Source organism: Amblyraja radiata, chromosome 20 (assembly GCF_010909765.2).
Source record: "Amblyraja radiata isolate CabotCenter1 chromosome 20, sAmbRad1.1.pri, whole genome shotgun sequence".
NCBI lineage: Eukaryota > Metazoa > Chordata > Chondrichthyes > Rajiformes > Rajidae > Amblyraja > Amblyraja radiata.
Window position 1 is genome coordinate 26,353,459 of NC_045975.1, and position 247,830 is coordinate 26,601,288.

Genomic DNA, 247,830 nt, shown 5'->3' on the forward strand with positions numbered 1-247,830 from the left:
TGTTGACCCCCAGGAACCTGAAGCTGGAAACACGTTCCACCTCCGTCCCGTTAATGTGGATGGGGGTGTGCGTGCCGCCCCTTGACTTCCTGAAGTCTACAATGAGCTCTTTGGTCTTCTTGGAGTTAAGGGCCAGGTTGTTGTCAGCGCACCATGCTGCTAGGAGCTGTTGTTGCTGCTGATGAGGCCAATCACCGTTGTATCATCTGCATACTTGATGATGGTGTTAGTACCATGTACAGGTGTGCAGTCGTAGGTGAAGAGGGAGTAGAGGAGGGGGCTCAGCACACAGCCCTGTGGAACGCCGGTGTTCAGGGTGAGGGTTGAAGAGGTGTGCTTGTCTAACCTAACAGACTGGGGTCTGTTGGTTAGAAAGTCCAGTATCCAGTTGCAGAGTGAGGGGTCGATGCCCAGGTTACCGAGTTCAGTGATCAGTTTAGAGGGTATAATGGTGTTGAATGCTGAGCTGTAATCGATGAACAGCATTCTTACATAAGTGTCTCTGTTGTCGAGGTGGGAGAGGGCGGAGTGAAGTGCTGTTGAGATGGCATCCTCCGTACTCCTGTTCTTGCGGTAGGCAAACTGATAGGGATCCAGTGTGGTGGGTAGGCAGTCTTTGAGGTGTACCAGGACCAGCCTCTTGAAACTCTTGGTGATGATGGGAGTAAGTGCAACTGGGCGGAAGTCGATGAGGCTTGCCGCAGTGGAGTGTTTTGGCACCGGCACGATGGAGGTGGTTTTAAGGCACGTGGGCACAACTGCTTGGGCAAGTGACAGGTTGAAGATGTCAGTCCAGATGTCTGTCAGCTGCGCAGCACAGGCCCTGAGGGCGCGCCCGGGGATGCCGTCAGGGCCAGCAGCCTTACGTCCTACTCAGTGCCACGTACATGTCATAGGGGGTGAGTGTGAGGGTCTGGTGATCGGCAGGGAGCACAGCCTTGATGGCCATCTCTAGATTGTCCCTGTCGAAGCGGCCATAGAAGTGGTTAAGCTCCTCAAGGAAGGAGGCGTTGCTGGATGTGGGGGTGGTGTTGGTGGGTCTATAGTCCGTGATGGCCTGGATGCCTTGCCACAGGCGTCGGGGGTCGGAGTTGTTGTTGAAGTGCTCCTCAATCCTGAGCTTATGGCCGTGCTTGGCCTTCTTGATGCCCCTCTCCAGGTTAGCCCTGGATGAACTGTAGGCTCGGGCATCGCCTGAACTGAAAGCGGTGTCCCGTGCTTTCAGCAGTAGCCTGACCTCGCTGTTCATCCATGGCTTCTGATTCGGGAATATGGTCACCCGTTTGAGGGAGGTGACACTGTTGATGGCGGAGTTTATAAATTCCAGAACAGAGGATGTATAGGAATCAATGTCCGTGTGGGAGTCAAGGGTGGCCTGGGCTGCGAATGCCTTCCAGTGTTTCCAAAACACTGCTGAAGTGTGGAGTCCGCCTCCTCTGACCAGACTTTAGCTGTCCTCACAGTGGGTTTAACCCGTCTGATGAGTGGGGAGTACTTTGGGAGCAGGAACAATGAGAGGTGATCAGACTGACCAAGGTGGGGGAGGGGGACGGCTTTGTAAGCTTCAGCCATGTTAGTGTAGACTTTGCCCAGTGTCTTGTCTTCTCTAATGGCGAAGGAGACATGTTGGTGGAATTTGGGGAGTAGTCTTCAGGTTGGAGTGATTGAAGTCACCCGCTACAATGAAGGCTGCGTCGTGGTTGTGAGTCTGTTGTTTGCTAATGGCAGTATGCAGCTCTTTCATTGCAAGCTTGGCATTAGCATCAGGAGGAATATAGGCTGCAGTCACAACAGTAGAGGTAAACTCTCTGGGCAGATAGAACGGTCTGCATCCAACCAAGAGGAACTCTAGGTTAGCTGAGCAGTGACTCTCGATGATGGTGGAGTCCGTGCACCATGCTTTATTTACATAAATGCACAGACCCCCTCCTCTGGTCTTACCGGAGTCTGTTGTTCTATCCGCTCGGAGTAATGACGCCCCATTAGCTGGATGGCAGGAATGGCAGGAACGTCGGTGTTGAGCCAAGTTTCAATGAAGATCAGGATGCTGCAGTCTTTGATCCAGTTGTGGGAGGTGATCCTCAGCCGGAGTTCGTCCATTTTGTTTGCCAGTGAGCGCACGTTGGCGAGGAAAAGGCTAGGAATCGCTAGTCTGTGTGGGGCTAGCTCTAACCTGGCCTTTAACCCACCTCTGCATCCCCGGCGGTGCTTGCGTTCACGTCGCCGAGCTGGCTTGGTGCGCGCTGGTGTTCTGCCGCTCCGCGTCTCCGCTGCTCCGCTGGCGGTCTCCAGCCCCTCGACTCAGGTGGCATTCTCCAGCAGTCTCCAGCCCCGCGGTTGCTGGCGGTCTCCAGCCCCGCGGCTCCGGTGGCGTTCTCCAGCCCCGCGGCTACGGTGGCGTTCTCCAGCCCCGCGGCTCCGCTGGTGGTCTCCAGCCCCGCGGCTCCGCTGGCCGTCTCCAACCCAGCGGCTCCACTGGCCGTCTCCAGCCCCGCGGCTCCGCTGGCCGTCTCCAGCCCTGCGGCTCCGCTGGCCGTCTCCAGCCCCGCGGCTCCGCTGGCGGTCTGTGACCACCAGCGACCTCTGGTGGCGTCCAAAGGAATTGACGAATTTGATTGTAACCACACACCAGGGCGACCTTGGAGAACACCGCAGCCCCGGCGAGGTGCGCACTGAGGGACCGCGTACCTATCAGCGATGGTGGCATTATTAAGCCGAAGATAGTCTCCACAAGGGCGCCAGCCACCGTCCGCTTTGGGGACCATATGGAGTGGGAACGCCCAGGGGCTGTCTGAGCGACCCATAAGGCGGAACTCCTTCCGAGCTAGACGGAGTTTGTCCGGTAGAAGACGCCGCGCCTGGACTTGCAGGAGCGGGCCGGTAGTGGGAATGAGATGCTCCACCCCGTGTTTCCGTGCGGAGGAGCGGAACTGTGTATCGAGGATTTCAGGGAAGTCGACCAGGACCCGCGAGAATGTAGTATCCATGGACAACAGGGGCCCATCACCACACGACTGGATCGCCCACGCGGAGGGAAACAGGCTCCAATGTTATAGAGTGCACCAGACACTGCTGCTTGACATCCACCAGCAGGGAATGTGCGCGTAGGAAGTCTGCCCCAAGCAACGGCTGGGAAACATCAGCAATGACAAATGGCCATGAAAAGCTGCCATCCCCGAAGTTGAGGGAGAGCGTGCGCACCCATATGTGCGGATTGGGCTCCCATTTGCTGCGGTGAGGAGGGGCCCCGCGTTTACCGGCGCGGACCTCGCCATTAGAAGCGGGCAGTACACTTATCTCCGCCCCAGTGTCAACGAGGAAACGAGCCCCAGAGCGGCGATCCCAAGCAAACACGCGATGAATCCGGCCGTATCCCTGCGATCACTGATGGCCGGCCAATTGTTTCCCGGAAACATACAGAGCTGCCGACACTGACGAGCTGCCGCCCCCCAACAGCGGTGATAGTAGCACCATCTCCCCCTGCTGGCGTCTGAAGAAACAGGTGGAGGTGCGGGCTGATCCGACCACCAGCGACCTCTGGTGGCGTCCAAAGGAATTGACGGCAGGCCACGCTGGGACTATGTAATAATAATAATAATAATATATTTTATTGTCATTGCACATAAGATTTGGTATGCAGCTTCCATCCGATGTCATAACTTAAGTAACTAATAAAATTTAGATTTAGATACCCCGAGAACATGGTTTGTAAAAAGAACAGTAAAATAGTCAAAACAGTTCAAACAGACTAAAGTGCAGATGTGTTTGTGCGACGTGACCATCCGAGGGAGACAGTCCATGGGGGGGTGGGGGGCACTCAGCAGGGCCGGTTGAGAGCCGCTATAGCTCTGGGAATGAAGCTGTTCCTGAGTCTGGAGGTTCGGGCGTAGAAGGCCTTGTAACGTCTGCCGGAAGGAAGTAGTTCGAACAGTCCATTACAAGGGTGTGAGGAGTCTTTATGGATGCTGACGGCCTTCCTGAGGCACCGTGTGTAGTAGAGGCCCTCCAAGGCTGGTAGCTGTGTCCCAATAATCCTCTGCGCTCTGTGGACAACGTGCTGAAGAGCGCTCCTCTCCGCCTCCGTGCAGCTGAGATATCACACAGAGATGCCATATGTTAATATGCTCTCTGTGGTGCAGCGGTAGAAGGTTGTCAGCAGCTGTTGGGGCAGACCAGTCTTTTTTAATGTCCTCAGGAAGAACAGTTGTTACATATAAAGTGGAAAATGTTCTGCAAGGCCAACAATATTTCATACGACACAGTTCGGATCACGGATGTACTAGAGTTCCTATCCACCCTGTACTATGACTATAAATTAAGCTATAGTGCAATCAATAGTGCCAGAAACGCACTATCTTCCTATTTAATGCTGGAGGCAGGTCACGGGTCGATAGGAACGCACCCTCTCATGATCAAATTTATGAAGGGTATTTATAATTCTATACCTCCAAGGCCAAGGTACACGGACACCTGGGATGTGAGCGTGGTGCTAACTCTACTTCGACAGTGGGGACCACTGATGGCCTTACCATTATCAAAACTCACCCTGAAGGTGGTCATGCTGATGGCGCTGGTAACAGCACAGAGTCCAGACTCTGCAAAAGTTGCGACTGGACTACATGACCACCAATGTCAACAAGATAACTTTTGTCATCAGGGAATTGATAAAACAGAGCAGGCCAGGAATGCCAGGGATTAAGATAGAGCTCTTGGCATATCCAGAGGACCCACGGTTGTGTGTGGTAACACACTTACATCATTATCTGAGAGTCACAGGAACCTCAGAGGCTCTGAGCAAGCGGTCCTGATCAGTCATAAAAAGCCTCATCGTAAAGTATCGACTCAAACCATCTCCAGATGGTTAAAGGAGGTTATGGCGGAATCGGGAGTGAATATTGACATTTTTAAATCTCACTCCACCAGGGCTGCATCTACGTCGGCAGCAAGAGCAATGGTCATGCCAAAAAGATGACATCCTAGCGGCTGCAGGATGGGCAAATGAACGAGTGTTCCATCGGTTTATAACAAACCTATAACCGGAACGGGGCTGTTTGCACGTACCGTTTTAAGTTCTGTTTCCTAGTTTCCCCCCAGATTGGGAGGGTTTACTATTAAAAACATTTCTTTTCACTTTAAAGCATCAGTGTTATTACTTAACTACGTTATGTCTGAATGCTTTAAGGACTACACTCATCCATGGTCAATCCATTCAGTGTGTGACGCCTGGATTCGTAACCGGCGTGAAATCAGAGCTTTGAAATCTTCACGTAGTCACTCACGTGACGCCGAAGTAAAATAGTAAGATTAAACGAGAACTTACCAGTTTGAAGTTTGATCTTGATTTTATGAGGAGTTACGATGAGCGATTACGTGCCCACCGCTCCCACCCTCATATTATCAAGGTCATATGAAGTTCTAGTTTCTTCACAATCTTACTATTCTTAGGTCTTCTTTTTTATCTGTGATTTTACACCGCTGCTTTGAAGATTGACACGCACACAAACGGACGGCCCTTCTTCATGTAATCGCTCATCGTAACTCCTCATAAAATCAAGATCAAACTTCAAACTGGTAAGTTCTCGTTTAATCTTACTATTATCATGCAATCACAGACCCAGAAGTACCTCTGGTAAACTGTCAACAAGTGTGCTCAGATCCAATAGTTGATGAGGTACAATCAAGAGAATGAAAAGAAAATCACGAACTTTTTCAGAGCATGCAAAATTCACAAATTTATCACTTCCCCTCTAAAAGATGACAACAGCTGCTGCACCATCTGCATAACTTACGAAGAGAAAAGATTCATGAGGATGTTGCCAGAACTAGAGGGTCTTAGCTATAGGCAGCGGTTGAGTAGCCTAGGACTCTTTGGAGTGCAGGAGGATGAGGGGTGATCTTATAGAGGTATACAAGATCATGAGAGGAATAGATCGGGAACATGCACAGAGTCTCTTGCCCAGAGTAGGTGAATCGAGGACATAGATTTATGGTGAAGGCGAAAAGATTTAATAGGAATTTGAGGGGTGACTTTTTCACGCAAAGGGTGGTGGATATATGGAACAAGCTGCCAGAATACTATCCCAACATTTAAGAAGCAGTTAGACAAGCACATAGATAGGACATATGGAGGGATATGGACCAAATGAGGGGGGAGGGGAAGAACAATGGAGGACCCGGCGCATGGGGGGGACCGCCACTGGAAGTGGAAGGAGAACAATGGACAAAGGGGGAGGGGGGGACAAAGGACAATGGGGGCCTGGCGTGGGAGAACTGTTGGGGGGGGGGGGGGCAAAAGGAGGAGCAAGCGTGCTTTGGAATTTTGTCAGCGGCATAGGTGGCTGCTATTTGTATACATTGTGTAATCGCAATGTGCCTAGTGACATGTGACAATAAAGTATTCCTATTCCTAAGGACGAGTGTACAGTGCCCTCCATAATGTTTAGGACAAAGACCCATCATTTATTTTTTTTGCCTCTCTACTCCACAATTTGAGATTTGTAATAGAAAAAAAATCACATGTGGTTAAAGTGCACATTGTCAGGTTTTAATAAAGGCTAATTTTATACATTTTTGTTTCACCATGTAGAAATTACAGCAGTGTTTATATCTAGTCAGCCCATTTCAGGGCACCATAATGTTTGGGACACAGCGATGTCATGCAAATGAAAGTAGTCATGTTTAGTATTGTGTTGCATATCCTTTTGCATGCAATGACTGCTTGAAGTCTGCGATTCATGAACATAACCAGTTGTTGGGTGTCTTCTCAGGTGATGCTCCGCCAGGCTTGTATTGCAGCCATCTTTAGCTTATGCTTGTTTTGGGGGCTAGTCCCCTTCAGTTTTTTCTTCAGCATATAAAAGGCATGCTCAATTGGGTTCAGATCGAGTGAATGACGGCCACTCAATTGACCATTTTTTAGCTTTGAAAAACTCCTTTGTTGCTTTAGCAGGATGTTTGGAAGCATTGTCATGCCGGCCAATGAGTTTTGAAGCAATTGTTTGAACTTGAGCAGATAAGATATGTCTATACACTTCAGAATTCATTATGCTACTACCATCAGCAGTTGTATCATCTATGAAGATAAGTGAGCCAGTACATGTCCAGGCCATAACACCCCCATCACCGTGTTTCACAGATGAGGTAGTAGATGTTGGGCAGTTCCTTCTCTCCACCATACTTTGCTCTTGCTATCACTCTAAGTTAATCTTCATCTCATCTGTCCACAAAAACGTTTTTCCATAACTGTGGTTGCTCTTTTAAGTACTTCTTGGCAAACCATAACCCGGCCATCCTATTTTTGCGGCTAACCAGTTTGCATCTTGCCGTGCAGCCTCTGTATTTCTGTTGATGAAATCTTCTGCGAACAGTGGTCATTGACAAATCCACACCAGACTCCTGAAGAGTGTTTCTGATCTGGCAGACAGGTGTTTGGGGGGGGGGTTTCTTTATTATAGAGAAATCTTTTGTCATCAGCTGTGGATGTCTTCCTTGGCCTGCCAGTTCCTTTGCGATTAGTAAGCTCACCAGTGCTCTCTTTCGTCTTAGTGATGTTCCAAACAGTTGATTTTGGTAAGCCCAAGGTTTGGCTGATATCTCTGACAGTGTTATTCTTGTTTTTCAGTCTCATAATGGCTTCTTTGACTTTCATTGGCACAACTTTGGTCCTCATGTTGATAAACAGCAATAAAAATTTCCAAAGGTGATGGAAATGCTGGAGGAAAGACTAGGTGCTGAGATCTCTAATATACCTGCAATAAGGAGGCAATTCCACACACCTGAGCAATTACAAACGCCTGTGAAGCCATGTGTCCAAACATTATGGTGCCCTGAAATGGGCTGACTACGTATAAACACAGCTGTGATTTATACATGGTGGAACCAAAAAGTATAAAAATGGCCTTTATTAAAATCTGACAATGTGCACTTGAACAACGTGTGGGTTTTTTTTTCTATTACAAATCTCAAATTGTGGAGTACAGAGGAAAATAAATAAATGATGGGTCTTTGTCCCAAACATTATGGAGGATACTATAGCTGGGACATGTTGGCCGGTGTGGGCAAGTTGGGCCAAAGGGCCTGTTTCCACACTGTATCACTCTATGACTAATACACAAGAAAAGGAAATATTGAAACTGAACTACGTAACTAATTAAATAATCTATCACCAAAGTAGTTTAGTCGAGGGAACTTATTTCCACTACTACTGTTATTGTATACCAATCATTTCTGCAATGGTATCTTCATTCATTTAGACAGCAGGTTGTTTCCTTGTACAGTATATTTATAACAGGGAAGACCCTGACACATGTTGTACCTCTCAGGGAATCGTATTCAGAAAACTTTGAAAACAGATGAGAACTTTGGTGACTTCTTTTGCTTGATACAGCAAGCAAGCCCCAACCTGTTTCGTTATACATGGGGAACAAACAAAAGACCCATATGTTTTTTCCAGTCTGTTTTAACATGCATGCTTAAATTGTAAATGATGAAATCTAAAACAAATGCCAACAATTTATCTTCCACAATAAAGCTTAAAGCGGGTGATTAATCCACAACATAAACTGTTGAGCTAGAGAATGAATGAATGGAATTGCATTACCAAATATTTAGGTATTAAGTAGTCCTCTTCATCGTCAGTTAAATGAATAATTTGAACATTCTGTAATTAAAAAAAGTTATTTACATCCATCCAGTCATTAGTTATAATGAAGCAATCATATAAAACATTCAGAGGCATCAGGTAATGAAACTATCAGTAAGACGAGTTCAAAGTTACAACAGGTACAATATTAACTCATTAAAAGAGTTGCATGTGAAGGTAGCCAACTCCTGATTATCGGGGGTCTACCTTACATTCAAAAGCTGTGGATTAATGATGCCAATGTAAATCTGATTTTCTAGAACACTAAGTTTGTTGGGCGTGCAACTATCATGGCAGAGAAACACCTATAGTTGAACAGAGAAATCATGGAACTCTCATGTAAAAGATATTTTTTCCAAAGGGCAACAAATCTATGCCTTCCCTTGCTCAATGTGTTGCGAAGTCATGGACCATTAATTATACAGCACTAGAGATCTAGGTTCGATCCTGGCTATGGGTGCTGTCTGTGCAGAGTTTATATGTTCTTCCTGTGACTGTGTGGGATGCCTCCAGGTGTTCTGGTTCAGTCCCACATTCCAAAAATGTGCAGGATTGTTGGTTAATTGGCCTCTGTAAATTGTCCCTGGTGCACAAGATATGTATGGTTGATCGCTGGTCGGCACGGACTCAGTGGGCTAAAGGTTCTGTTTCCTTGCTGTATCTTGAAACTATAGATTTGTAAACTACAGAACCCTTCAACAGTGCAGCCCTCACTATGCAGCTCTTTATTTAGTGATTATTTAGTTTAGTTACAGCACAGAAACAGGTCTTATGGCCCACCGGGTCCACGCCAACCAACGATCCCCACTTACACTGTCCTACACACACCAGGATCAATTTACAATTATACAAAGCCAAATTAACCTATAAATCTGTCCATCTTTGGAGTGTGGGAGGAAACCGGAGAAAACCTACGCAGGTCATGGGGAGAACGAACAAACTCCGTACAGACATGCACCCGTAGTCAGGATTGAACCCAGGTCTCTGGCATTGTAAGACAGCAACTCTACTGCGGCGCCACCATGCCGTCTTAATGTAGTGTTGTCATCCAGGGATATTGGACCCATGGTAATCAGGTTCATATTTTTCCTGCTCAGGTGTGAATTCTTTCAATAAATACAACACAGGGGCAGAACCCCAGGTTCAATTCTGACCTAGGGTGCGGTCTGTGTGGAGTTTGCACCGTCTCCCTGTGACAGCATGGGTTTCCTCCTGGTGCTCCAGTCCTCCTGCATCCTAAAGACATGTAGTTTGGTAGATTCATTGGCCGTTGCAAAAAAAAATTGCCTATCGTGTAAGGAGTGAATGAGAAAGTAGGATTACATAGAACTAACGTGGATGGGTGATTGATGGTCAGCGTGGGCCACAGGGCCTGCTTCCATGCAGTATTTCTAAACTAAACAACGCTTCAACTGTCAACCCCTCATCGAGTAACTGCTAATTCAGTGATGCAAACAGGTGAACAGTTGGCCTACAGTTTAAGTGATCAAGTTTGCATTATTCCTGCTCAGCTGCCAATTGTTTCATTGTGCTAGACCTTGGTCATATTTAACACATAAATAGGAAAACTGATCCGAATACACACTACAGAGTTATTATCCGGCGCCCGCTTTTTAATTGTCTCCATCTTTTGAGCTATCCTGTTCAGCTTCGTGGCTTTTCTGAAAGTAGACGCAGCTCCTCTCTTGATTCTGGACTTGAACGCTGCTCGTAACCGACTCGATTGCCGCATCTTGCTACTAGATCTCGCTGGAGGGTCTGGCTCCAACTCCTCTGCCGACAGCATCCCTAATATCCTAATCTCCCTCACACTTGCGAGCTGGTCTCCCGCTTTCTCCACAACCCGTGCCTCCCTCGACCGCCCAGCTCCTCCCGTCCGTCCGTTCGCCGCCACCGGCCCAAGCGCGCGCTAAAGGCGCGCTCCCCAACTCTCGCGCGTCATGGCAACCAAAGATCTTTGATTGCAATTTGATTGCAACGGCTGCGGGCGGGGCGGGGCGGGGCGGGGCGGGGCGAGGCGAGGTTGAAAGAGGGGAGGGGAAGGGGAGAGAATGTAGAAGAGGTGGATGAGGATATAAACTAGGTTAGGGAAGAGCACGGGGAGAGTGATAAGATGGGTAGGAAATAACTGCAAATGCTGGTTTAAATCGAAGGTAGACACAAAATGCTGGAGTAACTCAGCGGGACAGACAGCATCTCTGGAGAGATTCCTTCTCTCCAGAGATGCTACCTGTCCCGCCGAGGTTCTCCAGCATTTTGTGTCTACCTTCAGTGTTAAGATGGGATGTTGGAAAAGAGGCGACAGTGAAAGTTAGGGAGATTGAGCAAACAGTATGCGAAGATGTAGGAGGTGGATAGGGAAAAGGGTGGGATACTAGAAGGACAAATAGAGGGCAGGGGGAGAGGATGGGCAAAAATAGAAAAGGGAGGGTTGGGGTTATGGGGTGGGAGAAGAGAATGATGGAGAGAAAGAGATGAGGATTTGTGGAGAGGGAGACAGGTGCAATGGGGGAAATAATGCAGAAAAGTAGAAGGGGGCTGGACCAAAGATTATAGAGGATTCTAGTATCTTTGGGCTGGACGAGGAGATGGAAGTTGGAATAGGGAGAAGATGGAGAATTTGTGGAAGGGGAAGGAGAGAATGTAGAAGAGAGGTGATGATATATCTTAGGTTAGAGAAGAGGAGAGGGAAGGTGAGAAGATGAGATGTGGGGGAAGAGTGAGGATAGTGTTTTCTGTTATTTACATGGAAATCAGATAATAAATTCCATCAAATGAAAATGTACTAATCCAGAGTTGCAGTTCAAGTTCACCTGATATTCCAAAATTATCTTGAAAACTGATTCTTATAATCTGGATTGCCATTAAAATAATTTCAATGACGTGTTTATATTGAGGTCAGAAATATCAGAAAACATTGGTACCCCTGCAACTACAACCCAGTTCCACTGCCAGGACAATGGGCCTTTATGTCCAAACTAATTATTTACATTTTGGACTTGAATCATACAAAATGGTGCCTTAAACATGGCAAATCGTTTGTTAGTGTCTCGGTGCAATCTAGTATTCCTAAACTCTTGTACTTAAATATGATTGTGCCTATGTACCATAAGATTTTTACTGAACTGTATGCAAAAAAGGAATTTCACTGTTCCTAGGTACATGTGACAATAAAGTATCATTGAACATTTTTAATGATATGCTATTTCCTAATCAACCCCAAGCAGGTTTTATTTACTGCAAAAACTTACAATATTTTATTTGCAGTGTTTGCATGCTCCTATAAAACATTTTACATAACATTTTACAGTACAACTTGATTATTAAAACAAGGACAGCTTCAATTCTTGATTTAAAAAAAACGTATACAACAATAACCCCAATCATTCCATTCCAACCACTCATTGCTCTTGACTCAACCAAAATTATTTCTGAAATATTGGTCATAAATATGGTACAAAAATGCTCCAAAATAAGGCTCAGAATGCACCAGAGAGCATCTAAAACCCCCGAGCTTCCAGGGCCCTTAAGTGGGCCCTGAACCCCGGCCGCAAGGGTCTTTCAGCTTCGTGCTTGTGATATGCACTGCGTGCACTTATTTCGCATAAAATTTTGAATGACAACTTTCTGTCGAGCTTCACACCTCAGTGTGAAGCTCGACAGAACGTTGTCATTCAAACAACACCTGGAAGGTGCCAAGGCAAAGACAAGCGCCCGTGCCGCACTGATATGCCGCCTAGCCGGCACCACATGGGGAGGCACGACGAAGACACTGCGCATGACCACAGTGGCCCTGGTGTTTTCAGCCGCCGAGTACTGTGCCCCGGTTTGGTGTCGAAGCCCTCACGCCAAGAAGCTGGATGCTGCCCTCAACAGCGCCCTGCGGACTGTCTCCGGATGCCGACGAGCCACCCCAGTAAACCAACTGCCCGTCCTCAGTGGCATCGCCCCAGCCAACATCAGACGAGAAGCAGCCACACTGGCCCTCTCTCGAAAGCCACAGACCAGTGAATCCCACCTCCTCCATCAGATCATCACAGAGACACCACGACGAGTGCGCCTCAAGTCCCGGCGCCCCTTTACCACGCAAGTCCAAGAGCTGCTCTGCACAACACCGGCTGGCGCTTCTAAGGCCGCCTGGGTCAAGACGAGATGGAGAGACTAGTGGAAGTCAGCGGAACCATCTAGGCTACACCAGTACATCAATGACCCCATGGACGTCCCTGGCCAGGACCTGCCCCCAACCCTCAACCACTTGAGGACAGGCATCGGACGCTATGGAGTAGCGATGAAGTGGTGGGGCCACGTGGACAGCGCCTCCTTGCGAGTGTGGGGACCCAACACAGACAGTGGAGCACATAGTGACCAGTTGCCCCAAACACCGGCCACTGAATGGTGAACGAGGTCTGATTGATCTGGACGATGACACGTTGGCCTGGCTCGCCTCAATGAAGCTGCAGGTCTAAAAGACATACAATAGAAGAAGAAGCATAACGTTTTTGTAATCCTGCCTTATCACCCCCCTTTTTGAAAAGTTTCGTACGGGCCTGTTTCAAAATAATGGGTCACCTACATAAGCCAGCGAAAGGAGGATTTTTTTATTTCAGAAGGTCATTACTCTTTTGTACAAGCAAGTTCGGTATTCCGACTGCGCATGCCCAGATCAAAGGTCACTATGCATAAACATTGCTGGAAAGCAGTGGAGCAGCATACAAAGAGACCTTCATTTCTTCCGTTTTTACCAGCTTTGATTCTTCTAGGTAAGAAAATATTGCTTTCAAACTATGAATTAGTTGTATTTATTGTTCCTTTGTTGAAAGCTAAGATGATTTTGTCAATTTTATTGCTTTATGCTTTGGTGAGTGAGCAAGATCGTGCTCATCCGTGGTCGGGGTTGGGCCCGGGTCTCCGGCGCTGCAGGCACTATTGAGTTACTGCTGGGCCGCCAGTAAACGTAAAAAGTATAAAGTAAACTACTTTATGATAAACCTACGGCAAGAATATTAACTAATAATATGTTATCTCCAAAATTTTATTTAACAAGGGGTAATAGGCAGGGTTGTGCCTTATCACCATTGCTATTTGCCCTTATGATAAAACCGCTGGCTGAAAGGATTATAAATCATCCGAATATTCACGGATATAATACTAAGGACTCAAAGATTAAAAATTCATTAAATGCTGATGATATTCTTTTATATATTACTAATACACAAACGAGTATCCCCCACCTTATTAACACTAATTGAGGAATTCGGTTCTTTTTCAGGATATAGAATAAATTGGAATAAAAGCGAAATTATGTCTTTAAAACCACAGGATGCGAGACACTTATTAAAATTATGTTTCAAAATTGCAACAGAAAAATTCAAGTATTTGGGTATTCAAATTACGAGAAGACACAAATCATTATTTAGCGCCAATTTTTTATGCCACTATTAAATAAGCTGAATGTTATGATTAAATTTTGGAAAACGCTCCCGCTCTCATTGATAGGTAGAATTAACGCTATATAAATGACTTTCTTACCACAATTAATATATTTGTTTCAAGCGAATATATATTCCAAAATATTTTTTCAAAAAACTAGATTCTAACATCACTAATTTTATATGGGATTATAGAGCACACAGAATTCAACGAAAGCATTTGTGTAAACCTAAAGAAGTTGGGGGTTTATCATTACCTAACTTTACGTATTACTATTGGGCAGTGCATATTAAGAACATAATGTACTGGTTGGATAGTTCCACTCACCAGTCGGAGTGGATAAGAATGGAGTGTTTCCCGTACGATATAGGAACGATCTTGTTCTCACCGATAAAATTGAATAGTATAATATATAAGAAGAACCCAATTATTCACAATACAATAAGAATTTGGAAACAAATAAAATTATCCTTGAAATTAAATAATCTATCAGTACTAACCCCAATATTAAACAATCCTGCATTCAAACCATCTCTTATCGATAAAACATAGAAACAATGGGATAGACTGGGGATTAGGAAAGTAGGAGATATGTATGAATTGGGCAAATTGTTATCATTTCAACAATTAAAATCAAAATTTAAACTGAATGATAATCAATATTTTAAATATATACAGATATGTGACATTATGAAGAAATATATACATAGATTTCAAACTATATTTTTAGACCCTTTAGAAGAAGCAATGAATATTAAGGCTGATTCACAAAAACTAATATCATATTTTTATAATAGTATATTAAATAGAGAATTACCCTCAACAGAGGCACTAAGAGAAGATTGGGAACATGAACTAATGATAAAGATCCCGAAAGATAGATGGGAAAAGTATCTGATGAACACACATAATTGCTCTATTAATACAAGACATAATTTAATTCAATTTAAATTATTACATAGACTATATTATTCAAAAACGAGGTTGAATAAATTCTACCCAAACGTCTCTCCCAAATGCGATAAATGTTTGTTTCAAAACGCCAATATAACACATTCATTTGTAGGATGTACAAAGTTGAATAAATTTTGGAGCGATATATTTGATATATTTACAAAGCTCTTCAAGTCAAGAATAGAACCTAATACAGAATGGATTATATTTGGAATAATAGTAGAAGATATCAATTTAAATAAAGACCAAAAAGTATTCTTTAATTATGGGTTAATAATTGGAAAGAAATTGATACTTAAATTTTGGGAAAATACAGCTATACCACCTATTAAAATGTGGATTAGGAATATGATGGACATAGCACACCTTGAAGAAATGAGACTCCGCCTAATAGATAAATATGACCAATTCTTAAGGAGTTGGTCCCCTTTCATTGACTTTTTGGAATCATGTGATGCAGCAGTACCGTAAAGATTACTGATTTCAGGTCAGGTCGTGGATAGATTTACATCTCCAAATAAAGATTTGAAAATTTCTTTTTTAAGGGTCTTTTTCTCCTATTTCTACTTTCTATTTTTTCTTTTCTTATATACACACTTCACGTTTTTCTACTATCTATTTTTCCTCTTTTTCTTCTCTCTATTTATTTGTTTTTTTTTACTTCCTTTTCAAAAACATAAAACTAGAGGTTGTACATAGAATGTATTATGTTATGACATAGTTGGCACCTAAAATTAGGTACCACTGTATTGTTTTGTACTGTATTAACTTCTAATAAAATAAACAAATTAAAAAATAAATAAATAAATAAAAACTATGAATTAGTTGTATTTATTGTTCCTTTGTTGAAAGCTAAGATGATTTTGTCAATTTTATTGCTTTATGCTTTGGTGAGTGAGCAAGATCGTGCTCATCCGTGGTCGGGGTTGGGCCCGGGTCTCCGGCGCTGCAGGCACTGTTCAGTTACTGCTGGGCCGCCCCCGTCCACTCCCGGGTGTCCCGTCACTGTCAAGGGGCGGCCGGAGGTATCGGGTCGGGCTTGCAGCCGGGGTGAGAGGCACTGGCTCCGGCTCTGGTGGGCCGTTCCCTGGTGGGCCGGGGACCGTTGGCTGCGCCTCTCTCCTTGTCCAGTTGCTGTCGGTTGGCTCCCTCGGTGATGGCGGGGGCCGAGCGCCGTTCATCGGTGGGGATGCACACAGGGTGCTACGGCTGCTCGGCGGGTCAGGCGGAGTTGAGCTGGGGTTGGCTCAACACGCTGGCTGTGGACCTGGGGCCGCTGGTGTCGGTCCGGTGCCTCCGGCCGAATCCCAGGCGGGGATGGGGCACTCAGGGTAGTCAGGGCAGTCCAGTGGCAGGTGGCGGATCCACTTGCAGCGTCTGGGACCCAGGTTCGATCCTGGCAGCGGATGAGGCACGGATCTGTGTGCGCTCTCTTCTCTGTCTCCCACTCGCATCTGCCCCCTCTCTATCGCTGTTACACCCCACTCTCCCACTACCTGTTCCTTTGGGGGGATGAAGAGTTGATCATTTATGGGAGTCTCTCTGGAATCGAGAATTTCATTGCTCATTCGTATTCATCGATGAGGCTGAAGAATTCCATTGCCTAGAAATAGCAGAATAGTGAAATTCGACTCAGAAACTATTATCGTTGTGTTCCTGTCTGGAATACATTAATTTTCCTATAATGTGACCACACGGCACCCTCATTCCTCCGATTAAATATAATTTTACAGATAAGTTATGAATAAAGATAAGAATGTATACACAGTTTCTTCAGCCAGCGCTTTGTTCGCTTTTTTTTTATGGTGAATGACCTTTGACAAATCCCATGATTCCTTGCGTTTTTCGGAATACCGAACTCGCTTATTTTCTACCCCAGAAAACTAGCAATGGAGTAGTTAAATATAGTCAAGGCAGAGATTGCTAGATATTTAAATTATAAGGGGGTCAAGGGATGCAAGGAAAGTATAAGACGATGGTTTGAATGCTAAGATTAGATGAAATACGATTTCATGATTGGCAGAATAGATTTGTTTAGGGAGGGGAGGTGGTTAGGGTTGGCTATTGGCGTATTTCTGCTCTGGTTGCACATATTTTTAGCATTTGCTTGGGGTACTTGCAATGAGGTGCCAATCTTGTAAAGTTGTAATGCAGGTCTGTGGGTATTCTAAATAATGGAAGTAGCATGCTAGAGATAGAGATAAATTATCCCAAACCAACATATAATATAAACGTTAGGCAGTCTTCGCACATTCATTCATAAATTGTTGTACACATTTAACAACTAGGAGGAGGAATTTGCATGAATTTCACCATCCTCAACAGCCAGAGTTTTTCCAGACCTACAAATCTTGTCAAGTATTTTTTTTTTTTAATTTTATTTTTTTTTAATTTTATTTTTTAAATTAGAAGTTAATACAGTACAAAACAGTACAGTGGAACCTAATTTTAGGTGCCAACTATGTCATACCGTAATCCATTCTATGTACAACCTCTAGTTTTATGTTATGAGAAGGAAGTAAGCAAGACAAGAAAAAGAAAACAATAGAAAGGGGAAAAAGTGGAAAAATAGATGGTAGAGAGTAGAAAAACGTGAAGTGTGTATATAAAAAAGAAAAAAAAAGAAAAAAGAAAAAGTGGAAAGTAGAAATAGAAGAGAAGGCCCCTTAAAAGAGAATTTTTCAAATCTGTATGTGGAGATGTAGATCTATCCACGTCATGAACTGAAATCAGCAATCCTTATGGTACCGCTGCATCACATGATTCCAAAAAGTCGATGAAAGGAGACCAACTCCTTAAGAATTGGTCATATTTATCTATTAGTCGGAGTCTCATTTCTTCAAGGCATGCTATGTCCATCATATTCCTAATCCACATTTTAACAGTTGGTATGGTTGTATTTTTCCAAAATTTAAGTATCAATTTCTTTCCAATTATTAACCCATAATTAAAAAAAACATTTTGGTCTTTATTTAAATTGGTATCTTCTCCTATTATTCCAAATATAATCCATTCCATTTTGGGTTCTATTCTTGACTTGAAGAGCTTTGTAAATATATCAAATATATCACTCCAAAATTTATTCAACTTTGTACATCTTACAAATGAATGTGTTATATTAGCGTTTTGAAACAAACATTTATCGCATCTGGGAGAGACGTTTGGATAAAATTTATTCAACCTCGTTTTTGAATAATATAGTCTATGTAATAATTTGAATTGAATTAAATTATGTCTTGCATTAATAGAACAGTTATGTGTATTCATCAAATACTTTTCCCATCTATCCTTCGAGATCTTTATCATTAGCTCATGTTCCCAATCTTCCCTTAGTGCTTCTGTTGAGAGTGATTCTCTATATAATATATTATTATAAAAGTATGATATTAATTTTTGTGAATCAGCCTTAATATTCATTGCTTCTTCTAAAGGGTCTAAGAATATAGTTTGAAATCTATGTGTATATTTCTTCATAAAGTCACATACCTGTATATATTTAAAATATTGATTATTCTTCAATTTAAATTTAAATTTAAATTGTTGAAATGATAACAGTTTGCCCAATTCATACATATCCCCTACTTTTCTAATCCCCAGTCTATCCCATTGTTGATATGTGTTGTCGATGAGAGAAGGTTTGAATGCGGGGTTGTTCAATAGTGGGGTTAGTACTGATAAATTATTTAATTTCAAGGATACTTTTATTTGTTTCCAAATTCTTATTATATTGTGAATAATTGGGTTCTTCTTATATATTATACTATTCAATTTTATTGGTGAGAGCAGGATCATTCCTATATCGTGCGGATAGCACTCCTCTTTCTCCATTCTTATCCACTCCAACTGCTGAGTGGAACTATCCAGCCAGTACATTATGTTCTTAATATGCACTGCCCAGTAGTAATACATAAAGTTAGGTAATGATAAACCCCCAACTTCTTTAGATTTGCACAAATGCTTTCGTTGAATTCTATGTGTTCTGTAATCCCATATAAAATTAGTGATAGTGGAATCTAGTTTTTTGAAAAAATATTTTGGAATATATATTGGGATCGCTTGAAACAAATATATTAATTGTGGTAAGAAAGTCATTTTTATAGCGTTAATTCTACCTATCAATGAGAGCGGAAGCGTTTTCCAAAATTTAATCATATCATTCAGTTTATTTAATAGTGGTATAAAATTGGCACTAAATAATGATTTGTGTCTTCTCGTAATTTGAATACCCAGATACTTGAATTTTTCTGTTGCAATTTTGAAGGGGAATTTTAGTAAGTGTCTCGAATCCTGTGGTTTTAAAGACATAATTTCGCTTTTATTCCAATTTATTCTATATCCTGAAAAAGAGCCGAATTCCTCAATTAGTGTTAATAAGGTGGGTATACTCGTTTGTGTATTAGTAATATATAAAAGGATATCATCAGCATATAGTGAAATTCTATTCTTTGAGTCCTTAGTGTTATATCCGTGAATATTCGGGTGATTTCTAATCCTTTCGGCCAACGGTTCTATCATAAGGGCAAATAGCAATGGTGATAAGGCACACCCTTGCCTATTACCCCTTGATAAGTAAAATTTTGGAGATAGCGTATTGTTAGTTAGTATTCTTGCCGTAGGTCTATCGTAAAGTAGTTTAACCCATCTAATAAAATTCTCTCCCATATTGAATTTTTGGAGTACCTTGTATAAATACTGCCATTCTACTTGATCCAGCGTGACAACTGAAATATCTTCATTGTCCTCATTATGAGAGTACATTATATTGAAAAGCCTTCTCAAATTATTAAATGAGTGTCTTTTGGGTATAAATCCCGTTTGATCCGTATTTATTAAATTGTTAATATAATTATTTAGCCTTCTAGCTAGAATCTTTGCTAAAATTTTCTGATCCGTATTTAGAAGTGAAATAACTCTATAAGAACCCGGTTCATCTAAATCTTTATCTTTTTTTGGTATGTGTTATTGTTGCTTCTGTTAGGGTTTCTGGTAGTTTATTTTCAGTATAAGCCTGCGTGTATAAATTGAATAATCTTGGTACAATTGACTCCTGAAATCTTTTATAAAATTCATTACTAAAACCGTCTGGTCCTGGGGTCTTCCCATTTTTCAGTGAGTTTATTATTTGTTTTATTTCTTCATTAGTAATCCGTGCTCCTAATTGCTCTTGTTCTAAACTATCCAATTTTGGGAGCTTGCAATTATCTAAAAAATTTGTAATTTTACTTACATCTGTATTTATTTTAGATGTATATAAATTGTGATAAAATTGGGCAAACCTCTTATTAATATCCTTAGGCAGTGTTAAAAACTCACCCTTATCCGACTTTAATTTTAGTAATGGTTTTTTCCTTTTCTCGTTGCTTCAGTTGCCTCGCAAGTAGTTTATGTGGCTTATCCCCAAATTCGAAGTGTGCTTGTTTTGTAATTTGGAATAATCTTATTACTCTAGCCGATAGTATTCTATTGACTTTATATTTCAATAAAGTTATCTTATTATGTTTATTTATGGTTGGGTCAGTTGCATTGTCCAGTTCTAGTAATTTTATTTTCTGTTCTATCCGCTGAAGTTCTCTTTTATTTTCCTTATTTTGAAAACTTTGGTAAGAAATTATGACACCGCGAATATATGCCTTGAAGGTTTCCCATAATAGTGGTGCAGAAATACCCGGCGTGTCATTTATTTCGAAAAAAAGTTTTATTTGTTCTTTTATATACTCATAACCCTGCGGGTTATTTAATATATGTACATTGAATCTCCAAAAAGGTTTTATACTTGGCATTCCCTCAATTTTAAGTATAAAAGTCAATGGTGAATGATCAGAAATAATACTATTATGATATGATGATTTATTCGTATATGGGATTAATTTTGTGTCCAACAAAAAATAGTCAATTCGCGCATAAGTTTTGTGAACTGATGAATAAAATGAGTATTCCCTACCACTTGGATTTGCTATTCTCCAAACATCAGCTATGTTATTATTTTTTATATAAGTATTTAAAAATTCACAGGTCTTAGTTTTAACAAGACGCTTCCCTAGCTTTATTGATTTATCTAAGTATGGATCTATAACACAGTTAAAATCTCCCCCCATTATTATATTTTGATAATTATGCTCTGCGATTAAATCTATTATTTTCCTAAAAAATTGTGGGTTAAAAAATTAGGCGCGTAAATATTTATCATAGTTAATGGTGTATTGTAAATTTCTCCCGTGACTATAACATATCTTCCCTCTTTATCAGATATAGATTTCTTTAATTTAAAAGGTATACCCATCCGAATTATAATGGCCGTGCCTCTTGCTTTAGAGGTGAAAGAGGAGTAATAGATTCAGATTCAGATTCAATTTTAATTGTCATTGTCAGTGTACAATACAGAGACAACGAAATGCATTTAGCATCTCCCTGGAAGAGCGACATAGCAATGGTTTGACCTAGCAATAATAGGTTTGACCTATCCAATTTGCCCTTAATATGATCTGAGTTTGTTGTTTCAAATGTGTCTCTTGTAGGAAAGCAATATCCATATTTAATGGATTTTAATTGTGCCAGAATTTTACCCCTCTTAATTGGCTCATTCGCACCTCTGATGTTCCAACTACAGAAGGTGAGACCTCCGATATTTATTCGACTATTATCTTGCATTGGCTATTATTACCAGACTGTATGATTCATGTGATGCAGCCAAGTACCTTGGAATCCCGAATCCAGAGTTGTCCTTCATAATTTCTACAGTAGTTTTACATCTCCTGACACTATTAAACATAATTAAGGGAAAGAGAAAAACATAAAATAAAGTGTACATAAAAATTATTAAGTCATACAACACATAATTGTGAATAAACAAAAAAAGTGAATGTAATTTATCAAAAAAGCGATAAATTACAAAAAAAGCCACCTAAGGTAGCTAGATTTGTTTTTAAATTTACCTCCGTCGATGAGATTATGCACTGGGCCTTATCCCCCTATTAGAATTTGACCCAACGTTAGTCGGTTCCCTCTAATTGTTACCAAAATTATCATATCAGGTCAAATAATCGCTGAACAGTTTAAAATAGAATAAAATAAAAGGGAAGGTAGAAGATTTGGATTAAAATAAAATAAATTATGGGTTAAAGTACCTCGTCAATAATTACACTTTTCATTTACCTGTATGTCAATTAATTCATAATTAGTATTTAGTATTTAAAATATATGTCTAACCTCCCCCATCCTTCCTGCTATATAGTTAGTCGTGTTAGTATAGTACATTACGCCTTTAACGTTAGTTGAGTTTATTGCGCGTAAGTGGTTAATTAGTTAGTTAGTTATATGTATAAATAATAGGTCATATAGTGTGGAACAGATGCCTCATATCATGGCCATTTCAAAAAGAGACTGTCTCATAGTTCTCCATGCTGAGGGGTTTGGTGACGAGCTTGCGACCTTGAGCTTCCATCTGTGCTTTCAGTTCAGAAGTTTAATTCGGCCTCTGTTATTGAACAACACATTCTTGCCAGATAAGTCTGTCTGGTAACCGTCTGAAGCGTTCTAGTGTCTTAATTGAAACAGAAAAAACAAAGTTCCACAGATAAAATGTCTATTATTCTGTTCCTCCTTGAATTTTGTTTAAAATCTCCTGGGCGTATTTGCAAGCAGAGTCCGGGTCCGTGAATGAGCGTTGCTTGCCATTAAACGTAATTAGCATTTTCGCTGGATAGATCACGCCATAACGAACTTCAGAATGTCCATATAAAATACTGCTTGCCCTTTTAAACTCGCGTCTTTTTGCCAAAATTTCCCGAGGATAATCCCTGTAGAATCTTACGATATTATCAGCAAATGAAAGATTTTCTCCATAGGTTATCTTCTTTAATAGAGTTTCCAAAGTTGAAATATCCAGGAACTTTACAATAATTTGCCTTGGTTTAGCATTATCATGTTTTTGGAAGCGACCCACTCGATGAGCCAGATCTATCTTTGGTTTTTCTGGAAGTTTGAAAACATCTTTAAGTAGATTAGTAATAAAATCACGCATTTGAAGGCCGTGTTCAGCACCCTCTTTAACTCCTACTATTCTCAAATTTTGCCTCCTTGACCTGGCCTCTAAATCTTGACATTTCTCATTCAGTTTATTCGTTAGCTCCCAATTCGTATCGTGTTGTTTTTTCAGACCTTGTATTTCTTGGCTCATCTGTTCCATTTCACCATCCATCTCTTCCATCAATTTTTCCGAGTCTGTTAATTGCTTCAGCAGGGTGTCATGTTTATTGTTATAATCTCTCTGCATACTTTCCAATTCCTTCGCAGTCCTGGACTCCAAATCTTTAAACTGCTGGTTCAGGGCTACATAAAGCTCTTTTACTTCGCCGCAGCTATTATCAATTTTCTTAGAAAGATTGCCCTCCATAGTGGAGAAGTTGTTCTGAATTGTAGAATTCATTTTGGCAAATTGCTTCTGAAGATCTTTAGTAATGTCTTTAAGAATATTAGCTCTTCCCAGCTTTTCATTTCTTTCTCCTTTGTATCACTTCTCGCAGCCATATCGCTTGTAGGTTGTTGAGGTTCCAGCTCCTCTTCCAAACTTTCAAAAGTGAGTTCCGGGGTGGTTTCAAGCTCATCCAGAGCGTTTTGGAGCTGGAAACTGATTGTAGTCTTCTTGGGTCCTCTCTGACCTCTTCTCTTTCTCATCCAGTTTTTACGATAAGATCGCTTTAAATCCCAAATCCACCGGTACCGTTTGATGGAGTCAGTACCCTCGACGTTCAGCAAACCTGATAAGATTTTTTAACTCGATCCTGGCATGGGAGTCGACTTTAAACACGATTTGTCTGGAGGAGAGCTCAGTGCAGCTGCCTTCACTGCTTCATAGCAGCCACCGGAAGTCAAAATCTTGTCAAGTATGATGGAACATTTCAGATTTGTAATTCAGCATTAAATAAATTCAACACCATGCCAATATGAACAGCAGTCTTGTCAACCATACTAAACTTTCACTTTGTCTTCACGGGCACTTTACTTAAATGTGTGTCATCTTCAAAACATATAGCAGTAATTTTCCAAAGTTGATTCAAGTGCATATCATCCCCCAGACCCTCAAATTCAATTAGTTAGAAGAACGAGGCACAATGGCACATGGAATTGTCTCCATTTGGAAATTCCTCTCTGTCACCTGCCACTGGAAATATATTCACATTCCTTAATTGTCTCTGTCTAGATCCTAGAACTCCTGACTCAACAGCATCATGATAATATCTGCATCACCTTCTCAAAAGCAATTACGTCTGGATATTAATTAACCTTGCCAGAAATCACCAAAGTGAATTTTAAAAATGGAGTCCTTGATATGCTGTAGAAAAGTCACATTTTTAAAATAAATGGCTGACATATGTCCAGTGTATAAAGCTGTGGAATATTGTATGTCTAATGAGGTTTACCACTCAGAATAGAATTCAGTCTGTGAGTAATTTATCCAACATCACTCTTTTGATCTTGGCAGATTGACATTTTGGTTGATCTCTGCAAGGGCTGTCTTAACAGGCTCGAAGAAATTAAATTTTACTTAAGAATTTCATAAGGTCCCACATAGGAGATTAGTGGGCAAAATTAGAGCATATGGTATTGGGGGTAGGGTACTGACATGGATAGAAAATTGGTTGGCAGACAGGAAACAAAGAGCAGGGATTAACGGGTCCCTTTCAGAACAGCAGGCAGTGACTAGTGGGGTACCGCAAGGCTAGGTGCTGGGACTGCAGCTATTTACAATATACATTAATGATTTAGATGAAGGGATTAAAAGTAACATTTGCAAATTTGCAGATGGCACAAAGCTGGGTGTCAGTGTGAACTATGAGGAGGGTGCTATGAGGATGCAGGGTGACTTGACAGGTTGGGTGAGTGGGCATGGCAAATGTGCCGTTATCCACTTTGGTGGCATAAATAGGAAGGTAGATTATTATCTGAGTTCAAGTTCAAGTTCAAGTGAGTTTATTGTCATGTGTCCCTGTATAGGACAATGAAATTCTTGCTTTGCTTAAGCGCACAGAAAATAGTAGGCATTTACTACAAAACAGATAAATGTGTCCATATACCATGATACAAATATATACACACATGAATAAATAAATTGGTAAAGTGCAAATAACAGAAAGTGGTTATTAATAATCAGAGTTTTGTCCGAGCCAGGTTTAATAGCCTGATGGCTGTGGGGAAGTAGCTATTCCTGAACCTGGTTGTTGCAGTCTTCAGGCTCCTGTACCTTCTACCTGAAGGTAGCAGGGAGATGAGTGTGTGGCCAGGATGGTGTGGGTCTTTGATGATACTGCCAGCCTTTTTGAGGCAGCGACTACGATAAATCCCCTCGATGGAAGGAAGGTCAGAGCCGATGATGGACTGGGCAGTGTTTACTACCCTTTGTAGTCTTTTCCTCTCCAGGGCGCTCAAATTGCCGAACAAAGCCACGATGCAACCGGTCAGTATGCTCTCGACTGTGCACCTGTAGAAGTTAGAGAGAGTCTTCCTTGACAATCCGACTCTCCGTAATCTTCTCAGGAAGTAGAGGCGCTGATGAGCTTTTTTGATAATTGCGTTAGTGTTCTCGGACCAGGAAAGATCTTCAGAGATGTGCACGCCCAGGAATTTGAAGTTCTTGACCCTTTCAACCATCGACCCGCTGATATAAATGGGGCTGTGGGTCCCCCTCCTACTCCTTCCAAAGTCCACAATCAGTTCCTTGGTTTTGCTGGTGTTGAGGGCCAGGTTATTGCGCTGGCACCATATGGACAGTTGCTCGATCTCTCTTCTGTATTCTGACTCATCCCCATCAGTGATACGCCCCACAATAGTGGTGTCAAGCTGGGAAAAGGGGAAGTACAACGAGATCTGCGCGATCCTTGTTCATCAGTCACTGAATGTAAGCATGCAGGTACAGCAGGTAGTGTAGAAAGCTAATGGCATGTTGGCCTTCATAACAAGAGGAGTTGAGTGTAGGAGCAAAGAGGTAATTCACCAGTTGTACAGGGCCCTAGTTGAGACCACACCTGGAATATTGTGTGCAGTTTTGGTCTCCAAATTTGAGGAAGGACATTCTTGCGGGAGTGCAGCATAGGTTCAGCATAATTCCCGGGATGGCAGGACTATCATATATTGAAAGCATGGAGCGACTGGGCTTGTATACACTTGAATTTAGAAGGATGAGACGGGATCTTAAGGTCAAGACAAGTCAAGAGAGTTTATTGTCATGTGTCCCAGAGAAGACAATGAAATTCTTTAAGAAGGAACTGCAGATGCTGGAAAATCGAAGGTAGGCGAAAGTGCTGGAGAAACTCAGCGTGTGCAGAGGCATCTATGGAGCGAAGGAAATAGGCAACGTTTCAGGCCGAAACCCTTCTTCAGGCTGATGGAGGGTGGGGGAGGGGAGAAGAAAGGAAAAAAGAAGAGGAGGAGCCTAAGGGGCGAGGGAGAGCTGAGAAGGGGGGGGAGACAGCCAGGGTAACCGGAAATTGGAGAATTCAATGTTTATGCCACTAGGGTGCAGATTGCCCAAGCGGAATATGAGGTGCTGTTCCTCCAATTTCCGGTGGTGCTCACTCTGGCCATGGAGGAGGCCCAGGAGAGAGAGGTCGGATTCGGAATGGGAGGGGGAGTTGAAGTGCTGAGCCACCGGGAGGTCAGGTTGGTTAATGTGGACTGAGCGGAGGTGTTCGGCGAAACGATCGCCAAGCCTACGCTTGAGACATGGTTGGTTGGCTAGGGATGTGCAATGCAATTGAGATAGTGTTAATCTTGCAAATACAATGCACACAACAGCAAGTCTACCATTAATCAGAGCCCAGTACAGGTCTCAGGAACTATCCCAGGCCTCCATGACTGAGACAAGTGCTGAGAAGCAACCTCTCAAACATGCCACAAATTCTAGACAACGCCATGCCATGCTGTTAATGAAAAGTTATGTCAAAATGTTCAACTGCGTGTGCATCAATGTTAGATGCACACGCAGTTTCAGGATTCCCAATTACTAGCAAGTGAATTATTACCACTTTGAGTATACCCTGTACTGCCGAGCTCCTAGATAAACTAAAGTGACCCTATGGATGTAACAGGGAACAGTTGCTTCACCAGTTACGTGTTCCCAAGGTTTTCCATCCATTGAATTTGGAAATATGTGCACCAGCAGACTGGCTCTGAAGATGTAGGTCTGCTTTTAAGATAGGCAGTCAGAATTTTCTGTAACTAGGAGTGTCAAAACTAACACTTTCTTTATGAGAGACTAGGCTCTTTAGATTTGAGAGCGTGAGAAATCAACTCACTGACAATCAAATTATCCATCCAGATTGTGAGACAATAAGCGACCTCTGCTGGTCGAATGGAATATTACCATCTCAGGCCATCTCGTTCAGACACAGGAAGAAAACCAACTTCATGTCTTGGCATCTACAACGATCATTACATTCAAAGAACTGTCATCTGGAGAAAGTAGTATTCTTAATATGTTTCAAATGAATGTCAGAAAAGCAGAAAGTGAAAGTATAATGGTTGAGAAAAAAGGAAACAAACTATATATTTTTTAAACACTGGACTTTATCTGTAGAAAAACAAATTCACTTTATACAAAGCCAGGATTGAAATCAGTTTTCGTTACACATAAAAATGCAACTAACATCTATAATATAATTTTATTGCTAACATTATATTTGAAATATTTTACAATGAAAATAAACTTCCAAATAGCTGGTTTGGCACCTCATTTCACTCATTTTCATACGTCAGCACATGATCATTCCCCAGACAAAGGTTTTGAAAGGTTAACTCATGCAAAAGAGCACACATCCCCATACCTAGGACACACACTCATATGACTTTAATTCACCTGCTGCAACAATGCTCATATAGTATTCCAAGCCTAGAAGTACGACCAGAAGATGGGAAATACAACCTAATGCAGTGCTTAGCTGGAAAAACAATTAATTTTGCTAAGCATTTAATGTAAGTGCCAAAGTAATCATTTTGTTCGTCATTAATTAATCCTAGTTACTATTACACTTTTAGCTGCTTTATTTAAAAATATTTTGATCACACTTAAGGAGTTATGGCCATTACATGAATACTTGAAGTAAAAATAAATATTATTTTCATTACTTATTTCTTAAAGAATTTTCCAAACAACTTAAAAGCTTTCACTCATGAAGAACAAATATTAGGAATAATTAATGATGCAAAGCAGTTGAATCATATAAAACAATTTAAAAAAAAGCTGGAGAAACTCAGCAGGTGAGGCAGCATCTATGGAGCGAAGGAATAGGTGACGTTTCGGGTCGAGACTCCCACCAAAACCACCCCCTCCCCAGGTACTTTCCCTTGCAACCACAGGAAATGCAACATTTGTCGCTTTATCTCCCCTCTCGACTCCATCCAAGGACCCAAGCAGTCTTTCCAGGTGAGGCAGAGGTTCACCTGCACCTCCTCCAACCTCATCTATTGCATCGGCTGTTCTAGGTGTCAACTGCTCTACATCAGTGAGACCAAGCACAGGCTTGGTGATCGCTTCGCCCAACACCTCTGCTCAGTTCGCATTAACCAGCCCGATCTCCCGGTGGCTCTGCACTTCAACTCCCCCTCCCATTCCAAATCTGACCTTTCTGTCCTGGGCCTCCTCCATGGCCAGAGTGAGCCCCACCACAAATTGGAGGAGCAGCACCTCATATAAACTCACCCACTGAGTTTCACCAGCATTTTTGTCTACCTTCGATTTTCCAGCATCTGCAGTCCCTTCTTAAATACCTCACCCGCCAAGTTTCTCCAGCATTTTTGTCTACCTTCGATTTTCCAGCATCTGCAGTTCCTTCTTAAATCCTCACCCACTGAGTTTCTCCAGCATTTTTGTCTACCTTCAATTTTCCAGCATCTGCAGTTCCTTCTTAATCATATTTCACTTGTGTAGTTTATACCCCAGCGGTATGAACATTGACCTCCAATTTCAAGTAGTCTTTGCTTTCTCGCTCCTTCCCCTCCCCATCCCAGCTTTCCCACAGCCTACTACAGGTATCTCCGCCTCTTCCCTTCTTCTTCCCGCCCCCCCCCCCCCCCCCCCACTCCCACATCAGTCTGAAGAAGGGTCTCGACCCGAAACGTCACCTATTCCATTGCTCCTTACATGCTGCCTCACCCGCTGAGTTTTTTCTGTTGTTTTTTTACACTAATTACAGATACAGGAGTGGGTTTGCAAATTACAGATACAGGAGTGGGATTCTACCCTCAGCAATCATTTGACATACTGAAAAACTCAGATCCTCAGCAATATTTAACTGAGACTAAAGGTTGAATTTTGATCAATGACTCAAAAAAAGAACACATTTTCCTTTAGCTCTTTTTTTATTTTCAGCATTGTTCACAGTAATCATAAATGTAATGAAATTGCCAGATTTTTATATAACATGATTTATGTGACTCCCACTAATGACAGTGACAACCACTTAATATTCCTTTTGTGTCTTTTTCTTTAATACTTCCAAATCGCCATTGTCACGGTGGTGCAGCGGTAGAGTTGCTGCCTTACAGCAAATGCAGAGCCAGGGAGACCCGAGTTCGACCCCGACTACGGGTGCTGTCTGTACAGAGTTTGTACGTTCTCCCAGTGACCTGCGTGGGTTTTCTCCGAGATCTTCAGTTTCCTCCCACACTCCAAAGATGTACAGGTTTCTGGATTAATTTACTTGGTGAATTAAAAAATTGTCCTTAGTGGATGTCGGATCGTGTTAATGTGCAGGGATCACTGGTCGGCACGGAACCGGTGGACCGAAGGGCCTGTTTCCGCGCTGCATCTCTAAACTAAACTAAACTAAATGTCCGAGTCTACACGGTACAAATAAAATTGAAATATTGGGTATACAAAATGTTAAATTGATCTAATGCCACCTACCAGCAATGGAGAAGCTATTGTAATGGTTGAACACCTGTGAAAACCTGTAAAAACCTGTGAAAGAGGACCAGGGATAGAAACTTGGACATCGATTGGCTCATTTTGTTACATAGGCAATGGATGGAGAGGGCCATGTACATCTCTGGTATCATGTTGCTGTCCCACAACTATACTGAACTGCTCTTGGTGTTAAAGGTAATAAAGTAACACATTTCACACAATTCTCCCTCCACCTCAGCCACCCTGTTCCTTTCCCTTCCTCCTTATCCTCATCTCCCTGTTCCCAATTTATTTTCATCACTTATCACTAGCCTTTATCACTTACTCCACCCACATGCATATGCTCAACTGTATCCATTTGCCAGGCTTTGCCCTACCCCTACCACTCTTTTCCAGATTTTTCTCCCCACTTCATTAGTCTGAAGAGAGGAGCTGATTTGAAACTGTCATCTGTCCTTTCCCTCAACAGATGCTGCCTGACCTGCTGAGTTCATCCAGTTCTTTGTTTTTAAAATTCCAGAATCTACAATCTCTTCTGCCTCCATATCACATTTTTACCTAAGTGGCTAGCAATTTTCAATGTTTACTTCGCAAAGAAATCGTTCAAGTTCTGGAGTACAGAATACAAGTTCTAAGATTCTTCTTGTTGGGTATTGAAGGCATACAGATTTTCAAGGAAGACATTTGTAGGATCCACTGTTGATGTAGAATTTGCAATGGAAGTCTACTTCTCAGAGTTGTTGTGAAAATTAGGATTTAGGGACTTACTATTTAGTCAGTAACTCTGACCATGAAGAAATAAGAGCAACGATCCATTTGATCTGCACCAAACTGATTTTTGTTTTGGAAATTGATTTTTTTGTATTAACAATGAAGATCATGATTAATTAGAATGTCCTTCATCGAGAAAAATCAGCTGTTCTTCAAACACCTCCTCTTTTCAAGTGATTTTGATCCAATGCAACAATATACGAAAATATATTAACAGGATACTTCTGAGCCAAGCGGAAATTGTTAAATCTTTACTGGCACACAATTTCTCAAACTGTTCACACAGTTGTTGACTGATATCTGCACCGATTAAGCATCTGATTATCAGGAATGTCTCCGTTGGTCATCCTGAAAGAAAGATTTTTTTTCAATAACAATCCTTCATAAATGTTTTATTCCAATTAATTTTGCATTATTCCCCTTGCAGTGTCAATTTTAAGCTAGTCTCTTGCACTAACCAATAAAATACCATCAATAGAGGTGACCGCTGCAATATGGCGGGGCAGGGGTGGGAGGCAGGATTGTATTCTTAGATAATGGTCTTCTCAAAGTGGCATAATTTGGGCAATGCGTCATAAGTTGGAAATAAAATTGTGTTTATTTATTTACTTTTTCACACATATTCCATGAGAGCAAATATTTTTGGATAGTGATTCGTGAACTCTGTAAGGCTGAATTACCTGAACAGCCGTAACGCACGGATCACCTGTAAAAACATTATACTTGCCATTTGATTACACTGTCTAACACGGGCAATAACTGTAACTAGTATTACACTATATCTAGTACGACACATGCCTCACCAGTTACATTATCTCTGTTGATTCTGGCCACCTGCCCACTGGATAAATGGCAGCCATTTTCTTGTATCAAACAATTATCTGGGCAGTTTTTTATTCACCATCATTGGTTCACATCTACTGTTGTTCATCATGCAATATTGTTTACGAACAATGCTCTTCATTATTAATTAAGTATAAAGAAACTGACATGTGAAGTTATTTGAAATTTGAAATTAACAGTGGAATTAACTGGAAATTATTTTTTTTTTTTAATTGATTGCAGTACTTAAGAGTAGTTATGATGGGCGGAATGGAGACCATGAACTTGGTGCTGGGGTAAATGAACATAGATTGGACATCTCTATAAGAAAGCAGTGGCTTCAATGTTTAGGACATCCAGGTGACATTACTTAATGGCCAGTGTTACTGAGATTGCATCAAGTGGCCAAATGTGTTTGCATGTTCTTTGCATTGTATCAACATTGATATCACATGCACACTTGCCTATACAGTTCACCAGAATTTAAATAACTCCAGTAGAATATCTGTGATTCCAGCTCATGGCAATTAACTTTAATCGAAGCACAAACTTACTTCAATTCCTTCTGTAGTCGCTCATATGTTTGTTTTAGATTTTGATTTTCCACTGAAGCTGGAACATCAGGAACAAACCAAGCTGCAATAAACTTGATGCTAATAACAACATTCTGTAAAGGAGATGAAAATAAATATTCATATTGTGTACAAACTATATATTTTTACATTGTATTCAAAATGATAATTTTATATCCAATAATATTAACTCAAACTATTCAAGTTGTGAAAAGAAACTATCAATCAAGAGGTAAGTGCATGCAATGTACTAGTTTATTTACCTCAAATAAAACAAGAAACCCCAAACGAGCAGCAAAAATATGCCAGAATTGAATTGTGTATTCATAGTCATCACCAGTTCTGTAATCACGATACCTGAGAAGGAGAAACAATATAAGAAAGCTCTAAACGTGCGAGCCACAGCTGTCAGAAGTGCAAGTAATTGTCCCAAGTATTATTGTGGCCAAAAAACTCATAGCTATGAAGCCTAGCAATTACATTAAGATGGTATATGCATTGAACTCTGCTACTTGTAGACATGCTGTAAATTGATGGACAAGATAGGTCCAGGCAATTATAAATAGAACATAGAACAGTACAGTACAAGAACAGGCCCTTCGGCCCAAAATGTCAATGCCGTTCATGATGCTAAGACCAAATCTTATCTGCCTGCACATCATCCATAGCCCGTCATTCCCTGTATATCCATATGTCTATCCAAAATTCTCTGAAATGCCACTATTGTATCTGCCTCAACCACCACTCTTGGCAACTTGCTCCAGGTACTCACCAACCTCGGTATGAAAAAAATAGTCCTGCACATCTATCTATATATATATATAAGATACTAGACCAAGTGCAGACCCGTTGGGTCTGTTCCCCCAACGTGCGGTTGTGGGGGGGGGAGGCGGCATGCAGCGTCACACACACTAACTAACACCCCCCCCCCCCCGCACTCACGCTAATTACCCCCCTTGATATTATATTAATATTATTAATTTGCTCCTTTTACCCCATAAACACCCTATCTACTGACGCATAGCCCCCAACTTGCAGTCACATCTAGAGAGGGGGTGGGGCGGGGGTAGAGAGTGAGGGCAGAGAGAGAAGAGGCAGAGACAGAGAGAGAGACAGAGACACAGACACAGAGAGAGGGGCAAGAGGGAGAGGGGGGTGGAGAGGAGGAGAAGAGGGAGGGCGGGTGAGGGGGGAAAGGTGGGGGAGGAGGGGAGGAGAGAGAGAGCATGAGAGTGAGGGGGAGAGAGAGGGGGTGCTGAGAGGGGGGTGAGGTGGGGAGCAGGGAGGGGGAGGTAGGGGGGAGGGTGGAGGGAAGAGGGTAGGGGGTGTGGAGGGGAGGGGGTTTAGGGGAGGGAGGGAGGGGATGGAGGGGTGGAGGGGAGAGAGAGAGAGGGGGGGAGAGGGAGGAGAGATGGGGAGGGGAAGGAGAGATGGGGAGGGGGAGGAGAGGGGGGTAGGAGAGGGGGGGAGGGAGGGGGGAGAGAGGGGAAAGAGGGGGAAAGGGTGGGCTGAGAGGGGAGGGGGGGGGGGAGCAGGGAGGGTGGAGGGAAGGGGGTAGGGGTGTGTGGAGGGGAGGGGGTTTAGGGGAGGAATGGTGGGGGAGGGGATGGAGGGGAGAAAAAGAGGGGAGAGAGAGAGGGGGGGAGGGGGAGAGGAGAGGGGGGGAGAGGAGAGGAAGGAGAGGAGATGGGGGGGAGAGGAGGGGGGAGAGGGGAGGGGGGATAGGAGAGGGGGGGAGAGGAGAGGGGGGAGAGAAGAGGAGGGGGGGCGGGGGGGGAGAGGTGAGGGGTGGAGAGGGGGGGAGAGGGGGGGGAGAGGAGAGAGAGGGGGGGAGAGGAGAGGGGGGAGAGGAGAGGGGGGAGAGGAGAGGGGGAGAGGAGAGGGGAGAGAGGAGAGCGGTAAGAGGAGAGGGGGTAGTGGAGAGGGGGGAGAGAGGAGAGGGGGATAAGAGAATTGTGGGGAGAGGAGACGGGGAGAGGAGAGGGAGAGGAGAGGGAGAGGAGAGGGGGAGGAGAGGTGAGGGGGGGAGAGGTGAGGGGGGGAGAGGTGAGGGGGGGAGAGGAGAGGGGGTGGAGAGGAGAGGGGGGGAGAGGAGAGGGGGGGAGGGAGAGGGGGGGGAGGAGGGGAGGGGGGGGGGAGAGGAGAGTTTGGGGGTAGAGGATAGGGGGGGGGAGAACTTAAAAAACATTTTAGAACCAAAAAAGACACATTCTGCAAGCATTGTAGAACCAAAAGAGACACTTTTTGCAAACATTTTAGAACCAATAAACACTTTTTGCAAACATTTTAGAACCAATAGACACATTCTGCAAGCGTTTTAGAACCACTAAGGACACTTACATTTGAGTAGACATGTGTTGTGTGTTATTCACAGCTCAGAGAAACGTGACCCTCTGCCTTCCTCCATCTTGAAGAGACTGATTGGGGCACACCATTTCCTGGTTTTATAGTCCCCCCCCTGCCGCCAGCAGGGGCAGCAGAGAGAATGGGGAATTTTGTAAAATCATTAATATCTCTGTCATTTTTCATCGACGGGAAAAATCCTTGGCACACATACGGCGGAGGGGGGCTCTGAGCAAGGTGACCAAAAATGACGGCCATAGGTGGCGGCGTTCTCTCGGAAATCGCAGCACAGATGGCCAAAACCGGTCAAGAACAGACTTTTAGTAATATAGATATTATTAAAAATCTCATCTTGTTTGTTTGTTTGTACACATGCGTGTGAGATCCCAAAACCCCGTCAAAACGGTACACGACAGCGCTACAATTTTTGGCCCACTTTTCTCACCCTTGTCCTGGGGTGTCCGTCAGCTAAGTTTCATTCAGATTCATGTTATATTTTACAAGTTCTTGACATTTTAAACTTTACAAAAACCACTTTCCACTTGCCCTGCCCGTCAGCCTCATTTGATGTCACAATGACCTCACAATGGGATTTTAAACTTAAAAAAAAAAATCATTTTGCCACGTGCACTGCATGTCAGCCGCGTGCGGGATTTGAAATGACCACGCCTGCGCAATGGGCCTGGTATCCGCGCTTGCGTATTTCAAAATAACTGAAAGTCTCGCCGCGCGTGTGCCGTGTAGGTATGTTGTAAAACGTACCTGAAGCGTCGCTGAAAATCTGTCCTAGCCCGTGTGCGCGATTTTGGCGCCGTTTAGAGGGTGGCGGGTTTAAAACGCGATTTTCCCTGTTCAAATCGAGGATGTTCAGCCTAGTTAATTATTAACGAAAAATCGCTGGAAGATTCCGTCGTTTGAGCTATTTTTAGTTTTAAGGGTTTTATTTACTTGTTATAGTAGGTTAAAAATTAACCTCTAAACCCGCGACCGACGACAACGGGCCGGATCTCATACAGGGGACAACGGAAGGTAGGTTGTTTATTTTTACTTTAAAAAGGGCTTCTTAAGATCCCTTTATACAAAATTTAATGTTGCGAGTAGCTAATTTGGGGCCCATTATATCCCGCAGTATTTTCTGAGCACTTGGGGGCACAAATCTACTGCAATGTGAACGTTCTAAACCAGCGCGTTCCACAGGATTCCCCACTCGAAAGCTGATTTAAATGCCATTAATTTACAGCAATTGAACACTAAATTCCTTCCATTTGGCCTATAAATTAATGTCAATGAGATTTAAAAATCATGTTTTATTGTGTCTTCTTTGTGAATATTATTTGGACACTTATGCTATTTAAAAATGTTAATCTTTTCTTAAGAAATGGATAGATGTTTAGATCTAGTAATTGAAGTTTGGAATTAGCTACAATTGGGTAACTAACTAACTATATGCTTTAATTTCAGGTCATCCAAATAAGATTATTTTATATTTGTTTCAGAATGCTTCAATCTATGACAACTGAAAATTTCATTCAGTTCTCTTAATTTTTAAGAAAGTTATGGGCTTTTGACTGTCCACGATCACAGCTTTTTTGTTATGTCCATTGAAAATCAATAGGGAATAAGATGCTAATTTCCGAGTATGAAAATGGCCATAACTTTTTTAATACTTGAGATATGAAAGTGAATTAGTTGTCAAATTAAACTTCTTTTTATGCTTTATCTGATGGGATAAATTGCAGACTTGATTTTTAAAATCTCAAAATTTTGTAACATTGCTATGCAGTGGGCCCGGTATCCTCGCTTGCGGGATTTGAAATTACCACGGCGGCTGGGGCTAGGTCTGGAGGCAGCGGCGCTGCTGCTCCAGGCCCGCGGGGAGGGAGAGGAGTGGGACCCGGGGCAAAGACTAGGCCGCAGCCTCGGCCTCACCCTCCCCCGGCTCCAGGCCGCTCGGCCCGTGCCCCCTGACAGCCCCCGCCTCAAGTACAACCTCATCGCCGACGTGGTGGAGAAAACGGGGCCGGCGGTGGTTTACATCGAGATCCTGTGGAAGTGAGGAGGGATTGAAGGGGGTAGGGAGGGAGAGGAAGGGGGAGGTAAGGAGTGGGGGATAGAGGGAGAAGAGAGCATCGGGGGAGATGAGGAGGGAGAGTGGGATGGGGACAGGAGAGGGGAAAGAAGAGGGAGGGTGAAGAGGAGGGGGAGTGAGTGCTGGGGATAAGGGGGAATGAAGGAGGATGGGGTAGGAAGAGAGATGGTGAGGTAATGGAGGGGGGGGAAGAGAGAGTAGGGGAGGGAGGGGTGAGGGGAGGGAAGGGGTGAGGGGAGGAAGCAGAGGAGGATTGGTGGAGGGTGAGGAGAGAGAGGATAATGGAGAAGGGGAATAGGGGACTGAAGAGGGAGAGTGATCTTATATTTTACAAGTTATTACCATTTTAAACTTATCAAACTTAGATCGCAGTCACATTCCTACTTGCCGGCCGTACCTGCACAGTTGGGTGACTGTTGCCATGACTCGCATCACAACAGGGATGTCTGGCGTCACAACGGGAACCCGTCTGTCGCGCCTAGGCAGTTGAGGGCTATGGGTGAGTGGTGGAATATTGTGTTGGGGACGGGGCCCAACGGGTCCGCACCTGGCCTATTCTCCTTTAAACTTTGCATCCTCACCTTAAAGTAAGGTTGAGAGTAAGGTCCGGTAAAATCGGGATTGTTGTAAGAGGAGGGGTGGTCAACACCGAATTGAAGGTATTATATTTGAATGCACGTAGCACAAGGAATAAAGTGGATGAGCTTGTAGCACAGTTGGAAATTGGCAGGTATGATGTTGCAGGCATTACAGAGATGTGGCAACAAGAGGTTCGGAACTGGGAGCTAAATATTTAAGGCTACACATCCTATCGCAAGGAGGACAGAATGGTGGGTAGAGGGGGATGGGTAGTACTGCTAGTTAGGAATGAAATTCAGTCCTTAACAAAGGATGACATAGGATCAGAAGATGCTGGGTCCCTGTTGGTAGAGCTGAAAAACTGCAAGGGTAAAAAGACTATAATGGGAGTTATTTCAAGGCCCCCAAACTGTAGCCAGGATATAGGGTTTAAGTTGCATCAGGAGATTTCAATATGCAGGTAGACTGGGAGAATCAGGCTAGCACGGACTCCAAGAGATAATTTGTAGAGTGCCTCCGAGATAGTTTCTTAGAGCAGCTTGTAGTGGAGCCTACTAGGGATAAGGCAATTCTAGATTTAATGTTGTGCAAAAAACAGATTTGATTAGAGAACTTGAGGTAAAGGCACCACTAGGAGGTAGTGACCACGATATGATAAGATTTGAAAGGGAGAAGGTGAAATCGGACGTCTCTGTATTACAGCAGAGCAAAGGGGACTACCAAGGCATGAGGGAGGAGTTGGCAAAGATTGACTGGACAGGGGCTTTAGTAGGAATGATGGTAGAGCAGCAATGGCAGGAATTTATGCGGATAACTTGGAAGGTGCAGGATTCCAAAGAGGAAGGAAGATTCCAGGGGGAGAATACAAATGACCATGGTTAAAAAGGGAGGTCAAGGACAACATAAAAGCAAAAGAGAAGGCATTGCAAAGATTAGAGGGAAGCCAGAGGACAGGGATGGTTTTTAAAGAACAACTAAAGGTAATTAAAAGGACTATACGGTGAGAAAAGATGAAGTACGAATGTAAACTAGCCAATAATATAAAAGAGGATAGCAAAAGTTTCTACGAATATATAAAGAGTGAAAAAGAGGCAAGAGTGGATATTGGGCTACTGGAGAATGATGCAGATTCTGACAGTCTATTTTATTCTCCATTCTTAAAACCACTGCACATTATGTGCCATATAAACTAGTAAGGTATGCAGGTCTGACCTCTATTTCTTAGCTGAATTAGTTTTGCTCATTTCTTGATTATTAGCTAGCTGAATGAAGCTGGCTCTGACCTGGTCCCCTGCCTTGGAGCTCACAGTTCCTGCCTATCCATACTGTCCTAGAAAGGATGTGATAAACAATAGACAATAGGTGCAGGAACAGGCCATTCGGCCCTTCGAGCCAGCACCACCATTCAATGTAATCATGGCTGATCATCCCCAATCAGTACCCCGTTCGTGCCTTCTCCCCATATCCCCTGACGCTATTATCTTTAAGAGCCAATCTAGCTCTCTCTTGAAAGTATCCAGAGAACCGGCCTCCACGGCCTGCATGGCTAATGAAGCTTAACCTGGGGTGGTATCTAACAGAGTGTAGCAGTAGTTCAACTGATAACAGGTCTCAAATGGCATATTGTTAGGCTTAGCCTCTGCCCCAGCCCCAGCACACTGTGACAGCATTAAATGTGGTAAAACCCTACCACTCAAATGTAACAAAGGTATTTTACACTTGCCAATATGATTATTTTTAAATGAAAATAAAGAAAAAAGGATTTAACATCACTTTGCTCCTAATCTCCAGATTGGGAATGGGGATAGAAATCCAAGATTAAGTTTGACAAAATACAGAATGAGAGGTACAAACGTTTAAAGTATAAAGGCATTCAATTCAATTCAATTCAACAATCCCCAACATAGTGGTGGTGCTGACGATTGGCCACATCCTCACTTAGATTAAAAGCTGGGCCATATTATATACTGCCCAGCTATGTTGCTGGCAGTTCCTTTCAGAGCCACAAACACAGTCAGCGTGGCCTTTACTTAAACATGTAAACGTAAGTCACCCTCATAGTAGGACATTCAATAGCTGTCTAGGTCCCTGAGATGATACCTCTGTACTGTAGGTCCGCAGTTTCAGAAAATAAAGTACGTAATAAAGAGATATCAGGAAACCTAAACATGTTGGTACACACAAGAGATGGAAAAGTCTGGCCATGTTATACCTGCAGTATTTTACTCGGAATCCCAGTGATTCTGATCCATTGTCCTTCAAACGAGTTTCGTTCTCAAAATGTTTTACATAGAACACCGACAGACTGTTATTAACATACCCCATCAAACAACTGCAAAGTAAACAAAATATTATCAATATAGTTAACATTGTGAAGAAATAAGTATAAGGATCCAAACAGAGCAGGAGTTTGAAATATGTTTGCCAAGGTATTCAGGTGTCATATATTTTTGGGCTGCCTTTTAGCATATTTCTTTTGATGCATTCATTAAAAGCAAAGCATTGATGTTCCAAAAAGTGCTAAGGAAGCATTGCACAGTCAACTCTTTAATGTAGTCAAGGAGATTCTCCTTTAAAACTGTCTGATTGCCTAAAATGTTCCCTCATTTCTATGATTTCATTCTTTTCAGTAAGAGTACCAATTTCTTGTTAGAGGAATCGATTTCCAGTAAGGTCTCCAGGGAAGGGAACATATACTTTTAGCATCAGTTTGCGAAATCAGAAATAACAACAGAAAATACGGGTAATACTCAGCAGCAACTGTGATGATGAATTCTCTCTCTGCAGAAGCTACCTGACTTGTTGAGTATTTCCATTTTTTTCTGTTTAAATTTCAGATGCCAGTACCTGTGGTTTACTGTTTTGGGATAGGTGAAATTGGACTTGCATTCCGGTGCTGGTTTAATAAAATATGATGTATCTTGGGCAATTTGTCTCAATACAAAGCATCAGCCCTGTATATAACAGATGTATGGTGAACTCTCTCCACTGTGTTATGAGATCTATTTGCCAACGTTAATAATAATTCATGTTTTATACTTACTTGTCAACTGCACTGCGTCCATTTGCGCAGGGACCATATTCATACCGATAAACTAAACGCGGGATGAAATCAGATGTGATTGCGATCACCAGCCCATTTCCAATGACAGCCAGAACGCCAATTGCCTCAAGGATTTTCACCCATATCCCTGTAGTGTGGACACAGTTCAATTATTTTCTAGCAGCAAAAACATCAATAATCTGATTTTGTGAATGCATGGGTGTGTGCTCAATTTCTCTTCTTGTTTTTTAAATGTCCAAATCCACACATCTGTTGAACCAATGCATCTCATTGCAAACAATAGGCTTGAGTGCATTTCATGGAAACAGTGAATCACAAATGATGACTGGGTGAGATTATATTATCATGAATCCACAATCTATTCAATCATATCCTGATCACACTGTACTGAATTACATCTCAGTTAATGATGTACACTTGAATCTAGATGATGGACCATAAAAGCCAAATGAACCATAATAACAAAAGATATTACTTTAGTTTAGTTTAGAGATACAGCGCGGAAACAGGCCCTTCGTCCAACGGGTCCGTGTCTACCAGCGATCCCGTACACACTAACACTATCCTACACACTAGGGACAATCTACAATTTTTACTGAAGCCAATTAACCTACAAACCTGTATGTCTTTGAAGTGTGGGAAGAAACCAGAGCACTCAGAGAATACCCACTCTGTCACAGGAAGAACATATAACTCCGTACAGACAGCACTCATAGCCAGGATCGAACCCGGGTCTTTAAGGCAGCGGCTTTACTTCTGTGCCACCCTGCCGCCCTGTTAAATAGTTACCCTGAACTAAAATATAGTCAATGATGAGAAATAAAAGATAATCTATCTAAAAATAATAGATTGAATGATTCTGATCCATTGTCCTTCAAACGAGTGTTGAAGAACACACTAATTTGTTCAAAATAAATCTCTAACAGATAGAATTGTGATACGTCAGCACAAAAAGTGCATTGACGGAAGAGAGTTGACCTGCGTAGTATTTTCAATATCTGTTTGTTTTTTTCTTTTTGGCAAAATGTTATTGATAGTTTTATGAAATTTTTATATAATATGCCACTCTATAAGCCCTATCCACATCCTTTACAACAATATCTAAGCTTGTTCCAAATTACACTAATATGCCATTATCAATCTTTAATTAAGAACGTATGACATGACCTAGTTAATATTGACCAGCCATGTTATGTAGTCAATGAACTGTCATTGATAACAATACTTTCAATCTATAGCAAAAAAGAATACATTTGCAGTTTCTGCAATCCCCTCATATTCTCTAGTGCCGTAAGATGTCACATTAGATATGCTAAAGGAGTGAAATTAAACAAAATTTGATACCAGAGTCATGCTGGAGATTACCAAAAAGTTAGGATTAAGGAATGCCTTAAAGAAAAGCATAGTAGTTTAAGTAGGAAAGAGCATGGTTATCACAGGAGGGTTTGTAAAAAAGGATGAACATTTTGAAATGGATGTGTTACTTAAGAGAAAGGAATATCGCACTGAGATATTGGATCAGCCACTCCTGTATGAAATGCAGAGCAGGTTTGAAGGGTAAAATGACTTACCCCATTCTGATTGTTTTACGTCAAATCTAGAGGTAAACATAGAAACATAGAAACATAGAAATTAGGTGCAGGAGTAGGCCATTTGGCCCTTCGAGCCTGCACTGCCATTCAATATGATCATGGCTGATCATCCAACTCAGTATCCCGTACCTGCCTTCTCTCCATACCCTCTGATCCCCTTAGCCACAAGGGCCACATCTAACTCCCTCTTAAATATAGCCAATGAACTGGCCTCGACTACCCTCTGTGGCAGAGAGTTCCAGAGATTCACCACTCTCTGTGTGAAAAAAGTTCTTCTCATCTCGGTTTTAAAGGATTTCCCCCTTATCCTTAAGCTGTGACCCCTTGTCCTGGACTTCCCCAACATCGGGAGCAATCTTCCTGCATCTAGCCTGTCCAACCCATTAAGAATTTTATAAGTTTCTATAAGTTCCCCTCTCAATCTCCTAAATTCTAGAGAGTATAAACCAAGTCTATCCAGTCTTTCTTCATAAGACAGTCCTGACATCCCAGGAATCAGTCTGGTGAACCTTCTCTGCACTCCCTCTATGGCAATAATGTCCTTCCTCAGATTTGGAGACCAAAACTGTACGCAATACTCCAGGTGTGGTCTCACCAAGACCCTGTACAACTGCAGTAGAACCTCCCTGCTCCTATACTCAAATCCTTTTGCTATGAAAGCTAACATACCATTCGCTTTCTTCACTCCCTGCTGCACCTGCATGCCTACTTTCAATGACTGGTGTACCATGACACCCAGGTCTCGCTGCATCTCCCCTTTTCCTAGTCGGCCACCATTTAGATAATAGTCTGCTTTCCTGTTTTTGCCACCAAAATGGATAACCTCACATTTATCCACATTATACTGCATCTGCCAAACATTTGCCCACTCACCCAGCCTATCCAAGTCACCTTGCAGTCTCCTAGCATCCTCCTCACAGCTAACACTGCCCCCAGCTTAGTGTCATCCGCAAACTTGGAGATATTGCCTTCAATTCCCTCATCCAGATCATTAATAAAAAGATGCATGGTTAAGGCTTCTTCACTAATAAGCTGAGTAAGCGGCTTTGGCAGGCAAAGTGGAAATTTGCTTTGAATTTTAAAAGGATTTTCTAACTACCTTCAGAAACATGATAACATCCACTGTTACCTTGGTATTAATGTGTAACAATTGATATTATAAATAGCACATTTGACGTGGGGAGCTGGCAGTGACTAGTGGGGTGCCGCAAGGCTCGGTGCTGGGACCACAGTTATTTACAATATATAATAACGATTTAGATGATGGAATTAAATCTCCAAGTTTACAGATGACACAATGCTGGGTGGCAGTGTGAGCTGCGAGGAGGATGCTATGAGGCTATAGGGTGACTTGGATAAGTTGGGTGAGTAGGCAGATGCATGGCAGATGCAGTATAATGTGGATAAATTGGAGGTTATCCAATTTGGTGGCAAGAACAGGAAGGCAGATAATTATGTGAATGGTGTCAGATTAGGAAAAGGAGGTGCAACGAGACCTGGGTGTGCTTGTACATCAGTCACCTAAAGTAAGCATGCAGTTACAACAGGCAGTGAAGAAAGCTAATGGCATGTTAGCCTTCATTGCGAGAGAATTTGAGTTTAGGAGCAAGGAGGTCCTACTGCAGTTGTACAGGGCCCTGGTAAGATCACATCTGGAGTATTGTGTGCAATTTTGGTCTCCTAATTTGAGGAAGGACATTATTGCTATTGAGGGAGTGCAGTGTAGGTTCACCAGGTTAATTCCTGGGATGGCGGGACTGACATATGATGAAAGAATGAGTCGACTGGGCTTGTTTTCACTGGAATTTGGAAGAATGAGAAGGGATCTTATAGAAACATAAAATTCTTAAAGGATTGGACAGGCTAAATGCAGGAAAATTGTTTCCGATGTTGGGGGAAGTCCAGAATCAGGGGTCACAGTTTAAGACTAAGGCGTAGGCCATTTAGGACTGAGATGAGGAAAACCTCCTCACCCAGAGAGTTGTGTATCTGTGGAATTCTCTGCCACATAAGGCAGTGGAGGCCAATTCACAGGATGTTTTCAAGAGAGAGTTAGATTTAGCTCTGAGGGATAAAGGAGTCAAGGGATATGGGGAAAAAACAGGAACAGGGTACTGATTTTAGATGATCAGCCATGATCATATTGAATGGTGGTGCAGGCTTGAAGGGGCGAATGGCCTATGCCTGCACCTATTTTTCTATGTTTCTATGTTCTATGAATGTACTGAAATGTACTTGAATACGCAAGTTTATAGACTTCTGAACATGCCTATGACTTTTGACTGAAACTATCACTATCTAAATTGTGTTAGGTGTAAAGATAGATCTGCAACAAATAGATCACTGAACAAATAGAAGTTTCTAAGGCTATTGAGGATGAATAAAAGTAATGAGGTACTGAACCTCAAAAGAGGTAAAATGCATCACAAATAATAAACCACACTGTCCATTGATAATTTTATTTGAATATCTTCAGTTATAATCATATATTCTTTACCTCAGAAGTCATACACATTAATATACTTACCTCGTTTTGAAAGATAAAATATAGATTGTTAGTTGGAGCCTTACCAATATCTTTTGCTTTTCGTGGTATTGGCCGTCTCTGAAGCAGTAACATTTTTCGCGCATCCAGTCGAATTTCAAATAGATTGTTTACAAGTGCCAACAATGGAGCCAATGGGAAGGCTGCCACAAATATTGTGGTGAAACTATATTGAATTGCTGAAAATGAAAATATATTGATAAATTTGTCAGTAACAAATCAAATAAATCAAAATGTCAATGCAATTAATTCAGTAAGAAACGTGAAGTTAAATAAGACTAAAATAAAGTCATGTGATAGGCCATATAAATAGGCCATTCGGCCCATTAAGTCTACTCCGCCATTCAATCATGGCTGATCTATCTCTCCCTTCTAACCCCATTCTCCTGCCTTCTCCCCATAATCACTGATATCTGTACTAATCAAGAATCTATTTATCTCTGCCTTAAAAATATCCACTGACTTGGCCTCCACAGCCTTCTGTGGCAAAGAATTCCACAGATTCACCACCCTCTTGTATTGAATATAGAAGTTGTGAGGTCATGTTGCAGTTGTATAAGATTTAGAATATTGTGTTCAGTTCTGGGCACCATGTTATAGGAAAGATATTCCTAAAGGGTATAGGGTTCAGAAAAAATGTACGAGGATTTTGCCAGGACTAGAGTGTGTGAGCTATAGGGAGAGGTTGAGTATGCTGGGTCTCTATTCCATGAAGCGCAGGAGGATCTTAAAATCATGACAGGAATAGATCGGGTAGATGCACAGAGTCTCTTCCCCAGAGTAAGGGAATCGAGGACCAGAGGACATAGGTTCAAGGTGAATGGGAAAAGATTTAATAGGAATCCGAGGGGTAACTTTTTCACACAAAGGATGGTGTGTGTATGGATCAAGCTGCCAGAGGAGGTAGTAGAGGCTGGGACTACCCCATCATTTAAGAGACAGTTAGACGTACATGGATAGGACAGGTTTGGTGGGATATGGACCAAGTGCAGACAAGTGGGACTAGTGTAGCTGGGACATTGTTGGCCGGTGTGGGCAAGTTGGGCTGAAGGGCCTGTATCAACACTGTATCACTCTATAACTCTAAATAAATTTCTGCTCAACTCCTTCCTAAAAGAATGTCCTTTAATTCTGAGGCTATGACCTCTAGTCCCAGACTCTCCCACTAGTGGAAACATCCTCTCCACATCCACTCTATCCAAGCTTTTCACTATTCTGTATGTTTCAATGAGGTCCCCCCTCATTCTTCTAAACTCCAGCAAGTTGCCAATAAACATGGCACACTTAAACATTGGGAATTACAATTATGTGACCAGAACATTTATACAGAGGGAGTGGAGGGGAGAAGGAGGGGGGGGGGGGGGGGGGGGGGGGGGGGGGGGGGGGGAGAGAGCGAGTGATAAATGTTTCAATGGTACTTTATTGTCAAGTATACCTAGGTGCAGTGAAGTTCCTTTTTTATATCTTACTATACTTAGACCTTACTATATGTAGGCACAAGCAGTTAAGTACAAGTGTGTGGGGATAGTAGATTACATTACAACAGAACACAATCGCAGGAGAAATCATTAAGAAAAATTAAGAAATGGGTGAGACATTAAACAATCTTTTTGATCTGGCATCGCATTAAAGACACAATAAATTGAGCAGAAGAAATGATCAAAAAGGATCTAAAAATAATTAATATCACAGAAAGATTAATGGCACTGAAACCTAGACAATTTCTCCAGATTTGTTTACTTCTCGGGTGTATAGATTGTTATACGATACGATACAACTTTAGTTATCCCAGGAGGGATCTGCCAACAATCATGAAACACAAAATACATGAAATATGAAATAAAGTGACGAGTGGAAAGGATTGGGGATGTGCAAAATCCAATAATATGTATTGGGAATGATCTTACAAACTCCTGTGGATTCTGCAAAACAATTCCAGCAGGCAGGAAGCAGCAGAAAAAGGTGCCAGTTTTTAAGAGAAAAAGCAAAGATAGGTAATTATAGACCATTCAGTCTGACATCAGTTGTCAGCAAAATGTTGAAAGCCATCATAAAGGATGTGGTAACAAAGCACCTAGGTCATAATATGATGGACAGTTAACACGTTTCGTAAAATGAAAATATATTTGATCAACAGAGTGGATAAGTGGAGCTAGAATCCACCACCCTAAACATTCATTTCCTTCAACCACCATTGTTCTGTGACTGCATAGGGTATTATCTACAAAATGCACTCAATTTATTTGATGCTACTATGACAGGTCAAGCAGAAAGAGGCTTCTTGCCACTCACTGATCCTGGTGTGCTGAAAAATATTGCAGACTCTGGATGCTTGAAAGGAACTGCCACCCATTGATGCACATGCTGGGGGATTATACTCCCAGAGGTATGGCAAGCGGCCCAATTTGATGCTGGGTGGAAATCAGTGGTTTCACAAATAAATTGTAAATGCATTCCCCCAATCCAGTAACCTTCTCCAACAAAGGCAAGCACCATCAGCCTGGGAGAGACTGATGATCCATGGATCATCAATTTAATTCTACATTACATTTTTCGCAATAAAAATAGATTTTATCCCCAATTCTCTTTATAGGCCAACTCTGATCCATTGAAGAAACAATGATGGATGTGACGGAGCAGAACCTGTAGGTGCTAATTGTTCTTTGTGCATGTTGTAATTTCCCTTTTTAAAACTAAAGTTTGAGTTTGAAAGATGCTGTAAGAGCAACTTCAAATAAATGGAACACATTTTGCAGATATAACTGTCTGCAGATAGAACACCACTGGTGGTTGAGGGATGTGAATGTTTAGGATGGTGCATAGGAACCAATATAATGGGCTCTAGCTCAATCTCAGGGTAAGGATCTGGAATAAAAAAATAGGAGATTATTTTGAGGGTGTTTTGGGAGAGTCTGGAAGTTGTGACGGGAGTAATATAATGTTGACCTTTGGTTTTATGCTAGATGGAACAATGAATCATTTTAAATGAGGGAAAAGAGAAGGGACTGGGCTGTGTGTTTTTTTTTAATATGGCTTTCGTCCCAGGTGGACAACATTTAAAACCAAGTTCAAGTGAGTTTATTGTCATGTGTCCCTGTATAGGACAATGAAATTCTTGCTTTGCTTAAGCACACAGAAAATAGTAGGCAATTACTACAAAACAGATAAATGTGTCCATATACCATGATATAAATATATACACACATGAATAAATAAACTGGTAAAGTGCAAATAACAGAAAGTGGTTGTTAATAATCAGAGTTTTGTCTGAACCAGGTTTAATAGCCTGATGGCTGAGGGGAAGTAGCTATTCCTGAACCTGGTTGTTGCAGTCTTCAGGCTCCTGTACCTTCTACCTGAAGGTAGCAGGGAGATGAGTGTGTGGCCAGGATGGTGTGGGTCTTTGATGATACTGCCAGCCTTTTTGAGGCAGCGACTGCGATAAATCCCCTCGATGGAAGGAAGGTCAGAGCCGATGATGGACTGGGCAGTGTTTACTACTTTTTGTCGTCTTTTCCTCTCCAGGGCGCTCAAATTGCCGAACCAAGCCACGATGCAACCGGTCAGCATGCTCTCGACTGTGCACCTGTAGAAGTTAGAGAGAGTCTTCCTTGACAATCCAACTCTCCGTAATCTTCTCAGGAAGTAGAGGCGCTGATGAGCTTTTTTGATAATTGCGTTAGTGTTCTCGGACCAGGAAAGATCTTCAGAGATGTGCACGCCCAGGAATTTGAATTTCTTGACCCTTTCAACCATCGACCCGTTGATATAAATGGGGCTGTGGGTCCCCCTCCTACTCCTTCCAAAGTCCACAATCAGTTCCTTGGTTTTGCTGGTGTTGAGGGCCAGGTTATTGCGCTGGCACCATATGGACAGTTGCTCGATCTCTCTTCTGTACTCTGACTCATCCCCATCAGTGATACGCCCCACAATAGTGGTGTCGTCAGCGAACTTGATGATGGAGTTCGCACTGTGGTTCGCTACGCAGTCATGGGTATAGAGTGAGTACAGCAGGGGGCTGAGCACGCAGCCTTGAGGTGCTCCCGTGCTGATTGTTATCGAGGCTGACACATTTCCACCAATACGAACAGACTGTGGTCTGTGGACGAGGAAGTCGAGGATCCAGTTGCAGAGGGATGCGCAGAGACCCAGTTCTGCGAGTTTGGTAACCAGTTTGGAGGGGATGATTGTGTTAAATGCCGAGCTGTAATCAATGAATAACAGCCTGACATATGAGTTTTTGTTGTCCAAGTGGTCCAGTGCGGAGTGGAGGGCCAGCGAGATCGCATCCACCGTTGATCTGTTGTGGCGGTATGCGAACTGCAGTGGGTCCATGTTTTTGTTGAGGTAGGAGTTGATTTGCTCCATGATCAACCTCTCAAAGCACTTCATCACCACCGGCGTTAGTGCCGCTGGTCGATAGTCATTGAGGCACGTCACCTTACTCTTCTTGGGCACCGGTATAATTGATGCCCTTTTAAAGCAGGTGGGAACCTCAGACCTCAGAAGTGAGAGGTTGAAAATGACCGTAAAAACTCCCGCCAGTTGGTCCGCACAGGTTTTTAGAACACGACCGGGTATACCATCAGGTCCAGGTGCTTTTCGGGGGTTCACCCCTCTGAAGGATTTCCTGACATCGGCCTCTGTGACTGAGACTGAAATGCCATCACAGCGAATGGGGGATCGGGAAGGCACATCAGTATTCTCCCTGTCAAAGCGTGCGTAAAACGCATTGAGCTTGTCAGGGAGTGATGTTACACCGGCATTCGAGCTGCCTCCTGGTTTTGCCTTGTAGGAGGTGATTGCATTCAAACCCTGCCACAGCTGCCGAACATCTGTCTCGTCCTCCAGTTTGGAGGAGAAGTCCCTTTTGGCCTTTTTGATGGCCTTACCAAGGTCGTATCTGGTCTTCATGTAGGCCACTGTATCATTGGAGGTGAATGCCCTGTGTCTGGACTTCAGGAGAGTGCGGATCTCAAAGTTCATCCAAGGTTTCTGATTGGGAAACACTCGGAAGGTTTTTGTAGGGATGTATTCCTCCACACATTTCTTTATGAAGTCTGTAACGACTGTGGCATATTCGTTCAAGTCCGTTGCCGAGTCCTTGAACATTGCCCAGTCTACAGACTCCAAACAGTCCTGGAGTTGTTCTTCTGCCCCCCCCCCCCCCCCCCCCCCCCCCCCCCCCCCCCCCCCGACCAGCTCTGTGCTGTCCTCACTTCTGGGGGTGCGCTCTTTAATTGCTGCCTGTAGGCAGGAAGAAGCAGCACCGCGGTATGGTCGGACTTACCGAAGTGAGGGCGAGGGATAGAACGATAGGCATGTCTCCTCTGGTGCAGCAGGAGACATGTTGGTGGAAGTTGGGGAGTGATTTCTTGAGGTTCGCCTTATTGAAGTCCCCAGTAATGGTGGTAAATGCCTCGGGGTAAGACGTCTGGTGTTTGTTGACCATGGCCAGCAGCTCCTCCAGTGCCAGACGAACGTCTGCCTGGGGTGGGATGTAGACCGCGGTCAAGATAACGGTGAATTCTCTCGGGACCATGACCTTTAGTTAATATTTTATATAATAATGTAACAATATGTTCAGTTCTAATTTCTATTCCTGTAACTGACTTCAAATGTTTGCTGAAGTAAAATTGCATGCGCACAAATATCTCTCCAATATTTCAACTTCTTCGTCTTCAAATATTACTTCTAATGTTCAGTATTATTGTGGTATCTACAAGCAAGGCAACTGCTTAGTTCCATCTTGGCATCATGTCAATTAAATAGTGAATAGTAAATACAACGGAAACATTGTATATTTCATTATTCCTCTTGTGGACCTAAACAGGCCCTTGCATTGCAATGATTTTTTTTAACCCGTTCTCAAATAAATAAACAATGGTCAACAGCGATTACAACAGATAGCAGTCTGTTGAGTCATTTTGTGGCACTTCAAATTGAGAATCACATCCTAAGAATTTTTTCATTCTGGCTCCACACAATCTTCTGTTCCTTAAAAGTTGAATTGTTTTACCAACTTCTCTTGCAATGGAGTAGATTCTGAATATTCCACATATTTTCAAAACTCATTGATCTGAAACCTGGAGTTGTCATAGTTGACTTCTCTCAATTCATTGTCTTTATTTTCTGTTAAATATATGATGATCTTTTTCACACAATGCTCCATATATGTGTTTGTTAATGTTGTTTGGCATCTTAACTCACTTCTCCTTTATACTGTGCCCCAATATATGAGTTACGTTTTTTCTCAATGAATTTATTGGACAACTTAGTAGACATACCGTCAATTCCTGTGTGACTGTGTCGGCAGAAGCCAGTTTTATAGATAATAAAGGGAAATAAAATCGCAATCCTGCTCATATTCTATTCCCATTTGTAAAATACCATGTTTATTCCCTTTCACTGAATCTACTCTTTATGTAAATCTGTCCTCCTATATTCTATGCGTGCAAACCAATTTGTTATTCCTGTTTCTTAGGTATATATCAACATCTCTGCATCTTGTAAACACTTATGACAATGCACGCAATCATATTGATTTTTATTATTTTACTATCAAAATTGTTGCATGATAATTAGAAAACAGGTTAATGAAGAAAGGGGCATTTGGAGAAATAACCCAGAATAATAACATTTTTGTAGTACAGATTGATGAGAGAACTGATCACTGTGCGATGAAGTTAAAGTATAAGGGACCTACCCATTTCCAAAAATTCATTGAATAAGCTAAAGGAATCAGTACTGCTCAGGCTGTAATTTTTCATCCAATGATGCTTAACTTCATCTCTCACTTCTTCCTTCAGGGTCTTTTTATTATACCTCTTCCATTGATGTTTCAAGGATCTGTCAAAATTAGATAATTGAAATTAAATAGAAATATGCAGCCAGTCACATTTAACAACACAGAATGAAAATGCTGGAAATACAATTGGGAGAAAGACAGTTAATATTTCTAGTCAATTACTCTTTATTTTAGATTTCCAGAATCAACAGTAGTTTGCTTTTGGACATGTATAATATGGTGTGCATTCTGCTGAAAGTGCAATTGTTATTTCTATAACATTTGTTTGGGCTCTATGTTGCACTCCACAAGACTATGCAGTACACGTTCCAAGACACAAGACTATATGGTACAATGCTCCAGAAATGCAAAGGGTCTAATTTGACAGTCTTTTTCTGGGGGACTACACATGGTGGATTGATAGTTATAATTTAGATAAATGGATGGGAAGCCTAGAAGAAGCTTTATCCTGCTTCTAACTCCTATTTACTTAATCTAATTTCTGATCAATTCCCCTTCACTCTCCACCTTGATCAACCTTATTATCACAGTATTGGAAATCTTGAGGAAAGTTTTAATTTGGCATCTGCTGACTTTTGAATCTCAGAGACTTTATACAGTCGACAAAATTTAACAACAAACGGAGAACAAACAATCAATACACTAATTGAAACATTAATCTCATTATTTTTATGTATGAATAATAGCAGAGTTCATGTAAACTCTCAGAATTTCAGTCTGTTTGATAATCTGTTAATCAGAATTTCACAGTCTGTTTGACGGTGGCACAGCGGTAGAATTGCTACCTTACAGCGAATGCAGCGCTGGAGACTCGGGTTCGATTCTAACAACGGGTGTGGTCATGTTCTCCCCGTGATCTGCGTGGGTTTTCTCCGAGATCTTCGGTTTCTTCCCACACTCCAAAGACGTAGAGGTTTGTAGGTTAATTGGCTTGGTAAATGTACAATTGTCCCTAGTGGGTGTGGGATAGTGTTAATGTGCGAGGATGGCTGGTCGGCCGAAGGGCCTGTTTCCGCGCCGTATCTCTAAACTAAATATTACTCTAATCCATAATATGCTTTTTTATATTGGGCTGGACAGTGCCGGCAATCAGCCAAAAGCACTTACCTCCCACTCCCCTTTGCACTTATAACTGAGCCCTGCAATATTTCAAATCTTAGAGAGCTGAGGAACAAAATATATCAATTGTTTTGTACGAGCTTCTTCCATCTAATGCAGTTCCATTTATTTGAAAATGGTGTCAGATCTTCATTGAAAGCCAAGTGAAGCAATGGTTTTGATTATTGTACTTTCAGGCTACTGTACAATTAGCTTTCCAGTGATTGATACCATTTAGATATAAATACTCACAAATAACCTGATCCCAGTACAATTGTCATCCTGTCTATAATGCTCCTGTCCCACTTAGGAAACCTGAACGGAAACCTCTGGAGACTTTGTGCCCCACCCAAGGTTTCCGTGCGGTTCTCAGAGGTTTTTGTCAGTCTCCCTACCTGCTTCCACTACCTGCAATCTCCGGCAACCACCTGCAACCTCTGGGAACCGCACGGAAACCTTGGGTGGGGCGCAAAGTATCCAGAGGTTTCCGTTCAGGTTTCCTAAGTGGGGCAGGGGCATAACATTCTGTGATAAGTAAATTTATTTCTGGTGAAGGTTGACTTACGGGACAGCATACTCCATGCAGCTGCTCAGTATTTGTTTAAGTATCATGACAACAGCCATTTGGATGAAGAGATCTGTCATGCAGCCACTTGGATGGCACTGAAAAGAAAAAGAACACAGACTATTCCTGATTGTCCAGTCCTGCTAGCAAAATGTTTATTTTATTGGACCAATATCCAGGGGCCAGGATCATTGATCTGGAGACTCAAGTTCAAGTTCCACAGTGGCTGGTATGGAACTCAGATTCAAAAAAATAATATAAATCTGTAATCAGAATATCAGTAATTGAGATTGAATCAAGCAACTAGATAATCATTAAAACCTATGTAGTTTAGCAAATTCTTCGGGGAAGGACATCTGGCAGATTTTACACAAAACTGTGTCCAGACATAGATTGTGTTCCTTCGTTGAGTTATTTCCCAATATTATAGTATCTTTACTTCGTTCCTTTACTTCCTACTTTACTTCCGTTAAGATTGACAGGAATATTCATAACTTTCTATCAAGGATGCAATAGTACCCTAAAATACAGCATTTGCTTCATTATTAAGCTGGCATTGAACTTAGTATTTATGGCATAATTATTTTTCATTATACTTTGCAACCTTACTTTGACATAATCTTCCAATACATGATCTTTGTCATCAAAGACAGCAGTCACATCATGGAAATCCTATTTCACACCTGTCCAAAGATGGTTATCTACTACATCATAGAGCAAAAGGGCAGCACAGTAAAGCGGCAGTGGTGCAGCAGTAAAGTTGCTGCCTTACCACACGAGGTTCGATCCTGACTACGGGTGCTGTCTGTACAGAGTTTGTACGTTCTCCCTGTGACCTTGTGGGTTTTCTCTGGGTGCTCCGGTTAGCTCCTACACTCCAAAGTCGTACAGGTTTGTAGGTTAATTGACCGGTAAAATAGTAAATTGTCCCTAGTGTATAGGATAGTACTAGCGTATGGGGTGATCGCTGATCAGCATGGACTCGGAGGGCTGAAGGGCCTGTTTCCACGCTGTATCTCTATAGTAAACTAAAGTAAAAATGTTGAAATTTCCTAACATTGTGGAGAAAATACCATCAACATTCAATTAGTATAGTTCAGGGAATCAATTGACCAGATTTAACTAAAAATGCAAGAATAAATATATGTTATAATATTAGATAGGAAGCTGCATAATTTGCTTGCGGTAATTTACAATTTACAGTGGGAGAAAATTTGAGATTCAGGGGAAACCCAGGCAGTCACAAGGAGAATGAGCGAAGTCCATGGACTAGTGGTCAAGTTTGAACCTGCGGCACTGATGGTGTGAAATAACAGCTCCACCATCCATGTCCCTGTAATGCCCTGTGTTCTTTGAAAAGAATTGTCTCCTTCACAGGCAGTACTCAAAATTAATAAGATGTATGACAATACTTTCTCATTGAAATATATATCTGTTGGGTTGGAAATGGTAAAAAATGAGGCAAATGAGAAAAATATGAGAAACCAATTAAAGGTTAAATAACATGAAGACAATTAAAACTAATATTTATCTATCCAAGCAAGAGTTTATGAATCAGGACAAATTTATGGATGTGTTCTGTCTTAGTAGATATTATTAATACTTTAAAACGTATACTGTTCAGAGTTGTGTGAAAAGTGTGGATCAATAAATTAGCACTCACCTCTTCTAGACGCCATTGCCTTGCTATTCTCACATAGTTGCTTGGCTGACCATTAATCCTAGCAGAGAACAAATCATTTGCTGCAGGTGAGACTCACTAATTTAAGCAAAACAAATGCACATTGCTCAAGTTGTGCATCTCCACGATATACGACCATCTCCACTACCACTACATGCAATGCAATCTGAAAACAATTTCGCCAATCAAGCATTGTCATTATACACTTTATACGGTTATGCAGCATATACAAAAGAGTTCAATGGGGCAAATATAAATAACATAGCATTATCCAAGGACAATTTCTTGGAATTTATTTAATTATTTAACCACCATTGGAAGCTACAAAAATGTTACACTTCATTTGCAGTTAAAATGCATAGTATCCAGAAAATTCATAGACAGCAGCCACCATTGGACTCACAAGACACTACCTGCTACAAAGTAAATACATTTCCATGAAGGTTCATAATAAAATTACATAATCCCAAAATTGCACACCTGTACTAATACCTGCAATATAATTTTCTTCATACTAGCTCAATATGTAGAAACAGTAATGGATGAAATTATTTTAAATTGTTAAAACTTTGGCATTAGAATCTTTATGATTTTGTTTATATATTTGTTTATCATTTTGTTTTAGGCAGCATGGTGGGGCAGTGGTAGAGTTGCTGAGACCCGGGTTCGATCCTGACTACGGGCGCTGTCAGTACCGAGTTTTACGTTTTCTTCGTGACCACGCGGGTTTTCTTAGAGATCTTCGCTTTCCTCCCACACTCTAAAGATGTACAGGTTTATAGGTTACTAGACTAAGTGGGACCCGTTGGGTCCCAGCATCACACGGGAGGGCTGGTCCCCCAACGCAATATTCCACCTCTCCACCAATTCCAATATTGGTGGCCAGTAGGGGGGGGGGGGGGGGGGGGGGGAGGTGGGTGGGTGGGCTTTCTGGAGCGCTAATATGGGTGTTATGAGGTGAAGGGACAGGTTTCCAGAGGGCTAGTATGAACATTGTGGGCCGAATAGATTCTTGGGCTGGCAGCTCAGTCACTCAAGCCTGTTGTGGTGGCTGCTCACTCACTCATGGCTGGTGGGCTGGCAGTTGACTCACGGCTATTCCTTGAAATTCCATTTCAAGCAGGGTGCAAGGCCACCAAATTCAAGTGCAGTTTCTTGCCACTTTAAACAGGGTGCAAGGCCACCAAATTCTAGTGCAGTTTCATACCATTTCAAGCAGGATGCAAGGCCACTAAAGACAACGAGTTGTGACCTCTCCCTCCTCCACCTTGCAGAGGCTGAGCCATGCCCACACTTCTGGATATTATAGTCCCTCCCCCAGAAGGGGCATGGCCTGCATGGTGTGATTGACAGGAGTGACAGAATCTCAACATTTTTTAAACACTAATAACTTTTATTTTTCATCAATGGGAAAAATCCTCGGCACCTGATGAGCGGAGGGGGACTTTGAGTAAGATGGCCAAAAATCATGATGTGGAAAAACTCGCGCAGCAAAATTAGATGGATAAAGCATTTTTAAATGTTAAAAGACAGTGTTCAGAGAGATTTGGACAATTTAGTACCTGAATCACTGAAAATTACAGCAGGGAGTTAGGAAGGCTAATATTGGTGTTTATTTTAAGAGGATTTAAGTAGAAGAGTATAAAGCTTCTTACTATAGGATCCAGCAAGACCACCTGCTTGATCTCCCTACCCAAGGAAAGATATACTTGCAATAAAGAGAGCATAATGCATTACCAGATTGATTCCTAGGGTGGTGGAGTATTGCATTATGAGGACATATACCTACACCCTCAGAAAGAATGAAAGTTGCTTATCGAAACATACATAATTCTTATGAGGCTTGACAGAGCGTATGAAGGGATGATTTTCTTGCATGAGGTGACTTGAAGCAAGAGTCACAGAGTCAAAATATGGGTTGGCCATTCAAGTCAGGAATATAAAGAATCTCTGCACTTTGAGAATCATTCAGTTTTCGGTACTCAAGAGGCCTATGGAGACTCAGTTGCGGAGTATATTCAAGACAGAGATCAATAGAGTTTTGGATGTTAATGAAATCAAGGGACAAAGAGTAGTTATAGGATAGAGGTACTGATGTAAATGATCAACCACAATATTTTTGTATGGTGGAGCTGTTGCAGCAAACCAGAAGGTTTATGTCTACTGCTATTTCTTATGTTTCTTTGTTACGATTTTATGAGTGCAAAATATCTCAGATTCCAGGAAGAGTATCAGCTGCTGTGAAAGTACATGAAAATATTACATTTGGACTTTGTCATAGTGTATATTTACCACAAGACTACTCTACTCACCTCCCTAGGAAAAATGCAATGTAAATGATGGATGAAAACATTGTGAAGAACTGGAATGTGAACATTTTTACAGTGAAGTTGTTTTCTTGTGCCAATGAGGTGCGCGGTCTTTCTGCAAAACACCAGGTGGTCATAAATAACATACTTCATACTTCACAAGATCCAATCATTTCCCAGAGTTTAGTCTGGAAACAGCTCTGATAGATTAAAACCGTGCAACTGTGCATAAATCAGAAAATGCTGGAAACACTCAACATGCTAAACAAGGAGAGAATTAACATTTCATGTGTGGGTCCCTTGTTGCTGTGTGTTTCTAGTAAGTTGTTTTTTAATTTCAGATTTACAGCATCTGCAGTATTTATTGATTAACAGATTGTGTATCTATTGATTTACAAACAATGTCTATTTTGTCCGGTAATTATTCTATTGTAAGACAAGTTGCACGTCAATACTCATGGTGAGAACTTTGACTCTGTAGCAACTTTCTTTGTCCTTTCAGTAATTGCCAAAATTGAGTCATAGGTATGCCCACATTTACAATAACGCAGTGGAGTATGATGGTACACTCACATAGTGTGGAGTGGTCCAATCAAGCCCAATACCACAATGGTTATCAGGACCACAGATTGTAGCATCTATTGCATAGATACTGCAATTGTTAATTGAGCTGCTTAATGTAAATCAATGTGCGATAGTCTTTGAGAATAAAAGCAAAGACCGAGAAGGAAACCTTTAGAAAGTAAAGGTTGTAGGTTACACATTTTAATCTAAGTTCTCTAATGTAGAAATATGTGCCATGCATGTGTTGATGTCATTGACTGTGCAAAATACAACAGGGAAATAATACCAGAATGAAAATCAATCATAATAGGTAGTAATATATCCAGTTTCCAATTGTGTGATCTCCAGTTGAAAACGGCAATAACTCTTTAGAATATTTGAAAAATGCTTTTAATGCACATAAAAAACATTTTTTCTCTAACCCAAATTCGAGGCATACATACCTAAATTACATAACAAAATGGCAACCCTACGATTAATCTGGAACACAAAATGTCGACAATTATTTGGCTTCATGGTACAGCATTCCAATTATGTATTTTTTGTTTAGTTTGGTTCAGAAATACAACACGGAAACAGGCCCTTCGGCTCATCGAATCTGCACATTAATACTATCCTACACACTCCAGAGACAATTTACACTTGTACTAAGCCAATTACCGTACAAACCTGTACTTCTTTGGAGTTTGGGAGGAAACCGAAGGTCTCGGAGAAAACCCCTGCAGTCACAGGGAGAATGTACAAACTCCGTACAGACAGCACCCGTGGTCAGGATCGAATCCAGGTCTACAGGCGCTATAAGGCAGCAACTCTACCGCTGCGCCACCGTGCTGTCCTGTGTGACACAATTTATTCTACATACTTTTCCCTGCCTTCGCCCTGTACTTCACTCCTTTTTTTAAAGTTTAATTTTTCATTTTTTACCCTGTTAAGGTGTTTTTTTGCCATGAAAATGTATGCAACTTATTGACCAATAGAATTATTTCATTATAATCTATAATTTTGAATTTCTGAATCGGATTTCCTTTACAAGTTTGGCAGCTTTGGGATAGATGAGAAAATATTGCCTTTGTGGACAGATATATCACATGCTCCATTTTTTTGTTAATGCGTAGGCTTTATACAAGCTCATTAATCCTTCTCGTATCCGTGCATAAAGGTTTCATAAATGTTGATGTACAATAAACTCTTGGTATTATAATATGGAGGTAAAATTTGAACAAAGAAATGCGTCAAACATACCTTAGTCATGATGAGAATCGTTAAGAAATGCAACACAGCACCGACCATCACAGCAGCCGTGGAGGCATGGTCACTCAGAAACTCTGATGAAGATGTTGTGAACAGGACAGCAAAAATAACCCGACATATCACAATTCCAAGTGCAATGCTAATAATAACTGTCAGCTATGGAATAAAAGGAAAACAAAAACACTGAACAATTGAACATCACATATATAGATAAGGAAAATTGGTACAATATGGATGGCAGGGGGGTAGATAGACAACACTGACATAACCAGCATACAATGCATTCAGAAAGTGTTCAGACCCCTTCACTTTTTTCCACATTTTGTTACATTACAGCCTTTTTCTTTTTAATTACATTGTAAAAATTTCTAAACACCTGTTTTCGCTTTTTTTATTATGAGGTATTGTGTGTAGATTGATGATAAAAAAAAAATTTGAATCCATTTTAAAATATGTTAAAATGATGCAACAGATTCTCAAGGTAAAGGTTTGAGTGATTTACTATGGCATTCAGGGCTTCCAACGTGACTTTTTAACCACATTAATTAAGTAACTGGTTCATGAATTTATCTGATAAACATCCACAATGTTTCTGCTGAGGGGAATTGACGGTGCCATTATAATTTTATATCAAAGAAAGTGGTGAGAGCTCTACTTCAGGCAGTCAATGCCAAACATAATAGTCTGGCATGATGGTGGCCTGCCCTAAAATACTTCGTCCATAAGTCTTGCTTGCTCTTGCTGCCAAATATAGAACTCAAAATCTTAATTACTTTTGTTGCCAGCATTGTTTCCAGCATTTGTTGTCTTTTATATTTCAGATTTCCAGCATCTGCTATTTTTTTTCATTTGGTGTTAAGTTATAGACTTCTATGTCCCGTTAGCTAGTCGTGTGGGATCTCAAATGAATCTAAGGATTGGGAGGCATGCACTGACGCTTCCGTCAGTCTGCCCCAGGGCAGCTGTGGCTACAGAAGTAGCTTACCACCACTGAGTGTGACTGAGGAGTGAATGAATAATGCGATGTAAAGCGCCTTGAGTATTAGAAAGGCGCTATATAAATCCCATCCATTAAATGATTTGACCTCATCATCATCATCATCTTCCAACTTTTTACTCCTCCATTCATTTTCTGCTCCTTATGCTGACAACCATGGCATAATCTCCCCTTCAAACAACTGATTTACCCTACTGCTCCCTTGAAGTGCATACCCTTATAACTGCCATTTACTTGATCACCGATTCAACCCAACCATAAGGTTTGATACAAAGTGCCAAACCTGCCTGATGTGATCAGCTTACCTAATTACAGACTCAACTCATACTTAGGTCTTATCAGGACTTTTAAAATGCTGATGTTTTTTTTTAAAATCAGCTGTCTCAAGGCCAGCTAAATCCAGGTGCACCTTTTATTTACACCAACCCATCCAAGCATTCATATACAGCATTGCAGAGTTTAGATCATAATGATGTTTTACCACTGTAAGACTTTTTCTTAGTGTGGTTTGTGTTATTAATTCTGGTTGATGTAGTGTATAATTTACATATATACTTACCAGCACACATGCTAACAACATGACCACTGTTGTGCGTTTGTACGAATGAGTATATTCCTTAGGTGATACATTAGGGTTATATAATAACCCAAGAACCAGATCCTCCTGATGTACAAGATAAATACATTTTAAAATGTCACCTTGCATTTAATCTAGTAAAATTAAATTAAACTAACAATCTATAACTTGTCATTAAAATAAGAAATCTCTATCCTTCATTCTGGAATTGAATGAACAGAAAAGGCAATAGCTTGTTTAATCAAGGTTGATAGTTGTGCATAGAGCCATGGATTTTTTGTTTTATTTTCAAATGATGGATGTCTGATTCTTATTCAGGTGCATATCTTCACTGCTCTTCACTGTATTCCTTCCTCAGGTCCTCATAGTTATTGACTGCGTGTAGTATATTGGGGGCTTGACAGTTAATGGTGATGCATTGCTCACTCAGTCCCATTTCAGACCAGGGCAACTAGAGCCAAGAGTCTGTCCAACGTGAAAAGGACAGCCATCTAATACTTGGAAGGAATTCAATGTATAGGCAGACGGATAACAGCCTTTACAATCAGGATTGAGCATCAGATTTAAGGTTGTTCACCTTGTTCCAGAAAGAGAGACGATTGATAGATTGTTGTTAGCCAAATCTATCAAAGAAATATGGATAAAAGCAGGTATATGGAGTAAAATCAGGAACTAGCAAAGATCAGTTTGAATAATTGAATTAGTCTCCATCCACAGAATAACCTATGAAAGTTATCAGTTTTTGAAAGATTAAGAACAAAACTATATAATGACAGGTTAGAAGAATAGATTTATGTTGTGCACATAAATGTATTCAAAGTGACAAGTCACTTTCAAAAGTAGTCAAGAATAGGGCAATCAATTCTGGCTTGTCAACATTATCCATATCCTTTAAAATGTAAAGAGAGAAAGAAAGAGGGAAAGAAAGAACATACTGAAAAAGAGGAGAGAGAATGACATTTAAGAATTGTCGATTAAAGTTTTTTAGAGCCATTTATTAAATTCAGGAACGAGATGGTGCAATTCCAGGTTTTTTTCATTGTTCCGGTTTGAGACAAATGACAATAAAACACTCTTGACTCTTTAGGGCTGTTAACAGTCATTGCATTAACAATAGGTCTTTGGAAAGTATCTTAATTATCAGGCTATTTTCCATGGCAAATTTATTGGCTTATTTTATTAATATCCAAATGTTCATAAAATAATTAGGAGTTTTAAGGACTGTTTACCTGAACCAAAAGTCACAAATCAGTAAATCATAGAGGTTCACAACTCATACGGAATCTCATAATCCCCTAGAATTGCAGGGTGATTTGGGCATTAATCATAGCATGCATTATAATTAATACATCACTTTTCCAGCAAGATCAGGTCCAATATTGTAATCTCATAAAATCTCATTTCATAAAGCATTGAATGTTGCTAATTAAAACAGTTAAGATTTTACCTCATCTTCATCCCAGTGGTACAATTCCCAGAAGCTGACAGCTCTTGCTCGGGCCCTTTTCCATACTTCCAAAAACACTGTGGCTGTATTTTAAGAGAGGGATATTCACTGAAATTACTGATGGTTAATGGTTTAATAACAATTGAATGTTAATAAATGTAATGGGGCAAATCAATATAATTGGGCAGAATATTGTTTAATTGACCCTCCCAACGTTAAAGTGACAAGTAGTTGGGAACCAGGAAATCAAATTGGTCTCTTAAATTATATTACGTTGGTAAATGATACAATTGGCTTCAGTTTCCGGACATAGGGTGTAGAAAGATCTGCCTGAGGTTTCATTCCAGGTCACTTACCATATGTGCACTGTATATTTTTGGTCAGATTAGGGCATGGTTGGACTTTGCCTGTAAATCCATTCCGTCAATATGAATCACTGAGTTCAGAAATGGAAGCAATGCTAAGTACTATATTATAGTACAAATGTTTTATTATTTCCATTGCCGTTACCTTTGAATTGAACATCCTGATCACATTTTTATATAAACAATTAAGTGGAAGATTGGATTGATTTGAAGAGAATACATACCCCAGATTGCCATGAACATTGCAAAAAGAACAGTTATTTCATGGTCAAACAGTTGTGTAACCTGCAGGAATAGAAACAAAGAGGTTTCACATCAGAACTGTTCACATGTGACAGTGCATAAAACATCTTAGTTTTTCTAATCTTAATGCACAATCTTTCCCCTTGCAATAACAATAATAAGAAAGTGGCAGAGAAAATAGAAGGAATATTTTAGAGAGGAGGTACTTGATTCCTCAGGACACAAATGGGCCAAAATTTAAATTTGCTGCACAGCAATTCAAAATTAATAGAAAATAAATTAGGCTGCTTCTAGAAAAGGCGGCCAATCTGAAAAGCCAGCAATCACCCATTGTTTTATTCGGAACGGGGTTAAAACATTTCTATCTCATGAACAGTGAGCACCACTGCCTTGCAGTATGATATACAGTACCTTAGCATAGGAACATGTCTCATTGAGCCTCCAGTATTGACAACGTTGATCACATAGTGGGCACATTATAATTTCAGAAGCATTGCAAATTTCCTTACTGGTTTTCGGAAAGAAAAGAAAGCCAATTAAAACTGTGAATGACAATCAAAACACTACAGATGCGAGATATCTGTAAATACAGCAGGTCAGGCAACATTTATGGAAGAAGAAACAAAGTTAACATATCTGTTCCAACGTTGAGATTTTACACACAGTTGCCTCCAAGATATTCTTCTTCTTCTTCCTGAAACATAGCTTCAGCACTCCCATAGCTACCGGTCTTGCCCAAATCTCATCTATTTCCCATACCTTTTCTTCCAACCACTGGACAGAGCAAATAAACTGTTCCCAATGTCCTCCCTTTCCACCTCACCAGGCTCCACATTCAGAGGATCATCCTTCATGATTTCTGCTGATTCATAGATTACATTTCAAGAACTCCATATTGTAGGCCTCGGACCGATATCAAAACCTCAGGCTGAATAAATATATATTCATAATTGAAGCTAGTGCACTTTCAGAACAAGTACAAATGGTTAGGTTGGTTCTCCCAGTCCTGGAGTGATATTGATATCCCTTGTAATGTTTCTGATCCAGTTCAAGATCTGAATTGCTGACAAGACAACTGGTCTGTTACCATTACAAATCCAGATCGAAGGCAGAACATTCAAAGTCCAGCATTAACGGTGAGAACCTAGTGAATGTCCCCAAACCTGAAACCTCCTGCTAGCTCTGTTTCTGGCCCAAGCCACCTTCCAGGCTGATCCAGAAGATCCTACATCTAACCTGTTTTTTTCCCAATTTTGATTTTTGGCATTTGCAGCTTGGCCTCTGAGAACAACCATTTACTCTTTTGCACTCAAAGTACAGCTGTTCAATCTCTCAGTATTTATTATATTTATTACAGTAAGAACATTTCTAAATTTTAATCAGCACATTGACCCTAATGTCTGGCCAACTATAATTTAACTGGTGATGTTTACAAAATCTCTTGAAAATTATATGCTATGATCTGAGATATTAAGAATCCGTCTGCCCGGTGATTGAAACACATAGCCAGTACTAACCTCACTTGATTGGTTTCAAAATACATTAATCCATACAGAAAGACTAAGACTCCAGATATAGCAGCAGGAATCAGCATGGTGTTGTACCAGCCAAGCCAGGCAAAATACAAGGTGATTCGCTCTCCAAAATAATCCCTGCAAATAGAGATGTGTGAATAGTTTCCATTTCTGCTGTCACATTTGTGAACATATGAAGTAGAAATATCAATAGCAATTATTTCGGTAAATATACACTTATAGTTTAATGAAAAGATTAGATAAACTTTTTATTAGGAACAGGTCACCTTAGAGGCTCGCTTGGCACCTTAGAAGCTCGCTTTGTTATTTTCAGGTGTGTTAAAACATTTCAAATTGATTACCAAAATCATCAGGTTTTTCAAGTGAAAGTCAACGCTTTAATCAACTAAACCATTTAGATCCACAGAATTGTGGCAGCCCAGAAAGAGGTACGCCAATCCCATGCTAGCAGTTCATGCAAAAGCACTCGAGTTTGAATTGAATTGAATTGAGTTGAATTTATTTGTCATTCAAAATAAATTTAAACAAAATGTCGTTACCATACAGTCATAACAATAAAAAGCAAACAAAACGCACAATTACATAATTTAACATAAACATCCATCACAGTTATTCTCCTCCAGGCACCTCCTCACTGTGATGGAAGGTAAAAATAATTCTTATCTCTTCCTTGCTTCTTCTCCTGCGGTCAAGCAGTCAAGTTCAAGTTCAAGTTCAAGTTTATTGTCATGTGCCCCTGATAGGACAATGAAATTCTTGCTTTGCTTCGGCACACAGAACATAATAGGCATTGACTACAAAACACATGAATAAATAAACTGATAAAGTGCAAATAACAAATAATGGGTTATTAATGTTCAGAGTTTTGTCCGAGCCAGGTTTAATAGCCTGATGGCTGTGGGGAAGTAGCTATTCCTGAACCTGGTTGTTGCAGTCTTCAGGCTCCTGTACCTTCTACCTGAAGGTAGCAGGGAGATGAGTGCGTGGCCAGGATGGTGTGGGTCTTTGATGATACTGCCAGCCTTTTTGAGGCAGCGACTTCGATAAATCCCCTCGATGGAAGAAAGGTCAGAGCCGAAGATGGACTGGGCAGTGTTTACTACTTTTTGTAGTCTCTTCCTCTCCAGGGCGCTCAAGTTGCCGAACCAAGCCACGATGCAACCGGTCAGCATGCTCTCTACTGTGCACCTGTAGAAGTTAGAGAGAGTCCTCCTTGACAAACCGACTCTCCGTAATCTTCTCAGGAAGTAGAGAAACTGCTGCGTCGAGGCGATCGTGGCTCCCGATACTGAAGCCCCCACCAGGCGATGGAAGATCCCACGGCAGAGTCATGCCAGACGATGAAAGGTCCTGCAAACAGGCCGATTCAAGCCTTGCGATTCGGGGTGGGTGAAGCTGCTGTATCTGGAACCCCCGAAAAGTCGGTCACCAACCAGGGACCTGCGAGCTCCCGATGTTACAGTCCACAGGGCCTGCGGCCGAAGCCTCCGGAAGTCGAGTCGTAGCCGCAGCCACAGCGCCACCACAGCCTCCAAAAGTCAGTCAGCTCCGCGAGTCCACAGGCTCTGCGACCAGAGCCCTCAAGGTCGATACCAGCTGGAGGCCGCCAGCTCCTCGATGTTAGACTGCAGCACAAACGGAGATACGAGATCCTATCTGCTGACCTTTTACCCCTGACTCTGCATTTCCTTTCCCTTCGAGTATTTATTGACTTCTTTCGTTGAATCTTCTATCACTATTTCAGGTAGCAAAATCCTGCTTATTTTATGAAAAAGATGTGTCACACGTGACCTTTCGTTCTTTTGCCCATAACTTTAAAATTGTTCCTACGATTCTCAACCACACTGCTGTTGCAAACATTTTCACTTCTTAAGCCTTCATAATTTTAAAGACTCTATCAAATCACATATCAACATCAAAGGATAAATCTAGGTTTTGCAGTTTTTTCTTGTGACTCCTGAGGACCATTTAAGCAACTCTTATCTACAGCTGTCCTAAGGTCTTCACATCCTTTCTTGAGTACTGTTCCCAGAATTGAGCGAATATTCTACTGCAGATGAAACTGTCGTATATAACCACCAATCAAGCATCAAGAGAGTAATGTTCACTCTTGACCTACAAAAAATGATTACATTTGTCTGTAGTAATCTCCCTAGCCAACGTGCTGAAAAGAGTTGGATCCAAATGTCGGATGAAATGCAGCTGCGATTTCTGCATTGCAGCAGGACCTCCCACATAAATCTCAACGTACAAATGCTAGAACAAACCTCTCTTTGCCAGAAATACTAAAATAAACTGTGACCATTGACGACATAGCCTAACAATGAAAGTTTCCGACATTCAGAAACAGGTAACAGTGTCCCAAATCTATTTAACAAAATCAAAATATTTTAAAGAATAAGGAAATAAGAAAGTAAAAATGTGTAAAAGATCTTTTAGAGAAAGGATCTTAGCTCAAAAAATTAAGAAATTTGGGTGGAGGTAAAAAAAACATTAAGGGATCAGAGTTGCCTATAGGTCCCAAGTAATAATGCATTGAGTTGAGTTAACCATAATAGGGTTGAGTCCAAATCAAGGCATTAGATGGTCTAATATTACAAGGTTAATATGGTAATGATGATGGACATTAATTTACATCTTAATGGGCAAAACAGTTAACAATGTAAAATGTTAACTAAAATTTTGCACTCAGCTGCTGGAATCCATGCTTGTTGGTGCACAGATGGGAAGTGCTGAAAGGGCCAAAGGGTTAAGGGATATAGACCACATCCAGGCAGATGTGTCGAGTAAATTGACATCATGGTCAGCACAGGCATCATGGACTGTAGGACCTGATTCTATGCTGTCCTGTTCGATGTTTTTGCTCTTTCTGCTAAAATGTTTTACATTGTATTTCTCTATGTGACACTGCACGATTTCATTCTATCACAGGCAGACTTACAAATATAATCTAAAGTTGAAAATAATTACACTTTTTTTTTAACCACACCTTATTTCATCAATGGGTTGTTTCTTAAATAAGCATTTCCATTTCGCCCATTCACGTTGCAACTTGCCTTCTTCCTTGTGAGTGCCTTCCTAAATAAAATAAAAAAACAAATCACAATCTCAAAAGGCTTAGTTTACTAAGTATTCGGAAACTGATATAAAAGTGAGAAATTTGTCCGTGAAATCTTCAGTCTGAGCATTTGTTTCTGTTGGTGCTAGGCATTTACATAGAAAATGTAAAATTTCTCTCCCTCCTTCCAGGTGAAAGCTCTATGAAAAACTTAAAACAAAATTTGTACTTAAATAATAAAATATTTTATCACTTAAATATTTACACTTGTTTATAGGTTATTCATGTTAGTTTTATGTTTCACACTAGTTTTATGTTTTCCCATTTATACGTACACTCCACTCCCTACATGCTAGGGGACAATTTACAGAGGCCAATTAGCCGACAACCCCACATCTCTTTGGGATGTGGGAGGAAACTGGCACACCCAGATAAGTAGATAAGCTAAGTTCTTGAGTTAAAGATGACTGCTTGCATTTGGTATTAGACAAATAATGAAAAATATGAGATTTTCATTTGCTTTTAAGAAAATGTATTTATTGTTCTCATTGAGCTGCACAGTAGTTTTAAAATATACCTGCAACATTCTTTAATTGGTTTAGTGGTGCTTGACAGTGGGCAGTGAAACCAGTTGTATACCTTCAGGTTGAGGCATGTGCAGGAGTTTAGGACGTGGGGGTGGGGGTGGGGGAAGCATGGAACATGTTAAAATATATTATGCACATATAACCATATAACCATATAACAATTACAGCACGGAAACAGGCCATCTCGACCCTTCTAGTCCGTGCCGAACACATAATCTCCCCTAGTCCCATATACCTGCGCTCAGACCATAACCCTCCATTCCTTTCCCATCCATATAACTATCCAATTTATTTTTAAATGATAAAAACGAACCTGCCTCCACCACCTTCACTGGAAGCTCATTCCACACAGCTACCACTCTCTGAGTAAAGAAGTTCCCCCTCATGTTACCCCTAAACTTCAGTCCCTTAATTCTCAAGTCATGTCCCCTTGTTTGATATATTTATATATATTTAAAGTCCTGGCATGATTAATATTTAAGCTGGGGATGGAGTGACAATTGCCCCTCCTTGTGGCCTCTGAACTCAACATTATCCTCGGACCTCAGCTGGGAGTAAGACTTTATCTGATGTAAAGATGTGATTTTATCTGTTTTTAATTATTTTTGATTTTAAACATTAAAAATAAATTGATAGATTAAAAAAAATGAAATTATTAAAAGTTAAAAACATTATAATGCCAGAATATAACCTCAAACAAGTAATTTACCATAACCTTTGCCTCCTAAATCTTTACCGCACATTCCTGGTTGACCTGACATTAGACAATGGGCTGAGTGGCTTTTTCATTTCATATTGTAACCCAAATCACATATCTACTTTTATTTATAACATATTATGTAAAAATAATATAGAATTCATACCTGAAACTCGTCAAGAACAAAACATGCACATATTTTTAAAACATGAGAAAAATCTCAAATTTTCCAAGTAGTAACTGTCCAATCAAAGCACGTTTGACATTGAGTCGGACGCCTATTGACCAATCACGCGCTTTATTTCATGCAAGCGAGGCAGCGAGCACTCTGGGATGATGGCTGCCTCCTAATAACATCAAAACAATTGCAAGGTATCGAAGGAATAAAGGTAATGCTAACCTTGCTGATAATTTTGTTTTACAACTGATTTATCTTTGTAAAGTTATGATGTGAACTGTTAAATAAAATGATAACTAAAAATGTAGAGCTAGGGTTAGGTTTGGGTCATGGTTAGTGGTAGGATTGATAATATTGGGCATTTTGGGCAAAGATCCAAGCAAGCAAGATAGTCCACTAGTCGAAAAAGACGTAGTACGGTCATGGGCAGATTCATTAGTAAATTTCGGCCCCATTTCCATAACCGGCTTCCGTCTCTGCCATTTTTGTCCGCCATAGCACCAAGGGGGATTTACGAAGTCGGGTTGGGTTACTGAAATGAACGAAAAAAACGCCCGCATTCTGCTCCGTTGTGTACTACACGTCAGCCCGTTGCATTTAGCAGGAGTGGTCTATCTTACTCCGCTATAGGATCTTTGATTTTGGGTACCTGACAAAATGGAGGATTTCTGCTTTTGTAAAGCCTACTTGACATCTTTTGCAAAAGCTGCAAAGACCATGAGGATCATGGCTCCAGAGTGTCTGTGGCCTGGGACGAGGTTGAAGAAAGGTTGATGTCCAGATGGCCTTTAAGTGTGAGGTTTTGCAAAGGGAGCTAGGTCCTGCTGCAAATGCATGCTCAGGATTGGTTGGGAGATGATGGGTTATAAATGTTGCTAACTATGTTGCATGCAAAGATGATAGAGCGGAGCAAGATGATCCACTCCTGCGAATCCAATGAACTGACGTGTAGTACGCACCAGAGTGTAACTTCTGCCATTTCAGTAAACCCGACCCAACTTCAGTTATGCCTCTCGGGACCTCAGCACCTTCTGGGTCACGAAAGTTAAATTTTAGATTAATTTTAGATTAATCTACGGCCTACATAGATTACAGCACACATTTCTCTGGTATGATGCTGAAGAATCCTAGCAAGACTGTTCTCCACCACTGTAGCAGAGCAAACTGACATATTCTCTATGTCACACCCCGACTTCCATTTTTCACAGCATGTGAGTGAAATGCCATGTTTGCTCAGTTTCAACACTAAAACCCTGGCAGGTCCAATTAGAACCATCAGGAAGATCTGGCCCTTATGTGCCTGAGACTAAGTACATTTCAGTGGAATAATTTAATGAAATGTAAAACCAGGGCTATAGCTTTTGGTTCAAATGATGATAAAAAGATTTATGCTACTATTTATCCAAAATCAGATTAAGCAAGAGTCAAGAGTGTTTTATTGCCCTATATTCTGGAACAGAACAATGAGATTCTTACTAGCATTAAGATTACTTGAAATTAATCATTCGTTTTACTTACTGGTTGTTGGTTTGCCCTACAGGAGAATTGCCTGGTAAGTTTTCTTGCTTACGGTATATAAAAACATTGTTTTAAATGTATGACTGCACATGATAAATGCAAGGATTTTATAGCAGAATGAATAATATTATTTACCTCATGAAGTGGGAAGACTGCATGAAATGCACCATCTTTCAGTAATTTGTGCAGAGAATTGCTGGCTAAAAAGAAATTAGAAAAAATGGCACAACTTGACCAATAGCAATGCAATAATAAATCACGTCTTTCTATACAACTGCTAAGAGTTCCAAGCTACCTTAATACAAGTTTCTAGATAGAGTCAAAACTTCTAAAATAGGATATGAATATGGTTGAAAAGATTAAGAGGTGATATAATTCAGCAAAACTGTGAAACCAAGCACGGGTTGTAGATTTTATCACAAAGGAAATACAGTACCTGGGATATAAGATCCCAGTTTTAAAGTAAGAGACAAAGAAAAATCCTGATTAAAGAAAGCAAGATGAATCGGGATGGTTACAAAGTGCATATGGATTGGAGGAAAAGAGTTATAAAAAGAGGACAGAGCAATTTGAGGTAAGTGGGAAGAATGTCATCAAATATTAGTTTTCTCTTTGTATCTTATGCACAGGTAAAAAGGAAGATTGGCTTTAGTTTATAAAGTTACGAATTCCAAATGCTTTTGCAATAACTTTAACTTGTCCTGCACTGGAACCCCCCACCCTCAAAATGTCTCTCATCCAAAATGATCAGTCCATTTTGTCCTGCATATGCCCATTTCACGATTTTGGGTATCTTCCTAAAGTTTGCCTTTGACTTCTAAGAGCTTTGAAGTCATGTCCTATAAACTTATTTTCCAAAAATTCAAATGTTTATAACTATTTCTGACACAAGGAAACAAAAAAGATGGAAAAAGATCCATTGAAGCACATTGTCAAGGTAAAGATGAAGTGAACAAGAGAAATAAATCAGGGGCACAAATGAGTGAGATGCAGTTGGGAATCTCTGAATAATATGGTTAATTTTCCTTCATGCCCATGTAACTTTTGGTCTTGGCTGCCTGTCAGTACCTTTGGTGGGGATGGTTAGAAAACACTCCTGCTGCTTCTAGCCCAGAAACAGTGCAACTTATTTATCCAACCCTTATCAACTCCAAATACCTTTCATACTTGATTGAGACCGGACAAAGGTAACCAACAGAGGTAACAAATAGAAAATATATTACAATAAAGGTGCCAAGGTCACCAGTGGAATGGCTATTGTGACAATTATGGTTATTAGTACAACTAATATATTACAATTTGATAGGATTTTCAATGAGAGGCATAAATAGTGTAGACAGGCAGAACCTATAGAAATGTCAAAAAGGGCGTAGCTTTAAGGTGAAAAGGGCAAAGTTTAAAGAAGATGAGTGGGGCGTTTTTTTATACGGAGGGTGGTGCCTGGAACACATTCCCAGGGGGTGGTGTTGGAGGCAGATAGGATGGTGACATTTAAGATACTTATAGATTGCACGGAATGGAGGGGTATGGATTATGTGCAAGCAGATGAGATTTAGCTTATCATCGTATCTTGATTAGTACAGACATTGTGGGCCGAAGGGTCTGCTCGAGTACTTTCCTATGTCTTATGATTCATTTAAAAATTAAATACAGCCTTCGTAACTTCTGAAAGAATAAATGTATTTATTTGCATCTGTGTGATCAGTCAATTTGTCATACAGGCTTCTGCCCATTGTTTAAAATATATGCTGTTTACCATAAAGCAGATCTTCATTTGGATCATCAATTGTTGAATACCTGGTTTTCCACAGAATAAAGTTTATAATCCGAAGTCTGTGATGAACACAAAAATTAAGCTTGATTAATAAATGCGATTTTTTTTTCAAAAAGTGAGAAATGTTGCACATGTGTGATTGAGGCTTAAACATGGAAAGGTGCTATCACTTTGATGGGGTTACACTATTGGGCCTCTCAATAGCCAGTGGGAGGCAGAGAAACCCTATTATAGGAAGATTATGAAAAGATTTAAAAGCAACAAGGTTGTCGTAGACACTGACTTAAATGTCCTTAACATTGACAGTGACTTCCTCACTTCATGAGGCATAGACGGGGCAGAATTTATCAGATGCATCCAAGAAAGTATCTTGGAACAGTATGCAGATAGTCCCACTAGGGGAGGGACCTTACTAAACCTTGCTAAACATTGGGATTCTGGCCGGGTGATTAAGGTTTCAGTGGGAGAACATCTTGGAAATAATGATCAAAACATAATGTTTTTAAATAGTTATGGAAAAGAAGAAATTTGGATCTTGGGAAAAGTGCTAAATTTGGGGAAGGCATATGACAGCATTATTAAACAGGAACCAAATGGAGTATAATCTGGATGAGTGTTGCACTTTGGAAATCAAGTGTAAGGGGAAAGTATACTGTAAAGGGCAGGACCCAAAGGAACATTGATGTACAGAGGAATTTGGCGTCAAAGAACTTAGCTCTGTAAAAGTGGCAACACCAAGGAGAGGGTGACAAAGAATGTGTATGACATACTTGCCTTCATCAGTTAGGGCATTGAGTATAAAGGATAAGAAGTCATATTGCAGCTGTATAAAACTTTGTTCAGGCTGCATTTGGATTTATGTGTGCAGTTCTGGTCACCCCATTACAGAAAGAATGTAATGGGTTTGGAGCAGTTATAGAAGTTCCCCACAATGTTGCCTAGATTAGAGAGCATTAAGGGCCGGTCCCACTTCGATCGCCAGAGCCGTATGGAGTTGTGCGGAGCTGGTCCCGACATCGCGCGGGGCTCCGAAAAACTGACACTGTCCAAAAATTCCTCGCGGCAACGGCCTGCCGGCCCACAGCCGCATTGAGGCCGTATGCACCGCCTCGACGGGCGTGCACAGTGTCTCGACGCCGTACGCAGCGTCTTGACGGCGTACGTCACGCGCGAACTTCCCGCGGACTTCGTTCGAATTTCACGTCAACTCGTACGGGATCACTCGACCTTCGTGCGGCCCCCGCTTCCGGTTTGGTCGCGCTTGCCGCATGCAGTCACATTCTCGTGGGACAGGCCCTTTAGCTATCAGGAGAAAAGGAATGTGTGACGTTTCAAGTCGAGACACTTCAGTCTGACCTGAAACGTCACCCATTCCTTCTCTCCAGAGATGTTGCCTGTCCCACTGAGTTACCCCATCATTTTTGTATCTATCATAGGTGTAAACCAGCATCTGCAGTTCTTTCTTACAGATATATGGAGAAATTGGACAAACTCAGATTGTTTTCTCTGGAGTATATGAGGTTGCGGGGAGAAGTTTAGAAAATTATGAGTGGCATTGTTAGTGTAGATAGAGTAATTTCCCCAGGGTAGAAACATCGAACACTGGCGGCAGTAGCATTAAGGTGAAAGGGGGAAAGTTTAAAGGAGATGTGCAGGGTAAATTATTGTACAAAGAATGTGTTAGGTTGCCAGAAGGGTGGTGAAAGCAGAACCAATTGTGATGTTTAGGAGACATTCAGACAGGCACATTGAAACATAGAAAATAGGTGCAGGAGTAGACCATTCGGCCCTTCGAGCCTGCACCGCCATTCAATATGATCATGGCTGATCATCCAACTCAGTATCCTGTACCTGCCTTCTCTCCATACCCCCTGATCTCTTTAGCCATAAGGGCCACATCTAACTCCCTCTTAAATATAGCCAATGAACTGGCCTCAACTACCTTCTGTGGCAGAGAATTCCACAGATTCACCACTCTCTGTGTGAAAAATGTTTTTCTCATCTCGGTCCTAAAAGACTTCCCCCTTATCCTTAAACTGTGACCCCTTGTTCTGGACTTCCACAACATCAGGAACAATCTTCCTGCATCTAGCCTGTCCAACCACTTAAGAATTTTGTAAGTTTCTATAGGATTCCCCCTCAATCTTCTAAATTCTAGCGAGTACAAGCCGAGTCTATCCAGTCTTTCTTCATATGAAAGTCCTGACACCCCAGGAATCAGTCTGGTGAACCTTCTCTGTACTCCCTCTATGGCAAGAATGTCTTTCCTCAGATTAGGAGACCAAAACTGTACGCAATACTCCAGGTGTGGTCTCACCAAGACCCTGTACAACTGCAGTAGAACCTCCCTGCTCCTATACTCAAATCCTTTTGCTATGAATGCTAACATACCATTCGCTTTCTTCACTGCCTGCTGCACCTGCATGCCTACTTTCAATGACTGGTGTACCATGACACCCAGGTCTCGTTGCTTCTCCCCTTTTCCTAATCGGCCACCATTCAGATAATAGTCTACTTTCCTGTTTTTGCCACCAAAGTGGATAACCTCACATTTATCCACATTATACTGCATCTGCCATGCATTTGCCCACTCACCCAACCTATCCAAGCACCTTGCATTGTAGCTAATTGTAGCTAATTACAAAATTCAATTACTAGATCTCAACGTCTATCCATTTCTTAAGAAAAGGCTAACATTTTTAAATAGCCTAAGTGTCCAAATAACATTCACACAAGAATTCACAATATAACATGATTTTAAAATCCCATTGTCATGAATTTATAGGCCAAATGGAAGGAATTTAGTGTTTAATTCCCGTAAATTAATGGCCATTTAAATCATCTTGCGAGTGAGATTTTGTGGAACGCGATCAATTGGAACGTTGCATTTGCGGTGCATTTAAACCCCATATCAGCAGGAAAAATACTGCCGGTTCGTATGGGGAAAAAATCACCTTATCGCAACGTGATATTTTGATTAAAGGCATCCCAAGAAGCACGTTTATATGTAAAAATAAACGGCTTACTTTGCTTTGTCCCGTACGTGAGATCCTTCCCGTTGTCGGCGTTCACGGCTTTAGAAGATGATTTTTAATTTACTCCTGCTATTAAATTATCCAGCGCTAATTTTAATAAACTTGATAAAACGGCAGTCGGAGCGATTATTCTTCAGCAGCTAAACAGCCTGAGAAAGATCGATTTGAACAGGCTGGAGAAAAACGGCATTTTAAACCCGCTCCCCTCTCAAAGGCGCCAAAGTCGCCCACACGGCCAGTGACAGAACTGCAGCGCCGCTGAAGGTAAGTTTTGTAACATACCTACATTAAAGGATACTTTCTTATTAGCTCTGTATCTGTTATTTGTTTTATTAAACAGCAGTACCAAAATCTTATAGGCACTACACAGGTGATGAAGGCTGAATGATGCTGCTTGAGGGAAAATAATGGCGGTAATAAAGTGTGAAATGAATAAAGCATAGGGTTCTCTATATATAGCAATGATTGTGGCAGGCAGTTAATGTGGCAGATATGCTGATGGTTCAAAAAAATACAATAGGTCTCATCCATTTGCTTGATAAATGGAACAAGTGGAGCTGTTCCTCTAGACGAACAATATAATTAGAATCTCAGCAGAGGAAGGCTGTGGGCCTAGGAGCTTTTTCGTTCAAGTTTGTGACCCAACTCACGGAACTACCTGAATTTTTAACATGTTGTGTAAAAATATTATATAAATCATACCTGAAACTCGTCAAGACCAAAACCTGCACATTTTTTTTTAAATATGAGAAAAACCTCAAAATTTTCTGAGTAGTAATTGTCCAATCAATGCACATTTGACATTGAGGTCGGACGCAAATTGACCAATCCCGTGCTTTGTTTTATGGTCGCTAGGCAGCAAGGACCCTGGGGTCATGGCTGCCTCCTCATTATATCAAAACAATAACAAGGTTTCTAAGGAATAAAGGTAATGCTAACCTTGCTGATAATTTAGTTTTTCAATTGATTTATCTTTATAAAGTTATGATGTGAACTGTTAAATAAAAATTATAAATAACAAATGTAGAGCTAGGGTTAGGATTAGGGTTAGGGTCAGTCAGTCAGTCGGTTATTCAGTCAGTCAGTCTGTCGGTCGGGCTTGTCAGTAGGCCGATGGATGCTGTGGAGGATCGGTCGGGCTGTCGGGCCGTCGGGCCGCCAGTGGGTGGTGAGAGTTGGGCCGGGCCCCGGTGGGTGGTGAGAGAGGTCGGACGGCTGGTGGGTGCTGCGAGTGGTCGGTCAGGCGGTTGGCCGGTGTTGCAGCGAGCGAGCCGGCGCTATAGGGGTGCTGAAGGCGGGCCAGGCAACGTGCAGGGCAGTGCTGCTCCCCACCATCACCACGATGATTCAGAAGGGCATGTTGGCCGAAGTGGTGGCAACCTCGCCAACAGTCTATCTGTCTTTTTTTTTGTGTTTTAAAAGAATGTATTAATGTTCTCTGGTTTGTTTTCTGTGGGGGGTGGGCGGGGGGTCAGTGGAAACCTTTTTTCAATCTCTTACCTTTCCAGAGACGCGATTGTTTTCCGGATCGTATCTCCGGTCGTGGAGCTGGCGGCCTTGCTCGGGGCTGACTTTGAACCCCACTGCGGGGCTGTGGACTTACCATCGGAGCCGATCCTTTGCCTGGGATCGACGCTCCAACTGCGGCCTGCGGATTTCACAATAGGGGAGCTCGCAGTCTCGGGTAGAGACCGGTGTCGACGCAGAATGTTTTGACCAGCCCCGACCCGGGGTCAGCTGAGATTTCCCCCTGATGCAGGAGCTTGATCGCCCCAACGCAAGGGCCCAAACACCGCCGGCTACAGGAGCCAAGATCGCCCCGTGAACGGAAGGCTCAAGTACCCCGACCGCGGGAAAACAAAAAGGGATGAGATTGAACTTTTTTCGCCTTTGAATGTGGAGGAGTCACTGCGGTGGATGTTCATGTTAAAATGTATTTCGTGTGTTTTGTTGCTTTTTATTGGTATGACTGTATGGCAAATCGTATGTTGCAAAACATACTTGTCTAATAAAGTATGATTATGATTATGATTTTGATTTTACGTAATGGATGGAATGAGTATTCTTCAATGCCCTGTTCAGTGATAAAATACATAATTACAGTATGAGAGAGTCATGATTTTTAGTCCAATTGCATGTTGTAATTCCAATATGATCTGTCCTATTCCATGAGGTAAAATAATGCTAAATCTGGTTCAATGAAAATAATCAGACATTCTAAGCTAATTATTAAGTACATATCATTAACAATATAACATCAATACCTGGTTGATTTTAAAACAGTACGTTGTATACAGTCATTATATCTTCTCGTAGAGTTGTTTAAGTGATGTATGTACTTATCAAAGATCTCTTCACGAGCTTGAATTCCAAAATACAGATTGTGGGCATCTTCTTTTCTCTGGGATAGAAGAAAACTTATTTTTATATTTTCTTTAAATAGTTTGCATGCTCTTACATTTTAAGTATACTTTTATAAAAGTAGACTATAGAAATAGGTTTAAACATTTTGGAAGACTAGGTTCCACCCTGTAATTGAAATGCAAAAAAAACTGTAGATATCGCAAATCTGAGATAAAAACAGAAAATAAAATACAGGCTCGGTGATCGTTTCGCTGAACACCTCTGCTCAGTCCGTCTTAACCAACCTGATCTCCCGGTGGCTCAGCACTTCAACTCCCCCTCCCATTCCCAATCTGACTTTGTCCTGGGCCTCCTCCATTGTCAGAGTGAGGCCCAGCGCAAATTGGAGGAACAGCACCTCATATTTTGCTTGGGTAGTTTACACCCCAGCGGTATGAACGTTGACCTCTAACTTCAGACAGCCCTTGCTTTCCCTCTTTCTCTATCCCCTCCCCCTTCCCAGTTCTCCCGCTAGTCTTATGCCCCGGTCCCACTTTTTAGGCGACTAGGCTGTCGCCACATGGTCGCCGGATGTCGCCTGTATGGTCGTGAGTAGTCTCCTCAGTCTCCCAAAAAAGCGTTTTTCTGGTCGTCGCTGGATTTTGAAATGTTCAAAACTTTTCGGCGACAGTCGGCATGTCGTAGTTTGTCAACAGGATGACGTAGCTTGTCGCCAGGGTGACGTAGGTTGTCTCCGGTGCTGACCGGTGAATTCCAATGGCTACTATCTACGTCAACCGGCGATAGATACCGGTGACTGAGTTATCTTACCTTGTCGTAGCTTGTCGTGGGTGGACGTAGGTTGTTGTAGGTGTGGTCGTAGGTGGACGTCCTAATGGGTCGCCGGTTGTCAGTAGCTTGCCGTAGCTGGATGTCATCTGGTTAGTAGGTTGTTGTAGACATTGTCGTAGACATTGTCTTGGGGGGGGGGTCAAGTCGCTAGTTTTTTGGCGACCTGCTACAACTATGACAGTCGCCGAAAAAATCACCTCAGTTAGATTCGATTGTCTCTGACTACATTCTATCTTTGTTCTGCCAACTACCCTGACATCAGTCTGAAGAGTCTCGACCCGAAACATCACCTATTCCTTCGCTCCAGAGATGCTGCCTGACCCGCTGAATTACTCCAGCATTTTGTGTCTACCTTCGATTTAAACCAGCAACTGCAGTTCTTTCCTACACATTTTGTCTGTTCCACTGCAAGTCCTCGTGGATTCCAGCTCCGGTTTCAGACATCCCAGTTCAGAACTATACGTTCTGAAAGTCGATCTGCCATTTTTCACAAGTTCTCATTCCGTGCCCTGCGTTCTACATTGGCTGCGATACGCCGGCACCAACAGGCCCTCGCTCTGGCTCTCCCACGGCTCCAAGCCTTACTCACCCACACCTGCAACGGACCCCACATACACTTCATCCAACGCCAGGTCCACGACCTCAACAAACGCTTCCTTTCCTACCTGGACTCCACAAAGGATCGCAAACTTGCTCGCATCCAGACCGGTACATCCACCAATACTCCTCGACTCGACTGCCCGAAGGCCCGGAGCATCACTGCTGGTCCGCACCGCCTGCCCGAACAACACAGGGCCCAGTCCCGCAATGCCATTGCTGCCACGAGGAGCAACACCAACACTCACCGCCTTCCTGGCCGATCTCAGGCCCGGACCACCGAAGATGCCACCATCGTCGACCCTCACTGCCTCCCCAGCCCATCCCAGACCCAGACCACCGAAGATGCCACTGTGGTCAACCTTCACCGCCTCCCCGGGGGCCACAACCACTGCTGCCACGGACCTTCACTGCCTCACCGGGAATGCCAACCTTTACCGCCTGACCGATAACGCCAACCCTCGCTGCCTTCCCGGCCATTCGCTGACCCGGGACTACCGACGCTTCGTCTGCTGACCTGGACTCCTCTTCCCGCAGGCCTCCAACAGCGACTCTGCCGACCTACGGGCCCTGACTGTGCTGGGTATTACTGTTTCCCCCAACCCTCCCTCAGTGGGGGTTCCACTGGGTCTTCCCCTTCCCCTTTTAGCTAGGTGACCCCAGCTACTCACCACCCATACAATCTATCTTTGCCCTCCTCCTCTCTGAACACCCACAATCCCCCCGCCAGACATCGCCTCGGCCTCCATCTACCCACCTGGCCTCATCCGACCCCCCCCCCCCCACCCTTGCCTTGTGTTCAGCATCCCCCCTGACCTCCCCATTTCTGATACGGAACGGTCTGTCCTCAGCAGAGGCCTCACCTTTGTTCCCTCCGCCTCCACCTCAACAAGTTCCGGGCCCGCCACAATGTAGAGCTTTTCTTCCGTTGCCTCCGCCTCCGGGCCTTTTTCTATGGGATGGAGTCCTCACCACCCAGTGATGACCCCTTCTCCTGTCTCCAACGGACCCCCTCCTCTTGGACTCCCCCGGATGGCCCCCTACCTTCTTTAGACCTTTTCATTTTCAACTGCCGGCGAGACATTAACCGCCTCAAATTTTCCACTCCCCTTACTCACTCTAACCTCTCCCCCCCTGAACTGTAGTCCTCCACTCACTCTGAAGCAACCCCGACAAGATAATGAAACCCGCCGACAAAGGAGGTGCGATAGTAGTCTGACGCGCTGACCTCTACCAGACTGAGGCCAGGCGACAACTCGCAGACACCTCCTCCTACTTATCCTTGGACCATGACCCTACAGACGATCACCAGGCCTTAATCTCAAGCACCATTACTAATTTCATCACTTCCAGCTCTCTGCCCTCTGAAGCCTCCAAACTTATCGTTCCCCAGCCCCGCATGGCACTCAAATTCACTTGGACCATCTCCGACATCTTCCTACCGTTTCTAGATTTCACCGTCTCCATCACAGGAAACAGACTATTGACCGACATCTACTACAAACCTACTGACTCCCATAGCCAGCTTGGCTACACTTCTTCCCACCCTGCTTCCTGTAAAGACTCTATCCCCCTACTCCCAATTCCTCTGTCTACGTCACATATGTGCCCAGGATGAGGTGTTCCATACCAGGGCATCGGAGATGTCCTCATTCTTTAGGAAACGGGGGTTTCCCTCTTCCATTAAAAATGAGGCTCGCACTAGGGGTCTCCTCGATATCCAGCAGCTTTGCTCTTGCTCCCGCTCCCCCCATTCGTAACAAGGACAGAGTCCCCCCTGTCCTCACCTTCCACCCCATCAGCAGTCGCATACAGCATATAACACTCCAACATTTTCGCCACCTCCAACGAGATCCCACTACTGGCCATATCTTCCCAACTCCACCCCTTTCCGCTTTCTGCAGAGACTGTTCCCTCTGAAACTCCCTGGTCAACTCGTCCCTTCCTACCCTAAACACCTCCTCCCCAGATACTTTCCCCTGCAACCGCAGGAGATGCAACACCTGCCCTTTATCTCCCCCCTCGACTCCATCCATGAACCCAAACAATCTTTCCAGGTGAGGCAGAAGTTACACCTCCTCCAACCTCATCTATTGTATCCGCTGTTCCAGGCGTCAACTTCTCTATACTGTTTTGCTGAACACCTCCGTTCAGGCCGTCTTAACCTACCTGATCTTCTGGTGGCTCAGCACTTCAACTTCCCCTCGCATTCCCAATCTGACCTTTCCATCCTGGGTCCACATTCTCTTGTTCGAGTAACTCCAATCTCTTGTGTTACCTCTGTCTCTTCAACATCTATAAACTTTCACTCCACTCATTCTTTCCACTTGCACTCTTCTGACCGTAATAGCTTTATCAGCGGTAGTCTTTGAACACTTGGCCCAATGCTCTGAGATTATCGTCCTCTACCTCTCCTGTTTTCTCCCAATAGACAATAGACTATGGGTGCAGGAGTAGGCCAATTGGCCCTTCGAGCCAGCACCACCATTCACTGGCTGATCATCTACATTCAGGACCCCGTTCCTGCCTTCTCCCCATATCCCCTGACTCCGCTTTCTTTAAGAGCTCTATCCAACTCTCTCTTGAAAGCATACAGAGAATTGGCCTCCACTGCCTCCTGAGGCAGAGAATTCCATAGATTCACAACCCTCTGTGTGAAAAGGTTTTTCCTCATCTCCGTTCTAAATGGCTTACCCCTTATTCTTAAACTGTGGCCACCGGTTCTGGACTCCCCCAACATCGGGAACATGTTTCCTGCGTCTAGCTTGTCCAAACTCTTAATAATCTTATATGTTTCAATAGGATCCCCTCTCATCCTTCTAAATTCCAGAATATACAAGCCCAGCCACTCCATTCTATCAACATATGACATTCCCGCCATCCCGGGAATTAACCTCGTGAACCTTCGCCGCACTCCCTCAATAGCAAGAATGTCCTTCCTCAAATTTGGAGACCAAAACTGCACACAATATTCCAGGTGTGGTCTCACTAGGGCCCTGTACAACTGCAGAAGGACCTCTTTGCTGCTATACTCAACTCATCTTGTTATGAAGGCCAACATGCCATTCGCTTTCTTCACTGCCTGCTGTACTTGCATGCTTACTTTCAGTGGATAAAAAAATGCTGGAGAAACTCAGCGGATGAGGCAGCATATATGGAGAGAAGGAATAGGCGATATTTCGGGTCGCGACCCTTCTTCTGACTGATGTCGGGGCGGAAAAAAGAAAGGAAGTAGAAGGAGACAGTAGGAATGTGGGAGAACTGAGAAGGGGGAAGCGAAGGAGGTTGAAAGCAAGGGCTATCTAAAATTAAAGAAGTCAATGTTCATACCACTGGGGTGCAGACTACCCAAGCGAAATGTGAGGTTTTGTTCCTCCAATTTGCGCTGGATCTCACCCTGACAATGAAGGAGGCCCAGGACCGAAAGGTCAAATTGGGAATGGGAGGGGGAGTTGAAGTGCTGGGCCACCGGGAGATCAGGTTGGTGAGGACGGTTAAAATAAGGACACCCAGATCTCGTTGTGCTTCCCCTTTTCCCAACTTGACCCCATTCAGATAATAATCTGCCTTCCTGTTTTTGCCACCAAAGTGGATAACCTCAAATTTATCCACATTAAACTGCATCTGCCATGCATCTGCCCACTCACCCAACCTGTCCAAGTCACCCTGCATCCTCATAGCATCCTCCTCACAGTTCACACTGCTTTGCGTCATCTGCAAATTTGCTAATGTTACTTTTAATCCCTTCATCTAAATCATTAATGTATATTGTAAATAGCTGCGGTCCCCGCACCGAGCCTTGCGGTATCCCACCAGTCACTGCCTCCCCTGCTGTAAACCTAGAAAACACCTCACTGTGTCAGCATACAATGTAAATGGGTGCCGTTGATGTAGTTCTTTGTTGAGACATTCACTGACCAACAACAATCTGTCAATGTATTTGTTTTCCCGCAGAGGGAAGATTTAGGTACAGTGGAACAATCACAGCTGGCAGGGTGACTAACAGGAGGCAGGTAGGTGGGCGATAGATAAAATGCTATGTAACTTTACCATTACATATATTTATTAAACTGCAATTGCTGCGTCTTCAGCATCTTCTGCTTGCTGCAAGCTATTTGACATATACTCTGGACTGTGATTACCATAGTAATTTGTGCTGATCCATGGCAATATGCTATTCTTGTTCAAAACTCCAACAGTGGATTCCTAACTTCAACAGAACTATGACAAATGTTGGATTAAAATTATCCACTACCACAATATGCCATGTTTGCATATCTAATAAGTACTACACTTTAAAAATCCCTCTCAAAGTTCAAATGAAGAGCAATTCAATTTCCCTGAAGAGTGTTTGTGTCATTACTTATTTAATCTGTCAAAGTCTATTCAACAAAATAGTAATTTCATCGTAAAATGTAATTCATAGTTACATTTTGTACTTTACATTAATTTTTAATAAAATTGATAACATTCTACTCACCAATATTTGAAAGCCATTTTCATTCAATTTTCTCAGATAAAGGTTCCTATTAGTTTTATTTTTGTCATTCTCTATTTTTTTCACTACGAAGACAAAGTCAGCGTTATTCTGAAAGATAAAGATAAGAAGATTTAGAAAATGCATTTGGGTTGTCAAAACATTGCAAATATTTCCTTTTCTTATAGGAGACTCCACCATTCACCAAACTCATATCGCATGTAAACTGGACATATGTTCTGGTGCAAAGATCTAATTTGCATCTTGCTTATTCTAATATGAGAATGTTAATGTAAAGGGAGTTCAAATTCCTGCTCATCTTCATGAGGAGTTAATCTTGAGGGAATGCATAAAAAATGTATTTCTGCTCTGATGGTATTTCAGTCACAGTCACAGAGGCCGACGTCAGAAGATCCTTCAGAGGGGTGAACCCTCGGAAAGCACCTGGACCTGATGGTATACCCAGTCATGTTCTCAAAACCTGTGCAGACCAACTGGCTGGGGTTTTTGTGAACATTTTCAACGTCTCACTTCCAAGGTCTGATGTTTCCACCTGCTTTAAAAGGTCATCAATAATACCGGTGCCCAAGAAGAGCAAAGTGACATGCCTCAATGACTATCGACCAGTGGCACTAACGTCTGTGGTGATGAAGTGCTTTGAGAGGTTGATTATGGTGCATATAGAAACATAGAAACATAGAAATTAGGTGCAGGAGTAGGCCATTCGGCCCTTCGAGCCTGCACCGCCATTCAATATGATCATGGCTGATCATCCAACTCAGTATCCCGTACCTGCCTTCTCTCCATACCCTCTGATCCCCTTAGCCACAAGGGCCACATCTAACTCCCTCTTAAATATAGCCAATGAACTGGCCTCGACTACCCTCTGTGGCAGAGAGTTCCAGAGATTCACCACTCTCTGTGTGAAAAAAGTTCTTCTCATCTCGGTTTTAAAGGATTTCCCCCTTATCCTTAAGCTGTGACCCCTTGTCCTGGACTTCCCCAACATCGGGAGCAATCTTCCTGCATCTAGCCTGTCCAACCCCTTAAGAATTTTATACGTTTCTATAAGATCCCCTCTCAATCTCCTAAATTCTAGAGAGTATAAACCAAGTCTATCCAGTCTTTCTTCATAAGACAGTCCTGACATCCCAGGAATCAGTCTGGTGAACCTTCTCTGCACTCCCTCTATGGCAATAATGTCCTTCCTCAGATTTGGAGACCAAAACTGTACGCAATACTCCAGGTGTGGTCTCACCAAGACCCTGTACAACTGCAGTAGAACCTCCCTGCTCCTATACTCAAATCCTTTTGCTATGAAAGCTAACATACAATTCGCTTTCTTCACTGCCTGCTGCACCTGCATGCCTACTTTCAATGACTGGTGTACCATGATATCAACTCCTACCTCGACAAGAACCTCGACCCACTGCAGTTCGCTAACCGCCACAACAGGTCAACGGTGGATGCGATCTCACTGGCTCTCCACTCCGCTCTGGACCACTTGGACGACAAAAACTGTACGTCAGGCTGTTGTTCATTGACTTCAGCTCGGCGTTCATCCACTCCAAGCTGGTTACCAAGCTCACGGATCTGGGTCTTTGCGCATCGCTCTGCAATTGGATCCTCGACTTCCTCATCCACAGACCAAAGTCTGTCCATATTGGTGGAAATGTGTCATCCTCAATAGCAATCAGCACGGGAGTACTTCAAGGCCAAGTGCTCAGTCCCCTGCTGTACTCACTATATCCTCATGACTGTGTAGCCGGACATAGTGCGAACTCCATCATCAAGTTCGCCGACAACACCACTGTTATGGGACGAATCCCAGGTGGTGATGTCAGAGTATAGAAGTGAGATCGACCGATTGACCAAATGGTGCCAGCACAACACCCTGGCTCTCAACACCAGCAAAACCAAGGAACTGATTGTGGACTTTGGAAGGTGTAGGATAGGGACCCACAATCCCGTTTATATTAACGGGATGATGGTGGAAAGGGTCAAAAACCTCAAATTCCTGGGCGTGCATATTTCCAAAGATCTTTCCTGGTCCCAGCACACTGATGCAATTATAAAGTAGGCACATCAGCGCCTCTACTTCCTGAAAAGATTACCGAGAGTCGGTATGTCAAGGAGGATTCTCTCGAACTTCTACAGGTGCACAGTAGAGACCATACTGACTGGCTGCATCATGGCCTGGTTCGGCAACTTGAACGTCCAGGAGCGGAAAATACTGCAGAAAGTTGTGACCACTGCCCAGTCCATCACCGGCTCTGACCACCCCACCATCGAAGGGGTCTATAGCAGTCACTGCCTCAAAAAGGCTGCCAACATCATCATAGACCTGCACCATCCTGGTCACATACTCATTTCACCGTTGCCATCAGGAAGAAGGTGCAGGAGCCTAAAATCTGTAACATCCAGGTTCAGGAACAGCTGCTTCCCCACAGCCATCAGGCTATTAAACACGACATCAGATAAGCTCTGAACAATAACAGTCTATTATTATTATTGCACTATATCTGTTTATTTATTGTGTATATATGGTTTATGGTCTATAGACACACTGAACTTTTAACTTCCGTTTTATATTATGTTTACATATTCTGTTGTGCTGCAGCAAGTAAGAATTTCATTGTCCTATCTGGGACAGATGACAATAAAACTATCTTGACTCTTGATCTCCTGTAGTGTAAAGAGATGCACATTCTGCATTGTGCATTGCAGAATGTGCATCTCTTTACACTACAGGAGATATTCTACAGTCGGTATTCATGTGAAAACCAGAATCTGGTTTTGAAAGATTTCAATGTAACAGCCCTATCTATTCCTTGAGTCAACATCCCTGACCATCGCCCTTCTCCCCCGACTGCTCAGTTTGGCCGGGCAGCCAGCTCTATGAAGAGTCCTGGTGGGTCCAATATTCATCTATTTAAGAATGACGGAGGCCACTGTGCTCTTCGGGACCTGCAGAGCTGCAGAAATAGTTTTATACCCTTCCCCAGATTTGTGTCTCGATACAATCAGACTCGGAGGTCTACGGACAATTCCTTCGTCTTCTTGGCTTGGTTTTTGCTCTGGCATGCACTGTCAACTGTGGGACCTTATATAGAAAGCTCAATTTTGAGTGTCATAGCAAAGGGTCTGAAGGAATGGGTGTTAATGTGATATTTCAGTTATTTATTTCTAATTACTTTGCAAAAATTTCTAAACACCTGTTTTCACTTCTTCATTCTGGGGTATTGTGTGTAGATTGATGATATAAAAAAGAAGTTAATCAATTTTAAAATAAGGCTGTAACGTAACAAAATGGGGAAAAAGTGAAGGGGTCTGAATACTTTCTGAATGCACATTAGATTGTTGATGAGTTGGGTTGTGGTGTATAATTCAAGAGTTGCTGACATGAAGCTGTTCTTGACCCCGGAGGTCACAGTCCTCAGGCTCCTGTACCCTTTTTCCTGATGGTAGAAGTGAAATGAAAGTGTTTCCAGGGTGACGTAGGTCTTTGATGATGTTAGCTGCCTTTATGAGGCAACATCTCCTGTAGTTCCCTTCAACAGGTAAGTCAAAACCGATGATATACACAAAATGCTGGAGTAACTCAGCGGGACACAGAAGTCTGAAGTTCAGGTTCTGAGAAAGGTCTTGACCTGAAACGTCACCCATTCCTTCTCTCCAAAGATGCTGCCTGTCCCATTGAGTTACTTCAGCACTTTGTGTTGATCTTCAGTGTAAACCTGCCTCTGCAGTTCCAGTCAGTGTCCACCACTTTCTGCAGCCTCCTTCATTCCTGAGCTTTCGAGTTACTGAACCAGGCCATAATGCAACCAGTCAGTATGCTCTCTACTGTACACCTATAGAAGTTCAGTAGGGTATTCAGCGACATACCAAATTCCCTCAATCAAGTAGTAGTAGAGGTGCTGATGAGCTTTCTTTGTGATTGCATTATTGTGCTGGGAACTAGAAGCTGTTGACTCTCACCACTACCATCCCATTGATGGAACAGGATCGTGGATCCTTGGCTTTTCCTTCCTGAAGTCCATGATCGGTTCTAACATTGAGACAGTATTGTTGTTATGGCACTATTGAACCAGATTATCAAACGGCCTTCTGTATTCTGACTCGTCACTAACTATTATTGGTCCAACAATGGCGGTATCGTCGGCTCTTTTAAAGATTGCATTAGAGCTATGTCAGGCTACACATTCATGGGAGAGAATAAAACATTGCATTCAGTGGTGGAATTTGACAGATTGTAGTGGGTCCAGGTCCTTGTTAAGGCAGGAGTTGATATGTGTCACAACCAACCACTCAAAGCACTTCATCACCATGGGCCACGGACATAAGTGCCCCCAGTCAGTGGTCATTGAGGAATATCACCTTGCTCTTCTTGGGCATCGGCATTATGGATGTCCTTCCATATACAGCAACTAGGGTTGTTTCCATCTAACCAGTGTTCCTGAATGAGTGTCAAGTTGAGTAAAGAGGAAAGCATACTGCCTACTTATCTAGAGTGAACAGGAATGGCAGCGAACTGCACTATGATACCATCAGTTCAACACACAATCTTTTGAGTTAGTGCCAATGGCATGATAGTATTTCTATTTTTCAGTATTATTTATCTTCTCATGATTTGTTCAATTAGATTTTTTGAAAATATAGTTACCTGCCCATTACAATTCTCAATTAGTGGGTATTCCTCTTCAAAACGAGGTAAAATGTTTATCATTTGATTCTGTAAACAAAAAATAAGAGAGATTATGATACCATTGCTGCAACATAGCGCACACATAATTTGCATGGATCTCATTGCCAAAGCTACTGAGTTTCAAAAACTGAGTATTTTAGGGAAGGCAAGACATGATATTTTCACTTCATTAATTGCTTTTCACATAAAATATCTGAAGAACAGAAATGCCATTATTAACAAATAAATAATAGAAAACTTGCATTGTCTGCCACAAAAAATGAAAATAAATGAAGGCAAAAATGATCACTTAAAGGAGGAGGCAAGATTGGGGTGAATTAATTTGGAATTCAATTTGGTTTAATTTGATTTATTGTCGTAAAGGATCCTTCAGCAATTACACAGAATCAATACACACCTCCTCATCGGAAGTCACTGAGTGGAACTCTAAGCACAACATACAACTACACTGCAGTTTAAATCACCACATAAAAGCTAAATTTTGAGTTTATTTTTAAACTTCCAAATCTCAACATGAAAATCTGTTGTTTGATCCAGATTGTCTGAATATGTGCAAGCCTAACATACCTGTTGCCAATGAATAATGAGAAGCCTGCTGCTGCAGATTCTACGATAAGATCAAAGGCAGTCATTGAACTTTGCCAGCTGATAAATAAATTCTTGCAGACACCTCCACAACAGATAAATGTGTTGCCAAAGCCTATTGAGAGCATGACAACTCACTTCCAATGTTGCTTTTTCCAATGGACATCAATTAATCCATAATTAGTAAAGATCTGAGTGTTAAAATTAGAGAAACCTTAACGTGGGGAGGGGGTGGAATTGTATATACTAAAAGAGAATACACATAAGTTTTCTGAATGGACAGTGTGGCAGATGCAGTGCAGGATAGATAAATCCAATATATAACATGAGGCAAAAAAACAAAAAGTACTGAGGGAGCTCAGTGGGTCAGGCAGCTTCTGTGGAGGGAATTGGACAGGCAACATTCTGGGTTGGGACTCTTCTTCTCACAGATGAAGTAGGATTAGTCTGAAGAAGGGTCCCAACCCGAAATGTTGCCTGCCCGCTATCTCCACAGACAATGCCTGACCTGTTCAATTCATCCAGCCTTTGTTTTTTTGCTCACAATTCCAGCATCTGCAACCTCTTGTGTCTCAAAGATATATAACATGTCGGGAGTACAAGGAACTGCATTTTAATAGTAAAGAAATTAAATGGATTATAGAAGCAGACGGCAGGCAAAATCAGTAATTGTGTATCAAAATTCACAATAGATGAAATCAAGAGGATAACATCAAAAACATTTTCAGCTTCAGCAGCAATACTGAATACATTTCAATATCAAAAGGATTAAAACAACTGGTAGCAGTGCAATATAATTTAAGATCTTAAAATGTTCTCAAGACCTGACTACCAGAGGAGATCAGAAGAAAACTTTGCAGTTCACTTTAATATTGAAACATAATAATTTCTGCAAAGCGGCTTCAGAGTTTGACCCCCTTGTCAAGACTCTTTGATCTCTTTAAAATACACTTTTGAACCTCCACTTCAAATACAATTGCAAGCAAAAAAAAAATCTGCAAAACGGTTTCAATAAATCCATTCTTTAGGGGAGCAGATCATGTTGACTGCAGTCTGTAATAAAAATCAGGAGACATTCATCGATGGCATATTTCACAAACTTATCAGTGGGAAATTTTGCAATTTCCCTTAAATTGCTACCCAAGTTAAAAATAGAATTGCTAAGAAGCAGAAATTCAGCTTTCAGATGCAGTCTTGCATATTTCTAATTGTGCTGACATCAAATTTGACCGTCAAAACATGATGCAAAACATGAAATGCATAAATGGAAGTGAAAAGCGGATCAAAAACGTCTTTATTCCTGTGGAGTCAAATCAGTTTTGTGACATAGGACTGTCTCCACACAAAGACCTGAATCTTGCTTTTAGTTTGTGGGATCAGGCTGAACTGATGATATGCAAGGTGTTTCTGCAAAACATAACTAAGGCAAGTCACAAAAACGCGATGGAAGACATTTATTCTGAAACTCTTCAGGGATTTGCAGAATTATTCAAATTGGAATTCTTTACAGGGAAGTTACAATGCAGAGATTGTCATTTGAGATACTTTTAATAATAGGAATAAAACTCAGTTACAACTGCATTTGAAGCTATTCAGAATTAATTGACAAATTAACTAAATGTATAATATCACATTACCTTTGAAAGCCTCTGATATTGGCCTTCCCCATTACCTATGTTTAAAATGATTTATTTTCATCCAGAGGCAGATTTCTATCAAATGAAGATAGATGGGTAGACACTTTGGAAGGAAATCCAGGGGGTTGAGGCTTAGACTTGAATGCACATATGGTGGGAGGAGGAGTGAGTAGATGGGACTAAAGAAATGAAAAAAGGTTGAAATTGGAGGAGGAGGAAGGATACACAGATAGGGTGGTGTGATGCATTAGATGAGAATTGACTTATTCCAAAGAGCAAGTGAAGGTCTCATGAAAATATATTATGCTCTCACAGACTCAAAGACAAGGCCTGAAACTAAACTAAACTAAACTGATTGACATCACTCTGAAGGTGTCAGGCCGGATTACTGCCTGAACTACCATAAAGTATAAAACACAGACAAGCAGGAGCTGGCAGTGGTTATAAGAAAATGAATGACAAAAGGATGTCAGAAGCTGTCATTCTATACCTGGCTCTTTTACTGTTGAACCACGGGGAGTATTCATATGCTTCTTGGTCAATAAGGAATGTTTAAATTAAAAACTACTTATTGTAGGTCAACTCTAACTCTTATTTCACATCCCAATGTACCTCCAAATCCTTTGAGAGGTGGTTGTAACACAACACAATTGGAGGCATGTCTCAATTTTAACTTCTATATGTTACATTAAGGGTGACACAATGGCACATGACACAATGACACATTAGCTGGTTGAGCTGCTGTATCCCAGCACCAGAGACCCCGACTAATTTTTCTGTTTGTATGCCTCGTTGTTACCTTCTTCCCATCCAACAACGAACTATTGTACATTTACTTGGTCATCGTCTCCTTCCATATCTCTAGTTTCCCTCTCCCTTGACTCTCAGTCTGAAGAAGGGTCTCGATCTGAAATGTCACCCTTCTCTCCAGAGATGCTGCCTGTCCCGCTGAGTTACCCCAGCAGTTTGTGTCTATCTTCAGTGTAAGCCACCAAATACAGATCCTTTCTACACATAGAACTAGTGTGAATTGGTGAACGATGGTCGGCTTGGACTCAGTGGGTCGAAGTGCCTGGTTCCTTGCTGTATCTCTATACTAAACTAAACGACATTCTCATCCCTGAATCATTAATTCAAAACAGCAAAGATTTCAACTGGGGGAAGATGAACAAGAGTTGTTAGTCAGTTCTTCAACATCAAAAAGGTATTTCCACTAAAATAATGCTGTCAAAATATCCTAGAAATATGTAATAAACTATTAAATACTATGATGGGAGTATCAAAAACTTTATTCTGGGTTGGTAAACTGGAATGGGGCTTCTTGCCTGCATTATCCATGGTTACTTTGTGAATAGATTTGGCAATTGTGCAAAGCATTGACATGACGAGACATGTTTTAGAAAATGTTACCGCTGGAAGGAATTTCTTGTTTGCCAGAAGTGTTTTTTCCCCTCACATAGCTCCTTGTGTATGTTTGAAATAAATAATTGCATGTTAGTGTCCATTCAAATCACAATGAGGAGAAAGCAAACCATCCTATTTACTTTTTTTCATTAGTGAAAGAATCATGACCAAGGAGACATGGATGCAAATAAGGGGCCAGTCATTTGAAACTGATGTGTTTAGAAATCTGGTCTCACAGAAACAATCTACTTATCTACTTATACCTAATCATACTTCAGCAATGAAACATTATGGACCACAATTTTACAATCAACTCAATCCAGTTGTATTTCCAGTACATACCACCTCCCTCCACTGAAAACACTGGAACCACCAAGGAGAAATTTCAGCTCAAAATAGTAAATAACGGATCAGAAATCGAAAATTCAACAAGGATATGTAATGGGGTTGATCCATTACTGCACATCTTACAATAAATGAAATACTTACCAATTATATTGCATGGATCAATAATCTCCAGCTATATCTATTATTTCATTCACTCATCTTTCCCAACCAAATATTTTATCAAAGCACATTTAATTCATTTGAACCACTAATTAGGAATTGGATATGCAAATCTTCCATTCTAAGAATGCAAATACTTGAAATGTATTTGTTAAACATATTTTCCCAATCCTGTGCTCATAATATGCATCATCCTGTTTGCTTTGACATCATCCAGACTCAGCTATTAGAGAACAAGAAACATACTCCTGATCCATCTGGGTTTCTCTAATGATAACAAGTTGAAATCTTTTGCACTAAATGCTCAGAAGTATAGTTGGCATCATTTCATCCACGAGATAAAGTTCAATGAGATCAAATCAGTTGCTACATTTTCATTGGTGACTGAATAAGATGATTCTGGAAGTATACTTTCTCAAGTATTAAACCAATAAATCCATAATCAAATTTTGAAAAGCCCTTATATCCAATGATAATCTCTCTATTTAGCTTGAAAGTTGAACATTTAAGAAATTAAGAAATAGAAGCAGAAAATAGCGTGCATCATTTCAATTCTGTTCAGCCATTCATTGCGATTTGATTGTTGGCCTAAACTCTACTTTGACTAATTCTGGATTTCCCTTATTATCCATATATCTGTGAAAATTAGAAAAAATATGGTGATGGAAATTTGAGATAAGAAGAGAAAATGCTGGAATTACTCAGCAGATCAGGCAGCATCTGTGGAGAGAGAATCAGACCCTTCATCAGAACTGGATTAGTAATCCAAATATCTAATTCAGCCTTGAAAATAGTTAATGAACAGGATTGTGCTCAATCAGCCTGCCATCTGCACTCACCTGCCCTCCCATTCCACACTATTGCAGCAACTCACTCACCTTTAACTGGTCTACACATCCAAATATCCTGCGGACTGTCTGCCCTGATGGTACCATGAAGCAGTGAATGTCAACTAGATATCAGGTGGCTTCGCTCCCAGGATATTTTGTTTTTCTTTGGTCAAAGACATTTTTAAGTTTTTGGAAACGTTTCTAATGATCAAAACCATTTTTGAAATTGTTAAAATAAATTTAAATTATTTTATGTAGATTTAAAAAAAAATAAATAAAGATTCACTTACTAGAAATTATCTGTCCTGACTTTGTTTCCTTTAACCCAAATCTCTTTAAACACTCACATTTATCAGACTTACATTCTCTATACGGTATTTCCTATTCTTCCTCCAAAATTGGATAAGATCACTTTTCCACACTTAGTATTACTCCCATAGCACTTTGAGGAAGAATGCGCCAAAGACCAGTGTATCCCAGGGAAGAAAAAAAATCTAATTTCTGACTAAAATGGGGAAAGCCTTACTTTTTTTTAAATAGTGACCCCGTCCTAGTTGTAGATTCTTCCACACCAGGAAACTTCTTTTCCATATTCACCATGTCAAGATTCCTCAGGATCTAAAGTTTCAATCAAGGTTATTTTCATTGTCCAAAAATTCAGTGGACAGAAGCCTTTCCTCATAAGACAATCTGTCTGCTCAAGGTATCTTTCCAGAATACTGTATAGGAAGGAACTGCAGATGCTGGTTTTAACCGAAGATAGACACAAAAAGCTGGAGTAACTCAGCAGAACAGGCAGCATCTCTAGAATCCTTGTCTGCACTGCTTCCAGTACATTACATTATTCCTCAAATAAGGATACCTGAAAGTCGAATTGCTGGCTCATGAAAATTAGCAACACGAATAGTAAAGACGGCGTGTGGTATGCCATCCTTCATTGGTCGGGGCAATGAGTATAAGAGCCAGGAAGTCAACATGCAGCATTATAAAACTTTGGCTAGGCCTTATTTGGAGCATTGTATGCAGTTCTGGTTGCCCCATGACAGGAAGGACGTGGAGGATTTCGAGGTACAGAAGAGGTTTATCAGATAAAAGCTGAGTTACTGCAGCTTTTTGTGTCTATCTTCAGTTTAAACCAGCATCTGCAGTTCCTTCTTACACAGAAAAAGACCAATCTTGCCGTCCTCTCTGTTTCCTGCTCAGCACCCAACCTTCCATCAATGTCAGTATGTTATGCCCTTCACCATGAGCTTTCATTTTCAGTGTGGAAACAGGTCCTTTGGCCCGGCACATCCGCTCCGACCATTGATCACCCACACACAAATTGCTAAAATTACTGGGGGTGGGAGAGGGGAGGGGGGGGGGGGGGGGGGGGGGAGGGGGGGGGAGAGGTGGGGGTGAGAGAGGGGGAGAAAGAGGCCAGGAGAGGGGAAAGGAGGGGGGGGGGGAGAGAGGGAAGGAAGCGAGAGGCCAAGGAAGAAAGAGGCCGGGGAGAGAGAGGAGAGAGGAGAGGGGCAGGATGAGGGGGGGTGGAGCGAGGAGGGGGTTAGGGGGGGGGGGGAGAGCGAGAGAAAGAGGCCGGGGAGGGGAGAGGAGGGGGGGGGGAGAGAGAGGCCGAGGAAGAGAGTTAGGCAGGCAGAGCGAGAGGAGGGGGGGGAGAGAGAGAGGAGGGGGGGAAGACAAAGGGGGAGGGGGGGAGAGGTGGGGATAGAGGATGGGGTAGGGGAGGGGGAGGGGAGAGGGTGGGGAGGGGGGTGGGCGGTGGAAGAGAGGACGGGGGGGGGGGGGGGAGAGCGGCCGAGGGGAGGGTGGAAGAGTGGCCGGGGGGAGAGAGGCCGGTGGGAAGAGAGAGGCCAGGGGGAAGAGAGAGGAGCCATCCGAGGAGCCGAGAGAAAGCACTGAGAGAAAGCGACCCCCGAGCGTCTTTTGAATAATTGGGGGGACAAGGGAGAGGTGAGGGGGGGGGGTGGGAGAGGTGGGGGGGAGAGAGGTGGGGGGGAGGGTGGGGAGGTGAGGAGGGGGATGAGAGGGCTGCATCTTTTGAATAACGGGGGAGGAGGGAGAGGTGGGGGGGAGGTGGGAGAGGCCGGGGGGGGGAGGAGGGGGAGGTGGGGGGTGATGTCACATGAAGTGCGAGGAAGAAGGGCACGCAGATCCATTGTGACGTCATCAGCGAATGACAGTCGTTTTTATTTCAAAGTTTTGTCGGATTTTTGAACATTTTCATTAATAACTCGAGAAATATGGCATGAAAATTTAAGAAGGCGATTTCGGACATCAGGGGAAAAATCTCTACTGGAATATGTAAAAATGTTACCGTTAGCGTAGTTTTTCAAGAAGATGTGATTATACACAAACAAACACACACACGTACAAACACAAACACAAACAAACACACACACGAACAAACACATCCACATCCAAGATCAGACTTTTAATAGTTATATGATGTCAGTTGTTAGTTCCATGTGTTCCCTGGCCCATTATCACTCATGGTCTCTTATTTAATGTTTCCCAACCTTTTTTGATCCTCATTTTGGCATGTTTTTAGTCTCTTCCGTTGTAAAACCAAATGTACCGGTAATTTATTTGCTTAAAGCCTCTGCCATTTCTTTATTCCTCTTTACTAATTCCCCTGTGTCAGCTTCTTAGAGACCGACATTAACTTTTGCAAAGAAAAAACAGACGGACTGCAGGCGAGCCGCAGCTGCCAGGCAGCGCCGCCACTGATACCAAAAAATCTGATACCATCTTAACTTCTTGAGTTAGCAAAGGATTTTGTGCTGTTTTATTCCTCAATGGTATACTCTTTATTGCGAGCAATATATTTATTTAATAACCTGCTATTACATATCTACTCCCACACTGTTTAGATCTTTGACTGCTCACATAACCTACCTCTATATCCCATTCAAGCCTCATCTTGTCTGATTCATAACTTACTTTCCTATCTCTCTTCATGTCATCAGCAAATTTAAGGACCATACCTCTGGTGCCTTAAATTCATTCAAATAGATTATAAAAGGTTGGGGGTCAAGACCAATTTCCATCGCCCACTGCTCATTACGTGATACCAAGCATAACAGGACCTGAAGAAGGGTCTCGACCTGAAATGTCACCCCGTCCTTCTCTCCAGAGATGCTGCCTGTCCCGCTGAGTTACTCCAGCTTTTTTGTGTCTATCCGGTTTAAACCACCATCTGCAGTTCCTTCTTACACAGAAAAAGACCAATCTTACCGTCCTCTCTGTTTCCTGCTCGGCACCCAACCTTCCATCAATGTCAATAGGTTATCCCCTTCACCATGAGCTTTCATTTTCAGTGTGGAAACAGGCCCTTTGGCCCACCGCATCCACAACGACCATTGATCACCCACACACAAATTCTATGTTATCCCACTTTCGCATCTTACACACTAGGGGGAATTGACAGAAGCCAATTAACCTACAAACCTGCACATCTTTAGAATGGAGGATGAAACTGGAGCATCCGGAAAGAACCAACACGATCACAGAGAGGACGTACAAACTCCGCACAGACAGCACCTATAGTCAGGATTGAACTCAGGTCTCTGGTGTTGTGAGGCAGCAGCTCCACCGTTGCATCACTGTGACGCTAGTTCACAATCCATTCACTTTCACTGCAGCAAACTTCTTTAGAACCCTAGGTACACAAAAATGCTGGAGAAACTCAGCGGGTGCAGCAGCATCTATGGAGCGAAGGAAATAGGTAACGTTTCGGGCCGAAGCCCTTCTTCAAGCAAGAAGAAGAAGTTGGGTTTTGGCCCGAAACGTTACCTATTTCCTTCGCTCCATAGATGCTGCTGCACCCGCTGAGTTTCTCCAGCATTTTTGTGTACCTTCGATTTTCCAGCATCTGCAGTTCCTTCTTGAATTCTTTAGAACCCTGCTGTGCTGACCATCAATTTCAGAGAATATGTCAGTTGTTAGTTCCATATGTTCCCTGGCCCATGTTCTCTTATTTTATGTTTTCCAACCGTTTTTGATCCTCTTTTTGGCATGTTTTTAGTCTCTTCCATTCTAAAACCAAATGTACCGGTAATTTATTTGCTTAAAGCCTCTGCCATTTCTTTATTCCTCTTTACTAATTCCCCTGTGTTAGCTTCTAAGAGACCAACATTAACTTTTGCTACTCCCTTTTACAAAGTAGCAGAAAATCTGACACTACATTTTTATATATGTGACTAGTTTACTTCCATATTCTATTTTCACCCTATTTTAAAAAGTTGTAATTAAAGATGGACCCAAAGTGCTGGAGTAACTCAGCGGTTCAGTCAGCATAACTGGAGAAAAAGGATAGATGATGTTTCGGGTCGGGAACTTTCTTCAGACTCCAAGAGGAGGAAGAATGTTGAAGACGGGAGAAGGAGTCATCACTGAGCGGTGAGGACTCCTTCCCATGGAAGAAGACATGGAGGCGGAGGCAACGGAAGAAAAGCTTTACTGTATAGCGAATGCTGAACTCGAAGAGGTGGGGGGCAGAGGAGGTTAAGGGGGATGGTGAAAATGCAATTAGGGTGTGCAAAAAGAGGAGGAGTATTGGGGATGGGGCCTTAACCTTTGTTTCCTAAAATGTTTGGGCTTATCACAACAATTCAACCCTTTTTAACAATCTGATACCTTCTTGAGTTAGCCATGGATTTTGTGCTGTTTTATTCCTCAAGCATCTTTATTGAGAGCAATATATTTATTTAATAACCTGTTATTACATATCTACTCCCACACTGTTTAGATCTTTGACTGCTCACATAACCTATCTCTATATCCCATTCAAGCCTCCTCATGTCCGATTCATAATTTACTTTCCTATCTCTCTTCATGTCATCAGCAAGACCTCTGGCCTTAAATTCATTCAAATAGATTGTAAGAAGTTGTGGTTCAAGACCAATTCCCCTGTCCCATTGCTCATTACGTGATACCAAGCCGAAAAAGACCAATCTTGCCCTCCTCTCTGTTTCCTATTCAACACCCAAACTTCCATCAATATCAATATGTTATCCCCTTCACCATGAGCTGTAATTTTCTGAATGTATTTGATTTGTCACTGTCAACTACAATTTCACTTTCATATGAACACCATGTCTAATCTATTAGGATTTTCTAAATGTTACTATTTCCTTAACATTGTGTCCGAAGCATTTTCGCAATGACAGATGTTACAGTGCATTCAGACCCCTTCACTTTTCCCACATTTTTTTACTTTACAGCCTTATTCTAAAATGGATTAAATTCTTTTTTTTTAATTATCAATCGACACACAATACCCAATAATTTAAAAAAGCAAAAACAAGTGTTTAGACATTCCTGACCAAAGCCTTCTTCCCCAATTGCTCAGTTTGGCCGGGCGGCCTGCTTTATGAAGAGTCCTGGTTGTTCCAAAGTTCTTGCATTTAAGAATGGCGGAGGCCACTGTGCTCTTCGAGACCTACAATGCTGCAGAAATTGTTTTATACCCTTCCCCAGATCTGTGTCTCGACACAATCCTGTCTCGAAGGTCTACGGCCAATTCCTTCGTCTTCATGGTTTGTTTTTTGCTCTGACATGCACTGTCAATGGTGGAACCTTATATAGACAGGTGTGTGCCTTTCCAAATCATGTCCGATCAATTTAATTTACCACTGGTGGACTCCAATCAAGTTGTAGAAACATCTCAAGGATAATCAATGGAAACAGGAATCTTAGCTCAATTTTGAGTGTTATAGCAAAGGGTCTGAATACTTATGTAAATGTGATGTTTCAGTTATTTATTTTTAATCACTTTGCAAAAATTTCTAAACACCCGTTTTCACTTCTTCATTCTGGGGTATTGTGTGTAGATTGATGATTAAAGAAAAGAATTTAATCCATTTTAAAGTAAGGCTGTAACGTAAAACAAAATGTGGAAAAAGTGAAGGGGTCTGAATACTTTCTGAATGCACTGTATGAGCCTTTAATTCCTAATCTGTTCCTCCAACCTTTTTTGATCATGTTGTTACATTTGTTACTTTCCAACCCACTGGGACATTTCCAGAAACTAGGGAATTTTGAAAGTTTAGTTTAATTTAGAGATACAGTGTGGAAACAGGCCCTTTGGCCCTCCGCGTCCACGACGACCATTCATCACCCGCACACAAATTCTATGTTATCCCACTTTCGCATCTTACACACTAGGGGCAATTGACAGAAGCCAATTAACCTACAAATCTGCACGTCTTTAGAATGGAGGATGAAACCTAGAGTAAGCCCGCGCGGAGTGAGCCCATGTGGTCACAGAGAGAACGTACAAACTCTGCACAGACAGCACCCATAGTCATGGTCAAACTCAGGTCTCTGGTGTTGTGAGGCAACAGCTCCAGTTTAAACCATCATCTGCAGTTCCTTTTTACACTCATTTAGAACCCTGCTGTGCAAGCCATCAATTTCAGAGGATATGTCAGCGCTTTGTGTTCCCTGAACCATTTTCTCTGATGTTCTCTTATTTTATGTTTCTCCACCTTTTTTGATCCTATTTTTCTCCAGTCTCTTCCGTTATAAAACCAAATGTAATTTATTTACTTAAAGCCTCTGCCAATTCTCTATTACTCTTTACTAATTCCCCTGTGTCAGCTTCTAAGAGACCAACATTAACTTTAATCTACCCCTACTCTGGTTAATCTGATTTTTCAATCTGCATTAGCCAATTCTCCCTTCCTCTTTGTGCAATAACTTCCATTTAGTTTTAAGGCCCCAGCCTTGGACTGATATTTGTCACTCTAAAACTGAATGTTACATAACCTTTCCTCGTTACCAGTTCCAAAATATACAAAAATTCACCTTGGTGAATATGAAAATGGCCATAGGTTATCCCATTACTTGATTGCAAGTCCCTTTTGTATTTTGATTGATACTCTGTCCAGTGGTATAGCCGAAATCAGAGGCCTGCTGACTGCTCTTGTCAATTTCTTTGATCCTTTTGTCCACTCAAACGGACTCCACCAAAGATCTTATAGCGGATCCGCTATAGGATCTTTGGACTCCACTGCCCAATTCTCTGAGCCAGAATCATTCTCAATCTTGTTCCCATGGCATCCTTTGGCGTCTGAGCGACCCCACTTCCTTCTACATTCTGCTGATCCTACTTAAATGTAAAGTACCAAATATCTTATCTCAGCTTTGGTCACATGTGTGTAGATCAATTTTTTATTTTTTTTTGCTACTTGTGCCTTAAATTCACCTATTTTGTCAACCATGTTTTGTGTCCTCGGGTGAATGTTTTTGTTACTTTGCGAGTTTTCTTTACTTTAACACGGCGACCGCGCTGTTCCATGCTCCACAGTAAATCCTTTCCGGGAACACCACCCACGTGTCACATAAGCGCCAGTCCCTCGCACAAACCTGCAACACCTCTACACGTTTAACTCTCCGATCGTGTTCAATCATGTGTCAATATGTGCATGAAGCTACGTGATATTGTGAAAGATCAAGATTAAAGAAACTGGACAGACTTTTAAAAATCACAATCTACCTGGCTACATATTTGCAAAGACTGTTTTTTTTCCTACTAAGCACCCAGCATATTGAATAAAAGACCACGGGAAATCTAGTTGAGGAAGAACTAGTTGGGGAAAAATCTAGCTGATGGAGAGGCCGAGCTGATTACCAGGGCATTGCTGCCTTCGATCAACTCCTAACCCGATTCGTACTCGGAATGCCCAAGGGTTTGGGAGCAATCAGAGCCCTGTCTCGGACTATCTGCCCTGTTGCTCCTTTCGCCTCCTTCCCAACAAATCAACCTTTCCAAACGCTCAGAGTACATTCACAACCGCGCATAATATTTCAAACATCGGTCACCATCGCCCCAACCCAAGAAAAAAACACTCAAATCCCACCTTCACACATGTTTGCCTTTTAATTCTTATAAAAGAATGTAACAATTGCAAACAAACAGGAGGCGTAATTCTCTAATCTCTCGGTCATTGGGTTCAAAGTACCTGTCACACTCTTACGCCTTTCTGTCTATTTTTTAAAAAAATGTAGGTGTTTGTGCTCATGGGCAGGCATACCGGAGATCAAAACATCGAGATTGACCGAACCAATCGAAATACATCAGAATTACCTGCTCCATAATCTCTGGCTGCGATCTCGGGCGACGATCTTTTCTCCAAAGTTATGGTGAAGTTTGAATCCTGCCAATAATCAAGCAGTCCCGCCTCACTCCTCGTTGTCCAGGCTGAATTTAGCAGCAGCTCCCCTCTATGGACATGACTACTCGTTCACTTCACTGGTAGTGGCTCCTGTTTACTTGCAGCTTTCCGATCACTGCCTTCTGTTTCCAAAGTTTTCAGCTACTACTTCCGCATTTCAGAGCCATATGATCTTTGATGCTGAGTAATGTGATGCCTACCTCAGCGCTCTTCCATCCCGCTCGCTGTTTCTCAGTTCTGCTCTTGGTCGGCTATTTAGGAATTTCACGATTAACCAAGAACATGTTATCGGAAGTCTTTCGTGACATTTCGTAACCAGCAATATTGAAACCCCACTACCACTTTCAATTCACGTTTCTATCCGGCATTGGGGATGCTGAAACTACAGTGCTTGGAGAGAAAATTGCCGAAGTTACTTCTTCCCAAAGCCAACTGTCTTCCCTCCCCCAAGCAAACCACCATCGCCCATGTCAGCCACCGATTCTTTCCAGGAATTCAAACCCAATTCATGCTGCGTTAGCTATATGTGGTATTCAGTTTGTACTCAGAGAAACAGAATTAATATTTTAGGTCGATGACCTTCAACAAATGGGGAGATTTGGAAGTCAGTAAATGGGGAGATGGATCAAGAGGAAACATTTGTGATGGAATGGAGAACAGGAAAGATTGAATGATGCCATGAGGTGGTGCCAGTTGAATGAGGGTATATGTAAACAGCAAGATTCAAGTCTGAAGAACCAGAGTAGGAAAAGTGAGTATTAGAAATACAAGATGCAAGATTGGGATGGCTGATTATTTAAAATTACATTAAAAATGGAAAAGCTCAAGAACAGGCCCTTCGGCCCAGAATGCCTGTGCTGGACAAAATGCCAAAAGGAACTAATTTCATCTGCCTGCACATGATCCATACTCTTCCAGTCCTTGTGCATCCATGAGCTTATCTGAAATCCTCTATCGCATCTGCATCCACTACCAGCCCTGGACTTGATAAATATTATGCATGCTAGATCTGGCAAGGAATGGTAAAACCAACTGCTTTTGATGGATACATATGAATTTTCAGGCAGTTTACATTTTAAACAATAATGAAATTAAATTCAGATGCAAGCTTGGGTCAGTCAGTGTAGTTTTTACACACGACTCTTGATTTGGGTTCACATCTGATCTAAAAAACAGATGTTATCACACTGAATCATCTTAATTGAGCAACTAAATACAGGTAGTTCTACTATACTGAACTGAACTGAACTTTATTTATAGAGCACTTTAAAAACAACCACTGTTGCAACAAAGTGCTGTACATGACTAATCATAAACATAACACAAAACAATAAAAACATTAAAAGACAGTAAAAACAATAAAAAAACAATAGAAACACTAAAACAGGAGCAAAGTCTCATGCAGGGTCGAAAGCCAAGGAATAGAAAAGGGTTTTAAGGCTAGTTTTGAAAATGGACAGTGAAGGGGCCTGTCTAATGTGCAAAGGTAGAGTGTTCCATAATGTCGGAGCAGCAACAGAGAAGGCTCTATCCCCTCTGAGCTTCCGCTTAGACCCTGGTACCTCCAGGAGCAGCTGATCAGCTGACCTGAGGCACCAGCAGGAGCGTAGGGATGAAGCAGCTCAGAGAGGTAAGGCGGGGCGAGACCATTTAAAGATTTAAAAACAAATAAAATAATCTTAAAATGAACTCTAAAGTACACAGGCAGCCAGTGGAGGGAGGCCAGAATAGGCGTTATGTGCTCCCTCTTACGTGTTCCAGTTAAAAGGCGAGCAGCAGCGTTCTGAACCAACTGGAGACGTGCAAGGGAAGATTGGCTAACTCCAAAATAAAGTGTGTTACAGTAATCCAGCCGAGATGTGATGAAGGCATGGATTACTGTTTCAAAATGCTGTCGTTCAAGAAAGGGCTTCACCTTTGCCAGCTGCCTTAAATGAAAGAAGCTGGACTTAACTACCGCGCCTATTTGACGATCTAATTTAAAATCACTGTCCATCTTAAAACCCAAGTTTAAAACTATTGGCTTCACATACAGTGCCAAGGGACCCAAGTCAACAGGGGGAGGTTCACGGGAGCCATTGGGACCAAACACTATCACTTCTGTTTTCTTTTCATTAACATTTTAAAAGTTTAGGGCCATCCAGGATTTAATGTCATCAAGACATAACAGAAGTGGTTTGACTGAGAAAGCATCTTTCTTCTTCAGTGGCACATATATCTGACTATCATCAGCATAACAATGAAAAGAGATGCCATGCTTTCTAAGAATGGAACCCAGAGGAAGTACAGTGAGAAAAGCAGGGGCCCTAAAATTGAGCCCTGTGCAACCCCATATGACAGATGCGAAAGTTTTTTTCCTAGGACACCTTTTGTTATAGAAAATCACATTATATAGACCTTTATATTAATAGGGAAAATACTAGAGTGTTCCAGGCTCACAATGTAATTTATCTCACAGGATTTTCAAAACTAAAGGTCTTTTCAATACCTGTACTTTCATAGGTTTCTGATACAAACACTTTATGTTCATATCAGAACAACCAGTTCTGCTGTAAGTGATCCATCTATAAGTTCGCAATAACCAACCTGATCTCCCGGTGGCTCAGCACTTCAACTCCTCCTCTCATTCCGAATCCGACCTTTCTATCCTGGGCCTCCTCCATGGCCAGAGTGAGTCCCACTGCAAATTGGAGGAGCAGCACCTCATATTTCGCTTGGGTAGTTTACACCCCAGCAGTATGAACATTGACTTCTCCAATTTCAGGTAGTCCTTGCTTTCTCCCTCCCCTATGGTGAATTTTCAAGGTATTCCCTCTTTGTCAAGTATATCCTTCTTAATTAAGAGAAAAAAGCCCATAGACTGTACCCTAAGTGCAGTCTCACCAAGGCCCTGTGTAATAGCAGTGAGAATATTCTATTGAATACTCTCAAAATAAAGACATATACATGTACCTTCCTAACTGCTTGCTTTACCTGAATGTTAGCTTTCAGTTTCCCAAGTTACCACCGTTTAAGGGATTCTCTACATTTATTTTGTGCACTAAGGTGGATGATTTCACATTTTTCAACCGCTGTGTTCTCACCTACTGATTCTAACTTGCCCCCCACACGCTCACCAAAGACTCTTTGCATCCTCCTCACCACTCACAATACCACATTGTTTTATATCTGCAGATTAACTTGCTTTCTTTCAGTATTTTTCTCCTTGTATTAGCTTTGTGACAGTGCCGTTTCCAAATTATGTTTCATTTGCTCAGAGGAAAAACATGAAAATAAAACAAGATCATGAACAAAGGAAAACAGGATGTTTTTGGGACGGCAAGTAATTATTCCCCACTTCGTATCGACAAAATGTGCTGTTGTTTAAAACAAGTGGCTTTGATGTTGTGGTCATCTTATTAATGTAACTCATTTCAATGCTGAGGCTAAAGTACAAATATTACATAATATAGAAACAAGGAACTGAAGGTGCTGGTTTACAAAGCAAAAAGACACAAAGTACTGAAGGATCTCAACGATCAGGCAGCATTCCAGGAGAACATGGATGCGTGGCATTTCTGGTCAGGACCCTTCTTCAGACCCTTCCTGGGACCACATATTACATATTTGTGTTCGCAGCATAGATCTTCATATCCAGGTATGGACAAGTGGCTAATAAGTTGATTAACAAGGATTCTAGACGATGAAAAAACAGACAACCAAAGCTAATGGAGACTGCTCAATGAAAAGACATAAGCTCCAGACGCAGGTTTCAAACTACATGTGCTAAATTGCAACTTGGCAGGACTGCGTGTATACTTGCAAAGGAAGATTTTGAAGGGCAGATTGTTGTAACCAAATGAAGCAAAGGGCAGGTTCACACAAGTAAGAGAAAGCATGGCTGACCCAAGTTTGGCAGATATTGTCAGGTTGCAATGGAGGAGGGACTATAATTAAGGAGAGCCACATAATTAAAACACTGCAGATGCTGGAAATCTGAAACAAAAACAGGAAACAAGAGAAACAATCAATAATTAATGTTTACTCTGTTTTTATTTGAGACACATTAAATTTTGAATCATTGACAATCAAATAGCATAGAGATGATTGGGAAATGGGATTTGTGGTGATGTTGGATACAGTCAACAGAGTATTGGATGAGCTGACGTTTATGGTGGAAAGGTAAAGGTCAGAAGAGTACAGTCATACCTGGAGATAACAAAAGTATGAATAACAGTTTCAATTATAGATGGGATAATGATGATAATAAGGATATTATTGTAGCAGATTAAGAGGAAATGGGGTGGATCAAATAGGAAGTTAGGGATGCAAACAATTTTGCTCAGCCTCACACAATGGCCAAGGAGTGGAATCAGTTGACCTAGGAATAAAATTTGAGATGGACTCTAAGCAATTGTTGCAACATTACCAAAATGTAATTTGAGAAAGCCTTTGCCTATCTAAACCAGGATCTAAAATGGTTAACTCCTGAAAATAGCCAACATTAGACAGGCAATATTCATGCTGGCCACCTATAATGCAAACCTCTTTAGGTTTTAATTGACAGCCTTATTTCCTAAGAACTCTTGGTTTCCAAGAGAACAAGAATGTGAGAAAGTCAAATGAGGTAGAAAGGAGAGTAGGGGACCAAAAGGAAGTAGAGTTTTGTCTGAATAAGAAAGAAGATTTGCTAATATCAGCAGTCAGGTGATGCAACTCCATTTTTAGGAACATAAAATCTGTTAAATTACTTCAGTGTTAATCAGTCTAATAATACCTCTACTCACCAATTATAATACATTAGAAAGCCTTTGATAAGGTGCCACATGGGAGGCTGCTAAGGAAGATGAGAGCCCATGGTATCAAAGGGCAGATACTAGCATGGATATCAGGTTGGTTGGATGCCAAGGTAGAAGGGAAATAGCAATAATGAGGGCTTCTTCTGGTTGGCTCCCAGTGACTAGCGGAGTTCCGCAGGCCTCGGTGCTGGGGCCGCTGCTCTTCACATTGTATATTAATGATTTAGATGAGGGGATTGAATGGGGAGAGAATCCAGAAATTGGAGGTGCAAAGGGACTTGAGAGTACTGGTGTAGGATTCCAAAAAAGTTAATCTGCAAGTCGAATCAGTAGTAAAGAAAGCAAATGCAATGCTAGCATTTATTTCAAGAGGGCTTGTATACAAAAGTAGGAGCCTAATGCTGAGGCTCTATAAGGCGCTGGTCAGGCCGCATTTGGAATATTGTGAGCCATTTTGGGCACCATATCTGAGGAAAGATGTGTTGGCTCTGGAGAGCATCCAGAGGTGGTATACAAGAATAATCCCAGGAATGTGTAGATTAACATATGATGAGCGTCTGACGGCACTGGGCTTATACTCGCTGGAGTTTAGAAGAATGAAGGGGGATCTCATTGAAACGTACAGAATAGTGAAAGGCTTGGATAGAGTGGATATGGAGACTCTAGGACTAGAGGTCATAGCCTCAGAATTAAAGGCGTTTTTTGAGGAAGCAGACGAGGAGGAATTTTTTTAGTTAGAGGGTGCTGAATCTGTGGAATTCTTTGTCACAGAAGGCTGTGGAGGCAAAGTCAGTGGATATATTTAAGGCAGAGATAGATGGATTCTTGACTACTATGGGTGTCAAAAGTTATGGGAAGAAGATAGGAGAATGGGGTTAGCAGGGAGAGATAGATTAGCCATGATTGAATATCGTAGACTTGATGGGCCGAATGGCCTAATACTACTCCTATCACATGATCTTATGATCTTATTATAACAGCCCATAATACGAAATTCTACTCCTATTGTTTATGATCTTATTATAACAGCCCAAAATACAAATAATTTAGGTCCAAAGTGTATCAGCATTAAAGGTGCATCCTGTCACATTATTGGCTTGAACATGGTATTTTTAAGCAGATCAAATGTTATTTATAAATATAAACAAATGATGCCATTTAATACAATATTATAATTTACCTGGTTTAGTAAAATAGTGTTTCTGCAAGCCTTTCCTTTTAATGTCACAATGTCCGATCAGTCTGAGGGGAGGAACATGAAGCACGATTAAAATTAATTGTTCTGCTGCAGATTGGCAAAAAAAATTCCAATGCAAATTATTAATTTTAATATACTCTTAAAAGTGATATCTGAGAAATAATGGATTGATGCTGAATGCAAGGGAAATATTAATATCCACTAACTGTATACTAACTAGGAAAGCTGATGAATGCTGCCCGCTTCAGGTTGTGACCTCCCCGCCATCGAAAGGATCTATAGGAGGCGCTGCCTTAAAAAAACATTTGATATCATCATGGACCTCTCCACGCTGGCCATGCTCTCATTTTTCTACCACCATCAGGAAAAAGGTACAGGAGCCTGAAAACCATGATCACCAGGTCGAGGACAGCTTCTTCCATTAAGCTCTTCAACACCACACAATACTATTCTCGTTGGCTATGATCTTCTATGGACTGTGCCTTTGATTGTACAACAGAAGTTTAATTAGTATTATAATTATTCATTTAGTGTATTTTTTATTATTGCACCTTGTGGCGGGAGTCTGCAAAATAGCGGACTCGCTTCCCAAGCGCCACATATATCAACATCAAATTATTTCAATGCATGTTATTTTGTTTAAGGGGGGAGATTGTAATGTGGAAACAGTGTCAGTCACCTCTGCACGCTGCTCTGTGAGCTGCCGGGAAGTTATATTGGTGGTCGCTCCATCCTACTGCTGCTGTTGGTCGAAAGGAGGCGGTCTAGAGTTTGTGAATGGACTTGAGCTTTATTGAGTATCACGCAATAGGCTCAAAGTAAAAGTCACAAGCTGTCCTTTTTCTCCTTCAAATGTGGTGGAGACGGGACAAGAAGGATTAACTTCCAAATGAACAGGCTGGGAGATCGAGGGGAGAGATTGTAGAGGGAGGGGAGTCTTGGTTGGGGAAGTTGGCATTAGAGGTGGGCGTGCCAATTATTTTTTGCACAAAACCTGCCTGACACATGTCGTCAGTGCTGAGAGGAGCAGCCAAGAAGTGAGTGAAACCTAGAAACATCTTCTGAAAAAAACTTGTTTAACTTGTTTCATGAATACGACACAAGAATGGCTGGGCCATTGTGAGATAAGGTGAAGCAGGAAACAAATTGTAAGGTTTAAAGCAAACATGATCCAAGATATGGAGATTATTATAGCATATTAGCTGAGCCTTTTACTTGAGAGATCTTAAATAAAAAACACAATTCACTGTACACATTCAGCAGGCCAGACATTATCAATGGAAAAAGAAATAGAGTTATGGCCCTGTCTCACGGTGCTAGTCCACCCACGAGTGATCCCGAGTGAAAGAAAAAATCACACTCGTGGTTGTCTATGAGATTCCAAGTTTATGTTCACGAGTTTAAACGAGTTCCCACGTGTATGTCTAAGTTTGCCGTTTACTTCTCATTTCTGCGATGTACCAAGTTCCTCTCCCGAGTTACCAAGTTCCTCTCCCGAGTTACTCTTGAGCCAACCGTGAATGAAGGCCTGTTTTAAGTATCAAATAGAAGAGCTGGACAGCATCTCATACAGTAAGTATATTCTGATTCAGTATTGAAAGTTATTCAATTTCAGAACTTAAAAAAACTAGGCAGGATCTCGGCCCCACACTCGCTGCCATTGTGCAGCAAGGAGGCGGTGGCGGCGAAGCAACAACGTTAAAGAAGACAGCTCCATCCTGCGGCTTTGAGTTAAAGATAGAATTCAGCGCGGCCGCATCTATTGATATGACCTACAAAGGGAAAATGCGCACCGTCCAGTGCCAGAGCGTTTCTCTCTGCTTCATATACGTGGGAATCCCCTCAGTATGGTCACTCAGTGGGACAGGCAGCATCTCTGGAGAGAAGGAATGGGTGACGGGATGACGTTTCCAAAATTATGCTGCGTCTTTGTGTTACTCCAGCACTGTGTGTTCACTTTTTGTCAACCAGCATCTGCCCTTTCTTGTGTATGACATTATTTGTATCTGTGGCAGTTGATTGTCTCTGCCTTCAGTTTCCCGGGAGGTCGGGACGGGACTGGAGTTGGGAGGGAAAGGTGGGGAGGAGGGGAGGGGAGTGGGGGGAGGAGGGGGGTGGGGGGTTATCTACAGGCCCCCAAACACAAGCCTGGATATAGGGTACAAGTTGAATCAAGAGTTAGAATTGGCATGTCGCAAAGGTTGTTATGGGAGATTTCAACATGCAGGTAGACTGGGAAAATCAGGTTGGTACTGGACCCCAAGAAAGAGAGTTTGTGGAGTGCCTCCGAGATGGATTCTTAGAGCAGCTTGTACTGGAACCTACCAGGGAGAAGGCAATTCTGGATTAGTGTTGTGTAATGAACTGGATTTGATAAGGGAAATCAAGGTAAAGGAGCCATTAGGAGGTAGTGACCATAATATGATAAGTTTTAATCTACAATTTGTGAGGGAGAAGGGAAAATTGGAAGTGTCACTATTACAGTTGAGCAAAGGGGACTATGGAGCCATGAGGGAGAGCTGGCCAAAGTTGACTGGAAAGAGACCCTAGCAGGGATGTCAGTGGAACAACAATGGCAGGCACTTCTGGGAATAATACAGACAGGCAGGCAGTGACTGGTGGGGTACCGCAAGGCTCAGTGCTGGGACCCCAGCTATTTACAATATATATTAATGATCTGGATGAGGGAATTGAAGGCAACATCTCCAGGTTTGCGGATGACACTAAGATGGGGGGCAGTGTTAGCTGTGAGGAGGATGCTAGGAGACTGCAAGGTGACTTGGATAGGCTGGGTCAGTGGGAAATGTTTGGCAGATGCAATATAATGTGGATAAATGTGAGGTTATCCACTTTGGTGGCAAAAACAGGAAAGCAGACTATTATCTAAATGGTGGCCGATTAGGAAAAGGGGAGATGCAACTAGACCTGGGTGTCATGGTACACCAGTCATTGAAAGTAGGCATGCAGGTGCAGCAGGCAGTGAAGAAAGCAAATGGTATGTTAGCTTTCATAGCAAAAGGATTTGAGTATAGGAGCAGGGAGGTTCTACTGCAGTTGTACAGGGTCTTGGTGAGACCACACCTGGAGCATTGCGTACAGTTTTGGTCTCCAAATCTGAGGAAGGACATTATTGCCATAGAGGGAGTGCAGAGAAGGTTCACCAGACTGATTCCTGGGATGTCAGGACTTTCATATGAAGAAAGACTGGATAGACTCGGCTTATACTCGCTAGAATTTAGGAGATTGAGGGGGGATCTTATAGAAACTTACAAAATTCTTAAGGGGTTGGACAGGCTAGATGCAGGAAGACTGTTCCCGATGTTGGGGAAGTCCAGAACAAGGGGTCACAGCTTAAGGATAAGGGGGAAATCCTTTAAGACCGAGATGAGAAAAAAAATTTTCACACAGAGAGTGGTGAATCTCTGGAACTCTCTGCCACAGAGGGTAGTTGAGGCCAGTTCATTGGCTATATTTAAGAGGGAGTTAGATGTGGCCCTTGTGGCTAAAGGGATCAGGGGGTATGGAGAGAAGGCAGGTACGGGATACTGAGTTGGATGATCAGCCATGATCATATTGAATGGCGGTGCAGGCTCGAAGGGCCAAATGGCCTACTCCTGCACCTATTTTCAATGTATCTATGTGCAGGATCAGTTCATTCCAAAGAGGAAGAAAGATTCTAAGGGGAGTAAGAGGTGACCGTGGCTGACAAGGGAAGTCAAGGACAGTATAAAAATAAAAGAGATGTATAACATAGCAATGATGAGCAGGAAGCCAGAGGATTGGGCAACTTTTAAAGAACAACAGAAGATAACTAAAAAGGCAACATGGAGAGGAAAGATGAGGTACGAAGAGAGGGAGGGAGGGAGAGGGAAAACAAGGAATTATAGACCAGTTAGCCTGATATCGATGGTGGGGAAGATGCTGGAGTCAATTATAAAAGATGAAATAGTGGTACATTTGGATAGCAGTAACAGGATTGGTCCGAGTCAGCATGGATTTACGAAGAGGAAATCATGCTTGACTAATTTTCTGGAATTTTTTGAGGATGTAACTAGGAAAATGGACAAGGGAGAGCCAGTGGATGTAGTGTACCTGGACTTTCAGAAAGCATTTGATCGTCCCACAAAGGAGATTAGTGGGCAAAATTAGAGCACATGGTATTGGGGCTAGGGTACTGATATGGATAGAAAATTGGTTGTCAAACTGGAAACAAAGAGTAGGGATTAACGGGTCCCTTTCAGAATGGCAGGCAGTGACTAGTGGGATACCGTAAAACTCCGTGTTGGGACCGAAGCTATTTACAATATACATTAATGATTTCGATGAAGGGATTAAAAGTCACATTAGCAAATTTGCAGATGACACAACGCTGGGTGGCAGTGTGAACTGTGAGGTGGATGCTATGAGGATGCAGGGTGACTTGGACAGGTTGGGTGAGTGGGCAGATGCAGTTTAATGTGGATAAATATGAGGTTATCCACTTTGGCGGCAAGAACAGGAAGGCAGATTATTATTTGAATGGTGTCAAGTTAGGAAAAGGGGAAGTACAACGAGATTTTGGTGTCCTTGTTCATCAGTCACTAAAAGTAAGCATGCAGGTTCAGCAGGCCGTGAAGAAAGCTAATGGCATGTTGGCTTTCATAACAAGAAGAGTTGAGTATAGGAGCAAAGTGTTTCTTCTGCAGTTGTACAGGGCCCTAGTGAGACCACACCTGGAATATTGTGTGCAGTTTTGGTCTCCAAATTTGAGGAAGGACATTCTTGCTATTGAGGGAGTGCAGCGTAGGTTCACGAGGTTAATTCTCAGGATGGTGGGACTGTCATATGTTGAAAGAATGGTGCTACTGAGCTTGTATACACTGGAATTTAGAAGGTTGAGAGGGGATCTTATTGAAACATGTAAGATTATTAAGGGATTGGACACGCTAGGGGCAGTAACCACTGATGCGGAGCCAACCAAGACCGGGCTCGGTCACTGTCAGAGCAAGGAGAGATGTCGGCAAGCGAGAGGGACAACGGCGAGTGAGAGGGACATCGGTGACAGTGGAGGACCATCAGAGAGCCGTCGAACGTGAGTGTTGGCAGTCGGCCAAGTACAGGCCCACATGAGCCCTGGCGGTCGGTGGAGGACTGCTGCTGAGAACAAGGAAGGATCTGGCGTGGGGAGCCGCCGAGAACAGAGAGGGACCTGGCGTGGGGGGACGAGAACAAAGCACGGGGGAGAAGGAAAAGGGACTATATTGAATACTTTTGTATCTGTCAGCACCCTTCACGTGGCGACCCTTGCATACTTGTACTGTATTCAAAACGAAAAATCTGACTGTACCAAGTACACATGACAATAAAGTATCAATCAATCAATCATACTTGGCTGATCTAAAAAAAGCTCAGGGGACCACTTACCCCAGCAACCATCAGATCCAGGACTTTATTCTGTTCAGGGATTAAACAACTGTACAAGGGTGGTTCCTTTCCTGTATGGAGAGCCAGGAACCTATTGCAGGTGACCTTTACCTACAATTGTGAATGGTGGGTGAGCAGACATGTAGTTCTTGGATGATTGTATGTAATAGTCAAGGGAGTGAAGTTTTATATATTCATTAATTCACGGGGTGTGGATGGTGCTAGCAATGACAGTCTTGACCATCCATCCCTAATTGCAAAGGGGCTAAACCACATTGTTGGAGTTGAGGGTCACACACAGTGCCCTCCATAATGTTTGGGACAAAGACCCATCATTTATTTATTTGCCTCTGTACTCCACAATTTGAGATTTGCAATAGAAAAAAAATCACATGTGGTTAAAGTGCGCATTGTCAGATTTTAATAAAGGTCATTTTTATGCATTTTCGTTTCACCATGTAGAAATTACAGCAATATTTATACATAGTCCCCTCATTTCAGGGCACCATCATGTTTGGGACACACCAATAGTCATGTTTAGTATTTTGTTGCATATCCTTTGCATGCAATTAATGCTTGAAGTCTGCGATACATGGACATCACCAGTTGCTGGGTGTATTCTCTGGTGATGTTCTGCCAGGCCTGTATTGCAGCCATCTTTAGCTTATGCTTGTTTTGGGGGCTAGTCCCCTTCAGTTTTCTCTTCAGCAGATAAAAGACATGCTCAATTGGGCTCAGGTCGGGTGATTGACTTGGCCACTCAAGATTTGACCATTTTTTAGCATTGAAAAACTCCTTTGTTGCTTTAGCAGTAAGTTTGGGATCATTGTCTTGCTGTAGAATGAACCGCCGGCCAATGAGACATTTGTTTGAACTTGAGCAGATAGGATGCGTCTATATACTTCAGAATTCATCTTCCGTGGCTTGTCAGTCCCTTTGACATTAGTAAGCTCACCAGTGCTCGTTCTTCTTAAAGCTGTTCCAAACATTTTGGTAAGCCCAAAGTTTGGCTGATGTCTCGAACAGTTTTATTCTTGTTTCTCAGTCTCATTATGGCTTATTTGACTTTCATTGGCACAACTTTGGTCCTCATTTTGATGAACAGCAATAAAAGTTTCCAAAGGCGATGGAAAAACTGGAGGAAAGACTTGGTGCTGAGAGCTCTCTTATACCTGCATTAAGGAGGCAATTAAACACTCCTGAACAATTACAAACGTCTGTGAAGCCGTGTGCCCCAAACATTAGGTTACTCTGAAATTGGGGGGGGGACACACTACATATAAACACTGCTGCAATTTCTACATGGTGAGACCCAAAATGAATAAAAATGACCTTTATTAAAATCTGACTATGTGCACTTTAACCAGATGTGTTGTTTTTCTATTACAAATCTAAAATTGTGGAGTACAGAGGCAAATAAATAAATGATGGGTCTTTGTCCCAAACATTATGGAGGGCACTGTATAAGCCATAATGAGGTAATGAGATTTGAACCTGTGGTTTTGAATCGATGGTCCAAACCCCAAATGCTAATCCTTTATCTTACTGCCATGCTGCCATACTTCTTTGAGAAAGTGGAAGCAGGGCAATTAATGGAAAGAAGGACAAAGTCTACTGCTGAGTAAATGAATGCACAGGCTGGTGCAGTGATAGACATGGAGAGGCCAGCAAAACAGCAGGGTAATAGGGAAACGTGAGAAGGGCAGGCAGATAAGGATGGAATTAGAGAGAAGAAGAAGGGAACACACTGCAACTGGGACATGCCTTGGGAAAGATGCAGAAGGGAAGGGAATAGACAGAAGCTCTGAAAGAGAGAATGAATGTATTTTGTAAGGAAAGGTATTAGCAGAGTGTGACTAGAGGTGAAGGGAAGAGCTGTATCTATAATGAAGAAATCTTAAGTTGCAAGTTTCACCTTAACTATTCACCCATAATTATCAATGTGATCATATTTCTTTAAATGATGATCAGCAGCGTGGGAATGTTGTTCCCAGCAGAAATCCCCTTGCAGGTAGTAAAACACAAGAGACTGCAGATGGAGGAAACTTGAGCAGAAACCAAACTGCTGGTAAAGCAAAAGCAAATGCTGAGGAGTCAGGGTGAGACCATGGTTGAAGAGCAGGACTGCCATAGGAATCAGAGGAGGAGCAGTGAGAGAAGGTCTGAAGGAACTATCTTCGGAAAGGAGAACTTTTTCTAAGTGAGCATACTTTGAGAAGATTTTGCATTGGAGCAGTAAAATGAAGACACAAGGGACCACAGACGTTGGAGTCTTGAGCAAAAGAAACTACTGTTGGAACTCTGAGTTAGGCAGCATCTGTGGAGGGAAATGGACAGACGTTTTATTCCACGACCTTTCCTCCGTTCACAGTTGCAGCCCAATACGCTTTTTGCTCACCTGCAGGATCAGCGTGGTTCCCACCAGCTACCTGAAGGTTCCTGACCCATAACGTCGCCTATTCACGTTCTCCAGAGATGCTGCCTGACCCGCTGTTACTCCAGCACTTTGTGTCCTTTTGTGTAAACCAGCATTTGCAATTCCTTGTTTCTACTCCAACTAGCTTGCTGTTTAGGTCTGACAGTAAACTTGGGAGCACCCGTCTATGTTGTTGCTAAGTATATTTTAGGTGGCACAGATGAATTTTACTATTTAAAAAAATAAACCTATGAAAAAGGCTAGAGATAGCCCACTTCCTGCCCCAAAATGCTGTTGGTCAATTATACATCTAATGGGAGAATAATGACAGTAGCACAGTCAACAGTGAAGCATTTCCCACTGTCTGTTTGGGAAATCTTATCACCACACACTGATCTTTAGTCATAACAGTTTATTCTTTCAGAGGATGTAGAAACATTTAAAATTATGTTTTTTTTGTTATTACGCATTTCATGTCAAAATCCAAGTCTTGGTCTAATTCCCAATTTAAAAAAAAGTATCTCCAATGAGAACCTTTGCAGATAGCTCCACCTGTGGGACTACTCCTGCTGTTTTTGTAAATGTGCTGCAATTGCCATCTCAAGGGAGGCGCAGGAAGGAAATGCTTGTGGCATCCCGAGGGGCTAAGAAAAATGCAACCATGTACAATTGTAGTTTTGGATTTCAACAATATTTTCTGCACATATACCATCGCACGTACATCGATAGGAGAGGTTTAGAGGAATACGGGCCAAACGCAGGTAGGTGGAACCAGTGTAGATGGGACACGTTGGCCGGTGTGGACAAGTTGGGCCAAAGGGCCATTCCACGCTGTATGACTATATTTTAAAGAATTTATGAATAAATGTAACATTTAAGCTCACTGGATAAAAGGGGGGCAAAACCATTTGCAGCGCTTAAGATGTGAACTTTGAGAACTATCTGATCCACAAGAGAAATTGTTATAAAATAGCCACCGGCAAAGTGGCTGATAGCTGACTGGCAAAGTAAAAAAGGTTGTTTGGGTATGAGCTACCCAACAAATCAGGGGGGAAAAAATCAGTTCATCCAATTACCATCACAACAATCTTTTCCCATATAATTAACAATTAACAGTTTTATTGTTAGGTAGCTTGCTCATTCAACGTTCTTTTTTGCCAGGGCCAATTAGCTCCAAATATCATAACAATCAATATCTGAACATGGAGAAAGGAGTCTAATTCCAGAGACAAGGTGAAACCAACTGCTTCAGTTGCATTCGCTCAAATGCTACCTTGATAAGGTATAATAAACTGAAGTCAAAGGGCATCATTGGGAAAAGATTCTCTGATAGCTGAAATCATAGCACATGTTAAAACAAAAAAACATGGCTCAGATTGTTTGAGGCCAGTCAAATCCCAGGAAAATGCTGCAGCGATTCCTTAGGGCAGAGTTCTAAGACATTACTAATTTCAGCAGCTTCACAATACTCTTGTATTATTGGAGAAATCGTAACATTTGCTTATGATTTAAGCGTTAGATGATGTTTTCAGCTCCTTTGCTAATGATGCAACACAATGAATATCTCTTGTAAGGTGTAGAACAGATCTCCTTGGCAGGGAATTGGGAGGTGGTGGGGGTTGTAGAAGGGGAAGCTCATGGAGATGAAAGATGGGAAGAGTACCATTGTTCAACAATTTAGCTGGACTAGCCATTGAAGGGTACAAGGCAGGAGTGTGATGGAACAATTGGGCGAGTGCAACTACAACAAATTTCTAAGTTCAACAGTATTAAAGCATTACTGATGCTAGATCACCGTCCAAAGACAATTAGGGATGGACAAAAATAATGGTCCGATCACCAATACCTATTCGAGGATTTACTTAAAACAATTATATTTGCTTATATTCGTTAAGCCACAGTGCATTGTTAACACCGTTGGTAATTGGATATTTACTATAATCTTATAAGAATGAAATAATTTAGTCTCAACTCAGGAATGATGCGAATAAAATCTCTTGAAGTCATCACTCACTATTCTCGTCTTAAAAAAAATAAAAAAATTACAGTTCATATGGATAACACAATTCATGACATTCAAAGGATAAAATGTTTATTAATGGTGTACATTTTACTTTTACCACAGTTCAAGGTCTTACACCATTTGTCGCCAGTCCATCACAAATTTTGGCCATTTAAGTACTTATATCTCACCCACCACCCAATCTCCCACATACACGTTAACACAAACATTGGAAAGCTGTACAAAGTAATTGCTGCCGTCCTAGAAAACTTAGACATAAAACGAAACATATCCTTTGAAGGAATATTTAACTAAATATTGATTTTAAGATAATCCATTTAAAAACATCAGCACATCAATAGCCTTACAATCAAACGATGTGGACATTAGTCATCCTCTCTCTCTTTATTCAGTTTCATGCGGATATTCTTACGATTTCTCTTTCTTCCACTATGAAATACAACTGACTCTTGCTCCTTCTCCTCCATTGTCATTTGTTTTCTGTCCTTTGACAGCTCCCCTGCATCTTTATCATGCCACCAAGCTTCTACACCATCCACATCCTTGACTTCACTATAATCTAGGTGCACCAGATCCACCTGCCCAGAATCTACTGGACTGAGCTCACCTCTCTTTTCTCTCTTCTTACTGCCAGGACTGTCCTGTTCTGTCATCTCTGGTTTAGATGGCTTTGTGAAAAGGATTTTACTAGCAACACCATCAGATTCTTGATTGAAAGTGGGAGTGAAGCTTTCATTGAAATCCATCGTAGATTTTTCCTTTCTTTGTTTCTTTAAGCCATCCATGAACTCAAACGCCACTGCTGTATTCTTCTTATTGCTGGTTTCTGGAAGTTCTTCCAAGCTGTATCTGGTCCAGCGTTCTGGATGCAGAAGATAGTCTGGGACAGACGATGGCTTTTTACACAAGGCACTACTCTGCCTTTCTCTGGGAGGTTCCATGACTATTTTTCTCTTTGAAGGAGAACTGCTTAGGCTTCCTGGAAGAGACCCCTCTATCAGCTTTCTCTGGGGACCTGGATTTGGTGGACGTTTGAATTCTCCTTCAATAATCTTGTCTTTAGGTTGAGATGCATCAAATTTTACAGCATTCTCCAAGCCACTGAATATATTGTGACTACGTGAAGTGAACCCGGAACTAGCACCCCGTAGCTGAAACAGCTGTGATGGAGGACTATTTCCAACAGTGGTCAGAGAATAATCTGACGTGTAATCACATTGGGGCTCAACAAGCGAGTCATCTAGGCCCCAGGGATCTGGATCAGACTCACCAAGAGATGACATGGAATTAAGTGACTGTGGATTAGTCTCCGAGTCAGAGTCACTGAGGGATATTACATCACTGAATAATCTGGTTTCATGGTCTTGGTCTCTTTGAAGTAAGAGATCTGTGGAAACCAAGTTGGTCTCCCTATCTGCCATTTTATTGCAACGATGAACTGTTATCTTCTGTGGGAACTGCAGCAAACAGGTGCTTCCAGATGTCCAGGGAGCTCACAGCCTGGTAAGGAAAAAAAAAGTATTGTAGTACAGTACAAAGTTCATCAGATGGAGACTAAGTACACAAACTATTTACAAGACAATATACTTGTGTATTGTAAAGATTATTAAAGTTACTTTTTTTTAAATCCAAGTCTAAATCTAGCTGAAACAGGCAGAGGTTCACCTGCACCTCCTCCAGCCTCATCTATTGCATCCGCTGCTCTAGATGTCAGCTGCTCTACATCAGTGAGACCAAGCGTAGGCTTGGCGATCGCTTCGCCGAACACCTCCGCTCGGTTCGCAATAACCAACCTGATCTCCCGGTGGCTCAGCACTTCAACTCCCCCTCCCATTCCAAATCCGACCTTTCTGTCCTGGGCCTCCTCCACGGCCAGAGTGAGGACCACCCTAAATTTGAGGAGCAGCACCTCATATATCGCTTGGGCAGTTTGCACCCCAGCGGTATGAACATTGACTTCTCTAATTTTAGATAGTTCTCACTTTCTCAGCTCTCCCTCAGCCCACTGGCTCCACCTCTTCCTTCCTTCCCCCCCCCCCCCCCCCCCCACCCTCACATCAGTCTGAAGAAGGGTTTCGGCCCGAAACATCGCCTATTTCCTTCGCTCCATAGATGCTGCCTCACCCGCTGAGTTTCTCCAGCATTTTTGTCTACCTTCGATATTCCAGCATCTGTAGTTCCTTCTTAAACAACTAGCTGAAAAAGTGATGGCTTCAGATTTGTCTAATGTATTGACAGCCCACTTTTTGTTTAAATAAAAAACACACTAAGACATCAATTCATTGTAGCAATACTAGCTCAGCCAACCAGTTAATCATCAGTAATATTCACAAAGGATGACAAATTCCTTTTCAGCCTGAGCATTCCACTGAGAAATATTGCAACCACGGCCAAAACTCACAGAACATCCACAGTTAATCATTTGACAGAAGTGATTTCAATTGAGCATGGGTGATTTAAAATAAAGTTACATTGTTAAGATTGATGTACCAATCTAACAAAAAATAATTACTTAAATCTGACAGCATATATGAAAAAAGATACAAAGTGCTGGAATAACTCAGTGGGTCAGGCAGTAAATATGAAAAAGGAGAGACACAAAAAAGCTGGAGTAAAGGGTCTGTCCCACTTTCACGACCTAATTCACGACCTCTGCCGAATTTGTCCTTGACTCATACTCGCAGCATGGTCGTCACGAGGTCGTAGCAGGCCGTGATGCTAGTCGTAGGTACTTGTGGCATCAAGTAGGTGAAAAATGTTCATGAGTAAAAAAAGGTTGTGAATTAGGTCGTGAAAGTGGGACAGGCCCTTTACTCAGCGGGACAGGCAACATCTCTGGAGCGAAGGAATGGGTGACGTTTTGGGTCGAGACCCTTCTTCAGATATGAAAATATAGGTAATATGAAAATATACAGTGCCCTCCATAATGTTTGGGACAAAGACCCATCATTTATTTATTTGCCTTTGTACTCCATAATTTGAGATTTGCAATAGAAAAAAAAAAAAATCACATGTGGTTGCACATTGTCAGATTTTATTAAAGGCCATTTTTTATACATTTTGGTTTCACCATATATTACAGCTGTGTTTATACATAGTCCCCCCATTCCAGGGTACCATAATGTTTGGGACACATGGCTTCACAGGTGTTTGTAATTGCTCAGGTGTGTTAAATTGCCTCCTTAATGCAGGTATAAGAGAGCTCTCACACCTAGTCTTTCCTCCAGTCTTTCCATCACCTTTGGAAACTTTTATTGCTATTTATCAACATGAGGACCAAAGTTGTGCCAATAAAAGTCAAAGAAGCCATTATGAGACTGAAAAACAAGAATAAAACCATTAGAGACATCAGCCAAACCTTAGACTTACCAAAATCAACTGTTTGGAACATCATTAAGAAGAAATAGAGCACTGATGAGCTTACTAATCGCAAATGGACTGGCAGGCCAAGGAAGACCTCCACAGTTGATGACAGAAGAATTCTCTCTATAATTAAAAAAAAAAAATCCCCAAACACCTGTCCGACAGATCAGAAACAGGCATCAGGTGTGGATTTGTCAATGACCACTGTTCGCAGAAGATTTCATGAACAGTAATAGAGAGGCTATACTGCAAGATGCAAACCACTGGTTAGCTGCAAAAATAGGATGGCCATGTTAGTTTGCCAAGTATTTAAAAGAGCATCCACAGTTCTGGAAAAAGGTCTTGTGGACAGATGAGACAAAGATTAACTTATATCAGAGTGATGGCAAGAGCAAATTAGAGGAGAGAAGGAACTGCCCAAGATCCAAAGCATACCACCTCATCTGTGAAACACAGTGGTGGGTGTTATGGCCTGTGCATGTATGGCTGCTGAAGGTACTGGCTCACTTATCTTCATTGATGATACAACTGCTGATGGTAGTAGTATAATGAATTCTGAAGTCTATAGACACATCCTATCTGCTCAAGTTCAAACAAATGCCTCAAAACTCATTGGCTGGCAGTTCATTCTACAGCAAGACAATGATCCAAAACATACTGCTAAAGCGACAAAGGAATTTTTCAGAGCTAAAAAATGGTCAATTCTTGAGTGGCCAAGTCAATCACCTATTCTGAACACAATTGAGCATGCCTTTTATGTTGAAGAGAAAACTGAAGAGGACTAGCCCCCAAAACAAGCATAAGCTAAAGATGGCGGCAATACAGGTCTGGCAGAGCATCACCAGAGAAGACACCCAGCAACTGGTGATGTCCATGAATTGCAGACTTCAAGCAGTCATTACATTCAAAGGATATGCAACAAAATACAAATCATGACTACTTTCATTTACATGACATTGCTGTGTCCCAAACATTATGGTGCCCTGAAATGGGGGAGACTATGTATAAACACTGCTGTAATTTCTACATGGTGAAACCAAAATGTATAAAAATGGCCTTTATTAAAATCTGACAATGTGCGACACAAAGACAATCATGACGTTCCTGGCAAGATAACTAGATTTCCACAAATCGAGGTACAATCAGTTATTTATAGCCAATGTCTAAATTGTCAGAATATTACTGGTCACCTTTAAAAGTTGAAATTGTTGAGAGCAATTGGAATAAAGAACCTACTTATAAATTGAATATTCTACAAAAACACTATCCTCAGTCGCTAATTGAGTTATCAACTTAACTGTTTAGTTTTGGTCCTGACCAGCTTTGACTAAAATGGAACACATTCCAATCCGACACCATTTTTGGTGTCAGGTAAAAATAGCAGAAGTGTTATCTGCTTTCCCACAAGCTCAAGAACATCCATTGTTGCACACAATGCACATTATTTCCCATTCCTACATAAATCATCCTCACTGAGATTGGTCATTATTGCTTTTGGGAGAAAACCAACATGGTGTTATCAATTTAGTAAATAAAATATGCAAAACACGTTTCAGAGATGAGATGTAAATCTGCAAGGTCCTATCACTATGTTTCACATAGCATCCCCAACCCTCACTTTTCAATGGCCAAAATAATGTTGAACTGGAGCACATTTCACTGATTGCAAAAAATATCTGCTGCAAGCCGGCGCCCTGTCAGCAGCGTGTCGGTTTTCCCCCAACTTTTTTTTGTTTTTTCAGTATGTTTTAAAGTATGTTTTTAATGTTTCTTTGTGTGTTTTGTGTGGGGATGGTGTGGGGGGGTTGAGGGGGAAACCGTTTTGGTCGCCTCCTCCACAGAGAGGCGACTTTTTCCAGGTCGCCTCCCCCGTGGCCTAACAACGAGGATCGGCGCGGCCTTTCCCGGAGACGAGCCCGGGGCTTCAGCGACGGGCGTAGCGTGGACTCTCGGCGTGGAGCGGGCGAGCCCTCGCTAGGGCTCGCCGGAGGAGAGCGCTCAGTTTCACTGGCCCGTGGCAGCCGGCAGCCTGAAGCCGCGGTCTGCACAGCTCCAGCTGGCGTCTGCAGCCCGGGATCCCTCGTGGGGAACCCGGGGGAAGAAGAAGCTTCCACCACCGGCCCGCGGCCAACTTCTACCGCGGACCCTGCGTGGACTTACCATCACCCCTGGAGGGGGAGCTTCGACCACCGGCCCGGCGGTCTGCGGTGCTTCCGGCTGCGGCGCGGACTTTAAATCTTCGACCGCCGGCCTGCACAATTTTTGTGCCTTCCACCACAGTGATGAATGCTGTGGTGGATGGTTGTGTTAAATTTTTATTGTGTATTGTGTGTTCTTTCTCATTGTATCGCTGCTGACATATTCATTTCACTTGCACTTTATGTGTAATGTGACGAATAAACCCGTATTGTATTGTATTGTATATCTGCAACCACTTGTGACCTGCTTGTTGGGATTACTGATTGGTTGATCAGCTTGGAACCCAGTTGAAGTCAAAGAGTAAATCAGGCCAGATCACTGCAAAGATAGTGGCCAGAGAATATGCTCTCCCTCCCAGCATCTTAATTGTCCCGTTAGTCTGACCAACATACTAGCTGTTCTGCCTTTGACAGGGGCTGCCACATGGGAGAGGCAAGTGTAGACTCACTTTCTATCAGTACACATGGCAATTAAACAATAAATGTAAGCTCTCCATAGCAACACAGACGCATCAAGTTGGATTTTAGTGCAGGAAACTGTGTGCTAAATGCTAAGTTGCGTATCCCGCACATACCTTTTTGGAAATTTTGTAATGTGAGTGGACTAAAAGTGCAAAAAGGTTAGTAAACTAAAAGGTAAACATCAAAAAGGTGAAAAACAATTTCTACGCAGACAGGTTTGTGGAAGCTACATAAATATCATAGATATTGACGTGGACATTTTTTTTAAACTAAGTATACAAAATATAAAAATGCTAACTGATTTAGGCAATAAAAAGTACTTGTTACCATCATATTTTTGAAGGAATTTTACTGGCCTGGGTAATTGGTGATAGATCCTATATATTCTCAAAACGCAGGGTGCACTGATATCTTGATCAACAAAAGACATCCTATGTCAGTCAATCATATAACATGCAAAATGAAGTAACTCATGTTGCACCAAAAAAGTTATATAACGGCCATGATGGAGGAACCTTAAAAATATATACCACTTTATGGGATGAAGCTGTATTTCGTGCAGTGTTAAACAAAATGTATTTCAGTACCATCAATTACCCTTTGGATACAAAGCACAACATTATCCGTGACATTATCAGTCAACTACTTAGAATCTACTTACTTTGTTCTGAGAATGGGCTAGTTTCCCTCCTTCTCGATCTGTCAATGCTACCAAGGTTCTGAGCTCGCAAACACTGTAAAAAAAAACCCATTCAGCTCTTAAAATAATAATTTTATTTGTTGATTTCCTAGAAGATAATATCACAAGCATTATGCAAATATCCAAATAAATGTAAGACCAAATAGTTTTAAAGTATGAACCTGCTATTTGCCATTGATTTTCGTACTTGCATTTCATAACATTCATATGAATCAGTGTTACAGGCAAACTACAGGTGGGCATTCAACTCCAGAAAATGATTCCAAACAACAAAGATCCCCAGCCTTTGGGTCTACAGTTTACCCCCTCAATAAACTACCAAAATTGTTTTATCACACTTCATTTAATTCCATGTGGTTTATTGCACGTTGTTTTATAATTAAGTAAAAAGTAATTTTTTTTAAATGTTATGTGATACCAGATAATTAAAGATAACCCTTTCTATAACGAATAGTGATGCACATACACAACCATTTTTTCAGCATATTGTACGCTATGGGTGGCCTTTCGGACTCATAGCTGTGGTATTAATGTTTGTGCAATTGATTGATATCCATTAAATCACCAATGGCATCAGTAATCATTCCAGAATTTAGAAAGATTTGTTGGGTACAATACCCTAACCATTCACTTGTGGTTTTGAGCTCTTATTTATTGGTAGTGTTTGGCAGTATAAAGAATTGAGACTGAGAACTGAGACCACAAATCTGCTGTTTAGCACTTGTCATTGTATTTAATCACTACTGCATGTGTACGGTGCAGTAGTGATTAAATAAAATAAGGAATTTCACTGCACCCTGGTGTATATAACAATAAACTAATCTGAATCTGAAGTTTGCATCAATATTCAATTTTTTCTTACCACAGCCCTTGCACTGTAATTCTCAACCCTGATGATCTGAATCTGCATTTCCGTCCTTGGCTGTTTTCTTTCCCTGAAAATTCACTGACCTCATCTTCTCTCCAAATCTCCCCTCCATCTCCTTGCTGCAATCCAGATTTATGACCATCTCCCATGGCCGTTTGCTGGGCATTGATTACAAACAGGGAAATTTGCAAATATTCTCTAGCATTCCTGCTATATTTTTGACTACAAAAGAATGAGTTCTGTTTGGAACCCAAGCATTATCTAATGAACGTTATTTTTCAAGGCTATAATTCAATTTTCTGTAGTTGCTAAATATTTTTTTTTAATCCCACATTTTATTTGATTATAATTTTACTATTTGAATGGCAAGTTACACTTAGTTATTTTCTTGTTTTCTATTCTCACATATAGCATATCTTGAGGTGATTTTGCAGTGGAGCATGCCTACTTTGACAAAGTTCTCCTCACGCCATCAAGACTTCTGCAACACACTCTCTCGCTGCTCCCCCTCATTGATTTCTCCTGGTCTTTGTACCTTTTCATATCTCTAATTTCCCTACCCCGACTCACAGCCTGAAGATGGGTCTCGACCCGAAACGTTCTTTCCTCCAGGGATGTTGCCTGCATTGCCAGAGTGAGCAACAGCGGAAATTGGAGGAACAGCACCTCATATTCCGTCTGGGGTCCTTGCGTCCCTATGGCATCAACATTGAATTCTCCCAATTTGGCTAGCCCGTGCTGTCTCCTCCCCTTCCTTCACCCTCTAGCTGTCTCCTCCCACCCTCCCATCCGCCCGCCCTCGGGCTCCTCCTCCTCCTCCCTTTGTCCTTCTTTCTTTCCCCACCCCCTATCAGTCTGAAGAAGGGTTTCGGCCCGAAACGTCGCCTATTTCCTTCGCTCCATAGATGCTGCTGCACCCGCTGAGTTTCCCCAGCAATTTTGTGTACCTTCGATATTCCAGCATCTGCAGTTCCCTTTTGAACATGTTGCCTGACTCGCTGAGTTACTCTGGCACTTTGTGCCTCTCCGGTGTAAACCAGCATCTGCAGTTCTTCCCTACAAACAATATTTACATATATGATGTGCTGCTGCAGGTAAGAATTTCATTGTTCCTTTTCAGGTCATATGACAATAAATCACTCTTGACTCGCAGTGCACATGTGCAAATCTCAGTTACTGCCACCATGCAGGGTTGTCGCTCACAGTCACCGCCACCATGCAGGGTTGTCGCTCAGTCACCGCCACTGTGCATGGTTGCCGCTCTCACAGTCAGTCACTGCCACCGTGCACGGTTGCCTCTCTCTGTCACCGCACACAGTTGCCTCGCTCACAGTCATCGTGCAGGGTTGCTGCTCTTAGTCAGTCACCACCACGCACGGTTGCCGCTCTCAGTCACCGCCACCGTACACAGTTACCGCTCTCACACAGTCACCACCACCATGCAGGTGGGCAGAGGTAGCTCTGTTGGTAAGGAATGAAATTCGGTCCCTTGCGAGTGGTGACATTGAATCAGGAGATGTAGTCAGTATGGATAGAACTGAGGAATTGTAAGGGTAAAAGGACCCAAATGGGAGTTATCTACAAGCCCCCAAACAGTGGCCTGGACATAGGGTGCAAGTTGAATCAAGAGTTAAAATTGGCATGTTGCAAAGGTAATGCTACAGTTGTTATGGGAGATTTCAACTTGCAGGTAGACTGGGAAAATCAGATTGGCACTGGACCCCAAGAAAGGGAGTTTGTGGAGTGCCTCCAGGATGGATTGTACTGGAGCCTACCAGGGAGCAGGCAATTCTGGATTTAGTGTTGTGTAATGAACTGGAATTGATAAGGAAATTCGGGGTAAAGGAGCCATTAGGAGATAGTGACCATAATATGATCAATTTTAACCTACAATTTGAGAGGGAGAAGGGAAAATCGGAAGTGTAAGTACTACAGTTAAGCAAAGGGGACTATGGAGCCATGAGGGAGGAGCTGGCCAAAGTTGACTGGAAAGATACCCTAGCAGGGATGACAGTGGAACGACAATGGCAGACATTTCTGGGAATACAGAAGGTGCAGGATCAGTTAATTCCAAAGAGGAAGAAAGATTCTAAGGGGAGTAAGAGGTTACCGTGGCTGACAAGGGAAGTCAAGGACAGTATAAAAATAAAAGAGAAGTATAACGTAGCAAAGATGAGCGGTAAGCAAGAGGATTGGGCAACTTTTAAAGAGCAACAGAAGATAACTAAAAAGGCAATACGGGGAGAAAAGATGAGGTACAAAGGTAAGCTAGCCAAGAATATAATGGAGGATAGTAAAAGCTTCTTTAGGTATGTGAAGAGGAAAAAAAAGTTAAGATCAAAGTTGGACCCTTGAAGACATACGGGTGAATTTATTATGGGGAACAAGGAAATGGCAGACGAGTTCAACAGGTACTTTGGATCTGTCTTCACTAAGGAAGTCACAAACAATCTCCCAGATGTACTAGTGGTCTGAGCACCTAGGGTGACGAAGGAACTGAAGGAAATTCACAATAGGCAGGAAATGGTGTTGAGTAGACTGATGGGACTGAAGGCTGATAAATCCCCAGGGCCTGATGGTCTGCATCCCAGGGTACTCAAGGAAGTGGCTCTAGAAATTGTGGACGCATTGGTGGTCATTTTCCAAAGTTCTACAGATTCAGGATCAGTTCCTGTGGTTTGGAGGATAGCTAATGTTATCCAACTTTTTAAGAAAGGAGGGAGAGAGAAAACAGGGAATTAAAGACCAGTTAGCCTGACATCAGTGATGGGGAAGATGCTGGAGTCAATTATAAAAGATGAAATAGCAGCGCATTTCGATAGCTGTAACAGGGTCGGTCTGAGTCAGCATGGATTTACGAAGGGTAAATCTTGCTTGACTAATCTTCTGGAATTTTTAGAGGATGTAACTAGGAAAATGGACAAGGGAGAGACAGTGGATGTAGTGTACCTGGACTTTCAGAAAGCCTTTGATAAGGTCCCACATAGGAGATTAGTGGGCAAAATTAGAGCACATGGTATTGGGGGTAGGGTACTGACCTGGATAGAAAATTGGTTGGCAGACAGGAAACAAAGAGTATGGATTAACAGGTCCCTTTCAGAATGGCAGGCAGTGACTAGTGGGATCCCAGGCTCCCAATGAAAAGTTCAGCGCCGCCGCTCGCACCACAGTCCCTCAGCTCCGCGATATTCATCAGCGGTCTTCAGCTCACCGGAGCTCCAGCGCGGCGGCCTGGGCAAGGCATCGCCCACTCCGCTCCGCGATACACAGCGCTGTGCCGCCGCCGAAGCCGAGGTTCTGGGCGGTCCCCTCAGGAAACGCTGCTCCAGGCCCGCTGGTAGGCCGCAAGGATGGGTCGACGGTGCAGCCCGGAGATAAGCTGCCTCTCCGACCAGGTAGGGACCCTGAAAAGTAGTTCCCCCCCACCCCATAAAAAAAAGGCTAGAACTCCTAAAAACAAAACATTCAACTAACTAAAAATAAAAAAAAGATGAAAAACAGACAGCTGTCCCTAGGCAACAAGGAGTTGAGTATAGGAGCAAAGAGGTCCTTCTGCAGTTGTACATGGCCCCGATGAAACCACACCTGGAGTATTGTGTGCAGTCTTGGTCTCCTAATTTGGGGAAGGACATTCTTGCTATTGAGGGAGTGCAGCGTAGGTTCACGAGGTTAATTCCCAGGATGGTTGAGAGCGGATCTTATTGAAACATATACCGTGTACGGTTGCCGCTCTCTCACAGTCACCGCCACCGTGCACGGTTGTTGCTCTCTCACAGTCACAGCCACCGTGCACGGTGCCGCTCTCACAGTCACCGCCACCGTGCACGGTTGCCCTCTCTCAGTCACCGCCACCGTGCACGGTTGTTGCTCTCTCTCAGTCACAGTTGCTCTCTCTCAATCACAGCCACCGTGCACGATTGTTGCTCTCTCACAGCCACCGTGCACGGTTGTTGCTCTCTCTCAGTCACAGCCACCGTGCACGGTTGTTGCTCTCTCTCAGTCACAGTGCACGGTTGCTCTCTCAGTCACTGTGCACGGTTGCTCTCTCTCAGTCACAGTGCACGGTGCCGCTCTCACAGTAATCTAAACCCGGCGCTCTGCTGCGTCTCACTCCCTTCATGGACGGACCAATCAGAAAGCACGTAAGATGACGCAGCGTGCGCCAGCGCTCGCGCCATCCCCTCCCCCCTCCTCTCTCCGTCCGCAATACTCACAGATTCTGAGCGGTGGACAGGATACTGCTTAACTCTAAGAGGACAGCGGTTCTATCTTCATTGAGCTGTGACTCCGAGTCCATATCCCCCTAGTCACGGTGCGGCCTGATTCCCAGGTACGACGCGGCGCGTTCCGTTACAGGACCTTCTCCCACCGCTCACTCGCACTCACCGGAAATGACTGATCGAGGGGACCAATGAGCTGGGAGCATCGGCGCGGGGCGCGGTGCCCGCTGGGAGTTGTAGTCCCGCCACCATCTGTCAAGATTGCCTCAGTGCTTCCATCTCCCGCAATGCCTCTCCAAAAATCACGACTTTCACGCTTTCTTGGCCATTTACGCGATAACAAATTGTTCCGCCACAATGATATTGTTAACCTGTTCAAGTGTGACCAGTCATTCAGCATCCCTGCCCGGTCACGTTGACGGTTATTGGCAGCCGTGCCGACTAATCGGAGCCAAGACGGCGGGATTGTCGCCAATCGACATGAAGTAGAGGCGAATTTACTGATGATGACCCGCCCCCCATCTCCCATCGCGGGCTCCGATTGGTCAGCGGCAGCCTGGTACAGCGCTCAGCGCTGGTCACTCTGGGCCAAAGATGCTCTGGGCAGAGGCCGGGCGGGGGGAGTGCACATGGGTAACAGGCCACTGCTGCACTGTCATCGAGTGACAGTTGTCAGTCAGGCCGCCGATTGAGCCGCAAGAACCGGCTTTGTAAATTCCACGCAGAGAGTGAAACTAGCCTGGAGATAATGACCGGTCCGCAGAAAGATGCCAGGATGGGCTTCATCATTCTGATCACCCACATCAACATGGTTCTTTATTCCACTTGCTTCTGGATCCAGAACGGAGTCATGCCGGTGAGTTATTAACCAGTTGGAAGATTAGTTTTCCTGATAAGTGATCCATGATCAGCTCGAATACGGTGAATTGCGTTTCCTGGTTACACAATACTTCAGGCGGGATTGAAACTGTGTTACGTAAATTTGTAATTGAGTTCATTACAATTTGATACTTGGAGACATGAGATACTTCAGATGCAGGAATCTTCAGCAAAACACAAACTCAACGGATCAGGCATCATCTGGGGAGGGGATGGACAGACGACGTTTCGGACAGGTGAAGTCTGAATAAGGGACCCGACCCGAAACGTTACCTACCTATTCCCTCCCCAGATGTTGCCCGACCCGCCGCATTCCTCCAGCACTTTATGTTTTGCACAATTGAATACAATCTCTTTTGATCAGTTTGATGAGTACAATCCCGTTACGTTGCCTTCCCTAATTCCCGTTTTTAGAAACAGTCGAAAATATCTTTGAAATACAATATTGTTTCATCTGGGCAGAGATGCTTTTCAACTTATGGCCAACCATTCAAGCGCGTCCCCTATATTTTAGTCATATTTTTCAAGTTCAAGTTTGTTGTCACATGCACGATACGGTGAGGCACAGGCACAATGAGAAATCTTGCTTATATACAAATTAGGTAAACAACTAATTATACATATATTACAAATTAAATGCTAAAAAAGAACACTACAAAAAAAAACATTTGTGCAGCATGGCATCGTTCGACCCCGATGTTGTGGGTCGAATGGTCTGCACCGGTGCTGTACATTTCTGTTTAAAAACCTACTTAGAAAATAAATGTTTAAGAAAGAACTGCAGATCCGAAACGTCTCCTATTCCTTCGATCCATAGATGCTGCCGCACCCGCTGAGTTTATCCAGCATTTTTGTCTACCTTAGAAAATAAAATATGCCTTTACCGTGACATTGGCAGATTTGTCTCCATGAGGACGGTTGCATACTACTTAATTGCAGGTTATTCTCAATGCTGGTTGATATAAGCTTTTCTCTTGCAACGAATGGGTCTAATCAGGCATTGTTGTAGTTGAATGTTGATTATTATGGATGTAGGCTATATATAGATATGTAAGGCAATCGCTGCTCGTTTCTAAAAAAAAACATGCAACTGCAGAAGCTAGATCCAAAATAAAACTGGAATGCTTGAAGATTTCGCCCAGTCAAGCAGCATCTGTGGTAAGAGAAAACAGTAAATGTTTTGGGTTAACGACCCTTCCTCAGAATTGGGGGAAGAATGAATGGGTGTCAGTTTTCACAGCAGAGAGGGGAGGGGCTGAGGAGCAAGAGAAGAAGGTGAGGTGAAAGAAAAAGACTATACAGATCCTCCAAAGGTTAGGATGAGGCTCCCTTCCTGCATAAGTCAAAGATGCCTGCAAAGATAGGTTGTCTCATAGGAATAAAGAGTCAAGTAAACCATTTGAAATCACACTTTGCCATTCTTAATAATAACGCTGATATTAACTTTAGCCCAAGCCTATCTTGGGCTTATAATGATATTCTTCCAGAGGATTTTACTGCAAACAGGCTTTTGAATGATTTTATAAAGGAAGCTGCTGCTGGGCAGGCGATGTGTCTGTACATAGGATTTGCAAAATCGCTATCAACGTGTGAACCAGAATGTATTCTTCCTGGGTTCAATGTGACAGAATCACACCCGGTGTCAAGAGCAGTCGCCTGTAGCACCGAGTATCTGGCTAATGCATCCCTCCTGTCTCTCAAGTGCTTGTTTGTATGTATGGTTTGTATGTACATAAATCAGGCATTCATAAGATGGGGAGCGCTATATGGAGCAAAAGACAAAGTGCTGGAAGCGGGTCAAGAAAATCATGGATGGAATGGACAGATGACGTTTCGGGTGGGACACTTCTTCGGAATCTATATGGTTATATTGTGAAGGCAAATTTGCTGATAACAATCATGGGTACTGTCCATGAAGGAGGCACTTTAAAGTGCCTTATCATGGGAAACATTGAGAAATGTATCCGAAGTTGGAAAATTCTGTGTTCATTCCAGAAGGTTGCAAAGTACCCAGACAGAAAGTACCCAGGCCTTCTCCTATATTACATTGGGCAGTTGGAGACAGTTGGGATTGGGAATTAAAATGTAAACAGCTACAAGCTCACCATTTTCTTGCCATTTTCCATTAGAATGCTTATGTGCTCTTCTCAATCTGCTGAGAAACTATACTCTGCACTCTGATATTTTTCTCTTCATTCTAAAGGTGTACTGTGGTATTCATGGTATTCATGTATAGTATGTTCTGAATTTGATTAGATAGCATGCAAACAAATGCTTTTCACTGTGTTTCGGTGCACATGGCAATAATAATTCTAAACTTGTTTCTTTTAAAATGTCTTATTAGCAGCCAGTACCTGTGCTCCTTATCACGTAATCTTTCATAACCTATTTCCATATAATTTTCGGTCTTGCGCTTCACTCCTACTCCCCCAACCCCCCAGCTATGCTTTATAAACTGCAAACCATCCACTCTCCCCCCAGATCCGAGAAATGGTCTCTGACCAAAAATGAACTGTTCCAAACAGTAGCTGTTTGACTGGCTAGAGTGAAGAGAATGAATGAATTAATAAGTTTATTGGCCAAGTATGTTCACATACAAGGAATTTGCCTTGGTACCCCTCTTACAAGTGACAACACGACATACAGTAACAATTAAGAATGACACATAAAACATTAAATATTAATAATAAAACATTATCGATTAAACATGTGAATTAAATGAAATACCAGAGCAAAAGGAGGCTACAGGTTTTTGGTTATTGAGTAGAGCTTACTGAAGGCAGGCGAATGTAAGGAAGCTTGGTTGACAAGAGAAATTGAGGCATTGATCAAGAATAAATAGGACGTATGGGGCAGCTGGGATTAAATGTATCCCTGGAGGAGTTTCAGGAACTAAGGAGCAAAGTTAAATTCGTCTTTAATGTGGTGTCTTACTTTTATTGGTGTGCTGCAAATGGAAACTTAAATTTCCAGAAATGGTCTGTGTGACAATAAATGTCCTTTGTCCTTTGTTGTTTTAAACATCTCTTTAAAATACCCTGAAGGGTTTCAGGGTTCCTTCTGTTTGAAGGAACATATACAATGTGTGTGCTGCTTTAAAAAAAATCTCCTCGGACTTTCCAACTTTCAGTGCACAGAACTTGGTTTATGATAGTTGGGTAAACAGAAGTGTGTGATTCGTTAATCCTCTCAACTCAACAGGGTTGAATACACAGCTTTAATAATGGTTCAGTGACCGAGTAATAAAATTATTTTATAGATTACTAGATTGTAACTATCAAGAGTCAAGAGTATTTATTTGTCATATGCACAGGATATAAACCAGTAGTGCAAAGTCCGTAGTGGTTCAGTGCTGAGGTGGGGCTGTGGTTAGGATGGTGCAGCGAACCCGGAGGTCATGTTTCTCAAGCTCCTGTACCTTCACAACTTAATTTCCTATTTATTTTTGTGTCATCAGCAAACTTAGCAACCATACCCTTGGTGCCTTCATCCAAGTCAATTTATCAATTTTAAAATTTGATACATCTTGCAAAAAAAACATTTATGTCCCCTATGTTTGATGTTAGGCTGCCAGTTTACTATCCATGCCTACACCATAAACTTTCACTTTCCACAATATACTTTGATGTAGCACCTTATCAAAAGATTTCTACATCCACCAATTTCCCTGTTATTCCACAGAACATATTACTTCATCAAAGAACTCCAATAAATTGGTCAAACAAGGTTTCCCTTTCAAATTGCCTGAGATGTGATTTGAAAGAGAGTAGGGAAAGTTATTTGCCAATATTCCCCCTCCAGTGATCAGATTATTCATTTATCATTTTACCTGTTACCCATTTGGGAACCTAAGTTTTCCTAATAGTAGTATTTTACAAGTAAGAACTGACAAGATTTAACCATGATGACCTTTCCTAAGACCTGGATGAAGTTAGAGTTTTAACTGTTTACTAGACTAAGTGGGACCCTTTGGGTCCCAGTCACACGGGAGGCCTGGTCCCCCAACGCAACCCAATGCAATATTCCACCACTCACCTGTTCCCCCAACTCAACGGCAGGAGCGTTCTGTAGCTGGGGAATAGGGGCGACTTCAGGCGGGGACATTCCTGCAGCCAGAGGAGGGGATGGCTTCAGGTTGGGCCTGTCAGGGGTTGATGAGGGGGGTTGTGGGTGAGGGGGAGGAGGGGTGTGGGGGAGAGGGGTGCGTGGGGGAGGGGGGTGCGTGGGGGAGGGGGGTGCATGAGGAAGGGGGGTGCGTGGGGGAGGGGGATGCGTGGGGGAGAGGTGCGTGTGGGGGAGGGGGGGGTGGGGGAGGGGGTGTTGGAGAGGGGGGGGTGGGGGATGGGAGGTGTGAGGGGGAGGGAGCTGTGTGGGGGATGGGGGAGGGGTGTGGGGGAGGGAGGGAGGGAGTGATGGGGGTGGGTGGGGTTGAGGGGGAGTGATGGGGAGGGGAGGTGTGAGGGGGAGGGAGCTGTGTGGGGGAGGGGTGGGGAGGGGGAGGGAGGGAGTGATGGGGTGGGTGGGGTTGAGGGGGTGGGGGGGTAGGGGTGCATGTGGGGGTAGGGGTGCATGTGGTAGGCGGGAGGTGTGTGATAGGGGGAGGGGGTGTGGGGGAGGGGGGGAGGGATGGGTGTAGGGAGGGGACGGGGGTGTAGGGAGGGGGAGGGTGTCGGGGAGGGGGGTGTAGAGGAGGCTGGGTGTAGGGGAGGGGGGTTGTAGGGGAGGAGGGGGTGTAGTGGAGGGGGTGTGTGGGAGTAGGGGTGTATGTGGAAGGGGGGGTGTGGTAGGGAGGAGTGTGGGGGAGAGGGTTGTAGGAAGGGGGGGTGTAGGGGAGGGGGGATGTAGGAGAGGGGGGTGTAGGGGAGGGTGGTGAGGGGGGGGGAAGTGGGTGTAGGGGAGGGAGTGTAGGGATCTGGGGGAGGGGGGGTGTGGAGGGAGGGGGGTTGTGGGGGTAGGGGTGTATGTGGGAGGGGGTGGGGGACGGTTGTGGGGGAGGGGGGTGGGGAGAGGGTTGTGGGAGAGTAGGAGGAGGGGGGAGAGGGACACGACCTGAGAAGGTTTCGGGTCGAGACCCTTCTTCAGACTTCTTTCTTCTCTCCAGAAATGCTGAGTTACTCTAGCATTTTGTGTCTACCTTCGATTTAAACCAGCATCTGCAGTTCTTTCCTATGAAAGAACTGAGGAGGTCTGTATCTGAGCAGGAGTGATTAAAGAAAGAATGAATGGATCAAAAGCAAAAGAGGGTAGTAAAGGAATGAATAAACAAGTTAAAAGTAGGTGCACAACCAATATGGTTACAACAGAAGCATTACCAGTTTCCATTTTGCAATTAAATTTGGGGTAGTGATTATGGTTGAAAGCTATTCCACACTGTGAGGTCAGAAGGCTTCAATGTGCCCAGTGGAAAATGAGGGACAGTTCCTCAACACTGCCTTGTCTTATATAATAATGGATGTGTCCCTTTTAAGAATTGTACCATGTAACTAAGTGCTCTGTTACTGCAAATGTTTCAGCAGAACAGTCTGCCTGTGTGGACTTCTTCTTATTGAGTCCACACACAAGATTAGAAGTTGTTCAGCCAGAGCTGAACACACTTCTTAGCATCTGCATGCAATGGTGTCTGTCCAGCGCTTCTTGTGCTTCTTGTGCGTGGTGGTGGAAAGATTGGTGAAGCAGGGCCGAGACGTGAACGCTCTTTCCTTGATCGCGCCTGTGTGGAAATAAGCAAAGATAGTGTTCCTTACTATGGATTTTCATTTAATAAAGTATCCTTGTTAGTCTAAACCACCAACTGATTTATGTTATCTTCGATAGATTACAAATGAGCCAAGTTTATTAATAGATAACCACAGGTTCATCGAATAAATTTGTTTGATGGTATAACTATTATGCGAGAAAGTAAATTTATTGAAATGTGCACGCAGACTATTCAAAGCCGGGCCAGAAATACTGAACAGCCAACAGAAGGAAATACAGCGCCCTCCATAATGTTTGGGACAAAGACCCATCATTTATTTATTTGCCTTTGTATTCCACAATTTAAGATTTGTAATAGAAAAAATCACGTGGTTAAAGTGCACATTGTCAGATATTAATAAAGGCCATTTTTATACATTTTGCTTTCACCATGTAGAAATTACAACTGTGTTTATACCTAGTCCTCCCATTTCAAGGCACCATAATGTTTGATACACAGCAATGACATGTAAATGAAAGTAGTAATGTTTAGTATTTTGTTGTACTTGGCCACTCAAGAATGGACCATTTTTTAGCTTTGAAAAACTACTTTGTTGCTTTAGCAATATGTTTGGGATCATAGTCTTGCTGTAGAATGAACCTCCGGCCAATGAGTTCTGAGGCATTTGTTTGAACTTGAGCAGATAGGATGTGTCCATACACTTCAGAATTCATTATACTACTACCATCAGCAGTTATATCATCAATGAAGATCAGTCAGCCAGCACCTTCAGCAGCCATACATACCCAGGCCATAACACCCCAAACACCGTGTTTCACAGATGAGGTGGTATGCTTTGGATCTTGGGTAGTTCCTTCTCTCCTCCTTACTTTGCTCTTGTCATCACTCTGATATAAGTTAATCGTCGTCTCACCTGTCCACAAGAACTCTTTCCAGAACTGTGGTTGCTCTTTTGAGTACTTCTTGGCCAACTGTAACCTGGCCATCCTATTTTTACGGCTAACCAGTGGTTTGCATCTTATGTGTAGCTTCTGTATGTGTAGCTTCTGTATTTCTGTTCATGAAGTCTTCTGTGGACAGTGCTCACTGACAAATCCAACCTGAAACCTAAAGAGTGTTTCTGATCTGTCGGACAGGTTTTAGGGGATTTTAGAGAGAATTCTTCTGTCATCAACTGTGGAGGTCTTCCTTGGCCTGCCAGTCCCTTTACGATTAGTAAGCTCATCTGGTGCTCTCTTTCTTCTTAATGATGTTCCAGTTAATTTTGGTAAGCCTAGGATTTGGCTCATGTCTCTAACATGTTTATTCTTATTCCTCAGTCTCATTAAGGCTTCTTTGACTTTCATTGGCACAACTTTGGTGCGCATGTTGATAAACAACAATAAAAGATTCCAAAGGTGATGGAAAGACTGGAAGAAAGACTAGGTGCTGAGAGCTCTATTATATCTGCATTAAGGAGGCATTAATCACACCTGAGCAATTACAAACACATGTGAAGCCATGTGTCACAAACATTATGGTGCCCTGAAATGGGGGGGGACGGGACTATGTATAAACCCATTTTTCACCCAGAGAGTGGTGAATCTCTGTAATTCTCTGCCACAGAAAGTAGTTGAGGCCAGTTCATTGGCTATATTTAAGAGGGAGTTAGATGTGGCCCTTGTGGCTAAAGGGATCAGGGGGTATGGAGAGAAGGCAGGTACAGGATACTGAGTTGGATGATCAGCCATGATCATATTGAATGGCGGTGCAGGCTCGAAGGGCCGAATGGCCTACTCCTGCACCTATTTTCTATGTTTCTATGTTTCTAAACACAGCTGTAATCTCTACATGGTGAAACCAACATTTATAAAAAATACCCTTTAATAAAATCTGACAATGTGCACTTTAACTACATGTGTTTTTTATCTATTACAAATCTCAAATTGTGGAGGACAGGGGCAAATAAATAAATGATGGGTCTTTGTCCCAAATATTATGGAGGGCACTGTACATGCAGTGAGGCAAGAGTTTGCAAGCATAATTGGTTGGCTTCATAAGCTAAGATGTCATAAGCTTCATAAGATGTCATAAGCAGATAAAACAAATGGCCTGAATGCAGGGAATAATTGCACACAATGTCATTTGATGTACATCCTTGTGCAAAATAATTAAATCACCTGATCTTCCTATTATTTTTTATATGATGAGTTTCTATGTCAACTATTTATTCTTGTGTTTAAAACTGATAATATTCAAAATAAATAAAAGACAAAATCTATATTACTAAAAGTCTGATCTTGACCGCTTTTGGCTCACTGTGCTGCGATTTCCGAGAGAATGCCGCCACCTACGGCCGTCATTTTTAGCCACCTCGCTCAGAGCCCCCCTCCGCCTTTCGGGACCAGACGATTTTTCCCATCGATGAAAAATCAGAGAGATATTAATGTTTTTTTTAATTGCCATTCTCTCTGCTGCCCCTGCTGGAGGGAGGGAGAGGGACTATAAAACCAGGAGTGGTGTGCCTCACTCAGTCTCTGCAAGATGGAGGAAGCCAGAGGGTCACGTCTCTCTGAGCTCTGAATAACACTGAACACATGTCTACTCAACTGTGAGTGCCCTTAATGTGGTTTGAAAATGAAAATATGGTTGGTTTGAAGTAAAAAGGCACTGCCTGCAAATGGTTGTTTGGGGGGGTTTGGGTTGAAGTAAAAACGCACTGCCTGCAAATGGTTGTTTGGGGGGTTTGGGTTGAAGTGAAAAGGCACTGCATGCAAATGGTTGTTTCGGAAGGGGGGTTGGGTTGTAGTGAAAAGGCACTGCATGCAAATGGTTGTTTGGGGGGTTTGGGTTGAAGTGAAAAGGCACTGCATGCAAATGGTTGTTTGGGGGGTTTGGGTTGAAGTGAAAAGGCACTGCATGCAAATGGTTGTTTATCTAAACTTGACAACTTCCTGTTTGCACTATATTGATTTTCGATAAAACGCTACCACTTACGGCTGTGATTTTTGGCCATCTTACTCAGTCCCCCTCTGCTCATCAGGTGCAGAGAATTCTTCCCATCAATGAAAAACAAAAGTGTTATTAGTGTTTAAAAAATGTTGGGAATCTCTCTCCTGTCAATCACGCCATGAAGGCCACACCTTTTCCGGTGGGAGGGGGAGGGATTATAAAACCCGGAAGTGTGGGTCTGGCTCAGTCTCTGCATGATGGGGGAGGGAGAGCTCATGACTGTCTGAGCTGTGAATCAACTGAACACACTGAATATCTACTGAACTGTGAGTGTGGTGTTATGTGTGGTTTTATGGTGGTTTTTATGGTGGTTTCACCCTGCTTGAAATAGTATGAAACAGCATTTGAATGTGGTGGCCTTCCACGAAATGGTATGAAACTGCATTTGAATGTGGTGTCGTTGCACCCTGCATGAAATGGTATGAAACTGCATTTGAATTTGGTGGCCTTACACCCTCCTTGAAATGGTATGAAACTGCACTTGAATTTGCTGGCCTTGCACCCTGCTTGAAGTGGTATGAAACTGCACTTGAATTTGGTTGCCTTGCACCCTGCTTGAAGTGGTTGGAAACTGCACTTGAATTCGGTGGCCTGCACCTTGCTTGATGTGTTAGGAAACTGAACCTGAATTTGGTGGCCTTCCACCCTGCTTGAAGTGGTATGAAACTGCACTTGAATTTGGTGGCCTTGCACCCAGGCTTGAGGGACTAAGCTGCCTCCCCAAGAATCCATTTGGCCCACAATGTCCATACTAGCCCTCTGGAGATCAGCAGTCCCTGCAGCCAACAACACCCATACCAATGTTCCAGAAAGCCCCCCCCCCCCACCACTGGCCACCAATATTGGAATTGGTGGAGAGGTGGATATTGCATCGGGGGACCAGCCCTCCCATGTGAACATGGGACCCAACGGGTCCCACTTAGTCTAGTAATAACTGTACACCAGCATTGTGTTAGTATTGCATCATCCGCCCACTATTTTATCATCATTTGAGAAGAACCCGTCAAGCAATTCATAAAATGGATATCACTCTATGGAGGCGAACAAAGATCACAACTATGCATCAACATTGCTCGAAGTCAGATTGCAAAGTTGGGAGATGTGAGCGAAGCTTCTGTATCCAGGATTGTCAAGGAAGGATCTGAAACATGATCACTCTCGCTCAAAGGGAAGGACATATGCTGCAAAAGGAAGACGACTCAAAGAGATGAGGCCTTGCTGATTCAGGAAAGTAAGAACGATCCGAGAAAGATACATGATGCCCTGAAGAAAGATTTGGAGGCAGCAGGAGTCTGAATAATCTCAAGCATCAAGCACCGTCACCTCATGAAGTTGTTTGTTCAGCCGGAAGACCTGTGAAAAAACAACTTCTAACTACTGCAATGAAGAAAAAAACTATGCCAGTGGGCCTTAAAAATAAAGATTTAACATGTGAGATCTAGAGAAGGGTGTTATTCAGTGACAAAAGCTATTTCCTGATTCAGGGCCATTGTAGCCTGATGAAGCCGAATTTTATTTAAAATATAAGAAGATATTAAATTGGCTTCTGGGCTAGCTTACAGCTTATATTTAGTCTCAAATTAGGCTTGCCTCAGGTTGCGGTGTGTGAGATAATAAATCCTATAACATTGTCTCCCAAATGACAAGCAGAGAGGAGAAGCTAGAGAGATCTCTGTGAAGTAAGATGCCATAAACCAAATGGCCAATGTTTATGAGGGACCAAATGACAGCGAGGAAGCAGCGAAAGAGCTAGGGTGATCTCTGTGAAGATAAAATGGCATTATCCAAATGGCCAATGTTTATGAAGGACGAGAGAGGAACCAGTGAAGTAGAAAGATAAAATGTCGTAAACCAAATGGCCAATGTTATCTTGTACTATGTAAACAAAAGGCCTTTGATGTGATGCATTCTGTGGAAACCTTTTCCTGTACCTCTGACCATGATAATGTCTGTGAAATGTGTTAAGGGGACAAAAAAACCCTATTTAAGGCAATGTAATTCTGTTGTTAAGAGAAGGTGGCTGAGCACAGTTAAGTGTCTACATTGGTCACTTGACTGGAGTTCTCCCTCCCTTCCATCGGCCGATGTTAAGTAAAGTTTTGAACTGGCCTACCAAACAGTTTGTGTGGTGTCTGTTTATTAAGAAGCGAACCTGGTTTAGTAGTTATAAAAGTAGCTTTTTCAGCCAACATGTTCGACGATAAGTAGAGAGCTGGTGAGAAAATGCCACATCGACCAATTCATCAAACATCCTGAAAATATGATGTTCTGGGTTTGTTTCAACTACTACAGTAGAAGTTTGAAGAAAGGTCTTGACCCGAAACATCACCCATTCCTTCTCTCCAGAGATGCTGCCTGTCCCGCTGAGTTATTCCAGCATTTTGTGTCTATCAGCTTGTGTCTATCAGAGTGAGTTTGTTGGGGAGCAACAGCACCTCATATTCCGTCTGGGGTCCTTGCGTCCTTATGGCATTAACATTGAATTCTCCCAATTTGGCTAGCCCGTGCTGTCCCCTCCCCTTCCTTAACCCTCTAGCTGTCTCCTCCCACCCTCCCATCCGCCCGCCCTCGGGCTCCTCCTCCTCCTCCCCTTTTCCTTCTTTCTTTCCCCACCCCCCATCAGTCTGAAGAAGGGTTTCGGCCCGAAACGTCGCCCATTTCCTTCGCTCCATAGATGCTGCTGCACCCGCTGAGTTTCCCCAGCAATTGTGTGTACCCTGTGTCTATCAGTATTGGCGCACTCCATCCAGTTAACAGAATGACGAGATCACCACAATAGATCGATGTATTGCAAAGAAGAGTGGTACCGGAGATGAAAATGATTTTTCCAAATGGATCTGAGATATTCAGCAACATCTTGCACTGTACTACACATCTATGATGGTGACCTCATTTTTCCAGCAGAAGGAGGGACATATCTTGGACTGGCCTGGTAACTTACCTGACCTGAATCTGATTGAGAATTGTACTACTCGGCAGATAGGATTGATAAAGGTACACCATGACAAGATGCTGAAGATTGCTCCAAAACAAGCTGTCATTTCAGCCACACAACAGAGAAAAATGAATATGTAAATTGTTCATCAAACCAGAAGTTTTCATCGTTAGTTTTTTTTAAGAGATACTGCATGGAAACAGGCCCTTCAGCCCACCAAGTCCACACTGACCATTGATCACCCATTCATACTAGTACTATGTTATCAAACTTTCTCACCATTTCCTACACACTAGGAACAATTTAGGAGGAAACTGGAGCACCCGGAGGAAACCCACGAGGTCACAGGGAGAACATGCAAACTCAATGCAAACAGCACTCGAGGTTAGGATCAAACCCAGATCTCCGGCGCTGTGAGGCAGCAGCTCTAACAGCTGTACCAATGTGCCGCACCATTGCAGGAGGACAAAAGAAGACAAGTGCATAAAAGTCTGTTAAACTTTGAAAGTACAAACTGATAGTTAAATATTTTTTATTAGTTAGGGTGGACAATCCACTGTTGTCCTGGAATGTGCCACCAGCAATGTTGGAATGTTGTTCCATTCATCATGCTATTGGATTCCCTTGGCCTTTTTAGGAGCAGTTTGGTGACAATTCAAAGTATTGAGAGATAGTTAATGTCATAAGGAATAGGAGTAGAATTAGGCCATTTGGCCCATTGAGTCTACTCCGCCATTCAATCATGGCTGATCTATCTCTCCTTCCTAACCCCATTCTCCTGCCTTCTCCCCATAATCTCTGACATCTGTACTAATCAAGAATCTATCTCTCCCTGCCTTAAAAATATCCACTGACGGCCACCACGGCCTTCTGTGCCAAAGAATTCCACAGATTCACCACCCTCTGACTAAAGAAATTTCTCTTCTCCTTCCTAAAATAACTTCCTTTAATTCCGAGGCTATGACTAGTCCTAGACTCTCCCACTAGTGGAAACATCCACTCTATCCAAGCCTTTCACTGTTCTGTATGTTTCAATGAGGTCTCCCCCTCATTCTTCTAAACTCCAGCGAGTACAGGCCCAATGCCGACAACCTCTCATCATAGGTTAACTTACGGGATCATTCTTGTAAGCCTCCTCTGGACCCTCTCCAGAGACAGCACATTCTTCCTCACGTGTGCCTCACGGTTCAGTGCTGGGCCCGTTACTGTTTGTCATCTACATCAATGATTTGGACGAGAACATGCAGGGCAAGATTAGCAAGTTTGCTGATGATACAAAAGTGGGAGGTTTTGCAAATAGTGAAGATGGTTGTGAAAGATTGCAGCAGGATCTGGATCGATTGGCCAGGTGAGCTGAGGAATGGTTGATGGAATTTAATACAGAGAAGTATGAAGTGTTGCATTTTGGAACATCTAACACTATCCTACACACACTAGGGACAATTTTTACATTTACCAAGCCAATTAACCTACATACCTGTACGTGTTTGGAGTGTTGCAGATTAACTTTTTGGGAATCCTGCATCAGCACTCCCAAATCCCTTTGCACCTCCGATTTCTGGATTCTCACCCCATTTAGAAAATAGTCTACGCCTTTATTCCTACTACCAAAATTCAAGACTCCACACTTTGCCACACTACATTCCATCTAAAAGGCCTGTCCCACATTTTCGGCGACAGCCTGAAAAGAGGTTGTCGCGGCGTGGTCGCGGGGTGACGCATGTAATCACGTGCAGTGTCTCCCTGCCGCCGCTGGATTTTGGAATGTTCAAAATCTTTCCGCGACACCTGTGTGTCTTATCATGTCGTGTGCCCTGTCGCACGCTGACATAGGCTGTCCTGCAGGTGACGCCCGGTGACGCATGGTGATGCTAGCTCAAGACCTCGTCTAATTCATTTTGCGACAGCCTGCGTCACCATACGTCATCATGCGTCAACATGCGTCATCATGTGTCAACCTGTTGTCCTCAGATGTCGAAGACAGTGACGCAGCCTGTATCTTGCCGTATCGTGTCACGGGTGGATGTATGTTGACTTTGACTGTCGCTGTTTGACGTCTGTGTGGTCGCAGGATGTCGTAGGCGCTGTCGTAGGCTGTTGTATGCTGTCGTACGTTGTCGCTGTTGAGGTCCTGGAAATTGTGACGTCGGCTGACGCAGATTGTCGCAGCTTGCCGTCAACTGTGTTGTAGCCTGTCGTAGATTGCCATACAACTTGACGGTTTTTCGGCAACTGCGGGCCTCAGTTACTGGTGCCCGCAGTCGCCGAAAAAATCGCAAAGTGAGACTGGCCCTTAACACTTCTCCCAACCTGTCCAAGTCCTTCTGCAGAGTCCCTGCTTTCTCTCCACAACTTGCCCCTCCACCCATATTCGTATAATCTGCAAACATTGCCACAAAGCCTTCATTCTAATGGTCTGGTGCCCTCTGCTGTGAATCTACAGCATGCACAATAGGGCAGAAAACGGTTTGGGCCTTTGCAGTGAATCAGTCTTCCCACTCCATTGCCACCACATCTATAGCAGGGGAAGATGAAACATTTTTGTTAGTTCCTCTGAGAATACAACTCTATAGGAACCCCCTTTTTTCAAGTACCAAGACTGATTTTCTTCAAGAAACTGTGTTTGCAGTCCACTTTTGTTAAATTGCTCTGCACTCTGGCCATGTCCAAATTTCAAGACATCATATCTTTTACCATTTTGAGCTAACCATAATCACATAAATTTCAACATCATCCTCTTTTTGGTCTCTGCTAAAATGTCAATGCTCAGTAGCGTGGGTGGACCTGGCCTGTGCCTTCCATCCCAATCACCTAGAGCTATTTCACAAACCATCTCACCATTTCACAGCACATTAGCACACCAATGCTGCTATGGAATTGTTTTCCTCACTTTCTACATTAGCCTGAAATATTATTATCTCATATTCACTCTGAAATGTTGAGCGGATGATCCATCTTGGTTCCCACCAGGCCTCACCACTACTATGGAATGTCATTAATTCCACATGATATCAGGAAACAACAACAACTTCTCCAGTCTCTCCACGTTACCAAGTTCTCTCATCAATGAATCATTTTGATAACTAACTTCTGCAACCTCGTTATAGCCTTTACATTATTTATAAAATGTGGTGCCTGTAGTTGAATTGTGGCCAAACCAGTGTTTAATGAAGGTTCATTGTGTGTACTTTGTTTGCTCTGTTACCCCATTGTTCTATTTATAGAGTCTATGATTTGATTTATAATTTATATCTTGTTATCAACCTAAATATGTTTTCCTTCATTTTCCTTCTTATCCAGCTACCTCATAAAAATTAATGAGTATTCTCCCCCTCAATAATTCCTTCTACCAGCAGGTTCCACTGAACCTGAATTTCTTAATAGATATTTCAATAAAAATTATATTTTTAAGCCTCTGGTTTCCGAACACACCATCAAGGGGAATATTTCCTCTTTCTTACCCCATTCATTATTTTAAATCGCTCTCCATTCATAACTTTATATAATTCTGTCAAGTTACTTCTCAATATTTTGAGAGCAAAGAGTTCAGCCCCAAAATGTTTATTCTTATCGGTTCTGATGACATAAATTCTGATTTTCCTCAGTGCTTCTATTTCCTTCAATATGAAGGATATTCCTTTAATATTTTCTGTAATCTTTAATATAATTTCTCTAATTACTGTTCTAAAATTATCTTAGTTAATCTATTTTGCCATTTTTAATGATTTGTGACTGAACAGCATTATTCCTTTTTAACTTAATAAAATGCGTGACCTTTAAACTTCACTGTATTAAAATTAATTTGCTCTTATTCTGCTAATTACGCAAGTCTGTTTATGTGATTTTGTATTTTGGCACAATCTTCCCCAATACTAATTATAATCTCAAATTTGGTCAACTAAAATCTTTGATATATTTCTGATTCCTGCTGTCAAATGATTTATTTAAACAAATTAATTCCCTGCAATTCATCACTTTGGTTTTGTTACCATTCTTGAAATCCTATTGACTATTGAATAAATCTGACTATTGTATGAATATATTTACTATGCAAGTACTGTTTGATGCTTTTAAAGAGCTGCTTGACTTCCTGTTTCAATTTACATTTAAAATTAAAACTATTTTCTATAGTAGTCCAGAGCAAAGTATGTGTTGGATTTGGTACAGGTGATCTGATGGTTACGGTTCCACTTTCAGTAATCAACTGCAATGATGGTTCTGTTCAACAAATATGGAGAGGTCATATAGTCTGTCAGAACTGTGGTCGACTGAGCTATTGGGTGTGGAAGAGCACAATATATTATCCCCGATTCTAACATGAATATTTCGTCCTCAGTATTTGTCGAAGAGGTTGGGGATGGATACGGTCATGTTTGGTTACCTACAGACAACGTTTGCTATTATCCAACTCCTGGGAGGACCCCTGTTTGGCAGGTAAATGTTTTGGTTCAGGAAATTGGATTCTCCAGGGTACAATTTTTATGAAACTTCAGTTGATTTACACCCACTCCTGATTATCCCTTTATGATGTAATCACTACTATTACATGGTGCCTTCCACCTTAAAGCTCATGAGTTTTTCTGTTCTTCCTATGTTCACCCTATTCCTTTCATTCTTCTACTGGTTGTTTATTACAATTTTCAGTGACTAGTGACTGGATCAAGGAGGGAAGTTTGAAAAGGAACAGAGAGCATACATAATGACAATAGTTCTCAAGGAAATTGCTTTTTAAAACTCTCTCACTGAAGTGAATTACTTTTGTCTGATTAAGAAACGGCTACGCGCAGGGAAGCATGACTTCACAATGTTTTGTGCACAACATCTGTTCTCTATAAAAGATTACTCATCACTTTTACATCTTTGTGGAGTCACATGCAGCTGAAGTCAAGAGAGTGGAGTGACAGGAGTGTAGTTACAAGCCATAAACTCCATGGTTCCAGTAATGGGAGAGAGTGGCCAGAGGGCACAGCTTTCGGGATGTACCTTCAGAATGGTGATATGGAGGAATTTCTTCAACCAGAAGGTGGTGAATCTATGGAATTCATTGCCACAGATGGCTGTGGAGGCCAAGTTATAGGGTATTTATAAAGCAGAGATTGATTTTTTTTATCACTCAGGGTGTCAAAGGTTATGGGGAGTATGCTGGAGAATTGGTTGAGAGGGAAAGATAGATCAGCCATGATCAAATGGCAGAGGAGACACAATGGACTGATTGGCTTAATTCTGCTCCTATGTCTTATGGTCCTCTCGTTTGATGTAGACATTCCTCCAGATATTATCTTTTTTTCCCTCAACCCCACAGCCTTCCGAATGGTTGAGATGAATGAGAGCTGGAAGATAATGGATGTAGACATGACAAATATGACAAATGACCCCAAGAAAGGAGAGGAAGGCTGGCTCCTGCCTGCAGAGCTTATACCCAAAGAATATAAAGAGAACCACACCCCAACTTCAATTTACTGTGGAGCAGTGTTTTAAAAGGCACTTGCGATGTGTAATCTTCTGCAAGCCCCAGCCATGCACCCTTACCTGGACAGCTCTGACTGTAAAATGCAGGTCACTGTTATGCTAAATGTTTTTTAAGTTCATAAATTCTAGGAGCAGAATTAGGCCATTCGGCACATTAAGTCTACTCCGCCATTCAGTCATGGCTGATCTAGCTTCAGAATAATCAAGTTGATTGCTGATCTGTGTAAGGATCATAGTTTAGGGCTCACCACTGCTTTAAGAATGTCACTTATACACGACTCTCGAAGAATGGATTTCAGCTCCTTTCCTTGAGTAGCGTCATTGTGCAGCTTTGCCAGGATTGTGGACTTCTTGAAGAATGGGATGCACTTGCATGATGCTTCAGGCTCTTTTGTGAGCGTGGAACTTTGTAGGAATTGCACTAACCATCAGCTAGCTAATCTGTGATCATGAGATTACATTTTATGATATTCAACATCAGGGTGAAGCCAGTGCAGCATTTGTAAACAAGAATGCAAGGACAGATAATCTATCAGGAATCTGCCTGCAAATTCTAGATTTGTACAAATAAACCAAAATCCCAAGCATGCAAGCAGACATAGAAGTGAATTCAGTTGGCCATGAAATTGTTTGCAAAACCCAGCACAATCCAAGCTAACAATTTACTTATTATATGTGGGTAACCTTGATTTGAAGATAAGGAATCAACTTTTGAAGTTTATGAATAATGCAGAATTTGACGGAATAGTGTATAGCAAGGTTGTAGCAGGCCTAAGAAGGATACAGACACAGTGGCAAAATGGAAAAATGGCAGATCCAATGCGGGAGAGAAATTAATGGATAGTTGGCACTTTGAGCAATAGGGGTGGCAAATTCATAAATACTTTAAGTCAGCAGGGCAACTCAATAAACTAACTAAGAAAGGTTATGGGATGTTTGATTTTGTAACTATGACATTGATTACAAACAAAATGCAGGCCATATTAATCTCTATGAATCACTGATTTGGCCTCAGTTGGAGTAATGTGTAAAATTCTGGGAAAGCGTTTTAGAAAGAATTTCAAGAGATTTTAGCAGAAAAGGAGGTTGTGTGTCAAAGTGTTATCAGAAATGAGGGTCATGTCATCTGGGGTTGATCATAAAGAAGAGAAGGTTGAAGAGGACTATCAGAGGGAATTAGAATCATGACGAAACAGATAGAGGCGGGCAGGGCCGGCCTTAGGAGTTGCGGGGCCTAATTGGGAACAATTTTGGTGAGCCCCAGGTTCCCAGCCAAGGTCTGTAGATTCATAGAAATATAATTAAAGTCTATTATAGACTTTATATCTCTATGGTAGAATGGAAAGTAATCAAAATGTGCGCTTAAAAAGTGCATGCGACTTAATTGTCCAAACAGATCTAAGCTACATTTTAATATAAAATTGCATACCTGTAAGCCTACAAGTAACAAACAAAACGTGTAGATCACCTCTGAAAAGTACATAGTTACAATACCACTTGTTTTAGTGACTGTGAAATGAAAAAAAAAAAGTGATTTAATTAAATAGATCCTGGAAAAGCAATAACCATTGGTGAAAAACCAGTCCAGTCATTAAATCTTGGGCTTCAGCCCCATCCTACCCTTTGGGCTTCTACCCCATCCTAACTTAGTTGTGTGTGTTAGTTGTCTGTGCATGATGTGTGTGTGTTAGTTGTCTGTGCGTGAGGTGTGTGTGTGAGAGGGAAGAAGAGAAGGGAGGGAAGGAGGGAGAGGAGGGAGGGAGAGAAGGGAGGGAAGGGAGGAAGGACAGGAGGGAGGCAAAGAAAGGAGAGAGGGAAGGAGAGAAAGGATGGAGCAAATGAGAGAAGGGAAAAGAGAGGAAGGTGGGAAGGAGAGAAGGGAGGCAGGGAAGAAGGGAAGGAGAGAAGGGAGGGAGAGGGCTGGCGGCGGGAGCGGATGCCGGGGTCCAGGCAGACGAATGTGAGCTGAGGCCGAGGTTTGTAAATGTTGCTCCAACCCCCTGCCTGGCCCTCCGTGTATAGGGAGGTTTCACGGCAGTCGGGTCACGACCCATGACTCGTACTGTTGCTACGCTACTCCAAATGGATTACACGCGATGTACTGCAGGTAGGCACTTACCATTGTTTCCAGCGTAGCGGGCCCGTTTAAACCCGCTGAAATTGTCAATTTTTGCGCTGTAAATAATTATGGAAATCGGGATAAGCGTGAGAGACATTTAGCATGCTTCAGAATTCCAAAAGTGAGGAGAAATGACGGTAGATAGAAACGAGAGCTGAAGGGGACAACAACAGCCAGAGTGCTTGTCGAACATTGGCCGTTTGCTCACTGCATTTCATCAACTAAGGCATTATTTGTGTTTTTTCTTGATTCCTTTGGCATCTAAAAAGTTTCAGAAGTGATAAATCTGGCTGTAATTTTTTTAAATCGCCCATGGTTCTCGTGGGTTTTTACATACAAAATGAAAACGCATCTGAAGAAAAATATACAGCCAGATTTATCACTTCTGAGAATTTTTAGATACCAAAGGAATCAAGAAAAAACACAAATAATGCCTTACTTGATGAAATGCAGTGAGCAAACGCGATAATTCCCAATATTTTCAATGTTTACCAAGCACTTTAGCTGCTGTAGTCCCTTCAGTTCTCGCTTCTCTATCTATACCTTCATTTCGCTTCACTTTTGGAATTTTGAAGTTAGGTACATGTCTCTCACACTTAACCCGACTCCCACAATTTTTTTCAGCGCAAAAATTCAACATTTTGGCGGTTTTTAACATGTAGGAAAGTACGCGTTTCTAGCATTAATAACATATACCGGAAGTGACGGATGTCTTCCAGTTGGATTTAGCGGCTCCGTGCGTCGAGCCCTATGACCCAGTGACCTTCCGTGCAACCCCCCTATTGTTCACCGCGTCTCCCCGGGGAGAGAGAGGGGTGGAGCCAGGGCTGTGTGCGTGAAGCACGGCGACTGGAGGGGCGGGTGCGCTGCCCTGGGACCGCGAGAGAACGACACACCTCCCCCGCTCCCCCTTCTCCATTCTCCCCCGCTCCCCCTTCTCCATTCTCGCCCGCTCCCCCTTCTCCATTCCCCCTCACACCCCCCTTCCCGTCTACCCTTTTCTTCCCCCTCACCCCTCTACTCTCTCTCTCCCCCCCCCTCCATCTGGGGTAGATCTACCCGAGCTGAGAGTAGATAACTCTGACGAGAGGCCCCCTTACTCGCGGGGCCCAATTGGGAGCAATCGGTCCAATCGGCTTAAGGCTGGCCCTGGAGGCAGGGCTGGTCTTAGGGGTTGCGGGGCCCAATTGGGAACAATTTTGGTGAGCCCCAGGTTCCCAGCCAAGGTCTGTCAGCCCAGTTATTTAGTATATATTATGAAATTGTACACGAAGGTGCTATGGATTATTCACTGTCTGAATCTCTCCTGCTCCCGTTTGACTGTCAGTACCTCCACTGGCTTCCAACCTTTACCGTAGCAGCTAATTACCATTAAACTGCATTATGTGTTTGGACACAATGCCCTTGGAGACAGCGGCTGATTGGACGGGAGGAGACCTATTTGTTGATTGGACGGGAATTTTATGGCAAGCTGGTTGGTGATTGGACGCAACCCCCGTAGAGACAGCGATTGATTGGCCGCCAAATAATCAGGCACAAAAAAATTGGCAAATAGAAAACAAAATCGCTGGTTGGTGCGAACTCAGTGGACTATCTGGCTGTATCTCCAAACTAAACAGTATAACATGCAGGTACATTCATTTCAAATAAAATTCAGTGATTATTTCACATGATTTCTCACTGTGTAAAGCTCAGTATCTGACTAATTTCTGTTTAACGCGTTTGGTCTGCCGTGAGCATTTTTCTCTCCCAAAACAGTTCATATCTAGCAATACGATCAATGAACCAGACAGCAGTTGGATGCAGTCATGCGATTAGCAAGCGATTGATAAGATTTGATGGGGCACCCTGAGCTTTTTTACACTAGTATCAGGGTTAAGTTATTGAATTTAGTTGTTTCTCATATGTTCTCATACAATCTATGAATATTGTGTTTACACGCCTGTTATGCTGCTGCATTGTTGTGTTTCATTGTTCTGTTGTGAGTGCACATGACAATTATACATTCTTGACTCGACTCATCACTCATGCATATGTGCAATAGAAAACGGGTAACCATTGCACTCTGCGCCAAGTTAAAAAGAGTCAGCAGTTAATCAGGAAGTGACTATTTGCCTCCAAAGAGCAACCCTTTGTTAGGTGGCTTCACTAAATGGTGCAACTCAATATTCTTCCAGCAGTATGTTTTTTCTTGCTCAAGATCTGCAGCATCTGCAGTCGCTTGCGATTTAATACTATGTTCCGCTGCGATCTAACTAATGGATGGCCCATGCTGAACACACGCAGCATTGAAATGCTAATACGACAATTAGCAAGAATATTGAACAATACAGTAACACGTAGCTCAGAGGACACTGGGGTTTAATTTTACAAATGCCCATTTTCATGAAGCAAGTCACTTTTGGCAACAATACTAGTTTTTAAGAAGGCAGACTTTGCACTGACCATTTGAAAATAAATCAGTGGTTAACTAGCAATGTAAACGTGATGGTGTGCCTGCCACCAAAGCACCGTGGGAGGAAGGTGGGGGAGAGGGAGATGAATGTGGACGGACAGGGGGTGAAACAAAAAGATAAAGAGCTGGTTTCAGTAAAACAGCAGTACAAAACACAGAGACAGAGACACAGAGACACAGAGACACAGAGACACAGAGCCACAGAGACACAGAGACAGAGACAGAGACAGAGACAGAGAGAGAGAGAGAGAGAGCGCTCAATCACATGTTATTGTCTTTTGAAGACTTTTTAATGACGCCGCCCTCATTTTATTCAAAGGAATGCGGTATAACTACTTGTTCACTCGTGCCTCTTAACAACTTCTAACAGTCATAGTCACCAGATCGTTTGTGTCTGATGGCCGTGCAGCGGTTCTTATCGATGTTTCTTTGTTTTTAATAAAGCCAATTTGTATTTCCATACGAAATAAGGAACATTAGGCATGGGGCCCAATTGGGAGCAATCGGTCCAATCGACTTAAAGCCAGTCCTGGATAGAGGAAGGAGTACAAAACTGTTTCCTCTTGCAAATTGGTCATTAAAGCGGCAGTTGAACTTATTGGAAAAAAAATGGCACGGGAAAGAAGTGATAATTAATGTAGGGGCTACCAGGATGAGGAGACACCACATAAAATGGTGAGATACAGAAATTCCATTGGAATTTCTAAGTGGCAATTTTGAACATGCTTGAACAGGATTACGGTATTAAAAAGCAGGATGTGGGGATAAATCGGTCATTCTTTCCAGGGTCAGACCAATATTGCTGACTCAATGACCTCCTTTGACCCTTTGGTATTAGTCAGATACTATCGTTCCATACAATGTGTTTGTGAAAACAGCAAACCTTTCCATTTTTGTAGTTATCTTCTTTTTTTAGTTTTAGAGATACAGCATGGAAACAGGCCCTTCAACCCACCCTGTCCATACTGACCATCGATCACCCGTTCACACTGGTTCTGTGTTATCCCACTTTCGCGTTTACTCCCTGTTCACTAAGGGCAATTTTTACAGAGGCCAATTAACCTACAAACCCACACGTCTTTGGGATGTGAGAGGAAACGGAGCAGCCGGAGGAAATGCGCGCGGTCATAGGGAGATTGTGTTAATGCTACACAGACAGCACCCGGGGTCAGGATCAAACCCGGAGTATCTTGTGCTGTGAGGAAGCGCCTCTACCAGATGCGCCACTGTGTCGCCCATACAATTGTTAGCAATTTGAGTATTCTTCCAGGTAATCTTCACCGTGATCAGGTGATAATGAAACTAAAATTGCTTTAGGCGTTTACTCTGAATCTGTTTTCAACATATTTTTGGGAAAAAGGACATTTATATAAGGAATAGAAACTCTTGTTCAGATTTATAGAACAAAGAAAAGTGCAGCCCAGGAACAGGGGCTTCGACCCACAGTGTCTGAGCCAAACATGATGTCAGGTGTTAGACCCAAAATGCTGGAATAACTCAGCGGGACAGGTAGCATCTCTGGATAGAAGGAATGGGTGACATTTTGGGTCGACCCAAAACGTCACCCATTCTTTCTATCTAGAGATGCTGCCTGTCTCACTGAGTTACTCCATTATTTTGTGTCTATCTTCGATGTAAACCAGCATCTGCAGTTCCTTCCTGTACATGATGTCAGGTGATTTGCCCAGCTACAGTTAAGAGTGTTTCCCTGGTGGTCTCTTCATTATCCACTGTGTGTTTTAATGTGTGGCTGCAAAGGAATGTTTTGTCCTTTTGCTCTTGCCTCATCAAACTTATTTCTTCATACTTTAACTCCATCCTGTCTCCCCTTATCCAGTCTTTCCCAGCCTATATTCAGGAAGCCCTTCATGCCATCCACCATTTTGATAACTTCGAATTCCCTGGCACCAACTGCCTCATCTTCATCATGGATGTCCATCCAGTCTTTATACACATCCATACCCCATTATCCACTCTGTTTCTTTCTGGACCAAAAACCCAATCAGTTCCATCCACTCACAATCACATTCGCTGATGCAGGGTCTCAACCTGAAACAGCAGCTCTCCAATGCCTCCACAGATCTGCCTGACCTACTGTTCTTCCAGTAGTTTGTTACTTGCTCCAGATTCCAGCATCTGTACTCTTGTGTCTTCATGATTCTTTGATATTGTATTTTTCTATCAACAGGTTTGGCGACTTATTTGGAGGTCGAGCTGCCCTCTCACTCGCATACCTCTCCTCTGGCCTTACCTATGTTTTGATGGGACTCTCAACGAGTGTGTCGCTACTTTTCCTTTCCCGATTGCCCTCCGTATTCATGCACGGGATGCAAGGTACAATTTGCTACTTTTTCCCGCCCATTTTTCTATTAATCTCTCCAGTGCCTGATTTGTTTAAGAATGTGTTTCTTCCCTTTTTAACCATTTTCAGCTGCTCAGATGGTTGTGACTGACCTGTCTTCTGAATCAGAAAGGGCTGGAGCACTTGGGAAACTTGGTATTTCATACGGGCTGGGAATGATAGTTGGTTCTTCTGCTGGAGGTTTGCTGATCTCCAAATTTGGGTGAGTACAAAGTGATGCTGTTTGGCTCGCTGAGTTACTCCAGCTGTGCCTTTTTTATGTTCTCATCTCCTGCATCCCACTAGAACGTGCACAAATGGAAGTCGGACTAATCCCTTAATTTTGATTTCTTGTTTTATATAGTACACATATTTGCTATAGGAGTCAGTGGGTTTGTAACAAGATAGCTATGGGAGTCAGTGGGTTTGTAGCTCACTGACCCACTAACTCCCATAGCTATCTTGACTACGCTTCTTCCCACCCTGCTTCCTGTAAGGACTCTATCCCCTACTCCCAATTCCTCCGTCTACGCCGCATCTGCACCCAGGATGGGGTGTTCCATAACAGGGCACCGGAGATGTGCTCAATTTTTAGGGAACGGGGGTTCCCCTCTTCTAATATAGATGAGGCTCTCACCAGGGTCTCCTCTATATCCCGCAGCTCTGCTCTTACTTATCAGTCTTTCCAGGTGAGGCAGAGGTTCACCTGCACCTCCTCCAACCTTATCTACTGCATCCGCTGTTCCAGGTGTCAACTTCTCTACATCAGCGAGACCAAGTGCAGGCTCGGCGATCGCTTCGCCCAACACCTCCGCTCAGTTCATACTAACCAACCTGATCTCCCGGTTGCTCAGCACTTCAACTCCCCCTCCCATTCCCAATCTGATCTCTCAGTCCTGGGCCTCCTCTATTGCCAGAGTGAGGCCCAGCACAAATTGGAGGAACAGCACCTCATATTTCACTTTGGTAGTTTATTGAACATTGACCTTTAATTTTAGATAGCCATTGCTTTCTGCCTCCTTCCCCTCCCCCTTCCCAGCTCTCCCACAAAGCCTACTGTCTCCGCCTCTTCCTTTCCTTCCCCGCCCCCCCCCCCCCGTGACATCAGTCTGAAGAAGGGTCTCGACCTGAAACGTCGCCTATTCCTTCTCTCCATAGATGCTGCCTCACCCGCTGAATTTCTCCAGCATTTTTTGTTTACCAGTGATTTTAATGTTATCTTTCTGATGCATGATGGGAAGTTTCTTTACAACTTCATCAATGTGGCAGCAGACCATGTACCGTCAATGAAGGTGTTGATTTGTTGACAAGATGTTTTTCCTGGAGCATAGAACATCTAACGTTGAACAGTACTGCATAGGAGTAGGCCATTTGGCCCACAATGTTTATTCTAAACATGATGCCACAGAAAAACTAATCTCATGTACCTACACATGATGCATATCCCTCCATCCCCTACATATCTATGTGCCTCCATTCTCTGCCAACTTGTACATTAACCTGAATGGTGTTTGTTAACATTTTTGAGTTAGAGCAAATTAGCTATGGATGAGACACAACCGCCTCAACGTGCGTGTATGTATCTTCTAGTTGTGTGGAAAGATAACCAATCATAGTGTGACATATTGGAACAGACCAAATTCCAGCCACATTGATTCATCTCTTTCATATAGCCACCTTTTAGTGTGTTTCAAGGATAGATGTCACATGACCTCCTCCATTCACATAGCTTTGATTTTTAAAAAGCTTGCCCTGGCTAATAAACATAAGGTTGTTTTAGTTTCCTCTATGATGCAGATCTTACATTATACTTTTATACATAAAACAATAAAACAATACATTACAAAGCACTTCTAACAACTTAAAATATATAAATTAATTAACCCCTTAAATGTTCAAATCTAAACTACCAATCGGGTTACATTGCATGTTTTTCTGATAGATTTTAGTTTTGCCTGGCTCTCCTAACTGTGCATGCCTGCAATAAAGTACATATTTCAATGGTTCAATGGTCCTTTATTGTCACGTGTACCATATAAGATACAGTGAAATTTGATTTACCATACAGTCATACCCAGAAAAAAGTTACAAGACACACAACTACATAAATGTTAACATAAACATCCACCACGTCAGCTCCCCCACATTCCTCACTATGATGGAAGGCAATAAAGTCTTATCTTTCATCCTTATTCTCCCGGGGCAGTTGAACCATCTGCAGTCGCGCCGATTGAAGCTCTGCAGCCGCCGATCAAAGCTCCTGCATTGGGGCGATCGAAGTTCCCACAATCGAAGCTCCTGTGGCTTGGAAATCCCGAAGTCGACCCCCCTCAAGGGACCGCGTGCTCCACGATGTTATCCGCAGGCTCCCGTGGTTGGAGCTCTCAAAGTCGATCCCCAGCAAAAGGTCGCCAGCTCTTCAATGTTAGGCTGTAGGGGGGACGGTGATCTGATACGGAGAAAAATCACATGTCCGTCGAGGAGATTTAAAAAAATATATAATTCCCTCCAAACCACCACCTCCCCCGCACCCCCCACATAATACAATGCTACAGATACACTAAAACATATATTTAACAACATACTAAAGACAACAAAGAAAGAAAAGGACGAGACAGACTGTTGGCGAGGCTGCCATTGTAGGGCGCCACCCGGTGGTCTCTCACCTGTGAATACTGCACCTTTGTTACTGAGAAGGATTCAATTTATTGTGAAAATCAATGTCAATATTGGACACAAAAATATTTTATTTTAACTCTGTCACCAATTGATATCCCATTGACAGTCCACCATTTTGATCGGTATCCTTCCTAATTCACAATTTAGCATGCCAAAACCAATTCCTGTGATGAATACTTTTATTTCAAGGTAATTTCAATTGTAGCAATGAATGAACTAGGTTTTTGTTTTAAAGGATGTGAATAAAACCAGGCCTGTATCTTATTTTTATATCGTAATGTGTTCAACAGCAGAGGGCAGCAATGGGCTACCAATAAATGTAAGAAATCTGTCCGGAGCTATGAAACAGCCCAAAGGGTGTGCTTGGCTGCACTCCAGGTTTAAGGGAGAGGGTGAGCCTAATCCCACTGTCTCTGTTCTCCGATTAGCTAGATTTAACCATGATCTGTGACATGTGTTCATGACTTCTTCTTTGTTCCATACCACAGTAGAAAAATTACATAAGGGGGTCTCGACCCGAAATGTCACCTATTTCCTTCACTCCATAGATGCTGTCTCACCCGCTGAGTTTCTCCAGCTTTTTTGTCTATCTAAGAGTTCAAAAGATGTCTTTCGAGCTGATTTTGAAAAATAATACTGTTGCAATTGTTGGTGCTTTAGGGTCTCTTGACGTTAAGAAAAGCATTTCATAACTCACTTTTAACACAATCAGTTTTTATGAGTTTGATGGATAAAGTTTGGCATGGATGTCTATGATGAATCTCCTGCTCTTTTAAACACTACCGTGGATGAGATCCTCTCAAAAGGATTTTATGCCTCATGTAAAAAACAGTGCTGTTTTGTCTAGATTGTGGTGCTTGAGTGTCTCGAGAGGGACTTAAGCCCACACCTGATTCAGAGGTAGCACAAAACCATGACTGAGATTACTAAAGAGGCTATCTGTACGTAGGAGTTTGTATACTCAGCCATTGACTATAAATCCCCTGGGAGTTGTTGGTGCTTGTTTTAAAGGATAAATGTGTACATCTGTCAGCTTCATGCAGTCACTGAGGTGGGTCCGTGACAAGAACCATGCTGTTCATACTATTAATAGTGTAGCCTTGAACCAAAAGAGCTTTCACCCACTCGCTGACTAGATCTTTCCCCTAAAGGTGCTGACTCTTTCTTAAAGGCAGCAATTTGTTGACTGATGACTTATTGAATCAACATGTAAGAACATGAACAGCACATCTCCTTAAAAAATTGCCCCTCTCACCTTAAAGCTATGTCCTCTGGTCTTTAATACTTCTACCCTGTAAAGGTTCTGACTGTCTACACTAGCTATGTCTCTCATAATTTTATATATTTCTAGCAGGTGTGTAGGAAGCAGGAAATGTTCAAACCCAATGTATTTGTATGTAGTTTTTTACCTTCTTTTCGAGAATTGTAAATAATTCCACTAAACTTTCTAGTTACTCTCTGCTTGTTGTATCTCAAACTACTCTGTACACTGTGGCCTGGATGGTTATCCTTGCTTTCTTAAACTAGCCAACCTTCCCTGATCCCCAGCCCAGCACTTACATCCTTTCCTGCAAATTAAGTCCATTTTAGAGCTCTTATTTTCTGGGAAGAGTTGATGAGAATGTGGGGAGAATAAAAACTGCAGTTAATGTAGGCTAATGTAAATGAATGATTGATAGTCGGCATGGACTTAGTGGGCTAAAGAACATATTTTTATTCTGTAAAGTTATATACCGGTAATTTTATTTTTCTATGAAGATCATGACTGGGCCTTTTTCCAACCATTTATAATATCCTTAACCATGCTAAAATCTTGTAGCTCTCGGTCACACATAGTCGGATATCCACAGTCCTTTAGATCAAGAACTGCAAAGAGTTGCATTCAATGAGTAAAAACATTTTGCCTCAATTTCTCTTTGAATTATTAGACCATTTGCAACTACCCCCTCCACCCCCCATGACACATATATACCCTTAAATTCACAAATACAAGCAAAATGCTGGAAATACTCATCAGCTCAGACAGTGCCAGTGATGGAGAAACAAAGTCGATCTCCAGCAGAATTTACCTCTTAATTTTCCAGCTAGAGACTACGTTGCTCTCCCGCTCCGAAACTTCAGTGTTTGCCAAAGATCGACAGTTCTATTTTTTCAAAACCACTACAGGTATTGATCAACCTTACTCCACTGTTTCCATCGGTTAATCCCCCCTTCAGAGAAGTCCTACTAATGATTCTACAGTGCACTGCATCAGACGCATATACAGTAAATCCTCTTGGGGGTGCGAAAACTGAATTTACATCTGATGGTGTTACGAAGGAAATCCCTGTATTTTGTTCCAGCATCGACTGGTGGTATAAGTCCAAACCTCTTCAGGCCTCTTTCTCCCACCCAGATCGAAAATCAACTAGGGTTCTCAAAGGATGGCACGAAAGACAGAGGTTTTATTCATGGGTTGCTGGCACCAGCATTGGGAGAAAAGAGAGCTTTTTTGTTGCGGTGGGCTCTGTGTAGACCAGATTAGGACACCATCTTGGCAAATTGATAACAAGAGCTCTAAAATGGACTTAATTGCAGGAAAGGATGTAATTGCTGGGCTGGGGATCAGGGAAGGTTGGCTAGTTTAAGAAAGCAAGGATAACCATCCAGGCCACAGTGTACAGAGCAGTTTGAGATACAACAAGCAGAGAGTAACTAGAAAGTTTAGTGGAATTATTTACAATTCTCGAAAAGAAGGTAAAAAACTACATACAAATACATTGGGTTTGAACATTTCCTGCTTCCTACACACCTGCTAGAAATATATAAAATTATGAGAGACATAGCTAGTGTAGACAGTCAGAACCTTTACAGGGTAGAAGTATTAAAGACCAGAGGACATAGCTTTAAGGTGAGAGGGGCAATTTTTTAAGGAGATGTGCTGTTCATGTTTTTTATATAGAGAGTTCTGGGTGCCTGGAATAAATTGCCTGGGGTGTCAGTGGAGACAAAAATGATAGTGGCATTTAAGAGGTTTTTAGATGTGTAAATGGACATACAGTGAATGGAGGGATATGGATCACAGGCTGTGAGGGTGCTAAACAGTCACTCCACCGGATTCTGCGGCTTTGCACTGACAATTTAATAACTCTGGCACTGGCCACTCAAATCAGCTGCCCTGGACATTTTAATGACTGTTTTTACTGTATTTTAATGTTGCTGTTTTACCTGCTTTTAACTATTTATACTGTCATCAGGGACTGGATTGTTTTTACTGTTATTATGTGTGAAATGTTTAAGTTTTATGTGTGGTGCTCCGGTATTCCCTGGGAAACGTCTTCTTATTTTGCACTGTACAATTGTTGCTTTGCAAGATGACAATAAAGGTTGATGATGATGATGATGACATGCAGGCAGAGGAGATTTGTTTAACTTGATATAATGTTCAGCAAGGACATGTGGGAATTACAGAGTCATGGCTGCAAGAGGGCCAGGGCTGAGAACTGATATATCTGATATCGGAAAAACAGACAGGTGGGCAGAGAAGCTTTGTTGGTGTGGAAGAAATTCATTCCCTTGCAAGGGGTGACATTGAAACAGGAGATGTGGAGTCAATATGGATAGAACTAAGGAATTGTACGGGTAAAAAGACCCTAATGGGGGTATCTACAGGCCCCCAAACAGTAGCCTGGATATAGGGTGCAAGTTGAATCAGGAGTTAAAATTTGCATGTCGTAAAGGTAATGCTACGATTGTTATGGGAGATTTCAACATGCAGGTAGACTGGGAAAATCAGGTTGGTACTAAACCCCAAGAAAGGGAGTTTGTGGAGTGCCTCGGTGATGGATTCTTAGAGCAGGTTGTATTGGAGCCTGCAAGGGATAAGACAATTCTGGATTTAGTGTTGTGTTATGAACCGGATTTGATAAGGGAACTTGAGGTTAAGGAGCCATTAGGAGGTAGTGAGCATAATATGGTAAGTTTTAATCCAAGATTTGAGAGGAAGAAGGGTAAATCGGAGGTGTCAGTGTTACAGTTGAACAAAGGGGACTATGGAGCCATGAGGGAGGAGCTGGCCAAAGTTGACTGGAAAGATACCCTAGCAGGGATGACAGTGAAGCAACAATGGCAGGTATTTCTGGGAATAATACAGAAGGTGCAGGATCAGTTCATTCCAAAGACGAAGAAAGATTCTAAGGGGAGTAAGGGGTGACCGTGGCTGACAAGGGGTGTCAGGGACAGTATAAAAATAAAAGAGAAGAAGTACAATGTAGCAAAGATGTGGGAAGCAAGAGGATTGGGTAATGTTTAAAGAGCAACAGAAGATAACTAAAAAGGCAATACGGGGAGAAAAGATGAGGTACAAAAGTAAGCTAGCCAAGAATATAAAGGAGGACAGTAAAAGCTTCTTTAGTATGTGAAGAGGAAAAAATTAGTTAAAACCAAAGTTGGACCCTTGAAGACTGAAAAAGGTGAATTTATTATGGGTAACAAGGAAATGGCAGATGAGTTGAACAGGTACTTTGGATCCGTCTTCACTAAGGAGGACACAAACAATTTTCCTGATGTTCATAGTGGCCAGAGGATCTGGGGTGACGGAGGAACTGAAGGAAATCCACATTAGTCAGGAAATGGCGTTGGGTGGACTGATGGGAACTAAAGGCTGATAAATCCCCAGGGCTTGATGGTCTGCATCCCAGGTTACTTAAGGAAGTGGCTCTAGAAATCGTGGACGCATTGGTAGGTAGACGAAAATGCTGGAGAAACTCAGCGGGTGAGGCAGCATCTATGGAGCGAAGGAATAGGTGACGTTTCGGGTCGAGGCCCTTCTTCAGTCTGAAGAAGGGTCTCAACCCGAAACATCACCAATTTCACCCTGTTGAGATGCAAATCGTATTCTCAATTAAAAAAAGCAAATTTGTGAACTTCCTATTTGTTTGATGGAAAAACAATGAGCTCCACAGCACATAGAATATCCCCAGGTTGAGATCCAGCCTTGCACAGGATGAGAAAATCTCAACAAAAACATTGTCTACGACACCAAAGGTTTTTTTTAGTTCCAAACATTAAGGAGTTTCTATTCCTAAATATGCATATATCGACCACAGCTGTAAAGATATTCGTTTTTGGTCATTCTGGTAGCATATGCTAATATTAACTATAAAAACAATGAAAAATCAGCCCTTCCAAAGGAGAGGAACTGGAAATCGAATCATGTAGATTCCATTTAAAATGTGGGTCATATACGGGCATGAAGGGGACATTGTATTAAGTGATCCCAGCATGGAACCACTGCATGATTTTAGCAAGTTTTACAATTGCACTCTCTGTCCTTCTGCAACAACAGTCATTTCATGAATACAAGGCTGCCTTTCAACAGATCAGATTGGCTTGGACAAGTCCCATCGTGCCTCCAGACTTCCTGCCTTTTGTTACATTTATTCTTCATGTTGATGTTTCCATGGTGACATTATCTCAAAATATTTCCCTTGATACCAGAACATGCCTCAGGTAATAATTGGAAATCAAAGATGTTGTGGGAGGTCCAATCAATGGTCTAGAAAACAACAGAGTTACATATACTGTTCTAAATGTTTAGAGGTAACACTGCAAAAAAACAACAATGTAAAATATCTATACCCAGAGTTCAGCCTCTACTTGCCTGTCATTCAATAGGCAAGATCGATACAGTACAGAGGCAAATAATTCTCATAGTTGCAGCAGTGATATTTTTCATTTGTCCTGTGTTGGATTATTTCAGTCTGAGTGTCCCAGGATTGATGGGATGAGAGTGAGAACTCAGGTGGGACAGAATAAGTTTAATTCACGCAGAATGAAAATTGGATGAGGTTCCTTAGGGGTTTAACATGCAGAGAACCCAGGAAGAACTGGAAGTACCTAGTGAAAAGCAAAGCCAGGACACCACTCTAATCTTTTGCTTCCAGTCCAAGAGCCAGGACTAACTGCTTTGAGATAGAGACACAAGACAGTGCAGATGTTGGAATCTTGAGTCCTGGAGAAACTCGGCGGGTTAGGAGGGAAATGGACAGACGGCATTTTGAGTCAGGACCCTTCTTGTCTAAATGTATGTTTTAATGTTCTTCAGTATGTCTTATGTGGGGGGTGGTGGGGGCGGAATAGGAGAAACCATTTTTTCAGTCACTTACCTGGAAGGAGATGCATCTTTTCTCTGTGTCGCATCTCCTCCCCCCCCCCCCCCATTGCGGCCTACCAACTAGATTGGCACGGCCTTTCTGGCTGGAGACCGGCCCAGAGCTTCAGCAGCAGGTGCAGCACGGAATTACCATCGCAGAGCCTGAGATCCTTTATGAGGATCGCCTGTGTTGGAGCTCCGATCGCGGGGCCTGCTGACTTTAACATCAGGGAGCTGTGGTCTGTGGAGCTTCTAGCTGCAGGCGCGGTGCTGACCTAAACATCGCGGAGCCTGGGATCTTTTGCCGAGGATCGCCAGTGTTGGAGCTCCATCCAACTCGGGAACTCCAAGCCGCAGAGTGTGTTCCGATCCGTCCCGACGTCGGAGTTCCGCTCATCCCAGCGAGAGGGCCTGTACATCGGGCCGTCCGTAGCGGCGACCGCGGAGGGATCTAGGCCCCGACCACGGGTGAATAAAAGAAGGAAGAGCGACTGAACTATATTGTCTTCCATCACAGTGAGAAATGTTGATTCCACCGTGGTGGATATTTATGTTAAATTCTATTGTGTATTGTGTTCTTTTTATTCGTATGGCTGTATGATACCTCAAATTTCACTGTACCAATTGGTGCATGTGACAATAAATGTGAACTTGAACGAACTCTTCAGACTTCTCTAAGTGCTTCCAATCTACTTTTACACTCACTTGGCTGATTTATTACCTTTTATCCGTTTGAAAAATTCTGTTGCATGCTAACTGTTAACGAATTGGGAAGCACAACGTCGAAAAAGGAGATCAGTGGACAATGTCATTCATTGTGTACCTCACTCCCTGCAGTAAGTGAATGGCATGTTAATGGTTATCATCAATCTCAGTATACCCCATCAACAGTATAAAATGTTGGAAACACTCAAACGCCACAGACAGCATCTGCAGACCAAATGAAAATGAATTAATTTTCTCATTGCTGATCAAGAAGCTGCAGTGATGATAATAATAATAATAATATCCCATTAATTTGACATTTCTACTTTGTAATTAAGCCCTAAGGTTAATTTCAGAGTAATAACTGGCTATGTAGTTATTTAAAATACATTCATGAGGTGTGGGGATCACTGAAAAGGCCAGCATCTAATTCCCATTCCATATTGTCTTTGGGATGAAGCACCTTCCTTGAACTGCTCCAGACCGTGTGATGAAAGCAATGCCTCAGTGCTAGCAGATCACAAACTCCAGGATTTTGCCTCTATGATGAAGGAACAGCAATAAATCTCATGTCAGGGCTTGTCATTCCAATGTGCTTGCTGCTCTTGTCGTTGTAAATAATGTACATTTCTTGCTCGTATCTTTGGTTTAGTCTAGAGACTAGCATGGAAACAGGCTCTTCAGTCCACCGAGTGCGCGCCGACCAACGATCACCTGTGGATTAGTTCTACCCTACACACTTGTTAACCTATTAAGCGCATGTCTTTGGAATGTGGAAGGAAACCGAACCGGAGAAAGTAAAACTCCCTATAGAAAGCACCTGTTGTTAAGATCAAACCCAGGTCTCTGGCGCTGTAAGAATGCAGCACTTCCAGCGACACCATTGTTCTTTCAGCAAATGACACCAAAACATATATGGTCTCAGTGGGCTATTTCTACGCACTTTGTACTTAATCTGGGATTGTGTTTATGTCTAGTAATAATTTACTGAACTGTTTACAAAAAAGAATTTCACTGTACCTCAGTGCATGTGATAATAAATAACCATTGAACCAGTTTGTTTTTGCTCCAGATTTCAGCATCTGCAGTCTTCTGTGTCTCCAATATTACTGAGTTTGGAAGGCAACATACAAGTAGTATAATTATGAAGCTTTTAAATAGGCACATGGATATGCAGGGAGTGGAAGCATGTGGATTAGTTTAGCTTGGCATCATGAGTGGCACAGACATTTAGGGCCAATCCTGTGCTATAACTTTCTATGTTCTAATTGATGTCAGTATCATTGATCAAAGAAAGAGTCAGATTAATCAGCCAGAGTTCCTGCCAGTTTGTGGTCTAGTGGCTGCAGTAAGTAGAAAGCAGTTTGCCAGTATCAAATGAGGACAACATTAGGCTGGAACAAATAAGAAATTTGAACTGCTGGGAATGAACAAATCCTAGAAAAGTCATCCAGAAAAGTAATCCACCATATTGACATTCACTGGCTAGGTTTACATAAGTAAAGGCCAGTTGAGTTAGAAACTAAGGCAGCACAGTGGCGCAACTGGTGGAGCTGCTGGCTCACAGCCTCCAGAGACCCGTGTTAAATCCTGACCTTGGGTGCTGTCTGTGCAGAGTTCTCCGTGTACCCATGGGGGTTTCCTCCGGGTGCTCCGGCTTCCTCCCACATCCCAAAGACATGCAAGTTTGTCGGTTAACTGGTCCCTGAAAAATTGTCGCTACGGTGTAGGAGTGCTTGCGAAGGTGGGCTGGCATTGAACTTGTGTGAACGGGTGATCAGTGTTTGATGTGGATGGATGGTCAGCGTGGGACCGGTGGGCCGAAAGGTCTATTTCCATGCTGCATCTCTAAAACTAAAGATTTTGCGTGATCTCTGGAGAAAGAGTGGAAAAGCATAGTGAGAAGGCCTTTTATTAATATCGTCATCTTTTGTTGAATTATGGTGCTCAGTGAGTTCAATACAATCATGTCCTCAGTGACTTAGAAATATTTTGTCGACTGCTTGGCATTCCAATGAACTTTACCCGAGGCCTGTTCAGCACTAAACTCCCTACTTAGCAATGAGTGAACAGAAATCAGGTGATAGCACAAACTGAAAGAAACCTTTCATCTCACTGCAAACTGAGATTGGCAGACACACATCCGCATTCCTGTGAAATTGTCGTTTATACATTATGCTTATACCCTGTGAAATATAATCCTAATTATTTTTATGTAATTTACCAACAGCTACCAAGTTCTCTGTAACACACTTATCCAAAACTAATACATACAGTATAAATGTACTGTTGTCTGTTAGTTTGTAATTAAACTCAAATCAGCCATTAATGTTGTCAATGAAGAGTTCATAAAGGAGTAGTTGCTTTACAGCTGAATTACTGGAGTACAGCAGGCTGGGATAAAAGCTGCAACTTTACCAATCCTTGCTCAAATTTACCTGGAATACTGCACAATATTCTGGAGGAATATACTGACATTGGAGGGAACGTGGCATGGATTTCTCAGAATGACACCAGATTCCAAGAATTAAATGACAGAAATATTACATAAACTAGGGTATTTCCCCTGGAATTTAAATGGAGAATATTTCTGAGAAAAAAACTGTTTCAATTAACAATAAAATATAGATATTTTGAGAGACATTAAGTGATATGGGGAAAGGTAAAAGGATGTAGAGTTAATTTTTGCTGGTTAAAATTGCTGGAGGAGATTCTGAGAGAGAAAAGGCAAGGAGCTATTAACGAACAGTCACATGGCAGTGGACACCCGCTGAAAACCGATGCAGTCAATAGACAATAGACAATAGGAGCAGGAGTAGGCCATTCGGCCCTTCGAGCCAGCACCGCCATTCAATGTGATCGTGGCTGATCATCCCCAATCAAGTACCCCGTTCTTGCCTTCTCCCCATATCCCCTGACTCCACTATCTTTAAGATCTTTTAGACCTATCCAGCTCTCTCTTGAAAGTATTCCAGAGAACCGGCCTCCACCGACTCCACAGAATTCCACAGACTCACAACTCTCTGTGTTAAAAAGTGTTTCCTCACCTCCGTTCTAAATGGTTTACCCCTTATTCTTAAACAGTGGCCCCTGGTTCTGGACTCCCCCAACATCGGGAACAAGTTTCTTGCCTCGAGCGTATCCAAACCCTTAATAATCTTATACGTTTCAATATGATCCCCTCTCATCCACCTAAACTCCAGAGTATACAAGCCCAGCCGCTCCATTCTCTCAGCATATGACAGTCCCGCCATCCCGGTAATTAACATTGTAAACCTTCGCTGCACTCCCTCAATAGCAATAATGTCCTTCCTCAAATTAGGGGACCAAAACTGCACACAATATTCCAGGTATGGTCTCACTAGGGCCCTATACAACTGCAGAAGGACCTCTTTGCTCCTATACTCAACTCCTCTTGTTATGGCCAACATGCGATTCGCTTTCTTCACTGCCTGCTGTACCTGCATGCTTATTTTAATTGACTGATGAACAAGGACCCCCAGATCCCGTTCTACTTCACCTTTTCCCAACTTGACACCATTTAGATAATCTGCCTTCCTGTTTTTTATAACAAAGTGGATAACCTCACATTTATCCACATTAAACTGCATCTGCAATGCATCTGCCCACTCACCCAACCTGTCCAAGTCACCCTGCATTCTCATAGCATCCTCCTCACAGTTCACACTGCCATCCAGCTTTGTATCATTTCCAAATTTGCTAATGTTATTTTCAATCCCTTCATCTAAATCATTGATGCCGTCATTGAATAGCTGCGGTCCCAGCACCGAGCCTTGCGGTACCCCACTAGTCACTGCCTGCCATTCTGAAAGGGACCCGTTAATCCCTACTCTTTGTTTCCTGTCTGCCAACCAATTTTCTATCTATGTCAGCACTCTACCCCCAATACCATGTGCCCTGATTTTGTCCACTAATTTCCTATGTAGGACCTTATCAAATGCTTTCTGAAAGTCCAGGTACACTACATCCACTGGCTCTCCCTTGTCCATTTTTCTAGTTACATCCTCAAAAAAATCCAGATAGTCAAGCATGATTTCCCCTTCGTAAATCCATGTTGACTCGGACCGATCTTGTTACTGCTATCCAAATGTGCCACTATTTCATCTTTTATGATTGACTCCAGTATCTTCCCCACCACCGATGTCAGGCTAATTGGTCTATAATTCCCAGTTTTCTCTCTCCCGCCTTTCTTAAAAAGTGGGATAACATTAGCTACCCTCCAATCCACAGGAACTGATCCTGAATCTATAGAACATTGGAAAATTATCACCAATGCCTCCACGATTTCTAGAGCCACTTCCTTAAGTAACCTTAACTGACAGTCCCATCAGTCTACCCAACACCATTTCCTGCCTAATGTGGATTTCCTTCAGTTTCTCCATCACCCCAGATCCTCTGGCCACTAGTACATCAGGAAGATTGTTTGGGTCCTCCTTAGCGAAGCCTGATCCAAAGTACCTGTTCAACTCATCTGCCATTTCCTTGTTCCCCATAATAAATTCACCTTTTTCAGTCTTCCACGGTCCAACTTTGGTCTTAACTAATTTTTTCCTTTTCATATACCTAAAGAAGCTTTTACTATCTTCCTTTATATTCTTGGCTAGCTTACCTTCGGACCTCATCTTTTCTCCCCATATTCCCTTTTTAGTTAACTTCTGTTGTGCTTCAAACATTACCCAATCCTCTTGCTTCCCACTCATCTTTGCTACGTTTTACTTCTCTTTTATTTTTATATTGTCCCTAACGTCCCTTGTCAGCCACGGTTGCCCCTTACACGCCTTGGAATCTTTCTTCCTCTCTGGAATTAACTGATCCTGCACCTTCTGTATTATTCCCAGAAATACCTGCCATTGTTGTTCCACTGTCATCTCTGCTAGGGTATCTTTCCAGTCAACTTTGGCCAGCTCCTCCCTCATGGCTCCATAGTCCCTTTATTCAAAGGTAACACTGCCATCTCCAATTTACGCTTCTCCCTATCCTATTGTAGATTAAACCTGACCATATTATGGTCACTACCTCCTAATGGCTCCTTAACCTCAAGTTGCTTTATCAAATCCAGTTCATTACATAACATTAAATCCAGAAATGCCTTCTCCCTGGTAGGCTCCAATACAAGCTGCTCTAAGAATCCATCACGGAGGCAATCCACAAAACCCTTTCACAAGAAGAATGTGCAAACTTCACACAATTCCAATTCCCATATTGTCTCTTTATACTCATTTTTTTGATTTCCCCTATACAGCATTAAATATTGAAATGATATGCTCCATATTCAATGTTATATTACTCTTTACCCAATGTCTATGAAGAGATCTGCATTTGGTTGACCCATCTTTTCCCTCATGTGAAAAAATATCTACACTTCACCCATCTTCCTCATTTTGACCAAGGAAATACTGCTCCACTGAACACAGTGAAAAATCCTCACCTTCTTTGTTCTGTATTATGGTCCAAGTCAATGTTGGGGCTATTGATTTGGGCAATATTACAGAGAAAAGAAGGGGAAGTCCCCATTACAACCATTCTGCAGCTCTTGCATGTCTATAGTTTCCCTAAAGCTTTCCCTACCTCACTCCCCTCCTCACCCAAGGGGTGAAGTATTAACAAAGATTCAGGAATTGACATTAAAACAGAAAATGCGGGAAATATTCAACAGGTCAGGGAACATCTGTGGAGAGTTCAGTTTAGTTTATTGTCACGTGTACCGAGGTACAGTGAAAAGCTTTTGTTGCGTGCTAACCAGTCAGCAGAAAGGCAATATTAAAAATACAATCGATCCACAACTGGTTTACAGATAAAAGACAGAGAGTTGTGGTGGAAGGGCAATATTCAGGCTGGAGATGTGTGACTAGTGGAGTTCTACAGGGATCTATGCTGGGACTTCTGTTGTTTATGGATTATATAAATTACTTGGACATAAATGTGGGTGGTTAGTAAATTTGCAGATTACACCAAGAATGCTGGGGGTTGTGGACGGTGAGGAAGGCTGTCAAAGTATACAGCAGGATATAGATCAGCTACAGAAATGGGTGTAGAATTGGCAGATGGAGTTTAATCTGAGTAAGTGTAAGATGGTGCACTTTGGGAAGTCGAATGTTAGGGTGCAGAGGAGGTTTACCAGAATAATGCATGGATTAGAGAATATTAGTTGCAAGACGAGGTTGGACAGACCTGGATTGTTTTCTCTGGAATGCCAGAGGTTGAGGGGAGATGTGAGATGCATGGATAGGGTACACAGACAGAACCTTTTTCCCAGGATGGAAATATCAATTACAATACAATACAATACAATACAATACCTTTTATTTGTCATTTGAAAATTTTTACTAGAGGGCATAGCTTTAAGGTAAAAGAAGCAAAGTTGAAAGGAGATGTGTAGGGAAATGTTTTTACACAGAGGGTGCTGCGTGCCTGGAACGTGGTGTTGAGGGTGATGGTGCAGGTAGATACGATAGTGACATGTAAGAGTTTGTATCGGCATATCGATATGCAGGGAACGGAACGATATGGTTATATGCAGGCAGATAATTGTTGGTCTTAGCATCATGTTTCACCCAGACATTGTGGCCGAAGGGCCTGTTCCTGTGCTGTGTTGTTATAGTTCTATGTCACAGTTAATATTAACTGATTTGAAATTGGGCATTGAATGATACTGTCATTTGCTGAATGATGTTAGAGATAAAAGAAATTCAAAGACATGGAGAAATATGAAAACTACTCAGGAGGAGGTAGAGAATAACACAAATGGGAGGAAGATGGCTGATACAAATTAAAGTATATACATGAGGTAATTTGTTTTGTGATGAAGTGCTTGGAATTTAGAGATATAGTGGGTAGTACAATGCAGAAATGGATGAAAAAGGTGTAAGTTCAAGAATAAATTGTTATTCTTTATGTAAGAGTACAGAAAATAATAACAAATAGGAAAAGATAATTTTATTTGGCATAATTAAGGTAAGGACATTGCATCTTTTCTTAAAGGAAAAATGGATAAATATTTGAACTGGAGGAAAATACAGAACTGTGGAGTGAATGAGGTAATGGGATTAGTTTTGGATTGCTCTTATAAACACTTGACAGAGACTGGTTTATTGTACGATCACACCAGTGCAGTATGAAATGTGAGGATTAATTTGAAATGGCACAAGTGGACATAAGGACAATTGAATGAAAACATTGTTTATTTGTCATCAAAATACTGTTAATTTTAGAATCACTGTTTATATTTGCACCATGCTTTGTGGCAACTGAGGTATTGGGATAGGAGTCACATTTGGTTTTGACTGCTGAACAGCTCACAGTTCATTATATGTATGTTTGGGCTTGCACTATGTCAGATGGCTAATGGTTTGTTGTCAAGTTTGTGGAAACTGGGGGGTGGCGGGAGGAAGTGGTATATCCTGAACATGTAATGCTGTGCTTAGCCTGCATATAATTAGCTGCGGGAGGTTCGTATCAACATTAAACCACTTCCTGGCACTTGTGCATTAAACAGCAGGAGTATTTTTAAACGGTAGGAAACTGGCAGAATGTTTACCCTACATGTGGTGTTTTGATATTTAAAAAATCCTCCTACGCCTGATGTTTCCTTCCTGAATATGACTTTTTCACAAAATAAAATTATTCTTCTGTCACTTGGTTCCTCTGCCATTGCTTTCTGGAGAATTGTACTGGTATCAGGCCCAAGTAAACTTTCTTTATATAAACCTCAGAGACCAGTACCAGGATCTTCTAGCATGGGAGAGGAAGATCAGGTAAACATGGAACGGTACAGTACAGGAACAAGCTCTTTGGCCCTCAATGTCCTTACCGAACATAATGCCAAGATAAACTAATCTCATCTGCTTACCCATGATCCATTCCTCATCGTTCCCTGCATATCCATGTGCCTAACTAACGGTATTTTAAACACTCCTCTCATATCTGCTTCCACCACCATTCATAGCAGCTTGTTCCAGGCACCCACAATCCTGTGTGTAAAAAAGTATTGTCCTGCATATATCATAGATTCATAGTGATACAGTGTAGAAACAGGCCTTTCGGCCCAACACTCACATCGGCCAACAATGTCCCAGGTACACTAGTCCCACTTGCCTACGCTTGGTCCATATCCCTCCAAATCTGTCCTATCTATGTAACTGTCTAACTGTTTCTTAAACAATGGGATAGTCCGAGCCTCAACTACCTCCTCTGGCAGCTTGTTCCATACACTCACCACCCATCCCCTTTAAACTTTGCCTCTCTCACCTTAAAACTATACCCTTTAGCCTTTGGCATTTCCACAATGGGAACAAGGTTTTGACTCTCTATACTATCTGTGCCTCTCATAATTTTATATACTTCTATCAGGTCCCCCATCAACATCCAGGGTCCCAGAGAAAACAATCCAAGCTTGTCCAATCTCTCTTTGTAGCTAATATGCCTTAATGCAGGCAACATTCTAGTAAACTCTTCTGCACCCTCTGCAGAGCCACCACATTCTTCTGGTAATAGAAACACGTAATTTCTACATATTTAATATGGTTTTAAGTACCGGTAGTTAATGTAAATCTTATTTTATAGAAATATGCAGATCTGGTTCTGCACTCTATTGGAAAGTTAGTATATTGGTAGCCAATATTCATAAATAGTTACATTTACTGAATCTATCTCAGTGATGAATGTTACTTATGTTGAATTGAAGATGCAAGCACAAAATAAAATTAATCTTTCATTAATACAAGCAATGTTAATGGGTTAAAATATAAAGACCGATCCATAATCATGCATTTCCTCTGAGCTTGTTCCTTGCCAACTTTTTTTTTAAACTCACACCCATTTCGGACATGAAAACTCTTGACTATTGAATGTAGAGCAAAAAACAGTGCAATATAACATTTTTTATATCTACCACAAGAAGAGGAAGGTCATAGAAGAAAGGAAAACAAAACAGTTGCTGGTATTTTTGAAGTTTAAGATGACTAAATATTTTAAATGATTACCTTCCCTGGTTATTTACTAGGGATCAAGTTACAGCACTGGGAGAGAGATCTTGGGGCCCAAGTCCATAGCTCCCTGAGGGTGGCAAAACAAGCACATAAAGTGCTGAAGAAGGTGTATGGTATGCTTGCCTTGCATTAAGTATAAGAATCAGGAACTCAAGACTTTGGTTCGGCTGCATGTGGAGTATTGAGTGCAGTTCTGGTTGCCCCATTACAAGAAGAATATGAAGGCTTTGGACAGGGCACAGAAGAGTTTTATTCAAATGCAGCCTCGATGAGGGAGTATTAGCTAAGGAGAAGTTGGATTTTTTTCTCTGGAGCATCGATGGTTGAGGGGAGATCTAATAGTAATATGAAGTATGAAAGGCATAAATAGGTTAGACAGTCAGAACCTATTTCCCAGGGTCGAAATGTCAATGACTAGAGGTATAGCCTTGAGATGAGAGTGTAGAGAGTCCAAACGTCGTGTACAAACATTGTTTTTATTAAGACATTACAGGTTTGGCATACATGTGAGTTTGGTACACGCTAACATAAAGTCATTGTTGCTGCTGTTGATCGAGGTTGTTGACTCGCGATCTCGAGCAAAGTTTCTGCTGTTGTAGGACACACCCCTTAACTTGTGACGTTCTCTTCCCGCCAAACGCAGTCACGTTCCAGTTCTGGTGGCGAGGGATCGATCAGTAAGTGGCTTGATCACAAGAGGAGCAAAGTTTTTAAATGGAGATGTGCAGGGTAATATTTTCACCAAGAGGATGGTGGGTGCCTGGAACACACTGCCAAAGGTGGTAGTGGAGGCAGATACGATTGGGGCATTTAGAGACTTTTAAACAGGCATGTGGATATGCAGTGAATGGAGGAATATGGATTATGTGCAGGCAGATTAGATCAGTTAATCTTGGCATCATGATCGGCACAGAAATTGTGGGTCGAATGGCTTGTTCCTGTGCTGTATTGTTCCATATTCTATGTTCATATAGAGCATTATACCTGCCCTTTAGTGTTAATAGGAGTGGGGGGGGAAATTACTTACCAGAGGGTGACGATCATCCTTGCATGAGAAATGGGTGATTTGTCAGTTGAAGTCCAGGGAGGTGTTTGTTGGGAGAGGGAATTGATTCGATGCTTGAATGCACTACCTTTGTTGCCCTGATGTTGAGTCCATTTGGTACAGGTTTTGCTGTCCCCGAGTTGATGCTGCCTCTTAATTAATGAGTGTTTAATTGAATCCGGTTATGTAGTGGAGGTACAATGATTTAATGGAGCATTTGCTACCAACATTTGCTACCAACAATGATACCAACATGCCGGTAATTGAACAAGCTTACATTGCATGTCATTGGAAGGGCGACGTGCTATTGATAAACCAGTAATGAATTGAAAGTATGATTTTTCTCACCTTCTATTTACCATTTTTTCCCCCTGTATCTAAGTTACTAAGCAGTAGAGGAACAAATTTACGGAGAATACTGGCCGCAATAGGAAGTAAGCAGGGAGCATTATCCCTGATACAAGATGCATGGTAGCACACATTCAGTCTCTTAACAGTTTAGTGAGTGGTGAGTGAACTTGAATAAGAGCATAGTATTCTACAACCAAATAATGGCTGCAGTGGCTCTGAGTTTAGCTTTACATCATCTCAGAATGTGATTTCTGTTGGTTTGTGGCCCGTTATGAGTGAATAAATAAGTAAGCAGTGATTATTTAGGACATTAATGAACATGTGGAAGGCATTTACATTGTGCAGATGAGAGCTTCAAAACACGATTAGTTGAAAATGCAATTTTATAGCAGAACTCTGCCATAAACTTTATCTTTAAAGCCATTTTTAAAGTGGAAAAGTCACTGATTTGAGTGCCAAAGCCACTATCATTAGATTATTTCTCTTGCTGTTTGTTGAACATTACTGTATATCAATATTTGGTGCATTTGGCTACAACACTTAACAAAATAATTAATTGACTGCAAAATACCGTGTTGCTTTGACATCTCGCAATATAAATGTCTATTAATTTAAAAAATCTAAATTTTAAGTCATCATAATGTCAAATCATACTTCTTTTCCTCCAAGTAGTTTTTTTAGCTTTTTATGTATATGCTTGCATTCTATATTTTAAAAGTTCTCAGCCTGGAGTTGTCCTGAATTGACTGGGACAAAAGAGACTGCAGATATCAAAACCAGAACAAAAACGGACTCTCAAAGTTCTGAGTAGGTGAAAAAGCACTTGTGGAGGTGAAACTGTTAGAAACTGAATATGTGCCATCCTGCATCTTGTATCAGGGATAATGCTCCCTGCCTTCTTTCCCTTGAGGCCAATATTCTCCATAAGTTGACCCTGCATCAGAGCTGCGAGGGTCAGTGTGGCCCGTATGTCAAAGGACATTAGTGCATTGGTGGGTGGGATAGAGGCTGATTGGTGACAGGTGGAGAGGAAACTATGGGTGGAATGAACCAGGTTAGAGGAGCGGGAGTTGTGTGGTGGGCATCAGAGGCTGGCAAGTGATAGGTGGTGCATTATGGGGAGGGAATGATGGGCTGATAGAACCAGGAAGGGGGGAGGGGTGTGAGGGAAGAGCAGAGGGAAAAGAAAACTAGGTGGACAGGTGAATGTTTGTGGAAGGATAGCATGTAGAGAGGGGGGTGGGTAACCTGAAAATTGAAACATTTGTATTTATACTATTGGGCTGCAAGCTACCCACGCTAAATATGAAATGCTGTTCTTCCAAGTTGCTTTTAGCAATGGTTGGTGTGATAGTGGGAAGGAGAATTAAAATTACAAGCAACTGGAAGTTCAAGATGGCCGCTGTGGACAGAAAGCGGATGCTCGGCAAAACCTTTGCCTAGTCTACACTTGGTATCACCAACGTATAGCAGGCCACATCGCGAGCACCAAATGCAGTAGGCCAGGTTGAAAAGAGGTGTAGGTGAACTCTGCCTTACCTGGAAAGGCTGGTTAGGTGGTGAGGCAGGAGGTGAAGGGACAGGTGTTATACTCACAGTTTCTGGGGAAAATGCCTGGGGTCAGAGAGGGGTGGGCAGGGAAGTATGAGCAATCCATGTGAACAGCAGGAAAAAGGATAAGAGGGAAGGCTGTGACTGGTGGTGGGATCATGTTGGAGCTTGCAGAAGTGGCTTAGGAGGTTGTTTGGATGTGAAGACTGGTGAAAGGTGAGGACAAAGGGAACTCTATTGCTGTTGTGCTTGGCGAGAGCATGTTGAGAACATACATGGGAGAAATGGACAAAATACAAGTGAGACTTCCATTGACTATGGCAGAGGGGAAGGCATGCTCTAGATGAATGACACGTCAGAAGCTCTAGAGCAGAAGGTGCCATTTTCAGAACAGATGAGGTGGACTCAGAGAAATTGAGAAAAAGGGATGGCAATCATTGTTGGGGGCAGGAGTTACAGTCGAGAACCCCATTTGGTTCCACCATCACTTCTCATCTGCTTCCACCTATCTCTATCCTAACATGCAAGTATACACAGCAGTCTTTCCTGCTCCCTCTCAGTCTTGGTGCAGGGACTCGAACCAAAATGTCTACTTACACCTTTTACCTCCACAGATGTGTAAGTTATAGGGAAAGGTTGAGTAGGCTGGGTCTCTATTCCATGGAGCGCAGGAGGATGAGGGGTGATCTTATAGAGGTGTTCAAAATCATGAGAGGTTAGACAGGTACATGGATTAGACAGGCTTGGAAGGATATGGATCAAGCGCAGGCAAGTGGGACTAGTGTAACTGGGACATTGTTAACCGGTGTGGGCAAGTTGGGCTGAAGGGCCTGTCTCTACACTGAATCACTCTATGACTGCTGCCTGACCCGCTGATTTATTCCAGCATTTGGATTTTGTTCTGAATTAGCCTAGGCATTTACCGTGATTTCAGTGATCTTGGAGTGAGCGGAGGCACAATTAACCTGCGCCCCACTACTTAGTGATATTCAGTAGTCCACACTGAAAACTACGGTAAATGGAAGAGAACAAGACTTTCCCTGGCTTCAGTGATATCCATGATTATTAAGCCTCCTAATGCTCATTCTTTGGATAGGGCATGATAAAAATAGCCTCTGCCTTAGTACTTCTTCTGGAAATGAACTCCAGCATAGTTGGTGCCTTCCAGAGAAAGTAGAAATAGATACTTTCTCACTTTACCCCAACTGCTATAAAATTAGAGGTGGTTAGGTTTGATGGCAACAGACAGTGGCTGCACGTTTTCGATACCCAGCTAACCTTGCCCCTTGAATGTAATGTCACTAACTCCACGCTGCCTGCACACGTGAACGATTGCAGCATGCAACCTGAGGTAATTGCAGTGAGAGGCTAGCATCAGTTGAAGCTACATGGTTGAGCAGATGGAGAGGGAAAGAGCTGTTCTGCATTACCGGGTACAACATGGTGGTGCACAGATTGTCATATCATGATCAGCAAGGCCAAGTGTAGACTCGGTGACCATTTCATCAAACATTTGCGCTCGGTCCACATTCCCATACAGACCTTTCTGTTATGAGTTGTCCATTGCTACAGTGAGGTCACACACAAACTGGAGGAACAATGCCAGTAGTGAGGTGAGGCTGATTATTCAACAAAGACATAGCCAATGGCAGCAAGGGAACCACCAATAATACTTCTCACTCACATCCACCTCCCTAGAATCCAAACTCACTTACCTACCCTCTCTCCAGATATTTGGTCGGAAGGCAATAGAGACACAAAGCCCATAGATCAACATAAGGTGTAAAGACCTAAATGAACAGTAGATGCTGTGGATGCAGAGTTGTAAGAAGTTTGTGAATTTTGCACAATCGTCAAGATTGTTAACACCCCTCCCCCAGACAACGCCACCCTTCCTGACGAGCTAAACCATTTCTATGCTCGCTTTGACCGGGACAACAAAACCCCAGCCATCAAAGTTGCTCCACCCCCGAATGAACAACCCCTCAGTCTCTCCACCTCTGCTGTACAAGATGCACTGAGCAAGGTGAATGAGCGCAAAGCTGCCGGCCCCGATGGCATCCCTGGCCAGGTGCTTAGGGCATGTGCTGGACAACTATCCCCAGTCTTCACCGACATTTTCAATCTCTCACTGGCCCAGGGTGTTGTCCCCACTTGCCTCAAGACATCAACCATCGTGCCAGTGCTCAAACAGTCAGCCACAGGGAGTCTCAACGATTTCCGCCCAGTGGCACTCACCCCTGTCATTGCTAAGTGCTTTGAGCGGCTGATCTTGGCTCACCTCAAAGCCAGCCTCCCCCCACACTGGACCCCCATCAGTTTGCCTACCGGGCCAACAGGTCTACAGAGGACGCCATATCGGCGGCCCTACACTCTGCCCTGACCCACCTGGACAACAACAACTCCTACATCAGGTTGCTGTTCATTGATTTCAGCTCTGCCTTTAACACTGTCATCCCCGCCAGCTTGATCACCAAACTCAGCAGACTTGGCATCTCCACATCCCTCTGCAACTGGACACTGGATTTCCTCACCAACAGACCACAGTCTGTCAGGGTCAACAACCTCACCTCCTCCACTATAACACTGAACACCGGCGTGCCACAGGGCTGTGTGCTCAGCCCTCTCCTCTACTCCCTCTTCACCCACGACTGCATCCCTAAGTACGGATCCAACGCCATCATTAAGTTTGCTGACGACACCACGGTGGTAGGACTGATCAGTGACAACGATGAGTCAGCCTACAGAGAGGAAGTCCAGCACCTGACAACCTGGTGTGCCAACAATAACCTCGTCCTCAACTCCAAGAAGACGAAGGAAATTATTGTCGACTTCAGGAAGGTCAGAGGAGGCAGTCATACCCCCATCCATATAAACGGGACTGAGGTGGAGCGCGTCTCCAGCTACAAATTCCTCGGGGTACATATATCGGAGGATTTGTCCTGGTCCCTCAACACCTCCAAGCTGATCAAAAAGGCACAGCAGCGCCTTTACTTCCTGAGGAGGCTCAAGAAAGCCCACCTGTCCCCCCGGATCCTGACCAACTTCTATCGCTGTACCATCGAGAGTATCCTGACCACCTGCTTCACGGTATGGTACAGCAGCTGCACTGTTGCGGACAGGAAGGCACTACAACGGGTGGTGAAAACCGCGCAGCACATCATCGGTGCCCCGCTCCCTGCCAAAGATGCCCTCCACCGAAAGCGGTGTCTGAGACGGTCTGGGAAGATCATTAAAGACCCCTCCCACCCCAACCATGGACTGTTTGCCCTCCTCCCATCAGGGAGGCGGTACAGGAGCCTCAGGTCTCGTACCAGTAGGATGAGGAACAGCTTCTACAATTATTCCATCACATTGCTGAACTCGGAGTCCCGCCGATAGATTTCTCCGGTCCCTCCGTCCCCATTGTTTAATTATTCTGTATTTTTGATTATTCTGTATCTTCTTTTTTTTTTAAATTTCTATATGCACTACTACTACAGACTGACGCAAAACTGCATTTCGTTGTACCCATACTTAGTATTTGTGCAATGACATTAAAGTTGAATTGAATTGAATTGAATCAGTAGGTGCATTGTCTTGCCATATGTACTTTTAGCTTCAGGCGCTGCCTTATTCACCACACCCACTTCTGCCACCTCTGACAATTACAATCAAATACGATTCATACTCAGCATTTATGTGGTCAATCACACCCTCGCTCTCAACAATGATACACACCCAGTTGGATATGAACACCGCCAAATGTTCAATCGATCATTTCTCATGTATAAACTCGTGTGGTAGTTTCATTAATTAGAATTATAGTTAATTTTATTTTATGGAATCATAGAATTATTACACCAGAGTAGAAGATCATTTGGCTTAACAAGTCTGTGCTAGCTCCATCGAGCCTTACAGCATGAAACAAGCTCTTCGGCCCAATCTGTGCATGCCAACCAATTTGCTTAAGGCAGAGATAGACAAATTCTTGATTAGAACGGATGTCAAGGATTATGGGGAGAATGCACTAAAAATAGGAATATGAGGCAGAGATCAACCATGATTGAATGGTGGAGTAGACTCGATGGGCCGAATGGCCAAATTCTACTCCTATAACTTGTAACTTGTGAACATGCTTAATTGACTTGCCTGTGGCTGTCCCTCCAAACCTTTCCTATCCATGTACCTGTTTAATTGTCATATTTGTACCCACCTCCACCACTTCCTTTGGAAGCTCAGTCCATGTACATAGCATCCACTGTGTGGAAAAAGTTACCCCGGAGGTCCTTTTAAATATTTTCCCCCTCACCTTAAACCTACATCTTCTCATTTTTGACAACGCTACCTTGGGTAAAAGACAGTAAAGGTAACTAGAACTGTACACAGTATGCCAACTGTGGGCTTATCAACATTTGTATAACTGTAACATAACATCACAACTGCTATACTCAATATCCAGACAAATTGAAAACATGTGTAGCAAACACCTTTTCCGCCATTCTGTCCACAGGTGTTGTCTTCCTCAGGAAACTACATACCTGCACCGCTGTACCTGTTCTACAATATTCCCTAAGGCCCAAACATTTACTACATAAGTCCTGCCCTACTTTATTCCACCATAATGCAACCTCTAGCCTTTATCTGAATTAAACTACATCTTTCATTTCTCATCCCATGGACCCAATTTATCAGGATCCCATGGTAAGTTGATAATGTCATTCACTTTCCACTATGCCGCCAATATAAATGTCATTAGTAAATTTACTACATTCACATCAAAATTGTTAGTATATACTGTGTAATGAACAACAGTGGATCCAGCACTGATCCTTATGGTACACTACTTGTTACAGAACTCTAGTCTGTAAAACAATCTCTAAAGCCATCCTGTTTCCTACCTTTGAGTCAACTAATATGTTTCCTTCAGTCCCATTTCCCTGTTCTTGGCCCATGGCTACACAAATTATTCTATCTCGAGTACCTTTCAAGATGCCTGTTGAAAGTCTGATTGATACTGTTTACACAGCCCTAATAAGTAGTGAGTTCAAAATCATAGCTATTCACTGTATTAAAAAATAAGATTATTCACATCCTCCTTAAATCTTTTGCTTAAAACAAAACACTGTGGTCGTTGAATCACTTGCTAATTGGAACTACATCTCAAATAGGCATATCCAAAATCAGTCATGGTCAATGAGGCTTCTCTGTTTCCCCTCTAGGCTGTCAGAAAAATGTTGACTCATGCTGGTGCATAAGTTCATAGTTACCTACAGCCTACTTTCGTCACTCACCAAAGTATTTGTGTGTAAGCACAGAATGTGTTTTAGCAAATAATGCAACCACATATATACTGTATTACATCCAAAGTTTATTGTATTCTCACTTGCCAAATACCTCAATTTTTCTGTGGGATGAGTACTGTTGTGGCCATAGTACATAATAAATTATTGAAGCAGGCTAACTAGTTTAATTATGCACCAGATCTTGAACTCTAAACTGAAGGTATTGGTCGATTATTTATTTTAAACCGGAGACTACTGATTGAACCTCCTACTGCATTTAAATTGACACATTTGTTAATTCAGCATAAAATATATACCGGTAAGTAAAATATTTTGTGTGAATCGGTCTTCAGATCACATTCAATTTATGAGTTGTCATGATACAGAAATTCTTATTTTGGAATAATTGAATTCTCAGCTGCAAGAAATAACGGATAAAACTCCTGTTACATTAGTACAATCGACAGAAAATCTAAAACAGCAAAGCTGTATGATGCGGATCAAAGAATCTCTCGCCAACTTTGATCTAAGCTATTCTGATACATGTCTTTGTCTGATGCCTAATTGATGACAGGTGTATGATGCAAATTGTAATGTCCACGTTATTGATTTAATTTCCATTGCTTCCTTCAGGGAGTCATTTGCCGCCTACATAGCAGCAGTTGGATCTCTTGTGAACACCATTATAGTGATGAAATACATCCCAGAGCATACCAAATCCTTGACGCAGGAAAATAAGCCAGGTTAGTTGAGGTTTATGTGTGTCACGGCACAGTCCAACCATGAACAATAGTTCTTGTGTAAACCCACGCCTTTGTACTTCTGTCCAATTTCTGGTTTAGAAGTGTTCTTGCATTATCCATCCTGTCCAGAAAACATTAATTTCACAGGCATCAGAAGCTCTTAGACATTCCATCAAATCTTTGGATGTTACAGAATGCCATTTAACTAGTCATATCTGTGCCTCTTTAAAATAGCTGTTGAATTAAATTACAGTTCCTATTTTGTCCCCATAATCCTGAAAATTCTTGCAATCAATGTATGAGTCTCGTTATTGCTGCCGGTTCTGATGAAATCTGATTCCATCATCGTGTTAGGTAACACATTCCAGTTCCTGACAACGCCCTCGGTGAAAAAATTTCCTAATTTCCGTTCTGATATTTTTGCCATTTATTTAAAATCTTTAACATCTGGTCATCAACCCACTTGCCTGAGTAAACATTTATCCTACGTACTCTTATCGTGGAGGTCTGTTGAAGCCGGATATGCAACGTTCAACTCCTGCCAAGTGAGTACTTGTAGGCATCCATCCACAGGAACTGTCCAACTGGGACTGATTAGTGCAGCCAAGAATATGATTACAGTCCATTCCCTCCCCCCCCAACCCCCACTCCTAAGGTCAAATGCAATGATCTTTTGATTTGGAACAGTTGCCTCAGCTGAGGATGTGAAGCTGAGATGTTTTCTCACTGATGGTGGTTTGAAAAGCTCTCCCAAATGATGCTGGATCAATTGAACAGTTTGAGACTGAGGTCTGCAGATGTTTGTTACATATAAAGAGATGGGATACAAATATGAATTAATCATAACAAAGATGAATTACAGATCTGCATAATGTACTTGATACCAGAGTAACTTCAGAGAATGCAAAAGAAGAATCCCCCCAACCCCTCACCATCCCCCCACCTCCAGTGCCTCACCTGGACTTGCACCTATTTTTACCCTCCCGCTCACCGACCTATGTTCCTTTCTCTGGTTTCACAAACTACAGCTCTTGAATCCTCTGTCTCATGCCTTCTTTCATCTCTGGCCTTTGTTCCAACCATCTGCCTATTGACTCCCTCCCACCTCGCTTGTGTCCACCTATTACCTGCCACACTTTGGCCTGCCTCTCCTCTTTTCCAGCTTTCTTCCCCACCACCCTACAATCAGTCTGAAGAAGGATCCCAACCCGATATGCCACCTATCCATGTGCTCCAGAGATGCTGCCTGACCTGCCGAGTTACTCCAACACTTTGTGTCCTTCAGAGAATGCATGGTCTTTTCCTGCTTGTATAATTTAATTTTTATAGATCAATACTATAAATCAGTTCATTTATGTGCAGATCAATGAAAATACAGTACCTATTTATTTTGATATTAAGCAATAGTGCGCATGACTTGTGCAAGAATTATGGATAGCATGGATGAGAGACTGTGAAGTGCAATGCATGTCTGCTTTCAAATGGCTGTTTGGTTCCCCAAGGGGATTTGGACATTGTCAGCCCACCAAGGCACATTATAAATTTGCATGACCTGATAGTTTAATTCGGAGAGATTATACGAAAAATGGATTTGAGATCTCCCTTTCCCCAGCAGCATATGTAACAACATGATGAGCAACTTCCCTAGAGGATCTGTGGATAAAGACATTAAATAGAATAATCCCTATTTAATCACTGGATTATGCTGATAGAGAAGAAAGTAAATCAAATTGGACGAGTAGTAAAAAATAAACAATTGAGAGCATGTACATGAAACCAGGAACCTGCAGAGCAGTGACATACTCACTTCAATCCTAGAATTGACTTCCAGCAGGAGCATCTTCAATGTGAACAAATTCTTCAGACTGCTGAGCATCCCTGGAGCTGCAGAAATACTTGCCATTAAAACCATCACTGCACTGCCCATGGGTAAGCCAACTTTTGGAATTCAGTATTTTATATTTGAATATAAAAGAGACAGCTGCTCAGTAAGTTTTTGTTTAATGCGCTTTATTATAATTGTCACTGTTTCCGCAATGGGTAAGTAACATCATATTTTATACGTTCATATAATGGTCAAGCATAATGTAAAATATGTTACCATATACTGCATTGTATAATGACTACTAATATTGTCATCGTTCCTTTTTTTTCTCAAGGATATAGCTCAGCCGGTTCTATTTGCTACTTCACCTAAACTAATATATGCGAGTCCAAACATTTAAGCATTGGTGCTAAGCAATAAGGAATGGCATACGTGGGGCCTACAAGCCCTGAGTTAATTCCATCAGGCAGTTCTTTAATCCCGTAAAACTCAGACAGAGCCTGGGATAGTTTGATTGAAAGGAGTTGGATTGGCTGACACCCCGGTCAGGAACTTGTAAACTGCGGCATAGGTCTGTGAGAATAGGGCTAAAGAACACAATAAACTCAACAAAAGGAAATCTGAAGATGAATGAAGAATTTTGATGGCTATCTGGGTCAAAGGAAGGAATACTTCATGGATGAAGTATTATTCAGAAGCCATTCGGCTATCATGCCTTTTAGATCAATCCAACTAGAACCCCTTGATAGACACAAAGTGCTGGAGTAACTCGTCGGGTCAGGCAGCTTCTCTGGAGAAAACGGATCAGTGATGTTGAAGGACCCTTTTTTGGACTGTAAAGAAGGATCCTGACCCAAAACCCCTTTCCAGCCATTACTTCATCATAATCGGCGGTCACTCGAAACGAGTATGACTCTCCTCTCCAAAGGGTCGTCTATTTGTGGGTCTGCAGATGTCTGCAGAGGCCGAACGCGATCCACACACCTTGGTGCAACGTGGGTAGTGGAGACTGGCGGTGGTTGGTAGTTATCGAGCCCCCTTCTCTCTCTCCTTACGGTGTTGTCGCTTTGTCTCTGCGACATGCCGTAGTTCCATTTCGTGACGTGCAGCTCCTTCCTGCACGGATTTCCTCCAGGAGCGCCTGTCCAGTGCAATGTGCTCCCAGTTGCTCGATGTGATGTGAAATTTCTTCAGACTGTTATCCTTGAAGCGTTTCTTTGGCCTGCCAGGGGCTCGCCAACCTTCCTTTAATTGAGAGTACAGGATTTGTTTAGCAAGACGTGTGTTGGACAGGCGGATGACATGGCCAGTTCATCTAAGTTGGTGCTGCGTTATTGTGGTGGTGATGCTGGTCATGATGGCTTCCTCCAAAATGCTGATGTTGGTGCGTTTGTCCTCCCAGCTGATCCTCAGAATCTTTAGTAAGGATTTTTGATGGTATTGTTCCAGGGCTCTCAGATGCCTGCTGTAGGTGGTCCATGACTCAGCTCCATACAACAGGGTGGAGAGGACAACGGCTCTGTAGTCCAGCAGTTTTGTTTGAGCCTTTAGGTCTCGGTCTTCAAAGACTCTTTTCCTGAGTCTGGCGTAGGCACAACGCAGGCGATGGTTGACCTCAGTCAATGGCAGCTTTTGAGGAAAGAATGCTGCCAAGGTAGGGGAAGTGGTCAAGAGTGGTGTAGTCCAATTTTATAGTGGGCTGGGTAGATGGCTGGTTGGGTGGAGGTTGATGTAGGACCTGGGTCTTCTTGATATTTAAGGCTAGGCCCATGGCTCTGTATGCCTTGGCAAAGGCATTCAGGATGCCCTGGAGATCTTCTGCAGAGTGTGCTGCAATGGCGCAGTTGTCTGCGTACTGAAGCTCCATGATGGCCGTGTTACTAACTTTGCTCTTGGCCTTCAACCTATTAATGTTGAAGAACCCACTGTCAGTTTTGTAGAGGATTGGTATCCCCTGTGGCAGCTCTTCCCCAATAAGGTGAGGTATGGCAGCAATGAATATGACAAACAGGGTGGGTGCGATGATGCATCCCTGTTTGACCACCGTTTCCACAGTGAAGGGCTCGGACTCAGAGCCGCAGTTGCTGAGCACTGTGACCGACATGCCATCTTGTAGAAGTCTCAATATTTTGATGTACTTGTCGTGGCAACCTTACCTTGATGTACAAAGGCTGCTTTTGTTCACGGCATTTTTCCTGGAGTTGGCGTGCTGTGAATATCATGTCTGCTGTACCTCTGGATGGGCGGAAGCCACACTGTGATTCTGGGCCATTACTTACAGTATTTATAAACTACGGCCTAAGGAGGAAGCTGTTCAGTCCATTGGGTGTATGTTTGCTCACATCAAAACAATCCCTTTGGACACATTCTTCATCTCCTTAATATCTTGTATTCCTGCTAATTATTCTTTCTCACATGCCCATCATTATTCTTTTGATTCTATTGCCACTTACCTCCCGGACCTGCACATTTTTGTGAGGATGTGAGAGAAATCACCTGGACAAAATACATGCTTCACAAGGAGAATGTGCAAACTGCATGCAGACAGCACCCGAGGTCGGAATTGAACCTGAGTCACTTGAACTGTCTGGCAGCAACACTTCCTGCTGTGTCATAGTTCAAATTCACAAAGTTACTTGAAGAGCAATTCTTTGACTAATTAGTCCAGGGCTCCAAATAATTCTTCAAGCCAAGAATCTTAGGTTTGAGGATTACTGCTACTGTAGGTTGTGATGTGGTTGACAAAGTCTATATGGCATCCAGGCCTAATAGCCTGTTTCTACACTGTAACTCTAAAGTCTAAGTCAATGTGAATGTTGCTATTTTTTTAGGGAGATTTTGGGGATATCCTTGAAGCAATTCCTCTGCCATGCTAGAAATCCCCTGCTAGAAATCCCCTCCTGCACAGAATGCCGATTTCTGAAGTCAGATGTCAGGCATGTGAGTGAGGTGACCCTCCCACCAGAACTGGTTGAGCATGTTTAGAGCCTTGATGTTGCGGATGTTGATCTGGGAGAGGACACCAACATGGGTTCACTTATCCTACTAATTGATTATGGAGGTCTGTGGAGAGAGAACTTTGGTGGTGCTCTTCCAGGTGCTCTGAGGCGCTTCCTGTAGATCAGTAAAAGTCTGTGACAAGCCTCTGGAAAATGAGGATCACTTTCCATATTTCAGGATTGACAAATTCACACTCTTCCCTACACAAGCACTGCCTTTGACCATCTGACAACAAGAGGGTTTAAAGATAAAGATGGCACTAAACTTGGTCTACTCTTCAACCTGATCTCAGCCCATCTGTATGATCTGAATACATGAACTACCCAAGCGAGCACCTCCAAATTGCTACCAAGGTAAACATCGGACATCTGACCCTGATATGTTCCTGTTTCTATACCTAATTGTTAAGTTGACAGTCAGTGTATAGAAAACTATACATCGGTCTAAAGTTTCAGGAAAGTAATTAAACTTTTTACCTTTTGTAACCATCAGAGGAATGGTCGGTTATCATGCTATAGGAGGGGGGGAAACAAAAGGGGGAGCCGGCGTGCTTTGTAACTTTGTCTGCGCCATAGGTGGCCGCTGTTTGTATACATTGAGTGTGCTCGCAAAGAATTTCGCTACCTTGTCACATGTGACAATAAATTATTCCATAAAGTATTCCATTGCATCCCATTCCATCTCTCGATGTATGGTTGAGGAATATTTTTGCCATGTCTTGAAGCAATTTATGCTGCAACAAAGCCAATTTATCTTCAGCATTCCTCAAAATTTGGATTTATAGGTAAGTGTTTTAGCATGAAGGAAACAGGTATAATGTGTGAGTGATGTGTGCATTTACAATGGCATTTTTGGATTCTGACTGTGGGTTTCCTCCCACATCCCAAAGATGTGCGGGTTTGCAGCTTTATTGGCCTCTGAAAATTGCAATGAGCACGTAGGGAGTGGATGCGAAAGTGGGATAACATAAAACCAGTGAACAGGTGATCGATGGTTGGCATGGACTTGGTGGATCAAGAGGCCTGAATCATCCCATATCTTTGAATTAATCAATAAATGAGCTCACTGGAACAATGGTGGTGCACACAGAATTGTGCTGTAGTTGAAGTCTGAGTACTTTGAAACAGAAAACTGAAGATGTTATATAAAGTAAAGAAATGTTTTAAAAAAATGAAAATTATTTTTCTTGCTTGATACATTTGCAATTGTATTTGGGAAATGTCATTGGCAAATTCTGTGTAACTTGAACCCCGTCCTACAAGATTGTTAGACTGCCTAAATACATGTAAGAGCCTGGAAATTACTGCCTCAAATTTGTTGGTTCTTAACTTCAAAGTTATAGTAGATAGCAGCAATAGTCTGACATGTTAAAGATAATACATTTACTAGGCATTGCATACCCAAAATATCCTCAGAATTTTCTGGTACTCATCTCTTCTCCATCTGTTCCTCCTTTTGCCTCTCTTTCCTCACTCCCTAATGGCAATTCATAATAGTGACTCTAAAGAATGAGGTGGGTTTAATAGCAGAGTTCAATCCTGCCCTCATTCATTTAGTATACTTGCACAAGGCTCATAGAATAGTGATCAAGAGCAGGAAATTTAGTCAATTGTTCCACTCTCCAGGGCTGGTGACATTTTACATGCACTGATATTCTAACCTGAGAATGTATTCATCAGTACATTAAATGACAGGTTATCCCACCACATCAAAGAGATCTTACCATACATTTTTTTACAGGCTATTCAACCTAAATAATTGGTCTTACTCTTACCACTGAAGCAAGATGCAGCTGCTGCAGAAGCTGCAATCTGATTAGGGCCTTCCTGCAACTGCACACTGCGGGAGTGGAAGTTGTGCGGAAACAAAACCTCTCCAAGTTATCAGTCATATATGTAAGGGAAAATTGGTATCATGCAGATATAATTTAAATTTTGTGAGCAATTACCATATGCTGCAAAAGGTGGCATACAACTGTACTGTACTTTGAAAATATAATATCAGTATAGTATATATTGAAAATATAATATCAATATAGTTTTTGGGGGGAGAAAATGCTAATAAAGGGCATATCCATTTTGAGTGTTGAAACCCACATGAAGATTGACAAATAAAAGTGGGACCATGTAAATTGCCATGGTCATCCTCTAACCCAGAACAGTAATGAGTGTGAAAAATGCACTATTTAGACTTCATTCATGCCCCTCACTAACTCTTCTTATTTACCATAATAATTTGGGGTTAAACAGCTGTTGGTGGGCATACAGACTCGTTGTTAAATTAGCTTAAAATTATTTGGGTAGTCTAAACACCATGTAGTAAATAGTACTTCACACATCTTTTACTGACATTTTATTTGATGGGTAGCACAGTGGAGCAGCTGGTAGAGCTGCTGTCTGACAGCACCAGAGACCTAGGCTTGATCCTGACCTCGGGGGCTGTCTGTGTGGTGTTTGCATATTCCCCCTCTGACCGCATGAGTCTCCTCTGGTCCTTCCCCCATTGTAAAGACGTGTGGGTTTGTAGGTTATTTGGCCACAGTAAATTGCCTCTAATGTTTAGGGAATGGATGAGAAAGTGGGGTAACATAGAACTAGTGTGGATGGGTGATCTGTGAGCCGAATGGCCTATTTCTGTGCTGTATCACTAAAATTAAAACTAAAAACTAAAACATGCTCCAATCTTAGTTTGATAAATAGAGAATTTGTTCAAGTTAATTCCACATATTTTGTAGAACTGGAATGCATCAAAACCTTGAATGGTCTGGCTATCTTGTTCCCCTGCAGGAGTGTTCCAGAGTATGTTTTCAGTTGTTGCTATGAATTATTTCAAACTGGAAGCAGAGTACAACGGCTACCTCATGGCTTATGTTGGTGTTCTGCAAATGGTAAGTGATATCTCAGTACTCCATCCAGCTGTGCTGAGCACTACTGGAGATAACGGCAAATACTGGAAGAAATAGATGTTCCCATATATCTGGCACAATATAAGTGCAATACTGTACTTAGAATGTCATCATTAAGCAGGTATAAGTTGCACAGTTTAAAACAATTTTTCCATTTACACAATTCACCAACATATCCACTGGAAAATTGGATTACAGCTTGCCATTTATGTTAAGGATTCAATGTATGATGTCTAAGTTTGCTTGCATTGAGATATCTTTTATTGTTAGCAGAACAGGACCGTATGACATCATTTTACAAACATGAAGTGGTTGCTCTTATCATCCAAGACACAGACACTGCTTTATTTTACAATGCATGTCATGGAACAAGAAAAGTATAAAGTATTCACAATTACAATAAAAGTGGAGCGACCTTCAATTAACTAAACAACCAATAGAATCTGGAACAGTAGAAGCTCAAATATCAATGCTGAGAACTATATTCTGCACTCTGTATCTTTCCCTTCACTCTACGTATCATCCTTGAGTTTGGCTTAATTGTATTTATGTATAGCATTATCTGATTTGATTGGATAACATGCAAAACAAACCTTTTCACTGTAACTTCCTACACGTGACAATAACAAACCTAAACTTATCAGTTTAGTGTTTCCAAATATCTCTACTTAGCTGGGTTTTATTTGGTGACAATCACATCAAATTATATTCACTATTGCAAGATTATAGTGTAGATTTAGTAAAATGAAGTATCACAGAGTACATTCAAAGTATCAATTGTAAATTTGCTGTTTTCTGTGGTGTGCACAAAGGATCAGGTTTGGATTCCTTTTTAGAATCAAGCCATCAGCGTTGAAACAGGCCCTTCAGCCCAACTTGCCCACTCTACACTAGTCCCACGTGCCTGCATTTGGTCCATATCCCTCTCAACCTATCCTATCCATATGATTCCATTTGATTTCACGTGAATCCTTTTAATTCACTTCAGGAACACATCTAGTCCCTCATTGGGACCAATTTTACCGAGGCTTGCCAAAGCCTCCAGCAGGTGAAAAGAGGCTTTATCTTGATTGACTTAAATGACTTTGTTTACTTTGGTAGGAAAGCAGAAAAGCAGATTATTTCGACTAGATTAAAAGGTGTAGCTCTTGAGAATCCTTGTGAACAAATCACTCGAATTGAACATGCAATTGTGGCAAAAAACTAGAAATGCATATGATATGTTGACATTTAATGAAAGAGGATTCAAATTCAAGAGTAAGATGTTGCTTCACTCATCCCTGAGGAGAATGCATCTGGAATATTATGTACAGGCCTGGTCTCCAATCCTTCCTAAGGAAAGATATTTTTGAAGAAGAGAGAGTGCAGCAATTGTACACCAGGTGGATGCACGGGATTAGTATCTTATTATTTACCTGTACTTCTATGATTTTGGATCTGCTACTGATTATAAATTACATTGTGTGCCGGCAGAATTATCTGTGTCATGCAAGACAATATTTATAATTTTATATTCTTCTTTCATTCATTTACCATCTCTCGTTCTCAGGGACGGAAATCGCTAGTAAAACATGGGGGGGGGCACAATTTCTTGGTGGCTGCACGCCCATGTGCACACCCACACACCCAAGGCTTCGGCCATGGGCCTTGTGGACGATAACATCGGGAGCTGGCCTGGTTGGTGACCGACTCCGAACTCCAGCAACAGCAGCTTCTTCGCCCTGAATCGTGGGGCTTGAATCGGCCCGTTCACGGGGCCATTCATTTAGGTTTGCTTTAGGTTCCCCATAGCGCCAGAAAACAGGGTTTGATCCTGACCTCGGGTGGTGTCTGTGCTGAGTTTGCTCATTCGCCCTGTGACCACGTGGTTTCCTCCAGGTGCTTCAGTTCCTCCCACATCCCAAAGACGTGTGGGTTTGTAGGTTAATTGGCCTCTGTAAAAATTACCACTGTAGTGTAAGGAATGGATGTGATAGCGGGATAGCTTAGAACTAGTGTGAACGGGTGATCGATGGTCAGTGGGCTGAAGCTGTATCTCTAAATTAAACCTGAAGTCCTTTAATCATCATTTTTGTAATTTATTCTTGGAATTTACTGATTTGGCCCCAGTAATCCTGGGGCTGCATGTTCCAAGCCTTCCTTATCGCCCCAATTCCCTTAGTGGTCAATTCATCAGTTAAGAATTCCAAGGCCTGGAATCAATCTATTCCAGATTGAGTCTGTCCAGAGTTCAGCAGAGCCATAATGTAACTTCTCCCTCATAGCATATATCAGTATGGCAAAAGTACAGGCCCTTCGGACTACAGTGTCTGTGCCGAACATGTTATTTTGCCCTCTATCTGAACCCCCTACTGATTCATTGTTCCTGCAAGTAATTGCTGCTGGAGAAATTCAGTGAAATTGGATCTGCTCCTCCATTCCCCCTGCACTGCCCACAGCCAATTGTGATCTTCATTACTTGTGCTGTAATGCTGCGGCCATTCAGGTTAGTCCTGCCCTTGATCTCCTTGGCATGTTATTTATCATTTACCATGAATGCTCAGGAGTTATAAGAAATGTGAATCCTCCACATTAAATTATTGTACAATTAGAAATAAATCAACTAAAAATAGATCCCTGATAGTAATAACCTCCAGCTCTTATCTTGCACCCTGTCGATCTCTATTTTCATTGATATTAATGCCGGTTTCCAACACTGTACTTTTCATATTACTTTCCTGGAGCACTGCAGATGTGTCTATCCATGCATAACATGCAAGTCCTGATACAGATTCTCAACCCAAAACACCAACAATTGCTGTCCCCCCTCCCCACCCCCATAGAAACTGCTCGACCAACCTGGGTTCCTCCAGCAGTTCATTATTAATCATCAGTAAGTTCTCTATCCTGCACTGATAATAGTCTCCTTGTTTTCTTTTGAAGTACACCTGACATGGTGTGAAGGTTGGCGGGGAGATGGGGAATTGGAGTAGGTAAAAATCTAAGTCAATGGAAACCACTATCTTCTGAAGGTAGACAAAAATGCTGGAGAAACTCAGCGGGTGAGGCAGCATCTATGGAGCGAAGGAAATAGGCGACGTGGTCTCGACCCGAAACGTCGCCTATTTCCTTCGCTCCATAGATGCTGCCTCACCCGCTGAGTTTCTCCAGCATTTTTGTCTACCTTCGATATTCCAGCATCTGCAGTTCCTTCTTAAACTATCTTCTGAAGTGTTATTTAAGATTGAATGAGGTCTTTGATTTTATATTTCTGAAGGAACAGAACAGTACCTAAGAAAATGTAGCTCTTAAAGGCATTTTGCAGATGAGTAATAAAAATAGAGGTTCTAAAGTTCTGCAACACTGGAGGAGAATTTGGCCGGCGTGGTAGTGCGTGGGTTGGCGGAAGAGATAGGGGGGGGGGGGGCGAGGGAGAGGAAAGCAGTGTTGTTGTTAACACTCATGAAAGAGACTTTTAGTTTGGGGAAATGGAATGTGATCTGGTTTGACCATACAACAGAGGGAGAACCTGGAGCTTTGCAAAACTGGGTTAGGTTGAAGGTAGGATAATATAACAGCATTTTAGGGAAAGGTTGCTTCCCTCAGCACGGTGCCCTTTGGCAGATTCAGTTTACGTGCAGAAAGATTGGCACACACAGCGAAGGTTGACCTCTGCCTTGATGCCAAGGAACACTTCCACTCCGTACATTTGAAACACAGGGAACATTCACTGTCAGACAAAGAACAAACTAGTCACAGAAGGAACAGTGCTGAGTCACATCATTTAAATAAATAGTAGCTCATAAATAGGATTATGGATTTACTGAATAACCAAGCGGATTAGGCTTGAACCATTTCAGCCTGTCCTAAGCAATGTTTGCTTTTCGTGCATCACATTGCATACACTCCCCAATCCAGCAAGCAAAAAAAACGGATTTAAAAAGCCATTGAAGGGAAAAAATGCTTGGAAATACCTCTGTGAGGTGGGTGTGCTCCAACTGCTGTTTTTTTGCAGGACTCCCGCTGTTCTTGATGTTCTCAATATCAGCTCGTACATTCCTTCTCCACAATCTTCATGGGCCAAGAATTACAAAGTCTGTGGGAATGTTACGTTTTTTCAAGGAGACTTTCAGCATGTTCATGAATCTTTTTCTCTGTCTCATTTCCACCATCTTCACCAGTGCCAATCCAGATAACCGCGGTAGCTCTGATAAATATTATACGTACATACCATCTTCAGCTGCTTTCATCACTCGTAAGGTCTGAAGTGAGGATGTTTGCTGATGATAGCAAAATGTATGCGACTCCTCAGATAATGAAGTAGTCACCATCCAGATGCAGCAAGACCTGGAGAATGTCCAGGCCTGGGCTGTTAAGTGGCAAATAACATTTGTGTCATACGAGTGCCAGGCAACGATGATATTCATAAGAAAACATCCAGCTGTCACCTCCTGACATTCATTGGCATTACCATTTGTGTCAATATCCAGAAGGTTATTGCTGGAGTTAGGTAACATCTGAGGAGGGAATGGATAGGTGGCATTTCGGCTCGGGATCTTTCTTCAAACTTTACCTATCCATTCTCCCACAGAAGCTGCCTAACTTGCTGAGTCACAGCAGCACTTTGTGTTTTACTCAAGATTCCATATCTGTGGTTCCTTGTGTCTCCTGGGAGTTACTGTTGGCCAGAAACTGAACAGGAGTATCCATATACACAATGTGGCTACAAGACCAGGCTTGGAATCCAAAGGCGAGTAACCCGCTTGTTAATTCCCCAAAGCCTTGTCCACCATCTTAAAAGGCACAAAATATAAGTGCTGTGGAATATTCTCCATTTGCCTGGATGAATGCAGCTTCAACAACACTCAAGAAGCTCAACACCATAGAGGACATAGCAGCTCACTTGATACACCTACTCAGAATCATTCACTCACTCCAACATCGATACCATCTACAGGATGCACTGTTGCAACTTGCTAAGACTTCTTAGACAGCACTTTCCAAAAACACGATCTCTGCTAGTTAGAAGGACTAGGGCAACAGGAGCATGTGGAACACCACCATCTGGGAGTTACTCTCCAAACCATCCTGAATTGGAAATATAAATCCCTGCCTAACAAGATGATCGCTCAACAACTTGTGAATGGTGCATTTGCAGAGAAGGTTTGGAAAAAGATGCAAGAGTTCTTGATTGGGTTCATTCTGAGCAGCTACGTGACAGAGGATTCTCTGTTTTCAGGAACGCATAGAATGTAGAAGAGTGTAGTTTAGTAGACGGCCATTCAGCCCACAATGGCTGTGCCAAACATAAGGCCAAATTAAACTAATGATCTCGTCCTACACATGATCCATATCTCTCCATTCCCTTCATACCCATGTGCCCCTCTAAAAGCTTAAATGCCACTATCGCCACCACAACTGGCAGTGGGTTCAGGCACCCACAACTTTCTGTGTAAGAAAAAAACCCTTTCCCACCACCTCCTTTAAACTTTTCCCCACTGACCTTAAAGCTAGGCGCTCTAGTCTTTGACATTTCCACCCTGTGCAAAAGGTTCTGACTGTCTACCCGATCTATGCCTTTTTATTTCTTACAGGTTGCCCCTCAACCTCTGATGCTGCAGAGAAAACAATCTGTTTGTCCAACCTTTCCTTCTAGCCAGTGCCCTCTAATCCAGACAGCACGCTGGTAAAGTTCTTCTGCCCCCTCTCTAAAACCTCCACATTCTTCCTCTAGTGGGGTGACCTGAACTGCACACGCTACACTCCAAATGTGACCTCACTAAAGTTTTATAAAGCTGCAAGCTGCTTCCTGACTCTTACTCAATTTACTGACAGATGAAGACAAGCAGACCATATACTTTCTTTATGAGTCAGAAATCAGGTGCTGCTGAGGGAAATCACTGACTTCGTGAAATGCGCCCTTTGGTCTGCCTGCAACTTGTTGGTCTTCCAATACAATGGAGATGGTACAGTTACACCACATTGCTTAGTGGGAAAGGACTGCAGTCTAAGGTTCTGATCCCAGATAACTATGCACTGTATTTATATACTACTTTTATATATTTTACGAATAAAGTTTATGTCTGAAATAGAAACGTTGTCAGATAAAGATGTTAATTTCTTTGATAAACATTGAACTTGTTTTTTCCAGTGAAAATACGTTTTCCAATCATACATTGGATAAAATGGTGGCATCATTTGCTGATTTAAAACTAATGAATACTGAATGCCTCTAACATTCTCTAAGCAAATTCCCAATCAAGGATGCGTAAAGTTTTTTCATGCGAATGCTCACATGCTCAAACAATCACCATTAATCATAAGGTTCAGTCAAATCACATAAGCTGTTCTTCTGCCTGCGGTGCCAGTAAAAGCTGAGAATAAGACAATTGAATAATTATGATTAGGAAGCCAACACCCACACCCAAGGATCTTACTGTCACTTTGCAAGGTAGACACAAAATGCTGGAGTAACTCAGCGGGACAGGCAGCATCTCTGGAGAGAAGGAGTGGGTGATGTATCGGGTCGAGATGCTTCGTCGGACTGATTTTGTCACTTTACAAGGGCAGGTTTGCAGCATTTGTAGACACTCCCAGTGAATCAAATCCTCAGCTCCTTTCTACACATCCTGTAAAACCCACCGATTTCATGAACATTGTTCAGAAATTAGGTTGTGAAGATGATTGACTTTTGTTGCCTGCTTCTTCGTCTACGATCCAGGCCAATTGGACATATTTATGCACAATTTTTGAGTTGCTTCAGGAGAAATTCCTCATTGTGAAGCACCTTGGAATGGTTAAATAAATGAAAGGTCCCTATATATATATAAATTGTTTTCATTCTTCAACTGTTTTGGCTCTTATAGCTTGAGTGATTGATGAGACCTTGTATTAGCTGCACAAGATAATTCTCCAAACCTTTCCAAGCCAACAATTGGCCTACCAGGACACCACCCTGCCTGAGGTCATTTGTGCCAGTCCTGGTTTGTCCTGGTCTTTTCTCACCTCCAGCTCTTCCCCCCCACTCCGTACTTTCAGTCTAAAGAAGGGTCCCGACCCAAAATGTCACCAGTTGCACAGTATTTGCTTGCCATCCTTGACTATGTCCAGGTGATATTTTGTGCTCATTGAGTGGCCATTCCCATGGTGTTTTAGCTCTATTTCATTGGGCAACACAGATTGTTTGTCACCGAAAAGTGAATTGCAAAAAATTCCGAAGAATTTAGAATAATTACTATAGGAAAGGCTGGATCTTACAATATCAAGCCTGGGACAAAAAGACCGACCTAAATTGGAGTCCCAAAAAATGCAACAGCAGTTCCAGCCATAAGGAAATTCTGCAACTGCAAACCAACGTTTAGATTGTAATTTCAAAAGATCCAACTTTGTGCCTTTGTTAGAATGTATCAGGATGATTTGGGTTCTTCCCAAATGGTTCAAGGGCTAAAGGCACTATTAGGTACGTTAATATAAAGAGCAGCTGGTCCAGATTGTATGCCTTGGGTTGGTCAAAATCAATCAAGTATTAGTAGGGTTGCAGAAACGTGGTGACTTTTGTGTATTGCCCAGGTGAGGTCTGCTGTATGATTTTAATAGGTTGTATGCAAGACAAAGCATTTCACTGTAGCTAGGTACATGTGATAATAAAGTATCATTGAATCAGTGCTGTCATTGGTTTTGGCTTATGAGAGTTAGAAAGGTAAAAGATCAGCCATGGTTTCTCACCCTGATTTGTACAGAATTATCAAAAGTGCATATACCAGCACAGGGGTGGGGAACCTTTTCATGTTGGAATGCCGCATTAAGTTAGCTGTAATCTAATGGCCGCATCCAAGAAACTTCAATCAGATGTACTTCAAAATGTACATTATTTTGTTAAAATAGCCCTCATGTTTTAATTGTGGCCGTCAGTCGGGGAGGATTATTTCATTGAATCTTCTTTTACTCTTTGGTTTTTTAAATACGTTCATTTTAAGATTAAAATTAAAGTAATAAAAGACGAACAAAAACATATTAACAAAAATGCTGGAGGAACTCAGCGGGTGAAGCAGCATCTATGGAGCGAAAGAAATAGGTGACGTTTCAGGTCGAGACGCTTCTTCTTCGGTCCCGAAACGTCGAGACCCTTTAGGTGACCCTTTTTCGCCCTATTTCCTTCGCTCCATAGATGCTGCCTCACCCACTGAGTTTCTCCAGCATTTTTGTCTACCTTCGATTTACAGCATCTGTAGTTCCTTCTTAAATAAAAATAAAAGGATTTGTTCTATGAAATTTGGATTCATTCAAAATGCCGCACTTAATGGCCTAGAAGGCCGCAAGTGGCCTTAAGGCCGCAGGTTCCCCACCCCTGTACCAGCATATTGGAAGAGGACAGGATTAGGATTATCTTTCATAGACCTAAAGTTAAAATGTGCATATCAGAACCAGCCCTGACTCTTGCATGAGTAATGTTCTTTGGGTGAATGGCAGGAGGAATCAGTCTTGGGCAAGAACCATTGCGGTCAGGGAAGTTGGAGAAAAATAATTTTAAAAATTAATTGTCTATTTTCATTTTCGTGCAACGTTTTTCTTTCTTAATGATTATCTCACATATAAATTAATACCTGTCACTGCTTAAATAACCGGCAAATCTACCTCAACCTACACTATCATTTCTTTTGTTCTTGCATCTTTATGTATCGCATTCTTAACGAATGATTCATGCAGTTCTCAGAAATAAAGTTTATACTTTGAGGCAGGAACTATATTGGTCGATATCTGAAATAAAAAGTAAGCTAATGTTTTGCATGGAAGATAGACACAAAAAACTGGAGTAACTCAGCGGGACAGGTAGCATCTCTGGAGAGAAGGAATGGGTGACGTTTCAGGTCGAAACCCTTCTTCAGACTAGTTAGGGAAAAGGGAAACGAGAGATATAGACGATGATGTAGAGAGATAAAGAACAATGAATGAAAGGTATGCAAAAAAGTAACGATGATAAAGGAAACAGGCCATTGTTCGCTGTTTGTTGGGTGAAAACGAGAAGCTGATGCGACTTTGGTGGGGGAGGAATAGAGAGATAAATGTTTTACATGGAAGATAGACACTATAAGTTGGAGTAACTCAGCGGGACAGGCAGCATTTCTAAGGAGAAGGAATGGGTGATGTTTCAGGTCGAGACCCTTCTCCAGTCTGAAGAAGTGTTTCGACCCGAAACATCACCCATTCCTTCTCTCCAGAGATGCTACCTGTCCCGCTGAGTTACTCCAGATTTTTGTCTCTAACTTTGGTTTAAACCAACGTTTGCAGTTCCTTCCTACACAGAATGTTTTGCATGTCGGTTTGAACAATCCTGATGAGGTATTTCCATTAGATGCATTAACAATATGTTCTTTCCTTTCACATGTTGATGGTCTTTTCAGTGTTTTACCGCAAGTGCCTAGTTTATATTTAACTTTCTATTTTTTAATAACGATTTTTTGCCAATGTTTTCATTGCATTTGAACAAGACTCAAATATTTTGGAGGGAAGATATCTTCAAGGAAGATCACATTGGTGAGTTGTAAGATGATGCAATGTGTCATCGAGAGTGACAATGATCCTGCATGAACTTCCTGTCCTAGTCTATCAGAATTACCTTAATCCTCAGTCTCCAAGTCAAATAATCGTTCAGGTTGCTGCTGTTTTCCGCAGGATGTCACCTGCTTCTTGTATTGGCTTATCTGTACTCTAGTTAACTATTGCCATAGCTGTCTTGCCCATTGTGCTGGACATTATTGATGGTAATGTATTAAGCTATATTAAATAACAGGGCGACGCAGTGGCGCAGCCAGTTGAGCTGCTGATTTGATCCTGAGCTCAGGTGTTGCCTGTGTAGAGTTTGCACGTTCTTCCTGTGACCACATGGGTTTCCTCCAGGTGCCGACATGTGGATTTATAGGTTAATAGGTTTCTGTAAATTGCCCCTCGTGTAGGGAACGGATGTAAAAGTCGGAAAACATTGAACTAGTATGAATGGGTGATCAGTGGTCAGCGTGGGTCAAAGGCCCTGTTTCCATGCTGTATCTTTCAATCAATCTTTCAACTGGGCTACAGGAGGAGTGCTGTACTGGTTAATGGGTGAAAGTGCAGCAACCTAAGCAAGAATTCCAGAAAGAGTTGGGAGAGTAAGTGAAAACAGTCAAATATTGATATTTTAAGTGTTATTTAGATAAGAAGCGAGCTAACAGAACAAAGGATTTAGGTATGTAGAAAGGAACTGCAGATGCTGGTTTATACTGAAGATGGACACAAAGTGCCAGAGTAACGCAGCGGGTCAGGCATCATCTCTGGTGAAAAAGGATGGGTGTCGTTTCGTGTCGGGACCTTACTTCAAAGTCTGAAGAAGGGTCCTGATGTGAAACGTCACCCATCCTTTTTCTCCACAGATGTTGCCTGGCCTGCTGAGTTACTCCAGCACTATCAAGGTGTCTATCAAAGAATTTAGGTAAACACCTCCAGGTTACCCTGGTCTGATTGCTAACATTTCCATTAGTCTGCAGAATGAAGGATACTCAGTCCATCCTTTCACCGAAGCTGTGAAGGGTGCAAAATGTTTTATTTTCTGGTTCTAATAGAATAAAACTCATATTAGTGGGTTCTCCATAGGACTAACACTAAAACTGCATGAACAACATATTACATTGCAGATAATATGCATTCTATATACATTTCTGGCCTCATGGATTCCTGGTAGCTGAACCAACCCTTAAACATGACATCAGTCATAATTCATTCATCAAATGTGTATGCAACCATGAGGGGAATAGATCAATGCATAGAATCTTTTACTCAGGACATCGAAATCATAAAGGTTTAAGATGAGAGGGACAAGATTTAATACGAACCTTTAACATGAAGGTCTTCAGTCAGAGATGTTGGGTCTATGGAACAAGCTGTCAGAGGAGATAGTTGAGGCAGCATTTAAAAGACACATATCACCTAATTTCCTCATGTGCATTTTGGACTTTAGAAATGGCGCCAAAACATGGCGACTCAGAGTGTCTCCAAGGATCCTCCAGTGCTTCTACGCAGAGGCTGTGCAAAGCATCTTGTCCGGGAATATTACCACCTGGTTTGGGAATTGCTCTGCCCAGGACAAGAAGGCTCTGCAGAGAGTAGTGCGTTCGGCCGAACGCACTATGGGAACTTCACTCGCCCCCCTGCAGGAACTATACATCAGGAGGTGCAACTCCAGGCCAATAAAATCATGGGAGACCCCTTCCACCCCTGCAACGGACTGTTCCAGCTGCTATGGTCAGGAAAACGCCTCCGTTGCCATGCTGTGAGAACGGAGAGGTTGAGAAGGAGTTTCTTCCCAGAGGCCATTCGGACTGTAAACTCCTATCTCACCAGGGACTAACTTTACTGAACGTTTTTCCTTCCAATATTTAATATGTAAAAGAATATGTGTGTATTTATGATTGTGTTTATAGTTTGTTTGGTTGTTTGTTTGTCTTTTTGCACAAAGTCCGCGAGCATTGCCACTTTTCATTTCACTGCACATCTCGTATGTGTATGTGATGAATAAACTTGACTTGACTTGACTCTTGCATGCGGTGTCACTGGACTATTTCTGTACACTTGGCTAATCGGGGATTGTGCTTAGGTATGGCAATACTTTACTGAACAGTATGCAAAAAAAGAATTTCACCATGCATTTGTAAATGTGACAGTAAAGGGCCTGCGCGGGGTGATGCCTGTATGGTTGTGAGTAGTCGCCCAAAGAGTTGTACCTTTTTCTGGTCGCTGCTGGATTTTCAACATGTTGAAAATTTTTGGCGACCTGCTGCGACTATGACGGGTGTCGGCAGTCACCGAAAAAATTGCGTAAGTGGGACAGGCCCTTAAAGCACCATTCACCACAACGAGTCAGTAGTAATCAGGAATGGAAGTTTTGGCTGATTAATTTTGCCCAGCCCAGAGATCCAAGAGTAGCCTGTTTGCTAACTCAACCTGGAGTCCTAGTATGTGTGATTGAGTGACATTTAACATTGAAATGTCAAAAGGGTTTAGAATTGCAAAAATCCAGGCCAGTGGAGCCTGTTCAACCCCAGTATAATACCTTTCATACATTATTTGATAATTCAGATAATGCATTTAACTTGAAATACCTGCATTTCTTCTATTTCACAATGCCTAATGCTTTGGCACCTGGAGAGAGGATGCATATTCAGTGACAATGAAATAGCTGAGATTACAACCGTGGGAAAGATGTGACTCTAAAAATGCCCAAAGGGAAAATAAATCACATGCTGGAAACACATTCATATGCAAAGTGGAGTGGAAAGCATTGTTGCACATTAAAGAGATTTACAGCTGGGCTGGTTCCATTGGTACAATGTGACCTCTCGATTACATGCAGTGGGTGGACAGAGTTTTCAAAAGTTGCGGCAGGCATCAGGAAGTGGAATGAGCAACTTAACGGCCATTTCATCGGCATAGGACCAGACATCACCAGGTTAGCCAACCAATCACAGTATTGAGTGGGTTGTCTCAAGCTGAATGCGATGCATATAGTGTGAAGGAAAAATATGTTCCAAAATTATTCTTCCTGATGTTTCATATTCAGTTCTGCCCTCACAATTTTTATTGTAATGAAAAATAGGGACTGTTGTGCCACTGCAAGAATTTTATTGTTCTGTTTCGGAGCATATGACAATAAAACACTCTTGACTTTTGACTAAATTCCACATTATGTTTAACCTGGGATAAGGCCTCAAGTTGAAGATCTTGGCAAACTGACAACTTTTTTTCTGATATAAATACAAGGAACTGAGATGTTGGTTTAGAAAAAAACCCAAAATAGTGGAATACTGGTCTGAAGAAGTCTCAACCCGAAATGTCACCCATTCCTTCTCACCAGAGATGCTGCCGCTGAGTTACTCCAGCATTTTGTGTCTACCTTCGATTTAAACCAGCATCTGCAGTTCTTTCCTACACAAAATACTGGAATAACTCAGCAGGTTAGGCTGCATCTCTGAAGGACATGGATAGGCAATGTTTTGCGTCAGGACCCTTCTTCAGTCTGAAAAGAAGTCCCAACCCGAAATGTCACCTATCCATGTTCTCCAGAGGTACTGCATGACCCGATCGGTTACTCCAGCACTTTGTGTGAACTTCTGTCTGAAGAAGGGTCCCATTCAGATATGTCGCCTATCCATGTCCCCCAGAGATATTGCCTGACCCACTGAGTTACTCCAGCACTTTGTGGGGTTTTCTTGTAAACCAATATCTGAAGAAGGGCCTCGACCTAAATATCACCCATTCCTCTCCAGAGATGCTGCCTGTCCCGCTGAGTTACACCAACATTTTGTGTTGTCTCTTCGGTGTAAACCAGCATGTGCAGTTCCTTCCTACACATTCGTCTGCAGTTTCTTGTGTCTACTGGCAGTCTTTGAAGCTGATTGATTAATGCACACAGTGAGCAAATGTGTAAGGCATTCGGGAATTTACATTGCTCTATGTATGGCTTTATAACTCTAAATCTTTGCACCTGATGTTGCCTTCAAAAACTTTGCACACTGATTTCTGGAATCAACCATTTTTTAAATGTCTCTCCTTGCCAACTTTGTCAACTAAACCCATTGAAGACTTTTGGATTACTAAGTTTATCTTCCCTACGTGCACTTCAGTGTGTCACTGTGGGAGTGCTGCATAATTAATGACTGAGCCATCAAGTAGATGTGAAATGTCATGTTTAATAAAGGGCATGGCATTTTGACAAATTCCTGACCAATTTTATTTCCTCAGCCAACACCCACTGGAAAAGCAGACTATCCAGTATCTTATTGATATGTATGTGCCCTTGCAAATTGCAGAGAATTGCATAGAGTGTATAGCACAGAGATGTTCCATTTTGCACAATAGATTCCTCTTGTTTATATAGTGTTTGGCTGTTTATGTTCCACTCAAATCTCCTCTGATTCTTTTTCATCTAATCTTTTCATATAATCAGTTACTTCCTGCCTTATTTTTTCTATCCAATACTTCATTCAAAGAACTACAGCTGGTGTACAGTTCTGGGCAAAGAGGTTTCTTTTGAATTCCCGATTTATTAGTATCTATCTTTTATTTATAGCCCATGTATCTGGTCATGTCTACAATGGAACCATCTCTTCCATTCAAGACTCAACGGCTTAATCTTTTCACAAACAGTACTGTAACCATTTAACACATATTTTCTCCATTTCAATTCAGTTCCTCAAGAAATGAACATTTCGTCTGCTACAAGCTTCTCATTTTCACCCAACAAACAGCTAACAATGGCCTGTTTCCTTTATCATCGTTACTTTTTTACATATCTTTCATTCATTGTTCTTTATCTCTCGACATCATCGTCTATATCTCTCGTTTCCCTTTCCCGTGACTTTCGGTCTGAAGAAGGGTCTCGACCCAAAGCGTCACCCATTCCTTCTCTCCAGAGATGCTGCCTGTCCCGCTGAGTTACTCCAGCTTTTTGAGTCAATCGTCGGTTTAAACCAGCATCTGCAGTTCCTTCCTGCTCATTTTGTATGTCATTATTAGTCATTTTTAATTTGCTCTGTAAGCTTGCATTTTAAGTTGTGAATGCAATGTAAGGAGGCTATCGAGGGATATGGCTACACAAATATAATGTTGGAAACACTCTGCGGCATATATTGCAAGAAGGAATAAAGTTAACATTTCAGGTTGATGCTATTTGCAAATATCTGAAAACGCATGATTCACAAATAGCAGGATGTAACTTTAGCAAGTAATTAGAAAAGCTATAGGAATGTTATTGTTTTTTGGTAGTAGAATTGAATGCACTGCCCAAAAATGAGAGGCCATCCATTTATGATAAAAATTTGATTTGTTTTTCCCCCAGAGGATAATGCATCTTTGGACTCTTCCTCCGAGGTTGGTGGAAGCAGTCTGGGTATTTACAAAGAAGAGGTGGATAGAAGCTTGATGAGCAAGGATGGAGTTGATGGTTTTTGAAGATTGCCATGGGTGGAGTTGCAGTGTGTATTCAGATCTGCTGCAATCTTATTAAATGATATAGCAGTACTGTGCATCTGAGTGGTTTGCTCCTGCCCTCAATTGAAATGACCATCACCCCAAGGCTGAACCCCCTGTGATCTTACAGTACTCTGCTACCTGAGGACGACCCCATATTGCCATCAAACCTGCAGACTTTGGCTGTGGTGTTTAAGAAGGAACTGCAGATGCTGGAAAATCGAAGGTAGACAAAAATGATGGAGAAACTTAGTGGGTGAGGCAGCATCTATGAAGCGAAGGAAATAGCCAACATTTCGGGCCGAAACCCTTCTTCAGACTTGAGAAGTGTTTCGGCCCGAAACGTTGCCTATTTCCTTCGCTCCATAGTTGCTGCCTCACCCGCTGACTTTGGCTGTGGTGTTGTGATTTTGCGAATTGACCTCCACCTCATGGAAGTCCAATGTCAGCTTTTAACTAGGGAACACAAGAGACTACAGATGTTGGAATCTTGAGCAAAAAAATGCTGTAGGAACTCAACAGATCAGGCAGCATCTGTGGAGGGAATGGACAGATAATGTATCGGATCAGGATCCTACTTCAGACTGATGGAGTAGGGGGGAGAAAGCTGGTAAAATGAGGTGAGGGTGGGGCAATGCCTGGCAAGTGATGGGCGGATACAGGTGGGGGGAGAATGATTGGTTGATGGGTGGAGAAGATGACAAGGCTAGAGGTAGCGTTACAAAACTTACCATTAGTGGCGCTCCAGATCTGCCTGCTGCCTGTGCGTGCGATTCCGGAGGCTTTGGGGGGGGGGCGGGATTAAAATGCAGGTTTGTATTGGTTGTCGGAGAGGGATTTCCTCAGGCTGCTAGCTGATGAAGAAAAATCGTCCACGCTTCCGTTCCCGTTTTTTTTTTTAATTTGCTGGACGATTGCATCGCTGGATTGAAGTTAAACGCGACTTCTAACGCCTTCAATGCCTTCAACATCACGGATCGCAAGTGCAGGACAAAACAAAAGGTATGTCGTTTATTTAACATATTATCTTGCTTTTTGGTGTGGCTTCATTTTAATCTTATGATGCAAAAAATGTTATTTAGGCCCCCATACGAATCGGCTATGTCTTGCCTGCCGATATGGGCTTAAAATTTCTGGCAACGGCAACATTCCAATCGATCACATTCCAGAAACATCCACTCTCAAGATAATCAAATTCATTATTTTTTTGCACAATCATGTCATAAGAACATCTAAATCATCTATATTTTGTGTTATTATCTATCCATGATCAATATTTTCATACTAAATATCCTCAGTACAGTTTTAGTCAGATGTATTGTGCAAAAAATAATGATTTTGATTATCTTGAGAGTGGATGTTTCTGGATTAATTTATGGGAATTAAACATTAAATTCCTCCCATATGGCATATAAATTCATGACAGATAAAAAAAAATCATGTTATATTGTGAATTCTTGTGTGAATGGGATCAGTTTGTTATTTGTTATTTGGATACTTAGGCTATTAAAAAATATTAGCCTTTTCTTAAGAAATGGATGTTTAGATCTAGTAATTGAATTTAGATGGATTTAATTGATTAGATGAATTTAATTGATTTGATGAAACTGATGAATATGAATTTTTTGTTGGGTATTTACTATTTGTTTTAGCATTTAAATTTATCATTTCTACCTTTTCTTCTAAAACTGCAAATAATAATTTGTTTCTGTTAATGCTGTTCAGTGTTTTATTTTCTTTACATTTTAAACAGATGTCTCCAAAGAAGAAATGCAAAATTGTCAATTCAAATGCCAACAACAGAGACTGATTTAGACAGCATTCGCAGAGACTTTCCCAATTTGGACTACTCCAAATGTGATGATCTACAGCATATAATACAATAATATTAAAGTTCTGTTCTTGAGAATATCACATTTTTGAATTTTCAAAATTCAGTCTTGGTGTTTATTACTATTTCCGTCACAACGGTCAATTTTGTAATTAGCTACAATTAGGTAACTAACTAAATGCTTTAATTTCAGGTAATCCAAGTAAGGTTTCATTTTTGTTTCAGAATGCTTCAATCTATAATAACTGAAAATTACATTCAGTTCTCTTAATTTTTAAGAAAGTTATGGGCTTTTATGTCAATTGACTGTCCTCGATCATAGCTTCTCTGTTAAGTCAATGGAAAAGCAATAGGGAACAAGATGCTAATTTCCGAGTATGAAAATTACCATAACGTTTTTAATACTGAAGATATGAAAGTGAATTAGGTATCAAATTAAAGTTATTTTTATGCTTTATCTGATGGGATAAATTACAGGCTTCATTTTTTAAATCTCAAAATTTTGTAGCATTCCTACTTGAGGCGAAAAGGAGACAAAAGGGTTTGAGATAAGGAAAGAAAAGGAAGAGTGAATGTGAAACCAGATGATGGGATATTGATGGAAGGGTCAGGAGAAGAAAAAAGATATGGGGAAAAAAGATAAATGGGGAAACAAGGGGTGGGAGGTGAGCGTTTGGAGGAGTGGAAAGGGACAGTGTGATGGGAGGAGGGAGAGGGGGAAGAGAGGGAACTTTATACAAAAGCATTTAAAAAAAAAAAAAACTACCATTCAGTAGAGAGAGCAGCAATGGAGCATAGTGTGTGATTGAGTGTCATTTATTCTGTCTATCCTGCATTACTGCACCAATAGGGTGTGTGTATGGGTGTCTGGCAATTCCAACCAAACTGATGTGATCTGACAAAACTCAAGAAAATCTAGACCATTATATTAAGAAGGTTAATGAACAGTACTTAGAAGTAACATATTACAATCTTTACCAGCATCTCTTTATCAACTCATTAAATCATAAAAAGCAATGGATCTTTTTATCTTTTAACTTGCAATGTAATGATGTTTCTTGAAGCACAATAACACACATTTGAAATGGTTTCTCTCTATCTAGTCCCTCCCTCTCCTCTGTCACTCTATTCCCTCTCCACCTCTCCCCCCCCCCCCCATTCTGCCCCCTCCCCCCGCCCTCCCCTCCCTCCTGATATGACCTATGCGCCTATGTCCACTGAGCGAGGGCTATATGTATATATGTATGTAGTTTGTTTGTTTATACTATTCTTATAACAAATGTAAAGCACTTTGGCCAACGAGAGTTGTTTTTTAAATGTGCTATATAAATAAGTGTGACTTGACTTGACTATTAGTGGCAGTAATACAGGGGCATTACTTCCCTCAGCCCTTGGAAAACCACTTTATATTATCATGATGTAGACACAAGGAACTGCAGATGCCGGTTTACAAAAAAAGACACAAGTGCTGGAATAACTCAGTGAGTCTGAGTTACTCTAGCACTTTGTGTCTTTTTTTCATATTATCATGACCAGGCACTATTTCAAAGGATTCTGTTTGTAGAAAGCAATAATATTCTGAGATATTTGCTTTTAATCTAAATGGGAAATTCCACAATTGTACAACTCAATCTGTTTTATTCACATTAGGGCAATGGCTTTATCACAATCAATTCAAACTCTTTCCTTCCTCTTTGGTCTGGTCATAATCATCTCACATTCCTGTATGGCAAACAAACGGTGTGCATGACGACAGCAGACAAGAGATTGCAGGTTAAGTTGCGCTCAGAGCTCTGTTTTATCAAACATAGAACATCGGCCTACAATGTCTGTGCTGAACATGATGCCAAGTTAAACTAATCCTTTCTCTCTGCACATGATCCATATCTCTTCATTCCCTGCACATTCATGTGCCTATCTGAAAGCCTCATAAATGCCACTATTGTATCTACCTCCACCACTACCCCAGGCACTCACCACTCTCTTTGTGAAAAAACCTGCACCACACATCCCCTTCAAGCTTTCTCTCTTTCACCTTAAAGCTCTGCCCTCTAATATTGATATTTGCAACCTGATTAAAAGATTCACACTGTCTACCCCACTCTTACATCATTTTAGAATCTTCTATCGGATCTCTCCTCAGCCTTCAACACTCCAGAGAAATCAATCCAAGTTTGTCCAACCTTTCTACATAGCTAATACCTTCTTATCCAGGTAGCAACCTGGTAAACCTCCTCTGTGCTCTCTCTACATGCTTCCTGTAAAGGGGTGACCAAAACTGCACACAGTACTTCAAATGCAGCCAAATCAAAGTTGTCTAAAGCTTTGGGACACAATAAACTGCTAATATTGAAATTTTGAACAAAACACAAAGTGCTGAGGGCACTCAGCATGTCAGGCAGCATCTCTGGAGGGAATGAACGTAGGTTTAGACACGATCGAACAGCAGGAGAGCAGTAAGAATCAAAAAGGGAGGGATCCGATCTGAAATGTATTCCATTCATTCCCTGTACAGATGCTGCCTGACTGCTGAATTTCTCCAGCGCTTCAATGGTTCAGCAGCTTTGTGTTTTTATAAAGCTTTTGCAGTTTTGACCATTTGCAGTTAATTTTACATGTTCAGTCCATTGCAAAGAAATCCCTGTAGAGCCTATGTAAACGGTGATTGGTATTTTAGAAATGTTCTTCCACAGTCCTTAAAAGGTCTTTATTGTTAAGGTACCATTCTGGAGCTGGTAGTTCTAACAAGTTTAAACAGGTTTGTGCCTACAAGTGACTATTCTTACTGAATCATTAGAGTCAGTGAATTGTCACTAACTGACTTCATAATATGCGTGCCATTACAAAGACCCAGATGCGGTTTTCAGAGGTTTACTGAACAATTAATTATAGCCACCCTCACATATTTTACCCATAACCCAAAAGCACTCATGCAAAAAGAAATGTTGCTTGTTTTGCAATCATTACAGGGCCATATATATTCAAGTTATTGTTGTTGCTGCATTGAAATTGGCTACGTTGCGTCAGGCAATGCCTTAAAGCCAGAATCCTCTGAACTCTTTGTCTGAATGCCACAGCAGGTGTTGTACTAGTGTGGAGAGGCCTGCGTCCGGTCGGCACAAGCTGTGCAAGGGTATGGCTCCGTAATGAGAGGTCACTGAATGCACCTGTCTCATATTTCACTGCTCAACGAATATTTGCGCTCACTGACACCAAACAAAAGGCATATACGGTGGCTTGAATGGAGAGGAAGTAAACTCCCAGTTTGTGAATGAAGCAAGTGGACTGATTCTGTCATAGGCAAATGACTGAGTCACAGAAGCACCCGCCCAACAACACAACCTGCCACGCTGAACTCACTGAGTTTAAATAAAAGTGAATGCTAGCTTTGCATACAATCAACCGCATAAATTCGGAGTGCAGTCAGTTCCATGGATATTTCCTCAATATATTTCCTCACTTCCATGCAAAATTACAGACATTTCAATAGGGAATAAAAATGGTTTGGTTAGAATTAGCATCTGGTTTTTGGGTTTGTAGGTCCTTCAACATTTTGGTAAATGTTTAATGAAAAAATTATCATAATACTACTTACGTTCAAATTGGCAGTGGTTTGATCTACATATTAGCAGTCAGAGCTATTCACCGAACCCTAGTAGACCAGAGAGTAAAGCATTGCCTGGTGTACATTGAGCCATAGAGAAGGTAGACACAAAATGTTGGAGTAACTCAGCGGGTCAGGCAACATCTCTGGAGAGAAGGAATGGGTGACTTTTCGGGTCGGGACCCTTCTTCAGACTGAAACTGAACTCTCGTCGGAGAGAGGAGGAGAACTTCTTCAAAGTAGACATACCTAGAGATTTTGCAGTGGAGCGGATAAAATGTGAGGGAAAGAACTGCAGATGCTGGTTTTAATCAAAGGTAGACACAAAATGCTGGAGTAACTCAGCGGGTCAGGCAGCATCTCTGGAGAAAAGGAATGGGTGACGTTTCAGGTCGAGAGCCATGGAAGCACAGAAACTGCAGATGCTGATTTACAAATAAAAGCACAAAGTGCTGGAGCAACTCAGCAGGTCAGGTGTCATCTCTGAAGAACACGGACGGGTAACGTTTCGGGTCGGGACCCTTTTTCAGAATGAAGAAGGGCCCCGATCCAAAACGTCATCTGTCCATGTTCTCCAGAGTTGCTGTCTGACCCGGTGAGTTACTCCAACACCTTGAGTCTTTTTTTTGAGCCATTCTTACTAGGTCTTAGTCTTAATTCTTAGTCCTGAGTTCAAACACATCAATGAATGGTAACAATAAATGTATCTTTGGTGCTTTCATAACATTAAACTGCGGAGGTTTATCTCATTGGTCTTGACTGATTCATATTATGGTTATGGAGCTCATAAACTAATAATCTGCCTGTTCTATGTTTTGCATGTGTCGAAGATAAATTTGATGGTTTTCACTCTTCCCTAGATTATGCAGGGGCTGGTGGTTGGACGGCTGACTGAGAAATTCGGAGAGAGAAACCTGCTTCCTTGGTCTATCCTGGTGATTTGTCTGGTGGGTTTGGCCACGGTAAGCTTTGATCCAGTGCCAATGCATTACACTGGGTGGAGTTCCTCAAACACTGTATCCAAAGCAAATACCACAAGAAACTAATAAGAGCACATGAGCTTAATTATGCAATGAGTAATCTGCTCTGCTACAGAATCAGTGGGAGGGCATTACACACATAACCTAGACGTTAAAAAGAAAGCCACAATATCACAATTAAAAAAAACATTATTTGGCTGCTCACAGCTGTGTCCTTGAGTTTACCTTCAATTTCTGGAGATCCTAAGTCAACCCTAGAAGGTTGGCAACTCCGATAAAGAGAAAGGAAGATTGGGTGGGGGAGTGGGGGGTGGTGGAGAAGGAAAATTAGCAACAAAAAGAGTAAAATATTTTAGCCACTACTAAAGCAGATGATAAATAAAAGCTTTTCTGTTTCACTTCGATAATCACCCCCCACATTCTGACCTACATCATTGCGGCAGCTGTGCTTATGTCTGTGGCTTAATAGCAGGATGCAGCTCATAGCCTGCGGCTCATCCACATCGTAACACTAAAGTGAGGGAGGGGTCGCAGGGCAGAGGTCAAAGATTTTGTCAATCTTTAAACATGCTCTGAGCGAGTTGAAAGCACCAGGGCCTGATGTGCTTTCACACTTAGGAACAGTTCAAGAAGGCTACAATTTTGGAAATGGAAATGGAAGTGTAGTGCAGTCGGATGCATTTGAAGTCCTTTGAATGTTTTGTTGGTGGTTTTTAGCTATCATGCAGTCATGTATAAGCCTGGGAGATCACATTGCAGCTGACAGAGACATCCGGATTTATTTTTTTACTATAGTTTTGAAAGCCCTCTCTCTCTTCTGGAAACACCAACTGGTCCTTGTGCACAGTTTGTGAGTTGTTTCCAGTGCAGCACACGCTGAAATGGTAACATTGCCAAAAATAAATAAATCAGAAGAAGAGAAATGCACCATAACAGATCCAATATACTTTTTAATAATGCTTTTGGCTTGGTCTTTAGTTCTTTTCATTCTAAGATTAATAGTGTCCATCTATTTTCCTCAGGCATTGATGAGCAACATATTCCATTTCTGCCTAATTTGCATCCCTATGTCGTTAGGAATATCTGCATTCTACCTCACCACAAATAGCATCTTAACCAAAATCGTTCCTCCTGCAGACACTGGTAAGTGATTAATACAACACTGTAATTATTAACCTTTACTACTATTGAACTTCCCCTTGAAATCCTTATCCTCCCTCATGATTCATGTGAATTGCAATGTGTAGTAATTTGCAGAGTTAGTCAGAGTAGAACGTCCAAAGTTTAGTGATTGAGACCCTGTGCTAAGCTAGTTGATACCAACTCACTATGGCAATTTTGATATTCTTTTATTTCCCTCGAGCTCCTAGAACAGCAGCCCACATTTTATGTCCACCAGATTGCCATTCCCCATGCCCTGCCCTCCATCCTTACATTAGATTTATAATCTCTTCACACTTGTTTTACTCTCCCTTCAGATTCTCATTTTGCCTGCCTCTTGCTGCTGCATTAAAAGGCCATGGATTGAAAAATTCCTACAGGTTGAGGCACAGAAGGTTTTCTTTAATGTCTTGGCCAATTCTTATCCTTCAATGAACATGACTGTTTTTTATCATCACAATTGTGTTCTTCTTTGTGAAATCTTGGCGACAGATTTTCCCACTGTGATTACAACTAATTTGTGCTTTGAAAAATCATTTATAGATGCAAGCTTTTTTCCCTACATGCATATCCTTCACACCATGGATCATCCTCATCCTGTCTATATTATCTTTGCAGGAAGTCATGAATGTACGCTGGAGCCTTTGCATAGTATCTTGTGTTTTAAAAGTTTTATTTCGCCCTTTTAACTACTCCCACTGTCCCACCCCATTCTATATTTGCTTTTCCACTCCTGTATAATATCCAGTGTTTTATGGTCCTAATATAGTGCCTTGAGATATCTTCCTGTACATCAGAAATGCCATAAAAGTGTAAAATTACTTGCATGCAAATATAATTCCACACAAACTCCCCACCTGATTTCTCTCCACTTTATACATAAATCACATTTGAAGTTCAGATAGTTGCTCAGTTGTTCAGATAGTTGCTCCCAGTTATTATTGATATAATTCAGAGCAAGGGAAATGTAATTAGGCTGCTATTGACTTTGTCCTAAATGATAGGAAAGAACAATTCTAAAGATAGGCACAAATTGTTGGAGTGTCTCAGGTCAGTCAGCATCTCTGGAAATTGTCAAATGACCTTTTGGGTCGGGACCTTTCAATGCGTCTAGCCCACTTTCTCCAGAGATGCCGCCTGACTTGCTGTTACTCCAGCATTTTGTGTCTATGTATAAACCAGCATTTGCAGTTTCTTTTTATTTCATACGCCTGGGTGACGAAGATGAGCTAGCTTATCGGGGGGAGGGGGGGTTAAATTTTGAACATAAGCAAAATGACTTTTGTCCAAATGACTTCCAATTGGTTTGTTGTAAAGGCAGAGGAAGCTGAACTGTTATTGCTGCTGTTTGGCCAACTATGCCCTCTGGGAGAGATGGTCTATAGATGCCAGGGTGGTTTACTGTGTAAGATATATGGACAGTGTGGACGAGGTTGGATTTCCATGCCAGTGAGCAGTTTTGACTGGTAGTCAAACATAGTTATTGTGTCAGGGGAATCAGAAGATACTGTAGATGGTGAATTAGTGTTTTTGGGAAGGGTGAGCTGGATGATCTTGATTGGGTTACTCTTATTATCAGGGAGTTGGATTTGAAAGCCATGCTGAGTCACAGATAGAGTTGGATTTTATGCGCTAGAACATAGAACATGGGAAAGTACAGCACAGGAACAGGTCATTCAGCCCACAGTTTGTGTGAACTTGATGCCATAATAAACTAATTTCATCTTGCTGCACATGATACATACCCCTCCATGCCCTGCACATCCCTGTGTCCATCCAGAAGCCTCTTAAACACCACTATCATAACTTCACCACTTTTCCAGCAGTTGTATTCTTATTTTCTCTCAATTGTTATTTGACTCTGAATCTTACTTTCTGTAGGTGCGATGCTTGGGATGAATATGTCTGTTCACTCTCTCATTCGTTCAGTGTCTCCAACCATTGGAGGATTCCTATACCAGTTATACGGGTACCCATCCTTCGGTTATCTGCAGTTTGTAATCAATTTGCTCGTCTTCTTCTACGTCTTTCGGAAGATCTACAATTAAAAACGCCAGGCTGCCATCAACTCTAGGAAGACTCTTGCAACGAGGCAACCTACAGACATAAAAGATGGCTTTCAGGTCCAGAACATCAATAGATTAAGAGAATTGCAGTAAATATAAATCTGATTTATGAATAATTTCAACACTAAGTGCTTCAGCTGTTTGGTACCAGAGGCAAAGGGAGATACTGTGTTAATGGACTCACAACATGGCCAGTTCTCAATTTGAGTTGTGAAGATCAATGCTGAAAAGTTCTAAGGTTTCTGCTAATCAGATGTATTAGCCACAAACATTAGTATTCAACTGATACATGCAGGAAGTCAATAATCAAAAACATGAAAGATATTATACATTACAGAAATTGTTAGTATGTTTACGTAGAATTACATTAGCTACAAGGTAGCCACATTGTTGCTTTTGTGCTGTAACTTTATATCTGCTCCTCTTCATCTGAGGCAATCCTTCGGCATTGAGGAAGACTTGCTTCCCTCCAGTAATGTGGATTCTGAGGTGGCTGAGGAGAGCCTGGCATAGGGTGGAGTAGGAGGAGCGTGATGGGGAAGGTGGCCTGGAAAGATGGGAGGTGGTGCACCTCTTCAGTCATATACACTGGGTTTTGAATGCTCCTATTGAATGGATTCAAGATTCTCAAAGTCACCCTGAATGCTCCTTCTCCATCTGTTGATCATAGATCACCACCATTAATTAGCTGCCCAGGCCCAAATCAGGCCAGTTGCCAAGGGAATGCGACTTAGTGCTGCCTCAACCGGCCTGATTTTGGCCTGGGAGAGGACTTGTGGGAGGGGGCCGGTAAGGTGGCCTGATTTCTGCCAAATAATATAATGATTGCGCTACTGATCAAATACTAGAGATTATAAATTCATCTCCATCAAGCCAAGTTATGAAAATAAAATATCTATGTGCTAGCAATAAAAAAGCTAAAAGCACTGAATTAAATACTGAAAATACTATACAGGTTCAACACATCAGGTAGTGAGAGAAAGGAGAAATGTAGTTTAGAGATACAACATTCAGCCCACAGAGTCCATGCCAACCATCGATCACCTGTTCACACTAGTTTTCTTTATGTTATCCCACTTTCCCATTCACTCCATACACACTAGGGGCAATTTATAGAGGACAATTAACCTACAAACCCGCAAGTCTTTGTGATCTGGGAGGAAACTGGGACACCCGGAAGAAACCCACGTGGTCACTGGGAGAAAATGCAAACTGCACAAAGACAGCATCCGTGTTCAGGATCGAATCCGGGTCTCTGGCATTGTCAGGCCAGCAGCTCTACCAGCTGCACCACTGTGCCGCCCGTTTAATGTTAGATTAACTTTAGAAGCCTTTGTAAGATCAGTCTGAAGAATGGCCCCAACTCAAAATGTCACCTGTCCATTTCCCTCTACAAATACTGCCTCCAGCGATGTGTTTTTTTGTCATTTGGGTAGGAATTGTGGAAGGCCGGGTTGTAAAACTCTGGCTGGTTCTCTGCTGGCCACTACAAACACTACCTGGTTAGGCTGACATTTAACTACTGAACATTACAAGACCACCAAAAGGCAGCCCAAAATTGCCTGTCCCAAATCAAAATTGAACTATTACAATAAATTAAAAACAAAAGCAGATCGAGTTAAACTCGTGTAAAAAGATGGTCAAAAATAATTGTGCTGTGAACAAGTGTGTCAGATGCTTTCACAGAAGTCCTAGAATATAAAAATCTCAATTTTTTACAGATCATTGTAACCTTGGCCATGCTTCAAAAATCCTCCTGAATTTTAAGTGTTGGCATTTTTTAGCCAATGTTATCTACATTTCCCTTCTCTCTTATGCTTCTCAACAGCACTATGTGTCATGTGGTATTTTATTCCAAAGCATTGTGCGTTCATTGCTTAGAGTGATATTCTTTGGAGTTTAGAAGGATGAGGTGTGGGGGGTGGGGGGGGGGGGGGGTAAGGTAACGTCAAATAGGAAGGGAACAGAAAAATTGATAGATACACAAGGATGTATTAAGGGGCAGGTTGTAGAATCAGGAATGGAAACTAAAAGAGAGAGGGAAAGGGATAGTAGTAGGCATTGTGTTAAATTAGTACCTACTCTAGTTCTCATGTCAAAGGTATTTTTTGCCAACGTGTCCCTCCCCCACTAGAAATATAAAGATCACCGTTCACTTGTTTCACTTGTAAACTGTGAACATTTTTATCTTCCTCCTAATCCTTTTGTAGGGCTGAATTTAATAACAAAGGATTTGATGGGAATTGTTTCCTGAAACACCACCTAAGAAGTTGGGAAGTACATCAGGCCAGAAGGCAACCTGATTTAGGACAAACTTCAGAATCATTTATTTCATCTTGAACTCTTCCTTCTAGCCCCTGTGCCCAAAGATGTTTTTGTGGGACAATCCATGAGGACAAGGATGCAATGTTAATACTCAGCTGATAGGATACTGCACCTGTCTCATATAAAGCTGAAACTGAGCCCAGCACCTCTTGTTCCTAATGGTGCAAATAGATCAAATTTCAGAAGCCCTTGGCTCTCTCTCTATTTCCCCAACCCCCTACCCCCCCCCCCCCCCCCCCCCCCCCCCCCCCCAACATCCCACCGTCACAGCCAAACCCATGGAGCACATTTTACATTGTTCTTGGGTGCTTTCTAACATTGACGAGTGCACAGCAAAGTTCTCATTGATCATGTGCATTATGGGGGGCAATAACTCAGCTCTAAATCTTTTCAGAACATCATATTTATTTCAGGTTAAAGAGAGTAAGCATGCAACATGATGTTAGGCATAGGGAGTATGGAATTAATGTAGGCAAGTGGATAGGCAAGATGATCGTCATGGATACAGCAGGCCTGTTTCTATGTTGTACATCTCTATGGCTCTATAAATGTGGATAAACGCGTCTCTATAAATGGCTCTATAAGACCATATAGAAGCCTTACTTAAAATTATTGTCCAATGGTTGGGTAATCCAGGAGACCCAGCCATATTTTAAAATTAATAACTTGTGGCTGACTGCAGAATTCAAATTGTAGGCTATTAAAAGTGATTTAAAAAAAACTTTATTTTGCAATTAACATGAAATTCTCTCCATTCTTCTTTGCATTGATCGTACACGTTAACTGTGATTCGTTGAGCTGCTAATTTCATTTCTCAGGTTTAAACAGATCATAAGTGGAAGGTTCAATGGCTCCTGATGTATCTTCCAGTCATAAAGATAGGATTACGCTTTATCACTGAGTTGACCACTATAACTACTGGTTTGGGGAAGAAAGAGGTGCCTCAGAGAGGGGTACATTTATACTTTTACTACATTCTTCCCCCTGCCAAAACTGACATCAAATAATTGCAAAATAGTCTTGAAAAGGAATGGAGTGGATGGAGTCAATGTGGGATGTGCTGAATGTGGAATTGTTGCACCCATTCCCATCTGGAGAGCACCCCTCAAGAGATTGAAATTTCAGCCAGATCGTGTAAAACCCTGCACAATTTTTGTGATGTGAATTATTGATCATTTGCAGTAGTAGGCACCACAGTAAAACATTAACTATGCCTTGAGGCTTCTACTCAGTAGCTCAATGCTGAATGTTGTCTCATTGCAGTCATTTTCTGTGCATCCCTTTTGATTATCAATGTGATATAAAATGCAAATATGATATTTTTGTATCTATTGTGAAATAGAAGAATAAAGAACTGAATCTATTTACAAAAAGGATCTTCGTGCATTCTTGTAGCTCTGAAAATCTCATGCAAATTACACACTAGTCATTCAGGAAATTGACATTTCTGCCCCTCCAAAATATGTTTTATTACCAATGATTACAAATCAGGTGATCATGATTTTCAGACTCTTACACTTTCTTCCCAATGGTAGGAGTGAAATGAGAGCGTGGCCGGGGTGGTGTGGGCCTTTGATGATACTGGCTTAAGTTCAGTCCCTATGATGGACTGTACCAGAAGCTCAAAGGAAGTTGTGACTCATTTTCTATGACATGGAGTTTAAAATTTTGTACATGCAAATCTGGGTGTATGCCTCCTGGGTTGGGAGAATTTGCGTGAGGGCATATTTAATTTCCAATATCGTTTAGCATTTGGGGTGGCCGATCCGCGCCGACCGCTTGGTTGCTCTAATTTCTCGTTTGGGGGCTGCCTCTCCCAACACTCATCTCCGTCCGGGGTCTGAGAGACGTGGGGTCGTCAAGGGGCACCTGCTATTCTTCGGGGACCTCACCCCACATGGATGGAGGAATCTAAGCTCCCCCCCCCAGCCTAGGTGGGTGGAGGAACCACCTGTTATCGCCGCAGCTCATTGCAGCTCAAGGCGCACCGCCGCGCCTTGACCCGGGTTGCTGGGGTCTGCCACGTTTGTCGCCGCGGGCTGGAAGCTCGGATCCCTCGCACCTCCCTCACGACTTATGAATGCATCTCGGACAACATTCGCTGTTCACTGTAAGTAATGCCCGCTGAAACATTGCCACCAGTGTGCCAACTTTTTAAATGTGTATTTCTATATTGATTTGCACTGTTTTTCGCCCTTTCTTAAAGTTGCTTAATAGCAAACATTTCCAGCCCCTAATTTCTACATTACCTGAGTACTAAGGAAAGTACCACGGCTGTTTTTAAAATAGCTTTTCAGAAACTATCCCACCATACATGTTTAAGTTGGAGTGTAGGGTACAAATATTGTGCCTAACATTAATATCACTCTATCCGACTTTATTCCGCCCATCATTTATTCCGCCCATTTGTACCCCACACTCCAACTTAAACATGTATGGTCACGGTGGTCATGGGGGGCGGGAAGTGAATTTAGAGTAAGAAAAACAGCAACTGGCACATAAACACATGCACTCCAGTGTAAAAGGAGCCCAGCAAACCAAGGATTAGTGTTGAGTTTGTGTCTTCTATTTACTTCCTACAAATATAAAGGTTATTTAACTTTTAGAAAGCTGATTCAGCTAAAAGGTCAGGAAGGTTAAAGGTTTGGTGTTAAAAATTTGGTCAGCTGCATTAGTACATAGTTATAGCTTTTTATTTTACAGAAGCTTATTTTGTTGGCACACTGGCAGCAAATGCAAAGGAAATGCCATTGGCTGTGTCAAATATGCCTGGAACATATAGACTGCGAACGCCATCGTAGTCTATCCTACACACAGAAGTTGCATCTTTGAACACAGAAAAGCTGAGGCTGGTTTTCTGAGCAAAAAACAAACTGCTGGAAGGAATTTAACAATTTATTTTTTGAACAGTAACAACATGGGTCACAATTGATTTTAGCAGATAGGAAAATAGCACATAGGAGTGCTCAAATAATGCAGTGATCTATGGGATCTCAGCTTGGCTATCCATAATTCTTCTTTAACTGAATGCACACAGATCTGTCTTATTTAAGAATAGGTTAGGGCAATGGCATTATTAGTCATGTTCTGTTGCAAGATATCATCACACCCATATTATACACTGCAAAGTAAGAGTTTAGCCCTCTCTTCATTACAATTTGGCTAGCAATAGGTATGGGTGAAACAGTGACACTCATTATTCCTAAAAAATACTGCACTCGGGTGTTGCAATGTTACCTGTATTTCAGAGAAATTAAAAAAAACACATTTCCTCTCCTGCAAAGACAGTGGTATAGGTGTTGGAATTGTTCTGCACCCAGATTATGCAGAGTTCTCAATAAGAATCATTGACCTGAAAATTACAGGCATGGAATGGAGAGAAGCAGGATTTTACACAGGCGTAATGTTCTCCAAATGTGGACACCTTTAGGGCTCATTTGTACAATGTTTTTTTTTAAATTTGCAGTATACTATATGATGGCCCCTGTTTATGGACCATAGTAATTATCGCCTTTGGGAATAAGAGGAAGAAACATTTAATTGGATTACTCCTGGGTTAATGTTCCAGAAGATACAAACTAATTCCATGCATGCCCAGTCTGTGGTGACAGACTGCGTACAATTGCATGTGCCTGGCCACACAACCCTCAATGCCCAGACAGCACAATCCTGGCATCACTTGTTTGTTTATGAATCCGGGTTGAATTTAGTTGGTCTGCAGGATTGAAAGGAGCTATTTATTGGCCATCTGATCTCCTTCTGGGCAAGGATGGCACACTTCCTTCCCCGTTTAATAATCCAGACCCACCCAACATAGAAGCTTCTTAACTACCACCTCAGGGCAATTGGGGATGCACAATAAATGCTGGCAACCACCCCTTATGAATAAATAAAACTTGCTTTATGTAAAGACTGAAGAGACAGCAGATAGATTCATTTTATATAAAACTTTAATAAATATGCAAAATTAGAATACAAAATAATTTATAAGATGACTTGATGCAAGAAGATAAATGTTCGTGGATTCTGCAATAGATAAATAAATAAAGCAGATTTCCAGTCAGCACTCTTCAGCTGTGCGTCAGGTCCAGGGTGTCCATGGCTGAATAAAGCAGCTCGGATCCATTTGGCAGAAGCAGCACCGAGGGCGAAACTGAAGTCAATGATAATGGCTCTCGACCTCCTGGGTTTCTTCATCCACTTGTTCACTCTCGGATCTTTCGTCCACAATTAATATGACCGTCCTAAACAAAGGATAGAATGATCAGTGACCAGAATATTCTTTAACCTTCAGAAATACAGATTTTTCTTGGTAATGGTCTTTTACATTTAATGAGGGGAAGACTCAAAACCATAAGGCCAGAGAAGTTTGAGATGTAAAAAAAAGTTTGACTTTTACCATTGAGATATTCATCCAGAATATATAAACTAGAATTATTTATTTCCCCCTCCCCTACCTTGCCCGATCCCCAGCGCACTGACTCATGCAGGTGAGTCGCTCACAAAGGTGTGAGAGGCACCTCCCTGTCGATCTAATCATTTTTCAGGAATTAATCCAGGTGGCAACCATGTTAGAGCGTGGGCGAGGCTCCAGAGTTCAGCCCGAAGCCGCCCTTGCTCAATACCCAGACACTCCCTGCTCCCGTGTGCCACAGAAAAAAGATAACTTTGGTCAACTCTCCCGCTTCATCCGGTGTTGCCACATCCAACCACCCTGGCGGATGTCAGCTGCCCCCTCCCGAAATGGACATCCACCCAGGTTGTGGATCCAAAGCAATGTCATAGGTCAGTACGTGTTCCCACGCAACAGGGCAAGCTCCAAGAAACGGGGCCGCAAGGCCAGGAAATGTAGAAATAGGGAGCTCGGGAACTTGACCCTATCGTGTCTTAATCAATGACCCCGGGCGTTACACTAAGGCCGGTTTCCTGCTTGGAGGAGCGGCGCCACCACGTGTCGAGATCCCGGAGCGAGACTTGACCAGAAGGTTTAGAGACCGTCTCGAAAACTTCTCAAAACCCTGGACTTTCTCCACCAGTCGGACCAGTGACCAGGGAGGCGGACCCCCCACACTTGGGAGACAGGGAGGGAATATGATGGAAGGTTTGGGAAACACCGACTTCACCACCGGCGATGGGTGCCCGGGGTTTGAACACCCGCCTTCCCTCAGTAACACCCGCATTCAGGTATCCTTACCTTTGAAGCAGGAGTTTAGGGCGCCCTTCCCAACATTTTCTCCTGCTGGCCCGAGGTGAGGATCTCGGCGTCCTGCCGCGACCTGAAGCTCTGGATGGCCTTCCTGTTCTTGAACTCAATGAGAGCCATGGTGATGGCCGAGTTCCAGCAGCACTCCGCCAGGCACCTGAAGTCCATCTCCTTGTTGTCCGTGGTGACCACGGTGAAGTAGATATACTTGCCCGTCCTCTCCACGCTATCCACCGTCCTGATCTCTTGTAGGCAAAGGTCTTTGCTCCGGGAGCGTTTTTGGGAATCCGGGAATAGGCAGAGGCTGTCTTGGGTCAGGACGCAATACTTCTTCTTCCAGAGCTGGAGGAGATTGTCCCCTCGCTTCTCCAGGACGCCTTCTTTCATCGTCTGGGAGCCGTCCGTGATTTTCTTCATGCTTGGGGTGAGAGGGCCTTCAGCGGGGAGCTTGGTTGTAAAGAAGGGGCTGGCCTGGGCTGTAATGTAAGATCTAAGCTTGCCTGTAAAGCAGGAGCTATACTCTGTGCCAACCCCTCTCTCTGTGCTCTGACTACAGGACGGCCCCTTTCCACGGCTGATAAAGGCGCCGGGCGCCCGTCCCATTTCCTGCCTCGCCCAGCTGATGTCAGACTGCCGGAGGAGGGAGCTTTGATCAAAGACCAAAGCTCTTTATGGTAAAAGCATCCCTTCGCAGGATATGATGCAACCAACCCCTCTCTCTCTCTGCTGGGCTCACACACGTAAAAGGCCCCGCCCGGAGCCCGCCCACGTCTTCTGTTTGGAATAGGAGGAATTTTCGTTAAGGATTCCGGGATTCCGGGAAGGCTGAGCTGGGGTTGAGTTCGTCGGCCGCGGGGGCGGTTCGGCGCCGATTGTTGACCGAGACCGAGACACGGGCTTGAGACATCTACCCCGGCCCGAGCATTTCCCTGTCCCGCGGCTGCCTTCTGTGTGTGGGCAGGGTGGAATTTTTCAATACATTGGATAATGGAGATGAAACTGAAGCATATGTTTTAAACAAAGCCTCTCCATAAATGGTAATTCGGAAAAACAAATAGATGGGGTTTTGTTTCAAATGGGAACAAAGTCTTATTTTACAAAGTCGAGTTAGTACAGCAAGAAGACCGAAATTACTTTTAATTAATGTAAGATGGTCTGTTGTTCTCTCTGGTCTGGAGAGTTGGGCGCTGAGGGGAGACCTGAGAGAAGTATATAAAATTATGAGAGGCATAGATAGGGTAGACAGAACCTTATTCCAAAGGTGGAAATGTCAAAGTCTAGAGAGCATAGCTTTAAGGTGAGAGGGATGTAGTTTAAAGGAGATGCGCGGGACACTTTATTTCACAGAGAATGATGGAAACCAAAGATCTTATAGCGGAGCAAGTTAGACCAGTCCTGCTAAATGCAATGGGCTGACGTGTAGTACGCAATGGAGCGGATCGTGGGCCTTTTTTTCACCCATTTCAGTAACCCAACCCGAGACGCAGTGTAATCAACATTGCGGGGGAACAGTTTGTATTAATAAATTATAATTCTGAAAATGAGGAGAAAATATTTACCAAATAACTTTTATTTTTACGAGGATGTTTCTGTAACCAACCTCCGTCTCCGCACTAGTATCTTTGCTCCGCTATGGGATCTTTGGTGCGGAGACGGAAGCCGGTTACGGAAATGGGGCCGAAAATTATCCATGAATCTGACCATGACCGTACTACATCTTTTTCGTCAAGTGGGCTATCTTGCTTGCTATAGGATCTTTGATGGATACCTGGAATGGGTTGGCAGATACAGTAGTGTCATTTAAGAGGCTTTTAGATAGGCACACGAATACGCAAGGAATGGAGGGATATGGATCACACGCAGGCATTGGAGATTAGTTTTACTTGGCATATTGTTCGACGGGTTAGTTTAACTTGGCAACATATTTGGCACAAACATTGAGTGCGAAAGTGCCTATTCCTGTGCTTAACTGTTCTATGTAAAAAGGTCAAACGCAGTTTTAATTAAAAAAATAAACTTTATTTGCTACAAAAATATATACACAAAAGAAAACAGCACAAGACTCTTAATACATTCTTAGTGACTATCTTTAAATTCAATATTACTATACGCAGGACGCATTGCTCTGAATCTCACGGTACTAAAGAGAGCATTGCACCAACACAACCAGATAAGGTGAAACTAATAACTAACGTTTAAAAGCGAATGTTTTCTGAGCATGTGAAAGGCACTTTATAAACTTCTTATTTGGCAAGCTAAATAGAGGGGTTTGGACGAGTTTGAGATGAGGATTGCTGAATGACAACACTTGATGTGGAGACATGCAACATAATATGTCGGAAGGCACAGTAGATGCTAATTAATACTGAAGATAGACACAAAATGCTGGAGTAACTCAGCGGGTCAGGCAGAAAAGGAATACAGTACTCCAGCATTTTGTCTATCTTCATGCAACATAATACACTGATTATAGGAACATTGATCTTCAGATGCTGTCCAACCTACTGAGCATGTACAGCTCATTCTGATTTTATTTCACATGCACAGCATCTGTAATGTTTCAATTCTCAATAAAGAATCTTATTCTGTTGGAGTTTATTACGGCTCCTAAACCAAAGAAAGCAGGTTCAAGTTTAGAAGTAAAAGTTATCTGCCAAACGCATAAGTTCCCAAGAACACGGAAACAGAACATATATGTTCTGGTTCTATATTAATGTACTGAAATCTGATTGATATAAAAGTGTTCTGGGAGCTGAGAGTAATATCTGGCTCCCTGACTGATGTAGCTAATACCTTGATCGTCACCTTTATAAATGATCTATGGTTATAAGAGCTATATTAACTTTCAGTGCCAGAAAATGGATGTCTGATGTATACAATTGCATTTGGGGTCATATTTAGACACATTTCGCAGGCCGAAAAAATATTATAGAAGTTTGAGTGAGTCATTGATTCTAAAAGAAACATGAAGTCCAGCACTGTATTTGTAACAGCACAAGCAAACACACTGGTGAGGCTTTGCGGAAGAACCTCCCCAACTCAAAACACACTGAGTTTGTATTCCCTTTACGTACAAATATAATAGCAGGTGATTAAATACAATAGATACAATGCATAGCTTGCTTCAATAATTTGGGTGTAGGCAAATAGTTCCAGAAAATTATATATTTACAATGTGAGCACATGTAACTGTCAAGTTCAGCTCTGAACTTTCAAACATTTTTTATTAAGTAAAGATTGTTCCTTTTGATATTCTGAAACCTTACCACCATATTGTGAGGGGTAGCTCTCTGGATACACTAACACCCTAGATATTAATTAATGAAAACAAAGATGAAAATCACCATGGAAAAACACGAAACTGCAGATGCTGGAGTCTTGAGCAAAAGATAATTATGACCATGTTTAGATGCTGTAGCTAGTTTGAACCTCTCATGATCTGACTCCAGGACTTGAGACCCATGACCACTTTAATTATGATATCTACAGTGCATTCAGAAAGTATTCAGACCCCTTCACATTTCCACATTTTGTTACGTTACAGCCTTATTCTAAAATGGATTAAATTCTTTTTTTTTATCATCAATCTACACACTACCCCATAATAAAAAAGTAAAAACAGATGTTTAGAAATGTTTGCAAAGTAATTAAAATTAAATAACTGATATATCGCATTTACATAAGTATTCAGACCTTTACTCAGTACTTTGTTGAGGCACTTTTGGCAGCGATTACAGCCTCAAGTCTTCTTGGGTATGACGTTACAAGCTTGGCGCACCTGTATTTGGGTAATTTCTCCCATTCTTCTCTGCAGGGTCCTCTCAAGGTCTGTCAGGTTGGATGGGGAGCGTCGATGCACAGCTATTTTCTGGTCGCTCCAGAGATAGTAGTAAGTAAGTAAGTCATTTTTATTTATATAGCACTTTTAAATCAAATCACGTTGAAGCCAAAGTGCTTTACAGAGAAGAAATTAGATTACCATACATCCATATAAAATAAAAAATAAAAAAGACATAGTACACTATAGGATTCAATATGAAACGTCCCCCCATAGCAGAATCCACTGTGAGGGAAGGCACCAAAAAGTCCAGTTCTCCTCCTCATAGTCCACCCGAGGTCGGGGCCTATTTGTGGCCTCCGCAGCCAGTCCGATGTTTTCAGGCCCTCTTGCCGGGAAGCTGGAACTCCGGCGTCGGGTGAACACTCCTCAGTGGCTTGGAAAACGTTTGGAGCGGCCGCTCCCTCCCCGGAGACTGCGGCACCCGAAGTCCTCAGGCCGCGCCGGTTGGAGCTCCGACTCTGGCGATCTCAGATCCCAGGCTCTGCGGTGTTTTAAATCCGACGTTCGATCGAGTTCAAGTCCGGGCTCTGGCTGGGCCACTCAAGGTCATTCACAGACTTGTCACAAAGCCACTCCTGCGTTGTCTTGGCTGTGTGCTTAGGGTCATGTCCTGTTGGAAGGTGAAACTCCGCCCCAGTCTGAGGTCCAGAATGCTCTGGAGCAGGTTTTCATCAAGGATCTCTCTGTACTTTGCACCATTCATCTTTACCTCGATCCCAGTTCCTGCCGCTGAAAAACATCCCCACAGCATGATGCTGCCACCACTATGCTTCACCGTCGGTATGGTATTGGCCTGGTGATGAGCGGTGCCTGGTTTCCTCCAGACGTGACGCTTGGCATTCAGGCCAAAGAGTTCAATCTTGGTTTCATCAGACCAGAGAATCATATTTCTCATTGTCTGAGTGTCCTCTAGGTGCCTTTTGGCAAACTCCAAGCGGGCTGTCATGTGCCTTTTACTGAGGAGTGGCTTCCGTCTGGCCACTCTACCATAAAGGCCTGATTGGTGGAGTGCTGAAGATATAGTTGTCCTTCTGGAAGGTTCTCCCATCTACACAGAGGAACTCTGGAGCTCTGTCAGAGTGACAATCGGGTTCTTGGTCACCTACCTAACCAAGGCCCTTCTCCCCCAATTGCTCAGTTTGTCCGGGCGGCCAGCTCTATGAAGAGTCCTGGTAGTTCCAAAGTTCTTCCATTTAAGAATGATGGAGGCCACTGTGCTCTGAGACCTGCGATGCTGCAGAATTTGTTTTGCTGTGTCTCGACACAATCTTGTTTCGGAGGTCGATGGACAATTTTGAGTGTCATAGCAAAGGGTCTGAATACTTATGTAAATGTGATATTTCAGTTATTTCTTTTAAATTTTTAGGTTGTGTGGCGAGGAGGGGATTTGTGAGGGAGGGGGGGGAGAGAGCTCGGAAAAAATACGGGGGTTGTGGGGGTATCACGGGGGAGGGGGGCAGGAGCCAGCGAGCGTGACCAGAGGGGAAGGGGCTGGAGCGGACTCACAGCGGTCGCTGGTCGTTCTCCTCCGCCGAGATCAGATTCTCCGCTTTCCTGGCGATTTCCTGTGTCGGGAGATCGATCTGCGCATGCACGGTTTTTAAGATTTTTAAACCTCGCTAAAGTTTATATTAGACCACCGATCAGAACAAAACTTGGTGCAATTGCAGCACAGGAGAACGGTGAGTAAGCTGGCGAAAATACGTAGTGCTATCGCGTAATGTTTTTGCGCAAATAGAATGACCACGCAACTGGAAGATTACAAGATCAGAGCTTTAGTTATGTATCGATGTGAACATAGATTGAAGGCTGGTTCTTGCTTCTGTTGATAATTACTGTACTTTTAATGTGACTTGCTGCTTCCTAGTAGTCACATAACAGTGTCTGCCCAATGAAGTTTTGAGGACTAAATTGAATAGTGAAACAGCACATCATGGTTACATGGTAGGGTCAGCTATGGTAAGGTCACTGAATGTCAGCATGTGATTAGACTCTCTTATTGGAGGTGGTTATGGCGAGTGCTTGCAGGTATGCTTGTAGAAATAGTTTCATTTGTATGAAGGCCCAGAGATGAAATCCTTATACCTCATGCCTGATTTTTCAAATGATTCTAATCATGTTCTTCGGCAGCCCCAGGATATCAAAGGTGGGGTGAGATGTCCATTTGTTGTGATTCATCATGAATCATATTTGTCTGAGACTGAGTTGCTTGGTCAGAGGGATCTTTACCTATGTGTCAGTGTTCATGGGACTATATAATTATAATGAGGCATCTGACAGACTGTCTCTTCTGCAGTTGCTTGGACCATAGTAAAGAATCATCAGTTGGGAGAATGAGACAATTTATCCATGCAGGATTGTAACCCGGAGGGACTCTGCATCACCGGGAAAGTAGGAGAGAAAAGGATAGGGTCGATAAAAACATCTTAGTTATTAAGTAGTTAAAGTAAAATCTGTTGTGCGGAGGTAGGTGATATCAGGAGTCGGGAATGATGCCATGTACATAGTCTGTGAATTTCTCCCTGATAGACTGCAATGTGTGAAAGCCACAGCCCTCAGGAAATAGCATAGAGTAGGTGTAGGCAGCATTGCCCAAGTTGTGACTGGATATCTCCAGATCATCCCCCAAATAATAAAGATCAGATTTTTTTCCGCCCACTCGCCTCAGTTTCTTCTCGATGGCTTAAAGAGCAGAAATAAATGGCTGGTGGGTAAGGAAACCAGGAGCAGTGATTTATCAGTTAACAGGGAATCAAGCCCCGAGCAAAGCTGCCTGAAATATGTAGGAACCTTGGTTGATGTGCAAATCTGGTTTCTCAATGCACACAGGGCCCAACTTCAACTTCTATGCGCTTCCAAAGAGCCCACTTCCCATTCAGCGCTACAAATGTGTGGGCAGCTCACCGATATTCAGCAGCCTGACCATGAAAATGTTGGGGCATCTATCAAGATTAAATGGCCTCACTCAAGATTCAATGCCGCAGACACACAGGCATGCTAATGCAAACACAGAACCCACTGGTGAGCCATCTGGATCATCCCAAAAACCTCGACTAAGTAAATGTCTGATTTAAATGAACAGGAATTTCAGTGGTCAGGAGTTGGTAAACATTGGGCCTCATTGCACAATATAATTACTCTAATGATTAAATCATCGCAGCTGCATACTTTCCATCTGAAGGTCAGAACAAAAGTTTCAGATGGACCACTAAAGGCTTTGACCACAGTTTCCTGTAATTGTTTCAAATGGGATATTGCATCCTGAATCTGTAATGAGAGGAGGATGTACACAAAAACAGGGGTCAGCTGGCTTCAGTTGGGTTGCTGGCAAGGTTAAAAGACTATGAAGTGAAGTTTACTGAGCCCGAGTCAAAACATGAACTGTTTGGTGGTCATTGAAGTTGTGTTTGGAAGCTGACGATCAGAGTAACTAATGGAGCCCTGAGAATAAATAAAGGACATTCGGCGGCCTTGCTTTGCTATGAATTCCCAAAAGTTACTTGGCAAGGAACCATAATGATAACTACGGCAAAGATAATTATAAAAGGAATTAAAAGCACATGCTGGAAAAGAGGACGTGGGAAGGTGGAAATGGAACTCACTCAGACTGTAAGTGTATGATGTGTGGTGTTCTCTGGGAATAATATTGAAGCAAGCCAACAGCAAAATGGCAGAATGCAGTGTGCATTGTGAGGGTTAGTTTGTGTCTCTCTGCATTAACCCAAAATCTCAATTTAGAGAAAAAGTGAAGAAAAGAACGTATTTAACTTAATATTTTGTATGTATTCTGATTATTCAGTGTTAGTTTTAACTAACTGTGATGGTACTTTCCTTTTGTAATAAGTGTGCTACAGACATCAAAGCCCATAAACATGTAGATTTTAAAAAATCCATTGGTACAGTATTGAGAAGGAAACCATCTCAGAAAGCAAGAAAACAGAGCCATTTTATGTTCCAAGTTGATGGTCATATGGATATGAATTGTTTTAAGGTGTATCAACATTTATTTGTTCCTGACTGGTTACGTAGCAAATGAGAGTTATTGGACCAGAAAAAATTGTTATATTTCTGGTTTTGGTGAGATTGAGCACAGCAAAAAAGGAATGAATGTTCATGTTGCTAATTGTTAGCGCTTGAGATTTGCCACAATGATCGCAATTTGACCACTGTTTCTTCACTGTATGACGTGCCAACACATGTTGATGACTGGTGATGCACAATGACACAGTAGAGTGACCAGAACATGGAGATGGCACCTCTGCTCTAGTGCCTTCTACAAGTTTGCAGATGACACCAGGGCAGTGGATCAGATCTCAAACAACAATGAGACAGAGTACAGGATGGAGATAGACCTTTGTAGCATGGTGACAACAACCTCTCCCTCAATATCAGCAAAATGAAGAAGCTCCATTTAAAAGGTAGTCAGTGATTCATTCCCTGGAGAATGTTGCAGACATTCAACTGGTCTTCAATTGAACCGTGAAGCCCATGGAGCCTGTAGTGAAGTCTGGAGACTGGCTAGGCCATTTAAAGTTTTTTTAAACTTCTCACCACAGGTCTCCCTCGATTGGCCCGAGGCCCACCCCAATTGTGTTACCTTCCTCCACATGAAAGCTGAGCTCCTCCTGTCCTCCACCCTTATCTGAGGCACCAATCTTCTGTTTTCCTGTCATGGCTGAGTGATGAGGCATTAATTAAGCGAGTTCCATTCTGGTTTGTTTTATTGTAGTGTAAATATAATTTTTTAATAATTGAATACATTTTTTGATTTAAAAAAACAACCTGGTTACCAAGCTCACGGAACTGGGTCTCTGCGCATCACTCTGCAATTGGATCCTCTTCTTCCTCATCCACAGACCACAATCTGTCCGAATTGGCAGAAATACTTAATCCTCAGTAACAATCAGTACAGGAGCACCTCAAGACTGTGTGCTCAGCCCCCTGCTTTACTCGCACTATACTCATGACTGTAGCCAGACACATTTTGCTGACGACACCACCGTTGTTGGACGAATTACAGACGGTGATGAATCAGGGTATAGAAGTGAGATCGACTGATTGACCACATGGTACCAGCACAACAACCTGGATCTCAAAATCAGCAAAACCAAGGAACTAATTGTGGACTTTGGAAGAGGAAGGATGAGGACTCACAATCCCGTTTATATCAATGTGACGATGGTGGAGAGAGTCAAAAACTTCAAATTCCTGGGCAAGGATATTTCTGAAGATCTTTCCTAGACCCAGCACACTGATGCAATTATAAAGAAGGCACATCAGCGCCTGTACTTCCTGAGAAGATTACGGAGAGTCGGTATGTCAAGGAGGATTCTCTTGAACTTCTACAGATGCACAGTAGAGAGCATACAGACTGGCTGCATCGTGGCCTAGTTTAGCAACTTGAACATCCAGGAGCGGAAAAGAATGCAAAAAGTTGTGAACACTGCCCAGTCCATCACCGGCACTGACCTCCCCACTATCGAAGGGATCTATCGAAGACGCTGCCTCAAAAAGGCGGCCAACATCATCAAAGACCCACACCATCCTTGCCACACACTCATTGCACTGTTGCCATCAGGAAGAAGGTACGGAGCCTGAAAACTGTAACATCCAGATTCAGGAACAGCTTCTTCCCTACAGCCATCAGGCTATTAAACACAACAACAAATAAGCTCTGAACTATAACAGACTATTATTATTATTGCACTATATTTGTTTCTTTATTGAGTATGTGTGAATGTGTATATATACACACACTGAACTTTTTTTTTCTCCCGTTATGTACTATGTTTACATATTCTGTTGTGCTGCAGCAAGTAAGAATTTAATTGTCCTATCTGGGACACATGACAATAAAGCACTTTGAATCTTGACTTCACTATCTGGGCTGACATAAAACAAGTACATGGATAGGTAACGTTTAGAGGGATATGGACCAAACTCGGGCAGGTGGGACCAGCGTGGATGGGGCATCTTGGTTGGCATGGGTATAGAGCCAGGATGTTTAGGCACTAAAACAACTGAAAAAGGCAAAATTAAATTACAAAAAAGGCACGAAAAGGCATTTACGGACAAAAAAAGGCATAAATAGGCATTTATTTCCACCACCAAAATATGGTTAAAAATAATATAAAGGGCCTGTTCCACTTGCGCGACTTTGTAGGCGACTGCCGGCACCCGTCATAGGTCGTTGCAGGTCGCTGAAAATTTTCAAAATGTTGAAAATCCTGCGGCGACCAGAACAAGGCACGACTCTTTGGGCGACTACTCACGATCATACATGCTTCACCACGCGACATGTCGCCAGGTTGTCGCCTGTATGGTCGTGAGTAGTCTCCTCAGTCACCCAAAGAGTCGTAGCGTCTTTCTGGTCGCTGCTGAATTTTCAACACGTTGAAAATTTTCACTGACCTGCAACGACCTATGACGGGTGTCGGCAGCCGCTGAAAAAGTTGTGTAAGTGGGACAGACCCTGAAAGGTATATTACATTCAATGTCCAAAGTTGCCTGGTTGCACATAATTACTAGCATTTTAATCAAATTATCTTGTGGTAAACTATGCCGTCTGTCAGACAGAATATGCTTCAGTTGTGAAAAACTTCTTTCTAGCCCGGCTGAGGTCACTGGTGCATACCCGAAACAAGCTACAGACTCTATATTCATGTTGATATCTTGTGCATTACAACTACCTTTGAGAACTTTAGCTATGTTTTCTATTTCTTCAAGATCTTTGTTAGCTAAAATCACTCCCTCACATTTTCCTTGCATGTCTTTACCTACATCGCCAGGAACTTTACGAATATCGTCAGTTACTTTGTTGAAAACCTGCAAGTTATTCACTAATGCAGAATCTGCTGAAGACTATTTAATTAAATTCAAAGTCTAAACCCAATCCTGGGGTTTAAATAGTTAATTTGTTTCATAGCCTAATATACATTGCATTCAGAAAGTATTCAGACGCCTTCACTTTTTCCACATTTTGTTATGTTACAGCCTTATTCTAAAATTGATTAAATTCATTTTTTAAATTATCAATCTACACACAATACACCATAATAAAAAAGCGAAAACAGGTGTTTAGAAATGTTTGCAAAGTTATTAAAAAGAAATAAGCGAAAAATCACATTTAATTAAGTATTCAGACCCTTTACTCAGTACTTTGTTGTGGCACCTTTGGCAGCAATTACAGCTTCAAGTCTTCTTGGGTATGACGCTACAAGCTTGGCGCACCTGTATTTGGGTAATTTCTCCTATTCTTCTCTGCAGATCCTCTCAAGGTCTGTCAGGCTGGATGGGGAGCGTCGATGCACAACTAATTTCAGGTCCCTCCAGAGATGTTCGATCGGCTTCAAGTCCGGGCTCTGGCTAGGAACTAGGCCTAAAAATTCCAAAAGACAGATGGGAAGAAAATATTTTATATATACACACAACTGTTCGATTAATGTTAGACATACTTTAATTCAATTTAAAACACTGCACAGACTACTATTCAAAGACTAAACTGAATAAGATCTTTTCAAATGTATCTCCTATTTGTGACAAATGTCTCCTTCAAGAAGCAACTATAACACATCCCCTCGCCTCTTGTATAAAACGACATAACTTTTGGAAAGGAATTTTTGAAATTTTCTCAAAAATATTAAAACTATAACTGGACCCCCATGCGGAACTGATTAATCTTGGAACATCAGAAGCCTGCCCTGAGCTATCAATATTTCAAAGACGTTTCCTTGTTTATGGCCTGATAATGGTGAAAAATCTAATACTTACATTCTGGAAAAATACATCTGACCCTACTCTTAAAATGTGGATTACAAACATGTCTGAGACGCTACATCTTCAAAATATGAGACTAGTCTTAGCAGAAAAACCAGAGCAGTTTTCGAAGACATGGACACCATTCATTGATTCATTACAAGGATAGTATGGTGCAACACAATTTTGGAATTAAATCGAATTACGGGTTGGGTGATGGGTGGGAAGAGATACGAAGCAGGTATATCATCACTTTTTGTTTTTCTTTCTGTTTTTGTCTTTTTATTTCTTTACGTTTTTCTTATTTCTTTTACTACACTCTTTGGCTACACCAATTTGGTAGTCTAGGGTTCTATTCTTGCACATTCACTTTCTCTCTTGCTTTTACTCCTTTCTTCTTTCTCATTTTTAGCTAAAAATTAAAATTGAAGCTGTACAATAAATGTGTTATGTCATATGCTGCGGTTTATACTTTTGTTGGAAGTTTGCAAAATTGGAAGCTATAAACACAAGATCGCGGTGGAGGGACTTTTTCTGCATAATTTCACTGACGATCCTGACTGCAGCAGATTCTTCTTCTTCAAAACAGTTGACGATTTATTTTATCTTTTCAAATTTTGCAGCATAGCAGAGTACAGCAGAGAGCCATGTACCCCACCTAGTCAAAACGGGCTGAGGAGGTAGCAGAATCTTGGGTGCTATTTCCTTGAACAACTGCACACGTGACGGTACTTTGAGGAAGATTTTCTTGACATTGCCTAGGCGATGGACATTTGGAAACAAGCTACGTCTGTGCTTGGCAATTCTATGAAGTCCTTGAACTAAGCACGTCAAATGCAACATTTTGGGGAATAAAACTTTAAGTCACAAACAGAAGTACATTCTCGCGTTTTATACATTCTGGCCAAAGTACAAGTGAAGATGTAAACAACTGAGTAATAGTTGAGCTGTCAACAAATACTCCTTTGATGGTTGACTTGCCTCCTGTGTACAGATGACCACATTGGCAACATATCTCCCCACAGCATCGGTTGTCTCGCCTATTGGGATCCATATTTTGTTGCATGCAACTTCATCTCTAATTTTCTGCACAACAATGTTGAAGTTGCTGTCAACATAATTTTTCCATAATGATGACTCGTTTGGTATATGTTAGTCTGTGTATTTCTCTAAAAAAACTCTGAGATATGTGTTTTCCAATTTCCATAGTGGAATTCCAGTATCAATGAATGCCTTGCACAGATTACTCAAACTTAGATTTGCGACTGGAGCCAGCAGTAAATGTAGTGAGGAGACAAGCTTGGGTATTTCGCTTGGGTAGTCTGCACCTCAATGGTAACAACATTGACTTCTCTAATTTTAGCTAGCCCTTGTCTTCTCCCTCCTCCCCCTCCTCTTCCAGCTCTCCTTCTAATACTACTGTCTCCGCCTCTTCCTTTCTTTCCCTCCCCCCCACATCAGTCTGAAGAAGAGTCTCGACCCGAAACGTCGCCTGTTCCTTCTCTCCGTAGATGCTGCCTCATCCACTGTTTCTCCAGCATTTTTTGTCTACCTTTGATTTTTTCCAGCATCTGCAGTTCTTTCTTAAATAGATCTTGGAGAAAACTGAACCAGCGGGCAGCGGCACGAATGAATGAATGACCGACGGTGGCGCGCCCGGTTTCACCCTGGTGGTGGAAGTTTTCTTGGAAGTTATACTATGTTAACACGTTAATAATAACATTAATATTAACATGTTAACATAGAAAACGTCATTGTAATCACGGTACATCTAGAGAAAATAGCGCAACATTTTAGCAAAATGGCAAAAAAAAGGCTGATTTAGGCACTCGATCGTGAAAAAGGCATTATCCTGGTGAAATCATCAAAAAAGGCATGAAAAGGCACATTGTATTTATGGCAAAACCTGGCTCTAGTGATATAACTAATGAGGTGCGAATAAAAAAAACAAGATTGGAAGGAATTACAAGGAACTGCAGATGCTGGTTTCGAAAAAAAGACCCAAAGTTCCTGGAGTAACTCATCGAGTCAGGCACCATGTTTGGAGAACATGGATGGGATCGGGTTGGGATCCTTCTTCAGACTGAGCTAGATTGAGACTTCATTCTTAGCATTTCCGAGCTTGATTCAAGAGTCTAATGGGGGAAAATCTGTTCTTGAATCTGGTGGTGCATGATTTCAAGCTTTAGTATCTTCCACCCGATGGTAGAGGAGGGAAGAGAGAATGGCCAGGATGTGGTAATCCTTGATTATGTTAACTACTTCCCAAGGCAGATGGTGTTCATTGAGGGTGGAAGGGGGAGGCTGGTCTGTGTTATGGACTGGGCTACATCCTCAACTGCAATTTCTTACGGTCATGGGCAGAACAGTTGTCATATCAAGCTGCGATGCATCCAGATATGCTTTTTATGGAGCATCTGTAAGACTTGGTAAGAGTCATTGGTGATATGTTCCTTCGTCTTCTGAGGTAGGAGAGGTGTTGGTTTGCTTTCTTGGTTGTATCATCGATGTGGTTAGACCAGGTCAAATAGTTGGTGGTATTTACCCCGAAGTAACTTGAAACTCTCAACCTTCTCCATATCAACACCATTGATGCCAACTGGGTCATGCACACCATCCCACATCCTGACGCCGATGATAGATCCTTCATTTTGCTGACATGAAGGGAGAGGTAGTGGTCTTGATCCCACACTACTATCTCCTTCCTGTACTCTATCTCGTCATTATTTGAGATCATGCCCACTACAGTGATGTCATTTGCAAACTAAACTAATGTGGAATTAGGGCAGAATTTGCCGCACATCCATGAGTGCTTAGGATGTATCATAAATATGCTGAGGAAGCATCATCTTCTTACTGGTATTTTAGAAATTCTTATCAAGCAGAATTGGATAATTGCTTCAAGATATGGAAGAGAAGTAAAATAGATTAGACCAAGGTGACATGGAGGAAAACATTATCCCACATTTAACCAGAAGATTGCACAACTTTTCTTCTCTTTCCCCGACAATTGATGGCGCACTTCTACACTAGCTGCTCACTGGGCTATACGCCCATGTAAAATGTGTCAGATCAGATAGGTAATGACTCGCATTTACATGAGACATAAACCCGATTTGTTAATTGCTTTCCTTTTGACCTGCTGAGTTTTAACACTTTGTTTTGATTTCGGATACATTAATTTTAAATTGCATCTGCATTTTGCACTTTCATATTCATAGTCATTGTCAGGACATTAAATAGCACTTCATCAGCAATGAAACATAGTGACTTTTATAATGCAGAATCTGCAGAAGACTATTTAATTAAATTCAAAGTCTAAACCCAATCCTGGGGTTTAAATAGTTAATTTGTTTCATAGCCTAATATACAGTGCATTCAGAAAGTATTCAGACACCTTCACTTTTTCTACATTTTGTTACATTACAGCCTTATTCTAAAATTGATTAAATTCATTTTTTTTTATCATCAATCTACACACAATACCCCATAATAAAAAAGCGAAAACAGGTGTTTCGAAATGTTTGCAAAGTTATTAAAAAGAAATAAGTGAAATATCACATATACATAAGTATTCAGACCCTTTACTCAGTACTTTGTTGAGGCACCTTTGGCAGCAATTAAAGCTTCAACTCTTCTTGGGTATGACACTACAAGCTTGGCACACCTGTATTTGGGTAATTTCTCCCATTCTTCTCTGCAGATCCTCTCAAGGTCTGTCAGGTTGGATGGGGAGCGTCAATGCACAGTTATTTTCAGGTCCCTCCAGAGATGTTCGATCGGGTTCAAGTCCGGGCTCTGGCTGGGCCACTCAAAGATATTCACAGACTTGTCACAAAGCCACTCCTGCTTTGTCTTGGCTGTGAGTTTAGGGTCATTGTCCTGTTGGAAGGTGAACCTGTGCCCCAGTCTGAGGTCCAGGATGCTCTGGAGCAGGTTTTCATCAAGGATCTCTCTGTACTTTGTTCTGTTCATCTTTCCCTCGATCCTGACTAGTCTCCCAGTTCCTGCCGCTGAAAAACATCCCCACAGCATGATGTTGCCACCACTATGCTTCACCGTAGGTATGGTATTGGCCAGGTGATGACCGGTGCCTGGTTTCCTCCAGACGTGACTCTTGGCATTCAGGCCAAAAGTTCAATGTTGGTTTCATCAAACCAGAGAATCTTGTTTCTCATAGTCTGAGAGTCCTTTAGGCGCCTTTTGGCAAACCCCTAGCGGGCTGTCATGTGCCTTTTACTGAGGAGTGGCTTCCGTCTGGCCACTCTACCATAAAGACCTGATTGGTGGAGTGCTGCGGATATAGTTGTCCTTCTGGAAGGTTCTCCCATCTCCACAGAGGAACTCTGGAGCCCTGTCCAGAGTGACCATCGGGTTCTTGGTCACATCCCTGACCAAGGCCCTTCTCCCCGAATTGCTCAGTTTGGCCGGGCGGCAAGCTCTCTGAAGAGTCCTGGTGGTTCCAAAGTTTTTCCATTTAAGAATGACGGAGGCCACTGTGCTCTTCGGGACCTACATTGCTGCAGAAATTGTTTTATACCCTTCCCCAGATCTGTGTCTCAACACAATCCTGTCTCGGAGGTCTACAGACAATTCCTTTGTCTTCATGGCTTGGTTTTTGCTCTGACATGCGCTGTCAACTGTGGGACCTTATATAGACAGGTGTGTGCCTTTCCAAATCATGTCCAATCAATTTAATTTGCCTCTGGTTGACTCCAATCAAGTTGTAGAAACATCTCAATGGAAATGGGATGCACCTATGCTCAATTTGGAGTGTCGCAGCAAAGGTCTGAATACTTATGTAAATGTGATATTTCAGATTTCTTTTTAATTACTTTGCAATAATATCTAAACACCTGTTTTACTTTTTATTGTGGGGTATTGTGTGTAGATTGATGATAAAAAGAATGAATCCATTTTAGAATAAGGTTGTAATGTAACAAAATGTGGAAAAAGTAAAGGGGTCTGAATACTTTCTGAATGCACTGTAGACCCTGAGTGTGATCTGTTGCTTCTACATTAACCAACCTGCCCAGTCCTGCACTGGAGTTGCTTGGGATTCTGAGCTGTAAGCAGCACTTGCAGCCTCTACTCCAACATATATTCCCAAAGCTTGGCGATGGCCCGTAGTGTAGGGCAGAATTTTGTATTTTATTTACAATTTATCTACGTTACGCATGTTAAAGTTTGTTTCTTAAAAAGCAGATAGCAACAAAAACTGTTAAAGATAAACCATGGCAATCTTTAATTGATTCGTCAGACAGGAGTGGCAAGATTACAATGAGCACAAACCTTGCTCAGTGCTTCTTGGGCTCCACTCACAGAACAAAGGAAAGTTAGCACAATTGTACATTTTTCTTATCAGTAAAACACTCCTACCAAGTCTGAATATGGCATAACTGAAAGATTCTGCAGCCTTTCAGAATATAGGTAAGCTGTGTCAAAATCAAGCTCATCCAATAACAAGTTATTACTTATCTCTGGAGCGTCAGCTATTTTTTTGCAATCTTGGCATCTTTATGGCCTTGAAAAGAAGCACATGTTATTACGCAGGCTGCCATCTTAATGTCTTTATTGAAAAGACCTCCATACTGTCCTCCATATTGTGTTCCATATAATTTACAAAGTCATTCAGAGCATATTGTACCTGAACTTTTTCCCAAGAACGCTCTGTATATTCAGGATCTGAGCATAAGAACATATCTTTCTTCAATGGGGATTCCGAGTTGTTCACATTCACTGACTGCGAAGTGGCTCCGCTCTATGTACAAGGCTGAAAGTCTGCGAACACTGGGACAGGTTGATGCTTCGCAACATTATCACCCTCACCATTTTCAGTAACTGTTTCATTCCGAGGTGAAAGGGTTATTGAACCATCCAGAACTTCCTCCATTGAGTCCTTATTTCTACTGGATGGGCACAGTCCCTCATTCAAAACAACGCTGCGACTTGAATGCATGTCCAGGATGTAACTGTGGCCCTCTGTTATCAGAGTTCTGAACAGTCCTTCCAATTGCTAGGATTCTGCCTGATTCACCTCTAACCCATTGCAGACATCGGACTTTGTCTCTGGAACTGGTGTACTATAATGCTGAGAACTATATTCTCTACACTAATCTTTCCTTTGCTCTACCTATTGTAGGTGAGCCTGGCTTGATCGCATTTATTCATGTTAATCCTTTGTGTCTTGCTGACATTGAAAAAGGGTGCAAGATTCTTTAGACTTGTCATTTAGCTGTTGAATAACTATTAATTGGGTTCCTGCTTAATGAATGTTTCTATACTTAGCTGACGATTCAATTTCAATAGGTTTGTTTTTATCTATATTCTGGGTCAAGGGAATAACCATGGACATATGAACATTCAAATTGTGAGCCTTCTCAAACCGCTTCTCACATTGGTCACAAGCAAATTCAAGCTTCATATGGTATTTCAAGGATGCTCTTTGCCTGCACTGGAAACCACAAACTTCACACTGCAAAGGTTTTGCTCCAGTACGGCGCATTTGTTGAACTGACAGTTGTTTCCGCTGTTTGAAAGTCTGTCAACATTCATCACAAATGTCGTTTCTTTTCACAAATCGAGTCGTTCTTTCTCCCAAGTCGTCCATCAGCGTGTGAAAGCAGCATTCTTATTCCTTCTCCATCAATGCCTACTGGCTGTCTGATCCATCCCAACTCAGCTCCTCACTTTGATCCCGGCTGGTATTTACCTCAATCCAGTTCTGTAACTGAGTTGCACTCCAAAATCAAGGCTTTTCAACTCCACAACCTGATTGCTCTCCTTCAGCAGTTGTGTGATGGAAGCGAGATGGTCATTTTCAGACTGGGCATTGGTGAGCACATTTCTCATCTGTTTCAGCTCGGTCTGCAACTCTGGGATAAGCTGCCACCTTTTCCCAGTTACTTCAAGAACCTGTGGTAATGGATCCATCTTGGTCAGCTATTCCTTCGCTCCATAGATGCTGCCTCACCCGCTGAGTTTCTCCAGTATTTTTGTCTACCTTCGATTTTTCCAGCATCTGCAGTTCTTTCTTAAACATTTCACAAAATGTATCGATCTTTTTTGATGTGGATACAACTGAGCATCCACAGCCATCCAGGATAGAAGGGTTCTCTCCATACCTGGCAGGCTCCTCAAAGACAGTTAAAGCAAGCCTATGAGACAGAGCAAAAATTGATGTAGTGTATGTATGAAGAACAGAAAAACAGTGGTGGAGGAACTCAGCGGGTCAGGTAGCGCCTGTGGAGGGAACAATGTTTTGAATGTTTGTTTGAATGACAATGTTTCAGTCTGATGAAGATGCAGAGTAGAAGCTCTTTGATACAATAACATATTGATATCATTGTCACATTTGTGGCTTATGCTGCTCATGAGGTAGACAGGCATAGAATGTTTGAGTAGGAAGGAACTGCAGATGTTAGTTTACACCGAAGATCGACACAAAATGTTGGAGTAACTCAGCGGGTCAGGTAGTATCTCTGGAGAAAAGGAATAGATGACGTTCCTGGTCGACACCCTTCTTCAGACTGTCAGGGGAGATGGTAAATAGAGGTACGAGTCAGGCAAAAAAAGTAGAGTTGCCAGAGGAACACAGACCATTCGTAGTCAGTCAGGTCAGACAGCCCTGTTGGGCGGAACAGGTAGTTGGAGCTTCTGGTTGAGAGCAATCTCTTGTGCCTCCATGTTTGAGTGGGACACTGATGGTTGTCCTGTTACCATGGAGCATATGTTGTATCGCAGGAATTAATCTTCAACAGAAGAAAAGATTAATGGGAAAATAAAAGTAGAAAAGGGAAGTAAAATGAGTCATATGCATTTAAACTTGTCCTCGCCTGATTAAGTACAACAGCAACAGTTGTGCAGTGGGTGTGCCCAACATTTGCTACACAATGAGACTAACAGATAATCCCAACCACAGACACTTCCAGTCCCCAGCAGTGAAAATGTCTGATTGCTTAATGACTAATGGGGGCATTTGGGAGTGGAGCCTGGAGTCAACCTCTGTTTAACTATGAATGGTCAGGTAATGGACACCAATTGGATTTATTCAGAGATGTACCAGCTGGAATTAATAGTTAATACAAACGTGTTGTTGGAACTGTAACAAAAGATCAAGACTTTCACATTAGACACAAGGACTTGCAGATGCTGGTTTCCAAACAAAGCCACGAGGTGCTAGTTATTCAGCAGGTCAGACAGTATCTCTGAAGGCCACGAAAAGGGGACATTTCTGAATATAGCGGGGGAAGAATAGTGGAAGAGAAGTGGGGGGGGAGGGGAGATAGGATAAAGCCTGGCAAGTGATGGGTGGATACGTGTGAAGGGGATTTGATTCCCAGATGGTTGGACCAAGGTCAGAGATGTAAAGCCAAACGGCTGTGAGATAATGAAAGGATAGGTGTGAATGGGAAGCCAGCCGGGCATCCAGGTGGGGCAGAGGGAAGGGAGTGCTTTTAAAACAAAAGGGGGTGGGCAACGGTTGTTGGTTGGACATTAGTTGGATTGGTAAACACTGCCACATCCATGGCTGGTACGTCTCTCCAGCTCTCACTGTCCATCTATCTCACACCCGTCTGCACATTCTCACATCTATTTCCTGTTCTCGTGTCTGTCCATCCTCTTTTCTCAGTGTCCATTTGTTGATCTATCCATTTGCTCTTGCATCTGTTATTCCCTGCTCTCACATCTGTTATTGACTTTGCCTGGCTCTTCTGCCCTGAATCTCCTGACCCTAGGAGAGCAAAAGCTACCTTTTCCCAACAGCTGGACAGCCCATGGCTGACACATCAGTCTCTTAACTCCACCACATGGAAGTTTAAAATTGGGCCGAAACACTCAGCGGATTAGGCGGCATCTGTGGGAAGATATATACAGTTAACGTTTCAGGTTGAAGACCTGTTTCTGATAGTGTTGGGCCTGAAACGTTAACTATTTCCCTTTCCATAGTTTCTGACTCACTGAATTTCCAGCATGTTTTGATTTTATTTCACATTTCCAGCAACTTCCAGCAACAGTTTTTTCGTTGTTCATTTACCTTAAGGTCTAAATCTGCAGATATTCAACAAATTCACAGAAAGATTTTTGCCTTCACCAGCACATTCTCCACTGTTGAGTTGAGGGAGTTAATCCCACCACCAGTCACATCTTCCCACCCCCACTGCATTCTTCTTTCAGTAAAGACCACTTCCACTGCAACTACTTTGTTCACACATCCCTTCCCACACAAACCACCCCCTCCCAATTACTTTCCCCTGCAACCGCAGGAGATTGTAACACCTGTCCCTATACCTTCTCCCTCACCTCCATCCAGTGAACCCAGCAGCCCATCCAGGTGAGTCAGAAGTTCACATGCACTTATTCTAACCTCATCTACCGCATTCTGTGCACGAGATGTTGCCTTTACATCGGTGAGACCATTAGCAAGACACTTGCAGTTGCTCTGCCAAGGCCTGCTGGATTTCCCAGTTGCTAACTCTCCTTCCCATTCCCATACCAATCTCCCTGCCCTGGATCTCCTCAATTGCCAGAGTGAGGCTACAGCACCGTGTATTCCAGCACTTTAGATAGCTAACAATGTATGAACATTGAATTCTCCAATTTTAAGGAACCCAAACCTCCCCCCCCCCCCCACCCCTGGCTCCCACCCAGATGCGATCCACATTTTTCACTATCCCGCTCCCCCCTTCCCACTCCTATTCCAACTGTATCCCTTACACTGGCTTCACATTTCACACTCTTGCCATATCTTACAGACTTTTGTCTTCTTTTCATCTGTCCTTTTTCCCTTCACCAGCCAATCAAACCCTCTCTCAGCTGTATCCACCTATCATTTGCCAGACTTTGTCCTGTCCCCACCACTCTTCCAGCGTTCCCTCCCACCCCCCACAAACAGTCTGAAGAAGGTCCCAACCCAAAACATCACGTATCTACATCTTCCAGCGATGCGGCCTGACCCAGTCAATTACTCCAGCACTTTTGGTATTTGAAGGCTTTAAACATCAGTTGATGGGGCCAATATTGCAAATAATAATTGGCATTGTTAACTTTGAGGTTTTTCTTCATGGAATTGCTCCTTAAATTGGGGTATCAAAATTTTGAAGCTGTAATCCAGTGACTCTTGCCCTCCAACTTTGCATAAATGGGTTGGGCTGACCAGTGGATTATGTACATTGACACAGAGCTAGTGAAGGCAAGTGTTGGCTCATAGTATGGCTTCATACAGACCTTGCTTAACTTGTCCTCCATGGTTCATGGCTGGGTTTTGCTTGTCTAATGGTGAGCTGCAGTCTGTCTGTCTGTTGCCCACAGGTCCAATGACGGGCTGAACGTTTGTTTAATGGTGAGCTGGATGTCTGCCTCACAGTTGACTGCTTGTCTGGGCCAGATCACTCCTTTAGCTTCTCCCTCTGATATCTTCTGAGAAGCTGTAAGCTTATAATTAAGGGCTGAATGCTGAACATGCTGATTTTAAATCTAAAAATTGCTGCTGTTGTACAAACATGTAGATCACATCATGGAGCCAAAACTGCATAACTCACTTGCTAGAATCCCACCACAAGATCTTGGTATTTATTAGAAAATTCTGGAAATTTACTCTAGCTCATTGAGTAACTTGAAAGAGAAATTAAACTGGTGTAATTATTGGGTGTGTCTTTCAAATTGTATGGTTGAGTGACAGTTACACCCCCCCCCCTCTCAATCAGGAGTTTCCAAACTAGCATGAGCTGTCCTTGCATTGATCAAGGCAGGAAGTTTAGCTCCCTGAGGCTAGTCAATCCAGCAAAGCCATTGACTATCCACGGATCTGTAGAGATAGAACATAAAACTGTTCAGTATAGGAACAGGCCCTTCATCCCATAACATCTGTGCTGAACAAGATAAACTAATCTCATCTGCCTTCGTTCGTGTAATGGGAATGCAACAAGTCTGTACTATTGATTGGAAAGAAAGACAAGCTGCTGGAGGAACTCAGTGGGTCAGGCAGCATCTGTGGAGGGATGTGGACAGAGGATGTGTTGGGTCAGGACCCTCCTTTAGACTTCTCCAGAATAATAAGAATAATAATGGATGGGATTTATATAGCGCCTTTCTAATACTCAAGGCGCTTTACATCGCATTATTCATTCACTCCTCAGTCACACTCGGTGGTGGTAAGCTACTTCTGTAGCCACAGCTGCCCTGGGGCAGACTGACGGAAGCGTGGCTGCCAATCTGCGCCTACGGCCCCTCCGACCACCACCAATCACTCACACACATTCACACACAGGCAAAGGTGGGTGAAGTGTCTTGCCCAAGGACACAACGACAGTACGCACTCCAAGCGGGATTCGAACCGGCCACCTTCCGGTCGCCAGCCGAACACTTAGCCCATTGTGCCATCTGTCGTCCCATGAATGAAGAAGATCTGTACCTGAAACATCATCTGTCCATTTGCTTCCACGGATGCTGCCTGACCCAATGAGTTCCTCCTTTGCTCAAAATTACATCTGCAGTCTTATGTCTCCACTGTAGTATTGTTCTCATGGCAACCTAAATTGTGTAGATAAAAGTCACCCATGGATGTCAACATACCTAGCGCTCAATATGTACAAGCACTCGGAGCCAATGATAAACAAGGACTTTTGAGTTATTTGGCTAGATCAGTGGAAATGTGAATCTAGTTGTCGTAGAGGTAAGCTAATTTTTGCCCTGACAAAATGCATTTTGAACAATGATCAATATTAATTTCACATTCCTATGACATGAATGACCCCAAGACAATGTGGAGGAGATAATATAGGTTAATCTTTGAATATAAAAGGTTTCACATTGGAGGCCGGTCTGGAAGGTTAAATCACGTGGCAAACTAGCAAGAAGGGTCCTGACCTGAAATGTCACCGATCCATTTTCTTCACAGATGCTGCCTGACCCGCTGGGTTACAACAGCATCTTTGGATATAAAATTGGCTTGAAGATAGGAAGCAGAATGTGGTATTAGAGGTAGACAGAAAATGCTGGAGTAACTCAGCGGGACAGGCAGCATCTCTGGAGAGAAGGAATGGGTGACGTTTTGGGTGGAGACCTTAGAGGGTTGATTTCAGATTGGAGGCCTGTAACAAGTGGTGTATCACAGGGAATGGCACTGACTCCACTGTTATTCATTATTTATATTAATGATTTGGATGCAAATGTAGGCATGGTTAGTAAGTTTGTAGGTGACTAAAATTGGTAGTATAGAGGACAATGAAGAAGGTTATCTACAATTATAACAAGATCTTGATCAACTGGGCCAATGGGCCGAGCAATGACAAAATGGAGTTTAATTTGGATAAATGCAAGGTATTGTAATTTTGTAGTACAAATCAGGGCATGGCTTACATGGTAAATGGTTGGGCCCTGGGGAGTATCGTAGAACAGAGAACTCTAGGGACGTAGACACATAGTTCCATGAAGGTGAAGGTGTTTGGTGTGTGGCCTTCATTGGTCAGTGTTTTGAGTATAGGGGACATCATGTTACAGCTATAAAAGGAGTACTGTGTAGATATTTGATTGCCCTTTTATAGAAGGATGTCTTTAAACTAGAAAGAGTACAAAAAAGATTTAAGAGAACATAACTAGATCTGGAGATTTTATTTATAAGAAGACATTGGATAGACTGAATTTTTTTTCCGCTGTATTTTAGGAGGATGGGGTTTGACCTGGTAGAGGTTTGTAAAATCGTGAGGGGCACAGATATAGGTGAATAGGCAGTCTTTTTCCCAGGGTAGAGGAATGTAAAACCAGAGAACATAGGTTGAAGGCGAGTAGAGAAAGATTAAAAAAAAGACCTGATGGGTGACTTTTTTCATGCAATGTAACGGGTGCATGGAATGAGCTGCCAGAGGAAGTGATTGAGGTGGGTACAATTATGACATTTAGATGGCACTTAGGCAGTGATTATGGATAGGAAAGGTTTAGAGGGATACAGGCCAGGCACAGTCAAGTAGCACTAGCTTGATTAAGCAGCTTAGTTGCCATGGACAAATTGACCTGTTGGGTCTTTATCCATGTTATATAGATCTGACAATGAAATGAGCTATAAAAATTTAAGCCTTACACAATGTGTCTATTTTTTGTTTTTGTGGGCTACAAATTGACAGATTCCTTTTGAGTTCCATAACACGTTTATATTATGATCAGTACCCTCCCTCTTGTAGTTGCTGTTGAAGTTACATTAAAGTAATTTAAATATATATGGATCAATATGACGAAAAATGCCAATTCTGAAATCTAGGTCAACAGCCCCGTGTGAAGCAATGATACCCTGCTGTGAAATACTAGAACAATGAAGATTTTCAATTTTCTGCCATGAAGGTTGTTAAGAGTTGCAAACAGACTTTCAATGTTTATTTTTCCTTTTAATTTGCACTAAGATTAAAAATGTCAGCCATGGTTCTGTGAGCCCACCTATACTTTGTGCCTCTGCTAATAATCTCTCAGAAGCAGTTGTAGGATTTTCTTTGGACTGTTTTCAATTTTGCTACAGGAAAAACAGGAGACGGTATTAGAAAAGGAAGGTAGTGAAGGAAGTTGGTCTGCAAGATGGGTGACCATGGTGATGCAGCGGTAGAGTTGCTGACTTACAGCGCTTGCTGCGCCAAAGACCCGGGTTCGATCCCGACTATATGTGCTGTCTGTACGGAGTTTGTACGTTCTCCCCGTGAAAGCATTAGTTTTCTCCGAGATCTTCGGTTTCCTCACACACACACAAAAGATGTACAGGTATGTAGGTTCATTGGCTTGGTGTATGTGTAAATTGTCCCTAGTGTGTGTAGTGTTAATTTGCATGGACTCGGTGGGCCAAAGGACCTGCTTCTGCACTGTATCTCTAAACTAAATATTATTCCCCAAAGAACTTGCAAACCATTCAAGTAGCAGGCAGATCACTTGCCCTGAACCAAATCAATGGTACTTTTTTTGTATCAGATGTTTTATTATTAATGTTTAATGTATCATTCGTAACTGTCACATGTTGTCACTTGTGGGCGGAGTACCAAGGCAAATTGCTTGTATGTGAATACTTGGCCAATAAACTTATTCATTCATTCATGTTGCGAGATAGTGAAATTCATTTTTGTATATAGTTCAGTACAATTGTCACTATACACAAGCACTTAGATATATCGTATCTAAGATATATTTAAGTGCTTATATATAGTGATACTTGTACTGAACTGTACACAAAAATAAATGTGGGTGTCAACTAATAAATAAATACCCATGGTTGGAGTTACGACTATATTTGGCTCCACACTCTCGGTAACTATCATCATAGGTTCTATGTAATCTATTTAGTTGAGACTAAATGGGCTAAAATGCCACTTTGATTCATTAGGAAGATGGAATAGACTAGATTGTATTTGGCAAGGTAAAGAGCCAATCTTTGCAAATGTGTTCTCCCATTATAGTCCCATTCAATCCAAATATCCAATACCGCAATATCAGCTGATATCCACAAAATGAAATTCAACCGCTTTCCAGGAAGGATCAATGTTGCAAGACATGCTGTAATTGCAGGAATTGTATGCAATTTGACTGCACCTTGGAGAGAATATGAGGCAATATCTTCTTCCAGTAACCGATAAAGAGTTATCTCTTGTGATAACTTGCAATCAGTCATGTGTAAGGCACTCTTTCACATTCTTTTACAACTCGTGAGCCTCTGCAGTCCATCAAGTCCATGCTTATGTCTAGAACAATCCCCTACCACCACTTCCCTGTAATCTATTATTTCACCCACAACCATTAGCATCCCATTGATTGTACCACCAGCGACCTGCACTACGACTAAATCAGTGGCTAGTTAATCTACCAACCAACAAATGTGTTTGGGATGTGGGAGGAAACTGGAGCACTCAGGGAAAATTTGAATGGCTATGGGGAGGACGGGCAGCCTCGAGATGAGACAGCACCAGAAGTCGGGATCAAACCTGGATGTAATTGCAGGAACCTGGACAGCTGTACAAATGTGAGACTACTGTGCCACCGTAGTGCCTTGCACTGTAATGTTGCAGTTAATAAAGACTCAAATTTTAAGTGTGTCACAATGATTGTAAGACTCAATACCAGTCAATTGTCCAGATATACATCCCTAACCATTTTGTACTGATAACTAGTCCTGCTGTATATTTACAAAATGTAATAATGCACGTTTGTAAGAACCAATTTTAAAAGTGAAATTATCAAAGAGCAACCATTGTATTGCTGTTCCCTACAGTCTTAAGTAACTGAAGGTTTTACTGGCATCATTTAGGTTTAGCTTGAAGAGTAGTAGTGGGAAGAAAAGTGACTTGTGTTTAACACTTCTCAAATGCTTCACTAGCACTGAAATGCAGTTAAAGCAGTTGCAATTCTGCACATAGCAAGATTCCACAATCAGCAAAGAGCGGAATGCCCAAATAGGCATTAATAGGGAATAAAAATCCAAAGGCATGGGAAGAATTTTTTTCTTCTGATGCCATAACTTTTTAATCTTTGACCTGAAAAATACTACCAGCTAAGCAAAGATTACTAGAGATGTGAAACAGAGCAAGTTGCTACATTTTAAAAACAAAACACCAAAGCTCATAGAAGTAATTTATTGTGCCACATGGATTCATCTGTTACTATGTTAGTGCCATCTAATGAATTTAAG

General features: G+C 42.2%; 4 protein-coding genes and 1 long non-coding RNA gene across 6 annotated transcripts; 2 read left to right on the forward strand and 3 right to left on the reverse strand.

Annotated features, from left to right (window-relative positions):
• Positions 1–30,845: 30,845 nt before the first annotated feature.
• Positions 30,846–100,898, reverse strand: ano9 (anoctamin 9). Its single transcript, XM_033039129.1, has 24 exons — positions 100,621–100,898; positions 87,524–87,592; positions 82,861–82,968; positions 76,853–76,989; positions 71,536–71,612; positions 69,915–69,979; positions 66,731–66,819; positions 63,724–63,858; positions 62,618–62,714; positions 62,188–62,248; positions 61,599–61,681; positions 60,134–60,238; positions 58,569–58,733; positions 57,770–57,806; positions 56,766–56,877; positions 54,436–54,493; positions 52,773–52,870; positions 51,008–51,150; positions 44,328–44,480; positions 40,144–40,291; positions 39,313–39,432; positions 32,353–32,446; positions 32,072–32,184; positions 30,846–31,043 (listed from the first exon to the last, which is right to left on the reverse strand). Exons 1-24 carry the CDS (start codon positions 100,627–100,629, stop codon positions 30,974–30,976), a joined length of 2,346 nt encoding a protein of 781 aa, XP_032895020.1. The 5' UTR covers positions 100,630–100,898; the 3' UTR covers positions 30,846–30,973.
• LOC116984767 lies at positions 65,091–69,040 on the forward strand. Its single transcript, XR_004415119.1, has 3 exons — positions 65,091–65,126; positions 68,781–68,906; positions 69,031–69,040. It is a non-coding gene; the product is annotated as an uncharacterized LOC116984767 (long non-coding RNA).
• A 15,675-nt stretch (positions 100,899–116,573) lies between the features above and the next one.
• On the reverse strand, positions 116,574–128,774 carry tssc4 (tumor suppressing subtransferable candidate 4). 2 transcript variants are annotated; one of them, XM_033039133.1, is made up of 3 exons: positions 128,504–128,774; positions 123,211–123,283; positions 116,574–118,026 (listed from the first exon to the last, which is right to left on the reverse strand). In XM_033039133.1, the coding sequence occupies exon 3, from the start codon at positions 117,945–117,947 to the stop codon at positions 116,892–116,894; it is 1,056 nt and encodes a 351-aa protein (XP_032895024.1). In that variant the 5' UTR covers positions 117,948–118,026; positions 123,211–123,283; positions 128,504–128,774; the 3' UTR covers positions 116,574–116,891. The 2 variants fall into 2 exon arrangements, with proteins under 2 accessions (XP_032895024.1, XP_032895023.1); XM_033039132.1 differs by having other exon boundaries at positions 128,332–128,522.
• Positions 128,775–128,927: 153 nt separating this feature from the next.
• slc22a18 (solute carrier family 22 member 18) lies at positions 128,928–214,771 on the forward strand. Its single transcript, XM_033039130.1, has 10 exons — positions 128,928–129,193; positions 145,177–145,274; positions 153,072–153,217; positions 153,315–153,447; positions 180,594–180,703; positions 182,522–182,632; positions 188,315–188,415; positions 209,705–209,806; positions 210,847–210,967; positions 212,867–214,771. Exons 1-10 carry the CDS (start codon positions 129,086–129,088, stop codon positions 213,031–213,033), a joined length of 1,197 nt encoding a protein of 398 aa, XP_032895021.1. The 5' UTR covers positions 128,928–129,085; the 3' UTR covers positions 213,034–214,771.
• Positions 214,772–219,310: 4,539 nt separating this feature from the next.
• On the reverse strand, positions 219,311–221,212 carry phlda2 (pleckstrin homology like domain family A member 2). The gene is made up of 2 exons (XM_033039134.1): positions 220,571–221,212; positions 219,311–219,620 (listed from the first exon to the last, which is right to left on the reverse strand). Exon 1 carries the CDS (start codon positions 221,180–221,182, stop codon positions 220,586–220,588), a length of 597 nt encoding a protein of 198 aa, XP_032895025.1. The 5' UTR covers positions 221,183–221,212; the 3' UTR covers positions 219,311–219,620; positions 220,571–220,585.
• Positions 221,213–247,830: the final 26,618 nt, after the last annotated feature.

Bases quoted from the DNA above. Each gene is read 5' to 3' on its own strand.
- slc22a18 (XM_033039130.1), top strand. From the start codon at position 129,086: ATGACCGGTCCGCAGAAAGATGCCAGGATGGGCTTCATCATTCTGATC. The intron at 153,218-153,314 runs GTACAATTTGCT...AACCATTTTCAG, and splicing joins ATTCATGCACGGGATGCAAG to CTGCTCAGATGGTTGTGACT. The intron at 210,968-212,866 runs GTAAGTGATTAA...TACTTTCTGTAG, and splicing joins CGTTCCTCCTGCAGACACTG to GTGCGATGCTTGGGATGAAT.
- ano9 (XM_033039129.1), bottom strand. The intron at 51,151-52,772 runs GTAAGTCAACCT...TAATTTTGACAG, and splicing joins TGCATGGAGTATGCTGTCCC to ATCCTTGAAACATCAATGGA. The intron at 32,185-32,352 runs GTAAATAAACTA...TCTCCTTTACAG, and splicing joins GGTTTCTTGTTTTATTTGAG to AATGTTGTTATTAGCATCAA.
- tssc4 (XM_033039133.1), bottom strand. From the start codon at position 117,947: ATGGCAGATAGGGAGACCAACTTGGTTTCCACAGATCTCTTACTTCAA.
- phlda2 (XM_033039134.1), bottom strand. From the start codon at position 221,182: ATGGGACGGGCGCCCGGCGCCTTTATCAGCCGTGGAAAGGGGCCGTCC.